This window comes from Grus americana, chromosome 3, assembly GCF_028858705.1.
Source record: "Grus americana isolate bGruAme1 chromosome 3, bGruAme1.mat, whole genome shotgun sequence".
Classification (NCBI taxonomy): domain Eukaryota; kingdom Metazoa; phylum Chordata; class Aves; order Gruiformes; family Gruidae; genus Grus; species Grus americana.
This window is the reverse complement of record NC_072854.1, coordinates 124,841,177-125,120,128: the sequence shown is the minus strand read 5'-3', so window position 1 is coordinate 125,120,128 and position 278,952 is coordinate 124,841,177. Positions and strand designations below refer to the sequence as shown.

At 45.5% G+C, this 278,952-nt stretch overlaps 14 protein-coding genes and 4 long non-coding RNA genes across 40 annotated transcripts in view; 8 read left to right on the top strand and 10 right to left on the bottom strand.

Moving 5' to 3' along the window:
- The window catches only part of MERTK (MER proto-oncogene, tyrosine kinase), an 18,122-nt gene extending 7,645 nt beyond the window's left edge, over positions 1 to 10,477 (bottom strand). For both annotated transcript variants that reach the window (XM_054822366.1, XM_054822367.1), the window contains exons 1-8: positions 10,330 to 10,477; positions 6,288 to 6,645; positions 5,932 to 6,032; positions 5,514 to 5,687; positions 4,273 to 4,359; positions 3,514 to 3,629; positions 1,450 to 1,633; positions 992 to 1,143 (exon numbers count right to left, since the gene is read on the bottom strand). In XM_054822366.1, the coding sequence (XP_054678341.1) occupies positions 992 to 1,143; positions 1,450 to 1,633; positions 3,514 to 3,629; positions 4,273 to 4,359; positions 5,514 to 5,687; positions 5,932 to 6,032; positions 6,288 to 6,645; positions 10,330 to 10,399 (1,242 nt within the window). In that variant the 5' untranslated portion in view covers positions 10,400 to 10,477. The remainder of the gene's footprint in view (positions 1 to 991; positions 1,144 to 1,449; positions 1,634 to 3,513; positions 3,630 to 4,272; positions 4,360 to 5,513; positions 5,688 to 5,931; positions 6,033 to 6,287; positions 6,646 to 10,329) is intronic.
- A 5,004-nt stretch (positions 10,478 to 15,481) lies between these two features.
- On the top strand, positions 15,482 to 50,142 carry ANAPC1 (anaphase promoting complex subunit 1). Of its 3 annotated transcripts, none has more exons than XM_054819209.1 (47): positions 15,482 to 16,128; positions 16,284 to 16,445; positions 16,616 to 16,667; positions 16,877 to 16,986; positions 17,390 to 17,472; positions 18,577 to 18,650; positions 18,935 to 19,080; positions 19,567 to 19,787; positions 20,421 to 20,630; positions 21,263 to 21,358; positions 21,808 to 21,898; positions 22,019 to 22,084; positions 22,998 to 23,135; positions 23,466 to 23,606; positions 23,979 to 24,039; positions 24,576 to 24,763; positions 25,531 to 25,605; positions 26,639 to 26,904; positions 27,451 to 27,542; positions 28,495 to 28,643; positions 30,210 to 30,288; positions 30,396 to 30,432; positions 30,533 to 30,603; positions 30,737 to 30,915; positions 33,630 to 33,856; positions 35,084 to 35,202; positions 35,691 to 35,962; positions 36,786 to 37,020; positions 39,113 to 39,204; positions 39,377 to 39,511; positions 39,682 to 39,764; positions 39,917 to 39,995; positions 40,616 to 40,690; positions 41,390 to 41,466; positions 41,560 to 41,650; positions 41,743 to 41,796; positions 42,101 to 42,294; positions 42,645 to 42,731; positions 43,227 to 43,344; positions 44,202 to 44,279; positions 44,723 to 44,790; positions 46,374 to 46,512; positions 46,913 to 46,999; positions 47,572 to 47,667; positions 48,010 to 48,208; positions 48,687 to 48,821; positions 49,787 to 50,142. In XM_054819209.1, the coding sequence occupies exons 1-47, from the start codon at positions 15,916 to 15,918 to the stop codon at positions 49,900 to 49,902; spliced, it is 5,856 nt and encodes a 1,951-aa protein (XP_054675184.1). In that variant the 5' UTR covers positions 15,482 to 15,915; the 3' UTR covers positions 49,903 to 50,142. The 3 variants fall into 3 exon arrangements, with proteins under 3 accessions (XP_054675184.1, XP_054675186.1, XP_054675183.1); XM_054819211.1 differs by having other exon boundaries at positions 18,932 to 19,080; positions 28,504 to 28,643; XM_054819208.1 differs by having other exon boundaries at positions 15,483 to 16,128; positions 18,932 to 19,080.
- LOC129204017 (uncharacterized) lies at positions 30,150 to 30,897 on the bottom strand. The gene is made up of 2 exons (XR_008576251.1): positions 30,744 to 30,897; positions 30,150 to 30,391 (listed from the first exon to the last, which is right to left on the bottom strand). It is a non-coding gene; the product is annotated as an uncharacterized LOC129204017 (long non-coding RNA).
- A 2,063-nt stretch (positions 50,143 to 52,205) lies between the features above and the next one.
- Positions 52,206 to 80,946, top strand: LOC129204015 (uncharacterized). 4 transcript variants are annotated; one of them, XR_008576246.1, is made up of 4 exons: positions 52,206 to 52,256; positions 58,305 to 58,436; positions 58,676 to 58,716; positions 71,445 to 73,992. It is a non-coding gene; the product is annotated as an uncharacterized LOC129204015 (long non-coding RNA). The 4 variants fall into 4 exon arrangements; XR_008576248.1 differs by lacking the exon at positions 52,206 to 52,256 and adding an exon at positions 55,608 to 55,653; XR_008576247.1 differs by lacking the exon at positions 52,206 to 52,256 and adding an exon at positions 57,522 to 57,639.
- On the bottom strand, positions 55,081 to 61,699 carry LOC129204016 (uncharacterized). 2 transcript variants are annotated; one of them, XR_008576249.1, is made up of 4 exons: positions 61,120 to 61,699; positions 58,850 to 59,492; positions 58,645 to 58,726; positions 55,081 to 58,323 (listed from the first exon to the last, which is right to left on the bottom strand). It is a non-coding gene; the product is annotated as an uncharacterized LOC129204016 (long non-coding RNA). The 2 variants fall into 2 exon arrangements; XR_008576250.1 differs by lacking the exon at positions 58,645 to 58,726.
- Positions 74,082 to 87,334, bottom strand: BCL2L11 (BCL2 like 11). Of its 2 annotated transcripts, none has more exons than XM_054819212.1 (4): positions 87,242 to 87,334; positions 86,632 to 87,001; positions 81,731 to 81,840; positions 74,082 to 78,121 (listed from the first exon to the last, which is right to left on the bottom strand). In XM_054819212.1, exons 2-4 carry the CDS (start codon positions 86,990 to 86,992, stop codon positions 78,032 to 78,034), a joined length of 561 nt encoding a protein of 186 aa, XP_054675187.1. In that variant the 5' UTR covers positions 86,993 to 87,001; positions 87,242 to 87,334; the 3' UTR covers positions 74,082 to 78,031. The 2 variants fall into 2 exon arrangements, with proteins under 2 accessions (XP_054675187.1, XP_054675188.1); XM_054819213.1 differs by having other exon boundaries at positions 86,632 to 86,997; positions 87,242 to 87,333.
- A 9,815-nt stretch (positions 87,335 to 97,149) lies between these two features.
- Positions 97,150 to 111,956, bottom strand: BUB1 (BUB1 mitotic checkpoint serine/threonine kinase). Its single transcript, XM_054822608.1, has 25 exons — positions 111,929 to 111,956; positions 111,708 to 111,767; positions 111,485 to 111,629; positions 110,939 to 111,135; positions 110,253 to 110,293; positions 109,886 to 109,992; positions 108,406 to 108,458; positions 108,110 to 108,300; positions 107,058 to 107,218; positions 106,485 to 106,819; positions 105,953 to 106,005; positions 105,311 to 105,448; positions 104,662 to 104,757; positions 103,936 to 104,026; positions 103,456 to 103,537; positions 102,595 to 102,775; positions 102,025 to 102,103; positions 101,494 to 101,717; positions 100,877 to 101,017; positions 100,124 to 100,239; positions 98,733 to 98,894; positions 98,379 to 98,536; positions 98,108 to 98,285; positions 97,753 to 97,859; positions 97,150 to 97,454 (listed from the first exon to the last, which is right to left on the bottom strand). The coding sequence occupies exons 1-25, from the start codon at positions 111,943 to 111,945 to the stop codon at positions 97,259 to 97,261; spliced, it is 3,309 nt and encodes a 1,102-aa protein (XP_054678583.1). The 5' UTR covers positions 111,946 to 111,956; the 3' UTR covers positions 97,150 to 97,258.
- A 546-nt stretch (positions 111,957 to 112,502) lies between these two features.
- LOC129204430 (uncharacterized) lies at positions 112,503 to 141,580 on the bottom strand. 3 transcript variants are annotated; one of them, XM_054820432.1, is made up of 22 exons: positions 141,521 to 141,580; positions 140,489 to 140,645; positions 136,642 to 136,790; positions 136,408 to 136,542; positions 125,715 to 125,797; positions 124,073 to 124,187; positions 123,273 to 123,401; positions 122,898 to 123,014; positions 121,670 to 121,788; positions 121,388 to 121,489; positions 120,841 to 120,967; positions 119,605 to 119,806; positions 118,801 to 118,945; positions 116,989 to 117,174; positions 116,475 to 116,539; positions 116,095 to 116,182; positions 115,722 to 115,791; positions 114,936 to 115,155; positions 114,616 to 114,706; positions 114,189 to 114,302; positions 113,690 to 113,808; positions 112,503 to 113,016 (listed from the first exon to the last, which is right to left on the bottom strand). In XM_054820432.1, the coding sequence occupies exons 6-22, from the start codon at positions 124,157 to 124,159 to the stop codon at positions 112,871 to 112,873; spliced, it is 2,127 nt and encodes a 708-aa protein (XP_054676407.1). In that variant the 5' UTR covers positions 124,160 to 124,187; positions 125,715 to 125,797; positions 136,408 to 136,542; positions 136,642 to 136,790; positions 140,489 to 140,645; positions 141,521 to 141,580; the 3' UTR covers positions 112,503 to 112,870. The 3 variants fall into 3 exon arrangements, with proteins under 3 accessions (XP_054676407.1, XP_054676406.1, XP_054676405.1); XM_054820431.1 differs by having other exon boundaries at positions 136,408 to 136,790; XM_054820430.1 differs by lacking the exons at positions 136,408 to 136,542; positions 136,642 to 136,790; positions 140,489 to 140,645; positions 141,521 to 141,580 and adding an exon at positions 126,093 to 126,233.
- Positions 126,170 to 126,852, top strand: MTLN (mitoregulin). Of its 2 annotated transcripts, none has more exons than XM_054820451.1 (2): positions 126,170 to 126,405; positions 126,507 to 126,852. In XM_054820451.1, the coding sequence occupies exon 1, from the start codon at positions 126,213 to 126,215 to the stop codon at positions 126,387 to 126,389; it is 177 nt and encodes a 58-aa protein (XP_054676426.1). In that variant the 5' UTR covers positions 126,170 to 126,212; the 3' UTR covers positions 126,390 to 126,405; positions 126,507 to 126,852. The 2 variants fall into 2 exon arrangements, with proteins under 2 accessions (XP_054676426.1, XP_054676425.1); XM_054820450.1 differs by having other exon boundaries at positions 126,504 to 126,852.
- Positions 127,758 to 145,803, top strand: NPHP1 (nephrocystin 1). Of its 6 annotated transcripts, XR_008576382.1 has the most exons (22): positions 127,758 to 127,851; positions 127,954 to 128,018; positions 128,194 to 128,254; positions 128,689 to 128,825; positions 129,279 to 129,489; positions 129,809 to 129,910; positions 130,478 to 130,569; positions 131,012 to 131,054; positions 131,576 to 131,660; positions 132,299 to 132,393; positions 133,045 to 133,173; positions 134,363 to 134,437; positions 135,128 to 135,238; positions 136,933 to 137,015; positions 138,279 to 138,355; positions 138,805 to 138,904; positions 139,314 to 139,426; positions 141,577 to 141,650; positions 142,429 to 142,473; positions 143,838 to 144,156; positions 144,456 to 144,554; positions 145,764 to 145,803. XR_008576382.1 is itself a non-coding variant. In XM_054820434.1 (21 exons), exons 1-20 carry the CDS (start codon positions 127,783 to 127,785, stop codon positions 144,114 to 144,116), a joined length of 2,046 nt encoding a protein of 681 aa, XP_054676409.1. In that variant the 5' UTR covers positions 127,758 to 127,782; the 3' UTR covers positions 144,117 to 144,156; positions 144,441 to 144,489. The 6 variants fall into 6 exon arrangements, 5 of the variants coding, with proteins under 5 accessions (XP_054676409.1, XP_054676413.1, XP_054676410.1 ...); XM_054820434.1 differs by lacking the exon at positions 145,764 to 145,803 and having other exon boundaries at positions 144,441 to 144,489; XM_054820438.1 differs by lacking the exons at positions 144,456 to 144,554; positions 145,764 to 145,803 and having other exon boundaries at positions 138,808 to 138,904; positions 143,907 to 144,162.
- On the bottom strand, positions 144,193 to 176,810 carry ASB3 (ankyrin repeat and SOCS box containing 3). 3 transcript variants are annotated; one of them, XM_054820443.1, is made up of 11 exons: positions 176,756 to 176,810; positions 176,273 to 176,415; positions 161,411 to 161,624; positions 160,862 to 161,020; positions 159,245 to 159,357; positions 158,525 to 158,660; positions 157,583 to 157,760; positions 156,030 to 156,227; positions 153,075 to 153,326; positions 151,066 to 151,199; positions 144,193 to 149,372 (listed from the first exon to the last, which is right to left on the bottom strand). In XM_054820443.1, exons 3-11 carry the CDS (start codon positions 161,604 to 161,606, stop codon positions 149,104 to 149,106), a joined length of 1,635 nt encoding a protein of 544 aa, XP_054676418.1. In that variant the 5' UTR covers positions 161,607 to 161,624; positions 176,273 to 176,415; positions 176,756 to 176,810; the 3' UTR covers positions 144,193 to 149,103. The 3 variants fall into 3 exon arrangements, with proteins under 3 accessions (XP_054676418.1, XP_054676420.1, XP_054676419.1); XM_054820445.1 differs by lacking the exon at positions 176,273 to 176,415 and having other exon boundaries at positions 176,756 to 176,801; XM_054820444.1 differs by lacking the exons at positions 176,273 to 176,415; positions 176,756 to 176,810 and adding an exon at positions 161,885 to 162,020.
- On the top strand, positions 145,998 to 148,410 carry MALL (mal, T cell differentiation protein like). Its single transcript, XM_054820449.1, has 4 exons — positions 145,998 to 146,137; positions 147,271 to 147,438; positions 147,784 to 147,912; positions 148,272 to 148,410. The coding sequence occupies exons 1-4, from the start codon at positions 146,036 to 146,038 to the stop codon at positions 148,332 to 148,334; spliced, it is 462 nt and encodes a 153-aa protein (XP_054676424.1). The 5' UTR covers positions 145,998 to 146,035; the 3' UTR covers positions 148,335 to 148,410.
- Positions 162,161 to 173,997, top strand: CHAC2 (ChaC glutathione specific gamma-glutamylcyclotransferase 2). Its single transcript, XM_054820448.1, has 3 exons — positions 162,161 to 162,298; positions 166,614 to 166,649; positions 169,971 to 173,997. The coding sequence occupies exons 1-3, from the start codon at positions 162,164 to 162,166 to the stop codon at positions 170,352 to 170,354; spliced, it is 555 nt and encodes a 184-aa protein (XP_054676423.1). The 5' UTR covers positions 162,161 to 162,163; the 3' UTR covers positions 170,355 to 173,997.
- A 30-nt stretch (positions 176,811 to 176,840) lies between the features above and the next one.
- Positions 176,841 to 190,114, top strand: ERLEC1 (endoplasmic reticulum lectin 1). Its single transcript, XM_054820447.1, has 14 exons — positions 176,841 to 177,080; positions 177,797 to 177,901; positions 179,129 to 179,209; positions 179,979 to 180,056; positions 180,203 to 180,266; positions 182,249 to 182,289; positions 184,575 to 184,798; positions 186,910 to 187,039; positions 187,428 to 187,589; positions 188,148 to 188,207; positions 188,687 to 188,811; positions 189,220 to 189,297; positions 189,493 to 189,568; positions 189,835 to 190,114. Exons 1-14 carry the CDS (start codon positions 176,919 to 176,921, stop codon positions 189,904 to 189,906), a joined length of 1,458 nt encoding a protein of 485 aa, XP_054676422.1. The 5' UTR covers positions 176,841 to 176,918; the 3' UTR covers positions 189,907 to 190,114.
- An 867-nt stretch (positions 190,115 to 190,981) lies between these two features.
- LOC129204438 (uncharacterized) lies at positions 190,982 to 194,470 on the bottom strand. Its single transcript, XR_008576383.1, has 2 exons — positions 192,990 to 194,470; positions 190,982 to 192,763 (listed from the first exon to the last, which is right to left on the bottom strand). It is a non-coding gene; the product is annotated as an uncharacterized LOC129204438 (long non-coding RNA).
- Positions 194,471 to 194,696: 226 nt separating this feature from the next.
- Positions 194,697 to 198,804, top strand: LOC129204429 (toll-like receptor 2). The gene is made up of 2 exons (XM_054820429.1): positions 194,697 to 194,889; positions 195,902 to 198,804. The coding sequence occupies exon 2, from the start codon at positions 195,903 to 195,905 to the stop codon at positions 198,525 to 198,527; it is 2,625 nt and encodes an 874-aa protein (XP_054676404.1). The 5' UTR covers positions 194,697 to 194,889; position 195,902; the 3' UTR covers positions 198,528 to 198,804.
- A 3,622-nt stretch (positions 198,805 to 202,426) lies between these two features.
- On the bottom strand, positions 202,427 to 213,265 carry GPR75 (G protein-coupled receptor 75). 4 transcript variants are annotated; one of them, XM_054820441.1, is made up of 4 exons: positions 211,643 to 213,265; positions 209,928 to 209,970; positions 207,118 to 207,214; positions 202,427 to 205,598 (listed from the first exon to the last, which is right to left on the bottom strand). In XM_054820441.1, coding segments are annotated over exons 3-4 (1,404 nt in total). In that variant the 5' UTR covers positions 207,120 to 207,214; positions 209,928 to 209,970; positions 211,643 to 213,265; the 3' UTR covers positions 202,427 to 204,196. The 4 variants fall into 4 exon arrangements, with proteins under 4 accessions (XP_054676416.1, XP_054676417.1, XP_054676415.1 ...); XM_054820442.1 differs by lacking the exon at positions 211,643 to 213,265 and having other exon boundaries at positions 209,928 to 210,534; XM_054820440.1 differs by lacking the exons at positions 209,928 to 209,970; positions 211,643 to 213,265 and having other exon boundaries at positions 207,118 to 208,203.
- Positions 213,266 to 213,391: 126 nt separating this feature from the next.
- Positions 213,392 to 278,630, bottom strand: PSME4 (proteasome activator subunit 4). 2 transcript variants are annotated; one of them, XM_054820426.1, is made up of 48 exons: positions 278,278 to 278,611; positions 270,492 to 270,632; positions 269,817 to 269,933; positions 268,296 to 268,355; positions 264,918 to 264,962; positions 263,448 to 263,597; positions 262,923 to 262,986; positions 260,838 to 260,912; positions 260,197 to 260,319; positions 259,636 to 259,728; positions 258,445 to 258,710; positions 256,702 to 256,888; positions 255,920 to 256,009; positions 254,185 to 254,249; positions 253,942 to 254,092; positions 252,225 to 252,323; positions 251,765 to 251,834; positions 251,245 to 251,312; positions 250,703 to 250,918; positions 248,539 to 248,696; positions 246,305 to 246,400; positions 237,339 to 237,394; positions 236,488 to 236,544; positions 236,256 to 236,311; positions 236,076 to 236,174; positions 235,541 to 235,603; positions 235,291 to 235,386; positions 234,326 to 234,457; positions 233,584 to 233,793; positions 232,740 to 232,876; positions 232,365 to 232,418; positions 231,399 to 231,528; positions 230,663 to 230,744; positions 229,980 to 230,133; positions 229,345 to 229,414; positions 228,483 to 228,608; positions 227,984 to 228,136; positions 227,110 to 227,214; positions 226,149 to 226,240; positions 225,623 to 225,754; positions 224,755 to 224,963; positions 224,344 to 224,429; positions 223,229 to 223,357; positions 222,047 to 222,202; positions 217,398 to 217,560; positions 216,264 to 216,397; positions 215,131 to 215,269; positions 213,392 to 215,005 (listed from the first exon to the last, which is right to left on the bottom strand). In XM_054820426.1, exons 1-47 carry the CDS (start codon positions 278,451 to 278,453, stop codon positions 215,135 to 215,137), a joined length of 5,526 nt encoding a protein of 1,841 aa, XP_054676401.1. In that variant the 5' UTR covers positions 278,454 to 278,611; the 3' UTR covers positions 213,392 to 215,005; positions 215,131 to 215,134. The 2 variants fall into 2 exon arrangements, with proteins under 2 accessions (XP_054676401.1, XP_054676403.1); XM_054820428.1 differs by lacking the exon at positions 268,296 to 268,355 and having other exon boundaries at positions 278,278 to 278,630.
- Between the last annotated feature and the right edge of the window lie 322 nt (positions 278,631 to 278,952).

Here is a 278,952-nt window from a genome sequence, read left to right as displayed (position 1 = left end):
GGGTTTAAAGGGCAAGTCCTGGTTTTGGCTTTCTGCTGGAGAGATGACAAATATGTCAGCATTTTTTTTTTTTTTCTTTTTTTGCATGCTAGTCACAAGACCTTAATATTGTTCCCCTGGCTTCATTCAGCCTGGGTCTATATACGCTCTTTTTCAGAGGGGCAAAAGGAGAACAGAAAATGCACCATCCTGCAAAAAATAGGGTGTGAGTCACTTTTTCCACACCGGCTTCAGGCCATCAGTGCCTCTCTGTGCTTTCAGCCCGGGACAGAGGAAGACCAAACCACAGCGCAATTATCCAGAGGTTCCGACCACTGGCAGAGCCTGGACGGGATGCTCTTCTGCTGAGATGAGCCAGGACGGCTCGAGAGGTCAGGCCGACCTCGCCCCAGCTAATTCCTGAGGGCTACTTCCCAAATCCTGGGAAAGGCAAGCAGGGTTGTGCCGGATGACTTCACACGCTCGCGGACAGGTCCCCAGCCCCAAAGTGTTCCTTGAGCGACGAAACTCTTTGCAGATGAGTTAATGCACGGAATAAATCCCATCCGAGCAAGGAACGACTCAAAGCCCAGGGAACAAATTCTCCCCACCGCCTTGGGACTGACTCCATCGCTGAAAGCGCCAAGAGATGCTGCCAAACCTGGGGTGCCGCTCCAAAGGCCACACCAAAGATTGTCAGCGCCGGGAAGAGCATCTCGCTTCCATTTGTGAGAAGAGGAGCCGTGGCAGCAAAGCTCCGGTCTCCTTCAAGCAGAACTGCTCCTTCCCGATATTAATGACTTCGGGCATTGCCATCAGTCACATAAACACACGACAAGGAGACCGCTTGGATTAAAGAAGCCCAGATGGAGGACAAGACAGCAGACAAGAAAGCTCGGAAAGAATACATGAAAGCACCAAGACCAAACTGGACATCCCTGCTTGATGCCTGCTGGGATTTTTTCTAGGCTTTATCCATTTTTCCATTTATCCATTCTTCCCCACGACTTACCAACCCCTTGGAGTTCTGCCACCTGTACCAGATGTGGTAGCCCTGCAGTTCCCCGTGGATCCTCCCCAGGGGCGGCTTCACCCATCGGATCTCCAGGGAGGAGCTGGATTCGTTGAATGACACCGTGACGTTCAGTGGCGGGGTGGTCGGAGCTGCGGGAATCGAAGAGGGAGAAGATGAGGGGAGACGGGCGGGTGGGTGCAGGGACATGGTCGGCTGATGGAAAATGAGCCGTAGCTCAACCAGAAAGCACGCGGTATTTCCTACGGCCTTTAATTTTTCCGGCAGGTGACCACCCGTGCGTAAATTCCCTGTCCCCACTCAACAGAGTCGAGATGTCCCACCCCGTAAGCAACCGTGACTCTGGACCAGCATCTCATCCGGAGAGTCCCGCTCAACGCCCAGCGGCACGAGCGAGGAGGGGAAACCCTTCTCGGTCTTCGCGACTCGTTTCCTACCTCCCTCCGTGGTGCTGGCGGTTATCCAGGGGCTAAACGCCGACCAGCCGACTTCATTCCTGCAGGACACGCGGATGTTATACGCTGCCATGGGCTCCAGCTGCTGGATACGATACACGTGGGGAGGCACCGAGGTCTCAAAGAGCAGAAGCGAGACGTTGCTTCGTGGAACAGCTTCCTCGACCTTCATTGAAAAATCAGTCCACAAACAGGGATTAGTCAGCAGCAACCTGCAGGGTGAGACGCACGGCAGGAATTTTACGTCCGTAAACGGGATCCGGAGCCCTGCCTCTCTCCGAACACCGGCAGGACCTTGTTCCCGCGGGCTGGCTCGTCTCTGCGAGCGGAAAGCTGATGGCAGCCTCTCCCCGGGGCCCGGAGAAAGAGTTGCGCTGGGGGCACGGCAGAGACGCGTGACATCGCCATCGCTGCGGGAAGGAGGAGGGAGGGATGATTTGCTCTTCCCTGTGCCTCGGGGCCACACCATTAGACCGCAGAACTTATCGCCACCAGATGCTGCGGGACTAATCGCAGACCTCGTCAGACTCCGTCCTTACACTCAGCAGCGCGGATGAATTCCACGTACTAAAACCAAGCCACGCTTTTCACGCAAAGAGGAATTGCTCTCTCCCCAAGGGGCTGGCTGCTGAGCACCCGTGCGGCTGCCCGCGCAGCCCCCGCAGCTCTCCGGAAAGCATCTCGTTTCGTGGGAAGCACCACGAGAGCGGCCCGGGCCGGCATGGTGGGAGGAAAGAGGGAAGAGAAAGAATGAGGGACGCCAGTGCAAGACAGTTAGCTCGGAAAACAACCCACGGGACGCGTTTCAGCGTGACCCACGAGCAGAAAGCCATACGGTCCTCTCGAAAGCCTCCCCGCGTGGTTTTGGGGTGGCAGGAGACCTGCCCTTCCGCTTCAGCAGCAGGAGTAGCCCCCTGAGTAGCCCGGGATGCTCAGGGCGGTCTCAACGTCAACACCAGGAGCGTTTTCCAGCCAAAATGAAAGAAAATAGCCCTCGGCCTCGTAAAGCTGAGAAGGGCCCCAGGCCACGGCTAGAGGCTTTGAGGGAGGTGAGCGGCGATCAGATGAGCGTGCAAGCCGCTCCCGAAAGCACCACTGGGACCGGCTGTTCTCCCGAGCATCGAGCCCAGCGCAGCTATCTCGATCCTCAGCTTGTCTTCCGGAGAGAGTCCCTCAAATGGATGTATTTAAAAAAAAAAATTGAAAAAAACCCATCAGGCTTTTTGCAAACTTAAGCAGTTTGAACTCGGCAGGTGTGACAGCGACAGCTTCCCTTCTAAACACCAGGGTGCTCTGAAATGAGTCGCTTGGTCGGTGGGCCGCGCCACCCAAGCGAAGGGGTTATCAAAGGGGACAGGAGCAAAAAGGCTTAGTCACAGCTGTGTTTTTGCCAGAAATCGCGTCTTGTTTTCCAATTTGAAAGGCCATTTCCTAACGACAGACCGTGAATGTTAAGTCATAGGAAATTCCTTGGCTCTCCACCCCGCGTCCCAAGCTCCAGCTGGAAGGCAGCGGAGGACGTGGCGCTAATATTAGCTCTGCTACCTTTCCTCCCTGTAACTCCTTTCACTTTTACCTGGCTTCAAACACCGCCTCTCCCCACGCGTTATCTCAGCCGGAGGATAGATCAGCCAGTATAAAAACCACATCCACAAGAGAGCGAGCAAGGGGCTTCAGCGGTGAAACCCAGCAACGTCCCGGACGGGCTCTTCCAGGCAGGCGACTCCGGCGGCTCCTTCCAAGCCTCCCGTCCACCCCGGCGGTGCTCCGGCTGCCCCCGCTCCCGGGGACTCTGCTCGCTGCTCAGCTTGGACCGCTCAACATCACGCCACCACAAATTCCCCAGCCGCCCGGACCGCGGGCTGCGGCAGGGACAGCATGCCAGCTTCCCCTTTCAAAGCCGCTGGGAAAGTCCCATTTAATTTTCCCAAACCGACAGCCTGCTCAAATCCGTGCGGTTCATCCCAAACAACTCTGATTTCCACCTGCCTCGGAGCACCCGTGTGAGGGCGCGTTGCAGGGATGAGGAAGGTTACGGATGCTTACCTGGATGCTGCAGCTGTTCAAAGCGGAGAACGCATCAAAGCCCGGCACCCAGGATGCCACGATCCCGTGGGCCGTTCTGTTGAGGACGCGCACGCCGGCGGGAGCGGATGGTATTCCTGCAGGGAGAAGCCGAGGGCAGTCAGCTGGAGGTCTAGGGGTGGCACATCTGGCTTCCCCCAGCAGCTCCCGGGGCTCAGTCCGGCTGGGCGCGAACCCCGGGTACTGCCCCGGCTACAGCCGCTATCCGTGTCCCGCGGGTGCTGCGGGCCGCTGGGCAGGGGAGCAGACAAAAGTCATTTGCAGGACTATTTCGATCACGTTCTATATTAGTGAGCGCTCTGGGTTGCCTAGAGGCAATGACATATTTTTGGGGAACACCTTCCTCGAACTGCCCGAGCGGCTCCTATCAGGAACGTGGAGAATTTCCGCCGTTTCCTATGGAAAATTGCGAGCACCGCCCTGGTCGCAAAGGAAGGAAAAGAGTGATACGGCCCTTCCAAAACCCGCTGTGGGGCTGACGGTTCTGCTTTCCAACGTGCTTTTTGGTGCTTCCTCCCAGAGCGGCGACGCTGGGATGACAGAACCGCACATGCTACTACACGTGTCCCGCTCGATTTTTCAATATAGCTTTAAACCAGGGCAAAATAAATCTGGGAGCCCTAGGGACATCTCCTTCAGCTCCTGTGGAATGACTGCTGGCAAGGGGGGAGATCGGGACAGCTCGTGCGCCGGGAAAGCGGGCACGACGTTCCCTCTTACCTTTCACGTTGACCTGCCCCGGGTTGGAGGCCGTCAGCCCTTTGCTGTTGTGAGCTTCGCAGCTGAACAGCGCCGTTTCGTTAAGCCCTGCGGGAGGAAAACCAAGGACCTGGTCACTGGACCCACACAAAAACGCCCAAATCACACCACCTCTCTCCACCTGCCGCTCACAGAAACCCCTTGCGGCTTCCTTTCTTGCACTGTTGCTTTTTTTTTTTTGCCTTTTTTTTTTTTTCCCCCCCCAGCAACAGAAAAGACTTTTTATTTTGCACTCATCGCTTCCCTCCGTGGCGCTTCTGCGCCGACTGCCCGGGGGTGACCCCCCCGCGATCCGGCTCACCCACCTTCCACGCTGCGAGCACGCGCGTGCCGTCAGCGCCGAGACCGGGCGCAGCAGGCGGGACCGTACGTTTCTACGGCACCGTTGCACAACCTCCTGAGTAAGCAGCTGTTTTTGCGTTCAAAAAGGGAAAGGCAGAAAGCAGAAGAGCCCACCGCCACGGCTGGAATCAGATGACTTATTGCTTTTCGAAGATTGCTCAAATCTCCCAGCGGGTAAGCGAGAACGACTGCTTTTGGGGGCCGCTGGAAATACCCGAGTGCGGACGGCTGGTTGTTTCCCCCTGGGGCGCTGGCGCGGCCGACGCGAGACGAACCCGGGCACCAACACCGTTCGTGGATTTTCGCCTCGCGCAGCGCCGTCCCTCCCTGGGCACGCCGCTGCAAGGCAAAGGGCTCGCCACGGCGCGCCAGAGGTGCCAAGCGTTTGCTCCCACCGGCAGCGGCGCCTCTCGCTGCGACGGGGCTCCCGGGCCAGGACAGGGAATGTTCGAATGACCCGACCTGGCGCGCGCCAGCTGGATGCAAGAACATCCAAGAGGAATGAGTCACTTCTTCCGGCTTTCGCTGCCTTTTAAAGCCTGCCTTCGGACGCCGAGACGAGGCAGTTATAGTCTGGCTGCTAATTAGCTAGTGGAATTAAGAAATCCCTCCTCTCTTTTGCCTCTGCGGCAAAACCCCGCTGGGTTTTACGTTACACGGAGGACTTTTCTCCCTGTGCCCCACCAGGCTGGCAGAGAGACACGCGGCGGGGGCCAGCCCAAGGTCTCCCAGAGACACGCAGAGGGGGCCACCAGCACAGCAGCCCCTAAGAGCAGCAGCGCGCTTGTCGGCACGGCCACACGCTGGAGGAAAAATCTGCTTCTTGCTTAGGGAAGAGTGGTTTGAGCTGCGTGGCTCACCTGGCACGGTCAGGACCGACGGGGAGATGTGGGGCTTGTCGTTGACTCGGACGTTGTTACGAAACCAGTAGATCTCCACGGGCTCCGGCGGGCCCACGGCTTGGCACGTGAGGTTGAAGGGACTGTTCCTGGTGACGTTCAGCTTCTCGGGCTGACGGATGAAGTGCGGGAGCCCTGCAGAGACACGAGCAGAGAAGCAGGGGATTCAGAGAGCCTGGCAACGCAGCCCCATCACAAACCCCAGACTGTCCCCCCCCGGGGCTGCGCCCAGCTCCAGCAAGAAGCCCCTTCCCAACCACGACTCCCCGTTTCTGGACGACGGCTTCCAGCTCCCGGAACACCGTCCCCGGGGCTGTCGCTGAGCCAGGGCACAATGCTCCACACCTCCGGCATGTCCACCACCCTCCTCCAGCATCACCTTCCAGCTGCACCGAGATGGGATCCGACACCACTTCCGTGCCAGAGATGTTGAGTTTGCAGACGTAGGAGCCGTTATCCGAGCGCTGGGCGGCAAGGATGCTGCGGAGAGAGCAGAGACCATGGCAGGGCTCTGGTGGGGAGCCTTGCCCCGCGGGAGGACACGGCAATACTGCCAGCCTGGGGCGGGGGTTTCAATCGGTACCGACCACCCCACAGCGCCCAGCGAGCAGAAGCTGGGCTTGCAAAGCCAGGCTTTGGGGGCTAGGGAGGGTCTGTCCGTCCTAGCCCCAGTCCCAAGGTCCTGCTAGCCATCTGGGAGCCAACGCTCCAGGCGTCCCTCCAGGCACCAGTTACCTGAAGGTGGAGGTCATTGCCACCTCCTCCTCGTCGGAGATCTCGAAGTGGCTGGTGGCGATGCGGTCCAGCATGTGCAGCTCCTTCCCGTCCTTCCACAAGGAAATGCTCGGGGTGTCCGGCCTGAGCAGCAGCTGAGGTACTTTGATGGAGCAATTAAACGTGATGTCCTTGTGCTCGTTAATCACAATGTGTCGCACCGTGGGGTTAAACTTAATTTGTCTTAGAGAGCTGGCCGAGGGCTCCTCCCGGGGCTGCTGCGTGCTCGGGTAAGGCCAGCGACCGACCGCGCTTCGCTCGGGGCGGTGGGGCTCTGCCAACAGGTACGGCCTTGGATCTCCATTTCGCTCAGCATCACCTGCAAGAGCAGACCTCGGTTTTGCTACCGCCAGCCAGCAAGTGCCCCCTTCCAAAACCCTGCAAAGCCCTACTGCTTCCGTTAATAATTAAAGGCAATTCGTTTACAGATGCTTCAAAAATTCAAAATCTCCAGGACACCTCTCACAAGAGCCCCGAGGAGGAAACACGGAGCTGGGGGCTGCCCCAAGACTGACTACGTACAAGCAGCCCCTCAAAAAAAAAAACCAAACCCACCCTTTTAAACCAAACCGGAGCAGCCCGGGCTAAAGAAAGTGCTCGGCCGCTTCTGTGTCGGCAGGGGAGAGGCAGGAGCTATTTCGGCTGCATCGCACCCCCAGGACTGGAATACCAAAGGATGCCCGGGCAGGAGGAATTTGGGACTTTACTCCAGTAAAGCCCTCGAGCCTCATCTCAAGCGTTTCCAGCTGGGGCAGAGCGGGAGTCCCTGGCGGGGATTTTTCTGCTTTTAGGCTCTTTGGCGGTGACGCTGGTCCCTTCCCGGGACGGGGTGAGCTGCTCTCCAAGAGGGAGATGCTCGCTGAGTCACCCACAAACACTTCTGCTAAGCTGAGTGCCTCCACCGAGCTGCTTTTTTTCAGGAAAACAGCTGCAGACAGATGTAGAAATGCCTTCGGACAGTGTGTAGGAGCTGCCTGCTGTGGAGTGTCGTTCTCCCAGGGACTTTTCCCAGACATTTTTCCCAAGGGAAGGCTCTGTACCAGCTCTCTCTGAGGGCTTCGTGCCCCCACCTGCAAATCACCCAACATACCCCGTAACGGCGTTCTCCCCCTCCCTCCCAGCGCTCCCCATCCCAGCCGCGAACAAGGCGAAGAGCAGCTCCACATAAAGCAATTCCCCCCCAACAACGAAACTGTGTATTTTTGAAGAGAGAAAATCTAGGCAATATACCACAAGTAGATGCTTTTACTAAGACTGTTTCCGAGCTCCCTGAGGCTTTCACAGGCAGACAGAAATCCCAAGCGGAGCGGTAAATCTCCCTTGCTGCTTTCAGGGAGAAAAAGGCATCGTGCCAGCCAGGAATTTCAGCTAAATTAATTTGCCTCTTCCAAAAAAACCCCAAACCAAACCCTATTCACAATTTAAAATACGATACCGCGGGTAGAAAGCACGGCCTTTTTATTTAGCTGGAGTTCAGCTGAGTTTGTTTTGAGGCAGGTCTTAGTCCTCAAACATCAAACGACGAGTTTTTAAAGCTACGTCATTACTATTGTGAGTAATGGGGCATGAGCCTAGTGCGCCTTCCCGAGAGCCAAGAAACACAACCTAATTTTGAGGCTGGATATATTCCTTTGCTAAATTGCTCACTATTTTTAACCCTCGAGAAATGCTACTTCTAGACAGAAATTTGAGAAGGGTTTTTAAGTTCTGCCCGGGCTGGCGGTGCAGAGGAAAGCGAGCGCAAGGCTCTCCCTGGCTCTCACGCAAAACAATGCGTTTCCCTTTTATAAAAAAAAAAAAAAAAAAAAAGAAAAGACCCTAAGCTTTTCCAACCTGCTTCCTAAGCTTCACCATCCCAACACAAACAAAGGCCGTGTGACCGCTGCAACAGCCGACTGCCATTTACTTGCGGGCCGGGTCAGCAGCTCGAAAAAGATTTGCCAAATGCAAACAAGCCAGCGACCCCAAATCCGCTTCCCTCCCCGGCTCTTCCCGGAGGTTACCCAGGCTGGAGCCACTCGCTGCCTGGCACAATCCAACCTCAAACAGCTGTTTGCACGCTCCATTTCGAAGCTTTCCAGCTCTGGCCGGAGCAGCTCCCCCGGCGAGGACCCCCAGGCGGGGAGGATACGGATGCGTGCCTTCGGTCCTTGCCCTTGGCAAGCGCTCTGCCCCGGGCCGGGGTGATTTCTGCTCACCTGCGGCTCGCCCCGGGCTGCTTCAAGTTAAAAGGCAAAAGGCAAAGGTGATCTTAGCCTCGTTTTCTACACTGGTGAAGTGGGAAGAGGTGTTTGCTGGCTCAGGAATGAAATACTTTCCTCTCTGACTCATGTGACGACAGGAATTTCTCATATCTAGCGCTGCCTTTGGGTACCCCTTCCATCCCCAGCTGGTTGGGAGGTGGATATCTTCACGGCGTCCTCGAAGGGTGGCGGGACACCCCTTACCCGTGTCCGGAGCGATTTGCTTAGCCTGGCTCTAAAAGCCCACGCTAGAGCCGAGGAGCTGAAAGCCGGCGTGCCTGCGTGGGTGCCTGCCGCACCGCAGCGGCTCCCCTCGCTTACCGCAGCTTGGCCTGAGGGAAAAGCTGGCGTGGAAATAAATCCACTTGCAAGTACATGCTGCTCTCCTGGAACACCTGGGATCACGGCAAAACTAAAGCGCTAGCAAAGACAGATCTTTCTGTGCAGCCCGGCCAGGTCCCGCGTGCCTTCTCCGTTACTGGCCTGGAGAACGGAGTTTTAACAAGAAAATCAGCCCGCTGTTAGGGGCAAAGTGCTTTATTACGGAGGGAAAAAAAAAAAAAAGCAGGGAGCTGCACACCCCACGGCTGAAAGAGCAAGTGGTTCTGCTGCAGTCCCAGCAAGGAAGGTATCAGAACACAGCCTGGTCTGCCAAAACGCTCCCTGCACCCCCAGCCCTGGATTTCCCATTACTGGAAGTCATTCACCTGCTGACAACAGCTTTCTGCTCAGGCGCTTGCTGAGCGCATCTTCGCACTCGGACGGGGCAGCAGCGTGGCCTGACGAGGAACGAAGAGCCCCTGGGTCGCTGCCTGCGGGTTCCCTGCCTCCCCCTCCCCTGGGACCTGTCAGAACTGAATTTCCCCAGGGCCACACCTGACTTCCAAAGAGAACTCTCCGGGTTCAACCACCTTTCGTACAAACCAGTCCGGGATTCCTGGTTAAATCCACGCTAAGCTCCCCTCAGCGCAGATTCCCGCTGTTACGGTGTCAAGGCTTTTAATTCCACCCTGCCCAAAGCAAACACGTTTGCTGTGAACCCCATCCGCACGCCGACCCCCCCAGCACCCCTGAGCACGGGCTATAAACCCCCAGCAGCTCCCAGCCTGCGACCAAACGTCGGGCAGCCCTGATGACGGCACGCTTGAAGTCCAAAACCGACTTTTGCCTCTTGGCGTTTTCTTTTTGCAGGTAACGAAGCACGTGGAGCTGAGAAGCCAGCGGGCTGACAGCACCCCAAAGCGCATCCCTGCGCCACACTGCTTCTTGGTGACTTCTCCCTGGCTCGCAGCTAACGGGATAAATCCCAGAGCCGCTGATCAGTCGCAGCTTTTGGTCCCTGCCTGTCGCGGTGCCATCGCATCCACACAGCGCCGGGACAGGACCGCGCCGCAGAGGCAGCGCTGTGTCCCGGGACAGCCACCCCGGCTCTCGGGGGCCGGCAGAGATGTGCCGCCGCCGGGAACGGGCAGCAAACCCGCTGCTGAAGCCTCCCCGCCTCGCCAGGGTTTAAGCTTTGCCGAGGTCTGCGGGCCCAGCGAGCGGGAGAGGAGCGCGGGGGTACCGGCAGGGTGAACGGAAGCCCCTCTGCAGGTAAAAGGCTCCCCCGTGCCCCGGGCCAAAGCCCCTCGCCGGACCCCCGACGCCCCCCCGCGGCACCCGAGCAGCCCCGGCATCCCCGGGCCGTCCCGGGCGCCCCTTGCCCGGGAGCCCCCCGGGCTCCCCCGTCCTCCCCGCCCGGCGGTTCCCCGCGGACTCACCGGCCCCGCCGCGGGGCGGGCGCAGGGCCGCCAGCAGCGCCCAGAGCAGCGCCCATCGCCCGCCGCCCATCGCCCGCCGCCACCGGCACCGCCACCGGCGACGCCACCGCTCCGCTCCGCCGCGCCTCGGCGCCGCCAGCGCGCTGCCGCCCCGCCCCCGGCCCCGGCCCGGCCCCGGCCCCGGCCCCGGCCCGCCTCCCGCCCGCGGGGCCCCGCTGTGGGGCGGGGACGGAGGGGGGCAGCTCCGGGGCACGGTGCGCTGCGCTCCGGGGCTGCGGTCCCTCCCTGCAAGCCGCACCGGGCTCGCCCGGCAGGTTCGCCCGGGCTTGGCCCCGGGTGCGATCGCTGCTGCTTAAGGGAAGAGCTCGTCTTTCCCCTCTCCACGGGTGGACAACTTTTTTGTGCGGGGGGAGTGGATTTATCTCCAGGAGGGTGTTTGGGGCTGTGCTTGCACGTTCTGAAGACGGGCTCCTTTCCCCCCAGCCTCCCCTTCCCGCGGAGCCCCTCACCCAGAAGGTGGGGGACATCGCCGCTGCCTGGGGGACCAGGTACAGGACCCCGTGTTGCGGGGTAGGGAGGGCACAGTGGGCCAAAAGCACGGCTCCTTCTCGTTTGCCTGGACCAGAACAGCAGGACAAGAGGGGACAGAGACAAAACCAAGCCACAATGAGAAAAGGAGGAAGACCCAAGTGAAACCAGTGTGCAAAATAAGCCTTTTAATGTAAGGAGTGAAACAGAACACGTCTCCTGATGGCACGGGAAGGAAACGAGGGAGTTTCTGGCTATTCAGAACCTGAGCCGAACGCTGGCCGTGCTTGAAGAGGTTTCAGACCAATCCGTATTGAGGCCACCAGCGTTTCCCCCACTGCAGATGGGAAGGGACTGGAATTTGGGGGACCGGCAGCCAGTCTGACTTGACATGTATTTCTCTGCTGCGACCGTTCTGCTCCCTGCACATAAAATTCTCTGAAACTACGACACCCAAGCGTACCTTCTTTTTCTGGCAGCCTGCTATAGCCTTCCCAAAGCCTTGAAGTTAGGAAAAGAGATGTAAATTTTGTACGATTAGCGCTAGGTAAGCATCGGCACACAGTGGAAACGGAGATGGGGCGAGAAGACAGCTCTGTGCGGAAGCTGCTCGCTTCTGTTTGTGTATAATTTATAAGGAGAGCTGGGAAGGGCAGTGCACTTCTCGGGCAGTTAGAAAGAAAAGAACCATACAAAATCCAGTTGGAAATCTTTTCCGATTGGGAAGAAAAAAGCACCTTAAGTTCAGTGAAAACAAGAACAAATGGCTCCCAGACTTCTTTGACTTGCAAAGCTGCTTATCCCCTGCATACTCCCAGGCCCTGGTGACAGAGGTTGAATTTCCTCCCTCGCCGCCTCTTTCTCTCCAGACCAGCTTCTCACATCTTGAAGTGATCAGCAGCTAAGGAAGGGCGCGTGTCGCTAGAGGCCCGCATTAAAGGGGAGAAGAAAAATGTACTAAAGCCACTGCAGGAACGCTGAGCATCTTCAGCAGTGCCTAAGAGCCAGCGCCTTCTGTGCAGCTCCAGCCGTGTCGCATTTTGGGTTTTCTCCAGATTTTGAGCGAATTCCCTGTGCATCCGACGTCACTCAGGGAGCAGGAGGAGACCGGGGGGGGACAGGCATTTGTCGGTCTGTCTTTCCAGGCTGGCTCTTGATACGAGCCTGTCATTTGCGGTCAGCCTTTGCCGCACGGGTGCACTTTCATCTGGCTGCGTTCCCCGTCGCTGCTGGCTTTGCGATTTTCAGGAACAAAGCAATGGAAAGGCCTTTGGACTTTGTGGGCTGCAGAGTGGAAACAGCCCCTTGTGTCGGGATAATGTCACGTAATTAGCCTGCTAATGCGGGGCGAGGAAGGAGGAGCAATTTCTATGAAAAAGGAGGAAAAAAAATAAACAATGAGAACACAGGGGCAGGTAAAGAGGATTTAAGCAGCTCTCTAAAATCCGCTAATTTGGGTCATTTCTTTAGAGTAGGTTGGTTTCTGCTCAGCGCTGCTGTAAACCAGTCTCCACCTCAATAGGGTTTGTTGTAGCTCATTTGGGCACAGCTTGACGTGAGGAAGAGGCCGGTGCATGGAGAGGAAGGAAGAAACAGGGGGAGGAGAAGCTCTCCGGCCAGGTTTGTGATAGGAAAGGTCTGGAAGGCAGGAGACAGCCTGACCATGTTGCTCTTGGGTCAGTGATGCGCAGCTTCTGCCTCGCCCGGCATACTGCCGTCCTCGCTCTCCTTCCATCAGCATATTGAACATAGGCTGGGGAGCAGCCTCTGTGGCCCTCCTCCAAGCAGAAGCCCAAACTCAACAGTTGCTGGGGTCTGCACACAAGTGGCTTGTGGGTTTTGGTCCCAAAGGACGTGCGTGGCCAGACTCACGAGCTCTCCCCAAATAGCATCCCCTGTTCTCGCTGCCTGGGGCTGGGCATCAGCCAGCATTTAGCCCTAGAAATACCCTGCAGCCCTCACGGGGCAGCGGGAGAGGGAAAAAAACAACTGATGCCAAAGGAAGGAGGATGGAAAAAAAAGGGAGAATCTTTAATCCGAAACAAAGGCTGCCTGTCTCCTCTGTCTGAGCGCCAGGATCCAACCTTGAACCAGCTAAACCAGTCGAGCTCGCAGCTCTCCAGGCACCGCTTCTGATGCAAAGATCATCGCATCTATTGCCCAGGCCATCCCGCTAAGGAGGGGCTACGGCCCCTGTGCTGGTAGACATATGAATGCAGAGTTTTGCTCATAAGCGCAAAGATACTATCATCATCACGGGCTTCTCCTGCCTGTGTGAGAGGTTACAATCCCCTTCCGATAACATCAGCAGCTCCGCGGGTATTCTCAGCTTTCTCTTAGCAGGGTCCTGGCACGCGCTGGAGGTGCTCAGAGGCACCCCGGAGCATCGCGGTGCCTGAACCCCTTTGGGGTTTTTGCAGTTTCACTTCAGAGCGTCGACATCCTTTCTTCACGAGACTATTTGGAGACTTCGGAGGCAACATAATCCTTGTGTAATTGGACCATTTAGCAGAAATGGCAATCAGGCTTTGGGCTGTCAGCTGCTGAGATTTTTATTTTCCCCTTTGCTATTTCTGTATTTTTATTTTCATTTTGCTAAATATCTTCTTTCCTTTATTTCTGCTTCCTCTTTGTGTCTATTTTTATTTCTTTTTGCAGGGGCTCCTGTTCTTTTAAATACCAAGCTCTTTTGGCAACATGTTTTTAGCTCAAGGCAGATGGCCCGTTTGTGTTAAACGTTATACCCCTGTCACAGAATGCAGCTCGCAAACAATTTGCAGAGAAAACTGAACATTTTGTGATGCTACTAAAATGCCTTTTTTCTTCTGCTGCTTTCTTTGGCCACATGGTGCATGCTACGTCTCTTACCAGGCACATTCTGTCCCTTGGCTCAGCTGTTTCTTCCTAGGACAATTTCTCCTGGTCTGCAAATTATTTCGCAAAAGCCAGAAGCCATCTCCAAAGGTTGGATGCTGGCTTGAACCTTCCTCGTTTTGAGCCCTGGGCACTCTCACTTGCCCACAAAATTGCTGTTTGTATTTCACGGTCTTATTTGTGTAAATACCCCCATTTGTCTTCATATGGAAATCTGGTCCCTGGCTGGATCTGTAGATCCAAGCTACCCTTTCTTCTGGTTGTCTTACTGCCAGAAGCTGTGACACAATTTGAAAGCACTCTGCAGCTCTGTGAATTCCTGCTTCTCCTAAACCTGGCTTTCCTCAGCAGGCTTCTTCTCGTTTCTAAGAAAACGATAGAGCTTATTGTCAACTTGAACCAAAGATTCGCCAAACCACGTGCTGGAGCCATGGTTTCAAATACATTTTCAATTCTCCCTCCTCCTTTGATTTCTCACGTAAGTATCTTGAAAATAAATCATCCCCGTCAGAATGCACTGCCCTTCCAGTTCCTGTTGGGGTACTTCATACAGGTTTTGTTCTGTGATGATTGCCTGTCAGACAAACACCAGCTCCTTTTGCACTTCACACCACAGGTCCTAATTTAAAGAAAGAAAAAAAAAACAAACCCCACAAAAAAAGGGCATTTTCTGGTGTGCTACTTGGACACGAATGGAGAAAGCACGCCGTGGCAGGAAAGGTGCTATGCTGAAAGCTAGTAACTGGCTGTGATCTGTGGCCAGCAACCCCCTCTTGTTTAGGTGAGCAATTGTAGAGGTGAGAGGTAAAGAGAAGAGCTCCTTTCGCAAAGCTCGAATGGTTGAAAAGACCGCATGATAGGCTTGCTTACTGCTGACACGTCCGCGTGGTCCAGATGCCTGTGTGTGATGCAGTGCCTGCAAGATGGGCAGATTAACACCACGGTGCTGATCTCACCAGCGAAACTTGTTCTTAATAGAATAAAAGTAATCTGATTGTCCTATCAGATTTTGGCAGCTGAGAACATGCCAGAGCACTATTTCTGCACGTTTTGCTGTGAGACCACAACCGAGGCAGAACAGCTGATGCTGGAACCCAAACGGATTACACAGGGGTGAGATTTGCTTGTACAGAAATACACAATGGCGCATCATTCCTTTGGCGAAATCTGGCGCTTCTCCCCAGAAAAGCCCAGCTAACTGCCCGACACCTAGCGCTGGTAGCCAGAGGTGCAGCTGGGAAGGTTTTGGCACCCTCAGCCTTGGCCCTTCCCAGGGTGCAGGCTGTCCCTGCACTCGTTCGGGAGTGGGGGTCGGTGACCCAATCTCTCCCCGGGGAGAACTGCCACCTCGGGCACCCATCGCCACCGGAGCTGGGTTTTGGTGGGTGTAAATCAGCGGAGCCCAGACATCCAACGGGTTATGTTCGTCCCTACTGCACGAGCATCAGAAGTTCTGCGAAGAGGGTTGTACAACACGCCTGCCAACGACTGCGGAGCGACGGGGCGCTGCCAGCCCCATGAAAGGGTCTAACGTATATTCTGTTTGATGAGCGCCACGCCTGCCTTTGGCAATGAACCGCTCGCGCGTACCGCTCAGACAGTACAGATCAACACCTTAACGCGAAAAGATGTCGAGGCACCAGTGTAGAAGCTGCTGTAATACTTAACTGAAGAGACACGGACCTGGCTGTAAGGGAAGGGCTGTCGCAGACCTGAGATTTACAGGACAGTTGCCTTGGGAGGCGGGAAAGGGAGGCGCGGGGGGCTGAGGTGACAGCGGAACCCAGGGGACGCCGGGCTGCCGAAGGCCTGGACCACACCCACACCCCAGCGACTCTGTTTTAAAGACCGATGTGACCGTCCCACCCCAAACCGGCGTTTGGAGCAGGATTCCCCTCAGGCGACACGGCCGAACGCCCTCGGGCGCGGCGTTAAGACCCTGCGGGGACCCAGCCGGCCGCTCCGCGCCGCCGCCATTTCCCTCCCGGCGTTCCTCGCGCGGCGCCGCGGGGCAGGGCGGGAGCGACAAGATGGCCGCGCCCGTGTGAGGAGCCGCCGCCGGCGTCCGCGCTCGCCTCAGCCGCGCTGCCGCTTCCCGCGGGGCCCCCGGGCGGCGCGGGAGCCGGGTGCCCGGTCGCGGCGAGTGTGCGTCCGTCCCAGAAATAATGAGGATATCGGGCCCCCATGTCGGACCACTCTGACGAGAGGGCGACGATGATTGCGGCCGGCGACCTGCAGGAGTTCGTCCCCCGGGGCCGCGAACACTGCCGGCGCCACCCCAGCGCCCTCACCCTCCAGCTGCGGCGGCTGCAGCCCGCTTCCGAGCTCTGCTCCTCGGACGGAGCGGCAGGCCTGGTGGGGTCCCTCCGCGAGGTGACGATCCACGAACGGCAGCGGGTAGGAGGCAGCGCGGGAGGGGAGGGAACCTGGCCTGGCTTCCGAAATAAATTGGCCAAACCACGACTGCTGAGCAACGACCGGCCGTTGTGATCGCACCGGCAGGTCTCGTGTAAGTTTTTCCTTAAAAAAAAATAAAAATCTTTTGTTTTCAGGAAAGTTGGCAGTTGAGGAAAGGCATCAGTGATGTCGGGGAGGAGGTGGACTACGATGAAGAGCTGTATGTGGCCAGCAATATGGTCATCTGGAGCAAAGGAAGTAAAAACCAAGCGTCTACCGTTTATAAGGCTTTCACTGTCGACAGCCCCGTTCTGCAGGTACGAAAGCGTGGGACCGTGGTGACTGAATGAGTGCACGTTAGCTAAAAAATACTTACTGGCTGTTTTCAGACTATGCTCTGAGGTTATCTGGGGAGATACGGAAAGATGAGATTCGGTACTAGCACCAGACCGTTCTTTAGAAATAACTGTACTGCATTTGGTTTTAGGCCTTATGGTGCGACTTCACTATACCCCAGGAAAAATCTGAAAAAGATGACGGTGAGTTTCCTGCTTATTGTAATGCCAGACAAATAATTTGAGTTCAGTGCTCTCAGCTTGCGAAGCTTATTCATCAAGACTTGCTGTGTTAAAATTGCCACCACCCCCACACCCCCACCCCCCCCTGAAATTTACTTTTTATGGATAGGGGATGTCTAAAGAAAGAAGAAAACTTCACCATGTAATTTTCTTTTCTTTTTTCCTCCCAGTTTCAGGCAGTGATGAAATAGTAGAGAAATGTATCTGCATATTGCAGAACTCCTGTATAAATGTGCATAGCATAGAGGGAAAGGATTACATTGCTGCTTTACCTTTTCAGGTAAGTGCTGTACTTTTTTTTTTTTTGGTCCACAAATGGGCTTGTTATCTGTGTGCATGCTATGTTGGGGCAAGGAGGTGTGTGTAAAACGCTGCAGCAGTGGCTGCCAGAGTTCTTTGCTTCGTGGGTGAAAGCGACAAAGCTGATGGAAGTGCGGCTTTGTGGTCGGGGCACTGAATACTTCTGGAAGTAGTGGCAGCCGGTTGTATGACGTGGGAAAGTACGGGTATGACCACTTCGTAGTCTGAGAATCTGCTCCGATTTCCGTTACTCTGCTCTCAAGAAAAGGCCTAAATATCTTATTTGCTATAATGAAATACTCAAACATGAAACAGACTCGATATAGAAAGTAGTCAATGATTGGGGTTTTTTTGGTCATAAATATATTTGTAATTTTTTATAGGTTGCAAACGTCTGGCCAACGAAATATGGTTTGTTATTTGAGCGCAGCAGTTCTTCACATGAAGTACCTCCAAGTCCACCCAGGTATGTAGCGAGTGGCTTTGTTTCATTACAGACTATTTGCTAATCTAATAGAGGAGTGCAAGAGTTGGAAAGCAATAACGAAGGGGTCTGTGTGTTTGTGACGGGGACAGGTGAAGTCAGGTGAAACATCAGGAAATAGCAGGAAGGGGCTGGATACCGACAATTCATGATGTTCCTCTGATATTGCCTTGTCTTGAGAACTAGCTGGGAGCGATGATCCTGGGAGTAGGGTGTGGGAGGCACCATATGGGTGTTAATGGTTTCATTAAAGTTTGTCAGGGAATTGGTTCCAGGCTGTGATGGTAGACTGGCAGATTCACTAAGGGACTGTCATTGAGGCATTTTTTCTCTCAGCTGCAGGATGCTTTACATGTGTGGAGCATCCTGTTACCTCTTTTTGAGGGTGGTAGACCCTGTGCTGTGTGGCTGGGCATACAGCTGAGAAGCAGAGTAAGGAGTCGAATGGTGTGTAGCTGAGCAGCTTTTAATACAGCCGCTTGCTCTCTCTTGGGCTTTATGTGTCTGTTCCAGGCACTTGTGATTCTCTAGTCCTCAGAAGAGTTGAGATTAGAAATAGAGGTCCTGAAAATGTTTGAGGGTACATAGCAAAAATCACACTTGACCCTACTCAAGCTAGACTTCTGGGAAAGTTCCTCCAGTGTGGCCTGATTGCTGCTCTGTGATGGATACAGATGACCTGATGGCTGCTTGCTTGTATGGGACCTGTGGAGCCTAAATTCTTAAGATGAGCCTGGGTTAAGGGCTTTCTGCTCTTCCTACTCTTCCTCCAAGCCGGCTGGTGTCAGCTCCGTTTGCTCGGGCCAGCCAATATCTGTTGTGTGGCCACCAGGTGGGGTCATTCTCAAGTGCTCAGAGATGTAAACCAAGACCTAATCATCCTGTTTGATGCACCAGCCTTTGTGTGACTCAACTCGTTTAATCCAACAAGATTCTGTGAACGGAATAGATGTGTCTACTGTTAGATTTCAGGCTCTGGTTTGTTAAGGTCTGAGCTGTTTGGGGATCACAGCACATGTACTAGAGAGAACAATTATCCTTGTTAGTATTTGGGTTTTGGACGTGCTCTGTTTGGTTTCTTTCTAGAGAACCTTTGCCTACGATGTTCAGCATGCTACACCCATTAGATGAGATAACACCTCTGGTCTGTAAGTCTGGAGGTAAGTTTACATCTTCAGATGCGTCCCTAGGAGTCCATCAGCCTAGCATTGAATGCTTAATGTGTCGCTCGAGCGCTTTCTGTATTACAAAATTTGCAGCTAATCACTCTTTCAAGAATTCAGAAGTGTGTCATTTTAGCTGCTTTGTCAACAGGGAAACTGCTCAGGAAAGAAACCCAGATTGCTAAAGAAAGAGGGTATGAGAAATGCTAACCCTGTAACTGATAACACTGTTGCAGAAATGATACTTTCGCCTTAAGTGAAGTTAACTGCTTCTTTAGCAGGTGTGTTCGGCTCTGCTAGAGTGCAGTACGTTGCTGATTACACCTTGAGGATTGTGTTTCTCAGTGCTGAACCTTCCATAGTGATGACCTATGATACTGTGCAGAGTTTACATACTGTTTGGGCTCTTCGGAGAGTAAAGCCAGAGGTACAAATTTGTTAAATATCCTTATAAAAATTTTGTGTGTGTGTTGACATGCCCTTATGCCTGTGTGTGTTACAAACGCCTGGTATTTGTGATTTATTTTATTTATAAGAGAGTAAGATGGTTGTTTTTTAAAATAAATAGTTTCTTTCATGTATTTGCCTGTACCACAGTCAGGGAGATTGTGTGATGGTCGTGAAGGGTACAGTGTTTATCGTGATATTCCTTCCGTTGTTCCAGAAGGTTTGGACTTTGCTTAAACTGTTGTCTTCTGTCAGAAGTAACAGACAACTTACTGCCCTGAAAACCATAGGAGTAGTTTCTGTGGCTGGGAGTGAGAGAGTGTGGTAGGAGTAACGTCTTGGACTGAGCACCTACCTAGGCATAAATTTTTAGCAGCTGACTGAGGAAACAAGCTATTTGAGTGTCCTCCTGGCTGCTACTGCCCGTGTGCTGTTTGTGCATAGCCAGCTCTGTTTTCTCTCCCAGGAGCAGAACACAGTGCTGAAGTTCTCGGAGCAGATGGGCACGCCGCAGCACGTGGCCACTAGCAGCTCTCTGACGGCTCATCTCAGAAGCCTCTCAAAAGGAGACTCGCCTGTGGGCTCCCCTTTCCAGAACTACTCATCTATCCACAGCCAGAGCAGATCAGTGTCATCACCCAGCATGCAGTCCCGCTCGCCATCCATCTCCAACATGGCTGCTTTGAGGTGGGTGCTGAACACGACGCGTAGACAGACAATACCAAAGAATCTGAGCTATATAATAGGATGCACAGCTGGAATTGCTGTCTGTCTTTCTCTACAAGTCTGTCCATCCAAGGTGCAGGTGCCTCCCCTCTTGCAGCATCTGAAAGCCCTCTTGGAATGCTCTCATGACATTTGGTGTGCTATTATCCCTGTAGCACGGACGGGTAATTGGTGTGCAGGAGCCAGAGAGGATGTTCTGTCATCACACGGCCAGTCCGTACTGGAGTCAGGGACTGTCTGGAGGTCTTTTGAGTCCCAGGAGTGTTTTCATTTAGCTTTTCTAAAGAAAGCCCTGTTTAGAGGGAATGGGTTGGGAGAGAGATTTTTTTTTTTTTGATGGAACGGACCATGCAACTTAAAATGTCGCTTTTCTTGCTCTTGAAATCTTATCTATTGGATTCTGACAGAGATGACTGGAGATCAGTTAGATAACTGTTTACCTATGCTGGGGTGTATTGCTAAAAGAAGTTAATACCAAACTGCTGTTTTAGGGTGGGTTTGGTTTTAGTTTCTACAAGTGAATGAGCTTCCTGGGATTCTGTACCTGATTTTGAAATCCACTTTTCAGTAGTGTCTTATGTCTTTTCCTTGCAGCCGCTCTCATTCTCCTGCCCTGGGAGTGCATTCTTTCTCAGGAGTGCAGAGGTTCAACTTTTCCAGTAATGCTCAGTCACCGAAGAGGCACAGTATTACCCATTCACCAAACAGCACTTCCAGTGATTCCTTCCTTATACCAGAAACCGAACCAATTGTTCCCGAGCTGTGTTTAGATCATCTGTGGACAGAAACGCTCACAAACATGAGGTTAGGTGCTTGCGCTGGGATATGAGAAGTTTTGGATTTCCATTGCAGGGCACAATAAAGTAAAATAACAGCTTGTTTTAGCGTGTGCTTTCTGCAAATGGTGCTGCTTAAAATAGATGTGTGGGCCTGCGCATTCTAATTTTTTTTGGAAAAATGATGCTCACGAAGTGTGCAGCTCCCTTGAAAAGGGAATTAGGCACTCGGAATGGTTTTACCTGCTGTGTTATCTATAGCCCTCAGAGCTGGAGAATGGTTTTGTGAGATCTCTAAAGCAAAGTAGGTTCTAACCTGGTCGTTGCTTTGGGGTTTTTTTGATCTTAGTCTAGGGGGAGTATTTATCTCTGTGTTACTGTCAAAAGGGGCAAAATGCAGCATAAAACCTAAGACTGAATAGGAGAACAAGGCCAAATAGCATGTGCTCTGCATGCCAGAAAGTGGGGAACGTGGAAATTGGAGTGTGAGAGAACCAATTTCAGGAGTAATGACTGAAACTGAGACTGGCATGTTCTGGCAACCTGACGCACTGCTAATTGAAGTCCAGTGTGACCCTACAGTTTGTGGATGCTGTGTTTTCCTTCGTCAAGATTTTTATAGCAGACCAAACAGTGTGCTGATCATTGTGTCTTTTACAGAGAGAAGAATTCCCAAGCATCCAAAGTGTTTATTACCACTGACCTTTGTGGGCAGAAGTTCTTGTGCTTTTTAGTGGAATCCCAGCTCCAGCTGCGGTGAGCATCCCTGTCTTGGGGCCAGGAGAACAAAGAGGAGCGCTCTAGAAATTACCAGCTAAATATGGGGTTTAACATACTTATTCTGTTATGACATCGTGTCGTACATCACCAGCTCTCGTGCGACGACATGGTTTTAACAGTGGTGGCATAGATGATTTGGGCTATTTAAATACAACTGAAGTTGCGAGAGAACCTTCATTGTAATTTGAATAGTATTCTTATTTATCCTCATCTTTACCCTGTAGAAGTACATTGGGGATTTTCGTTAGACTAGTAGAGTAAAAATAAGTTGAGTAGCAGGGCAAAACAAAGGAAGGAGGAAGCAACCAGGTATACCACAATAAAAGTAACTGCACCCTGCAACACGGTGTTAATTTCTATCTTTTTTCTGTAAGAACAGATAGGACAGTCCTTTTATGTTTCCTGTTGTTTTCTCAAATCTCTAGGTGTGTAAAACTTCAAGAGAGCAATGATAAGTCGCAGCTAATCTTTGGTTCTATTACTAATATTCAAGCAAAGGACGCAGCTCCAGTGCAGGTACGTACCTCTGCATGCACTGTTAGTTGTGGAGTATCCTGCTTTGTCACTTGCGTTGTCCAGCTGTTGTGTCTCTACTTTAAATACAAGAAGCTGAATATTCTACTTGGATTCTTACAGGGCATCGACACGCTGCTGGTTCTGGAAGGCAGCGGAAATCTAGTGCTTTATTCCGGAGTAGTTCGGGTAAGTAACAGTTGTCCTGTCCCAAAATAAATGTTTGATCTTTGGTTACAAGCTGGGCTGTGCAGAGGGATGCTGTGTGCATCGTACTTTACGAGGTATCATTTTAAGGTACTGCATACCACTGCTCGCTTGGGACTTGCTTGGGAAGGTGGCTGTGCTCACGTACCAAGTGTAGTTTACGGGCAGTGCTGGAAAGATAGTTCTGAAGAACTGGTGGCACCTTGTGGTACAATTAAATAATCTTTTGAGCTTATTTTCAGTGATACTAGAGTAATAAAATGCTTTCAAAGAAAGAAAACTTGAAGAATATGGAAAATATGAATTGTTTCCGAACAAAAAAAACTTTGAAACTTCTCTGTAGCATGTCAGATAGTTTTAGACGTCAAATTATTTTGCTTTACAAAGGGCTGTTATTAAGATGAACGTGTTTCATCCATAATAATTAAAGCTTTTTCCTAAATTCTACAGAGACGCACCACGCTCGCTCTGTGTATACACAAACCTTAGACACTGCAATCTGTACGTGTGTATACACACGTTTGTGTGCGTGCGTGTATGTATATACACACACGTATATATGTATGTATATTTTAAAAAAGTATACTCTCTGAAAGTAGAGCTTTCTCAGTGAAGCCCTGCTAGAACTTTTAGTGGGAGTAGACCTGTAGCAATAATGTACAATACTGACCATATATGGTAGTTTGTTCAGTGTGTCATCATCTGAAGAAAGTAATTACGTGAAGTAATCTTTAATCTTCTCTTCAGAGACTTTTGTTTAAGTACATATCCACTTTTCTTAAAACTTTATCGGATTTTAACATCTCAGAGGAAATGTCTGTATATGTAAGCGAGCTCGTGGAAGCACAGGCATGAAAACCAATTATTTGTTTTCCTATCTATTGTTCACAAAAAGGTGGGGAAGGTTTTTATTCCCGGGCTGCCTGCTCCATCCCTGACGATGTCCAACCAAATGCCTCGGCCAAGCACTCCCTTGGATAGCGTCAGCACTCCATCCAAGCCGTTGAATAAGCATCTGGGGCCCCTGGAAGAGGTAAGAAGGAAGGAAGCCCTGCCTTGGAAAGGGTTTAGTTGAAACAGCTTCAAACATTCAGTTGATTTTTAACTTTCAAGGTATCTTTTGGAGCTAAGTCTTTTTTTTTATTTTTTTTTCTGTAATTCCCCTGAATAAGCAGTGTTTAAACAAGATCCATTCAGTGCTGCCCACATTTATGATTTCTGTAAAAATTCTGAGGTAGAGATTGGAAAGATAGTTATAGTTGTTTTCAAAATACTAGTACATTAAGAATGGCAATTTTAGCTAACCTTTGCTCCGATCCTTTTATTTCAACAATTCTAAGCAATCATTTTAACCACTTTTCAGGGTGTGCTTTTGTCACCGGTTCCAGAGCTAAGGGATTCTACCAAACTTCACGACTCAACTTACGTCGAAGACTGTACTTTCCAGCAGCTTGGGACTTTCATTCATGCTCTGAGAGATCCTGTCCACAACAGAGTAACTTTAGTAGGTATTCATCCTGTATTTGAGTCAACGCTTTGTTAGCAAAGCAGCGTAAGGGTCGAGTTTACTTCTACTGCATTGCTAGCAGCTCCTGATCAACAGCAAAATATCACACCTGCATTGGTGCCTCCACGTTTTGTTTCTCTGTAGAATACTCTAGAAATCACAGAATTTAATTGATTCCCTCAAGTGATCAAGATCTGTTGTGAGTGTTTCATGGAGCTAGTGTCCGCGGTTGCACATGTTCAGTGTAGCGAATAGCCAGGGATTAGAAATATGCTTAATACATAAACGAGTTCTGAGTTGATAGAAAAGGACCCTGGCTTTACTTTATGCATTTCGTAACTTGTCTCTGACCTTTTTAATTTTTTTCAGGAACTCAGCAATAATACAATGGTTCGGATTACTATTCCTGAAATCGCCACTTCGGAACTAGGTATGATTCAGAATCCATCACGTGGAGTATGTCCCATAATTTTTGAGGGTTCCTTTTTGAAGTAGTTTATGCATAGCTCAGACCGTAATGATTCAGCACCGCATATTCCAAGCTCTATTAACTCACCTTCTAGAGCTGCTACCACTTCTTTAGGTGTGCCCTGTTGCTTTCAGTGCTTCACCCGCTGCGGTCTTAAAACTTCCTTTGTTCTTTAGGTTGCTTTGCTCTCTACTATTGTCTGTCTTATTGCTTGAGGAAGGGCTGAGATGGCGGTTCAGACAAAAGTTGGTTTCAGTAACGAGCAAAAAGGAACTCTTTTTTCCCCTTCGTGTGGTGAATTAGAGTGGCTGCGCTCAACCTGGACTAAAGGAACAGCTGCTGGAGGTTGTGTGGTGTGGCTTTTAATAAAAGAGGTTTCTGGAGACTTAAAAGTAGGTCGAATAAGAGGACCTGTAGAGATTTACAGCACTGATTGGAAGAAGTACCAGGAGGTAAGGCAGAAAACACACCTACTTTTTTTTTTTTTTTTTCAACAGTGAAAAGATGTCTGCAAGGGGTCAAGGCTATCCTGCCCAAGGAGATAGCTGTACAGATGCTTGTCAAGTGGTACAATGCTTATAACGCTCCAGGAGGACCGAGCTACCACTCGGAATGGAATTTATTTGTAACATGTCTCATGAATATGATGGGTTACAACACAGAGAGACTGTCCTGGACGCGTAATGTAAGCAAGCTCATATGTTTGTTCTCCTAGTTTACATTGAAGCTACAGGTAATTCAAGGTTCAAAATGGTTAGAAACACAGTGAAGTCAGAAATAGATTGTATCTTGTCTTAAATCATAAGATGCCATCAAATCAATTCTGTGTTTATAAATTTCAGGTATTGATTTTAGTCTGGTTGTCATGAAATATATTTAAAAGGTACTTACCACCGTCTTGATCAAATGAAAATAAATTACGAAGATTTTACTCCAGTTCATGACTAAGTCACAGCTCAGATTCCAGTTTCCTAAAGAGGATTTTCCATGCAGTTTTCATATTACGATGTTTAAAATTCCTGGAGTTTTTCAGCTGTTTTACTGAATGTATTTGGAGTTTTCTGTTAGTGGGTTTCCTGCTAGCAAGTATGTTTGCAGTACTTGATGGGGGGGCGGAGAATCCACAAGGATACGTGTACCACTGCAACGAAGGCAATTGCAGCGTATCTACAGTACTAGCATTAGCTCATCTGCAGTATTTCCTCTGTCCTAATAACTACCAGATGTTAGACAGTCAAACTGTGAAATTCATGCACCATACGCTAGAATAACTAGCTGCATAGACAATAATCTAAGTGCGGTGTATGTTTTATAGGAAAGCAAAGTATAGAAGTACCTCAAGCACGGTCATGTAATACTTGGTTGGAATTCAGCTGTTATGATTTGTGATTCACTTATGCAACCTTGGGAATTTCAATTCTGAGCTACTTTTGATCTTTTTATGTCTTGCAGCTTGATTTTGAAGGATCACTTTCACCAGTTATTGCGCCAAAGAAGGCTAGACCATCAGAAACAGGATCAGATGAAGTAAGAAATGGTTCTCTTTTACAAGTACAAGGCAAGGGGGGTGGTGGGGATGGTGGTGGTTTGTTTTGTGGTGTTTTTTTGGTTTGGTTTGCGTTTTTTGTTTTGTTTGAGTTTTTTGGGTTTTTTTTTAAGGCAAACCTGAGGAAACACCCTTTCAGTATTGCATTTTATCTGAGATAACTTTTCTTCCCCCAAAGGCTTGTAATTTTGCCTTGTGCAGTGGCTGTATCATGTGACCTTGCTTGTCAGGGTTCTCGCTTCCAGAGAAGTAGGTTAAACTGAGGAATGAATTTAATATGGATCACAGAGCAATCCTAGATAGTCTCCTGACAATGTCAGATATCTCCTAGATGCTTCATCCCTTCAAAATGAAGTTGCCTCGCTCCCGTGGCTACTCGGCACCTTTAGCCAAGTTAGGAGCATCAAATTCTAGACTTCACTAAATGCGCTGATTTTTTTTTTTCCACCAAATCTAGTGGAGTGTTTAAGATTTGATTCACTGGGTTTTGCCTAGACAGGAATAGGAAGTTTTCACATGGTGAAACAGTAAAGTGGATGAGGTTTATTATCATCCCATCATAAGAGGCTTACAAGCTGTGGTGGTCCAGTCGTGCTCTTAGCTTTTTGTGGGTTGAGAGCTCAGTGAGCCCATGGGGTCATGGTCTACGTGGAACAAAGGTCCACGTGCTGTGCCAGGGAGGTACGAAGAAGGCTGGGACCGCTAGGTCACTCAGTGAGGTCTCGTGCACAGAATATTGGTGCAAGGAAGGTACTCTCAGCTTTCTTTTGTCTTGTTCTTTTAAATATAAGGCTCTGATTCTTTTATGCACAGCAATGAGGGGGAGAAGGATGAAACTTAACAATTGAATCGCTCTGACCTGTGGGGTTTGTGCAGCACGTTTACCATACAACAGTCACATTCGTGTTGGCTTGTGGGGAAAAGCCTCCTCTGTAACAGTGCTTTGGAGTTCCCTTGCTGGAAGGTCATGGTCACCGTGAAACCTCTGCCTCTTTCCTGTTTGTTTTGGTCTAGGACTGGGAATATCTCTTGAGCTCTGATTACCATAGGAATTTTGAGTCTCATCCTGTGGCCAAAGCTTTGCGACTGGACCCTCTGGAAGTTTTGGCTCCGAAGGATGACTTTTCCCAGAGCCTTAGTTTGGATTCCTCAACCCTCCTTTTCACCCATATTCCCACAATTTTCTTTGTTCTTCATCTCATCTACGAGGAGCTCAAACTGAATAGTCTAATGGGAGAAGGAATTCGTTCACTTGTTGTCCTTCTGGTTCAGCTGGCCAGGTATGCGAAACTGCAGATCTTGTATATCGCTATTTGCTATTTCTACCCAATTTTTTCTGTGGCTCTAGATTCTTCCCTAGTAACACCTACTATAGCTGGCTAAATGGTTCCCAGAAGTGGCATCCAGTGGTGAAAAGGGTGGCCTGTCCTCTATTCTGTCATGCCAACGAGAAGCAAGGCTGAAATGAAAGACTGCATGGTTTTTTGAGGCTGACAGTTGTTATATGCAGCGGGGTTATCTGCTGGAATTTGGAGGAAGCTAGTGACAGTGCTCACGCCTTAGGTGGCAGCAGTGGTGGTGGTGTGGGACAAAGCAGAAGGACAGTTGAAGAAAAATGCACTGGGGGAAAATTAAATGTACAGATTCGCAGCTTAGGGAATGGGCAGTGCCTGTGAGTGGTCTTAATTAAGAAAGTCCTAACTTCCCTCCTTATATCTAGTGCGTACACAAACATTAAAAAAACTCAACAGAAAATGTCACAGAAATACAGGAAGGTGGAGTGGGTTTTTTCTGCTCTAATGTGATTCACCTCTCTCTCATTCTAGGGACTTAAAACTTGACGCTTATATAGATTATTACTACAGAGACTATCCAGCCCTTGTAAAAACCTCCAGACAAACTTGCATAATCGATCAAGGTGAGTTTAAGGCTTTGTGAAGCTGGATATTCAGTGATAACGATGTACAAATTCTCTCTAATACTAAGCATGTTAGTAACTGTTCCTTTTAAAGCCGGTCAGGGCTTAATCCCGATAAACAAAACTGTGCTCATAGTGCTGAGGTTGCTTTGTCCCTTTGTTTTTAATAGCCTCCTGAGAAGACTGGAGTAAAATTAGCATAGCATAGTCATGAGCTGGTGCCTCCAGTCCAGTGCCTCATGGGACACTCCACAGAAGAAGGACTTGGGAAGGAATGATGGTTTTGGCTTGGCAAACTCCCAGCTCAGGCTGGCTGAGAAATCTTAGCAGACAACTGTGGAAATGCTGGGTAGTGAGATGTGCCTCTCTTGTGGAAAATATTGCTAGGCTGGCAGGCTCTCTGTTTATAGTTCATAAAAACTAAATCAGAGCTAATCCCACAAACCTTCAAGTTAAAATAAGGTCATATACTGTCTGTGCACCTGTTTAGCGTCCCACCAGCTGAGATTTGATAGTCATGTAATAAACCCTACTGTTTCCCCTGGCCAAAAAAAAAAAAAATTCCTAGATTGCTCAGGCTTTGCTGCTACTGTTTGTGGACAGGGAAGGCAAAGAGGTTATAGTTAGGTTGTCCTCTCGCTTAAGCAATTTACTGTTGTTGAATTACAAGACCGTTCCAGTGAGACTTTTGAGAATTACTCTATACTTATTCCTTTCCACCATGGGCTGAGATAATTTTTGTTCTTGAGAGAGAGGTAGATGTCTCCAGTTTTCATTACTGTCTAGCCATAAACTTCCATCTTGACAGGAGAGAGATGTGACCTGTAATGTTTTTGGGGAAATACTGTATTTTTGTTGTTAAAAGGAGTACTCTAGGGCTTGCTTTGGGAATAGTGGAGAATTATTGTGCATTTGCCATGAGCTCAATGTCATTGCTGTTCATATGATTAAGTCCAAACAGGTTTCATGCACCATCCCTCATTTTTTTCTGCTGAGCCTCCAAGTATCTTTCAGTGGCTGAGTTCCTGTCTGAAGGGAGAAGGAGTGCAGCCTTATCCTTACTTACCAGGAATCTGTGAAAGGAGCAAACTGGTAGTACTGGTACGTACCTTAGTAAAAAGGATACGTTTTATTCTGGCAGCATAGCAGCGCTGTGGCCAGGGTTTGCCCCAGCTGCTTAATTTCCTGTAAGTGAAGCATCCCTAGTGGGAAGTCAGATAACAGAGGGTTTGATCGTACTATGTGGAGCAACGGGGGCACACTGGAGGGGTGTTGAGCCTCTGATAAATAATTCTGCTGTAGCTGTGCTCTTCGGAGACTTAGGCATCACCAAGTGTTGCTGCTCCATACTAAGGAGACCTCATCTGTCTGTGTGAAATTCTCTTGAGTATCCCTACAATATAGTAAACCGTGCGGTGTAAACATCTCCACAGGGAGAGTAATGTGCATTTAGCAGAGAGGAAATCCCTGTGAGTCTCCTCTTCTCTTTTATTACTTTGATATTTCTGAAGGGTGTGGATGGGTTTTAGCAGGTGGGAGGAGGTATTTGAGGTTGGGAAGGAGAGCTTGTGAGTGCAGAGTGAGTAGCCTATGCTTCACTGCTTATGTGTTTTTTTTGTGGTTTGCAGTAGTGGCATGTGCAAAGTAATAATGTAACTCAAACTTAACTGTATTTTGTGAGTGAGAATTTCCCGGCTTTCTTCTTGAGCATGTATCAACATAAATATTTAGTCGCATGAGTAGTTAGAAGTGCTGATGTTATCTTCTGGTAAGCCTTGCTTGCTTATTCACAAAGTGTTTGTGGAGAAAACCTGCCGGTACAGGGTTCGAAGCAGAGATTTTGAGCATGGGGTGGCTGAAGAGCAAAACAGGGAGGAGAGACTCTGCTCTGACCCCCGAGCATCCAAGATTAGTTGCAGAGTCTCTGATGTGAGCTGCCAGGAGTCAGCCTGTCCTCTGCTTCAGAGTGTGGAGGGTTGAAGCAGCAGCAGAGACTGTTTAAAGTGCTGATGTTTTTGCTTAAAATTTGCCTGGCTTGCCTATGCAGAGGTCGGATCTGGCATGTCCGCAGTGCTGCTTATTGGAAGATCTTCATGAAACACACAGCAGAATTTTACCTGGATGTGATTTTTGCCTTTGGCATGCCAGCTTGTCTGGCAGTATCGAAAAGTAAATAGGGTGACGGATGACTTTGATTTTGCTGGCTAGATAGCTGAAGTGGCCCTCGCTTTAATGGGGAACAACTTTTCACTCAAAGCCTCCAATATTCAAGCTGTGGAGGAAAGCGAATGAAAAGTGGTATCTGTTGATGATGTATGTGTTTTGCAAGAGAAATTAAATAAAATGTGAGAAACATGGGAAAGATGACTAGGAACATGTTTTCCTGTTTAGCAGATCTTTCTCTTTTTACCTTTGAAACAATTATTAGGGAAAATTCAATTAATTGTTTCAGGATTTATTTTTTCCAAACTTCCAGATAGAAGTCTAAAGCATAAAAAGTTTGTAACTTGCTTCAGTTGTTTCAACCTCCTTTTACTAACAATGTTTTCTTAATTAACCTGTCCCACTGTTTAAGCTATTAAAGTTATTTTCTGCCTGTTTTGATAGCCAGTACACAATAGCTGCAGACTGAGTGACTTTGTATTATGGTGTCTCTTTCCTATCCAGAGTGTGGCTCTGTACATACTTGGTGATGAGAGCGCTGTATCTAACGAAGCCTCCCATTATTTGTACAAGATTACATCAGGTAACGATGCTTTGATGTCATCAGAGTGTCTCCCAGTGTCTTGTGTTTGTTATGTGCTGTCCTTTTGCTTGGAGAACGTGGGAGTAATGTGGCCTTGTCTTTCCTAGGACAACGAAAACAGCAAATAGAACAGGATGACAATCGGTACGGGATATTTAGTATTATTTTAAACTTATTTTTGACTTTCCGCTGAGTTTTTTACTAGCTTTTTTTGGTTGCTGCTTTATTCCCCTTTCTTTTACAGATGTAGTTTCAGACACAGCACATCTGTTTCCAGCCTGGCTGAAAAGTTAGTTGTTTGGATGACTAATGTTGGTAAGAACAGCTTTTTTTCACTGTGCAACATGGTAACAATCCTAACTAACTGTCTTGTGCTTGCATAACATGAAATACACTTCATCTAGTTTTGATAAGAGTTTGATTTTTTTTTTCCCTCATCAATTTTAAGGTTTCACCTTAAGAGATCTGGAGTCTCTCCCCTTTGGTGTAGCTCTTCCTATTAGAGACGCGATATATTATTGCCGAGAGCAGCCTGCCTCAGACTGGCCAGAAGCGGTTTGTCTCTTGATTGGGCGCCAGGATCTGTCCAAACAGGCGTGTGAAGGGAACCTGCAAAAGGGTAAATCTGTGAGTATGGGCATAAATGGTTTTCATCATACTGGGGGTTGGGCAGAGCACTCTGTTCAGAAACTTCCATGCCATTTGCTGATGCGCAGGGGATCAGAAGGTGCAGAATTCAAGATTGAAGGCAACATGGGATTTACATGCATACGAGGGTTTCAGTATAAAGACCAGCATCCGGCACAGGAAAAGTAGATGCATAGCTGTGGAAACCGTCAATATGAAACAGATTTCAAACTTAATTTAGGCATGGCGCGCAAAAATTTTGCCAACAGAGCTATTTGCCTCTGTGAGTCCTCCTCCTGTGTCAGAGGTGTTTAGAGAGGTTTTGGTACTCTGTCCAGAGACTCTGCCATCAAAACCGCAATGGCACAGGGAGAAGGAAACGGGCGTTCGTCAGTCTGGCTCCTTCTTGGGTTGGCATAGCCCACGCCTCCCTCTCTTCTGGAAGAACTGGAGTGCTTTCTGAAATACATTTTTTATATATATATACTTTTTTCCTCAAAAATGGTTTAATTATTTGTATCCTGAAGTAAATGGAAAAAAGTGCAGCGTTTTTCTTCTAAACATTTTCTTGTGATTGTAGATGCTAGTGATTCCCACCGAGTTGTAGCTCACTTAGGTGTCTCTTGTTGAGGACACTCTGGAAGCCAAAACTCTTCTTGAGAGCTGGCTAGTGACATGCACAAAAGCACTTAATAGTAGCAGAGAGATTGTCTGTAGCCCTTTCAAAAGTCAGGAAGAGGGACTCGGTCTCAAGTACATCTTGGTCGAGATCTCTTTTACTGTCTTAGCTTTGAAAGGGATATTAAAATTATTCTGACTTTTTATAACGGAGGCTTCATGACTAACCACATATGAAAAAAGTTAATTTTTAAAAAAATTCGTTTCGCAGAAAAGTAAATTAACTACGTGTTCAAATCTGATGTCCCACCATTCATTAAAAATGCACTTTATTTTCTGCTGGTGAACCTTTGTTCAACTATAACAGTGCTGAATCTTAAAATGATGATAAATTTGATTTTATCACTTACTTTATAACAATGCCTCGAATATATGTTACCTTAAAAGGACAAAGTGATCTTCAAACACCAAATTGTTTGTCATTTCTCAGGAGGGCAGGGTGGAGTTTCCTGTTTCAAAACGGACGCTGGCTATATGGGTGGTGCAGTTATGTATTGAGATTTAGCGCGTATTTATCAGAAGAAATTGGTTTTCATTCATCAGCTGTTAATTTGCTCGCACCCCTGGTGTCATTTGTTACCAGTGAGCCTTGGGAAGACCCTGAGTTCAATCTAGTCCGTGTGATTCTGTATCTTTCAGCTTGCTGAGATTCTGGGGTATAGAACAGGAAAAAATGACCAGTTTAGAGAGGTGTGGGGGTTTTTTGCTCCTAGATTTATCATATCGATATTTGTCATCACTTGCCTTGTTATTTTTTAAATTAATCTCTCATCTGCAAAAGATGGAGAAGAAAGAGGAATATGCTGGCCCACTGTAGGGTCAATGTCCAAATTATTTTTTCAGAAGGTAAGGAAACTGTATATTCTGTGGGAAAGCTTATTTCTGCAGAACTCTAAAAATAAAATGAACTGTGCTTCATGCAGAGTGACTGCCTTGTTTGGAGCAAGCGTAGGGCAAGCAGATTGTGGGCTTACTCTGTTGCATCCCAACCGGTGTTTTCCTTGCCATTCTTGTTGGTGGTCCTCCGCATCGCTTGTGTGATGCAAATAAACAGGAGGACAGAGTCTTAAAGGAGGATTTCATAAATCTTGCACAGAAAGAGGGCTTTTCCACAGCGCTTCTGAGTAACAAAATGCTTCAATGTTTTTCTGGTCATGTAGCTCTGGTGTGGAAGTTCAGAAAACGTTCTGGTACCGTGGTGAGACCCAAGTTGGCTGACAGCAACAAGCATTTGGAATTTACTGCCATGCAGGCTGACTGTTTAGTTTAATGGATAGCTTGGTTTTCCCAAGGTGGTTATAGGGGAGCATCCAAATTAAAGCCTTAATTCATGAAAACATCGATGATTAGAACAATAAAGCAGGTTCCCGAACAGAATATGCAGAACAGCAGCTCTGACTGGGTTGAGGGTCAGTAGGTGCTGGCACTTCTAAAAGCAGGTTGTCACCAGAAGATTGTGTTTGTTCCTTCCGGATTTTAACCTCTGTTTTAATATACATCAAAACGCTCATCTAGGTTTCTGTTTTTCACTGCTGAACTTTAAAAAAACCCAACACATCTGTTTTTTCATAGCTGTCATAGATAATTGTGTAGGCAGGGAGGGGAAAGCCCTTTCCTACTACTGCTCTGAAACAAGAAATAGTTTTGAAAGGAAGGTAACTATTTCATATGTCACGTCTTCAAGCTCCCGCTTGTCAGTCCTTGCTCAACAGCCTTTGCTACATCTTTGACATATTTGAGAAGTCATCTCCTCCTCTCTTGATAGTTATTTTGCACACTTAGGTGTGCAAAAAATAGTTGATTACAATGTTAAGAACTTTTCTCGTGGCCCTCTAAATGAGCGTAAGGAGTGGGTGAACGGTGGTGTGCGTGATTGCACAAATCTCAGTCCGTTCTATTTGCAGGCCCAGCTCAGTGCAGGTAGTTGTGCTGAGTGCATCCAGGTTGTGGTGCTGGTATTTACTGGCTTTCTGAGAGTTAGCAATACCCCCGCGCGCTACTGGAAATGACTCCTGTCCTTTCTCTTTCCCTTGCAGTCTGTGGGCCCGGTGCTGTCCTCTGATATCCCCTCTGGAACCGAATCGGAAGAGGATGAGGATGGCATGAATGACATGAACGAGGAAGTGATGTCGCTAATATGGAGTGAGGATTTGAGAGTGCAGGAAGTACGCAGACTTCTTCAGAGTGCCCGTCCTGTACGTGTCAATGTAGTGCAGATGCCAGAAGCTAGTGACCATGAATACATTGAAGAGAAAGAAAACCGGTAAAAACTCTTTCCATTTCTAGCAATATTTCATTAGCATTTCACTCAGGTGAAAAAGCGTTTGAATGTTTTTGGTGGCTTAAAGTTAAGTATGTCTAACCAAACAGTGCGATCTATTTTAGTCTTAACTAAACATTAAAGTGGGCAGGCCCGAGTGAAGGACACAGAAGAGGGTTGGATTTCATAATCCAAGTCTTTGAAGCTCAGCGTAAATCAAAACTCTGCTGTACGTGAGTCGGAAGCCTCTCTGGATTGGAGCAGCATATGGGAAAGATTGCTAGTTTGAACCCCAAGCAGCATGTTGAGATCCGTTAGGGTTTGAAAGCAGATCGTAGTGGGATTTTTCCACCTAAAAAGTATGAAATGTAAGCAGGGACCTACTCCTTGGAGAAAATGCCTCTGTAAAGAACAAAGCGCCGTCCATCCCCCACCTAAAACTGGAGAGCTCTTTGTTCAGGGCTGATCTTGGGTCTAAGCAAGGCTCTGGACCTAATGAATTCCACAGAAAGCAAATTCTCTGTCCCATCCCTCTCTTTTGAAACCTCCTGTTGGAGCCATTTTATGCCTAATGGCCTCACAATTGTCCCCGTCCTGCTGCTTTATTCACTCATTTTGGGGGTGTTAAAAGTATCTTTGAAAAACAAAAGAAGAAAGGAAACTTTGGAACATCATTAACACGCAAAACACTCGACAGAAGGAGGAAGCTAAAGGAATGCATCAAATTTTTGTCTGACCCGACAAGCTGAGTAATCTAAGTCTAGAAAGTGTTTCCAGAGTAAATCATAGAGAATTGTGGTCAGCATTCTTGGAAGCACATCATTAATTCTGTACACAGGTTTATTACTAGATGCGATCACTAGTCATAGCAAGATCCCATATGGCAATCAGCTTTGTTTTGCTTTCTCCTTTCACCCTGTTTCTGGCATGGCTACGAAATTGTCCGTAGCGCAGATTTCTTCAACTAGCACCTAGTTTTAAGGGAAAAATAGAGACAAGTTTCAATGTGATGTCAGCTAAAGTATATTTTTGAGATTAATCTTGTGAGGATCAAAGATTTGGTTCAAAAGTTTAGCCTACTAAAAAAAAAAAAGGCAACATGCTATCTGATAGTCAGGAAAAAATAGCCTGTCCAGTGCCTGTTGTCTGTAGGTTCATTTTATATTATGTATTTGGAAAAATCTTCTGTCTCAAGTAACTGGCTTGTTTTTTCTGTCGTCTCCCCAACAGGCTGTTACAGCTGTGCCAGCGAACCATGGCCCTACCTGTTGGACGAGGAATGTTCACTTTGTTCTCGTATCATCCTGTTCCAACGGAGCAGTTGCCCATCCCTAAGCTGAATCTAACTGGTACGTTGGTCAGAGTTTCTTTCGGTTGTTACCACATTTCTCTCTGAACCTCTCGTAATTTTTCTAGCATCTTCTGTGTGTCTCTGCAAAGAGTTCCAAAGTTTAAGTGTCTTTTTTGTGAAGCAGTAGATCTCTGTTTTGAGTCTGTCACCCACTACTTTCTTGTTATTAGGCCAATGTTGCTGTCTAATACTGAGACCTTGTATCAGGTACGTTCTGAGAAGCAGAGAGAAGTGAAATATGTTGCCTAAGGGCACACAGCTCATCAGCTTTGGTGTCATACAGGATGCAGATACTGCAAAGTCCATACCACTGGCTTATCAGCTATGCTGTGCTTCTGCCGTGCCTGACAATAGCCAAGGCTGTCTTCGGATCAGAAGTGTTCCCTAGTGTCGGAATTTATTTACTTGGCACCCTACTGAGTTGAGAGCTGTTTCTGAAGCAGTTTGCGTTCGCCTAATTGCTGTTAATGATTTTGTCATGGGCAGGCCGTGCTCCTCCTAGGAACACCACTGTCGATCTGAACAGTGGGAACATCGATGTGCCTCCTAACATGGCTTGCTGGGCCAGCTTTCACAACGGGGTAGCTGCCGGCCTGAAGATAGCACCTGCTTCGCAGATAGACTCTGCTTGGATTGTCTATAACAAGCCCAAAATTGCTGAACTAGCAAATGAATACGCGGGCTTCCTCATGGCTCTGGGTCTCAACGGGCATCTGACGAAACTGGCCACGCTCAATATACATGACTACCTGACAAAGGTGAGGCCTTCTTTCGTAGGCAATGGAGAAAAGACATCTGCAGGACTTGAATTCCTTAAACAAAACAAGAAAGAAAAGTCAGCAGATATCTTTGAAACACTGAATTGGAAGTTTCCTGATGTGGGAGAATACCAGAGTTGCATTGTTAATGTTAGTAGTGCAGGACTTCGTTTCTGTTTAAGATTTTTCAGCGGTTTTATCACTAAATCTTTCCGTGTTTGCGCACAGCTCATCGGGATAGCTGAATGCTCTGAATTACTACTGCTCAATTTCTGTGAAAATGTTCTCATTAATCTTTGCGTTACAGAGTTAGACGCTCAAGATTTTATGAACTTTGCGTTAAAAGGCTGAAAATCATATGTGCTCTTGAAATCTCACCTTAAATTGTAAGAAGCTGTGAATACATAACTGCTTTCAAACTTAAACACCAGGAAATTATACGTGTGGCTTGGGGAGAGGGATTAATAAAGAACTACCAAGGAGATAGATTATATTGTTTTAAAGCAAAGACTTCAGTAGCTCTTCTTAGAGCAATCAAAGTGTTTGGGTTTTGGGGTTTTTTTTGAAACTAAACATCTACATTATAACCATGCTTAGTATTTAATTGTGTGAGAATTTCTGCTTGGATTGAAAGCCTACCTCTGCAGCAAGATCATACGTTTGGGAAATACCTTTATACCCATAACGGCTAGTCTTCATTTTCCTGAAGAGGTGGATCAAAAAAGTTTAGCTGCTATGTATATCTGAGAACTTGGACAAGTGTCTTTTCCTTTTCTGAATACGTCTACTTTCTTTGATCGCTGGTATTTGTCTCCTTTCTCAGGGCCATGAGATGACAAGTATCGGACTGCTGCTTGGTGTTTCTGCTGCCAAGCTGGGCACGATGGATATGGCCATTACGCGCCTCCTGAGCATCCACATACCTGCCCTCCTGCCACCAACTTCCACAGAGCTGGATGTCCCCCACAACGTGCAGGTGGCTGCCGTGATAGGAATAGGCCTCGTCTATCAGGGCACCGCTCACAGGCACACAGCCGAGGTTCTGCTGGCTGAAATAGGTAGGTGCTAACACTGGAAAGATGGTGGCAGATGTACAGTTAAAGGGAACGTTAAAATTCTCAGCTCCCTGCTGCGTTGTGCAAATCATTCACATGTCGTGACTGTCCCAGTCCACATCCCATTTTTCCAGTGTTCTGGAAACTTTGATGAGAGCTGGTCTGGGGTTGCCAGCTACTTGGTAAAAGGGCTTGCAGTAACTACACACTCCTCCTGACCTGGATGGCGTATCTGCAGAGATCCTCACCCTCTGTAGCTTTTGAGCAGATCTGTTGCACGCTGTATACCCAACGCACCTGATGCTTCCCAGACACTTGTTTCTCATGTCTGTCCGTGAGGTAGCTGCCACTGTAGAATCCAGAGACAGAGACACTGGGTGGGGGAAGAATGCTTTCCTCTTGCAAGGACAGTCTTTTTGACTGAGATTGGTGGAAGTACAGCCATCGTGTCCTAAATTCTCCTGTTCTGAATTTTGTTTAAGGCTTTCTAAACAGTAGTCTTTAAGAGCTGATTCAGAACAGTAAGTTACTGATCTGAATTGTGTCCTCATTCTGTGTGTAGTTCTTCTGATGTTATTTGTACAGCTAAGTTCTTATTTGTGTTTATGTGTACGTGTTGGGTTTGCGTGGCAGGGTTTTGGTGGCGGGGGGGCTACAGGGGTGGCTTCTGTGAGAAGCTGCTAGAAGCTCCCCCTGTGTCTGACAGAGCCAATGCCAGCCGGCTCTAAGACGGACCCGCCGCTGGCCAAGGCCAAGCCAATCAGCGCTTCTGTGATAACATATTTAAGAAGAAAAAAAACACTTAGAGAGAGAGCTTTTGCAGCCAGAGAGAGGAGTGAGAAGATGTAAGAAACTCTGCAGACACCAAGGTCAGTGCAGATGGAGGGGGAGGAGGCGCTCCAGACACCAGAGCAGAGATCCCCCTGCAGCCCGTGGTGAAGGCCATGGTGAAGCAGGCTGTCCCCTGCAGCCTGTGGAGGAAGGATGAGGGGGTGTAGAGATTCCACCTGCAGCCCGTGGAGGACCCCACGCTGGAGCAGGTGGAGGCACCTGAAGGAGGCTGCGGCCCGTGGGAAGCCCACGCTGGAGCAAATTCCAGGCCGGACCGGTGGACCCGTGAAGAGGGGAGCCCACGCCAGGGCAGGTTTGCTGGCAGGACTTGTGACCCCGTGGGGGACCCCACGCTGGAGCAGTTTGCTCCTGAAGGTCTGCACCCCGTGAGAGGGACTCCATGCTGGAGCAGGGGAACGATGAGAGGAGTCCTCCCCCTGAGGATGAAGAAGCGGCAGAAACACCGTGAGATGAACTGACCGTAACCCCCACTCCCCGTCCCCCTGTGCCGCTGAGGGGGGGAAGGTTGAAGCCGGGAGTGAAGTTGAGCCCGGGAAGATGGGAGGGGTGGGGGGAAGTGTTTTAAGAGTTGATTTTATTTTCTCATTCCTCTACTCTGTTTTGCCTAGTAATAAATTAGATGAATTCCCTCTCTAAGTTTGGTCTGTTTTGCTCGTGACGATAATTAGTGAGTGATCTCTCCCTGTCCTTATCTCGACCTACAAGCATTTCGTTATGCCTTTTCTCCCCTGTTTGGTGAATGAGGGGAGTGAGAGAGCGGCTCTGGTGGGCACCTGGCCCCAGTCAGGGTCAACCCACCACAGTGTAACTTTAGTTAAAGGAGACTGTATGGTTTATTAAACAGAGAATGGGATAAATCTTAAGGGTGAAATTGTATCTGCTACGTTTCTGGTAATTTGATATGCACAGTCTTTTCGAGGAACAGCTTTTGAACTCTGCTGACAGCATTTGGAATAGGTTCAGAGGTCTTAAAGTATACACAATTGTAACATGGCATTTTCACTGTTTCTCTGAACTCTATCCGTATCATTTGGCAACATATATTGCTTCTGGAGGGATTTGCTGTTTGGTGATGAGTGGGTTAAGTGACAGTTATCTTAATTCCACTGAGAGCTTTGCTGACTTTCGCGAGAAGGAAAAAAAATTTTTTTTTCTCACTTCAGTAGGAATGTAGTGCTTAAATGAACAGTGTCTATTTAGCTGGAGTTTTAAAAGACAAATTCCACTGTTTTGTTTTCTCCAGGACGTCCTCCTGGACCAGAAATGGAGTATTGCACAGACAGAGAGTCCTATTCACTTGCATCTGGACTAGCCTTAGGCATGGTTTGCCTGGGGGTAAGTGCCTCTCCGTTTCAACTGCAAGTAGTAGAAGAATCATCATATATTGGGGTTGGGTAATAAGAGCTCTTTCATTCTTGATTCCCAACTGCCTTTGCCCAAAAGCATTTTTTTTTTTCTCGTATAGGAAGGCACTTCCATTTTATTTCTTCTCCTCTTCATTCCTTAGCACGGCAGTAACTTGATAGGCATGTCAGACCTCAATGTCCCTGAGCAGCTTTACCAGTACATGGTTGGGGGTCACAGGCGATTCCAAGCAGGAATGCACAGAGAGAAGCACAAGTCTCCCAGTTATCAAATCAAGGTATATGCTGCTGATTATTTTTTTGCTCACTTAAGCTGAAAATAGCAATAGTTAGAAGTCTTGAGAGGTGTGTGTGTCTGCACCAAGTGACTTTGAAAGTGTATACGCATTGCTACAGGCTGTTACCTTCCTGGTCAATTGGTCTAAAAGTCTGCATTGTGTTTTCACAGGAAGGAGACACCATAAATGTGGACGTTACTTGTCCGGGTGCCACGCTTGCACTTGCCATGATCTACCTAAAGACCAACAACAGGTATTAACCTTGGAATTGCTCAGGTGTTTTGCAGCAACTTGTGATAGCAGTTTAAACTGCCGTAATGTTGGTTCTGCTTTGTGTGGCTTACTCGGTTTTGTGCATTGATGAAATGTGACCTGGAAACCCTGTTCCTTTACTGCGCTCTGCAGATCCATTGCTGACTGGCTTCAAGCTCCAGATACCATGTATTTGCTGGACTTTGTAAAACCAGAGTTCCTTTTATTGAGGGTAAGAATTGCTTTTGTTTCATTTCTCAGTCTATTTGACAATACAAATTTTTCAGTTTTTTAAAATTTTTAATCCAGCCCGCATGCCTATCGTGTAGAATCCCTTAGATAGCTGGTAACCCTGTTGCTTGCCAGCCAAACTCATACCTTCAAACAATTTCTGCTTGTAGTAAAGTAACTTGCTTGTCATGCAGCTCTAGAGACAGAATTTATTGAGAATCATTTGAATGATACATTTTATGTGGAATGTTAAATAAATGTTTCGGTAAATTTTTCTAGCCTTTCCCAAATTAATTTTACAGATAAAAAAATCAAGTTAGGCCTCAGCATCTAAATACATAGAGAATTTTCATCTCAGTTTACCACCTAAAGATAGTGACCTTGCAAGGGTTTATTCTGTGGTTCTTTTTTCTGCAAGCAGAATTTGCATCTCTTAAAAGCTGTTTTGTCACTTCTGCCATGAAGGCCGCGAAGCAGTGGAGAAGCTGCTAGTGGGTGGCTGGATTGTCCATGTTTCTTGACGCAGTTATTACATTAAAAAAATACCATTGATGTTTGTGTAGGTTGTGGGGTTTTGTTGTTGTTGTTCCTTACATTTTGGCTTTCTCACTTTTGTTTTAGACCTTGGCTCGATGCCTCATTTTGTGGGATGACATCTTGCCCAATTCCAAGTGGGTTAATAGCAACGTGCCTCAAGTAGGTGTTTACATTTAATGTGCTTACTTCCCAATTTTACATCTCACCGGATTGTTCTGCATGCAGACATTTCTGTCGTCACGCGAGCTACACAAGGAAATATATGTTAATCGTGTTCACGTGATGGAGATGATTGTTACGTTGGATTCCCAGACCGTTGTGTGAGCACTGGGAATTCCCATCCCATCATGCTAGAGAGGAGAGGATTGTGGAGGAGTGCAACTCTTCATAAAGACATAAAATGGTGCCAGAGAGAGAAAGGGATTAAACTTTCCTCCGCATTGACCAAGCAAGAAGCCAGGTGCAAAATTGCTGTAAGGAGGTTTCAGTTGAGCATTGCAAGTAACTTAAATAAATATCCATCAGGAATACAGGATGCTGATAGACCACGTAGCCTCTTGAGGGCTCATCCTGTTCTATTTTCTCTCCTATTTGAATACATGCAGTAGCATCATGCTTCTGGCACAGTCTTGCCATTGTTTTAGAAATCTTTAAGGGAGCAGATCCAGGAGCATTGAAAGGTGTCCCTTTTGGATCAGAAGTACAAGGAAGCAATAGCATGTGGAGGAAAAAACAGCTTTTATATGCCTGTGCAACAGACCTGTTTTGTATTGCTTATGAACCCTCAGTGCCCAGAGTTTCAGTTAATTAATCGTTTTCCCCCTGGATTAATTTTTCTGTCTCTTCTGCTTTTCATAGATCATAAGAGAGAACAGTATATCTCTTCAAGCAACAGAGCTGCCTTCATCTGAAGACCTGAGTTTAGAAACACTGGCGTAAGTAACATGCAAAAAATAGGAGTTTGTGATGCGTATTCAGATGAGGAGAAGAGAAATATTTAGTCATTTCCTGTTTATGTTACTTATTAGGCAAGCTCATGTCTACATCATTGCTGGAGCGTGTTTGTCACTGGGATTTCGATTTGCTGGTTCAGAAAATCTGGCAGCATTTAAGTGCTTGGTATGAGGTTTTTATTTTTTCCCTTCAATTTCCATAGGGCTGTAACTTATCTTTTTGTATCTATATTTAGTGTGCATTTCTTTTCTTTCCAGTACAAATATGCAACAGATTTCCTGAAGTGTTTGTCAGCACCGACAGCTTCAATAGTAAGTTCTTTCTCGTTTTCTCTCAATGAAAAGGAGGCTTTGTTGTGTAACACACTTTGATAACCCTCACCAAAACCCTAATGGAAACAAAACCATCCCTTTTACTTTTCTGTAATACAGACTACTTACAGAATGTGGCAGGGCTGTGAATCATTTTTGTGAAGGACTTTGCTGATTCTCCGCTCTCCCTCTTTCTGTGGAATGTGGTTTTCAAACCCTGGGGTAGAAAGCGGCGTATTAGACCGACCAGAAGTGTGCGTTTGACCACAGAAGCGTAATAATGCCTTCCCTGTTCTGCTTGAAGACAGGTCACTATAATCTTGAAACATGCTTGAGCGTCTTGCTGCTGTCTCTCGCGATGGTGATGGCTGGCTCTGGAAACCTGAAAGTCCTTCAGCTTTGCCGTTTCATGCACAAGAAGACGGGCGGTGAGATGAACTACGGGTTCCACCTGGCTCACCACATGGCTTTGGGGCTCCTTTTTCTGGGAGGAGGAAGGTAACTTGCCATTTCCGAAGGCAGGTTTTCTTTCTTCTTTTGCCTGTCCTGCAAAAGCTGTAGCTGTGTGCAGTTTACTTGATTTTCTTTTTTTTTTTTTTAATAACATACGGATGCATAAAGGCGTCTTCTATTGCAAGTGAAAGTCCTGTTGTCTTTTAGATACTGTGTTACTTAAATGCCATAGGAATGTTTCTGGCTTGTGTTTATTTTGACTGCTACAGGAAGACATTTGTAAATTCTTTGCCTGTATACGCTTTCCTTCCCTGGGACACCAAAATATTTTGAACACCTGTGCTAGTGGCCAGTGTTTGTTAGCATGGAAACTAACAAATAATATTTTTCTACAGATACTCACTGAGCACTTCCAATTCTTCCATTGCTGCTCTCCTTTGTGCTCTGTACCCTCACTTCCCTGTTCACAGCACGGACAATCGGTAAGGGTTTGCTAGAGTTCCTATTTCCTTAAGCTAAATCATCTTACAAAAGAGGTTCTCTAGAGGTAAATGGTCTAGAATTTTTACCTAGGTGCTCTGTAAATAAGTTCTTGGAGGTTTTTCCCCCCCCACCAAAAAAAAAAAGTGAAAATACAAGGTTGTGGTAGTGATCTTTAATCAGTGAGGACATGCAAGCAGGTGTCCTGAGGATCTGCGCTGTGCTCCTGTGACGACCTTTCTAGTTTGCTCGGCTGAAAAGATTTTCATGCAAGATCTGCCCATTTATGACTCTTAGTCGGTTTTAGTTAAGATTCACTAAGTCCTCTTCTGTTAGCTAATGCATACATTTTAAAAAAAAACAAAAACAAAAACCTACTACACTACTACAAATTTCTCTTTAATCGACAGCTGTATTTGGTTATTGAGCTGTGTGTAGTTTGGGGATTATTCCCTGCCTGTACTTCACAGTGCTGAATTCTTTATTCCCACACACAGGTACCATCTTCAGGCTTTGCGTCACTTGTACGTGCTGGCGGCAGAACCAAGGCTCTTAACGCCCGTTGACGTGGATTCAAACACTCCTTGTTACGCGCTGATAGAGGTTACGTACAAGGTAATGTCTCTGGGAGGCAGTAAGGAGTGAAGGCCCTTGAGAAGGTGTGGGAGACAACTGAAGACTCTGATATACCAAAGGCACGCTATTTTCATTGTTGTGGCCGGCAGCCTTGGGTTTGTTTTCAAGCTGTGGTGGAGACGAGCCAAATTCTACACGAATAATTGAAGGGCTGTCCTCAGCCCACTCACACCTTGCATGTGCTTTGATGTCACCTTGAGAGCAGAATAGAGGGCAAGTAAAAGGCACCACAAAGTCTTCAAACAGTCGAGTGTGTAATGACTGACCCAGGGTCATAGTTCTCCTTCTAAAGAGGAAGGACTTTCAAAGGCGCAGAGGTGGCTGGAACCATCTGTGGTTTTAAAAACCTTCTCTTAATTCTGCTGAAATGGGCAGCTTGGTGTTTCTCCTTGGCGCTTGCCTTATGCGTCTCTTGGCGAAGAGCCCTTTCTGCAGGGTTTATTTCGTACAGGCTTATGAGAGACAGGTGGTGTTCGTGAAAGGACTAAAGAAAGGGTTCTTGGGATTTGAGGTGCAGCATGGATCCCTTGGGGCTCTAGCAGAGAGTTCTGCATGTTCATAATATAGTTTACTTCTCAACTCTTCAGATTTCAGTTGAAGTGTGCCTGACTTGCACGATTTTATGTGTGGATCCATCCATGGGAAATATACCTTTTAATTTAGGCTTGTGTTTCCTGACATTAAAGGCAATGCTAAGTCATGTATTTACTCAGAACTCAGGAAGAGAAACTCACTGATCTCTGCCAATGGAGTTGTTACAAATGAGATGCCCGTTTGCTTGCTTTTCACACGAAAATGAGCTTTACTAATGTGTGAATACTGGTGGTATTTTAAAGGGCACGCAATGGTACGCAGAAGCCACTGAGGAACTGATGGCACCCACGCTCCTTCCAGAGCTTCATTTACTGAAGCAGGTAAAGGAAGTCTCCATTTTAATGAGGAATTTAATCACCTGGGTTTTGTGTCACAAACAGTGCAAGGACAGAGGCTTAATGACTTTTCTTTGATTCCCTGTCCAACCTTAGCCAGACTCTGGACAACACTGTCCTGTAGTAACGGCTACAAAGACAATTCTGTCGCTGTGGAGCACATATGCTAAATTATGGCACGTGCTTCTCTTCGGTCTTGATCATAACGCTCTCAAGATCTGGTATAGCAGGCAGTTCCCTGTGCCAGAAAGATTCACTGTAGGAGGGACAAAGCTAGGTGCTCTTCCTTCTGGGTTTTCAGGGTGGGTAGCGCTATAAAAGGGCCCGTGTCCTTGTAAGGGCCCAGAAGGAACTGTAGACTTATGTAGAAAACTCTTAATTTTAAGATTCTGGTTTATATCTAATAATAAAAATGCTTACATTGACAGATCAGAGTGAAGGGACCACGGTACTGGGAATTATTAATAGATTTAAGCAAAGGGACAAATCATCTGAAGTAAGTATTCTTTATAATGCTTAACTAAATAATGACCTTGTAGTAATATTTTTTCAATTTTTTTTTTTTTTTTAAAACCTCCTGTACTTATTACACCTACGGTTTGGAAAGAAGTCTGGTTTTGATCGGTTCACTGTTGTGCATTTGACAGCACTTTAGGGTGAAGAAAGAAACTGCGTAGTTGGTTTCGCCTATTGATGTGAATAATTCATGCAAAAACAGGGCAGGGGAAAACCTGATATTAAAAACCGCAGATATTGGCAGCGGGATTGAGCAGTACCAGAAACCATCTTAAACTCATGGTTTTAGTTTAGTTTTGAGTTGATGTGATGTCATGTTTCCCAGACTGTTGATACAGTAGTTAGCTAACTGTTACTGCTTTGTGAAATACTATTTTTCTCATGTTACGTGAAGTATACAAAGTACTGCTTACTGCATTGTAACTCTCTGTCGGGCAACTGTGAAAAACAGAAATCTTACCGGAATACAGTATCTGTGGGTAAAATCATTCTCATTTTTGCGCTTAACAGCCTACAGCGTAACTTGCTGCTGTGAGTAGTATAGAAGCAGCCAGCTGCATCTTTCATCAGTGACATGGGGTTTTTTTCTAGTTACTTTAAAGGCCACGATTGAGATTAAATTAGCCACTGCAATGCAGCATCTATCGGTCCGTGCCTTTAAAGATAACAAGCAGGACTGCCGAGTCCTCCAGATCAGGAGCATGTACTGACTCATCTGCTGGCAGAAGCCAGCTTTGTCCTTCTGGGTTGAGCTTTTACCACACTTGAGCACTTGTTTGCCTGAAAGAGCCTTCCTGTGCCACCGCAGCAGAAACCAGCGTGGGTGACTGGGGAACTTGCTCCAGATGCTTTGAATCTGTCAGCTCTCGTGTCACAACGCTCATCATATTGTCTTGTCCCCAGCCCTTTTTAAAATGGTAGGGACCTGGCCAGCAGCGTTTTGGAGATAAATGCACGTGTGAGAAATAATTTTCCCTGTATTACTACACATGAATTGCTGCTGTATTGTTATGCTAAGCACTTAGTTTCAGTATAGATAATTTAGTTATTTTAAGGATGCCCAGTGCCTACAGTTAATGGTGCAACTGATACTCCGAGTCAGGTAAACATGCAGCTGCTTTGCATTAGAGTAACTGCACGCTTCTATTTGTAGGCTCGGTCAGGAATAGTGGGGTTTTGTTGGGTTTTTTCCATGGAGAAAGGACCATCACAGCATGCTTTTAAAGCTGGATACCAACTTGCATGGTCTTCCTTGGTGCTGGGAGCTCATCCTCCAAGAGTCTTAACAAGAACCCGCGATGGCTTCAGGAAGTTATATTTCTGTAGGGCTCATCCCTTTTTCATCACCGTTGCCTGCCATCACGTCACTGTTTGATGGCAGCCTGCCCTGAAGATACCAAGGCTTCTATATCTATGCAAGTGGGGCGGGTTTTAAATAATTGGGACAAAGCCTAAACGGGGATATAGCCGTACATGAGCTGTTGGAGCTGACGTTTCCTTTGCAGGTCTGCCTCATCGTGGATGCGTATCAATTTAAAGTAAGCACCGTTGTTGTCGTTTCAGGTCAATTCTTTCAAAGGGTGGTGTCTTGTACGTGAAGCTGAGAGCTGGGCAGCTCTCCTACAAGGAGGACCCGATGGGCTGGCGCAGTCTCTTGGCACAGACTGTTACTCACAGAAACTCTGAAGCTCGGGCATTCAAGGTATCGCTCCTAAACTGTTTTCCTGCCAGGAATACTGCCTCTAGGAAGGCTGAGGGAAGCACAGCAGGTCACGCCATGTTAGTTATTTCCGGCACCTAGCTCTGCCACATGGCTATGAGTACTGAAGTTACTTGCTTTGCTTGAGGGAAAGGAAGTCTGGTGGCTTTCAGAGGGCATGTGATGAGCTTAAACTAAGAGCAGCTATGTGAATGTACGTTTCTCGTGGGCAGACAGAAGCGTTGGACATGTTTTGCCCGTGACGTGCTTCGTGTAGGTTACAGTCTTCTCACTTGCATGCTGGGAAAGGAAGGGTTGGGGATAAATTGCTACTACATTTGTGCAGTAAAATCAAAAAGTTCATTGTAAGACTGTGTTTTAATTTTTATTTTTTTTTTTTTAGCCAGAAGCAATTTCAGCTTTCACTTCTGATCCTGCTCTGTTTTCATTCGCTGATTATTTTTGCAAGCCAACTGTGAACATGGGCCAGGTATGATGCCTAGGTGTGGACTAGCGTGGTTTCTTGCTTGCACGAATAAAAGGTGGGAAAATCCTATGTGAAACTGAGGAACAGAATTCAACCCTTCAAGCAGAGGGGAACAGGGAATGTTCTAAGGGATGTTTCGGAATATGAAGGTGTAAAACAGTGTTGACTCTATAGTTTTTGGGTTGTTTGGGTTTTTTTCTCTTTGGTTCCATCACAGTTGCTGCTAGTTGTCTACACCAGTTTGTGTGCATCGCAGAATGTGTTTAACAAACACCGAGAGCCCTGTTCAGTGTCCTGAAGCATTTAAGTGAAGTCCCTGCAGAAGGGTTAGGGTGTTTTGCACTGTATTTCTCTGCACGGAATGACTTAGGGGAGGAAGTAAAATACAGCTGCATTATGCTGAGTTTTAATAAGCCCAAGAACGAAAGCAAGCTGTGTAGCACTGCTAGCTATCGCTAATTTATGGAATGTCGGTGAACGGGTTAACTTTAATGGAAGGAAATGTGAGCAAGGCAAGAACCTGAAATAAATTGTATCTAGCATGTGTGCTTTGTTAAACATGTGTCTTTTATCAGAAACAGGAAATCCTGGATCTTTTCTCCTCGATTCTGTATGAGTGTGTTACCCAAGAAAATCCAGAGATGCTGCCCACGTACATAGCAATAGATCAGGTGGAGTAAACGCTTTTTTCTTTGTTAAAGCTATGCTGTGGCATAAGAGCATTGTTCATTGCCTGTGATTTTTTTGTAGAAGACAGAAAGGGAGAAGGGGAGATGTATCGGGGAGCTTACAGGGAGATAACAGAGATTTTAAAAGCAAATTGGAAAATAGTCTAAGTTAATGAGAACTGTAATTACACAGAAGCATTAGCCGGCGTTTTTTCTCAGTAGGTGCTCAGAAGGGCAGCCCTTGGCAAGAGGGGGGTAGGATTATTTACTTAACGTTTGGCAGCAACATTTCTTTCCTCCTCCAGTTCACATTCTCACAGTCACTTTGTATTTCCCCTCTGCCAGGCTGTGAGGAGATTAGAAAGAAGAGAAATGTCCGAGACGTTTGAGCTGTGGCAGATAAAGCTGGTGTTAGAGTTTTTCAGTTCGAGAAGTCACCAGGAGAGGATGAGCAGGAATCCAAACCGAGGACTCTTCATGAACTCGGAATTTCTGCCTGTGATGAAGTGCACTATCGATAACACGTTGGATCAGTGGCTTCAAGGTATAGAGGAGATAACTTTTTCATCCTACAGCTACGATCCCAATTCAGCGTTCTTGTCGTCTTACTGATCCGGGTTGACTTTTGCCTCAAAAGTACTGGAGGGAAGACACTTGTATCTTGGGATAAAACAACTCATTTTCAGTTCAGTGGGAAACAGTCACTGAAGAATTATGTTTGACTGCCTTGGTGGGAAGTTTAGTTAGCGTGGATGGTTATGTTTCTCAGAGAGAATGCTTTCCCAATACCGCACTGGGAGAATTTTCTAGGAGTGAAAGTGAGGGCTGGCCACAGCAGAGAAGAGGGTGTAGGGTGGCCACAGCAGAACGAAGGCAGCTTGCAAACAAACCCCTAGCCCATCTCTGTGGGGAGATGGAGACTCTTTTCAGCAGGCTTTTTCTGTCAAAATACTGCTGTCTTACCTTTTGTTTCCTCCCACAAATGCTCCCTAAATTTCATCAACCTGTCTTGTCTCTTACAGCTGGAGGGGATGTCTCTCTACATTCCTACCTAAGCGGGCAGCCCACGGAGGAATCTCAGCTGAGCATGCTGGCTTGCTTCCTTATTTACCACTCCGTCCCCACGCCAAGTCAGCTGGCGGCTGGAGGCTTGGAAGGTAAGGCCGGAGTGCCAGACAGCGCTCGGAACTTGCACAGCGCACGCCCCGGCGTTTGGCCTTGCGTACTGAAAGCAGTATATCCTGTGAATTACGTGACAGAGTGCGTTTCCTCGATTTCTGTTCTTTTGTTAATTGTCTTGAACTGGACATAAAAGGTAGAGAGTTTATGCAGGACTAAAGAAAATGGAATTAGCCTGTGTTAAAAACAAACAAACAAAGAGTCTTGGCTCTTTCCTGACCTACAGGCAGCAGGACCGGATAAGACAGGCTGTAATGGGGAAAATGTTCTTTTTGTTGGGCTAGCCATATCCTAAACATCCTTTAAATCTCTTTCCTATAAGTACCTAGTCAGAGCGATCACCTGCTCTCCTAGATATCCAGCGGTAATCCTATTTGGGATCCAGGGAAATTCTGGGCACTTGCACTTTTCTCAGCCCAACCTGGGGATATACCAGCCCGCCTCCGCTTGCCTGGGGTTTCTCAGATTTCAAAAGAAACACAGCTGGACTTCAATTTGGGGAACTCTCTGGCTTGCTTAGGGGTGTGACGTGAACGTTACCACCTCAGTGGTGAGAGGAGCCTGTTGCTGAAGGCTTCCCGGGGGCCGCAGCCCCTGCCTGGAGTCCTGCACAAGCTCAGCTCGTCTTGGATGTTTTCCAGTCAGGTGCCTGGGTGTCCGGGTCAAGAGGCCTTTATGGAAATCCTGGTTCTCTGTGTCCTCTCTACCTGTTATACGCCTCTCTTCTGCGAGTTCCTGCCACGTTAGTTGAATTTGGGATTTCTTAACGTTCTAGTATAAAAATTACCTTTGAAAGCAGTGTTGCAGTGAAATGAATAGCGGTGAGCGCGTCTCCAGAGATACACCGTGAGCGCTGGCTGGCTCTCCTCCCTCCACGGGCAGTTCTTTTATTGGGCAAGTGTTCCACCCGTACGTGCTCATTTTCTTTCTTTCATCTATTTAGGAATCACAAACTTCTCCGAGCTGCTCTTGAAGTTCAAGCAGTTGAATATGCCAGTTCGTGCGTTGCTAAGGCTCGCTCCTCTCCTGCTTAGAAATCCACAGTCCATGGTGCTGTAGGTCTGTGGCATTCGTTCCGCGTGCGGTTACCGAATGACAGAGCCAGCTCTGTGGTGTTTCATGCTTTTCAAAGACGTACAGGTAAAATGTACTCGATTTTGTAACTTCTCAGACAACATCAGCTTCAAGCTTGTCCCCGGATATGGTGACTACGACCAGGAGTTATTTATAAATTGTTACAATGGATTAAAAAAAAGAATTGTAAAACTGAACTAATAATAAATTTACTTTTGTAACTAAGGATTGTTTACAAATATGTCTGTGTGGTGAATTCTGAAAAGACCTTGGCTGGAAACCGTGCAATTTCCTTGCTTTTTATAACTTCTGTGATTATGATGTACCTCGCTTCCACGAGGTGCTGTAGGTTGTAGGAGGTAGGCAGCCCCCAAGACACCAAACTTTCCCCTCCAGCCTGAGAGCCGAGAGGAGAAGCAAGAACGCCACCTGGCATGCCGCTCGTACCGCGCCAAGCACGCTTCCCAAGAACTGGTGTGATCTTTCACTCTCATTCATGCAATATTTTTATTTATTTTGTCTAATAAAGCTACTGCATCTCTCTTCCATAAGCATAGATGCTCTGTAAGTATAAATTGCTCTGCTCTGCCTCACCCACGATATACTCACTACTGCACTGTTTACATCTTTTTTTTTTTTCTTTTCTAATCTTTGTTCTGCAATTAGTCAGTGGCTGCTGAGAAAACACCTGCCTTCACTATGTTACGTTATGTCTGGGCAAGAACTGAAACTACTTACAGACAATTTAAATAATTGGGCATTCGTTTGTGTTTCCTTCATCTCTGCTACGCTGCCTTACCTTTTTTCCCCAGAGCACTGAACTTGGACCGTGGCTGGTTCCGTGGTTGTTCTGGGCAGGCCAGGCACATAATTCTTCAGAAAACAGATGGAGCTGCTCCAATAAAAGCAGCCAGAGCTTGAACAATTTCTACTAGAAAAGCAGCCAGCTGTTGGACTCTGCAAAACAGCAAAAAGCTGTTGGCCTCTGCTTTTTCCAAAGTTTCAAATTCAATCTGATTCTGTGGGACTCGTGCTGATCCGAACCCTCAAAGAGGGGAACCAAAGGATTTTAGGGAAGGAACAAATGGACTGAGGAAGAGAAGAGTGATTATGAAGAAAGCAGAAGTAGAAACATTTTACAAACCTTCTCCATGTTATTAAAAAGAACGTTTGACGTGTATTAACTGAGGTTTTCAGTTACTTAAGGTGCACTTAAGCCCAAAGGCAGCTACTTTGGAGCTGTGACTGGAGACGTTGGGATTTAATCTTTTAAAAGAACAAAGATCACCTACTCCAAAGGTACCTTCTTTGTTGTGTGAATTAAATGAACCTGTTAACACGCATGGAACTTCTCGCTTCTGGCAGCGGGAGCCACGAGCTCCGGCCCTTCCTTCCCCTGGGCTCAGGGCTGCGCGTCCCTCCTCCCTCGGCTGCAGCTTGGGGAAGTTGTTTTCTTCCTTCTAAACTGCGTTAAACACTCACTTCCCAAATCGAATGAACCTCTGCTTTCCCCAGCCTTCCACCCCTGACATTTCTGAGGACGAATTTTTCTTATTATTTCTTTTTAACCACAAGCACAGAACAAATTGCACAGGTTTCTCTCCTACTACTTTTTTACCCTGGGCGTGCTGCAGGAGGAAGAGAAGGGCGAACAGCGCAAATGCTGGACGTTGAGTGAAAAGCTGAGAACCCTGAACTGAAGGCGTGCTCGTGCTTGTCCCTCCTGCTGCATGAGTTTCGGACAACAGTCCGGCACCTGCAGTCCGTGGTCCAGGCTCCATCGTGAGCCTGGTGCTGCCCGGTGGCTCCACGAGCTGGAGGATGAAGATGCTTTTAACCACAAACAAAACGAAAAAAGCCAAGCAGGCTTTCTGCAAGCCCCTGCAGGGAGGTGCAAAGTGCAGCTTCCCCGGGGCTGGAGGCAGCATCTCCCCGTGCAGCCGGGCTGAGGATGCTCGCGGGCCCAGCCTGACGCCGGGAGCGTGACGCGCCCAGGGCACGGCGTTACCCCGCCTGCCACGGCTTCAGCCTCGGGGGTAGGAAGGAGAGCGTGTGGGTGCGCGTGTGGGTGTGCGAGCCTCTCGGGCTGCATGAAGTCAAGAGCCGAGAGGCTTCCTGTTTCCTTTTTAAGGTTTAACAGAATTTGAAAGCAGCCGCCACCGTGACCTGGACCAATGATCTGGGCAGAGCGGCGGGGGAGTTTCGGCTCGGGGTGCTTGGCGCCCGTTACGAATGCCAGCTTCGCTCTCCCGGCCCCACGTGAAGCCCCCGCCGGCCCTGGGGGGCTGCCTCTGGCCCTGGGGGGCTGCCTCGGCCCCGGGCTCCCCCGGCCTGCCAGGGTAAGGTGCTATTTACTGCCGCGGGCGAGGCTTTGCGAGCGGTTTGAAATGCTGGTTACTGTAGCTGCCGGCTGTGAATTGCAAAAAATATATGTGTGCGTGTGTATATATGCAATAGATTTTGCAATGCCTTACGCTCCTCGCGCTGCCGCGCGTTGCTTGGCGCCGGGCGCTCCGCCCTCAGCGCAGGGCGAATATCTTAAATTTCGCACATTTACGCCGCGAGCACGGGCTGCTGGTTGGGTTTCGGGCTTTGCCTCGTCCCGCTGCGGGTCCCTGGCCACCCATGGAGCACGTGCTGCCCTGCTGCCCTGGGCAGGAGTGGGGGGGCTCTGCTTGGGGTGCCCTGGCTGCGGTGGGGTGGGGGGAGGACTTTGGGGGGGACGGTTTGAGCACACGGGGACCCCCGCTCTGCCTGGCAGCGTCCCCCCCCCGCCGCGGGCAGACGAGCACCCCCCCCGGCCGGGGGACCCCAGCCCCAGCCTGGGGGTCCTCAGGGTGGCTCTGGGACCCCCTCCAGCCTGTGCGGGTGGCAGCCGGGCTGCTCGGCCCCTCGGGGGGGCTTTGCAGAGGGCGGCAGCTCTGCTCGGGCACAACGCAGAGGTGGGGGGGAGATGGGACACGGGGGGGTCTCCGTTACCCGTCCCCAGCACCTTGGGGCTCTTCGTCTCAGGCCGGGGTCCCGTGGCGGGATAACCGCGGGCGGGGGCTCCTGGCGCAGCCGGGGCCGGAGGCTGGGCTCCTCTGGCGTCATGCCTGGGTACCCAGAGTGCTTAGTCACCTTTCTGGGGTTTTATTTTTATGCTGCGCTCGCAAGCTGTTTGCGCGCTGTCCCCTGGGCTTTGGGCGAGGAAAGGCAGCGGCCAGGCGTCCTCCCCCCCCGCTCCCAGGGTCCCACCAGGCCGGACCTGCTGCTTTTTGCCATGGGAAGCAAATACTTCCATCCAGCTCATCCCAAACCACGCCTGCTTGGGCTCTGCTCGTGGTTTGGCAGCCCGAGGGGTGCCCGCCGGAGCCTGGGGTCCCCCCTCCTGCCCCTGCCCTCGCTCGGCTTTCGGCCTCTCCGCCTCCCGTGGCAGCGCCTTGCCCCTCCAGCCCCACGCAGAGACTGTTTTCTTGCCTCATCGTTATTTTTTCGCTTTTAATCTCAGTTGGTGGGCGCCCTCAGAGGTCCCCGATGTGGCCGTTGGGGGAGATCGTGGCTTCTCCAAGCCTGTCCCACGGACCGCGATGCTGGATCGGCCGTCCCCGTGCATCGCCCCGGGGCTTTGCCGCTGGCACTGGGGACGGAGATCCCCGGCGCGGCGGCCTCGTGGCTGCTGGAGCGCGGCGCCTGTTCAAAACCGGGCCTGCCCCATCGCCGCCTTCCCCGCCAAGTTCCCTTTTTCGGCTGGGGTGCGCAGTTTTTCGGCAACAGTGACCTCTGTCGGCACCGCCGCCGGGGCCCGGTGCCACTGGCTTGGCCCCGGCCGCATCCCGGCGTATCCATCGCCCACCCCCGGCACCCGCCGCCTCTCTCCCTCTTCCCATCATCGGCCCGAATGGGGAAATTCCTTAGTTAGCGGGGGCAAATCCTGCCCCCCGAGCATCGCCTCCGGCCCCGGCTGCCGCGTAATCACCCGGCAAAGCCCTTGCAGCTACTGCCGGTGTTTCGGTAAGCACGCGTGCTGGAAGGCAGCTGCCAGCTCTGCTCAGAACTGGAGAAAAGTTACCGAAAGGTCTCCCGAGGACAGCCCAAAAACTGAAAACCTGGTGGGGATTTAATTTAAGAGCTGCGCGGCCAACCTCCGTGACTCATGTAAATAGAGAAGTTACAACCGGTGACTAATCCCGATAGCACTTTCTGTGAATGTTTCATCTCCATTCACATTTCAAACGAGTATTTTTCACGATTTAAAATAATAATAATAAAAAATACGGGCAATTTTACAGGAAAGAGGGGAAGGAAGTGTTTTGGCTGCCGGCGAGTGGAGGCTGCCGGCTTGGTTTTGGCTCGGCAGAGGATGCTGAGCTGGTGTCACCGGTCATCGCTGCTCTTCTCCGCCCTCTGCTCCTCTGTCCGTGGGACGGCAATTGCCGCCCGCGCCCCTGCCCCGCTTCGCCAGAGGGGCTTTGCCTCCTGGAAGACGCTGCCAGCGCCTACACATCAGCCTGATGCGTGCCGTGCCGCGCCGTGCCGTGCCGCGCCGTGCCATGCCGTGCCGGTGGGCCGAGCGTGGCTCAGCAGCTCGGGGCCGGCTGCAGGTGGCGGCGAGTTTTGGAGGGCTGTGGGGCCGTGGCGGCGGCCGGGGGAGTGACTCAGAGGCGCTTTGGGGCTCTGTGGTTTTGCTTTCATGGTTTTACTGTGACTTAGCGACTTGTTTTTTTGCTCCGCGGGAAGGCAGGTGCCAGCATGCCCGGCAAATCGGCCGTCCCGTGGGATCCCGGCCGGCTCCTGGGATGTTTTGGGGTCGTTGCTTTTGCCCGTACCGATTTCTGCAGCCGGACCCCACGGGCGACGATGTGGGACCCCGACGCGGGTGCTGGCATCTCACGGCGCGGCGCATGGTCCCTTGGGACCCGCGGCAGCAGGGACCGAGCATCCCCCCGGGGTGCTGCCGCCCGCTTCCTCCCACCGGGAAAATCCGGCTCTGCAGGGCTTTGTGCTACAAAAGCACCCACCACCGGTGCAAAAGGAAAAAAAAGGAGATTAAACCCAACCTTTTGCTGCAAAAAGGAAAAAGGAGATAAACCCAACCTTTTGCTGCTGCTTTCCCAAAGGTGCCTTCACCCTGCGCTCCCCGGCACCCTGCTCCTTTGCAGTGGGACAGCAATTTCAGGTTTGTTTTCTTTTTTTTTTCTTTTTTTTGGGGGGGGGGGGGGCAAGTTTTCTTCTCTAGCTATCGGGTTTTCTCCCCGTCCCGCGGCGCTGCAAGGGCTGAAGCTCTGCGAAGGCAGCACTTTCCCTGAGCGGCTGGTGCCAGCTGATGCTACCCCCTGCCCCGGGCCCAGCTGGAACGGTTTCCACCCGTTTGGGGGCTGCTGCTTTTCTTTTTAGAAGGAAAAAAATTGAATTTTTTTGACAATGACAAAAAAAATTACCAAAAAACCCCCGCACCCCCCCTTTTTGCAGAAAACTCTGGCTTTCCACGAAGCTCGCGGCCACATGCCGCAGAGGTCGGGGAGTTTCTGGCGACCTGGGTTTTGAAGCTGGGCCAGCAAACCGGCTTTTTCCAGGGAGCTGCTAATGACTGCCAGAACATTTTCCATTTTTGTTGCAATATTCAGGGGGGAAGGAGGTGGGAGGGGAGCGGGACGAGTGTTTTCTGACCACGTGGGCATGTGCCAGCCCTCTTCCTCCTCCTCCTCTTCCTCCTGTGGGATGCTCGTGCAGTGATTTCTTCCGCCGTCCCTGCAGGTAGGACATTTCCCACCGGCTCGTGCTCTGCTGGGGCGAGCTCCAGGGATGTCCCTGAGGAGCGCTGGATCGAAGACCACCCATCCTCTTGGGGTTTTTTGGGGCGATATCCAAGCGTTAGGGGCCACGGCCCAGCGAGAGGCTTGACGCTGCTGCCGGGTAGCCGGCGTGGGGCTGCGATGCCTCCAGCCCTCCGCAGCTCCTGGCTTCATCGGGGGGGGGGGCTTGCGATCCCTCGAGGTCCAGCCAAGTTGGCCACGAAACGGCGCGTCGCTCCCAGCGCTGGGCTCCTGCGGCCGCATGCTGAAATAATCAGGGAGGAGGGAGCCCTTTCCCCGGCTTCCCCCTCTGCTCGCGCGGCGCCCGCTCCCCGCCCCAGCCCTGCGGGGCAGGAGGGGAAAGCCAAAAGCTCCTGGTGAGGGCGGGAGCCGGCAGCGTCGGTGCTTTATTGCGGATAAATTCACCTGTCGACAGCGCGAGGCTCGGTGGCGGGATGTGAAACAGCCCGGGGGGGGGGGCCGCGGGGATGGAGCAGTTCGACGCGCCGTGCGGCAACGCGTGGAAACACACGATGGACCCGCAGGGTCCCTCTGTACGTTACAATAAGCGTCACCACCGCGGGCGGCCTCCTTCACCCGCCGTCGTGGCGAGGGAGCGGCCGCCACCGTCTCGGTGTCGGTGACTTTTGCTTCTCGTATGCGAAATCGGTGAAAGCCACAGGTGAGGCCACAAAGGGGCTGGTGTTTTGGTGGTTCTCCCCGGCCCGCAGCCGCTCGCGCTCATCAGATAAGCCGGCGCACCGGCCGGCAGCCATCCCCGCGGCAGCTCCCTCGGGCACGGCCGGCGCTGAGCGAGCGGCGGGGGGGCTGCCGCCGAAGCGAGAGCGGCGGAGCTGAGGTTAGGAGCTGGCGGCAGCGGCGCTGGAAGGGTTAAAGCTGCCACCGAGCGGTGGGGATGCTGGGGGACGCACGGCTGGAGGCGTCGAGGGACCGACGGGGGATGCTCCCCGGGACGCTCGGCCAGAGCCCCGGCGAGGCTGCCGTGCCCGGCATTGCCAAACCCCACCGGATCCCGGCCGCCGCTGCAGCCGGTGTCGCAAAGCACCTCTTGATAAATAGCGTGAGTTCGCGACAGGCTGATTCAAGCAGCCCCCACGTTACGCCCCTCTGCCGCGTGACTCATCTCCGCACTCCAGCGGAATCGGGGAGCCAAAACCTGCCAGAAAGCCGTTTTCGGGTCGCTCCGGTTTCTTGAAGCGCATAAGAACTGTACTCCTGGCCACGCCAAAATCAGGCCAAAGAGAACTTGAGCGGGGGGCAAAAAACCGACGGGGGGGGACGGACACGAGTAGGGAAAGAGCCCCCCGCCCTGCAGCGGGAGGGAGGGAAAGGGTCCCTCAGCTGGGGAGGGAAAGGGCTTGGAGCGGGCGAGCACCTCGGCCGGGCGCCTGTGGGAGCCGTTCCCTGGGGAACGGGGACGGTGCCCATCACCCGCGGGGCAGCCGGCAGCCTTCCCCACGGGGTCTGCAGGGAGGTCGCAGCTATTTTTAGCCCACCTGATGGGGATGGGGAGAAAAACCAGAGCGTTTCCCGGCGGACAGGCTGGAAGAGCATCCAGGTGCCCGAGAGCTTGGGGATGCCAAGGGTCGGGGGCCACTCGGCGGTGCCTCCCGCCGCCCCCCCCCGGGACAGTGGATTTTGGTGCCTGCAGCTCAGCCCATCCCCTGCCCAGCTCCCTGCTGCTGCCGCAGTCCCCGTGGGTTTGGCTGCAAGCCCTGGGAAAGGAGACCTTTCCAAGCAAAGGCCCTTTCCGATGGGAAAAATCCCTGAGCCTCCCCCGATGGGTGTAGCCGGCCGCTTCGGGGGAATCGAGAGCGCCCGTCGGCCGTGGGAAAATCTCCCGTCCCTGCGTCTCGGCGGGGGGTGACGGGGCCGTATAAACCCGCCGGCACGTCCCGGGCTGGGAGCTGCGGCAGGGAGAAGCCAGGTAGGACGTCGGATGGATTCGCCAAGGTCCGGGAGGCGCAGGGGATCCACGCGCGGCTTTCCGTGCCGGCGTCGGAAACGGGAGGGGGGGGCGCACGTGGGGTTTGGCACGGGAGGACAGACCTGCACCCGGGAAGCGAGGGGCTCTGCGCCGAGGGGGGGACGCCGGTGCCTCTGCCTGATGGGCTTTTTAATCCGCCCCGAGGACACGTGCCGTCCTTCGCCCAGCACGGACCGCTCTCGCAGGCCGGGGAAGGATGCGAAAGCCCGTCTGTCCTCTGTTTCCCCGACATTCCCCCCGTTATTTCCATTAATGCTTGATATTTAAGCATTACCGGTGTTCAAGCAGCAAGCGTGCACGCTCGGGCTTTCCCCGGAGAAGCTGCTATTAAACCCTTGTCGTTAAACGCCCCGTAAAAGGGGAAGCGCGGGAAGCGAAGGGATGAATCCCTGGGACAAAGCCCCCGTGGTTGAGCATCCTGCCCCGGGCGCGCGCCACCGGCGTCCGAGGCGGCACGAAGCCCCGGCCGATTTCCACCCCGTGGCACAAAACCGCGCCGGTGTAAACCTGGAGGCCAAGGGGCGAAACGTCCACGCGCGGGGTCCCGCTCTGGTCCCGCGTCCGGCATTCCCGTTACCGCTAACGAAGATCTCGTTCCTTCGTAGGCGATTCCCTGGCCCTTTGCTGAAACGTAAGAAGCAGAAGAGGGTTTTCAAGCTGCAAAAATGAAAAAAAAGCCTATTTTTTTTCCCCAGGGCAGCGGACCCTGCGGGGCCGGCCGGAGGAGGCAGCGGCGGGTGAGTCGGCAGGAGCATGGCTGTCCCGCTGGGAGGAGGGACCGGGGGGGGTTAGGTTCTTTTTCCCCTCCGAATTATTTTGGTCATCGCTTAATGGTGGGAAGTAAGTGCCGTTTGTGCCTCTGCAGCCAGCACTTTTGGCTTGGGGTTGGGGTTTTTTTTTTTGGTTGGTGGTTTGTTTTTTTACCCCGTTCCCATGGAAACATACCCGGCTCTGATGTTCTCTCTCCCCATCGCAGGCGCCGGCTCCGGAGGATGCGGGGAAGGAGCCACGGTTTGGGTGAGTGTCTCTGGGAGGCGGGCGGCTTCGGGACGGGTGGCTCGGGGTGCCCAGCGCACCCCTCCAGGCACCGAGCCGGGGACGACCGCCCGGATTGGGCCCCCCCCCCGCCCCCCGCGCAGGAGCTCCTTACCTTCGAAGCCGCGGGTGCTTGGTCCGAGCCCCGATGGCGGGGAGGGGGCTGTGGGTGTCCCTGGGACCCCGCAGCCCCAGCGCCCTCCGAGAGCGTCAGCGGCTCGGCTGGGCTGCTGGAAACTTGTGTTTTTTCGTGGCTGTGCAGTTCCAGTAAATGAAAGCGGGGCTGCCGTGTCGCAGGCCACGTGACAAGGGGTTTTGGTAACTTGGCACCCGTTTGACGAAGAAGAAAGGAAAAAAAACCCCACGGAACGGCGGGGCGGCAGGAGGTGCTGCGCCTCGCGTGGGCTCGCTGGCCAAAAATGAGTCAGCAGCCAGCGCGGCTGCTGCAGGAGAGGGGAGAGCAGAGCCCCGGGATGCTCTTCCCCTTCTGCCATCACCCCTCCTCCTCCTCCTCCTCCTCCTCGTCCTGCTGGTGCTGGTGCTGGTGCTGGTGCTGGTGCTGGTGCTGGTGCTGGTACAGGGCCGTGCAGGGACGCAGCATCTCACTCGGGCACCGGTTTTCGCCTCTGCCCCCCTCCTGCTGCGGGGCCGAGCCCGGGGCTGGAGGCACACATGGGTGCGACTAGGGGTGCCCATCCCCGTGGCCTTTGGGTAGCCCCAGTTTCCTCTCTCCGGGAAGCTCCCGGGTGTCCCCGTGCCTGTGTGGCAGAGGAAGAAAAATGATTTTTTTTGAGATTTTTTTTTTTTTTTGTGAACCCGGGCGCGTGTTAATCACAGCATCCTTAAACCAACCACAAACCCCACTTTGAAGCCTGAGCGCAGGGTTGCGTTGTGCTGACAGAAGGGGTTAATGGTGCCTGCAGGGCTAAAGCCGCACGTCCGGCTTTCTGTCCCTCGCTCCGGGGTGGCGGGGGGGGGGTACGGCTCCGGCCGGGGTCTCCGGCACCCCGAGTCACGCTGCAGGCTGGGGGAGCAGGTTGGTGAATGGCTGGGTATCCAAACCCAACGTTTCCTGGGAATTTTCAGCTCCAGGGAATTAAAAAAAAAAAAAAAAAGCTCGGAATGAGAGCAAAGCGGGGTATTTTTTAAATCCCTGGGTTTCCCACGGGGCCGTAGCAGAGGCGCCCGGGGGAGCTGCGGGCTTGAGGGCTGCGCCTGGCTCCGGGCAGAAAAAAAGCGTGGTCATGGCCGAGGCAGAGAAACAGGAACCGTTCCTTCGTGAGAACTTACAGGGAAATCGGTTTAAAGAACTGGGAGGAGCCGAAGGATTGAACCCCGGCAGGCAGGGTACCCAGCCCCGGCTGCGGCTGCCTCCCTGCCCGCTCCGAGCAGAGCCGGGGGCGCGGGGCCGGGTCCAGCCGCCGTTCGGAGACTTCCGAGGCCGCCCGGTCCGTATTTCGCGTGGCTGGGTCCACGTCGCCCTTCCCAGCGCCGGGCCGCGGCTGGGCCCGCTCCCCTCTGCCCCGTCACCGCCGGCAGTGGAAGAGCGTCGCCGGGAGCCGTGCCGGGATGCAGGGAGCCGACTCCGGCTGGAAACCTCCTGCCTGCGCCACCCCGGCACGTGCCGCCACGCCTCCCCGGCATGGCAGCTGCCCGCTTCTGCCCCGGCACCTTCCCTGCCGCCGCATGCTGTGTGTCCCCCCCCCCGCTCCCCGGCACGGCGACGCCGGAGGAAAGAGCTCGTACCGTGCCGTTTGCGGCGCCTCGAAACCGAAACCGATGCTCTCCGTAGGTGGGGATTTCTCTCCGAGCGTCAAAGCGGTGCTCCAGCCCGGCCCCCGCCAACGCGCTGCCTGCGTCCCTGCCCGCAAGCCAGGCAGCAGGCAGGAGGCGGCCGGGCGGGAAGGAGGGCGGCTGCGGCTCCGACACCCACCCAGCCGCTCTCCCCCCCCCGCCCCGACGCCGTGCCGGGCTTTCCTGGCGGCTCCGGCCGGGAAGGGGTGCGGCTTTCCAGGAGGCTGGGGCCTTCTAGATTTTAGGGATTTATTTAAAAAAAAATAATAAAAAAAAAAATTTGCCACTTGGGAGCAAATCCCGGCGTGAAGGCACCCCTCCCCGTCCTCGCCGGGCTCTTCTGCCGCACGCGCGGCGTTACCATACGGCCGGGCTGTTGCGCTGCTTCGTGCGATTGCTAAATACATTTTTTTTTTTTCCCCCTACCCACGTAGAAAATTTTCCATATTTTCACAATATTATTTCGTGCCATATTTTCAAAACTCACATTTATCAACCACGTACGCAGCAGATTTGATGGTCCGGTATGTAGGGCCATCAATAATTGCATTCCTACTCGGAGTATTTGTTTTCAAACGTAATAAAACTCACAGTCGTAGCAACGACGGTCGCTGCGGCGGGCAGCTGGCGTCTCCTCCTGCGTGCATCAGAATTTTGGTCGCTAGAAAAGTCGGGACATCCAGGTCGCGCCGGCTGGTTTGAAAGGCGTAGGTCCCAGCGAAACTAAACCACTTTTTAAGTACGTCATCTTCAACGACGGGAGGAATTGTTGTTTACAAGCAGGGCTGGGGATTTTCAGAGATTCCTGGTAAAGCAAAGCACTAAACACGCTGGGTTTTGGGGGGGGTTTTTTGGGTTTTTTTTGTTGCGCTTTGGTTTGTTTTTTGCCTGGGGTGCTGCTCGCAGGTTTAGGCAGGGGAAGAGGGACGCTTTCCCACGCCGGCCGTGCCGCGGCACTTCCCCTTCGCTCACCCCGCGCGGGAAGGAATTCCCAAAGCATCGCAGCGAGTCATTCCCAAAGCGACTCAGCGGCAGAGCTTTGCAAAACCCCCCCGGCGCTTTTCTTACTTTCGTTCTCACTCGTACACCAACCCGGGGCGCGCGATGCGCGCGAGTTGGCAAAGCCCGGCCGGCCGCTCGCCCCCCTCCAGCCAGAGACGGGTCCCGCGCCCCCCGTGCTCCATAATCCCCAAGCACATTTGGCTTTTTCTGGAGGAAATTTGTTGCTCTTTTACGACTTTACGCAGGCTGCGAAACTTGTTCCGCTGTGCTGGATTGGTGCCTTCATTTTCTGATCGATATCTGGATTGTTCCCTTCATTTTCTGAGAGATACATGTATGTTCTGATAGAAGTAGTTTCTGATGCACATATTTGCTGATTTTTTTTTTTTTTTTAAATGGTGGGGGAATGCAGTGAATCTTCTTTGGATGCATTTTCCTGGTTCACCTCATTGTACCAGACTACCAGATTTTTAATTTTCTTCTTCTTTCCCCCCCCCAATTAGTTTCGATTACACACAGCTACTCTATTTCCTCCTGACAAAAGGAGTAAAATTCTCTTGAAATAAAAGGGGCTTCGGGCAGCACGTCGGGGTGCTCGGAAAAAATGTGCGGCGGCAGCTTCGGCGTGAGAAAATTTCAATTATTCCTGTTTAAAGTCGTGCTTCGTTAGTCCCGGCTTGTGTTGCAACCTCTGCTCCAAATACTGTCCTTAATTAAAATAATTGGGGCTTTTTCGCCTGCAAAGGTAGCAGATGGCCTTAGAAATGCACGCGTAAATACAGTCGGTTGGGGGGTAATTTAAAAAAAAAAAAAAGGATAATTTTGACAGCGGGGGGGAAAAGGGGGGGGGGGAGGGAAGCCGCTTTGGGTTTATTTGGTGGGGTTCGGGGTCTGCTTTTTGAAAAACCCCGTTTCCCAGCACTTTCTGCGCGGGGCAGTTCCCGCCCAGGGCTGCAGGGGGGGTTGCGAAGAAGGAAATGGCCCGGCCCGCAGCCGCGCCCCGCAGATCCTGCTCCGCGCCCCTCCGCGCCCCTCCGCGCCCCTCCGCGCCCCTCCGCGCCCCCCCGCGCCCCCCCGCGCCCCCCCGCAGCAGCTGAGCCCCACGGCAGCGTCTGCTCCAGCCTCCCCCCCCCCCCCAGCTTCAATATCGTCACCATTTCCAACATCTCAAACGTTTTCAATTATTTTCCGTATTTGCAATATTTTTCAATCTATTGTCAGTATTTTCAATATTTTCACCATTTCCAACATTTCAAACATTTTTAATTATTTTCCATATTTTTCACCATTTCCAATATTTTGAATATGTTGTCAATATTTTCACCATTTCCAACATTTAAAATATTTTCAATTCTTTGCAATACCTTCAATATTTTCAATATATTGTCTATATTGTCAATATTGTCAATATTTTCACCATTTCCAACATTTAAAATATTTTCAATTCTTTTCAATACTTTCAATATTTTCAATATATTGTCAATATTGTCAATATTTTCAATATTTTCATCATTTTCAACACTTAAAACAATTCTTTAATATTTTCCATATTTCCAACGTATCTTTAACATCTTCAGTACGTTCAATATTTTCATTATTTTCCCGTATTCTCCCCTGGCAGCAGCGGGAAGGAGCCTCCTGCTCCCCGGCGCCGCCGCTGCTGCCACGCCGGCTGGGAAGCGCAGGGATGGGGTAGCAAGGCAGAGCCCCCCCCCCCAAAAACCGCCCCCCCCAACCCTTCCCTGGGCCCGTCCCAGCGCCCCAGCTCACGCCGGGCTGGGCTGACCGGCGCCTTCGCCGTCGCGGTTGGTAAAACAAGAGTGAAATCGGGAAAGGCGAGGGCCGGCCGCGTGCGGACGAGCAGGCGGCGGCACCACGCGTCTCTCCCGCCCCGACGCAGTCGCGCGTCGCGGCCGCCAGCCCGGCGCTGCTCTCGTTCGGAGCTTTCCCCTGACGTCACTCTTGGTGATTCGCGAAGACGCCGAGGCTCATGACACCGCTCTTGCTCGGGGGTCATTGGATGCAGGCGGCGAGGTTTGGCGCTCCTCCTCGACGCGGGCACGGTGGTTTCTCCTGTTGGTGTTGCCTTTCCAAAACCCCGCGAGAGAGGGAGGGGGACGGGCCGTGGCGTTGCGCCGCACCCCCGCGAGATGAAGCGGGTGCTTTCGGGGTAGCTGCCGTCTGCACGGAAATATTTTCCTCCTCTTGAGCTTTTTTGTTAGCGGAGTCGAGACGATGGCTCAGGAACTCCTCGGATCCAAATTCCCGGCTGGTTTCCCGAAATATTTGCGCCCCTCTGGCCCCTGCATCCTCGCGGGAGGTCGCTGGCTCTCTGCCGGCGCCCCGAAGCCAAGCCCTTCGGTGAACGCCCAGGGGAGCGCCGGCGCGGCTGCCCGGAGAGGGGTCGGCAGGGACGGCAGCCGCGGCGATGGAAACGCGGGAGGCTCGCTCGGCCGTTAGTTACGCTTGCGCGCCGAGCGACGCGACACGACGCGACGCTCTGTTGGGAAAGGCGGGTGGCGACCCGGCTCGTGGATGAGACCGGGGGGCCGAGGGCTCGGCGCCTGCCCGAGGTGGAGGGTTCGGGCGCCTTGCTGCGGGGGTTTCCGCCGGCGGCGACGTTACCCTGCGATGGTGACGGAGACGGGTGGAGAGCTGCCAGCGAGCCGCCAGAAGCCACGCGTCGCTTCCAGCAGTTAGCCGGCGCAGCAGAAGTGCCGAGCGAGCGCTTTTTCGCGGGGAGCTGCAGCAAGGGAGGGCTCCCCGCCAGCGCTGGCACCGGGGCGGGGGGATTTGGGGAGGGCGACTTTTCCAGCCCCCCCCCCCCCCCCCCCCCCCCCCGTTGGCTGCCAGACGGGGAAGGCGCCGGGTTTGGGGAGCGGGGCCCAGCACGGCGCGCGTCTCCCGGGGCTGCTCTGCGCTGGGCTGTGGTTTGAGCGCGGGTGGGGGGGTTGAGCCCCGCACCGCCGGGGATCTGCACAGCCCCGTCTGCAGCGAGTGGCCCAGGCCCCTCTCCTTGGGCTCTGCGTCCCAAGCGCTCGCCAGAGCCGAATCGCTGCCGGGGCATTTCAGACCGTTATCGCCGCGCGCATCATGGCCTGCCATGGTGGGGCCGGTGGCACCAGGGGTCCCCCACCCTCTGCCCCAAAGTTTCCCCGAAGGGCCGGGTCCCAGCAGCGCCTGGGAGCATCGCTGTCCGCTGTCCGAAAGCTCCTGCCGGGGCAGGCTGCACGGCCTTCGGGATGGGGAGCACGTCCCGCGGCTGGGCTGGGGTGCGGGAGGGATGCTGGGGTACCAGGGGGATGCTGGGGTACCGGGGGGGATGCTGGGGTCCTAGGGGGATGTTGGGGTACCGGGGGATGCCGAGGATGCAGGAGGCATGCTGGGGGTGCGGGAGGGATGCCGGGGGTGCAGGAGGGATGCTGAGGATGCAGGAGGGATGCTGGGGGTGCAAGAGCGATGCTGGGAGTGTGGGAGGGATGCTGGGGGTGCAGGAGGGATACCAGGGATGCAGGAGGGATGCCGGGGATGCAGGAGGGATACCAGGGATGCAGGAGGGATGCCGGGGATGCAGGAGCGATGCTGGGAGCGTGGGAGGGACGCCGCTGAGCGCAAAGCTGTGGCTGCACTGCTCGAGGCTTTTGGCACGCCAGGAGCTGGGAGGTGCTGCTGGGCGGGAGGGTTTCAAGCTGATTCTGTGTTTCCCTGAGCCCGGCGCTGTTTGTGGGGGCTGGTCGGCGCTGCCGCCGTACGGCGGGTGTTTGCCGGGCCACGGGGAGGCCCAAACACCCACTTGGCAGCGAGCCCGGCGCGTGCCGCTGCACGGACCGACTCTGTCAGTTTGTGCTCTGAAAAGCGCATTTTCGCCGCCCGTGTACTGGAGACGTCGAGCGATCGCAGAATGACTCAGAAAAGAGGGAACAGACTCGCTGAAAGAAACCACCGGGCTGTACGGCCAGGGCAGGGCGCTCGCCGGCGGCTCCCCCCGAGCCAAGGGCCGGCCAGCGGCGGGCACGGCACGGCCAGCGGCCCTGGCCGGCGGGAACGGGCGACACCTTCTCACCCTCTTTTGGTTTTGGAAAGCAAAGAATTCCATGCTTACAAACAACCGCAAGCATTGCAAACACACACACGCTTTGCAAACAAATAATAAAAGCGTTGCAAACAAATAATAAAAGCGTTGCAAACACACACGCGCATTGCAAATAAATAAGTGTTGCAAACCGCAAACAAATGCAAGGACTGGAAATAAATAGAAGCGCCGTCGTGACTCGTGCCGTCGCGGCGCCGAGCGAGCGGGCAGAGCGTCGGGGTTGGCAGCGGGGGAGCAGCCTGGAGCCCGCCTTGGGGTTGGCGTTTTGGGGTGGGGGTCGGGGTGGGGTTGGTTTTTCAGCTCTGCCTGGCGTCGTGGGCTGGACCGCAAGGCGAGGGCTGCAGCTCCTTCTCGTCTCACGCGTGCCCGGGAGCGGATGCCTGGCGTCTCCCGCTGGCCCCTGCTCGGCCCGCGTGGGGAGGGACGGGGGGGGGGACGGGACGGGACACCGCCAAAGCCTTTCCCAATTTCGGCCGGGCCCGAGGCGGAGCTTTGGCGGCAGGTCCCGCGTGGGGCTCGGCCTGGGTAACACGTGAGGCCGCCACGCTCGACGAGCCTCGCTTAAATGTCAGGGACCTCGCAAACACCACGAGCGCCTTCTCTCACCATCCCCAAAGGTGGTTTTTGGGTTTTTTTTTTTTTTTTTTTTTAAAAATATATATTTTTATGTAAATACGGTCTTGTCAAACCACAAGCTGTTTCTCAGTTTTGTTTTCAGCAAGCTTTGATGAAAAGATTGGCATCTCCCAGCTCGGGCGGCAGCGAGAGGCTGAGCCGGGCAGCGATGATGTGCCGGGCAATGGTGATGTGCCGGGGATGCCGGGCAGGATGCGTCCCCGAAGGGACCCGGTGCTGCCGCTCGTCCTGCCGCAGCGGCGATGAGATTTCCCTCGGGACCCTCCTCGCCGGGGGGCCGGGGCGCAGGGGGAAAAAAACCTCCCGTTTTCTGCTCGCCGCGCTTCAGTTTCACCCAGCCTGTCGCAGTGACCGGCCCCGAAACGTCCTCCCGGCGCTCGGTTATTAAATTCATTTATCTTTTCAGATTCATTCTCAAAGAGGCAAATTGCCAAAGCCCCCCCTCCCCGCCCCGAAAGTTCCCCGTACGATTTATTCCAGGTGGGTTTCGTTTTCAAGCCAGCTGTCACCATTTTACCGGCGGGGGGGAAAAGCCGTCTCTCGCCAAGGCAGGAGGCGAGTCCTCCCAAGCGGCGTGACAAAAAATTATGACGGAGCAAAATCAGATCAACCACAAATTCTTTTTTTTTTTTTCTTTTTTTTTTCTTTTTTTTTTTTCTCCCCCTCCCGTTTTCTGTCGTCCGGCTGCCCGAAGGATGCTGAAACGGCAGCAAAACCGTCGGCGTTTGCAGCAGGGGAGCCCGCAGCCCACGGCTGCCTAGAAATACTGTTACATCTGGGGCTGAAATTGCCCAAAATTCTGCTTTCTTCACGCGTGGTGAAGGGCGTAGTAAAAGCCTGGTGCGTAGCCCGATTTCAGGGCACTCTCTGTGTTTCACTCTTTCCGCATGAGTCAAACTAAAATGATGATTTTATTTTTTTTTTTTTCCCCCCCTCAATCTTACAACTGGGGTTAATGGTCCCCTTCGCCGAGCGGCAAATATTACTGCGATCGGCGGGGTGTTTAATCACGCCGCAGAGAAATGGATGAGTCAAAATATGAATTTATCGAACCCTACCTATTTTAGCTGCTTTTTGACTCCGGTTTTAAAGCGATGACGTGGAGCAGCGGCGGCGGCGGCGGTGGTGGTGGGGGGGAAGCGTTTGACTTGAACAGCAGCGGGACAAAAATAGTGAAGTGGAAATTCACCTTCAGCTCGAACATCCAGCCCTCCGCGGGCGAGATTTTAAATTAAATATCTTGAGAAGTGATTCTTTGCCTGGCCGATGCTATTTCAGCTCGGCGTGCCCGCGTCCGTCCTCTGCCCCGGCGCTGGGGGGGGGGGGGGAGGCGCGGGAAGGGGGCAGCAGCCGCGGGGGGTGGCTGGGGCGCGGGGTGGGTTTTTCGGGGCGCTTTTGGTCATTATTTCTCGGCGCTAAATAGAGGAAGAATAAGTTTCAAACGAAGCGTGTTTTGTTTTGTCACAGGAAGTGGAGAGAGCATTGGGAGAGCCCTGAGCGATCGACTTTAAAAAATATATATATATCTATTCTGGCCAAAAAAAACCCCAAAAACCCAATGCCGTCTCTTGGTGTCCGTTGTAACTAGAGGGGAGGAATTCGGCTGGAGGGGCAGCGGGGCCCCCCCGTCCCCGAGCGTCCCGGGGGGCAGAGGCTGGGGGCCGCGGTGGTCCGGCGGAGGAAAGCAGCCCTTCCCGGGGGGCGCAGCCGGCGGCTCTGCCCCGCACCGGGCAGCCCGAAATTGTGGCCAGCTCCCGGCGAAGGGCGAGCGACCTTTTGGCGCCTCCGCTTTGGGAAACCGTTTTGAGTTGTTTTTTTTTTTTTTGGGTTTTGGTTGGGTTTTTTTTTTTTTTTTTTTCTTTCGGGCAGGGCTCGGGCTCCGGCGCTGACGGCAGCGGCAGCCTCAGGAAAAGGAGCTGGGTTTCACAATGTCTCATTCCTTCCCCCAGCCGGGCTGCCCCGCCGGGCGTGCTAATTCTTTGAAAAACCCCAAAATTGGTTATTTCAAAGCCGAGGGGTTCGTCAGGGATGCAGCGCATCACTTCCCTCTCCGGCAGCCCGGGAGAGCGTCGCGCTGCCCCGGCCGTAAACCCTGCCGAGCCGGGGTGGGGGACGGCCGCGAGCCCTTCCTTTCAGTTTAACCACCCCCAAAAAATGCCAAATTTAAGCCCCTCTCCCCGGTCCATGAAGGCTGACAGTGACCAAAAATCAGCTCCCGTCATCGGGCTTTGCTCTCTGGTACTTGGATGACTTTAATTTTAATTAATTTTTTTTTTTTTTTAAATGCCTTCACCCTGTGGTATTAATTTGCTTTTTTTGGTTTCGCTATTAATATCGAATAGGTGCTAGATTGGCGGAGTTGGTTTTCGGTGGTAAAATAACAGCTCAACTGATTTAATCCACGCCGCGCTTAGAAAAGAAGGGCTCGGCCGGGATGGCTGGCACGGCTTCGTGCCGACGGCTGGGAAAATGACGGCGGAAAACCCTGTTTGGGATTGGGAAAAAATCCAAGGGGTCACACCGGGATGGCTTCGGCTTCTCCCGGGACGGGGAAAAAAAAAAAAGAAAATGCAAAGATCTGGAATGCCGGTGAGGATGCTCGGGCAGGGCAGGGGCTGGCTCCACGCTGCCCAGCGCCGCCCTGGGGCTCGTCCCCGCCTTGGGGATAAAAATAGGGCCGAAGGATCATTTTGGGGTTAAATCTGCCCGTTTTCTCGTTTGCGCTGTGGCTTTTCTCTGCCTGTATTTGAGGCTGTACCGTTGCTGAAAGGTTGCAAACAGTTTTGGGAACAAGATGTCTGCCTAAAGCATGACAGAATCGGCCACAAATTGCAGATGAGACTGATAACAAAAGCCAACAACATAAAATATGTAGAAAAACAACACGTTAAAGGCTACAAGACCACTGAAGGGCTTTTTTGTGTGTTTTTTTTAACCAGTTCTCTCGCAATGGAAGTGAAAACACATGAAAAGAGAAATGCCTTTTTTTTTCTTCTTCTTCTTTTTTTTTTCTCTCTCTCTCTCTCTCTCTTAAATCAGATGCTCCCTCACCAAACCGTGGCTGAACCCCGCGGCCGGGCTCCTGCCGGGCAGGGCAGCGCTGCCGGCAGCTCCTGGGTACAGGCAGCCCCTGCCTGCACCTGCCTTTGACGGCTGCACCGTCCCCTTCCAGCCCCGAGACTTTTAAATCTTCATTTTTGCAACCAACGGGGACGGTTGAATTGTTTTGCGTTTGGGTTTTGGTTTTTTGTTTTTGTTTTTTTTTTTTTTTTTAAAACCTTAAATATATTTCACATGCAGCACCTTGGTAACTCAGGTTTGGTTGTTTTGGTTTTTTTTTTTTTTTTTTCTCAAAGCAAAGGGGAAAACAGCTTGCAGCTACCTGCTGGCAGGGGAAATTCTTTGTTTGAATAAATCAGGCTTAGCTCAGAAATTAGGATGAGGTTTTTGTTTTTTGTTCTACTTATTTAATCTTTGTTTTTATAAATAAATACAAATAACTCAAACTGAAACTCGATGGCTTTGGTGATAATAAAAGAGCAGCCCTGGGGAAATTTTCTTCATTAACATGTTCTTTCACAGCCCACACTCGGGGTTTCGGTAGGAAAACTGCTTAACCTTTTCAGCAGCAGAAGCAAACGCTTTTTTTGAAGTCCAGGCACGCTAAAACCCGGCGTTCACATCGCGAAGCCGGTTGCGCATCGCCGGGCTTCGCCTCGATTTTAGGGGCCACGAGCAGAGAAGAAATTCTCTCAGCCCCCAGCAGCGCGGGCTCCTCCTGCCCTTCCTCCCCTCGAGTCTCCTCTTGCCCCGTGCCAGGAGGGAAAACATTAAAAAAAAAAAAAACCCCAACCCAAAACCGTGAACAATATATAAAAAAAACCCCCCAAACCCCAAGACTGCTTCTTTTTGTTGTTGTTGGGTTTTTTCAGCTTTGCGGGGCAGCTCTGTACTCTACCACCTCTCTTACAACATAGTAGATTTTAGTATTTGCAGCTCACTTCCTGTATGAGGTTAGTTTGTTTATCATAAAAATCCTATTTTTAAACCCATTTCTGCCAATAAGTAATTCGAATGGTAATGTCAAGCGCTCGTGGCCGTTCCCCCCCGTCCCGTCCCGCTCCCCATCCCGTTGACGGTGCCGGGAGGGATGGGCGCTGGGATGCTGTGCCACTGGCACACCGGGGGGGTCTGGGGGCCCCAGCACCTCCTGTGTCTCCTCCTCCCATGCTTGGGGAGGGGAGGGGGGTTCAGCAAATTAAAGAAAAAAAAGGACTTCAGAAAAAGCCTGTATTTGTTTAACAGGGGGCCGCGCGCCAGCGATGCTGTGCGGGTGAGCTGGGATGCGGCAAGGCGGAGACGCGGCTCTCGTCGCCCTTTGCCTTCGCTCTTGCTCTTTGCGCCCTTCCGCGCGCGCCGTCCTCCAGCCCGCGCCCTCACAGAGACGCCAATTAGAGCCAATTAGCACCGGAGCCGTGTGCCGCAGGGCCGGCGGCGGGGATGCTCGGGGAAGCCGCGGTTTGCCACCACATGCGTGTCCCCCCCCTTAGGGAATGGCTATCGCGCTATCTTCCAGCTTTACTTCCCCTAATTAATATCCAAGATAATTACATCTTTGTCAAAAAATTCTTCGCTCGGCGCGTGACGCCCGTAGTCGCGCCGAGCTGAAGCGTGTTGTAATTAACAGCCCAGGAGGCTGGGCAGCAAAGGCTCCCTGCGCGCCCTCCCGGGAAAATTAACGTACGAGCCTGTCAAAAGGCCGGCGCGGAGAAATTCATCAAACCGGGGAAGAAAAGGCCCCGGATCCCCAGGAGGGTCCATGCCCTCACCCAACGAGCACCGAGCAAGCCATCGCTGCAACAGCCGAGGTCTCCTTGGCTCCAGAGGACCAGCCTTTGTAGGTAGAACCTCGGCAGGGTTGACCCCGTAGTCTCGCTTCTCTAGGGTGGCTTACGCGTTGCAGGCCTTCGTTTGCACAGCTCCCCAGAAAGGACCCAGAACAGGTTTGGGACGCTCGGGAAGGGCAGCGCAGGGTGGGTGCTGGCTTGCGGGCACCTCACGGAGCCCTTTCTAGCGGGCAGCGGGAAGGTCTCCTTGGTCTTACCATCCTTAGGCTGGTCTTACACCGTGTAGATATATACCCAACTTCATGACAGCATCTCTAATGTCCCCTTGTCGCTTCTAGGGATCTCCCCGGCCACGCACCGGGGGCAGCCTGAGCAACCCTACCTGCGGCCAGCCATCTCCCATCCCCATCTAGGCCAAGTTTGACCAGAGGAGAGGTCAAGCATCCTAGAACCTGCCAGAAACACAAGAAAACACGCTGGAAACAGTGAACTTTGTTGCAGTATGAAAATCAAATGCAAAGCTCGGTGGGTATTTTTAGCTGTTTAAGGCTGAACAGGTGTTTGAAAGGTCAGATGCGAGTCATTGGAAAAAAAATATGTATTGCTCTTGAGAGCCTGGCAGCATGGCCTTGGTGCTCCCATGGCACTGGATGGTCGCAGCGTGGCAGCCGTTGGCCGTTTGGCTCTGCCGATCGTTCGGCCCACGTCCGATGGGTGCTTTGGCTCGCGTGCCCCCCCCCCCAAACCCACCCCCCAAGTGCAACACACAACGTTAGCACCCAACCGGGCATCTCAGCGTTGGCTCGGTTGCTCGTCGGTCCTGATGCGGGCAGGGGTCAAGGGACGTGGAAAGGTCCTGGGGTGGTTTGGAGCTGGTCTGGCCTGGTTGAGGTCTTGTGTGTCCTGGCCAGCGCGTGCACAGGGCCGGCAGGGGTGTTTGGGGAGGGGGGTGAGCGTAGAGAGGCTTCCTTCTGCTGGATGTGGGGCTCGGGGGGGGGGTGTGAGGCTTTCAGATGGCTTTTTCCGTGAGAAATTTTTTTTTCTTTTTTCCTTTTCAAGGAATAAAGGAAGTCTGTCATCCTTAAAACAAAATTGCATGTGGTTTTAATTAGCAAAAATGTAAGACCACAGAAAGAAAGGGCCTGTCTCTTGAGGAGGACCCAGATGACATGTCTGTGGTGAGCCTGGGTTGTGACCACCTTGGACTTGGCCATGACCAACCTGAACCTGGCCATGACCAACCTGGGCCATGACCACCTTTGACTTGGCCATGACCAACCTGAACCTGGCCATGACCACCTTTGACTTGGCCACGGCCACCTTTGACTTGGCCACGGCCAACCTAGACCTGGCGATGGCCAAGCACGCGCCCAGAGGCGAGAACCGCTGCATGTTGCCGGCGGGGCAGCATTTCTCTTCCCTGTTGTCTCACCGAGGTCACCGGGTTCAGGCAGGTGACGAGCTCCTTCCAATGTGAGTCACGGCAAAGGTAAATGGAGAGGATGAGGTGGGGCAACTTGCCTGTGCAGGCCGGTGGGCTCCCGAACGCCAACGGGATCCAAGAGCCATGGCGGAGCGGGGCCGGCAGCTGCCAGAGCCTCGGCTGGGCAATAAAGCCTTTTTTTTTTTTTTTTTTTGAGTTAAAGAAGCCCCCAAAATAGCACCTGAAACCAATAAACTTCCCTTTCAGGAACTTCTGTAATTTGAAACATACATAAGAACAAAAAAAAAAAAAAAAAATCCAGAATTTTTTTCAAGTTGTTTGTCAAGTAGGACCTTTGGGTTTGTTTTGAAATACGTTTCAGCCGGTGGGTGCTGGGGTGCGGGAGCGCTCGGCACGGCGGCACCCAGGGCGGGCTGCAGCTTCCCAGGGACTTCTCCATCTGCTTTCCCCCCCCGCCCCCAATTTCTTCCTGCCTTTCAGCTTTTCCAGCTGACGCACAGTCCCACCGCATTGCGTCACGCAACCCAAACCCCGGCCGCCCAGCTGATATTTCGGAAGAAAGTGGCTAAAAATATCCCACACACCCCCCCCGCGCCCGGTGCACGAGGTGGGCCAGCAGCTCGTCTCCTTTGAGCAAGAGAAAAAAAATAAAAACAATCAAGCCTTGAGCCCGCAACCACGCTCAACAGCTTGGTCAGCGCCTGCGGCATCGCCGCAGACCTTCGAAATGGGAATTAAACGGGACGCCGGGCAAGGAGGGGGCAAAAGCAGCTCAGGTGTGATCATCTCCTAAAAAAATATTGGACGTTCCTGCAGGTGCCACCTTCCCCCCGCCGCCCCGGTGCTCTCCCTCCCTCCCATATCAATCCTCTTATTTTACTAATCAGCCTTTAAAACAATTTACCGGGGTCTCGCAAAAGCAGCAGGCAGGGCCCCGGTCCAAGGGGAGCGACCCGAGCCGTCCCACGCTCCTTCCTGCCACCTCCCCGCCTGCTTCAGGGACCTCCGCCATCACCTCTTACCTCCTCCTCCTTTTATGCCAAAAGCCGTATTGGAGCGATGGCAGCAGAATATTGTTCCGATGCCGTCAGTTATCTGCTGTTAGATAAAAAGAAAAAGCAAGAGGAGCGAGGCAGGGACAGGCAGGGCTGGGAGCGTCCCCTCCCTCCTCCCCGGGGCACCCGGCCATCAGAACAGGCATGGGGGGCAAAGGCAGGAGGAAGGCGGGAGGGTAATTTTTACGAGCAGATTTTGATCTGATTTTAAAATAATTAAAAAAAAAAATTAATATAAAGGAAAAATATGTAACTAAAATAATAGAACTACCATAAAATAATAAAGTAAAAAATAATAATACACAAATAATAAAATAATACACAAAATAAAACCCCCACACTTCTCCAAACTTAATACCTCTGAAAACCGCCGAGGGACAGGGAGTGCCACTGACACGGCCCATCTCTGCAGAGCCCCATAAATGTGGGGGGGAAAAAACCCTCAAACAACCCCCCCCCCCCCCCCCCAAAAAAAAACCCCAACCACACCCCAAAGCACTCCCAGCTGGGGGAGCAGAGGTGCTGCTCTTGGGTTTGGGACCACTCAAGGCAACATCTTACAAACCAGCTTCCTTTATCAGACGCATTTTAGCGTCCCTGGGAATTTCTGAGCATCTTTGAGCAGAGGGAAACGCCGGGTACGTGCCTGCATCCTCGCTCTGGGGGAGCACGGGTGACAAACAGGTGATAAAACAGCAAATATCCCCTCCCAGCCCTTCCTCAGGTGATCACCACCCCCCCAAAAGAAAACAGCACTCGTGACAAATAGTTGAAAGTTTTTATTCATATAAAACTCATATTAAGAACATAAAAGATTGCATCTTAAAAAAAAAAAAAAAAAAAAGATCTGCAATTATTTACAGCAGTATTGCACAAGTAAAGTGGCAATTACCCTGTCCAAAATTCATCAGTGCAAAACACAAGTAAGCCAGGGAAATTGCAATAAAAATGCTACATACGCTGGGTCCTGTGGAACGACTTAGTGATTCGTCAGCACATCGGCGCGCGCTGGGGCTGTACCTGATGGTAAAGCTGGGCCAGGGAAAGCGGCCGAGATGGAGGAGAAACGTGGCTTTAAAAAGGGGGGCGGCCAAAATCATGGGGATGGAGAAGCCGAATTCCCACTGAATGTCACTAATGCTGAAGTCTTTGCCGTGCCTAAAATCACTACTGGGAAGTGGGACTTAGGCACTTGGAGAAAAAATAATAATAATAATAATAATAATCTCATTATCCTTAAGGACGCTGGCAGCACCGCCAGGAGAAGCCAGTGCTTTGGATCACTTATTGCAGGGGCCGAGAGAAGGGGGAAACAAAATCTTTACAGGAACTTAAATAAGCAGAAAATAAATATACGACATTTCTACAAGTTACAGCATTATGGAACAGTAGAGTGCATTAATTACACGGGGGGAAAAAAAGGAATCTACAGTATTTACCAAGTTGAACTCTAAAAAGGGGAAAAAAAGTAATTTTTTTTTTTTTTTACTTATTTATAAGCTGTACAAAACTTACATGAGAGAAAGGAAAGGAAATACATTGCACACAGATATTTGGCTCAGATGATGAAAATAATACGGTGCCCTACTCTAATAAATATTCGGGTATTTACAGTTACGGAAAAGAGGAGAAGCATTAACACATTGCATGAGATCACCGGGGAATAAATCTGGTTTCCCCGCAACCAAGGAAAACTCTTCATCACGTCCTTTTGGCAGGACAGAGACCATAGGTTTTGCTTAAAATGACCCAGAGCAGTCAGCCAACACGGCTAAAATGAGTATAATCACTATTTAAAAACGTCATTCTTCTGTTTAAAGACTTTTGGGAGGTTTTTCCCCTAAACCTCACCACTCCACGGGGGTGAAACCTGGTTTTATGGGGGCTAATTTTCCTATGCCTACCTCTTGGCCGGGAACGCCTCCTGGGGAAAAGTCCCAGGCAGACAGTGCCAATACCTCGGGGGGGTTTCCCCTTAAAATTCATGTAATTTTTGTCTCCGTCGTTGGCTGGGGTGGCCTGGCGGGGAGGACAGGGTAAAGTGCTCAGCATTTCTTTGGTGTACTCCAAGGGACACATTCTGGGCGGCGCGGTGCTGGCGGGATGCTGGAAGGCTGCGAGACCCGAAAGCACCGTTTCATCCACTGACGGATGAAACTCGACTGGGGGGGGGGGGGGGAGAAAGCTCAGTTGGTTCCCCACTCTGCTGCCAGTTTAATTTTATTTTATTTTTTTTTTTTAAACACATTTTACCAACAGCCGTGCAACTCTACGTAGGTTCCCATGGGAAACCCACGGCAGCAGCCTCCCTGCTGGGGTTTTCTAGATAAACCCTCCAGAAAATAAGCGACGGCTTGAGCACGGCTGGGGCGGCACAGCTACGGTGAGCCAAAACCAAGGGGACGAGGAGCAGGAACCTGCCCTGGCCAAGCTCACCAGATATTTTAACCGCTCGCTCTCCACCAGTGCAAAGGTTTCCCCCACACCCTCTCCAAAATCCCCTGCTCCTGTAGCTGAGGCCAACTCCTGCAACCGATGCTCATCTTGCAGGTCCAAAAGAAAAAAAAAAAAATTAAAAAAAAATTAAAATAACAGTTAAAAAAGATCGCTCCGTAATCCTCCAGAGGAGTGCAATCAGAGGCACGCAGCCCCGCACCAACACCACAGCTCTTCGCCTACCTGACAGGCGCACGCAGCCAGCGCACAGAGGTCAGATCGTACAGTTTGTCCATCATTAAAAACACCACTAATTGTACATGGCACTCGGAACAGCTTCTCCCTGCGTGCGCATTGCAGGAAAAAGCGCTATGGTGGGGGTGGGGTGTTTTGGGGGTTTTTTTTCTCCTTTTTTTTTTTTCTCTCCTTTTTCTATGGTGCTGGTTAAACCAGAAATAATCCCGCGGCATTTGGAAGTGGGTTTGAGGACCACCTGCGCCAGCCAGAGGCGAGGGGCAGTTCCGGAGGCAGAGAGGGGTACGTTTGTGCATAGATACGGGGGTGGCTGGAGCAGCCAACCCCCCCCGAAAGCGCCCGTTGTGCAGCAGCTGCCTGCGAGATGAACCGGAGACAACGGAGGACCCGAGGAGACAGACCTGCTTCTTCAGATGAGCCTTCGGGGCTCCTCCAGCAAGGCCTCCAGGGGGAAGGGGAGATGCCCTGGAACAGCATCGGGCGCCCGGTGAGGTCTTCCCGGGGGTAGGAGGGCAGTTTGGGGGGGAGACACGGCAGTCGGTGGGGAGCGGACCCCACGCGGCAAGTCCCCGGGTGGATCCGTACCAGGTCGGCATCCTTCGGCGCCTCTTCCAGCTGCGTCCCAGCACGTGAGCATCCAGGGTCTTCACGCTGACCGTCCGTCCCGTCCCGCTCAACCCCCTGGCTCCAGGCTGTCCTGTCCAAACGCAGAGAGGATTCCAGGGAAAAAAAAAAAAAAAAAAAAAAAAGGAAAAAAAATCATCCTCCCGGGTTCCACAGCAAGGTACAGGCTACAACTTAAAATAGTTCCTGAAGTTACGCAGCGGGAGCTGCCGTCTCCGGGTGCAAAGCTGCGGTGTGCTGGGAACTGTTTTTACCTGCCTCCGAGAATGTTTTATTGCTGAATTACTCAGTCACTAGCATTATATATTATATATAATACTATACGATACATAAGCATTTTCAGACATTTTAATAGAAAGAATTTCTAAAAAAAGGCAACCTGGTGGATTGTTTTTTCGTTTGGTCGGTTGTGATATTTTGGACCCTGGGAGTCTGACAGCTAAGTCTGGAAATTCAGAGTGTAAAAAAAAAAAAAAAATTTAAAAAAAATCAGTCAGCAGGAAATAGGCTATTTGCATGATGCAGATGAAGGTGGATTTGGGGAAGCATCAGGTATTTACAGGTAAAAGAAGTGCCGATTTAAATCCCTCTGCCCTTCTTCCATCATCGCCATCCTTTTTCGTGGACAAACGCGCAGGAGGCAAGGGGAGAGGCGAGGGCTCCGTGAGTCTCTGCGATAAGGTCAGCAAGGCAAACTAAGGCGGCTCTGCCCATCAGCTGGCTCAGGTTTTCCTTTTCCCTGCTGCAGCGTTTATCCCAGGCGAGACGACAGGTTTCCAGAAACGATGACAAAAAAAGTTACTCCATTGCCGTTGAAGACTTTCTCTGAGACTCTTTTGGAAAAATTAGTTAAAAAAAAAATAATAAAAGAGTTGAGAGAAACGCAGTAAACATCACTCTCGGACAAAGTCCTGCACCAGAGAGTCCCAGCAGGTCGGCGTGGGATGTCCACCCTCATCTGACGGTCCCCGCCGCGCGTCCTGGGGGTGAGGCAGGGTGGGATCCGGGCGGTGCTGGGAGCCCTGTGTCTGTCCGTCCGTCCATCCGTCCATCCTCCCTGGGCCTTCCCAACAAGTAAACAAGTCCTGGTGCCTGGGGATACGCCCGGCGCTCAGTGCATCCTCCAGATGAGGCGGATGATGTAACGCAGGAGGCGTAAAATGAAGATCTGGGGGTTTCCCGCCTGGTTATCCAAGAAACCCTAAAACGAAAGAGAAGAAAAAAAACCCCAAACAAGACAGTGACTTCAATTTCCAGTGTAAAACCCCTGCACTACGAACATCTTCTGCGGTGCCACGCAGATATTTCAGAGGTGCAAAATCAAGGATTTTACAAAGAACAAAAGTAAACCCCACAACCTTTCATGTTTTTTTTTCCTACAATAAAAAGCTTTATAATACTCGAACGGTCGAAGCTGCCTGCTCCCAGCCACGTTTGCCTTGAAGGCGGCCGCCACGGCGCCGCTCAACGGGGACGTCACGTGCGAGTCCCTGCGCGTGGGCACGGGAGGGCTGCAACGCTGCCGGTGGGTTGGAAACGTGGCAAAGGAGCAGTAAGCCTGGCTAGCAGAGTCAGGGGGGTTTCAAAACCACAGCGTGGGAAAGGCTGGGAGGAAAAAAATAAAAATAAATAAAAATAATCCCTCGGCAGAGCGCGCAGCACTGGTCTCTGCACAGGCAGGTCCCCACCTGCGGCGACAACGTGCGGATTTTAGTTCAGGCCACTCCAGGCGTAACCACCGCCTCATTCACAAAACCCGGCCAGCCGGACACGGCAGCAAAACGCTCTTTCCCGGAGCGAGGGATCTTTGCAGCACGACAGCGTGCAAGGAGAAGAAAAAGGAGCAAGAACCAAAGGAGCGAAAGAGCAGCCCCTCTCCCTGTCCCAAAGCAATCCGATTCAGGTTATATTTAGAGCAGTCAAATCATGCCTGTGCATGCCCCGGAGAGAGAAATTACGCTGTTTACACCGATATGCAAACTGCCCTCCCTGCTACGGGGGCGAAACGCAGGCGGTCCCACAGCGGGGTGCTGTCGCCATGGAGAGATGATGCTCGAGCATCCCCCCGCTGGGTACCCGGGCCAAGCACGCCTCCCACCCCGGGGCGGCCCTGCATCCCAGGGCACGAGTGGGATTTACCCGCCGGGAGCTGCCCCCCACCAGCACGACACTAAGCCCACTGTGCTGCCCGACTGCCAACGCAGCAGAGAGCAAGGCAAAAAACAAACTAAAAACCCCCAACAGGCTCAGAGAAGGATGCAAGAAAAATGCCAAAGATAGGTTTTCTTTAATAAATAGGTATTAAAATTAGGGAGTTGAAACAAAGCATTTCCACCTCCGCAGGCAGCTTGGGTGCAAGCAGCAAAGCTTGGGACACACAACAGCGGCCAAGCGATGCACCCTCTGCCGGCAAAAGCCTTGGTGTGGAGCTGGTCTCCACGGCCAGAGGGTCCCGTGGCCATCTCCGCTCGCTGGACCCATGAGCTTTGCTGGGGCAAACTGGGGCCAGATGGCGAGCTGTCCGATTCCCCATCGCCTTGCCCAAGAGACAGTCCCGGGGTGGGGGGGGTGTGTGACGCATTGGGCGCACTGATGGGGAACGTGATGGGAAACACGCGGCTCCGACCCGTCCGACAGCTCCGACCTGCCCGGCAAGTGCCGTCTTGGCAGGGCTCTTAGTTCCCCATTTCTAACCTCACGCTTAAAGGGCAAACCCCAGCGAGCAACAGAGCCCGGCGCGGCCGCCCCGGTGTCCTACCGACCCCTCCTGCCCCAGGGCTCCAGCTCTGCAGAGCCCACCCTTTTCTCCGGAGCAGCCAGACCGCTCGCAGAAGGAAAAGGCAGCTTTCCAGGGAGCAACAACCAAGCGCATTGGGACAATAACGCTACAGCAATTGCGTGAATGCTCTGAAACTCCCTTGTTTTCTGGTTGCAACGAGCGAGAATTCATCAGATGCTAATTAAGCCAGGTACAAAGTGTTTTTAGGGTCATGCATGACAGCCTCTGCTTGTGTCATCTAGCAAGCAGGACAGTGCTCTGCGTTTCAGTTCTCTCCCCGGGGCAGCAGGTTGGAAGCTCGGTCGCGGTGCTGCGAACCACCTCATGCAAACCTGCGTGATGCTCTGCGACCGAGCACCCTCCCTCATCCTGCTGCCAGCTTCACAACCGCCGTGGGGGGGAAAAAAAACACCCCTTCCCCACCTCTGCTCAGCCCCCTGCCATAAATTCACACCCTCTTACAGACCAGGCAGCACGGATCGTGGCTTTGTACGGGGTGGCACAACACGCCTGGCACAGATTTCCAGCGTGCAAAGTCCCACACGGGGCAGCACGGAGGGAGCCGGTCCCCACGAGGCAAGGCAGGGAGGACATTCCTGCTCATCACAAACCTGTTCCCAGAAGGCGCTCAGAGGGCTTGCCTGCTCTCCAAATTTAAGGCACCGCTCCAGGAGTCAGTGAGGAGAAGGGGCAGCACGGCAGTCCGTGTTTCTGCTGGCCCTTCTGGGTCAGCTCACCGCTACCGGGCACCTTCAGCTTTCTGAATGCCGGTAGGATCGGCTTAGTCCCTACCTTTCATCAAAAAGATGTCCTTTAAACAAAAAAAGTGGGTATTTCACATCACCAGGGATCAGCCTGGATGGGGGAGGCCAGAAGATGCACGTTCCAGATTCGGGATAAGCCACAGCTCGTCTCCAGTTGTTTGCGGGTCAGGAAAGCCAGAGCGTTCGGAAAGAAAATGGAGCTGATGGAGAAGCCTCCAGCAAGGCGATGAAGAGAGGCCGCGCGGAAGGAGCTGGACCACGGCACCCATTTTGGAGGAGAGCCCCTGCCCACGTGCATCCGCCGTACGGACCCTGGGAGCAGCGAGGAAACGCGCTGCGGGAGTGACTCACGAGCCAGGGAGGAGGGATAAAGATCAGGGCAGTCAGCATTTCATCACTGACGCTGCTCCCTAACGTGCTTCTGACTCCTCTTCCCACAGATGGGCGCAAGGGCGAGTTGATGGATCAGAAACCACATGCACGGACGTGCAGCTCTCAGTAACGTTCAGCAGGCAAGTTACTGGCTGATGTCGCTCTTCTGAAAACTACTGTTACTTCATCTCTCGGGGCTGGGTTGGTTTTTGGGGGTTTTTTTTGCATTAGTGCCACCTATTTTTGTTGCAACACTCAAAGGTGAGAGAGTTTACAGTCTTATAAATACACGTGTTTCAAAACAGCCCTGGCAGACTCTTTGTAAGAAAAATAACTTATCAGACAAAGTCTGTCGCTGTTTCTTATTTGCAACTGCACTTCCACCCACGCAATGCTTGGCGGCAGGGACTTGGGAGCCGGGCACAGAAACCCGCTACTTTCGCTCCCTGTGCGTTTTCCTAAAAATGCCAGGCTCCGCTTCCAGCGGGGCTCTTCCCAACAGCACCCCAAAAACCCCCCAACACCCCCAAACTTTCCTCACCTCTTAACTTTCAGAAGTTTCTTTCTCAATATTGTCAGGTCCAGCCCCAATCCTGCAACACGCTTTACGGGCCCTGGGTGCTACGAAAGATACTGCGAACTTCGTACCCGAAAAACCTCAAGTTCCAGTTTGAGGGTTATTTTTAATTGATTTAATGACGCTGCAGCAGTGGCAGACGACTCGCCGGCGGAGGCAGCACACCCCTGCGTCCAGGCGAACACAACCACCCGCGCAACCTTTTCTACATTTGAGTGAACGAAACATTCACCGCAAAACTAGTTTCCAGAGATGATTAAGCTTTTCCCTTTTAGAGAAGGTGTGTAAAGAAATGGAAAGTAAAAAGATAAAAGTTACCCTTCTTGGACAATAGGAGGCATTGAACTCGTCTCCGATGCGCCGCAGCTCCTGTGCAATCCAGATTTCGGGCTGTATGTCTGCTAGCGAGTGAGACTGCCACCGGGAAGCTGCATGGAACAAAACCAGAGCAGTTGAAACACACAAGCAACAACGACGACAAAAAAATACTCTATTAAACTTGGCAAGAGTCGATGGACTGCTACTATTTTTTTTGTTATTATTACTATTTTTTTTTTTTACATTTTTTTTAAATACAATTCCTAGGAGTCGTGAGGGTGCCAGGCTCGCGGGGCCTGAGCGTGGTATGCAGCGCAGATGGCACTTGTTGCCTAAGATGTGCATCGCAGGCGAGGCTTTTTCATCCTTATTAACTTTATATTATTATTAGGCTTTCATTCATTCTTTTTTTTTTTTTTTTATTATAAGCCTCCCTTGGGAGCATCTCCTCTGGCCCATCCAAGCATTGGTCCCCTCTTAAACAGGAAGGGAAGCAGAGGTGCCACTCTCCAATTTCTTTCCCTAGCAAACCCCTCTTTTCTCCCCTCTTTCTAAATAATTTTCTTTTCAGGCAGGCACAGCAGCAACTTCCTCTCTAACCTTAAAAAAAAAAAAAAAAAAACACACAACACAAAAACCCACAACCCTGTCCGGATAGTTTAATTGAATTCTCACATTTCTTCCCCAAACAGTTCTGAAGTTCTCAACGAGAAAAGGAAAACGATTGGTTTTGTCGTACTGAGAAGAAAGCCACAATTGGATTTGTACGCTAGGAAACCGCGCTTCCAGCAAACTGAAGGACTTTCCATCTGCAGGAGGGAACCGGGATGCTCGCCTCAAACATCATCTTCCTGCACTTTAGCAGAAAATAAACCCGCCGCAAGAAAAGACCGCTGGCTTATAAAAGAAAATAAAAGAGCCAATGCATCAATTCCACTGTACATAGCTATTTTAGCCTCCATTTAAGAAGTTATTAGACACGTGATAAAGCCACCACGCAGTCCCCCAAATAGCCAGGGGAGAAAGGAGCAGCCTGGGGGCCAGGCAGGACCCGTACGGTACCCGCGCCGCCTCTTCCCCCTCCTGCAAACCCCAGCGCGGGATCTGAGCGAGAATCACTGCCTTTAGGAAAAAACAAACAAACAAACACCAAAAAAACCAACCCAGGAAAAAGAACACTGTGCAAAACAAAATAGAGCTTTTTGGCACAAGAGCTTAGAAGGAATCACAAGGGAACAGAAATAGCTTCCAATCTCAAAATATTCAAAGGATTAGTGGGGCAGTAAAAAAAAAAAAAAAATTTAAAGGCCTGGCTCCAACCTGACTGGAAAATGTATTTCCGAGCCAAACTAGCACTGCTTGGCTGGAAGATCTGTTTTGTTTTCACTCTGTAGTAGCGCAGGAGTAGTACCCGCCGCCTGCCCGGGGACGGCCCCGACGTATTTATTTTCCTCGCTGGTGAATGAAACGCGGCGCAGCCCTCGCGATACTCCACCCCGGTGCTCCGGGAACGCAAACAGGATTTTGGCTGGGGCGGGGCGACCATCCGAAATCCCACCGCCGTCACCAGAGCCGGCCCCGGCTGCCTTTCCCAGCAAGAGCTAAGCGAGGAAAAGCAAAAAAAAAAAAAAAAAAAAAAAAAAAAGGGAGATGGGACAGAAAGATGCAAAGAAAGAGACCCGGGGATGCAGAGAACAGCGTGCAGGGCAGAGGTACCGCTCCTTCTCCATCCTTTCGCCCTGCCCCAGCATCGCACCCAAGAGCTCATCCGTTCTAGAGATGAAGGCTGGGGTTGGTGGCTGAGAGCGAAATTGGGCTGAGGTTTTCAGAAAGGACTTTCTGTGGTGCTGCTCAACAGCAGCGTCAAAAGGGTCCAGTCATAACTGGTCCCAAAACCAGTCATAGGCGCTTTTGGGGGGCCCCCAAGTCATACTGCGAGCCGGTGCCCGCCACCGACGGTGAGACGGCTGCCGTGGGGACGGGGGCAAGCTGGGAGGCCACCAGCACCCCCGGAATACCTGCAGCTCGCTCAAGCCCATGGGATGCTCCAGCCGGGGACCGGCACGGCAATGCTGCAGTCCTTGCCCCATCGCACCCAGGGGATTTCCTTCAGAGTCAAGAAGAGGTTCATGCCGCTTCTTTCCCCTCTGCCACAGCGCAGGAAAACATCAGGATGAAAACAGCACCGGGAAAACCCCTTTACAGAGCACTTGCATGCACCTGCTCCAAATACATCCCAAAAAGCCACGTGTAAACCCCGAACTCCCACGCTTTTAGACAGAGCTGCTCTTTGAACAAAAAAACCCAACCAGATGATACAATCAGCTCCTGTTAAGAGCCAAAGACTTCAACTACTAGTCTATGATTCACCCCACCCCACCAACGGATGGGTTTCTTGTCTCGGGCGACTCTACAACAAGCGCTCCCACGGCACACCATCCCCACGCACGACGAACTCATCCCTGTTCGTCTCCTACTCATCCCCAAAAGCATCTTCCCAGATACACCGAGTCAGCACTACGCCACTTCCCACCTCCCATCCAGGAACATCCCCTAACTGCTTTCATCTCATTTCCCCAAAAACCGGCTTCGGAGGAGGCCGGCTGCACCCCCTCGCACTGCCAGAGGGGCGAGACGCCCCGAAACATCACCGCCTGCCACCTCCCATCCCAGGAACAACTCTTCCTCCAACAAGGAGCACTCGCTCACACACCCGCACACAACCGAAGGCGTCCCGTAATTCCCCGGGGGCTGCCTCCACCTTTTTTATCTGGCAGAGGCACTTTCAGCGCTTTAATTATTATTTGAGCCATCATCACTGAAAACTTTGGGGAAGGTTTTATGAGATTTAGGAGAAGCAGCTTCAGGGCAGAATGTGAGTTTGCTTTGCTCAAGCAGCCTTGGAAAGAGTCCACCGCTGCCCACGGGAGAGGCTGAGAGCACCTATCGCACACAAACCGCTCTTGCTTACAGGAAACGCCTGTTTAGTATTATTATTGTTGTTGTTATTATCAAAGGCCACTTGCTTACGCTTCCTAGAGGAGCTCTCCATCTCTCAGCCCGCAGTCACTGCCTTACAACAGATAAAAATCAGCGCATAAAAAACAACAAAAAACACAACAACAAAAAAATCATACCCTTTGCTTCCCTGCAGATGGATTGACCCGTTTCTGCGCGGAAAACTTAACGACACGCATCCGGCAGGACGCGGCCAAGGCAAGGGATCGAGGAAGAGGTGCGCAGGGCAAACCCACGGCCCTTTCTCAAGGTGAGCTGCACAGTAAGGCACAGCCTGGGAGCTGCGGTAAAACTGGGGACAAACCAGCTCCATGCTCCCAGCTTTATCGTGCTTGAGAGTAGCCAAGGATCCCGTTAAAACAGCTCCAGGATTTTCCATTTGCTTACAGTTGTTTAGGATGATGCCCCTAGCAACAATAACCGAACAAAGGCTCCAGTAAAACCAGCATTTCAACAGCTTTCCTCTGACAACAAAAAAGCAGGGAAAACTTCAATTTCTTCCTGGAGCACCAAAAAAAAAAAAAGCACCAGTCGCTGCTTAAAACGTTGGCTGCGTCTCTCCCTTCCGAGGAACTCCAGCATCCTTGCCTGGCTGTGCCACGTGTTTTCGCTACGCGAGGTTGTGAAACTTGCATTAGGCTGTAATTACTGCAATAATGTCAGAAAATCTTTCCTACAGGCATATTACAGTAAGCCCTCTGCAGCTGTAACCACAGCCATTAACCAGGGAGAAAAAAAACCCCATACAACAACAACAAAAAAGATGTTTTGAACATGTAAAGCTTGGAGGTGGTGTTTGTTATCCCCCGAGGAGCACTACCTGTCTCGCTCCCACCTCACCCCGGTTTCGCCCGGCGGAAGTTGAAAGGGTTCCTCCAATTAAGGGGAATTAATCAGGAGAGGGGGAAGGCATGGCTGGATGGCTGAAGAAGCTCCGGCAGGCATGTTTTCTCCACCACTAGAGGCTTCAACCCAGCCTTACCTGGTAAGCCACACATAAACACACGCCTGCCTGCTACGACGCTGCTTTCAAGCGGGTTTCTCCAAAACAAGCGGGAGTTGTATTATGACCCTAGCACCTATGACACCATGTGGCTTGTTGAGAGAGAAACAGGAGAAAAAAAAGAAAAACAACAACCAAAGAACCAACACAAAAACTGAGCGAGAAGTCACTTACCTCGCAGCAGCGCGCAAAGCCTTGGCAAAAAGCGACGCGTAAAGCCTTGCGAGAAGCAAGCCCTGACTAGGAAGCTGGATTAAACAACAGGCAGGCAGGGACTGACCCATCCCGGAAAGAGAATAAAAATAGTAATAGTTAAAAAAAAAAATAAAATAAATAAAAGTGCTGGACGAGCGGGTGTTCCCCAGCAGCACATTTGCTTGGCGGGCTCGGCCAGATTGCAAAAATCCCACACCCCCGGCAGCCCGGGCGAGCGTCCAGCCCGCCGGCAGCCCCGTATCAGCTGGGTCGCCTGCCGCCAGCCCCTCGCCAGCCCCACGGCTCGCCCTGGCCCGGGCTCAAGGCCTCGGCGGGGGCCTTTCACAACCGTCCCGCAAGTACGGCGGGCGGCCAGGCAGGGTACGGTGGGGTGCAGCTCCAGCGCGACGGCGGGGTGCTCGACCGCTGCCGGCATCCCGAAAACGAAAGGGTGGGACGCAGGAGGTGTTGCTGCAGGTGCGCGGCAGCGCGTCGCATCGCTATGAAAACCTGCGCGTGGCGACTTTTAAGGGAAAAAAAAGAACCCCAGCCACAGCGAGGAGTGGAAGGCGCTGCTGCCGGGCGGGGGGGACGCAGAGGACCGGGGCCCCGTGGGCCGGTTTTGCGGGCTCTGACGGGCGCAGCCCCCGGTGTGTGCCCCGTCCCCCCTCCCCAAAGGCCTTACCCATGGCGCTGCGGCAGTGGCTGAGGGCCTGGCAGGGCGGGCTGGGGGTCTGCGTGGCCTTGTCGCAGCTGAGGGGCGCGGGGCTGCGCTCGGCGTCGAAGGAGAAGTACCCGCTGGAGGAGCGCGACAGCAGCGGCGACCTCCGCACGAAGATGAAGAGGGGCGAACGGGTGGCGAAGGGCCCGGGGCTGGCGGGCGGGCCCCGCGGCGGAGGCCCCGCCGTGGCGGTGGCGGAGGAGCCGGGCAGGGCGGCGGGAGCGCCGGGACGCAGCTGCGCGGCCGGGCCCGGCCCCTCCGCCGGCGGCAGCCGCCCGCCCTCGCCGTCGCGTTGCGCCTTCACCTCCGGGGGCTGCTTGGCCATCGGGGCTGCCTGCGGGCGGAGCGGGACGGCGTGAGGCGAGGAGAAGCGGAGCCGCCGCCGGCCCCTCCCGCCCCCCCGCCCGGCCCCATTGTTCTGCCGAAAGTGCTGAGGCGGCAGCTCCGCTCCGCTCCGCTCCCCCCCCCCCGCCCCGGCCCCGCCGATCGGCCCGGCCCGGCCCGGCCCCGCCCGCACAGCCCGTCCCTCACCCCCACTCCCCCCCGAGCCTTCTCCCCCCGGCCCCCCGCTCACGGTGACTCCCCGCCGGCTGCCGGCGGAGCGGGGCGCCCGGCCGCGGGCTGGCGGCGGTGTGCGCGGCGACCCTGCGCCTGCCCCGGGCCCTGCCCCGCCTCCACCGCCTACCGCCCCGCCCCGTGTTTACAGCGCCGCCGCGCCCCGCCCCGCCCGGCCCCGGCCCCGGCCCGCCGCTGCCCGCCGCTGCCCTCCCGCCTGCCCCCGGCCCCGGCCCCGGCCCCGCTCGCCCCCTCTGCGCCCCCGCCTCGCACTGTGCACGCGCACCGCCGCCCCCCCGCCGTGCCCCAACCTCCCTCGCGCTGTGCGCGCACCTTTACGCAGCCCGCCCTGCGCTGCGCGGGCTCCCGCCCTTACACCCCCCCCCCCCCGCACTGTGCGCACCCACGCCCGTACGGGCACCACCTGCGCACCCCTCTCGTACGTGCACTTGCTCTGTGCACACGCACTGTAGGCACGCCCTACGCACACCTCCTCGCACCCCCGCTGTGCGCGCACACACGCACCTTGCTCACACCGTGCGCTGTGTGCACGCCCTTTACATCCGTGGGCTTGCTCTGCGCACACAAGCGTTACCCACTCCTGTACACAGCCCCTGCACGCACCCCCCCCCCGTGCACACACACAGAGCCCCTTGCACAAATACGGCTCCATGCACACACACAGCCCCTTGCACACATAGAGCCCCTTGCACACACACAGCTCCATGCACACAAACACATCCCATGCACACAAACACGTCCGATGCACACACACAGCCCCGTGCACACAGAGCCCCTTGCACACGCACAGCTCCATGCACACACACAGCCCCACGCACACCAACACATCCCATGCACACAGAGAGCCCCATGCACACAGCCCCTCGCACACATAGACCCCCTTGCACACACACAGCCCCACGCACACCAACACATCCCATGCACACAGAGAGCCCCATGCACACAGCCCCTCGCACACATAGACCCCCTTGCACACACACAGCCCCACGCACACACATAGCCCCTTGCACGCACACAGCCCCATGCACACAGAGAGCCCCATGCACACAGCCCCTTGCACACATAGAACCCCTTGCACGCACACAGCCCCATGCACACAGAGAGCCCCTTGCACACAAACATGCCCCATGCACACAGAGAGCCCCATGCACACTCAGCCCCTTGCACATGCAGAGCCCCTTGCACACACACAGCCCCTTGCACACACAGAGCCCCTTGCACACACACAGCCCCTTGCACACACACAGCTCCATGCACACACAGAGCCCCTTGCACACACACAGCCCCTTGCACACACACACAGCTCCATGCACACACAGAGCCCCTTGCACAAACACATCCCATGCACACACACAGCTCCATGCACACAGAGCCCCTTGCACACACACATAGCCCCTTGCACGCACACACCCCACGCACACCCCCCCATGCACTGCACCCCCCCGTGCACCCTTTAAAGAGCACCCTCCCTCCTTGCACCCTGCAAACACCCCACTCCGTGCACCGCGTGGCGCACACCTCTGCACCGCACCCCCCCTCCCACTGCACCCCTCATGCTGCGCACACACGCGTGCACGCCCCCGCCGCCATCCCCCTGCACCCCACCTCGGCGCGAGGCTGCGGGTGTGCGGCGTCCAGCCTGGCTCCCCTGCGGTGCTGGTGTCCGGGGGCAGGAGGGAGCCCAGCCGCCCCGGCAATGGGTGCTGCCTGGCGGCACCCAATTTTACTGTGGAAGGTAAAAAAAAAAAAAAAAAAAAGGGCAAAAAAAAAAAAAGCCGGCAGCCTCATTTACGATATGTTTTGCATGAACAATCACAATATTATTTTGTGGTGACTAACTCAAACCTGCGCCCTGGCAGCCGGGAGCTGCCGACCACAGCTTCCTCCAGCCCCGTCGCCCACGCTGGGGAGCGCGGCCGGGTGTCCCGCTGGCAGCCGGGGAGACCCTCGGCCCCGCCGGCCCCTGCGCCGGCCCCGGGGGCTGCAGCCGCCGGCCCCCAACCCACAACCGCGAGGGGAAGCCTGGGCGAAGCCGGGAGCCGCCTCTGGCTCCTCGGCGGGGGCCGGAGCACGGGGGGGGACACGGCCGGGTACGGCCGGGCGGCGCGGGGAGGTGACCAGGGCCGCACGGCTCCATCACCCGCCTCTCCACCCGCGGGTCCGTCAGGCCGGCGGATGGCACGGGGCAGGGGACGAGGCTCCGAAGAAAGGCGCTGACTGGAGAGGGGGACGGTGCGGGGGGAGCGCCCCGGGGCACCCCAGCACGGTGCAGGGCCAGGAACCGGGGCGTCCTTCAAACAGCAGCAGCGGCGGCGGCCGGGGGATCAACACCCACCGCGGAGGGGAAGGACCCGGCACGGCCACCCCGGGGCTGAGCTTTGCTGCTGGAGCAGACGCTGGGGCGGCACAGGGGCCCCCCCATCCTGCCCGGTGTCCCCCCACCCCAGCTGCAGGCCCCCAAACCCCCAAACCCCCTTTGCCAGCCCCAAACCCCCAAAGCAGCCTCTTCTCTCCGGCCAGCACCTCGCCTGTCGACACCTCGCCCCAGCCACTCCGCAGACGTGGATTCGCGCACGAAGCTCGAGGACGGCGCTGGCGTCTGCTTCGACGTCCGGCCCTCGCGCGAGTCGATGAACACCCTTAGAAAAACACAGATGTCCGACGCTTTTGCTAACTCCGGGAGCGGCCGGTTGCCGGTCGCCTTTCTCCACCGCAGGGGAGGGAATTTTATCGGGGAGATGAAAATAAGCCCCGGCGAAACCCTGAGGAGCCCCGGCGAAGCGACCCGGCTTGCGGCGGCTGAGCTGTGCCGGCCGAGATCTCGGCGAGCAGCCCGTGGCGCCTGGGGACATCTTGTCCCCCAGCTGCCATGGCGAGGGTGTGCCTTTATCAGCCGAGGCCGGGGCTCTCCTGCCCTGCCGCCGCTGCCGCTGCCGCCACCGCGGCCACGGGCACCGAGACGGGCTGCCGGGGATGGCCGGGCTGCTGGGGATGGCCCCGCTGCACGCCCCGGGGGAACCGGCTCCGGAGAGCGCTGGCGTTTCTCTAGATAAATGGCAAAACTGCTTTGGAGAGAGACGGGAAGGTGACCCCGGCTCCCAAAAGCGTGCCCTGGGTTCGTAAGGCGTCCCTTGCAGCGGGGAGGCAGGGCTGAAATCCCTTTGTCCGGCCCCAAAAGCAGCTCCGCACGTGGCCGGTGGGCGAAGGCTCGGGATGGTCCGACGCTGCCCTGGCCTCCTGCCGGAGCATCCCTGGCCGCCCTCCCGGCAGCCGCCCCAGCTCCGGCGCCTCTGTTCCTGTCCCCTTCGTGCGGCTCCGATGGGATGGGAAGGAAAAGGGTCGGCAGGTGTTTGTGTGGGAAAAAATAATTTGGGAAATTCGTTAGGAAAACAACTTGGAGGAAAAACTTGGAGGCTGGGACCAGCGGCAGAAGGGAAAGGCTGGAGGGTCCCTCCCGCCAGCTCGGCGGCACCGTCGCCTTTCCGCGCTGGAAAGGGTCTCGCTGGCGAGGCGGACGCGGGGCTGCAGATGAGTCCGGTGCCCCCGTTACCCGGCAGCGGTACCCGCGGCACTGAGCCGGCGTGGCTCTGCGAGGACCACCCGCTTCCCAAGCGCTTCCCCTCGGATCCGCCAGCCGCCCGAGGCTTTGCCCCTCCGTCGGGGACTGCGGAGCATCCCGGGGGGCCCCGGGCCGCTGTGGCAGAGCGGGGGGGGGCGCTTGCAGAGGCGCCAGGGCTGCCGGGGGGCACGGGGCCGGCAGGCAGATGCTGCATCTATTTTCTCCTCCTCGTTCATTTTGGTTTCTGTGTGGGTGGCTCATGAGAACAGAAAGGTGCTGGGGAAAGCGTTACGCGAGAACAGCCTGTCCTTTCAAACACCTAAATTTAAAGCCGGCGATTTTGGTGCGTTTGCGGGGCTCGTGTGTGCCCACGATTTTTCGGAGAGCCGCGACAGCCGCTGGCTTCTCCCCCCCTTTCTCCAAGCGCGTTTTTCCCTCGTGAATCACCGCACCAGCCTCCTGGAACAAATCCGTTTCGACTTTGTCCTCGTTCCTGTTGTTGTGAACCATCTAAGAGGTATTTGCACCAAAGCCACATCCCAAAGGTCATCTAATTTTCAGCAGTCTGGTGCGGCGCTCGTCAGCGGACACGGGTGGCGAGAGGTGGAGTTTGCAAACCCTCCTCTCGCCGCCGCCTCGGTCCCCGCAGCATCCATCCTCCGGCCCCTCGGGGATGCGGGGTCGGGGATGCCACGTCTCAGCCCTCGTCCTGCGGCACCCGGCACGCGCTAACGGCCAATTAACGAAGGTCCCCTCGGACCCGCTGGCGTCCGCGTCGCAGAGATGCCACCAGCCGTGGGGTGCTTTCTCGTCTCCCGCATGGAAATTAGAAAGGGAGAAATTAGAGGGGAGGTGGAGGGGGATGGCTAACGAGGTTGGGGGGATCCTGGTCCCCCAGCGACGGCCAGCGCTGGCCGGCTGCGTCTCCCGCCCTGCCCTCCCTCTGCGCTAGCCCAGCAGGCTGCCGCTGCCCCGGGAAGCGTGCGGGGAGGGGGACGGAGGAAAGGAGATGGAGCCTGCCTGGGGAGGGGGGAAGGACCCAGCCCCAGCAACCTGACCCCCCCCCCAGTATCGCAAAGAAAAACAACCCCCAAAACACACCCCCGAGAAGCAGCTGCTCACCAAACCCATTTTTAATTATACAACACACCAACGGAAAAAAAATGACTACTTCTTCTCCTCCAGCCCATTGTGATAAATGTTATTTCAGTCGGCGCTGGCAGATAAAATCAAGTTTAAGCCACGTGCCTTAAATACGAGGCTTTATCTGAGCCGGGTTTGGAGCCTGACCTTTACCACGGCGCGGTGCCGTGCTCTCTGCCGAGCTCTCAGCGCCGGGAGCGCGGGAGCAGCCGCAGCGCCCGAGGCACCCCCAAGCTGGCAGCGGGGCCGGGGAGGAAGAGAGAGGAGGGAGAGGAAGGAGGTTTTCCCGGCCGGGGACCGGAGGGAGGGCTGGAGGGGCTCGGGGATGGACGGGCTGCCCAGCGGAGCGGGACGAGCCGGTGGCACACGTGGGTTACGGCAGCCTGCGCCGGGGCAGCCAGCTGGGCACAGATGTGGTGAGAGCAGCCGTGGGACGTGCACCGAGCTGCCACCGGGCTCAGGCACCTGCGAGTGATGTCACCAGCACCGGCAAGCCCCAAAACCCTGCGCACCCCGACCCCTCTCCCGCCCGAAGGGTGACTCTGTTGGAGCGATCGGGCGTCGCCTTCCCCGTGCCTGGGGTCCGCATCCCCCGTGCCGGGCAGGGACCGAACCTGGGTCCTCCACGTCGCAGGTGAGCATCGAGCCGCTGAATTTAAAAAAAACCCCAAACCAGAAGAGAGCCATTACTCCTCCACCCGCTTGCTCCGTGTCCCTAGTGGCTACTGTGAACATGCAAAGGTTATTTATATATAAACGGGGTTGGTTTCTTTTAATAATATATACGTATATATATATGTATACTTAAGAGTTTCATTAAATCATCGAATATCTCGAGCCGAAGGGACCCATAAGGATCATCGAGTCCAAACCACCTCTGTGCAGAATGTTGTCATTTTTCCTCACGCCTCTGCAGGGGCGATGGTGGCACGGTGACGGACCAAGGGACGGTCCCTCGGCAGCAGCAGCCTCTTCCGGAGGCAGCGGTGGCTGAGAACGGTCCCGTCGTGACCTGAGTGGTCCCTGGGCTGAGGCCCCCCCCACCAGGGGCTGTCGCTTTGATTCGCTGCTGGCCCGAGTTCATTTGTTACCCGGTTCACGGGGTATTCCCAGCGGGTGAAGTTAATTGTTGTCCCTAACGGGGGTGAGTGACCTTGCCTTGGGTGATGTTAATGCCTCACCTGCGCGGAACCCGGACCACTGCTTCATTAGTGCGCGTCTAACTAATTAGCGAGGTGCCTGCGACTTTTAACAACTTCAAATTTTTTTTTTTTTTTAATGGCTTAAATACTGCAATTAAGAAATTTGGCCCCCGCCGAGCAAGGGTAGGGAGACGTTGCCGGCACCAAGGACTCGGCCAGGGGTGCTCGGTGATGGGTTCCCACCGGCAAGCGATGGAGGGCCCGGGCGAGAGCAAGGGTCGGACACCAGCTGGGGGCCCCAGCTCGCCACCGAGGCACGGCACGATGGCAAAGGGTGAAAAGTGACTAAACTTGGGTTTTCTGCAGAAGAAAAAGCCAGCCACCCACGCGCCAGGAAATCTCTCCTCTCTGTGTGGGTGGTGGAGGCCCCAAGATGAGTTATCTCTAAAGGGCGACTCTGGGGATACCTAGAGATCTTCATCGGCGTGGATTCGGCGCGCGCTGAGGAGGAAACATCAGTGTCGCCAGCTGGGTCTTTGGGTTTTTGCGTTGTTGGTTTTTTCAAAGCTCTTTTTTAGCAGCTCGTTTTAAAATCGGTTAGAAAATAGGAGCCTCCACCCCCTCACCCCCCCCAGGTCGTCTCTCCGCTGTTCCCACAGCCGTCCCGCCGCTTGGTCCCTTCCTGGGATGGTTCCCCCCATTATCCCACCTGCTTCCCCGTGGGATGATTGTGTGAGGGGATAGCGGTTGCCCGGTGCGGGGGCTCCTCGTTTAAGGCCATTTAATGGGAAATGGCATGGGCAACCCCAACCCGACCCCAACCCCGCGCGGGCAGGCAGCATCCCACCCGCTACCCCGTCTCGGAGCTCCGTTCCTCACCGAGGCTCAGCTATAACCATTCGTAGCAAAACTAAGAACCCGGAATGAGAAAATCGAGGCGACCGCAAACAAAAAAATCCCACCCCGCGCGCATCCCTAAAAGGCATTTTCGGAGCTCGCATCCGTAGCCGGCTTCCCGCTCGCAGACGGGTGGGATGCTCGCCGAGGGAGGAGGGATGCGCGCCGAGTTACACCTAACGCCCGTCTACCGTACGTAACGATGTGAAACTCCTACACCCACGCGAGCTCCTTCTCCACTCGCAGAGGGAGGAAGAGGAGGGAGCGGGGGGGGGGGGGCTGACATTTAAGCTCTAGAGGCTCCCGCCCGGCTGGTGGCACAGCTGGCAGGGACGCACCTGTACCACAGCCGCTGCCGCAAAAAAAAAAAAAAAGTGGTACCCCGAGGTAGGGCAGGCAGAAATTAGCATTAATTAGGTAAAAACTCCATCGTGCTCATAACGCGGCGGCATACGCCGCTCCGAAAAGTGCTCCGCACTTTTCGGAGCGGCGTATGCCGCCGCGTTATGATTTTACATTGCGAGGAAATAAATAAATATATTTATAAAAACTTCAGCCCGGCAGAGATTTTATGCCTGGCTCCAGCTTAGCTCATAAGAAAATTAAACGATTCATAGAATGGTTTGGAAAGAAAAAAATAAAAAAGCAATCCCAGCATCGACCGTTTTTATTTCCACCAGCTACGAGAAGGTTGCTTTGGCTGATTTGCCTCACGGTGCAACTTGCTACAGCTGATTTGTTAACCAGCTGCTTCGTATCAAACCCAAAGGCTTTTCCATACGCCGCAAAAAGGCCAACAAGCGGCAAAGCAGGCTGCAGTAAAGGGTAATCCAAGAGTTATTTGCATTAAAGGCAGGCAGGGGAGCCCCAGCTGCAGGGAGATGGTCCCTGCTGCTGGGAGGAAAAAAAAAAAAAAAAAAAAATCTCGTTTTTTTCCAAAGTTTTTCCCAAAGCAAGGAAGGAGCGGTGCTGGTGGCGCCGAATCCTCCGGGGAGGCATCGGTCCGGGGCAGGTTTGCTGCTGGCAGCAGGGAGAAGAGCAAGAGCCCGATGCGAGACCTGAGAGGAGGACATAAACGAGCAACCTAACGGTGAACTACCCCAAAAAATGACACATCTGCTGGGGTCAATGCCCCTCCTGCCGATACAGGCTTTTCTACCGTGCAATTGGATTTACAAAACCCAGCGCACCCAGCCCGGCATCCCTGCCCCTTCGCACACCCAGGGCTGGACCGGCCGGCGCTGCGCTCACCTGGGACAATTTAAGCAGAGGGGGGAAAAGAAAAAAAAAAAAAAATCCCCCTGAGACAGAGCAAAAAGTCAGGGAGATTTATGAAAGTCTGTTGTTTGTCTCCCTCCTGTGGATAGATGCACAAATAAAATTAATGCCCTCGCCTCCCTCCGGGGCCCTGCTGATAAAACATCCTTGTTGCTATTCATTTCACAGGATTACAAACCAGGTCACTGCACGAACGCGACTGTGGGCAGCGCCAGGATAACTGCATCCCGCAGGCTGCGAACTGCCCCGGAGCCCCTCGGAAGCGTGCCACCACAAAAGCGCTCTCCAGCTTCCCCGTAGATTAAGTCCGCGCGTCCCCCGTACGCAATCTGAGCGAGGAGGATGTGCGGGCAGCGAAGCCAGGCTGACAAAGCCCAAACGTCGTATTTTCGCACGCGCATCGAGCACCGATTCCCCTGTCCTCTCCCCCATACGTTACCTCCTTTACAAATCAGCCCAGGTCCCGTAACTCCGGGTCACGGCCCCCCGTTTCATCCCCCACCCGAAAAATCTCGCTCGCTGTGAGGCAACGCGGACGTGGCTCCGAAGAGGCGATGTCCGTTCTCAGCCGAGAGCACGGCCTCGGCTCCCAAGCCAAGGGAGACAGCGCAGATGCTGCCACAGAGCTGGCGTGTGCAAGGGGCCCACGGCTAGATTTCTTTGGGGTTTGTGTAATTCGGGGAATTCAAGTTATTTTGACATCTAACGCTTGACAAAACAGCTATAAAGTCAAGGCAACCTCATGCAAACTCAAGCGAGCGACTGGCATAGGCAGCAGCGATTCAGCGTGTTGGTAATTAAGAAACACGTAAAAATAGATAAAAAGGAACGGGGGGCACTTCTAAAGGAACACTTTCCTGGCCTTTTCCCCCGGAGTATTTTCACAATATCTTGCAACAGTAAAGGAAAAGGAACAGAAACCAACCCTTTCACTTCCAGTGAGGAGAGATATTTGCCTCTTGGTTTTCCCTGTCGCTAGTGAGGGTGTTGTGGCTGGTCCGAAGTGAATTTAACAAAAGCAGCAAGTGTGATTTCGGTCCTATCTAATCTAAATCTAATCTGCAAACCTCGGTTTCTTTCAACCCAGGAGTTCCTGCGAGAAAGGGTAGAGCGGGAGAGCGACCGTACGAGCTGCAAACCTCAAATTGCAATACCAGCGCTCGGAGCGCAGGTGCTCACCTGCACACTCATTTCATCACCGACGCAGAACGGTGCTTCCTCCTATTCATCATCTGCAGCAGCTTTTTTTGAGGGGGGAGAAGAGACCTACAGAAAACCTGTCCTGCTTACGCCTACCGACCGTGGGTTTTTCCCCGATGAGGTGCAGAAAGCTACCTGAGTTCTTGCTCTCGTAGCTATTTCACTTCCAATTGCTGTCTTCGCTTCTCTTAGAAGAGATGCCAGAGTTTTCCACAACAACAGGGTCTCCGTCCGGAATTACATCCCTGTTTCCAACAGCTCGCTCCTCCCCAAAGGCTCCGCTCACCATTCTCCCCGTTGGGAAAATGAATTCTCAACACCTCGCATTCGCTTTACGTTTCAAAGACCAGCCTGCCCTTCACCTGGCTGCACCGTATTTATCGCCCGAACGCTTCCCGGCCTCTACGCGCGAGCTAAGGGCTGCCAGCGTAGCTTGACCTCAGCATTGACCTTGCTTTTTTACCTTCCCAAGGTCCCTTCAACACAAAGGATTCGGTGGTCTTTGTCAAAAATCCCAGGGAGGTTGAAAGCAATTACTCCATCTGCGCAGTACTTTTCACCAGCTTTTTTTCCTTAGAAATACACGGTATTACGACAACTGCCCACGCCTCCCAAACCAGACAAGTTAAATTAACAAGCAATTTTAGTGTAATTTTTTTCCCCACAAAAGCATAGAAAGATGCGAGTTGTCGTTCCTGAAGTTAACCCCAAGAACATTTATTTCTAGAAGAAGTTATTACAAAAAGATTTCACATCAATAAAACGCCGGTCCTCAGTAACTGTGCAAACTAAACGCTTATTTTCGTGACTGTTTGTGTTCTATGAGCAACACAACAAGTCTGTTCCGAAGGAACTTTATTTCCTTTGCGTACGACTTGCAAAATAAGTCCTTCAGCCTTTTGCGCAAAACTCCCAGTGCAGGCAGGCTGTGGCAGTCGGGGATGTTCAGCATGCTCTCAAAAAACTCTTTCCACAGGTCAGCATTAGGAAACCTGCAAAGGAACCACACACACACACACAAAAAAAAAAAAAAAAAAAAAAAAAAAGGGGGGGGGGCATCAAAAAATTTTTCTAAATTCAAGCTGTTAAAATACAATCCGCAGCCAAAACGCTTAAGTCGGTGAATTCTCCGAAGCGGTTCATGCGCGCTGAACCCACAGCTCACGGGGCATCGAGAAGTAAGCGCGAGCAACGCTGAAAGCTGCGACAGAAGCTAACCTCCAAAGAAACCTGGCACTAATGACGCGGCTTTCTAGACAAGGGAAGGTTTTGAAAAGATTTGACACCGACCTTCTGAAGGCTCTCTCGGGCTTCCAGATACCGTTCTCGTTCTTCACTTGCATGTAGCTACCAAAGAGCATGCAGTAGACCGTTGCTGCAATGCCGAAGTAGTCTGTCTGAACAGAGCACACACACGTTTCATGTTAAAAAGATGTATCGAGACCACTAGAAATTAGCTGAAAAACACTCCGTGGAGCCAGCAAGGCGAGAGCTCCGTAAAAAGAGGGTTCAGGATCGCGTTTTTAAAGCGACAAGCCGAATCTACAACTCCAGTGCAAAAGTGTAATATTTCTACGCTCCATTTGTTCAGGCCGGACGCGTGCAGTAAGCTCCAAACGTTTGGGCTGTCTACGCAATCTCATACCTGGTAGTTCCATGGTTTCTGCGTCAGCATTTCAATACACTGAAATCCGGAGGTTTCGCACTTTGCGGTAAACGCCGTTCCTTCAGGAAAGAGTTTCATGTCTATACTCTGCCCCAAGTCAATGAGCGTCAAGCCGTGAGAGAGACCATCTATGTCACACGTATCGTTGTCCAGAAACCTTCAGTCATGACGACATGAAGCGATCACGTAATTATCGAGGCTATGATATCACGATACGCTGGGGTCTCAGGTAGCAAAGGGAAATACTTGCCTTTCTCCAAGTATGAAATTGTCAGGCTTAATATCACCGTGAATGATTTTGCAGTTGTGGAGCTCTTCTACCATATAAAGAATTTTTACAGCAAAGTAGATGACAAGCGCTTGAGGCATCACCTTCTCAGGCAGCTTCCTGTAAATGTTTATGGCATTCTGTAAACAAAACGATAGGGAAGAGCCATCAGCTACGCAGAAACTACTCGATACGGATTACGGGTCCGTGTTGATAAACACGGAATATGTTCACAATGAAGTTCCATAAAGCGGAGAGTAGAGGAGACATCTGAATATCGTAATATAATAGCGCTCCAAAAAGATTATGATGTTCCAGAGCGCTGATTACACTTACTAGCAACGTTCCATAGCTGTAGAGCTCGCCAACCAAAATGCTTCCGTTCTGAAAGAAGTGAGCAGAATAAAAGTGGATGTAGAGATGGCGTACGCTTGGATTGAGCCTTTCCACCAGTTGTGTTGCTATATAGAACTCCCAAGGGTTGGCAGGCTTCTGGACCTGTAACCAAAAAGTTGATTTACTAAGAAAATCTATTAGCGTTAAAAGCAGGAGATCATCTCGGGTTGGGGTGGTTTGTTGTTGTTTTTTAATGGCAGACTAGGCATTTTTCCTCTTGACCAAATAAAATACTTATATCGCTCTCTTGTGTTATTTAAAATGTCAGTCTTTCTGCAACACCGATGTTTCTGCTGGCAACAGACATTTTGTGTAAGAGAGAAGGCTTTTGAAGTCAAACCAGGAAAACCCTTCCGATTCCTTCCCCCGCTACACGGAACGCCTGATGCTCAAAACCCCCTTAAGTCACCTTTACATACTAGAAAGCTAAAACGATTTTTGCTGAAAGATGAAATGTTGCAGAAGAGATCCACAAAAACATCCCGAGTGTTGGGGCGGGGGGGGGAAGCTCTGGCGTGGAGAGGCTGAGGGCGTACGCGCGTGCCAACTCAATCACGTAACGGGGTTGCAGCCAGGCTGCGGTAACCGTTCGCGCGCCCTCTCAGCCAGCAGCAGCTTGCAGGGACGCACGACCTAGCACAACCCTCTCGGGCTGACTTCCCTGTTGCACGGACTTTCCTTTTGGCAGCGGTTCTGATGTAAACACGTGCTATCGGCTGTTGCTCATTCCTGCACTGAAGCAGCCTGGAAGAAGACAGGGCAGAGCAGAGAGGGAGCTGCTCCATCTACAATCGCCGTAAAGACGGGTTGGTCTGTTTATAAAACCGTACCAGAGAGCTATCGCCCAGCAAAGCCTACATGATAGCCAGCTGCTGCCGAAGAGGCTGGCTGCACAAAGTGCAAAAATGCTTCTGGAAAGCTTGTGGGCACGGATCTGGAAGGCAGAGTAGCCACCGAGTAGCAAGAGCAATTTTATCATCAACCCACGCACGTTTTCTTTTGCTGGGGGCTCAGAGCACTCGTGCAATGAGCTGCCTTTGCTCAGCCGAGGAAGATAACCTGGCTGTAGTTCTCACTCCTGGGGATACTTGGGACTAACTTCATAAAGAAAAGATGAAGAGGCAAGTCAAGTCACGAGGATAAGTAACTTCCACGTAGAATGAATCAGACACCACAGCACTCAACCTGAACGAGGCTTTGAGGATAGACCAATATGCTTTACTTCATATTTATAAAGTCTGAAAACTCAGCAGAATCTACCCAGGGTAGGTGTCATTACTGTAAGACCCCAGAATTTTCCAGCAGAGCTACTCCGAATCAACATTACTTACCTTGAATATTACTTTCTGATTGTTTCTAGGGTTACTCGCGTCCAGAATGGAAGCTTGATAGACTTGGGCAAAAGCTCCCTCTCCAACCAAGCAGTCCACATGGAACGAGGTGGAACCTTTAAGAGATTAACAACATTAAGTCCTGCTTGCAAACTTCAGGAAGAAGAGACATCACTGCTCGGGGGGGGAAAAAAAGAAAAAAGCACCAGCCTACATAAATCATTGCTTTACCCCTAGTGCTAGTCTTTCTCGGCAAGTCTCTTCTTGCCAGCCAGCCTTTCCATAGAAGAGAGCCTGTCCTCACTCGTGAGAGCAAGAGCGCTGTGAAGTGCTACGCACAAAAAAAATCACTGTTTCCGTTTTAGTCTGACTCCCTGGAAGTAATCAAATTCCAGAGTGCATTCCTTAAAAAGTAAACACTAAGGTTTAAGTCATGCAAGTATGTTGCAATTACTGTCACACAGATTTTGTTGACACAGGACTGCTGCTGCTCTATACAAAGTTTGAGAGTTGTATCACAGGTTATGAGGAAAGGAGAACTAGGAAAATTGCCTGCTCAGAATGCCTAATCAAAACCACTTATGCTACAAAAGACAAACAAAAAAACCGGGTCTAATTTCAGATCTGAGGTTTAGGTAATCTGGAAGCTATCTGGATACACAGACGAGTAAACTGTATTAGAAAAATACGTCAGAGGTTCCCAGAAAAGCTTCAGGAAGTGCTCTGAAGTGACATGTTTGAAGCAGCTCTTACCCAGCGGGAGTTCAGCCTTCAGTCTGATGGATGGAAGAGTAGCTTTCCATTCAAAGTAGTTGGCACAGGTGTGGAGTGGTTTAGGAAGCTCTGATAAGAATTTGCAAATCAATTCCTTATCCCAAGGGTTCTCAACGAGGACTTCATGGAAAGAAGAAAAAATATTTAAGCTATAAGAAAAGTGTCATTTCAAGGAGGTAACACAAGCTTATACTTGAATGAGTATCACTGATTTAAAAAACAAAAACCAAAGAGGGATAAGTTAAGTGTTCCTCAATTTTGTCAATCCAGCTTTTATACCTATGTCTTCCCTGTTAAAGTTGCCCAGAAAGACCGAAGTTTCTGAAGTATTTGAGCCTCAACTAGCAAAGAGCCCTTCGGTACTCCCGAGCGCTCCTGTACTTCAGAGTATCTCTGGCATCACGTAACACAGGTACGACCCACGCTTGTCCTTCCTTACATCGCTTGTATATACGCAGCGATCTCCTCGCAGGAGCTGCAAGACAGTTTGCTCGCTGCAGCCACCGCCTTCCCGTTGGAACAAAGCACCGCTGCAAGAACAGACACCGCTCTGGTCTCGGACTTGACCAAAGAAAACTGTAGGCAATGCTCCGTACCTGGAGCTCCAACACTCCGAGCTGTCCTGTTCTGCCCAGTTCCAGACAGCTTTTCAGGGGAAGCTTTGTCCACCCCAACAGACGAGGGACGTTCCGTTCCGCTCGTGGCAGTCTGCTCCTGTAATCTTTGAGAAGCAGCTGTAGCAATTCCTTGAGTTCCATTTCCTTGTTTCAAGGCATTTCCTTGAACCTCTCCTTGTTCTGCAATGTGTTCAAGAGCAGGGCTACGTATTTTAAAAAAAAAAAAAAAAAAAAAGTTATCAACAGTACTGCCACGGTATTTTTGCATCTTCAGGAAGCAAAAATGTGTCAAATGTCCACTCTTGTGGCATTGGCCATAACCAACGTTCAAGATGAATAAAACGGACATTTCTTAAGAAAATAAGATTTGGTCATATCGCGCTACCCATTGTCTAATAACTTTCAAGCTCATCAGCCAACGAGTTCAGCCAATATTGAAAAGAGAGCAGTAGTTTTACACACACAGCCATTAAAACTTAGTCTGGAAAGTCTCAGTGATTCATGACGTACCTTAGCTTCTTAGTTCTTGTCTGCTTGTGCAGCTCTTCAGAAAACTCCAAATCCATTTGCGGCAAGTCATCCCCACCGGCTGAACAAAGGGAGCAGCAACAACAGCACGTGTTTATTTTCCCAGAAGGGTAAGCATGCTTGGAGTATTCTTACCAAGACCAGAAGGTTAAGTCACGCCGCAGCTGTGAAAGCCGCTAAGGTACCACAAAAGCTAGAACTGAACAAGCCTATTTTAAAATATATGAGGACAGACAGTAGCTTGATTTCTTTAGGGAGTGTGTTCCAAGACAAGCATAAAGGTGCCCCCAGGAGAAGGTGGTGCGGGGACTTCAGTCAATTTTTTGCCTGTTTACAGCCCCTCGGAACAGTTCAGAACAGCAGTTTGACAGCACAAAGCCTCTCTTGTCCCTCGCCACCTTCTCTTATTCCCCCAATTAAAAATTCTTGGAAAGCTCACGTGCTGGGCCAGCCCGTGCTCCCAGCTGCCGTTCTGCAAGGAACGCCTACTCAGAAGCGGAGTCATGCAGCACTGAATTAGATGCTCTCGACCTGAAGTATTCATTATTTTACCTTTGTCCTCCAAAGCTTGTCGCAAATGTGCCGACAGGTAATTAAATGGTGTTGATACAAGCTGGGCAGCTCGTGCAAAGTCTCTCGTGTTGTTTGGACTGGGAGCTAATGTTTTATTACTGTTTGGTACGTTCCACACCGTATAATCATCCCTCAAGAACTCTGGTGTCCCTGTTTCTTCCTAGACAGGGGAAGAAAAAAAAATAAATATATGGATTTAAAACTAAGCCACTGAAACTATCCTGCGGAGCTGCACCGTAAGGCACTGGCAGCTGCTGCAGTCAGGTTCAATAACGTAACATCTGCACGTGTCAACTTAGAAACGTTAGAAAAATAAAGGAATGGCGATATATCCTAAACCACAGGTTTACAGAGTTTTGTGTCAGACCTGGGTGTTGGCAATAATCAGTGTAACAGCAAAACGCTAGACGACAAAACAATTGCCACTAAAGCGTGAAAAAGCCCATCTCATTACTCAGCGATCGCTTACACCCAAGCAGCCTGAAGTTTTATGCACCTCCTTGGCTACGAAAATCGTTAGGTGGTTACTAGAACATTAACGTGTCTCTGGCTCCCCGTCCTTCCTCCCCCAAAACACATGCCGAATCTACACATCAGCCGCAGTCGGATTTGTTCTAGAGATGGAGGTCTCCACTATTAAGCTGCTAGAAGTTTTGGGAAGATTAACAACTGACAAAGCTCATCCCATGGGCAGGAAGTGGGAAGGGATATCTACGCTTCAGCCAGGCATCATTCGTAAGATTGGGATAGAACGAAAGTAAATACAAGCACCTCTGATATCCCCTATAACTACGTAACCCAGTTTCAAGGCTAATTCTTGCAACAAGACCAAACACTCACTTCTGTGCCCGCTGTACAGTCAGTCAAGGGACGTTCTCCAATAGTTCTGGGCTCTTCTGGCTTGCTTTTATGCTGCGGGATCCTGACAAAACAGGTAGTTTAGAATAGCTTTTCCCCAGAAACTTCCCCAGGCAGACTGATCATAACTAAAGACTTGCAGTTTTTAGGGGTTTTTAAAAATAATTTTAATTTTTTTTTTTTTTTAAAGAATCCCAGTCGCAGTAGCTCAAAGAAACAAGCTATCCACAGTCACACAGAAAATTAAGCATCCTAAGCACAGTGTCCAAACAGGAAAGTTGCGCAATTCCCCAGAGAAGCAACCGCAGCTTTCTCGTGCCACTTCCACACAGCTGCTGGGGACTGTATTCAAGCCAGTCCTGATCTTGCAAATACAGTCACAACCAAATGGTATGGAATAGAAACAATCCTATATGTACTTCTCAATAAACTGAACTCAGCTGTTCCTTTTTTCCTCCTTACCCGCTGTTCTCTTTTTCGTTCTCATCTTCAAAGATAGAGAATGCAGGCATGGCGGGGGCAACAACATTAGTTTTCAGACTTCCACCAGGCTCTTAAAAATGAAAAGATAACCAATATTATCTTCACCCAATGAAGATGATTTAAACAGTCACATTTTCACCCTCACCTGACACGGCTGCAGCCATAGACCAGGAGCATCCTCAGAATTACCACTCAATTCCTCTTTCCCATAAGCTCTTGGAAACGGGGAAGATTTTTCCACCTCAAAACCAAGACTGGCCAGGAGTACAGAAACCTTCTTGCTGCATCTGACCAGTTGGGAAATGTCTCTGTGCTCACTGTTGTAAGCCACTTAGTTTTCCAACAATTTTAAGCGTTACACTAAGATGGCAATTCAGATCCTAGCACCCAGCCTACAAAGTGGTTTAGGAAAAAAGCTTTACTCGTATGAAGTACCGGCTGTGGCCTTTTCAAAATTCGGTTTTAAACACCAGAGAAGTCTCTACAGAGAAGTTACGTGTTCAATACATGCATTAATAGGCTCGCTAACAGTAAAGTGCTTCTGCTGTTCTTGGACTGTGCATCAAAATTTAGAACTTGTCAGTAAATTCAATTATCAGGAAAGAAGCTGCTTCTTCACACCAAATCAAACAACTGCTTATGTCAAAATCAGCAGGACTGGTGGGAGGGGTGAAATCACAGACAGAAAAAGTAAATACTACGTACCACTTTTTCTGCAAAAGACTTCAAATTGATCCTTGCTTTCTTCAAGAGCAGATGGTTCAGGCAAGATGGGTGTTTGAAACATATCCATGAGAAATCCTAAAGAAACAAAAAAAAACCCCAAAAAACACAGTAATATCACCCCCAGTAAAAGAAATTTTCAGAGGGTCTTCAATTGTGTAGTAGTCCAATCGAATGCCAATATTCTTAACACTTATCAAACGCTGATAGCCAATTATTCCTTCATATTGCATTTAAACACTCCAGACAACTGAACAAACACAGGAAGATGCAGCTTGGCAACATGGACTTGCTGGTGTCCTGGCCTTTTTTTTTTCCTCCTTTTCTGTTTTCCTCTCCAAGATGAGATTTCAAGTTCTCCTACAGGAGCGAATTCTCCTTTATCTTCTTAGATATTTGGAAAACTAACGCATACCACAAGCTTTCTGGGTTTTTTTCTTTTTACAGGTATGTATTCAGCTGCAGCAGCTCGCTACGTGTTAGTGGCTTACTATCAAAACAGAAGAACGTGGCAGAAGAGTACAAAGGGGAGAACACAGCATCATGATGTTATTACTTCACCGCTGACATCAGAAACACAACTGCAATTTGCCTTTTAGGGTTTTGAAAAATCACCCTCGTTTCAGCTTACCCAACGCTTCCTTCGTGTGAACCGTAGGTGAAGGTTGCACTTTGAACGGCGTTGCCTGCATCGCTCCTCCCAGCGAGGTGTTTGGGGTAGCTTGAGAAGCGCTTCCAGAAGCAAAGGAAGAATTTCCCACTCTAGATGCTAGAAATGAGAACAGCAAGATCATTTCTCAAGTAGCCTGGGACTATTTATTAACATTTCAGGAGCTAGCAAAATGTTAGTAAGAGAAGCAAACAAGATGAGGAGCAGAGTGACAACCCAGAATTTTGGGAGAGCGGATTTTGGCTTGTTCAGAGCTTGGCAGGTTCCCAAGGGAGGCTGCCCTGAAGGGCAAGAGAGACCTTGGACAGCCGGGTGGCCTCCGAGGACTTTGTCTTCGATTCACAGCAATGATCCACCCTGACACGGAAAGTCAAGCAGGCAGGAACTCCCGACCGAGCTCAAACAACAAGGAATTGCACGGAAGGTGGAAACAGGCACTGGCCCCATGGGCGGGATATAGAGACAGTGCCCAAACACGCAGGGATGGAGTTAGGAAAGTCAAAAAGCTTTGCTGGGGTTGGAACTAGTAGCCACATGCTATCAATCCCAAGCCAGTAACGGTCCACCAACAGCATCAGTCTTAAGCAAAACCGGGCTTATTACCTTCTTTCACGTCCACAGAAGTAGTTAGTCCAGTGGATCTCTTGTTAGGGTGCCTTCAAAGGAAAGATTAAGAACATGAGCTTGAAATAAAAGCTATTATTTGAATTCCAGCTTCACTTTGGGACTTAGCAGTACCGCACTCTAAGCAGCAAGGGTGCAGAAGAGAAATACAAGCACTTTTTTCCTTCTCTGGAGACCTTTGTGGCCAAGATGTAACATATGGGATCTGCATGAACTAAGCATCATCCCGCTGTTTATTTCAGGGACGGCAATGCTCAATAATTACTTTGGTTACACACTGAATTTCCTCTTAGTTATTACAACTAAAACCCAAGGTTAAAGGAATTAAAAACTGAAATGAAAGCTCTAAGTTTTATTAAGTTTGATCTAGATCTAAACATTGGTTTCCACAAGCTACTTCAGATTTTTTCAGAAGAGGACGAGAGGGGCTTTTTTAGTTAATTCTCAGCTGAGGCGTAGATACTGAGGACTGCACAATTTGCAGAGCAAGAACTAGCCTGTTTATACGTACTGTTCTCCAGCGCTCCAATTAAGAGCTGAGTCAGGACGTGCCCGTTCCTGAGCCGAAACGTTATTGAACGGAGGGTGTAACAAACTGTGCTGGAGCTCCCCGAGCTCTAGCTGGGTTGTGGTTGCATCCTTCTTATATGTTACTTCCCACAGGGAGGTTGATGTCGTCCGGTGGCCAACGGGTTTCGCTGATGGCAGCGTAAGAGCAGCGGACGATAAAGTACTTGACTGAGGTGGGTCTGGCCCCAGACCCTGGGCATTTTGCAGATCCGAATTTTGACAAGATCCCATCCAGTTCTGCTGTACAGCTGCACTGGGTGTCACATGTGGGTGCACCTTTAGAGATGAGAAATGTTCTTTTACGCTCAACCTCCACACACAAGTATAACCATTGCCATTTTCCTTTTTATTTCTGCACAACTAGACTGGTTTTTCACGCATAAGAGAACCTTCATATGCAACTAAAACTAAATCATGGAGAAGCAACCCCAAACTTTCGGGTTTAACAATTAAAATATATTTCATTCATGGTTAAAGTTTACAAGAGAAGGTCATGAAGACAGCTCCTACTTACCACTGTTTTATTTGCTTCAGCTGATGTTGGAGATGCTGGTTCCAGTCTAGTTTCCTCCAAGCTTTTGGTGAGCTGGGTGAGCTGTTCCAGCTTCTGCTGCAGGGCTTGCAGTTCAAGAACAGCTGATTCTTTTTTCCTTATGGAGTCTCTCTCTTCTTCTTCTAAGGATTAAATAACGATATTAAGTGAAAGTTCACTTTCGCTGGAGACGGAGCCTGCTGTCCCCAAGGGAAGTGCTGCCCCTGTTGGGAATTATCATACCTAACTACTGGATTGAAAAAAATTAATAATAGTCTAGACTTGAACACTAGTTTTAAAAATGCATTAGCATCTTCCCTCCCACTGACTCTCTCCCTGTTCCACTGACTGCAATTTATCCATTTCTTCCTTTACCAAATGACATAATTACGTCCAGCAACATCCCCTGGCAACTCCCCCCTCAAAAAAATGGTCAGATACACAACTAACTCACTTCCGAGCAGCTGGCCTTTATTTGTCCCCAGCAAACCAAGGTATTACTCCCAAATACAAATTTGCCTTGAGACCAGCCCAGCTACAAAGCATGCCATCGCCAACTACACAAGCGTGCCTTTGACTGACTTGGGCCAAGGACAACGTGTGGCATCGCACGTGACCGTTTGACAGCTTAAAGCACACTCTGGGCTCTCAGATTCCAGCCTAGCGATGGGAACCAGACACTCTCGATCTTGAATTGCAGGTATCACCCAGTAAGCGTAGAGCCGCAGCTAGAGCTCGCGTCAGGGTAACTAGTACTGCTAAGAGCTGCTCGCGTTTTCCTGCTCACCACTCTCTACGAAATCTAGGTTTCAAAAGACAAACCCACGGGATGAGCTTAAACCGTAAATATCGATGTCACTCGTCTGGCACGTTACCAAGCTCACCCAACCCCGTTTCTGTACGTGATGCTAACTTGGGCTCTGAGAAAGTTTTCAGGCTTCAACAGAGAGGTTGAAAAGAAATGAATGCAGCCAAGTACTAGTTTTCCAATAGGAGAATGTTTCTGAAACAGCTAGATGGAAAGAGAAGAATACCCCATTCTTGCTGTCTTCTGAGGCGCTCGTATTTCTTGAAGTATCTCTTGGCTCTTAGCTCCTCGAAGGAAAGTTCAGAGCCTTCACATATGAGCAGGTTTTTATCATACATTGCAACCTGCTCACATTCGACAACAGTAGATGACGACTTAGGAAGAACTTCAGATTTGGAGATGTACGTAACATACTTTCTGTGAGGAAAAATAGGGAAAAGCTCTATTCAAGTTCATTGAATTTATTCTGGGAGCACATTAATTTTCCTACACTCTGACTTTAAAGAAACCCCAAACACTTACACTTCTTCTCTTCCACCGGAAGAGCAGGACTCAGTACCAGCAGAATCAGGACCCTAAAGCAGGGCAGAGGAAATAAAAAGTAAAAATATACATACATATATATATATATATATATAAAGAGTTCCAATATTATGGTTAACCATCCATTCTGACATGACCAGCAACTACAAAGCCCCTAATATTTAATTCCGATTGAAGAGATGACAATTCAGATCATGAGCATGGCAAGAACAGATCAGAAAGAGAGCTCTACAAGTCATCAGAGCCTGAGGAAGTTCATCCCGAAGAATTAGCCATATAACAGTTCGCTGTAATCTCCGAGAACTTTTGGAAAATGAACAAGATCCCAGAGAACTGAGAGAGACAGATGTAGTTCTGGAAACCGCAGTCCAGAAGGACACTGGAACTAGTTGAACAGGTAGTTTCTATTCCAAAAACCAGATCACTTGGGTTTGTTAAGTACAGACTGGATGGCCTCATCCAATTTCTTCCTTTGACCAACGATCCAACCTCAGGGCTGAGGAACAGGCAGCAGACACACTACGTTTTAAGCCCTGTTCCATCGCCCAAGATATCTTTCGGTACTTGCAGGCAATACCAAACTGAGAGTCACGAGCACTTTAGAAAACAGGACCAAGTTGACAAAGGTTACATCAGTTTCCTACGCGCAGTCTTTAACATCACCCCCCATTCACCTTTCTTATCTGACTGCGCCAGAAAGGCTGTGAAGAATTAATTGTAACTAGCTTTGTCAAACCTCCGGAGAACACGAGTGCTGCATTCCGGTACCTAGCTGAGTTACAAGCAGTATGCTTGCTTTTTTTTTTTTTTGGTAGTTGTTTTATTGGGGGGAAGGGGGCAAAGGAAGATGACTACAGGGTGACAGGATTTGGACTGTAAAGTTAACTCAAGATCTGCACAAGGTATGAGCAGAACCTCAGCTGGAACTTGTTAGAGACTGACCTGGCAGGCTAGAGAGGGGCTCACGAACAGCGATAAAGTCATCTCCTACTCATTTCCCAGCTCAACAGACTGACAACTACCATCTACTACTACTACATCCCACCGAGGCTCAGCTGGGAAACTTCTCTTCCTCTGACATTATTTTTCATTTGCTCTTAAAGACAGTATCGAAAGAACTAACTTGAATTTCGAGACAATTCAACATAGGTGATTTCCAAGAAGCGTGACTGGCACCGAATCCACCGATAATATTACTACTCGAAAGAATGCTAACCAGCTGGATGGATCACTCTTTGCCTGGGATTCTGGAAATGTGTCCCACTACTTCCCAACTGAGATATTTCTACAAAGACGCGATGCTTACAGTATAAAAACATCAGTAACATCTCTGAGATACACCAGATATACTTAGTATATTTTATCTTTCTTATTCAGTCAAGTTCATCAATCTAAATTTTATGTGAGGGCTCCACATTTTTACCCACAATGTCCAAGTCACTTATTAATAGTAATTTACCTGATTTTTGCAAGCATTCACTGGGTCATTAAGATTTAAAACACCTTTTCGAGGAGCCATTTGATTTGCAGCATGTGAAGTTTGAAGTGGTTTTATAACGGCAGCACCTGGGACAGATAATACAGGTTTGCATTAATGAGAGGAAATAATTTTCTCATTGATGGATTGCTATTAACTTTAAGCATTGGAAAACTAATACCTCATTTTGAATACACTTCCCTTAAGAATTTTAAATACGGCCAGGAAAACAAACAAAAAAATCAGTTTCTACAGGAAATTTATTTTCTTCAGTGACAAAACTCACTGATAGAGATGAAAGATTCAACTAATTGAGCTACAGGGCACAGGCAGGTATCTTTAGGCTCACCTTGCAAAGGAGGGTTCTGAGGATCATAGTTCTGCAGCCAGCTAAATTGCAAGAAACGTCAGTTATTATCACTAAGTCACCTCTCATTCCTCCCCACCCCCCAGGAACCTTTGATTTCCTTGCACCATCATGCCATGAAACATAATACTAAAAAACTCAGGTTAGTTACAGGACACTTATTACTGTATATGGATGTATCCTGTTAGCTTCACAGTCGCAAAAATAAAATAGTGTAGCATGTACAACGTGAGCTACAGCCAATTAATACACTCCGGGAAGCATACAGGCATCCCTAACTTGAAAAAATGGGTGTCATTAGCGTGGCCAACTTGCTTGAGCTTCCAAGTGACGAAGCTCACACGTAATATGGCTGAGATAGGCTGCCAGAATCGGGGCAGGCTATGCATCCTTATAGCTCGGATCTACTTAACAGCGAATAGACAGGAAACAAATCAATCAATTAAGGGATTTTCTTTCTGGGCTCTACTTCACTGAAGACACTCAGTACGGTTTTTCTCAATACACCCAACAAATATTGAACAGCAAAGATGTATTGGTAAGCTTATAACTACCTGTAACAAAGTTATGTGCCTCTGCTACAGCACAGGGCACAGGCACATAAGAAAAAAAAAAATAACCGTATGCTTTCTGAATAGCTCAGCGAGTAAAAGACGCGTCAGAATTACCCATACAGCTGCTGCAAGTTCTCTCGCGGCTGTGCCTGGTTGTGAAGTCCTTTCTGAAGGACAGCTCCCGCGCACTGCACGTTGCCTTCATTTACAAGATGCTGAGCCCAAGCAACGTAGAAGTTAGATGCCTTTGCACCAATCCCTTGTCCGTAGAGGTAGTCAAAATACTGGCAAGGAGAAGTGATGAACTCCGCCTGCAGAAGAGAAAGATGCATATGAGCAAAAACATCCAAGGAAGTTGCAGGCAAAAACCCCCAATAACAGTTTCTCAGTTACCGTCATAGAAAAGCATTATTTTCCAAAGATAAAACCAGTTGGTAGGTAAGGTACCTCTGACAAGCCAAACAGCTCAATAACACCGCTTTAAAATGATATGCTAGCCTTCAGCAAGCCTGAGAAGTTCTCGGAGCTCCTGCAGAGAGCAATACGTCCCAACTCCACGCCACGTCTCCTCCCGCACCTCCCTGCGGCCACAGACCTACAGAAGGGCGGAACGCCTTTAACCTTTCGGGCCAGCTTACCTCCCCCGGAGCGTGTACCTACCAGCTTAACGCAGGAGTTAACAAACCGGGGATCTTGGTGGTACCTCTTGTCGCTTAGGAACACCTTCACAAGCTGCTCCAGGAGGCTGGGCAGGCGGCTTTGTTTCTCTGGAAGGGGAAGGCACCCATCGACCCACCGCACGTACCTGAAACACACCCAGGCACGTTATGAGCCCGCCCTGCACCGGGAGCCGCGCTAACGGCCGAGCCACGGGCGCGCTGACCTGTCCCACGGCTCCAGCGGGTCGGGCCCTTGGTAGTTCCGGATCTGAGCCTCGTACGTCCTGCAAGGCAAAGGGCGGGTCAGCCCGGGGAGGGCCGAGGGGCCGACCGCTCCTCCGGGGCGCTCACCCCCACAGCTCCGGCGGGCAAACCGCCCCGGGGCCGAGGCCTGCACCCCTCCGCCCCGGCCCGCCCCTCAGAGCCCCGGCCCGGCCGCGCTCACCGCACGGCGCCCTCCATCCTCCGCCCGCTCCAACCGCTGCCGACAATTCAAACCCGCCGCGCAAGCGCGCCGCGGCCCCCGCGCCGCCTTCTCATTGGCCGCCCGGCTCCACCAATCTCACTCGCTGCCGCCGGGAGGCCGCGCCTCCTTTAGCATCCCATTGGGTGAGCGCGGCCCCGCCCCCTGGGCGGTGCGCCGGCGGGAAGCTGTTCCCGCCCTGGCGGGGGCTACACGTTACTCTGCGCTGTTCCCGGCCAGGCGAGCGGGAAATACATACCTAAAATAATAAATTCGGGTTTAACGGAAGGTAAAGGATGCATAGGGCAGGTCGAGGCAGCACGATTCGCTGCACCTTGACCTGGTGAGCCAGCCTTTCCCGGGCTACACCTAAGCACAGCAGGTAGGAGGAGCCCGCAGCCCTCTACCCATCCTCCCTTCCCGGCTGCAGGACTTTGTGCCAGTTACCAGCCCGCAAGTGCGAGGAGATGACACGGCGCGCCCGCTCCCCTCCCGTCATTAACCCTTTGATAATAATTTTTTCTCGGACTGCTGAATTTAGTGCTCAAGAGCTGTTTAATTCAGCGTACATTGGTCCATATTTGCATATAAAAGTGCTGTAATACAAGATTCCAGTTACAAGAAGTTAAGTATTTCATAACATACTGAATACGGCACCGTTACTCGACTGGCACAGTCAGATACACCAACTCTCCCTCTGCTTTCTTGTGAGAGTTGTTCCAGTTTCTACATTTATATGAGACTTTACACGGAATAAAGCTCCTTTAAGTGACAAAGCCGTTTCCGGCCTCAGCTGCCCCTTCCGCTGCGTAATCTGGCCCCCATGTACGTAAGCACGGTGGCTGAAGGCAGCCAGGGAACACGCTGGAGCCCCAGGCAGCTGATAATTAGCTCCTCCTCGTCAACTGCTGCGGATTGCCCCTGTTACGCAGCACTCTCCAAAGTCAGATTACTGGGTACAGCGGCAGTAGGGGACAAGTTTAAGATCTCTTCAAGTGAGGGGCCTTCGTCCTCGAGGGGTATCTCTGCCTCAAACATGCGCTGGAGCAGAGCATCGACTGTCCTGTACCCTGCAGGTGGCCAAAAAAGAAAGAGCAGCTGTAAGCATCCAGTCCTGTTCCTCAACAAAACTTAGGTACTGGCTACCTTAAGGCAGCTCTTACTCAAAGACTGCTCCCCATTTTACACTAAACATACCCCAACACTATGTGTCCTGGTATTTTACTCCATATACTTTTAAGCACTATTCCCAGGTGTCCTCCAATGGATTTGTGACCCATTCACACTGAGAAGCGTGAGCTGGGGGATCTGCTAAGGTACAGCAAGAAAGCCAGAAGAAAAAGTAAGCATTGAGCTAGAGGAAAGGAGTGTATAGTCACCCCATGATCCAAGGCAGGAGTGCAGAGCGCATACAGGAAGGAGGAAAGCAGAAAAACAGACTTCTTGGCAACAGCTGGACCTCAGCCACCAAGGCAGTGTCTTCACAGACTGGCTACTGAGGACAGGTGTGCACAGGAGGGCCTAGGCGGGAAAGAGGGAAAGAAGTTGCTACAGAAGTAAAACCAGCAAACATTAGAGTGTCCACAGTTCTCTGAAAATATCCAGCTGGGTTATAGCTGCTTTTATAGCCCAAAGGAAGCAGAAGTGCTTGGGAGCTTCCCCAGAGACACGGCAATGATTAGGGACAGTTCAGAACCGTGGCCTCCTAAACAAGAGATGGGCACGCTGTGGGGCTGCACTTACGTTTGGAGGCAATTTTAAACACCAGCCCTTTAGACTGTGGCTTTGCTCCACCTTCCCCCTCGAGGTCGTGTTCAGCACTCTCCATGTTAACAAGGAGCTGTTCATCCTGGAGCTCATCCCTACACAAGAAGGACCAGAAGTCACCTGGGGGGGGCACGTCTTACCCCAGGGGCCCATGTGTACCCAGCAGCAATGGATTCTCTCGGGCAGGGCAATCACCAGCCATGGTGTTCATCTCCAGCATCTCCCCTGTCCTCTGGGCAACAGCCCTGGGCTGGAAGAGCTCCCCGAGGCAGAGACAAGGCCAAGGTGAGTAACTTTCTGCTACCGTCTAGACCAAACTTTCGGGGTCATGATAGATTAGCAAAAACTTTGTGACAAGGCAGAGGAGTCTCAGCTCACACCTCGGGACAGAGGGAGGCGTTTTCCTGCAGTCCCACAGCCCCCATCAGATGTGCCAAGCCAGCCACATGCAGCACGACCTTTTTCAGGGGCTTACTCTTGAACTCCCATTCCCAGCTCCTGGATTTTCTGTTCAATGGCTGTTTCTACTTCACTCTTCTCTAGGGAGTACTCCACAAAGAAAGCTTCCAAAATGAACGACACAAAGATACTGAAAGAAACGATGAGCAGAATTACATAGCAGCCTTTCCTCACTGGCATCCCCCCTGCTTCTGGGCACCACCTGCTGCCTCAGTATTCCCAGGCTCATTCCCAGCACTGCTTCCCTCCTCTGCTGCAGATGGGGAGCTCCAAGTCAGAGCAGCACTCAGTGGAGATAAGAACAGATGCAGCAGGTTCCTCTATGACACATGTCCCACCTGTCTCCAGGAGCAACACCATGTGCGACCTTGGGACCACCAGCAGCACCCTGGCAGGGAGGAGAGCCCCTCTTCCCTCTAAAATGGGAGCAAGCCAAAACTTACTTGACAATAATTATCACCATCACAATGTGGAAGGCAATGAAATATAGCTTCGCAGGCTGAACCGTCACGTTGGCAAAGCCATTGGCAAAGAGTATAGCGGGAGTTAAGGGCAAGAGCGCTAAAGGAGGAGAACATCTCGCTGTAGAGTAATGCTAAGGGAGGCACCAGGTAACACTGCCCAGCAATGACCTCCTGAACAAACCCCGTGGGGACCGTTCCTCAGTTGTCTGGTACTATGTGCGTGGGCGCGTGCAACACAAGGGGAAGAGCGGAGCATGGATCACCAAGCCCTTGTTTGGGCTTTCCACCACAAAGGATATCGTGCCACTGATTGACTACAGTGAGCTCCATCAGGACGATGAAGGATGACGCAAAGTTGTTGAAGTTGTTCTTGCAGTATTTCCCACGGGCAAACAGAGAATCCTTGAGAGCTGGGTTCCCGCATTCCAGGGCGTGAGGAGCATTCGAGTTTGCAGGGAAGAAATGGATTTTCCCATGGAATAACTCCATGCCAATGATGGCAAACACACAGTACACAACCTGGGAAAAGAAACCCCATCGCCTGCTTTTCCAGTGAGCAGCAAGCTCCATGGCAAATTTAGAATTCCAGCAGGTTTTCCAGTTTTTACAAACATGGCAAGCTGCTGAGGAACAGCATAGAGTCTAAGAGACCCAAGCTGCTCAAGGACAACTACCAGGCAGGAATAATAAGCCAAGAACTACAGGTCAAATACATGGAAATGAAATATTCTCAAATCATAAGAGACCTTATCTTTAGGAAATTATTTGAGAAACAGGTCTCTCATTCAGCTTCTTGCCCAAATCACAGTTTGATTCCCTAGAGCACAAAGCCCAGACCACACAGAATATCCTCACTGTCCCATGGAGCAAAGAAGAATGTCCTGACCTGGCAGCCAGCAGGAACCCAACCACTTTGCACACATTTACATGTGCAATGACCAAGAATCAAATAGACACTTAACAGTTTCAAAGGCCATCCATCCAGAGATTTGCATTTATCCTCTTGAAAACAGCATGAGCATGAGACTTAAGACACATTCCTGTAAAACTGGAGTGCTTTGAGCTAAGATACCAGGATTTCTTACCAGAGTCAGCCCACCAAATGTCAACATTGTTGGTACGATGTTTATCAGCGTGTTCATGATGACCCGGAACCTACAGCAAATGAATCGTGACAACAGCTGGTATGGGGACGCTCTTTGAAAGCCCATGCTTGCTTATTGTCCCACCCCATCCAGCACGTGCTCCCCACATGCCCTTATTTATAAGCAAGTCTCCAGAGAGGCTGCAGCAACTGGGCTCATGCCAGGCACACTGGGACAAGGCCTTGGCATGCTTTGTTGAGTGGCCACGGTCGGTCCAAAGGAGCATGCAGAGCAACTCAAGGCACTGTCTCAGCCAGCCTCTGACACAGCTTGCCCCAAAAACCCCATATCCCTATCCCACTCTCTTCATTACCTCTGAAAGCTGTCAACAATCCTTATTAGCCTGAGGACCCTTAAGATGAAGACAATATCCAGGATCTGTTGGCTGTTGTACTTCGTGGCTGAGAAAGGAAAAAAGATTATTTTTTTTTCCCCTGAAAAATAAGTAGGGAAGTGGGGAGATAAAGACTGTTCTTATATTTGTTTTGATTATGTCCTTGTTAAACACTGTTTATAACAGGTAGTTATTAAAAAAAAATAAGAAAAAAGAGACTAGGTTAGTTCTTAGAAACCCTACAGGGAATTAATTGTCTTTTCAAAAAAAGCCTCCCAAGCCCAAGATGATGATGGCAAAAGATGACTCAAGACCACTGAGTTTCCCAGATGCATGCAGACTGCTTAAGCTGCACTTACTCGACTTCAGGGTGGTATTGAGTATCGTTGCAGTCAAAGCAGCAAAGATGATGAGGGTATCAAACCTAGCACGAGGGAAGGCAGCACTGTTAGATTTGTGGGCAACAGAGACTGGGCGCTTAAGCTGCCGTACAATACAAACAAGTAGTGACCCCTCTTCCTCACAGCTGCGCCACACAGCCCCGCATCATCTCAAATTATTTGCAGGGCGGGAAGATGGGAAAGCTTTGCTTGGCAAAATGCTTTCCCCTGCCCAGTCACTATCTTCACATGCAGCAGAGTCACTTTTGACTGAGACAGAGTGAGGCAGAGAACAGTAGTCTCTGCCAGAGCCAGGTTAGGCCAGGAAAGAGCACAATGCCCTCTGATGCATACAGTCATTTTAATTACACCCTAGCACATGAGTTATTGTCAGGCAGCCCATCTCTCAAAGAGACTTTCAGTTCTTTGAGGAACTGAACACAAAGATCTCACACTTCACACCACCTTGAACACAACCGTTTCTCCCACTCACCAGTTCCAGAATTGATTTTTGCCAAAGAATGCCCTCGGTTCGTAAGTGTACACTTTCAGGAGTATCTCAATTATATACAAAGCAAGGAAGACCCACTCTGCATAAGAAATATAGGGCGTTTCCTCATCCAGAGCGATGAAAATAGCGTTTATTAGAATGATCACATCGTAAGTCCACACAAACCCCCTGCAAGAAGAAAGAGAAATCAGTTTGCCACTCCCAAGAAGGTAAAAGTTACACAGTTATTTCAGGAGTTCTTTTCCTCCTCTCTCAAACATTGCCATTGAGGTCAATCACCTTTACCCATCACTCCTCCCCAAACCCGGGAGTTTAGGAAAGTTACTGCAGAGTTTAGCTTTGCCCTTGAAGTCCAACACAAAGCAGAACACAAGCCTTCAAGGTACACCACTGCCAACACTCTCAGCGTTAAAGCATTAGAGGCTGACTGCAACTGTGTTTCTAACAAGTCAAGCAGCATTTCTCAAGCTGAAAGATTGGATGAGTAAAATAGGAGACAATACAAAGTTAGGAGGGGTGGCTGGTACACCAGATGGGTGTGCTGCGGTCAGAGGGACCTGGACAGGCTGGGAAAATGGGCAGAGAGGAATCCCGTATGTTCAAAGGGAAATGCAAAGCCCTGCTCCCAGGGAGGAATAACCTCACGCACCAGTGTTGGTCAGCCATCTGAAAAGCAGCTCTGCAGAAGATCTGGGGGGTCGTGGTTGGCAAGTTGAACGTGAGCCAGCAATGCTGGCAAAGGTGGCCAACAGCATCCTGGCCACATCAGGACAAGTATTGTGAACAGGTCCAGGGAAGTGATTTTTTTTCCCCCCCATCTAATCAGTACTGGTGAGGTGGCATTTGGAGTGCTGTGTCCACAACTGGGCTCCCCAGTACAAGAGAGACATGAACATACAAGGGCGAGCACAGCAAAGGGTCACAAAAGTGATTAAGAGATAGGATCGTCTGACATGTTACATGTAGAGAGAGCTGGGATTGTTCAGCCTGAAGGAGAGAAGGGTCGGGGGATCTCAATATGCACGTATAAATACCTGACGGAAAGGTGCAGAGAAGATGGAGCCAGACTCTTCTCAGTGGTATCCAGGGAAAGCACAAGAGGCAAGGGGCACAAATTGAAATACCAGATTTTCCATTTAAACAAAAAAGTGCCTTTTTTTTTTTAACCGAGGGTGGCCAAACACAGGAACGGGTTGCAGAGAGGTTATGGAGTCTCCATCCTTGGAGATACTCAAGACCCAACTAGACAAAGCCCTGAGCAGCCTACTCTAGCTCACCCTGCTTTGAGCAAGGGGGTTACATTAGACCCTCTCTAGATGTTCCTTCCAACCTCAGTGATTTTCCAATTCTGGGAAGACTCAGGTGTGAAACAGCACTAGTAGCTCATAGTACCAACTCGGTAAGAGCTGCTGAAGCAGCACAATGCAGCTTTGCAGCAGAGACTGCTGATATAACATCACCTTTAAGTGAAGCATTTAGTCTGGTCCTTCAAGGCAGACCATAAAGCACTCCTTGCTTTCAGTAAAAACTATTTACACTCAGCACCTATAGAAGATCTGAACAAGTGGGACTGGAAGAGGTACGGACTCACCAAGTCTAGTTTCTCGGCACCACTGAAGGGAGGCTAAGCACAGAGCTGGTCCACAGAACACTTTTAAAACAAAAGCCCCAATGTTTGCCTAAATGCAGGCTGCGCTTTCCAGCGTGACACCCAGACGAGCATCTGTTTGCAACACCATTGCTCTGCAGCCCTGCGAATGCCAAGGGCTGCTCGCTCCACCAGTCCAGGCTTACCTGTGCCTAACCATGCTGCGCAGGAACCGACTCACTGCTGACTTGTACACACGAGGCATCCACTGCCCCAGCGGATGGCTGCGTATTTTCAGGGTAATCACCTGGATGTTGAGGAGATCTGCCAGTTGTACAAAGGACTTCTTGTCTGCAGTAGGGGAGAGCACTACACATCAACCTGCTGTCATTAAGAAAAGACAACGTCTAGCAAATACAAACCTATATGCATACAATCTGGAGTCACTACCTGTTCACTGCAGCAGGCAACGCACACGCCCAAAGCGGTATCCACCAGAAAACAGGCTGAACTCAATACTCAAGCAGCTTCTCTGCCCTGTTCCTGGGGGACTGGCTCAAGCCATAGGTCAACAACCAACACAAACCTTTAATGATCTAGCGTGATGAGACTGACCCATCCCTCCTGACATCCTGTCTCCAGCAAGAGCAGAGCAAACGGCTCCAGAGGAACGTGTGGGAAGCCACACTGCTGGGAGGAATCTGATAACAAGGGAGGCTTTCTTTGTTCTATGCTGAGAACAGGAGGTCCCATTCTCCATGGTGAGCTTAGCCTGATGTCAAACGGCCACAAAGAGCCACCCACAGCGTACATAACACAGGCTACAGCACAGGCAGAAGGAACAACCTTTCAGGACTAAAGCAATCTGGAGGGAAGCAGGAAGAGGGGCCTGGAGTCCCTCTGGGTCCATTATGGACCACAGGTCCTAAAGCCAAAACCCTTGAAGCATCAGGCTCCTGACCCCAGGCTCCTCGCCAACCCCTGGAGCATAGCAGTGCCCCACTGCTCACCTACAAAACCCTTCTGTTCATCATCTGAGATGTGCAGCAGCAGCTCTCGGTGGGAGTTGCTGATATCAGGAGCCACAAGCTTGACAAGCTGCTTCCACCGGGCTTCTCTAACCACAAACTGTCCTCCTTCCTCTTCCTTCAGGAGGTTGAAGGCCTCTATCATCTTGCGATGCTTCATATAAGCAAGCTTACGGATCTCATTCTAGAGAGAATATTGTGATTTAGACAGCTTCAGTCATCCTTCCCCCTCCTTTTTAAATAAAATCTTACTTTCATGGCACAGAGATACAAGAAGGGACTCAGAGGAACACATTTGGAGTGATATTAGACAAAGTGCAGCACAGTCAGCGGGAGTGATAAGCAATGCTATTTAACAGGCAACCACAGGCCCTCTGCACAGGGGGTCTCTGGAAGGATCCCTAGGCTGTTTGCTGCTGGGAGATGCATTGAAAAAACGAAAGACAAAAGGATAGCGTCTAACAGGAAGGATATGGGGGAATATCTTTCAAAGATCACAGGATCTGCATGCTCACAGGTCACAGAAGCAAAGAGGATGTGTCCACACATGCTTCCCATCCGTAAGTGAACACTGCTGAGACCAGGGTGGAGATCCTCTCCTGCACACGATTACAGGCAGGCTAAAGAACCCTATACCCTTGGGAGACTGGAGCCTCTGGGAAGACCTAGCACACTGCTTACTGAGAAAGAGCCAGTCCCCCCATGGGAGCACCCCGTGGTTTCCAGCGCTCACCCTTTCATCACAAGTCCCAAACTGCACCTCCTGTTTGGGCGGAAGCAGCAAGAGTTCCAATTTACGTAGACCTCCCTTTACGTTTCCTTTGCTTTAAGGGCACGTGCAGTGACAGAAAAAGCGTGCTGTGTATTTGCTGACAACTGAAAACAGTCTCCTGCATAGAGACAGTGCTTTTGAGCTGGGACTAAGACTAACAGTGATAACAGACACACATGCCTCCTATCTGCTGAAACTTCTTGGGACCACAGTAGTGGAGAATCTCTCATTGTTAAGCGCTAAAAGCAGAATTCACAACAATCCCCGTGATACAAGAGGTGGGCCTGTGCTTGTTATTTGCAGAGCATTAGGAAAGGCCAGAAGCTGTACCCCTTCTCCGCATTTCCCGCAAGTGGAAGCTTTACAAGGGAAAGCCAGATGCCTCCTTACAAGGTTATACAGAACAGCAGGCAGCCACTGATCACAATTCACCCCTCAAACATTACCTTCAGGTGCTTTTTGTAGTTGTTGTACACAACAGCCAGGAAGAGAGACATGAAGATGTAAGTGTTGACGATGACAAAGGCAATGAAGAACAGGGCATACCACGAGCTGAAGTCAAATGCCGGCATCCTAGAAAAGAGGACAGAGATTGCTACTTGCTAGGCAGACAGACTGGGAAATAAAAGAAACCATAAGAAAACAGTCTTCCAGATGGATTTCTAACTACTGTTTTAGATAGGTTTTAATCAAAGAGTGTGTGTGTCCCTCCAATTTAAGCCCTCATCAGCTATTGGGTCATTTGGAAAGCAGTATTTTTAATGCACCTTTTCTAGAAGTCTTTCTAACCTCAGATTCTGGTTCAGAGCCACTTATAAAACTGATGGCTGACAGTTTGTGAAACCCCTGCAGGCTGGAAAAGTAAGAGCCCCATGGCTGCTCTGAAATACCTTGTTGTGCAAGGTATAGTATTTATTGTTCTAACCAGAGATCCTGCCACTAGGAGCAGGACATCAGCATTCACAACAAAGACTGCAAGCTCAGCATACATACATGACATCCGGGCTGTTTGCTGTTGTCACCAGCACATAGAGGTCAAACACAATTTCTAGGTAGTTTTTGAAATATGGCAAGCCTTCTGCTGTCTGGAGATTCCTAGGAGGAAAAGGACAATCTGTAGTTAAGCACAGAGATCACATGTCCCACCACAGGAACTGCACGTATCAGCAGTGCTTGTATTCACTAATAACCGTTTGGAGTTGCCAGATTCCCTCCTGCCCGAAAGTATCACATCCGTTCATCCCACCCAGCTCTGAGAAAAAGAAGTATTCACACCTCTCACCAAACAGCTTCAAGGCCATGAGGGAGAACATGAGAAGGCTAAACATGAAGAGCAAGAAGACGTAGGTAATCTCTGGCAGTGTGTTGCGGATGCTGCGGAAGGCTCTCCGAATCTGCCAGAAAGAAGGGAAGTGTTTAGAGGCAAGGTGGTACCTGTTTTCCCCTCACCATCCCATCTGGATCAAACACCTAAATGGAAACAGGCAAAGTGGGACACAGGTACTCTTCTGTCGCCCGGCGGGAGAGATTCTGACCCAGGTGTGCCAGCTCTGTTCTGCTAAAACCTCTGCAAGGGTATCAGGCCTTTCCTCCTCACTGCCCAGAGGAGATGTCTTATCTACACACCATCGTGAACTCAGCTAGCCAAGGGACAGAGGGCCCTGTGGCGCTGTGAGACGTTCTTGCTGCAGGGGACTGGTCAGGGACAGAAGCCCTTCACTCCAGGCTACAAAACATGCTCTGAGCCTCAGAGTTCACCTGCTCCCTCCCCCAGGTGTCTACACGACCATAGTTTATTCATTTGCAAGTTAGGATCAGAATGGTCTTGGGCAGCAGGGCAAAGATCTCCCTGTGACAAGAGGAATCAGAGTCCAAATCATCCATCTGGACTACAAGCTCAGTTTCTGAGAATGACGTGAAACTTGTGCTTGTTTGCCTAGGAGACTTCCAGAAATAAGTAACCTGGCCCCTGACCCAGGGACAAAGAGTTTTCTCATTTGCAGTTCTGCTTATGTTGACACCTCCCAAGGACGGGATCTAACTCTGCTTGCAGAGGCAGCTACTCCTCCACACAGGACGGACTAAGCACAGCCCACGGGCTGACCTTACAAGAGACATTCTTCCTTCTCTGTGCAGTCTTACACTTTATTGAGCATGATCTTCCCTAAAATTGACACAGCACCATGTTTGGTGAGAAGCTCTAGTTCCAGCCCCAAGCATGCTCAGGGCTCTGGACAGCAATAACCCAGCCCAGAGGTACAAGGAGAAGCCTTTTGGTACTTCGCACAGCACCCAAGCAGCACCAGTGAGGATGCACCCTTTCCTCCATCTCAAATTATTGCTTCAGGCCACCTCTGAGAGAAACCTTCACGCACAGGAATCGAAGTTCTTCCATTTCTGCAAAAAAATCTTTCTACTAACCCCCCTGGATCTCAGAAAGCAGCAGGCTGTCCAAAAATAGGACCTTGCACCAGGAGTACAGCCCACCAGGTCTCTTCCTTACCTGGCGACTCTCTGCAAAGTTGATCAGGAAGATGGGCCTCACAATTCTTGACCATCGAATGCTCCTCACATTGTATATTCTGAGGACCCCATATATGGCCAAGTCTGTTAGGGATAACTGTAGAAGAAAGAAGGAGAATTCCCAGAAGCAATGTTGGAAATGTGTCTAGATGGTGACGACAGTAGGGTTAGCTGGTACAAGACAGATGTGCACATGAGAGGTTTGTGAGAACAGGCCCAACTGTAGGTAGATTTGGGCATGGCTCTTGCAGAGCCGTTGTACATCAGGCCTATGTTACTGGGAAAGCCACAGGAGGAAAAAGCTGCTTCTGCATTGGCCACTTCAGCCTTGGAGGCTCCCCTCGGCCTAACTCACCAGGATTGCTACCATGATGCAGATGTTCTTGGTATCCTTCCAAAATACATTGCGAAGGGTGACTTTTGCAAAATGAGTCAGTCGGCCAAAGAACACCAGAAGGCACAACACCTCGACTAGAGAAGTGACCTGCAGAGAGAGAGAAGAAGCTTGAGTCAGCGCAACTGAGAGCGGGACTAGCCCTCTTCACAGAGAGGAGGATGCTCAGGCTGGGGTACAGGCAAAGGAAAAAACCAGGCAGATTCAGTATAAAAATTCTTCCAGTGGGTTCTGGCTGGTGGTTGTTTTACAGGCTCACATATCTGGCACTGAGCAATAGTTTTAAGCCTCCTTTTGTGCCATTCCCTGTGATGGGCAGGTTGAAGCCAGTAAATTTGTATTTGCTTAGGCTTGAAGGAGTACATCTCTCACAAACACACTAGTGCAGAACAAATAAAGGCTGCAGAAAAATCAGTCCTAAGGGCAACACTCCACTTCTGCTTTGAGACATGAGGACTGCACTTGCGTCACATAGAAGGCTGGAATTGTTCTCAGAGATGCAGAGAAGCAACATGACTTTGTCCACAGTCACATCAGCCATTGCTGATGCCCACGATGGCCTCCACAGTCTCTCCTTAGCTCCTATGGCCTTTTTTTCCCCCCCCCTCCCATTTCAGTAGATGAAAGGTATCAAAAGCAGTATCAGCAGCAATTATCTCTTGACATCTCGAGAACTTGTTTCAAGTGAGAAAGCCTTGCTTGCTCTACTGAGCAACTCAACAGTAGTTGCATTGCTGTTTCTACACCGCCTGGAACCTTACCAGGAAGGGGAGCGGATACACAGCAGGTTCTTCAAACACCGCAAGGGACAGGTTGAGAAAGATGAAGAAGTAGGTGGCTGTTCGCATGATCCAGTGGTTATAGAGATAATAAAGCCTGCAGAAAGAAGGCAGTGGCACCATAAATAAAGGCTTCAGCGCACATGCCCATGGTCTCAAACGCATCTTTAAGAGCAGCACATGCTGTCCCAAACAGCCATGGAGGAAGAAGGGTAACAGCAGCACAATTTTTGCTGGTCAGAGATTTGGCAATTTGTTTCCTGGCCCTTCCTTATAGTCTCAAAGCTGATGGACACTATACTCCCTTTCGGAGAGCAAAAAAACCTTGGAAGATGGAACACGCTTTCTTCACTTCAATTTTAAGACTCCAACATATAGACTTGGTAAAGCTGCTTTCTTTTTATAATTACCTTGTTCCTTAACTTGAGTGCTAAGCTCAGGTATCCGCGACTCACAAACTCCATGTGATTAGTTAACTAACATCCTTTCTTTACAGGTTAAAAAGCAAAGAGATAAGAAAAGCCACCAGAGACAACTATGGAGTTGCACAGTATACTTTTTTCTTATACATAGCTCAAGCAGTATTCTGTCCCCTACAGCAGCAAAACCTCCGGTGAACACTAGCAATAACCACGAACGCATCCAGCTCTAAGCCTCCCACAGGATGTTCCACACAATGGCATGCAACAGCGGCTCCTTCGGGGAGATGCGGAGTAGATCGATAGAGCATACAGTTTCTCCACCAATAACAAAGCTGCTGACATTGCCAAACAGTAATCTCACCTGCCCAATAACCACCTGCATGAAGGCTACAGGGCAGGTGATTATACAGATGGCACAATATTATGCCCTTAATAACACCATCAAGACACGAACACGTAAAACCTGACCATTTCTACTATTTAAACTAAGCATTCTTGGGCAGGACAAAACTATATGCACACAGGCTGTTTTTCCAAAGCAGAGAGACATTACAGCTACACAACAGCTTACACCTGCTCAAAGCCTTTGTAGCAAACATACTTAACTGTACTTGCGTCTCCAAAATACCCAAGAAACTTCGCCGGCTAAGACATGAGAACTACGTAAAAGGGAAGGGTGTTGCAGGGAGGGCTGCAGGAGTCATTAATGCTCACACGCTGCTTTGCTAGCCGTCTTTTGTATCACATATCCCTTCTACAGTAGCTTATCACCAATTAACATAAGCTTTTAATTACTCCTGCCCCTGGCAGCTACTGCCTTTTCTGAAGCACACCTGAGCAGAAGTGCCACTCACTCCTTTGATTAGCTGAAGTTTTGGTATGCAGTGTCACCTTCAGCCTTGAAAGATTTTAATTTTATTTTGCTCCAGCAAAACCCAAGTTCTTACTTCCTTTCCCATCCTCAACACACAAATGCTGAGCCCCGTTCAACATACACGTTTCAGCTAAAATCCAGTTCTTTGCATCCCACCCACCCAACCTTCTCCACACCCAGCTGGTGAACCCAAAGTCCCCAACCTTTGCTGGCTGTTGTTTTTTGGACACAGTCGTGGTTGGTTCTCCCCATCCCAGCCTGAGCACCCCAGCAGAGCTGTGCTCCAGAGCAACAGCGTGGGTGTTTGCGGGGAAGCAGATCACCTTACCTGACTGCCTCTGGGGAGGTCTTAAAAGGAATATTTCTGTTGTACTGTGCATCGGAGACAAACACTGCTGCCAGCAAGAGATCCTGCGGACAGGGGAAAAACACAGACAGCCGGTGGAGCTTGAAATAAATCAAAGCAGATATTCAAAGGAGGTCCCTTTCACCCCACGGTGAGGCAAGAAGCAGTACAAGGGATGCTGCAACTTTGCACACCCGCATCCCTTGTCTGCTAGAGAAGACCTATCACCGGCCCAGCCCGGGACGTGTCGCGGGACCCCCGTCCATCCTCCCCGGGGGGGGGACCCCCATCCTCCCCGGCGGGGCTCCGCCGGACGGCAGGACCCCCATCCATCCACCCTTCCCGGCGGGACTCCGCTACCTGCGAAGCCGCCTCCGCCATGGCGCGGGCAGACGCTGCACCTCCCCGGCCCCGCCGCCTTTAACGGAGCCCGCCCCCGCCCCGGCGGAAGCGAGAGGCGGGGCCGGAGCCGGGGCCGGGATGGGGCTGGAGGCGCTGGGGCCGCGGGCCGTGCGCTGGGCGCTGCTGGCCGCCTTCGCGGCCGGGGTGGTGGTGGGCTGGCAGGCGGGCCGTGCCCGCCGCCGGTTCCTCCGCTGGCGCCAGCGCCGCCTCCAGCGCCGTCTCGCCGCCGCCCAGGAGCAGCTGGAGGCGTCCTGAGCCGAGGAGACCCCCGGTGCGTCCCCGCAGCCGCGGTGCCGGGAGCCGGGCCCCCTTCCCTGCCCTCGCAGCGGGTGCGGGAGGTCAGCGCGACCATCCGGTTGTCTCCTCTAGCAGCCTCGGCTCGGTGGACGCAGCCTGAGCGGAACCGGATTCGCGCCGCGCCGCTGTCGGAGCTGGTTTGGAAAGGGTTGGTGAAAACCGCGTCGAAATGCTGCTGGGAAAGGACGGCATCTGTGGAACACCAAGACCTGCCTTCTGTCTGTCCTTCAGGAGATCCTGAACTGCCTCAGACTGACCTAACAAAGTACCCGGGACAGAGGAACGACGGCACCGAGCATGTTTCCGTATTTCGAAGGGTTATCTCTGTTTGTCTTGCTTTAAGTCTGCTACGGGGGTATGCTGCTCTGCCCTCGCCAGGTCGCGCTGCCGATACATTAAACCAGCAAAAATCATGACATGACCTTCCTGGATGTGTTTATTTCTCTGAGAAGTGAAAACATACCTGAAGGGTGTGTGTAACGCATCACAAATCTCATTATAAAAGCATGCATGTCAAAAAACCCTGTGGGGACAATGAAGTGGTGAAATTGCTGCATGGGATGGTAGGATGAACGAGTAGATTAAATGAAGGATGCTTGTGCTCTGGGCTGAATTTCTTCTTGTGCCTCGGACAAGGAATCGCAGAGATGGCGTAGTGCGTTCCTTCTTCCCATCACTAGTGACTTCAGTCCTGTGAGTCTGGGAGAACAGGGTGCTCCTGCTTTGCACCTGAGCGTGTACTGCACGCTGTGCAGGCTGCTGCTTTTCAGCTGTATTATTGAACTGTAAAAGGTTTGGGGAAAAACCAATACTGCCCAGCACCTGTTAAGATCAGGAAGCGCTGATTTGTGGCGGATAAGTAGTCCTGTGGCGTTTGGGTAGAAACAGGTTTCAGACAAGCACCGGGCTGTGCGGTGTCTGGTGCCTGTGTTCAGCTGGAGCGGCGGTTCAGGCTGCATCTGCTTGGTCCGGGTGGTACCTGGTTTACCAGTGAAGCGCCGACACCTTGCCACGGTGGGCCCGTGGGGTTTCACCCTCAGGACGGGCAGGCAGGCCCAACCAGGGGCAGCCGTGGCCCTGCTGGTGCCACACCGTGGCCTTGCCCGCACGTGGGTGCTGTGTTGTGGGGATGAGAGAAGCGACTACCAGCAAGTGCGGGCCCGTTTTTCCGGCTGCAGCGGGGCCAGCGCCGATGGCGGCCGGGCCGTTGCCCAGCCCGGGCCCGGCTGGTGCCCAGGGGAGGGGAAGCCGCGCAGCCCGCATCCCCCCCGGCGCCTACAACTCCCGGCGCGCCGCGCGCAGCGGAAGTGACGGCATCTCGCAGCGCCACCGCGACCGTTGCCTAGCGACCATGTCGGGGCGGCGGGCTCGGGGCCCGCTGCAGCGGGTGCAACGGCGGAGCCGGGAGCTGCAGGCGCAGGTACCGAGGCGGACGGCCCGGCCCGAGCCCGGGGCGCGGTGCGGCGCGGTGCGGCGCGGCGGGGCTCTGCCGGCGGCTGACGGTGCCTGTCATGTGTTGCAGGTGGAAGCGCTGCGGGCGGAGAGCGCGGCCCCGGCCCCCGGGCAGCGGAAGGCCCTTTCGCAGAGGTGAGGCGGCGCCCGAGGGGTCCCCGGCCGGCCCCTTCCCTCCCCGGGGAACACGGCAGAGCGCTCTGGAGGAGCGGATCTAAACTGACACGTTTCAGTAAGCATGCGTGATTTGGGGCACCCGTCTCTCAGAATTTAAGGATAATGCTCTGTCTCTGACTTGCTTTCAATGCAGATGTTTGCAGCTGAAGAAATTGGTGGACGAGAATACAAATGCTCTTCGTGATTTGAAAAAAGTAAGTGTGGAGAGAAATTTGTTCATGGTTTTCTCCAAAATGCATCACGAAGAGCATTTAGAGAACACCAGCCTCCTTCAATTTTAGATGCCTCGGTACAAAAGCGATGCCTAGCACTGCACAACCCCTGACTGGGATCTCTGAGATCCATTTCTGTTATTTAAAAGCATATCTTTAATGCTTTGTGGCGTTCTGCGCTTAAAATCTTTATCAATGCATTGTATTGCAAGTGGAGAATGCAGGTTGCAAATTCAACGTGGAATTTCATCTTGGCGGAGTAAAAAGGCAAGAAAGATGTCACTAAATGGAGTGACAGCAGCCCAGGTGCTGCTGTGAAGAAGGTGAAAGCTCCTAAGACATGTCTGGAAAACTAACTTTATAGGAGAACTTTAACTTTGATTCTTTGCGCAATTTGCTGTGTTCTTCTTTCTCAGGCTGATGAGCCTGCGCCTGTGGGGAATTACAATCAGAGGAAAGAAGAAGAAGAAAAGCTGTTGCTAAAACTCTCTCAGCAGCTGCAGAATCTTGTTCCTGTCTTGCATCAGGATAACGTGACTACGAATTATGCAGCGTAAGTAGCTTAAGCGAACAAATACAATCTGCGCTTTTATGGAATTGTACGGGTACGGTTGGAAAGAACCCTGAAAAATTGTTAGCTCATCCCCCTTATTATCTTAACATACAGTTAAAAAAGAAGTACTGAAGAGCCAGCTCTTACAGGACTTGTTTTCTTGATGCAGTCATGAACAACTTGCTGGAATTTTCTGAGGGCGTGGGTTAATAGCTGAAATATAACGTGGCTGTTGAGAGGAGAGGATGCAATGTGGTCGGCATGCTTAAGGAGGAAACACTATTGGGATTTGGGAATTTTTTTCAGATCAGGACAGAGAGTAAAAACCCAGGAATGAAAATTCTGTACCTGTACAACGTCCTTGCAGAGAAGCCCATCTTGCAAGGCTTTACAGCAATTTCAAGAAGTTTTGTTAAAATAGTAATGAAAAAAAGTTTGATTTATTTTGGGTAGGGATGAGGAACATCAGAAGGATCCTCAAACAGAAGATGAAAATGGAGAAGAGGATGAGAGTGAAGATGAAGAAAGTAGTGAGGAGGAAGACAGCGAAGAAGCAGATGACAATGATGATGATGAGGATAAATTGTTGGATGATCCAAATGTTAAAGAATGTATTGCAGTTGGAAACTTTCATGCACAGCAGGAAGGGGATCTCACATTTACGGTAAATATGTCTCTCTGAAAGTTTTTTGACTGCAGATCCTTCTGTATTAAGCAGTAACTATAATTAAATCCTATGGTTCTGGGATTCAGCCAGTTCCTTGTGGGATTCAGGGAGAAATGGCTTTTCCCAGTGTACAATTGGCTTGGTGGAGTCCAGTGTCCTTTTGCCACCTTCTGTAGTGGCAGAGTCTCTCGTGGCAGTCTGTGATCTCTGTCATGGGAAAAATCAGGCTTTTGTGGGGTTTTGGGTTTTTTTTAACTGTGCCTGGAGCCATTTTGAAATATTTGGTTGTCTTTCGTCTCTGCTTCTCACGGCAAAGAAAGGTGAAATCCTACTCATACATGACAAGAAGGCGGATGGCTGGTGGGTAGCCGAAAACTCGAAAGGGGAGAGAGGCCTCGTTCCTAGAACCTATCTTGCGGTTAGTGTGCTGCCACCTTCTTCTGTTCTAGTCTCGCCTCTGTTGTTTGATGTATAAATGATAATATAGGTGCATAAAACTGATCGTACTGCTTACGTGGGGACACACAGCGGTGTTTTGCCAGGTATTTGGAAATACCACCTCGTTTGTATACATGTGTATGAAATAGCTAGCCAAAGCAGTATTTTTGTGCCTTGTGAAGATGTGACATACAAGTGCAGAGAAGTTTCGTGAATATGAAAGTCACAATCTTTGTCACTAAAGGTCAATCTGAAGACTCTGAGCTGCTGTGGACTAATTCGGGCTTTTCATAATTTATACAACATGTGTGTCCATGTAAATGGTGGAGTATTTTGTAATTCGACATGGAGGAACCTTTTAAGAAATGGATTGGAGTATACAGACCTAAGGGCACTGTTCTGCAGTTACAGTGCTCTGGAGTGATACATCACAGACTTAAAATCTCCTCTTCTAAACTATTAACATGTGCTATGGTTGGATAAAACATTTTTAAAAACAGAACTGTGAAGAAATCAAGCACTTTGCCATTTTGAATCTGAATTACAGGTCCATAATGAGGATGGTGAAAGCCAAGAGCAAAGTGAAGAACACATAGAAGTGGTGGATGAAACAGCAGATGGAACTGAAATTAAAAAAAGGTAAATGAAGTGATGTGATAGCAAGTAAGTTTAAAATTATTCTTCCTCCTCCTTAAATCTGGCAGAATGTTTCTTTGCCTTGTGAAGTATTCTCACTGTATTTGGTTCTTTGCATTTTTCTTTTCAGTACAGCAGTCATGGGGTTTTTCCGGTGTGCAGACACACTTTTACTTGAGCGGGTTTGTTGGGGAGTTTTGCTTTGGTTTGCCTTTTTGTTTCCCCCATAAAATCAAAGAATGACTGGGTTAGGTATTGAGTTATGTTCCAGCTCACGAGAGAGTCTAGCAATTAGTCTTCATGGCTGGAAATGTGTTATTATTAGTATCTCAGATAGATATGGTTATTAGGCTGCTGCTATTTGAAAACAAACCAATATTTAGTGTTTAAATTTTTGTCCACGCGAGGATGATATGTTATAAAAAATACATTATTTTTCTTCTAGAACAGATTCTCACTGGAGTGCTGTAAGAAGAGCTATCACAGAGGTAGGTGTACATCTTACACAGCAACTTCATCCACCATAATGTTAATTGTTTTGTAGACAAGGTTTGCCTTTTACCAAACGCTGTTTCTCATAGACCATTGTTTTTAATTAACATCTCTATTTTGCTTTTTGTAGCAAGAAATGCTACAAAAATGTTCTCTAACACTTTAGAAACAGGCTGCAGCCCAGCCCATGTGTCTGAATGAAGATGCAAGTAAGATGTCTTTTGGTTTTGCCACAGTAGTACCATACCGTTTCTTTTTCAAGGGTGTGATTATTTTCTGTAACCAGCCGCTGCTGCTTTGAAATGGAAAGGGGACTGAACAAAACAGGAGCCTGGCTGGGTTCATACGTGAACCAGAGTAAAAGCAGTTCCTGGAGGCGGGCCAGACTAGCTCCAGATTAGAAGAGGTGACCGATGCCCCAGGTCTCCGATATTGGTTGTGTGAGAGTTCTAAATTAGGATAGAATTAGATGTTAAACAGCGGGAGTACTAATATCTGTCTGTTTGGGTTTTAACAGAATGACACAGTCGAGGTACTGGCAACCATAGGAGCAGTTCCTGCAGGATTCCGCCCATCCACACTTTTCCAGCTCTTAGAAGAAGGTAAGGTTTTCTCATCGTAAACGCAGTGCAGGATTCTCAAGTGTCTCTGGTGAGTTTCTTACCCTGGTTACTAGTCTATTGGACCAAAATCAGTATTGCTTAATTATAATTAATTAAGGCTATATCTGACCCATCAAATAATGTATAAAAGGCTTTTTTTTCTTCTTCAATTAAGTCTTAATTTATCTGTGTGAAACCCTGGCCACACAGAGGCAATGACAAATTTCCTAATGATTTCAAAGATTTTCCTCTTTGGAAGATATTTCCTGTTGACGATGCAGAAAATGATGATTTCTTTTTTAATCTTCCCTTTTCTCGGACATCTTTTGGAGTCTCTTCGCTGAGTATATTACACACCTTATATTTTCTTAATCTTTTTGTTTGAAACTCTTTCAAGTCAATAGCTCTTTTTGTTAATTAAATTACTGTGCTTCTGGAATGAAATACTGCAGAACACTTACAAATAGTAGAAGTACCCTTTTTAAAGGGTGCTTGTAGAAGATACCTCCATAGTTTTGTTTGGACCAGTCAAATATTCAAACGGACTTTAGCCACATCTGAATTTTGGATGTTGTTCGGTTTGTGGCAATAAAGATCATCAAAAATTTTAAGAATTCTAAAAATTACTCTCGTTGTAGGCAATCAGTTTCGAGCAAGTTACTTTTTGCAGCCTGAACTTACGCCATCACAGCTGGCTTTCAAAGACTTGGTGTGGAACTCTGAAAAAAATACTGTGAGTATTACTGGTAAGAAAGCTATGGTGCTTTTGGTTTGCGAGAAATGACAGGATCTGTAGATGTGAATTGCTACCAATACGTCATATTGGTGGGTAAATATTGCTGAGAAACAGATGACGGATTTCACTGTCAATCCAGACTCCTTAGGCAGTAGATGTTATCGCATCCTACTAACAGGCAAAAAATTGGTACAAGTTGTCATGTTAGGTAGCTTTTAATCATGTTTCATCCTAAGTTTGTGGGTTCTTTCCCTGTCTGGGGTGAAGCAGATCTGCATGGGCGACCAGTCTGAATTTGTAAACCACAAGCTTCTGCTAGGCACCGTGAAATCACCAGTTTCATTTGTCCTCTTTCATTTTGGCTCATGATTATGTCTGATTTGCACCATTTTTAGAATATTTCTTTCTTCCCAAACTTTGATAAAACCTTCTGTCTGTCACACTAAAATATTTGTAGCAGTCTCCTTAGAAGAGAGCTTAAAGCTTATGAAGAAATTTTGCTGCTGCTGCTAATACTACACCAGCTTTGTTAGAAGAATCCAGTCTAGTGAACGCTACGCTTGATTGTCTCAGTAAATAAACACAAACTGGTACCGTGTGCAGGAGGAGCCTGTAGATTTAATCCTCCTTCTGTTGTCTGTATTTCAGATCTACCCTAGACCAACTCGAGTATCCCTGATTGTAACTTTATGTAGCTGTAAAATGATTCCCCTCCCAGGAGTCAGCATACAGGTTCTCAGTAGACACGTCCGACTCTGTCTGTTCGACGGCAATCGGGTAAGTTGTTTGGCATCAGAAGTCTTGATGAGGTGCGGAACTTTCAGTATCTTTTGTGCTCTGGTTGCTCTAGTAGCCAACTCCTCCAGCTGTCTCGCTTGGAGAGAGACACGCACATGCAATCTGCCTTCCAAGCCGCTTAACTTACTCTCCAATCAGTCTGGCTCGATACTCATCTGTGATTACACACTGACGTACGTACCCTCACTCTCTCACCTGCAGTCACCACAGACACGTAGGCCCTCAGTGACCTGTGGTCTGGCCAGCTGCTGGCACTTAGATGTATACACACACACATGCATTCAGAACAGAGAGCCCATTCACCCAGAAAAATAGTTAGAAATGGAGTTTAATGAGAAAACAGGGCGGACTGCGTTGATCTGGACTGCACTGGGCGTGTCCAGACATGCACACTTATCCCTCTTTTTCCCATCCTTGTTACTCCACCAAGCACCTCAATCCCTCCCTTTTTCTGCTTTTGGTTTCACCGCTGAACACCCCGTAGTAAGTCACGTGCAGCCCCCAGTGCCCTTCCCTGCGTGCCAGTGCCTCATACCCCTAAGCAGTCATCTCTTTCAGCCCGAGGTGACCCAGCTAGCCGCTCCTGTTGACTCATCATGCCGGGAGTCCCACCCGGCCCCTGGGGCTGCTGGCTGTCCTGGGAGGGGCTGGGGCGGGAGCTCCGCTTCTCTGAGTCCATAATTTTGGTTCCCCCACCTGCCATTGTGCCTCTTTGCTTCCTCATGGTGGAGATGAGCCTCTTCTGGGCTGATCTCTCTTCTGTGCTGGGCCTGGGAATAGCTGGGTCAGGGCCATACTCGGATTCCCCCTCTTGCTGTTGATCCTCTGTGCTCCTTTGCGTGTAGGTGTAGAGCGGCTTTTTATAACAGAATCTAACGCTGACGATGTAGCGGTTTTCTTTCAGCTGCACTGAACGCTTTTGGGGACAAAGTGACTATTCCTGGTGTATAGGAAGCAAGGATGGTTGGAAGGTGCTCTGTGGCTTCAGAGAAACTTCCTCTGTAGTCCTTTAAACTGAAACCATCTGATAAAGTTGAAGAGCAAGTGTAATTATCTTTGTGGTGTGCAGAGTGTTGGATTAATCTGGGATAATACTGCATTTTCTTAAAGGTGCACAGCTTTCTGGGAAAACCTGTCTTAGCTTTTTTCACCACTTAAAATATTTTAGGTGCTGAGTAACATTCACACAGTGAGAGCTACGTGGCAACCTAAAAATCCTCAAACGTGGACCTTTTCTCCAAGGGTAGGTATCTTGCTCAAGGAGTGACATAGCCAGTAACTACCTATTTACATCATCTAGTACTTGCGTTGAAATAAAATGTATTGCAACCAAAATGAGCATGCAGAAGAGAAAAGACTTGCTGAAGTGCACGAATTCAAACAAAACCAAGTGTTTTAGCAAAAACACTTTGAAGAAAAGAGTTGGGGGGAAGGAGAAGTAGCAGGAGGGACTGGTGATCCCGCTGGTGGCACTGGGTAACTCTGAACCGCTATCAGGCACTACATGGTGTTCATGGAGAAGGGAGGACACTAGCCACTCTGCACGTGAGCTTTTGCTTTGATTTCGTTAAAAGAAGAAGAGCCCATGCTTTGTCCCTTGTTTCAGGTGCTGTGCAGGGCGACACTGACAGAAGTAGCGTTGTCATGTTTTACCCCAGTTGCTGCTGTGTTCTGGGAGCAAATTAAGTGCTTTTTGACATCTAAAGTTCTCTAATAGCTTGTCATCGCACACACACAGAGTACCTTGGTAACGTAGCTATATTTCTATAGCAAGATAACGAATAAGGGGAGAAGGTTTCAACTGAAATTGGTTCTCTACTTATCAGTTACTTTTATATACAGTGGGATTGGGTCTTCTGAGTGAGATCTTATGTGAATGAGTGATGGGTTTGGCCTTTAAAAGTCACTTTTTTTTTTTCCCTCTCTGTATTAGGTAACAGGCATTTTACCCAGCTTGCTCGATGGTGACTGTTTTGTCAGGTCCAACTCTCTGTCTTCAGACATTGGTATATTATTTGAACTTGGCATCACTTACATTCGCAATGTAAGTATGTAAAGTTGCAGTATAAACCGTTGAAGCACAGGTTTATAAAGTGAACGAGCCGTTCCACATCTGATGTTAAGCTGCAGTATCCCAGCAGCAGACTGCGAGATCCAAATGGAAATTTAGCTGAACTTTTTCTAGCTTATAGCTTGTAAGATTGTCTTCCTTTTGGCTTCTGGGAGGGAGGGGAGAGATGTTGGGTTTTGGCACTGTTAGTTCTAGTCAGTATTTCGAGAATAAAAGACTTTGTGCCTAGTGGACATGAATGTACGTTTACTTATACTGAAATAATTTCTGCTGCTCTGCCAAAGTTCTTACATTACACAGAGGACCAATTCTCTTGTCATTCCTGCATTGTTTTTCTATCTTTGTGATTCGTTTCAGACTACTGTGTTATATACAAACAATTTTCACTGTTTAAATAGTATGGAGACTGGTTTCTAGCTGCGATTGATACAGATATATCCTACCCATCTAGGTTATGTTTCTGAAAAGTACAGCGGGTAGTGACGCAATAGACGGAACAGCCCCTAAGAACTGCCATAGCAGAAGGTGGATACATGCAGGCGCATCAGAAACATTAATATTTGGAGGATACGGTGGCTGTTCGGAACAGGTTCACTGTTCTGAAAGATCAGCCCTTTTGTCTACAAGACTGACTCGAGTCTTGCTGCCTCTCTCAACCCTTACATTTTCATTATGGTCGCAGTCTTCCTCAGGTGAATCTTGGCAATCAAGTAAATCATGGGTGACAGAGAGTGGGGTAACCACAGCAGTTAGCAAGCAGGGTATTAAATGGTGAAAATTAATTCTGAAAAGATGGATGGAGAAGTTGCAAAGGGGAGTATTGCTGAACTTTCTTTTTCACTAACACCTGTATGAAGTTAGGGTGCAGGCGTGCAGTGCCTGTGGCGATGTAGAGCAGAGACAAGCTGATAGTGTGGTGGGGATGCAGAGCTGTTGTGCAGGGAGATAAGTAGAGTGTACATCTGGAGGGAACTGGACTATGTAAGTCCTGGTGATAACAGCATGTTGGTAAGCGATGGCTCACCTAATGAGGCACAATGGCCCTCCTCACGCTAATTGGAGTAGTCAAGTTTATGCAAAGTTGTCTGCTTCTATGTACAGAGTAAGTTTAAATGAAAGTGGAAGTGTTTACAAATTCCTACCTGTTATTAGTGCTTTTGGGGTCTGGAACCGGATGGGCTGGCACACAGGATCAGCTCCCTGTCCCGGGCACTGTCTCTGGTACCATGAATAAAGCCTTCCGACGCACAGGGTCACTGCCTTGGAAGCTGTTGACTCTGGAATCAGATGGGTAAATCCTCTGGGTAAATTTTTTTCCCCTCCTTCTTTCTGACCTGCATTCTTTAGAGCATCAGTGCAGGTTTGGGGGTTTTTACCTTTGTATCTGTGCATCTCTTCTTTTTCAGGAGCTTGATATACTTAGGTTTCCCTTCAATATGTATTTCTTGGCTTCATAAATCCTCGTCCCTTAAATTTATGTTCATGAATGACCAACTTCAGCTATTTGGTAAACATCTTCAAACACCTGTGAATGTGACATAGTGTTTGCTTATCACAAATCTGGGGCTTTTACCATTTTAATGTGATTATTCTAAATAATTGCTTGTGGTTCAGTTACTCATTCTGGTTTGGCTGCTCAAGTTATCTATGTTTCTCTTTTTTTCTAGTCAACAGGTGAAAGAGGAGAGCTAAGCTGTGGCTGGGCATTTCTGAAGCTTTTTACGTCTAACGGAATGCCTGTTCCTTCCAAGTAAGTCGATTGTTTTCCTTCTTTCTCTCCCTGTATTTACATATGTATGCATATACATCTCTTTTAGGCCAGGAATAAAGTTTGTATTTCATACTGACACACTGATGGGGGCAGGTGTGGTCCAGTCTAACAGGCAGGTTGTACTGGGTCTTTCAGTGAGAATGCTGGTCCTGCTTCCACAGCCAGTGTATGTTCTACTATGTTTGTGTGGGAAAAATGCTCCCTGGACCCAACATTCAGGTTTGAAATGTTGCAAGTTAGTATGTCTTTAAAAATATTCTTCAGGGGAATTTTACAGCTATGGAAATGTCTGAGTTAATAGGGAGTTATTTAGAGTTTTGTTTATATAAAATAGAATCATTACCTAAATTGCAGGTGACAATGTCCTTTTTAATTCTGGCCTTTTCTTTATGTGCGCTTTGCTGTATATCCCTTTCCTATTTAAAAATTAGATTGATTTCTGAGACTTGGAAACAGGTTAAGAGTTTATGTGAATGAATCTCTTATCATTCACTTGGAGAGTGTGAATAAGCTTATATTTTGCAGCTGATTTATGATTAGGTCATGGGTCCACCAATCTTAAAGAATAATAAAAAGTACATATTTCTATTTTATTAAATGTAGGAAAGCTTTCTGTTAATGTACAGAAATTATTCATTGTAGAGCAGATTTGCAATACTTCTTTTTTACCAAATATATAGAGAGATATAGGTATATATGTGTATTCTGGATATATTTGGATTATAAGGCAATAAAAAAATACCCATGGGAGATCCCTACTGTTCTATAAATCTCTAAATATCTTCTAAATCTGATCTCTGATATTGTTTAACGTGGTATCTACAGAGTGAAATTGCATGCTCACTCTTGACAGAACTGGGACTACATTATTCTTTAACATTTTAAATCTTCCATATCTAAAATTTGCTACATAAGCGATGACTCCTCAAAAATATTTTAGTGAAACAATTGCTAAATTTCATATAAGAAAAATATTGGAGTCACGTGGAAAAGAATCAATATTGCTAATTTCTTTAAAAATAATTAACTAGTTTCCCAATGTAATACACGTTTCAAATTTATCATTTGAGGTTTGGTTACTTAATTAGGTGTAGTCATTTCATATAAAATACTAGTCATAACATCAAGCACCATGTCAGTTTTTTTGAGATAGCAGGTTTGTTTCTTTCTCAGCAAGGGGTTGTACTGTTCTCACTTATCCTTACATCTTTTTATTTTAACTATGCTGCTCTTCTTTCACAGGATGTACGAGCTGCTGTTAAATGGTGGTACTCCCTATGAGAGAGGCGTTGAGGTTGACCCATCAATATCAAGAAGAGGTGTGATTTCTCCTAAACATTATATAAATGGTAGATATTTTACAAGATGCAGCCCTTAGCTGGGGCCCTCATTAGCGTGCAGTCACTACAGCCTGGTTTTCTTTTGTGTTCTCATTTTGCATGAGAGTTGCTTGTCAGGGCTGGTGGGATTCAGCATTGTCTGCCAGTGCTAATGTTTCTGTCATTTCCAGTGTTTGCAGGTTGAGGATTATTTCTGATAAATGTAAGCCATTATTTCTTTACCTGCACTTAAGGCTTCTTGGCTACGGGGTGATGGTACAAGGCTCAGCGGTTACACTGATCTAAAGAGCTCCGAAGCCAGGCGGCCTAAGTCCCGTGTCATAAATACCACACCACTTAAGTGCATAAATACGCTACAGAACATCTGTACTGGTTCTCAATGGTCTTTCAAAATGACTGATTTTTCTATTGGGCATTTATTTCTTAAGCAGGGAGTGGTGTTTTTCATCAGTTTATAACACTCAAGAAACAGCCTGTGCTTCTAGTGAAACTGAGGTCATTAAGTGTGCAGTCGAAAGACATCCTGAAGTAAGTGTGCATGCGTGCTGCCATAAAGTGAAACAGTACTTCAGATAGCCTAGAATGGTCCCAGAGATCTAAAGTGTTCCCCTTCCGTGGAACACTGGCTGTGCAAAAATCTGAGAGTTGTGTTGCCTGCACGTTGTACTTGATCTCTGTTTGACACTTAGAGCTACTTTCTTGAAAACAAACAAAAAGTGTTTAAGCTTAGATAAGATTGAAAACTGCAACAGCAGGAGTCTGGCTGTTACAGCTTTATCAATGTACACCTTCTAAAACTGTGATATTGGCATCTCCATGAGTCTATGAGCCAATAATCATTTCTATAAAGTGTCATTACTCTCAAGTTTTGGTGAACAATGCTTCATAGGAGCAGTTTCAAATAAAAATCTCAACGGTGTGTTTATTTTCCCAATAGTTTGCTACCAGAAACGTTAATTGGCAGTATGTGCTACATCCATCTCTTGATATTCTATCGACAAATACTTGGTGATGCACTCCTGAAAGAGAGAGTAAGCATGCAAAGCACAGGTAAGAACTGCTGTTGTGGAGAAGAACCACCAACCATCTCACAAGGTTAGGAAGTTTTAACTTTCAGTCTGCTGGTGTTGTGGGGACAAATAGAAAGCTGTTGTCCCTTTTAACAAAAGAGAACAACCTCTTGCTGTGACTACTACCACTCGGTGTGTTTGCATTTCAAACTAGTAATATTTCAACTCACATCTCATGTGTTGCCGTTTGACATCAGTTCGCACTGCAGAATGGAAAACCCACAAGAACAGTTTTGTTTGCTGTGAAGTATGAATGAAGTGTTTTCAGTGAAATTCTCATTAAAAAAAAAAAAGCCTATACGGATAGGCAAAGGGTTATTTATAAATAAATAAATAAATAAAATAAAAAGCAAATAAAGTATTATTTGGAAGATAAATGCTTCCTTTTCACCACCCATGCAATGAGATTAGACATGCACACAGGTTTACTTATTCGTTTCTAGTGTATGTGTGTTCTCTGAGTTACAGACATGAGGCGGATGCTTTTGCCAATGAGGCTCAGTCATCCTCTTTTTGTTTTTTTTCTAATTACTATTTACTTACTGGCTAATGCAGCAGGGAGAGACAGAAGTGGAAGAGTTCTGGTTTCAGAACTCAGAGTATTGCTGTAATTGGGAACCCTGCACCTTATTCCTTCCACATCTTTCCTTCAAGAGAATTGTAATAGTTCAAAGTCTCCATTTTAAAACCAATTTTTAAAAATTACGCTTAACTGTACTACAGGTGAATTTCTGTCGGTACTGCAAAGTAATTTTCTTGTGCTTTCTCCTCTGTCTCTTCTCCAGACTGAATTATGTATCATCTGTTCCTATGGCAAATAAATCTGCTTGTGCACTTATGAACATTTTTAACTTCATTATTTTTAATCCTTAGCCATACTTAAGCACCTGAATTACAAGTTCATCTTTCAGAGGTGCTCAGAAATTAACTCCCCTCCTGATTTTCTGGAACTTTAAATAAATTAATGCTTTATTTAATAAACTTATCACAGAGAAACTGAAAATGCTTAGTTTTTAAAGGCCGGTTGAGCTGCCATACTTACTTGATTTGATCTTTATAATGCAGGATGCTAGATCAGGGTGATGACCTCTCCTGGAGTTAAGATGCATCCATTTGGACTCAGTCAGTATTTGAAATGGTTTAAAGGCTTTACCCCAGCATTTCAGAAGTTGTTCTGGTAGCCATGTTCTGCTTTTTTTCTAGTGTAACAGAAGAAGATTTCTCTTATTTCAAAAAATCAACTATCATCACTTTAGAAATAGGCAACTTAAAATGTCTGTCGTATTTCACAAAAGCAATTGGTTCTGGCTTGCTTCCGTGAAATGTTTTTAGTAAATGGTTAGTGTTTACTAAACTTTCTATCAGCTTCACCATGAAGAAACAGCAGCGTACATTAAATATTTAAAATCGTAAGAGAAAGAAAACGCTTCAACCAAAATCCATTACCTGTAGCACTCCTGTAGTCTTATCCACAATCTCATTAACTTAAATAACACCAGAACCCCTGTGCCACCGGGGCTCGAGATTTGCTGTGCTTTGTAGCAGAGAGCTTTGATTCCTCCCGGTCACGGGGAGGCAGCTCTGCCCTGCCTGGCTTCGATACAGCTGGCCTGTTCAGCTCAAACAGGAGACCCGTGCAGTTTGATGATGTGCCCCATTTGGTAAATTTACTATGCCACTTGTTACCCGGTTATCTTAACGTCGCACACAACACAAGCCAGGTGAAGGCAGAATGAAAGTGTGTTTATTCATAACATCCAAATTGGGCAGCACCATTTCAGATGTTTATAAAAAAGACAGGCGCAGAAATGAGGAAAACCACCTCAATCTACCCGTAGGTTAAATAAGCAAGGTCTCTTGCTGGCTGCCTTCTAATAAACCAGCAGTCACTTTTTGTGCATCTCTCTCTAGATAACTGTCTCTGAGCCACTGAGAGTTTGCTAGTCAGAGAATGCAGTTGTTAGCTCTTCTGCCTTCCCTGCTGCTCTGGAGGGATCTAGTTTATTACAGCTAATTTTTCCTTTGGAATATTCTGAGGGGAGGGGATGTGCTGAATACCTTGATGTGTCAATACCTTGAAAGCCATCCTGTTTCTTCCTCAGCCTTGAGTAAGTTTCTTTTCTGTTTCAGATTTAATCTGCAATCCCATTTTAGCAACTTTCCCTGAACTCATGGATCAACCAGACCTGATGGACGCACTTCGGGTATGTTATCTACGTAGCGTCCAATGACATCTGATGTGTCAGGATTTCCAGACAGTTTGCAAAATTTGAGCTTTTTTAATCCTGTGAAAAGATAAATGGAAAAGCCAAACAGCAGAAAAGCTTTATAATTGTTCCAAGTACCTGCAGATCTCTTGTGTCTTAGTGCCTTCAAAACTGCATGAGAACACTTGAGTACACTCAGAAGGGATGCAAAGACATGAGCTGGCTAGTTTGATCACTGCTAGCCACATAGCTACAGCAAAAGAGCACTCAGGTGGGTTAGCTGTCAGAATGTTTGTCCCTGTGCTCTCTTCATGACAGGGAGGACCTGACTGAGCTTCTGACTGGCAGGACAGTGCTGACCGTATTTGCAGTGCAGTCCCTCACAGGTGTCCCAGCAGCAAACAACTGCCGAGTTATTTCTGCCCGAAAGACGCTACTGTTAGAAGCTGTCAGCCTTTGGGGTTGCGCTGTTTCTCCATGCTTGTAGGGTGGAAAGAAAGCAACCTTGGTTGTGACTGATTTTTCTGAGAAGTGTATCCCCTTGATTTCATTGATATGGCTCTGATATTGATAGTTTCAGATCTCAAAATCCTCACATCTGTAAAATTTTGTGGAATGGCTGCTTGCTTAAATCAACTAAACTGGCCCAAGAGAGGAATGGGGAGTGCGAGGAAAGTGGGACTGCAACGGGAGTTAAACTACAGTGGGATTGCAGCTAAAAATGGAGATGCTTTTGCTCTCCACACTCTCAGTCTGATTTTACATTTCATTTTAGAGCGCTTGGGCAGATAGAGAAAGAACGCTGAAGAGGCTCGAGAAGGTAATAAATTACAGGGTTTTCTTTGACATATATTCAATCTAATTCAAACTAGAAGCTGTCAGTGTTATTGCTAGTTAACTTTTCCTCTCACCATACATTTACTTAGAAAATGTAAATACACTAAATGCAGTTCTTAACATTTCTTACCCATATTTGTAACATTAAAGTAGGAGAAGACGGAATGTGAAATTAACTTGAACTCTTTGTCTCAGCGTTTGGATATGGTTGTTAGTGGGGAAGCTATTATAGACTCACACCCAAAGCGTGGCTCCCTTTCACAATGTGTTTCCAATACATAACTGATAGAAGTTTTCCACTGGTACAAAAGGGGCTGTGTATGTCCGCAAAATAATCCTTCCTCCTCCAACCTCTGAGCTCCAGTCCTCCCACAGTCTGCCTGGAAAAAGGCCCCCAAATTCTGCAAATCTCCCACTTTGGGATGTAAATAGCTGGAGAAGAAGTGAGTTGGCCAGGTCACTAGGCATACCCGCACCTTGTCCTACGTCCTGTCCTCTGGACAAGGAAGAGCTGTAGGGAACTGAATGAGAAAGGCATTGGCTCTTGATCCAAGACGCTTCCCTTGTGAGCAGCAGCAGGGCATTTAATTTGTCGTGGATGCTACTGAATAGATACACAGAGATCTCATTTATGCAAACAAAACAAAACGCTGTTGAGTCAGAATCGCTTTTTCAAGGCCATTCATCCAAAATGAAAGCTGATCTGCTCAAAGAATTAGTAACTCCTCAGTATCCCAGAACCATCCAGTTTTACCTGATTTTTCATGTGCCACTCCCAAGGTAGGATTGCTGCCCAGCGAATTCTTACTCCTCCTTGCACGGTTATATGGTGCTTAGCTGCTAAATCAGTGTTTGATAATTGACCAGACTGATTCTCAGTCTCTGGCTTTTGCAAACTGGTCTTTACAGGGGAGGGCGTAATTCTTGCCAGACGCAGAACGTCCCGTCAAAGTGTGACACACCAGTACTTACGGTGCGGCCTTATCTCCTGCTAAGAGCCAAGTGCTGCGAGGAGCATGGGATTGTTGCAACTCTCCGCCTAGAGCGGCGGCGAAATGAGTGCAGCTTTGGCTTCCAAGGTGGGGAGGATGTGGCATTTCCCCGGCAGCCATGGCCAACGGTCTCAGTCTGCACCCGCAGGGGCTGTGGAGAACACTTGTCACATCCTGGTGTTTTTAAGAAGAAATATAAATACCCTGTGAGCCAAGGGCCCTTGCTGTCCATTGTACAGCTTGCTGGTTTGTGGAAACACTGGCAGGTTTGGCTCTGTATCACTACTCTTTGTCATCCAGAGAAGTAGGTAGGTTGGAGAGCAGATTTGTTGATTCTGTATTTTCTTCTCTGCAGAGAGATCGAGAATTTCTAAAGTCTCTGTTTGTCCTGGTGTACCACGACTCTGTCTTTCCTCTCCTCCAGTCCACTCTCCTCCCCGACTACAAGTGGGCTGAGGAAGAGTCAGAAGCATCTCGCTGGAAGGTGATTGCTGACTTTTTGAAAAAGAGCCAAGAGAACGATGGTGCACTTCAGTATCTGCTCTCATCAGAAAACACTCACAAAGCCTTTGATATCTCTGAGCTGGCTTACGATTTCTTAGGAGAAGTAAGGAAAAATGATGCTGGAGTATGAATGGATTACAGAAGAACAATACAAGCTACCTAAGAATGGGGTAACATAAATAAATTCTTACAAAAAAGAAAGTATGTGTACTATGTCAATTGTAATGAATATTTTAACATATTTAACATTTTGAGAGACTAAAAATTATTTTATCCATTTAACTAATGGAAATTGTATTTTAAATCTTCCCCTTTGCAATGTTAGACAAGGGCTATGGTTGTCTGTTCCTACATGTACCTGTTGTAGCTACGTCAAGTGTCATATTTTGCCTAAGCTGAGCAAATGCTGAGGCAGCACTCTTCTCCTCTCATGCAACTTCCGATTAATTTCCAGTTTTGTTTTAATCAGGCTGAACAAAAGACTCTTTGTCACAGTACCCCAGCAGACTGGTAAGAGGCAAGGAAAAAGCGATGATCTTGAAGAATGCTGCTGAGCAAGGTCAGCCAGGTTAGGAAAAAACCCCACATCTCTTGTCCAATCAGTGGACAGCAGGTTGTATTTAGACTGTTTTACTGTTTTTCCTTCCCACTCAGGAAAAGGTTGGGTTATTCACAGGAATGTGCCTGACCCACCTAATAAAAAAAAAAAAGCTGGTGACAATGCTGGGCACGCTGCGTTTCCCCTGTGCGTGTGTGTGGCTGAGCTGTACAGTAGCTCCCTTTGTGCTGGCTTTCTAGGGCAGGCTGATGAGCTGCAGGGTGTTCCTTGGGTGGACCAGGACGGTGAAGGCTTCTCTTCCCCGAGGCTGTACGTGCTGCCTCCTCCCAGGGGAAAGTTATTAATCCAACTTCTCTTTTCTGCTGGAGTCTACCTACCGGGTAGGTGGGCAGCGAGTCACACATGGATTTAAGTCCACACCAGACAAAACTAGTGCCTGGCTTGAAATGTTTTAAAACAAGATCTTTCAAAGACCACAGCACACTGCATGGAGCCTAAAGCCAGCTGCCACTGACAGCATTTGTAAACTGGAGCCTTCAGAAATGCCACAAAGCACTTCCCCCTGGCCTAGGAGGGGCTCAGACAATAAGAAACATCATGGATTTGATCTTTGCTCTGTATTGCACAAGAGCTTGGCGTAGAAGCCAAATTCCTAAGGAATCACTTGGCGCTCCTAACAGAGATATAGTATCTTACTAGTATATCGTCCTCCTGTTGCAGAGTATTGCCTGAGTTAGTGGAGTCATTCCATCCTCTCTAGGCCATGAGGCAGAGATGCCACCTTCAGCCTCTCAGCTCACCAGTAACTGGTGAGTTATGAGGTGAGGCAGAGTCCTCTGGAAAAAACAGCACGTGCCTGTCGAACCCAAAACGCATCTGCCAGGAGGCAGAAGTCAAAGCTGTCCCGGTAGCTGTCCTTCAGACCTTTCTGGGCACTTAAGAGCACGCTGGCAAACCCTCCTGTCTTTTACCAGTGGGTTGAGGTGTTGGTAAAAAAGTGTTTGGCTGCCAGTTTTCGAAGGCTGAATGTGTCCGGTGGATGTGGGGGAGTCTGACGTAAACACATAGCAGAAACCTGAACAGAAAGGGGAGGAGGCAACAACAGTGTAAGCAAAAATATTTCAGGCTTGAAAGAATGCCAAGGACAAAAATTGATTGCAGGAAACATTTCTGCCCGGGCGTGGTGTAGATTTTTTTGTCTTTCCCCTCTCGTTAAAGACCTTGAATTGATTGTATGCTGGTGGCGGGGCTGGGGTCCCGTTGCTCTCCCATCCCGGTGCTGGCGGCAGGGCGTGTGACGCCAGCCACAATAACCGGAGGGCTGCTGAGGGCTCCTTCAGCCGGAGGAAGCGGCGTGGTGCCAGCCTGGGCTGGTTTCTGTGATTACGTCCCTGCGGGTGTGTCGGTTAAAACCCCGCACGGGAGCGGTGTGGTGCAGACAAACGTGAGCGGAGCTGAACTGGAGCGGTCACAGCATCAGCTGAGAAGAGATGGCCTCTGCATGTCCCCCTGCGGCCTCCACACAGCCCGCCTTGCCCTCCGGACCCACCGTTTTCAAAACCATCCCCTACGCCTTCATCCTACCGGAGATAGTGAGTATGCTGAGCTTTGCTGCGTTACAGCACTCCACTAACGGCTCTAGTGAATCTAAAATTCAGGGACCAGCCCCCAAAACGATCCTGAAGGCAGCGTTAATGGGAAATAACGTCCTTTCTTACAGCTTATACTGAATGGGTGGTTCTTCATGATGTGTTTTTTTGGAACAGCTTGAGGACAAGATACACTCCAGCTCCATTCCAGAGTCCATGCGAGGGTTGCCGGCTGCTGTAGGGCTGGGTGAGGCTGAAGAGCTGCTGGTGCCTCCGGGGCAGAAGCAGCTCTAATTATCGCATAGAAATTGCTTGAAAATCAAGGGAATTTCATTCTCTGTATTAAGTCTTTCCAAGGGCTTGAAGGCAATTGGGCGTCTTGCAATGTGTGACATTCCATCAATCTTTCAATTGCTTATGGGTCCAGAGGGCATTCGGTGGTACTGGCTGAGATAACCAGCAGCTGGTGTACTTTGACACATCACACCACGCTGATGACCCACACCACCCACAGCCGCCTCTGGTGTGGCTGGGCTTTGCCGTCAGCTGCCTGTGCCAGGGGGGTTCAGCTCCCCACTGCAAATCTGGGGAAGTTTCAGCCACCCAAACTGGAATGGCACAGGCCAGCGTGAGCTTATCCAGATAATCCCGCATGCTATTTTTGCACAGTAAATAATTTTAGGTGGATCCAGAGCGAGTGACTCACTCTGGGCTGGTGCATGGAGTGAGGAGGAGACTTCCTTGTGCTGTGATTTCAAGCCCAGGAGATTAATGAGCAGGCAGGGCTGGGCCGATGCAGCCCTTCATCTTTCCCAGATAAAAGCACATTTTCTGGCTTCTCAGCCAAAGCCCTCAGGGTGAGAGGTTTCCTTGCATCAAACACAGGAGCAAACCTTTCCCTTTTGTAAGAAATGTTTTGAAGTATTTCCCAAGAATGTTTGGGGAAACTCATGCCACCTTGCGGGGCTGCTGTCATGCTGGGATGCTCCGGGAGGCTGATCTGTGCTGCCCGAAGATGCAGGGCTTCCCACAGCTGCTGGGGCCGACCTGGGAGGGAGGTGAGGAAGGACTTGGGGAGAAGAAGGGGCTTTTCCCATCCCACACTCATCAGAACCACTTGTGTTTGTCCCTGGCAGCTCTGCGGGACCTGGGTGTGGATCCTCGTTGCTGCTACCTCCGTCTCCTTCCCATTGCTGCAGGGATGGGTGATGTACGTGTCCCTCAGCTCCTGCCTCATCTCCCTGCTGCTCCTCCTCAGCTACCTCTTTGGCTTTCACAAAAACAGCGAGAACTGGAAAGTGCTGGTAAGGAGGCGCTGGAACACCAGCAGATTGTTGGCAGCAGCAGTGTGGGCACAAGGCCACTGTGGCTGGTGACGGGTTAGCTGGCCAGCTGCTGGCACTTCCACAAACAACCAGCCCTTTCCTCTTTTTCCTTGATTGGAAATGCCAAGGGAAGCTGTGCTATGCCACGGGTGCCGCGTGGGCACAGGGGAGGGTTCAGTGTAGTACAAGGGTTTGGTCGCAGCCCCTGGGTGTGTGTCCCATTCGAGCGCTCTCATGTGCAGAGGATAGACCTCGTCTTCAGGGTGAATCAGAGGAGGACAGTCCTGGGCAGGCTTTGATCCTCGCCACTCCCTTGTTTTGCAGGACAGTTTGTACCACGGCGCCACAGCCATTCTGTACATGAGTGCTGCTGTCTTGCAAGCCAATGCGACCATCCGCTCTGAGTTCGGTTCCAACTCGCCGCTTCACTACCAGCTCAACTGCGCCGCATCGGTGAGTTGGTCTAGAAAACCCCAGGCAGGCTGGAGTACCCACGACTCCCCTTGGGGAGATGCAAGAGCAAATATTAAAGCCACAGCAGAGCCATCCCAAGCCGAGCAGCGTCACACTGGCCAGAGCTTCAGTTCCTCATTTCTGTTGCAGCGTGCAGCCAGTGTGGGCTTCTTGGGGTCCAGCAACTCATGGACAGCCTTGCGTGGCTGCCTCCTGGGAAACATGAGGGGCTTTGCCTCTCCTTTGAGGCTGGAGAGAGGTTTGGGCTGGGGGGTTTCCCCAGGTCGAGACCACTGAGAGGAGGTGGAGTTAGACTCTCCCAGCTGACCCCCGCTTTTGCTTTTCTTCCTCTCGTGCAGTTCTTTGCCTTCATCACGACCTTCCTGTACATCCTCCATGCCTTCAGCATTTACTACCAGTGAGCCCGGCAGCACCAGCTTCACCTCTGCAGGATGAGGGCTTTCCCAGCGCGAGGGATGCAGCTTTCTTCCATCAAGGTGTCCCTGCCCTGTGGCCCTGTCACCCGCCCCGTGGGGATGGCGGTTGCTTTTTCACTTCATTGAAGGAGAGGTTTTCGCATGGCAGCGGCGTGTCTCTGTGCTTGTTGGGGACATTTTGTGCCTTGCCCATGGGCTACGCAAGGAGATGGACTGGGTGCAGGCTCCAAGCCAGCCTCCCACTCTGACGTTCCACCAAATATAGACAGCCAAGGAAAAAAAAAAAAAAAAAGAAAATCATTGTTCCTTCAGCAAACAATTTCCTTTCTTATATTATTTTCCTGTCTCTGGTTCAGCTAGATCACTCCCCAACACATAAATTCATAACAATACAATATTGTGTTCCTTGACTTTCAGATAATTTAATTTGGTATATGCAGTACTTGGAATAAAGAGCCTATTACCAGTGTCTGACCAAATAAATTTCAACCGCTATATAAGCTGTGTTCACTGAACAAGCTAATTTTACTCCGCAAGAGTTAAAAATTTCCTTTCAAAAAACAGAAAATGTTCACAGACTTAGAAAGCTACAACAGACTTTTTAAACAAGTAAATCCTAGAACTTCTAACAAACTTCTAGACATAGTATAAAACTACAGCATGAAGAGACTTATTGCTACAGTTATTTACAGTAGTTCTTCTCCGTTGCCATTACAAAATCTGCAGCCACAAAGTTCAGTCACTGGCGACGCCATCACGTAGCACTGGCATTACAGGTGTCCCTCCCATCTGCGTCTTCAGCGCCAGAGTGGCTGGTAGAGGGAGCTCCCTCCTCTCTCTGCCGCAGATAATCTTCCACTTCTGGGATAGCGTTGGCTCGCAGTACATCGAAGTAGAGAAGGTAGTCCTGGAGACAAGCTGGCAATGGCAATTCCCGGATAAACCAGTCTGATCGTAGGCATTTGCTCGTTAAAATGGACCGGATCTCAAGACGACAAAGATGAGACAGGGAAGGAATGAAGGCTGAAAAATTACAAAACAAGTCAAACATCGAACAGGACACCATGGGATTACATCGCTTGCCTACAGTTACCTGGTTTAGCTGGATCCTGTCTGCACCCCACTCCCCCAGTCTCTCTGGCAGATAACGAGGCAGAGTTCTCAATAGTGAAGGGATGTTGTCTGCTAGAATCAGCTCTTTTGGAATTTCCCTATAGAAGCTAGAAAAGTTACCTTAAACTTCTAGAACAAAGAATTAAAGAATCATTTTATCCTGAATCAGAAAGTTTTATCTAACCAGCCTAGAACAGCTACCTGCTTGGGGAGAGAGGCCCATGCCACCTTAAAAGAAATGAAAAATTAAGTCTAGAGCTATATCAAGCACCAAAGTATGACAAGGGAAAACACTTTTAGGGTAAGTATTAAATGATAGTATCACTCAGTTGGCATATGATGTCAAATGTTCTAACATGTTGCTAAATAACTTGACGTAGGACAAGCATGTGCCAAAAGATACACAAACGTCTCTGTAGATGTGCATTCGCTCAAACACAAACTTTCATATTATGGCTCAACTTATCCCAACACAGAACTCCAGCACCTCCAAACTCTCCTAGAATGGCTTCTCCACTGATTTTACTCACAAGGAATCTGTAATATTAACTGCAGTAAGTTCTGCATTTCAGAATGGAAGGGTAAGTACAGCAGAGGTGTAACTTCACGGGACCGTACGTTTTGCAAGCCTTCAGCTGGAGGTGTGAACACCCCTTCCTGAACTTTTTCACATGAAGCCTTCATTTTTACTTTCCTATGCTCACTCACATGACCAGCTTATCTCAGGTCGAGTGCTTGGTACTTTTTCTTTTTTATTTTACTCAGTAAAGATATCCTAATAAGCTTCAAACATTCCAAAGGAAGTAACACTTAATAACATTATCACTTAGACATTTTAACAACTATTGCAGACCCTTTTAAAGAAGAATTTGCTTTTAAATGAGTCACTAACAAAGACACCTGAGTGCAATTTCTCAGTAACGGAATGCATAGGTCACAGAACATGACCTGTATGTTAAAGCTGCTTTTCTGAAAGGTGAACGTAGTGAGCACTAGTGTTTTCCAGGACGATCAGTTACTGAATCTTTTTGGCTGACCACATTTTGATTACAGGAGTGACAATGAACAGCTGGATGTGTAGGTATTTAATATGGTATTTTATATGGTTTGTATTTTAATTACTGTCAAATGCTTACAAAACATGATAGACACTTCACTGGAAATACAAATCAAATTAAAAAAATAAAGTTAGTGGGATAATGTCTAGAAAATGTAACCAAATAATATTGATCATCTTCCCTTAAATCTTCCAAAAGGCTGAACAAATCATTTCAGGAAGGTGCAATACTAATTCACCCATATTTTATAGCATATGCATTAATTTGAAGTGGACAAAATAGCCTAAACTGAGAATACCTACCTGAAACATGCTAACTCTGACTTGAACAATGCAATGATTAAAATTCATTCAAATATTTGTTGCTAGCTTGTTTGTTTGTTTAGGGTAACTGCTATTTCTGCTCCCCACTTTCTGGACAAGCAACTTCTATCGACTGTTGAACCTTCTTTGCCATCGTGCATTAGCACAAAGAGCTGTTTCCCACTTACAGCCTGGGAGCTGGCATACACAGAGACTTTTTTTCCCCCTAAGAGTATTGCTTACCAAAATGGCTCTTGGGAGTCCAAGCGAACTTCTCTTTGTAGTCTGAAAGGTCTTGCTCTACAGCTGGAGGAAGTGTCTTCCAGTTCGTGAACTCCAGGATGAAATTAAGGGCATTCTCGCTCACAGAGAAAATCCTGCATAACAAAAACTCCCATAAAATATCATTTTGCGCAATAGCAGAAAGATAATAATGGAAACAACGCAAAGAAAGCTTCACTATTTTCTAACAAATCCTTACATCCTAAGCCCAGAAACAGAAAGCCATTAAAGAGAAACCCAAGTAATTTTGACAGCATAAGCCTTTACTAATGTAATTTTATCTTCCTCCATTTCTTTTTAAAAGTTATCGACTGTAAGAGAAAAATATCTGCTCTGACATTTAAATGTCTCAGTAATAGGCAGCATTCTCCTCTGCACTAATTTCTTATTCCATTTCCACCTAAATTTTCATAAGGGGTCAAGACACCAGAGCATTTTAAGCATCACTATCACATTTGAGGACAAAAATGCACATATATTCAGATAATTATTTATTAAAACAAAACAAAAGAAAACCCACAAGATTTACAAGTGTTGCAAACTGTCCTTCTACCAGAGATTGCATTTATATGTATTCAGAAATCAGTATGGTTTACATTTCAAATCTTTAGGATGTGTGAAGAACTTTTATCAATAGTTTAATTGAATAAAGTGTACAAGGAGGTTTAAGTAACAGCAGGTGTAACAACTGTTTTAGCATTACGCACGATGAAGAGCCATGCAATTTCACAGAACAGCTTCTTGGCTAGATATGTACAATCCTGAATTTTCATCTGAATGGAAATCTAAATGCTCTAACCACATTAAAAAAACAAATGAAAAAAATTTAATAACTTGCTTTTTACAAGAGATTCATGTCAAAACTATTTTGTGTCCTTTCTAGTTTTTATTATTTCATTTTTCATATTTGACTGAACTTTCATACATTCACTGAAAACCATACAGGAGAGAGATCTGATTGCCTAGCGTTCTTTAAGGGAATGTGATTTTACTTTTCCCACTGGTAATTAAAATTGTCTGTGCTCTAGACTGACCAGTTTGTGATTGATCATACAGTTGTTTTGCATAACAAGCCATCCTTTATATTACTGTTAAGAAATTTAATTACTGTTCAGAAAGCCATGAATGCTAATGATTAGCAGAAATCTCAGTGAGTCATAAATGAATGCATTTAAAACTACCAACAATATCTTAACAGTATCTGAAATACAAATCAATATTTAAGTAAACCTTTAAATCCTACTCCTTTCATACGGTTAAGTAACGCATGTACTGAGTTTATACATCTCACAATGTTGTTAACAGCTGAGACATACGGTAGTAAAGTCTAAGTGTCATCTTCACAGACAAGAAAAAAGCCAGAAGAAAATACAAATACTTCATAGTTTTAAATAGAAGTTTAATTCTGTAGTGCCTACTTAAATATAAAACATCACCAAGCAGTTATTTGTATGTGGAAAAATTTAAAAAAAAAAATCAGACTGGAATTTTTCCACATTATTTGTTTAACACAATCTCTAACTGCATCCGTTTCCTCTCCTCCTGGCCTTGGCCCAGCTTCACTTCAGTTTCCCACCCCTCCTGACCTCTTTCTCGGTATTTGAAATTCTTACCATTACTGTATTATCCATACGCACACAATTTGCAACTAAACTTGCGGGCTAATAAGAGATGTTCAATATAAAAATTGTGAAATTATGCCTTTCTCCAGGACAGTGATAAAGCAATCTCCATTGTGGCTTTCTTCATTAAAAAAAAAAAAAGAAAAAAAAAGAAAAAAAATTGTTTTACTGAATCCAGCCATTACCCATGACTGATTTATTTCAGACTTTCCCTAAGCCCCACCATTCCTACTGCAACAACTGATTATCAAGTGCTATCCTCCAAAAGCACGCGTTAAATAACATTTGCAACAGCTTTTCAGATTAGCATATAATATTTAAGTAAACAAGATAACATTATCTGCTTACCAGAATCTGCGCATTAAATTCACTGGATTAAAACCGGCCAAGAGCAGATAAGGCAGCCATTCCTTGTACTCCTCGTGCGCTTTAATTGTGTAGCTGATGAACTCCGATAACTCGTCCCCAGAAGGCAGCAAACAGCCCAGCTTCAAGAAGCGTTGGAAAAAAGTAAACTTTTCATGGAACAGGCAATATCCCAAATTAATCCCAAGTAAGGTGATGCCGTATTTCAGGAAAACATCAATTAAATAAAACCACCTATGAACAACACACAAGGAAAAGAACTTCTTGTTAGTTTTTCCCCAGAAAGCAGCTACTGTTTCACTTCTTATCTCTGAGAAAGCAAATTTCTTCTACCAAAAATCCCCCCAAAACAAAAGAAAAACCCAGCATGCCATTCTGCCTGCAGCTCTTTCTGAAAAGCATCAGTTTAAAATGTAGTTCAGGAGACTCCAGTCCTTACATTTAACACCTTTGTTCTTTTTGTCCTGAAAAACCTATGGTTCCAGCCAGCTCCCAGCCCTTCAAAGGTCACAAACAGAACCTGCCCAAAGTCGTGGATGACTGGTATCTGTAACCCAGAGGGATCACCACACCCTGATCTGCTACAAGGAGGAAGCACCGTGCCCACTTGATCAGGCTTCACCTTAAAACTACACCACATGCAATGGATGGACAAGTACGTGAAAACATCAAGGGGCAGCACCCCAGAACTCGGGGTTCAAACTTGTTAAGCGTTTAATTTACATCCCGCTGTACTTGCGGGAAGCTCTGCAACCCACTGAACTATTGTAAACATTTTAAAGTGTTTTTACTAAAATCGTTTTATCATTAACAGTTATAAGATGGTAATATGATAATGAATGAGATTATGACTGACAATTAGTGCGTTGCTTTTTAGTTAGTAATTAGATTGCACATTACTTCACATAAGTGGCGAGATATGTTACCTGTCTCATTTACAGCATGTTTTAATAGTTACCTCGTCTGCATCCCTTTCTAAATTGTTATATACTAAGAATAGGGCAGAAGGGGAAAAATTATATCCAAGGATTTTTAAAGACAACTTCCTAGGAGTCTGCAAGGAAAATCCGTAATAGCAACCCCTAGGCACTGCTTCACTGCACACCTGATGTGTCATTTATGGAGGTAAGGGAAAGCACATTCTGCCTCGTACCCTGATGCGTGACTTCACACGTACCACTTTGGATTTGGATGAGTTCCTGCCTCAAGCAATTCAAAATCACCCTCAGCCTGACCAGAGCCACAACAAGCTGTGACAGGCACAGTCACTGGGATGTACTTTCACTATCAAAAAAAAAAAATTCTGTCCTTGAAATAAAGCCCTTTTAGTTCAAGTAGGATAAACTCAATCAGACTATTACTGTAGTAATATGTAGTAGTCCTGTTTATAGGACTCTGGGTACATCCTCTAAATGTTAGTATTTTGGCTAAAAAACTTTGCAGGTGATGAACTTCTGGAATCTAATAACTGTTAATGTATTGTGTATTTTGATTTTTCTTCCTTAAATAAAGGAAATCAGAGTAGGTCACACATGGAAGACAAGAAGCAAGAATGAAAAACTGAAATAACGATTACCAAATGTAAGCCAGCCCCAAAAGCTCTGGTTTTGCATCTACTGGATAAACTGCTTTTTAATGGGGAATGAACAAAATTCATTACTACCAAAACTGCATTAATTTAAATAGCAGCATATAAACACTAAATTTTGATCTACGTACATGAAATAATCTGTTAAAATCTGAGTTTTAAGAAGATTTAAAAGCCTTTATTGAAGATACTTTCTTTAATGCAGCACATTAGCCACATAACATGACTTCACTTTAATATTCCTGAGGAAGAGTGTCTAAAGGGTGAACTAACTGCAATTCTGGCAAAATACTAGATACATAGCAGTCAGCTGAAGGGGAAAAAAAAAGTTTTCAAATCTATTCTCCACCACATGAAATGTCTCTGTTGATCTAAGGTGTAAAGCAGTTATCAGGTAATTGCTCTCAAGTCTCAATTAAAATCTAAACATAACAACATGACAGCTTGATAGGAAGGTCAGAACTGCCAAGAAGTAACTGAGATTTGATTCTCTATCTTGATTTGAACGGTGCCACTATTCAATCCTTTGAATGCTATTTTATACGCTACATTAGTTTGGGAGGAGCACAAGGCGAGCTTGGGGGCACTAACATCTAGATCTTTTACAGTAACAGCCCACTCCTCCCCAAATTAATTTCCCACAGAAAAAGGAAGAGGAGATTTCTGTACTAAAGGGAAAAAAAAAAATCAACAAGGACATGAGGAGCACCTCATTGACACACACATTGATATACACTTAGGAGCAAGGCTTTTATACCTTGTTATTTTCCCTCTAAAACTATAGCCTTTGCATTATGAAGTAAGCATTTGTTTATTTCCTGCTGAGTACCAGGAACGTGCATCACTCACCAGGCATAAAAAGGAATGCGTCATGATCTAAAAGAATCTATCATTCAGTTTCCCAGTCCTCCTTCCAGCTGTAGTGTTGAGCTAATTAATTCTGCTTGTCTTATGCACGAGACTGCCACACAGAAAAGGAAAATACTATTTTCCAATAACTCATCCTTACTGAAAGGAATCTGGCTATTTAAGAGTCCTTTTGATCCAATTACAGTATCAAATCATGTTCCCAGAGGACAGACATGTGTTGATAAGGCCTTCTGAAAGCACAAAAACTGCAATTATGTTCTACAAGAGTCATCTTCAAAGAGCCAAGCTTCCCCTTGGAGATTTCAGTGAGGTTCTTCAGCTCATGCATGCAATCCAAACCCCATGCACTATTCAGATACTAAGAGTTTACCTCAGCTCAAGAACTGAGGAAGGAGGGCAGGAAAACTGCATGTTTTAAAAAAGTTAAACAAAGGCCAACATAATTATGAATAGTTTCAAAATATAAGAGGTGTACTTACTCTTTTTGGAAGACCATACACATGGGTGATCTGCAGTTGAAGTTAAGACACTCTTGAGCATCTGGACTGTAGCCTTCCTTAAGTAACATTTCCAAACATTCTTTGTTACCACCATATACTGCTGAGTACACAGGGCTCACTTTGCCTTTGCCTCTATCACAAATCCGATCAGTAATTGGTATTAGCAACTCCAATATCCTGCAAATATTTAAAAACACTATTTATTTTGTGATCTCATGGAATAATTAATTTTAAATGTATGGTCATTTTTCATATGGTCATTACAACTTAAGAAGAAAAATTTACCTGTTTTTTCTCTACTGAGTTTGCATGAAAGAACAACCTTTAGCATCTCATACATAGACCCATAACACACACTGTGCTTTGGCATGGATTTAGGCTGGCATTAAGTATTTTAATCTGAACCAGAGATAGATATTTCCTATTACCAACAGAGTGCAATAGAGTACCTCTGCACATTAAATCCAGACTTCATAGAAGTCTGGAAGCGAACTGAAAGCGTGAGCTGCAAATAAAATTAATACTTCCTTCTGTTCAACAACACTCACTGAGATAATGAAACAGAAAAATCATTCTGTTTCATAGCCCACACCTCCGGTCCATATCCTTTCCAGCTAACAGGATTAGCGACAAGCACTGATTCCTTGGCTACTGGAACTTACTCCTGCTGCTCAGAGGTGGCCAGTTACATACTGTTGCAAAAGCTACGAAGGCAGCATTTAACATAAGACATTTCTAGTATTGACAATTTTGCTAACCCTCCTTCTGTTTCTGAGAAGATGAACAAAACCCAGTTTCCGCAGTATCTACTACAGTCAGTCTGAGAAGAGGCACCGATTTGACACGCTAAGTTTAATGACAACTCAGCTGATGACCTCCTTTTGCTAGAGGTTAAGATCAAGCACCTACTAATAATTCTGCAGTTAGTATCATCATTAGTATAGTTGATTTTAAGTGCTGTCACACATGTGCAAATCACAGTGTTCCTGAGAGATGCTTCTTTGCAATGGCCTGCTACTCTGGGAACTTCCTTCCACTCTTCGCTTTCTGCCGTGACTTGTATCACTGAGATTGGGCAAAGCTGCAAATGCATTTCTGGAAGGATTAAAAAACTGTTTTGTGGCTTGGATTTTCTGGCTGGTTCAGCTAATTTGATATTTGCATATGATTACTTCTGCTACTTAATGGTTAGGAATATAATTCTAATTAGCAGCTGTTCAAGTCATGTATAAAGCACATGTATGTAAAAGTAATATGGCTATTGAGTGAACTGGTATCTGATTCAGTACTGTGGAAACCTCTCTATACTCATTAGGATATGGATCAGATCCAGATTAGATGCTCAATTAAAAATGCTTGGTCACTTCACTGGCACTACTAACAGACATTCAAAATATGAAAATAATTAGGAATTCTAAACTACAAATCAGCTTGAGAAGTAATTTTTCTCCCTTATAGAGCTGAACTTCCTTTTTGTCGATTAGGTTTTGATTACCAGAATCTTCTGTCTGAATGCCTTTTTAATCACCTACTTTGTATGGCCCATTTCAGCTGCTGCATGAATAGGTAACTGCCAGTTATCCTCGTTGCAGTAGAGATTTGGATCTGCACCTTTGGATAACAGCAGTGCCACGCATTCGGCGTGGCCCTCCTGTGCAGCAATCAGCAGGGGAGTGGCTCTGTCCTTCGCTTGACAGTTTATGGCTGCACCTGACCAAAAAGAAAAAAAAAAGTGCCAATACTTTACATCACCACTACAGGACACAAAATAAACAACAAAGTCCTGTTAATCAGTAATTGGTTTCCACAGAGGGACTTCACAACACAAGAACTTTCCCACAGCAATCAGGAAACATTAAAAAAAAAAAAATCAGCAACAAGTTAGTAAAACAGTCAGTGCTTTAACATTAACTCTGTCAAAGATCAGCACAACACGAGACAGACACGTTGGGGGAAAGGCAATCATTTTTTGAGATTCTTCCCCAGGTATCGGTAGATCAGTTAGTACGATTTCTCTGGTCAAGTCATAGCACCCTCAGGCTTAATAGTTCTGCAATTAATTTTGGTTGTAAGGATACATGCACTTAGACACATAAAACTTGTTGATTATGTGAATGAAACTGTTGCTGTCACTTTATGACCAGAGAGAGTCATCTTCGCTTAGCCTGAACAATATCCTATTACAAGAGCAATGTCATCAAAATCAGACCACTAATGTAGTGCTATTGAGGGTTTCTGGAAGACCTTGATGATCCTTAATCTTTTCATTGATATTTTTAAATTTATTTATTATTTCCTACCATCACTTGCTGAAAACTTCATTAAATTACTGAAACGAGACTTAAGCAATGAAGATGATTTTGCATACCCATCTGCAACTAAAATTACATTAAAAATACTAACATTTGAAATTATGAAGTGCAAAGTTGGTGCAAGTTTAAGAACAATGAAGATCAATGAATGATCACTATTACCATGGGATACAAGCAGCCTTAAACTCTCCAGCTTTCCATACTGAGCAGCAACAAACAAAGGCGTAATTCCAAAGTCATCCTTACATTCCTTGCTTGCCCCTTTCTCCAGGAGTATTTTCATTATCTCAGTGCATCCCTGAAATAAATATTTTTATTCTTAACAAAAAAAAAAAAAAGTGGGGAATTGACATAATCTGTTTTTTCCTACACATTCCAAACAGAAATAAGAAAAAACTGTAACTTTCAATATTCTAAAGATGTACCAAAAAATTAATGGTAGAAAAAATTAGACAAGTTTAATTTAATTTTTCACATTTGCTCATGTACATGATACATACAATGGAAATTAAATTAGTTTATTAGAACCATTAAGCTAACATATTTCTATTCCAGAAATAGGTCATATATCTCACTGATGGTGAGATACTAAACAGAACTCTTTCTCAAAAAATCTTTTAAGAGATTCACTTCCCAAAACCAATATAAGTAAGTACGTGCAGTATTCATAATACTTAAATAATTATTGTTTCCCAACACCAACAGCTCCTGTAGTTTCAGGTACACTCTTCAGTGCATTGCAAGTCCTTCAGCATTTAGACAACCTTATGTCAGCTAGGGTAGGGTAGGAAAAATTACCCGATAAAAAGGCAAAGAAATAGGTAAGTTATCACTCAGAATACACCAGCTGCATGGAAATGATATGATACACTCACAGGTTACCTGAAAAGAAGCTTGGTGCAAAGAATTCCATCCAGACCAAGAATGAGGTCCTTTAACATTTGCTCCGTGTTGGAGCAGAAACTTTACAACGTCTACATGTCCATTTTCAACAGCTTCAAATACAAGAGTAAAAAAAAAAAAGAAGAAAAAAAATTGTATTAAATGGATTTAAAGAACTCATTGAAAAACTCAAATGGTCTCACTGCTAACTTCCTGACACAATAATCATAACTCTTTTCATATAACTCATATATGCTTACTTGCCTTTTACATTTACACCCCCAAAACAGAGTTGGAGAACGGAAATTTATCCACAAGATTTTTAGTTAGACTTGTTAAAAGTCCACCCACACTGTGCTAACACAGATAACAAAAGCAAATTTCTCTCCTCCCTTTTTCCATGGAACAGAGACACAATTCTGCAGCAGGCACCTAACTGCAACAGCCTCCCCAATTTGTGAAGTCCAGTGGCTATCTTACAACAAATTCCTCCAAACTGAAACTTTTTTAAAAAAAGCTTAAAACTGTTTTAAACACCTGTATAAAATAGAAATTTATAATGGTTACATCTAATTTATGCTAATGCATTCACTGACAAAGTCTCCTTTAGCATCCTGATTCATCTTCAACTTTTTGCCAACACCACTTCTACCAAGGCACATATCCTGTGGAACCGTGAGAGCTTGATACGGTGATAAATGACCTGTGAATAGTTGCTACTGATGGAATAATTTTTACAGTATTAGCCCAGGAGCTCACCCAAGGAGTGCCTCTGGCTTGTGGTACTCAATGTCTGTGCCCTAACCCCATCACATTGTCTGGGCTCACATGACCATAAACTTTTTTCTTTTTAAAAATCTCTGGGATACACAAACCCAGTACCGTTTCTTGGTCCTGTCTAATCTATGTAAGCATTTATACATAGTGTTAATTACTATTACCCAATGTGCTTTTAATGATGATTTCCCCATTAAGTGCTGCCTGTTACTGTTTTAAGCAAATAAGCTATTTAGTTGTTTAAAAATAAAATATGAATAGACTTGTAAATAAAGGTAACGTGGCAGCTATGATTTTTTTCTCTGGTACAGAAGTGAGTAAAACAATAAGCATATTTAATCAGATGATTTAGACTTTGAGGATTCACTATAGCAGAAGTTTTAAAGCATTTAATTTTGTCAAACATCAATCATAGAAAAAAACCCTAAAATAATGGACCTTAATTGCTAAACTAGGAATTACAAAAAGAATAAGAGGTCTTTTCACATAAGTCGCAGAGAGGAATTTAAAAAAAAAAAAAAAAAAAGACTTGAAACAGCCTCATGCAAATGCAATCCTATACTTCCCAGACCTTTTCTGTGCTAGAAAACAAAAGGTGATGCAAAAAAACAAACCCATTTTGTTTTACAATTTTCTTTTAAAACACAGTCTGAAGCAAGTTTATCCATAAATAAAAAGTAATCTCTAGACCCACTCCATCTCTGAGTCTAAACCCTAGTATTTAGGCTCAAAAATATGAAACATGGTAGGCAGTGAATGAGCTCTGGTGAGTTTAAACTCAGCAAATAAGCTTTTCCCAACTCATCAGTTGTTCTGAGATTTCAAGAAAGCTGGTGTCACCTAGGAACAGTGGGGTAGTTGCTTCAGTGGTAACTTTGTTGGGGTCAGCTCCAGCTTCCAAAAGAGCACGAACACTTTCCAAAGACCCGTGGCGTGCTGAAAGGTGCAGCGCGCACATTCCTTCAAACGTCTTTGAATTTATGTAGTCTTCAGAGGGAGCTACAAATGAGAATAACCAAGGAAAAAAAGTATACTTAGCAATGAATTACAAAACACAGTTATTTTCTTAAAATAATTGCATTGTTTGAGATGTGTGGCCTACAGCATATCCACAGACACACTGTTATCAACTTTCACACAGCAGTGTCAGTTATTGCTGTCCCTACACAGATACCCGCCTTGGACAGAGAAGGTAAAGTAAAATCAAATGTTGTTCACAGACTACAACATGCCAATTTCTCTTTACCATAGGTAAGCAGTATCTATCAAACCACATTGAAATTTACAAAACATGTAAGAATACCATAAGAGCAATCTATTTAATTTATATTTTGTACGACAGGGTAATTTAGCAGAAAATCACAGTATTTCACATCGAATTTTCCTTACCTGCATGAACTAGCAGCCTCAGACATTCACTTGAATTGTGAGCTGCTGCTTCATGGATCGGCACCCACCCCCTGTTATCTGGAACATCGATGCTGTATCCCTGCTTGAGTAGTTTCTTCAGCATTTTAACATTTCCTTCTCTGGCTGCAAGCCCCACGGCGGAACATCGATCGGAATAGGCTTCCGTGAAATCCATCCCTGCGTATAGCAAAGTCTGCAGGAGGAAGGCGGGAGGAAGAAAGGAAAGGAGAAGAGGGGAGGAAGGAAAAAAAAAAAAAAAGAGAGATTCTGTTAGTACGAAATATGTATATGATGCTTTCTTTTTTTGTTTTGCACAGGTTGGTTTGGTTTGTGTTTTTTGGGGAAGAGTCCGTTTGTTTGTTTGGGGGGTTCTGGGGGCCTTGCTGCTACCCAGCAGCTCCCTGGGAAGCAGTTAGAGGGCTGGGGATACTTTTCCTGCGCCAACGGACACACCTGTAAAGGCAAACCTCTGCGCACAAGACAGGCTCACACAGACACCTTGCAGAACCACGGCCAAGCCGCCGCTCTGCCAAAACCCCGTTGCGGCTCCGGCAAGAGCGTCCCCGCCTCCAGAAAGCCCCGAGGCCGCTGCCAACCGCAGAGGCAGGCCTCGCTACCCGGCCGCAGCTGGCGAGAAGGAAGCCGGCTCGCTTTCCCCTCCCCGGCCGCGGGGCCGCCCCGCCGGCAGTGCGCAGGCCCGCGGCAGCCGGGCCGGCCGGCAATCGGTCAGCCATGTGGGTGTTCGGCTACGGCTCCCTCATCTGGAAGGTGGATTTCCCCTACGAGGAGAAGATGGTGGGGCGCATCCTGGGCTACAGCCGCCGGTTCTGGCAGGGCAGCACCGACCACCGCGGCGTGCCGGGCAAGGTGAGGCGGGGCGCGGGCGGCGCACCCCGGGCGGCCGCGGGCCTGGCGGAGGAGCCGGGCGGGCCCGGCAGCGCGGCCCCTCACCGCGGCGGCGGGGCGGGCGGGCCTCGGCCTCCCGGCGCAGGGACCTCGGTCCCCGCCGCCCTAACGGCTCCGCGGCGGGGAGCGGGCCGAGCCCCTGCCCCGTGGCCGAAGGCAAGCGGCCTTTCTCCGGAGCCCGCTGCGGCCGGGCACCGCCGAGGGCGCTCCGCTGTGCGGGGACTCCGGGAAAGGTCGGCGGGGGCCCTCCACGAAGGCTGTCCGGCGGCTGGCAGCCTGCCCCGGCCCTGCGGCTGGCAGCCGGCCTGCCCCGAGAGCACCGGCTGCGCCCAGCCTCACCCCGGCTGCTTGGGACCTTGGCCGCGCTCCTCAGTCCGTGCGATTGCCACTTCTTTTTTTACTGAGGCTTAGAAGTACACCTTGTGAGCAACTGATGCTTCCTGATGCCACTTACTCCATTCGTCTTTTGCAAAGTGCTGAGGTTACGTACACGCACTTACACTTCTGAGTTATTTCACTGTGGCAAGAAGTATTTCCTAAAGTTCAAGAATTCATTTTCTTCTGTGCTATCAATTAAAAAAAAATCCCAAACAAACAACACAATGAACTTCAAGGAGAAGAATAGTAACAAAAATAACGACCAGTCCATTTTAATAGCTCAAAAATAATAGTTATTATAGACATTAATCTAGATAACTAAGGGAACATACTCAGTTGTGGGTGTCAGGCTTTGAAGAGAAAGGCTGGTTAATAAGTAAAGGCCAGAAGCGTTGATCTGAGTAACTACCTCACTGTTTTTCATTTGAAAGTAAAAAAAGCTGGAAACTCATAGAGGAGGAAATATTTGGAAAAGGAAGAAAGAAGCCACCAAGAAAAAGAAACTAAAATTCCAGAAGCAAGCAGTCCCAATTTCATGCGAACATATGTATTTTTAAGCCACAGGAGTGAGAATAAGAGAGTCTTACTCTGCTTTGGGTGCCTGTCCCACCTTCCCCATGGAAGGGCTATCACCCTTATATAATTCTAAATACCTCAACAAATGTTAAAGAAACAATAGGTTACAGAAGCACCCAGCAAGTTAGATAACTGACTTTGATGTGGCAGGACTGTTATTTACGGCTGCAGATGCTGCTCACAATTTAGTCATCAGAAATGCAAACTGATCCTAAATGTATAGAAACTGATACTTGCACACAGCTCTCTAACAATTTACTTACTTTGAATGCTGGGTTTGTATCATGAAAGTTTGTTTTCCTGATGCTCCCTAAAGCAGTTCTCTAACCTGCACCCTGGTAACTCCACTCCAAAAACGAGCTCCTCCAGAAAAGGCATAAGGATTCTCTTTAAAAATAAATCACAGCGTGCTACACGTGGCATGGAAGAAATTTTCATCTAGTTCTAAATAGCACTAGTTAGAACCTCAAACACCATAAAGTAACTTGCACAGTACTTAAAGATAATACAAACCCCCCTTGCATTCAGTTTCCTGCAATGGAAATCACTGTGCTTCAGGTACTAGCACAAATCAGACATCTAATATTTTAAAAAAAAGTTTACTGCAAAGAAACAAATTATGCGCAAGCGGATGCAGGCTCGGCAGGCATATTTTTCAGGTTGGAGCACTGCTGTGCAAACGCAGCTGTCCTGGTTCTGAACTCGAGCCCCGAAACACTTTGCCATGTTGCTTTTAAGATGGAGTCGAAAACCTTCGCTTTGTCACCCAGCTTACGTGCTGTCATACGCACAATCCCTGTCTCCAAACCTGCCCCGCTCTCGGCCGCCGCCTCACCTGGCTGGAGAGATGCAGCATGCCCTGCGGCTGGCTCAGTTAGGTCTCCTGACTGGACAGCTATCGTTCGCTTTTCTCAGTGGGAATGCTAATTTCTCGTCTACCAGTCATCCTTTTCCAAAGATTATGTTTGTACGAGCACTGGGAAATTTCTCTTGAATTTGGATGAACTGAAAAGCACGTGCAAAAGTTGTTAGGGTGGGGCATAAAAGAGCGTGATCCCATCAGCCTCCCCTACTTAGGAAACCAGGCTTTAAAAAAAAACCCCAAAACAAAAAAAACACACACCAAAACCACCCCCAAATCCCCTTATCAGTCAACAAAGTCTTATTCTTGGGGCTTCAGAAAGGAATAAAACCCTCACCGGCCAGTTTTTCTTCCTTTTTGCAAGTATCCTTGGTGACTTCATTGCATTATGCTCTGCTGGGCCAGCTGAAATTCAGGGCAATACTCAGAGCACAGATACTGGAAATCTTGCAAAATGGCAACACCAGGTTAGTACCCACTAGCACGTACTTGGTTCCAAGAAGCTTACCCGTTTGTATTTCTGCCCCAGCGAAGATCGTGCCCAGAACCATCATCTGCAGGCATGCAGAGCCTTAAAACAACTCTCCTCCTGCCCAAGCCCGTGCCTTGTTCTATCTCTATTTAGATGGACAGACTGAGGATACAGGTCATTATTTATGTAGTCTGGTTAATGCATTTTATCTTATGCTTTATATAAAACACGTAGCATTAACACAGTACACTTTTTTTCAGCATCAACAAGCTCATGCCTTTTTGTATTCACATTTTAAAGATCAGCAATAAAATAGTAGCCAGCAAGTTAAAAAAACCCTCTCCTGAAAACGCTCGTTGCTCCATTCTCCATACTGATTAAGTCTGGTTTTAAGTAGATTAGATGAATAGATGCATTAATATCATCTCTTCCCAAAAGATATCTTGATTAATCATGGTAACAGACCTGTTTCCTCAAAGTACTCACATTACAATCAATTAGTATTCATTATTATTGTTGCCTTATTTTATCAACCAGATCAGGAATAGATGGCTGATGCTGGGAGAGAACTGGCATAAAAATGAAAAAACAGAGCTTATAAATAAACAGCCTTTAAGATTATAAAAGATCTGACATTGAATAAATAATATCTACAGTTGATGGTATCTAGGAAGTGCTCTGCAAAAACTAGATTTTGTGTTTGGCTTGTTACCAAAAGAACATGTGGCTTGCCCACAACTTCGTGTAGGAGAAAAACCTATGCTGTTACTACAGCAGAGGTACAAACTTAGCAAACAGAAAAGCATGGCCATGGCAATGAAACTGTTAGTGATGAGTCATTAAAAGACCCAGATGTAATAGCCTGGGACTGAAGTTAGCTATGACTAAATGAAAGGCATGCATCCAAGCACATCATGTTCAGATTATCTTTGCAACTCGCAGGAAAATGAATTTCTATCCTACACTAGAACTGAATGAATGCTAGTATCTCAGCTTTCCCTTGCCTCTAACCTTTGGCACTTTGATGCCAAAATTAGCGATTTTAAACTACAGATGTAGCTCTCCATAGGGTTTTCTGGTTTAAAATTTTATTCTCCAGGTTATACAACAAATTAACAATTGTCTTCAGTATTTACAAACTGGCTTCTCACTCTTCCCGCAAGAAATAACTCATTGGAAAGATAAGCTATTACCAAGGTATCCTCCCTCTGCCCAGTAAGGGAGAATGAGTTGGGAGGGGAAAAAGAAGGGGGAAATAGTCTTTTGCACAATAAACTTCTTTTTTCAACTTTGAGTAACATGGTACTGACATGGTGCCTACTAAAAATTACTAACAGATTCCTTTGCTGTATGTTTTCAAAAGCATCTAATTAGGTAGGTGCTTTTAAACCTAGGAGTTGCCATGTGTCATAGTGTGCAATTAACATTTTCTAAAATCCATTTAGTGCGAACCAAGCCAGAAGTGGTAATCTCTTGCTTAGTTCTATGCAAGCTAGATTTCTGTGTTACATTATTTTCTATGCCTGCATATAAACTTTTGGAATACAATTGAGAAAGTTTACCTCATTGTCACTCTGAAGATAAAAAAAATTGCATAGTACTGCAGCGAAGCAACATGACTAAAGAAGGTGCACTAAGGATAGTTTTACATTAATGAATTATTGTCACCATTTTGAACAGGAATAGAATTGAGTCTGAACAGCACGTGCAAAGCAAGGACATTCAAAACCTCCCCATTTATGACTGCCCTTAATTTAACTTCTACATTTGCAGAGACCTTCCCCTTAGAATTTAACACTTTGTTTATCATAGTTTATCTAATACAGATCAAAAGCTCTTCTCAGAAAATATTTATACTGGACCTCAAAGAAATGGACCTTCTTGAGATTGTCCTGGATTAGTTCTCTGACCCTTTCATTACTTTTGTTTGTTTGTTTTGTTTATGATTTAGGGTCAAAGCTTCTAACTGATTTTTTTTTTTATTTTAGCCTGGAAGAGTTGTGACTCTGGTTGAAGATCCTGAGGTATAGTATTCCTGTTCTGTCTCTGTAGTGTACAGAATGTGCTGTTGCATTCCCAGCCTGTGTAGTAAGTCTCTATTAATTTTTGCTTCTCTACAAGCAAATAATTGAGTTATCTTCAGTGCAATTAAAAGTGCTCTGAAAATTTCTTGGAGTTACACCAATTACTCTTGATTGTTTCAAATAAATCAATGAATCTAAAACTAAGCAACTGGAAGTTGTTTGGGTCTCTTATTACCAAAGGTGTACGTTAAAGTCTTTTCTGGAATAGTCACTTTGGCTATCCTGTTATAAAATGCAGAATTTTGCTTTCAGTGTATGTACAGTGCTGATGATACCACAATAGTAGACCCCAGTTCTTGTGTCATAACTGTAATCTTGCCCTCCCAAAATAAGAAACAAATCAAGATTACACTGCAGTGATAAAAACGAGATACCCTTGCTTTATTTTTTTGCCACACAGATAAAATGCTTAAGGAATTAAATGCCACAAGGGTGCTTTCTGTTTCTAAGTAATATTGTGAAAGTTTAGAGAAAATGGTCATTGGCCCAAGCCTACCATTCTTGCTTGTCTGTCGACCTTTTCCCTAGCTCTCACTTAGAAAGTGCAAGGGAAGTGTTTGCAAGGGGAGTGCCCTGGCTCAGGAGGGAGGGGAGATGAAAGACGACCTAGGCTTACAGTCATGTACACTGTAGGAAAATCAAGATTTTTCTGCTTATAGAAGTACCTAGACTTAAATTTTACCCATTTCTAACTCTGTTCAATAGTAAAGAAGCTATCTTTACAACTGCCTGCAGGTTTTTTTAGGGATCTAACCCACCAGAGAGCTCTCGTTTGGACTGCTCACCAGCTAGGACAAAAGCATTGAGCTAGGCTGGGGAAGCCTGGGGAGGCTATTGCAGGGTACACCTTGGATGCAATTGCTTTCCCACTCCCTGCTGACCCTCTGGGTCCCCCCTGCATCCAGCAGTGTGTTCTATTCTGGCACCTTGTGTCCATCCAGCTTCCCATCGCTCCAGGAAAGGGAATCCCTGCAGGTACTAGTGCCGCCAGAGGCAGGAGGGAAGGAAGGATGGCATGGAAGCAGAGGGAGAGCAAGGCCACAGAGGATGGGTATTTTGGTAGTACTTAGTTTTTATTTACAGTTGCTTATCTATACAGTTACGATATTGCTATCTTACCGATCTATTTCCCTGAAACAGCAGCCGCAAAGTTTAGCGGTAATTGAAAACTTGAACTGTTTTTTGCAGTTAGCAAAACCAGCAAAATGCAATGCACTGTCTCTCATTGTGATTTTCTGTATCTTTCTAGTAAGGGGGTTGTCCACATTACTGTAATGCTGCATACCATTATGTTACACAGATGCCTATATAGACAAAAAATGCTTATGTTTGTTGTCACTCAGCTTGTATCGTTAAGCAAACTTATTCGTTACCATAGAAACTTTTTCCTCTTAGCAAACCAGTTTTGTTTGGGTTTTTTTTTTTCCCCTTTTCCCCACAATCTGGTGTGGCCAGATAATCACACTTTACACATAAACATCAAACAAAAGGTCATTTGCTTTAATTTTAGCTACCCATTCTGTGGTTTAAAAAGGTAACCTTATTTTGAAGGTATCTTAGCAGACTACAGCAATTATTCCCCCGCACGCAGACACCAAAAGCTGTGATGACAACAGCAGTGGTATTTTTACTGGCAATGCCAGCTCTCAGCTCTGTGCTAGCCTGTGTGTTCTCTTTCACTCGTGAAAATACATAGTGCAGCTTGGAAACATCTAGTTTAGAGAGTTATTTTAACTTGCTCCATCTGAATTTCTTTGCCAGTTAAGAGGAAACCACACAGAAAAAGAACATCATACTCCTTGTCAGATTTCTGGATTATAATTTTCCATCATCTGAAACAGGAATCCTCAGTACTGAAAACTAAATTAATTGACTAGCAGTAACACTTAAAGTGTCTGCTTTAAATCCCCACCTCCATCACATCCATGTATATTTTCCTATCAACACCAAAGTAGGTCTGAAAGGCAGATTTAACTCAACAGAGTAACATGCGCAGAAGAGACTGTTTTTACAACTAACATGTTTCCTGCAGACAGCTGGAATGAACCCGCATCCCAGATGGCCGAGGGAAAGCAAGGAACACATTTTTGTACTCGTTACTGCTGTTCTGGCCACAGCATGTCCACTGCTGTAACCATCTACAAAGCATGTAATAGAAAATGACTCATGAGTTTTTTAATAAAATGCATTTGACCAGCATATGGTCTGACTGCATGAATTAACACCACCCCCGCAGCATCATCTGATATCATGACTAAATACTAAGATCCAGTTTTAGGGGGGAAAGCCAAAACATTAATTGCTTTGTCATCATTACTGTAGCACTGATATGTATTCCTGCTTAGCTACAGGAAGAATCAACATTTGATGTTGCCAGTAGACAAAATAGACTACCATTTATTTTAAAACAGCACTGGTAAGAAACAATTTGTAGCCCTTAGTGGATAACAGACCATCATCATTCTTCTGTGCTAGTTCAAAACAAAACCCCGTGCAAATCAATCCCTACACAGATCTCACTGATTTGTTTATGTAAAACTTGGTGAGGGAGTATAACTAATTCAGACCACAGTTAAATACTTTCTCGGAGATGTTATCTGTGAAGAGGGTGAAGAAATATTCAGATGCTCAAAGACGGTAATGAAATTTATTCTAACAGTGTTTGCTGAGGTGCCAGATATGCCACGCTTAACTGTGCAAAATGAAGGTTCATATCTCAGCTTTTTCTTCTCGTATTTGGTTTCAGCGTGGTAACATTAGCATGCTCATCCCTCCAAGAATGTCTAACAGATGTAGGTGATGCTTGGGTCCTTAGAAATGAAACTGCAACTAAACGGAGAAAGGACCTCATCAAAATTACTTTGCATTTGGCACTATTTACAATTTTAATTTTCACTTACAAATCCTGTGAGGTCAGAAAGATACCTTTTATCCTTTTTGCCAGCTCTTTAATAGCCCATGCCAAGGCTGTTTACTACTTCAGATTTAATTCTAACAACAAAAGTGTTTTGTAAGAAAGGTCTCAGCACTAGCAGGAAAGTGGATAATCAATGTGCATAATTACCATTTTGACTGAAAATTTCCTAAATAAAACAGCCCTTTTAATTTGGGACTCTCTACAAAGAGAAGTAGCTATAAAAAAACTGAAAAAAGAAAACTAATTTTTTAAGAGAGTTTTACCTAAATACAATAGAAATTCGTTAATTTTTTAGTACCCTTTTAAACACTGCTTGGATTTTCTTTTCTTATGTCCTTCGACAGGGGAGCGTATGGGGTGTTGCTTACAGATTGCCAGCTGGACAAGAATGTGAAGTAAAGGCATACCTGGACTTCAGAGAGAAAGGAGGCTACAGGACTACAACTGTCATTTTCTATCCAAAAGACTCATCAGTAAAACCCTTTGATGTATTGTTATACATCGGAACTTGTGACAACCCTAACTACCTTGGTCCGGCACCTCTGGAAGAGATTGCTGAACAGATTTTTAATGCAGTTGGTCCTAGTGGAAGAAACACAGAATACCTGTTTGAACTCGCTAATTCTATCAGAAATCTCGTACCGGAAGACGTAGATGAGCATCTCTTCTCGTTAGAGAAACTGGTAAAGGAACTCTTAGAAAAACATCAAAACCTAAATTGTCTATAAAATAACTTCGTCCTTTCAATGATCTTGCTTCATCTTCAGAGGAACGGTTTCGTTGCACAGTGGGTATATGACTTGCAGGCATGTTTCTCTGTACTATGCTATCTTATTTATTTTAATATTGCATTCAAAATAGTAGTTGGTCATTAAGACATACTGTAAGAAAAATCATTCTTTCAGGAGTCTACAGAAAGGGGAGCAGAGGAAGTGTTTTAGGTTTGAATTTGGTGTACTGGGTTTTTATCCAAAGATTACAGCTTTGTGAAAATATCGAGAGAGCCACTTAAGTTTCTCTTTGTTTGAAGATTTTTTTTAAATTATTATTATTTCAGGTTTAAAATACATCTTTAGAATATTTTTAGAGATCAAAATCTGCAGATACAAGTCCCATTGATTTAAGCAAAGGTTCTTTCTGATTCAAGACCACGGGTGCAGAGCTCAGTGCAGCTAAAGAGAAATGTTCAGTAGTTGTTGTAAATGGCATAGTATAACATTTATATCATCAACATTCAACTTCACTGAAATTAAGTTATTCCACTGACTTAGTCATCTTACCCTTTATATATCAGTTTGCCCTTAAACACAGAGGATAAACCGTTTCATTGTCAAGGAAGTAGTTCCTTCCCTTGGCTCATGGTGTCAAGCCCCTGAAAACCAAGGCACAGGGTACTTTGACAAGCCATAACGTACTAGTGCCTTGTTTTATGTTTTTCAAGACTAATATAAAGAATAAAGCCAAAATGTTAAAATTAACTGAGAGCATGACTTGAAGCTGCAACGCAGCAAGAATGATCAGAAACTCTCATCTTTGTTATTTGCCTTTGGATGCTGTTGTAACGCCATCTCTTAAAAAATTCACCAATCTTTAAGGATAGATTTTAAGCCAGTAATTTTCAACGACTGTTTCAGGGATTCATGGACAAAAGGTAATTAAGAAAGGAACCCTCTTTCCAGTAAATTACACGTGTTGTATGGACATTCAAACAAAGAGCATTAGAAAGCCAGCAGTTTAGGCTAGTAGGCTTACTTTGTGCAAGACATAAGCAAATGGAGTTTCCATCCCAACAAGGACTTGTCTTGCTTTTCAAAAATTTAAGTATATTTTTGTATGTTAATACAGGAAAGGTCCTATTTCAAACACCGCATAACATCACATTTTCTCATATGGAGAATGTATAAGTATTTAGTAGTAGCTTGGAAGCCTGCATTTTGCATCAGTAATTGCAAAAACCTTATGTTTCTACTACCTAGGATGTCCCTTTCTCTTCTTTACATTGTCCTGGTTTATATTTGTAATTGCTTGAAAATATCAAGGTATCAAAATAACAAGCTGCTGTTATTTTACTTGGCTACCTACAAAAGCCAACAAGAGCATAAATGAATGTTAATAGGACACACGTGAGGAAGGCAGCTAGATGAGTAGAAAATAGGATATTAGGCTTAAAACCTAACTTTGAGATAATCAGACCACTTAAAATATTTAACCAAGAAAGCTGTATTTTTTACATACCAGATTATAATTTTAGTCTGCCTCTGGTATCTCTCAATCATTGATTCATCAAGGGAAAAAAAAAAAGTCTATTAGTTTTTAGAAGCTACAGTTTACTATTAATAGTTGAATGCCACTATTTTAAGAGTACGTGATGGGGTATCACCTGATAGACTACTCTAAACTGCAGAAGCAAATCCTCTGATCATATTAGCAAAATAAGCATATGTACCGAGGCCCCATTTTTCCATTAGTACAAACAAATTACTTGCAAACTGATGAAATATCCTTCAAATGTCTTAATTCTCCACTGCACTGTGCTGGTTTATGATTGACATAACTGAGGGGAAAAGTAACCCCAACTAATTCAGTGGTACAGCGGGAGAGGCGTATGATCAGAACTTCCAGGTGTCTGCACGTAATGACAGTCATTAAGATGCCCAAAGCTGGAGCCGAGTAACTTCACACATCACGGATGGACAGTGATAACGATCACCCAAATCAACATTAACAAACATGCTCCATTGCGCATGCATTTATTCATCTTGACTTAAAGAGTAACTCTTCAGTGTTACTGGATACTGAACTGTTACTAAAAATGTTATGTATGATTTATTTCAAGAATATTTAAGTGTTGAAAAGAGTCATACCCTCAAAAAACCCCAACCAACAACAGCACTTCCTTTCTTCTCCTTACTTCCGATTTAAGCAAGCTGTAGTAAAGTGAAAACATGTACAATGGCATGTCCACTCTATGCATATGTTTTAAAATTCTTTCCTCAAAGACTTATTCTTGTTCCTTAAAACAAGGCAAGGGATTGTTACACTCACTAATGATCCAAAAACATCAGTGATGATTCCTTCTTTAATTATTTAAGCACTGTGTCGGGGCATTGTGATTATGTATGGCTCTACATTTTATATCTTTAATTATATTCAGGACATTGTTGGTTCACTCACTTTCCAGATTCATAAAACCTGCAATAATATATGTAACGATACATTCCAGTTTGTGCATAAAACTTCAGTACAATAAAAATGCATCACATTTAGTAATGGTGTTGGAGAAGAACATTTCTGGAAATTTCATGTTTATTTAAATTGTATCCGTATTAGGATGGACATCAACGTCTGTCTTAATTCATCTTGTTATAAAATGCTGTTAGATCTAAGGATGAAAAACAATATACAAGAGCTAGCTACTATTATGCAGTCTTAAACTGCGTCAACATTAGGAATTAAAGTGCTGGAAATACACATTTGTTCTTGCTGTATGGGATTTGAGCCACGACTCTTCCTACAGCTTCAATCACCAACGAAAGCCCAGTATGCTTTCAGATCTGTTACTCACCACAAGAAATTTAACATACACTTTTTGTATGCCATACGTGCTTAATTTTTCCTTTCCTACTGGTTAGAACTAAATCTAAAATTGTGACAAATTATAGAGATTTTAGACATGCTTTCATTATAGAACCACAGACATGAAGCTACCTCTAAACTTGTTTCCAAACAGTGTTTGAAGAAACAATAGTCATATCCATGTGGTCAGATTTTACTCCCTGGGATCCACAGACTCAAATCACTGAGCAGTCAGCGTGGAGCTCTGTCCTGCCAAGCATGAAGCGAGCAGTATGTAGTAGTGTGTAACGACGGTCTTCCCTTGTGTGACTGTACAGTAACGTTTCTAAGGCCATCTGTAGGAAAAGGAACTTGCCCAACAGTTGGTCAAGTGCCTGTGATGCTGAAAGGGATTATCTTTGAGCAGTACATAAGCTGATATATCTGTAAATTATTTTGGAATCTCTCAAATAAAAGTCCTATATTAATTTAAGTTAAAGGAAAAAAAAGTAAGGTTTGTACAAAGACTGCAGTGAGACAGTTTGATTTGATTGTGTTATAATGTGAATTGAAATAAAGCAGATACTAAAAAGTAGCTTATGTACTATCTGCTGTTCCTTAGTACGATCAATTAACCACTTGATAGCAACAGTCATTAAATATGCAATCATCTTCTGTGACTGTATGAATCTATAACCTGAATATGCAACATTTTACTTTTTCTTTTGTCTAGCTTTTGATAGTAAGTACACTTCATAACCATTTTGACTGCCACTGACAAAATGAATGTATTATCTGATTAAATCATGAAACTTCTGTAAACAGATTTGCATTTCTTAACACAAGAAAACTCATGGACAAGGGAAATCAAAACATTCTGTAATTACCAGATTCTTTGTAGCACACCCCACCCCACCCCCCCCGTAAGGATTTCTGTCTTTCCTTCTTCAACCATTTATCTGCTCCATATTTCCCATAGATGAGCAAACAGCAAAGATCAGATGGGACTGCCCTAACCTGGTCTAATTTGGAAACCATGCTGGACCAGTCAGGTATTCACACACACACATATACACACACACAAAAAACCCTTAGAGGTTTTGTTTGGTTTTTTTTAAATACACATAAACCTCGATTTCCTTTTATTCATTGGTTATGTTTAACATCTTTATGCATAAACTAATTACCTATTTGGAGGGTCACAAATCTTTTCAGAACAAAACAAAGCCAAGTGTCATGCCCTCACTAAAGAAAAAGAGGAATTGTTAATTATTTCCTTATTTTTGTATCACTACATCTTTATCCCCACTTTCATGCTCTCAAATTTCTTTTTTTACAAGGGCACATAAAGACCAGACTCTTTCTAGACCTGACTGCTTACTAAAATTTGATGAAAATACTTCACAAAGATAACTAAAGTGCAGTTTAGTCACACAGAAGAACGCAACATTTGGTAATTCTTAAAATCACTTTAACACATTCAGTAAACCAACTTTAAACACAAATGCAAGAATAACATTGTGTTACTTAACACAACGTTCTTTAACAACTGACAAAAAAAGGAAAACATACAGTCTTAACAGAAGCTCTACAAGTCTGAACATTTCAGGCAATTTTGCTAAGAAGCATAAGAAAAAAAATGTACGTGCTTGCTCAAAATACCATGGATAACTTACCCCTTACAAGCAGAAAAAAAACCCACAAACATTTTGACCACCACTTACCCTTAAAAACTAAAGCGACACAGTTACAAAATTGAATGCAGCATCCCCCATCAGTATTATATCACTATTTTATATTGTTATTTCCTGAAGAAGTTTGTCACATCACCAGTTTAACCATGATTTGTATCCCTTCCTATCTCTTCTTTCCGGTACGCATCTGGATACAAGACTTCACTCAGACCAAGGAGCTGAGGATGTTGAAAAAACACAACGCTATAGCTCCCCCATCAGACCTATTTCTTTATATCTGTTCTATGTAACAAAAAGAGTTCCTATGAGGCGATTTTCCACTGTTCAGCCAAGCTACTGACCGGCAGAGGGGATGCAAACAGACATCAGGCTAGCAAGCCTCCAGCAGGGCCCTTTATCTTGACTTTCCACTATATAAATATAGCGTATATAATTGTCCTAAGATTAGAAAAGATTAGAAAGAGACTGTTTTTCAAGTAATTATGGTTCTCTTAACAGTCTTCTGCAAAAGCTGGACATTGACTATACACTCACCTTGATAACAACTACAGCACAACCCCAATCATATATAATCATATACTCCCTAAATATTCTTACATTAATTTCCTCGCTTGTCTGCCTTTTTATTCAAGCACCTTCCCTTTAATTGCTCCCCTCCTTTATCTCAAATGAATGTCTTGCCTGCATCTTTCTGGCCTTTTAGGTCTCATCTTTGCAGGTATTCTAGAACTTTCCCCTCATTGTGCATGTCCTTGAACTGGAAGAATTCTTCTCCCAGTACAGTTGTATCTGCTTCGGCACCAGTTTAACAGGAAAAATGTTACACTCTTAAACAAGAAAATTAGCAAAAATCAAAAGTAATGACTAAACCTGAGGCAGCCATTTAGTGGAGTGTTGAGCTCTCTCACCTATACTGTTACAAACCATTTACTCCAATGGTTCAGTCAGCCAGTTTTGCCCAATGCAAACGGAAAAGTGCACACACACCCTGCTCTGCTGGCAAAACAGCAATGAAGAACGGCCAGAAACAAAACACCCTGAACCAAAACACCTAAATTCATGATGCATCATCCAGAGTTGCCTTTCTCTGCTGCCACTGGGATTTTTCCTGGTATCGTTTGCTTTGCCTTCACATACTTCTCTCATTAAACATTTCAGCCCCCACTCTGCTCGTTAGGGTTTATTAAGAATCGCTATACGCTGCCAAAACATTACCGTTATCCCCATGTGTCACCCCACCACCAATTGCAAGGCAGACAGTAAACTGCCCCGCTTTCCTCCTTCCTCCAGAGCTTCCACTTCATTCCAGCTGGGTCTCAACTTACAGTTCAGTCTTAATCAGAGATAAAAACAAGTGCTTCATTAGATTTACTGCAATATTAAATGGCGTTCCTTACTTTTTTGCGTCTTCCAGGCTGCTGGCTCGGCTGCAACAATGCGGCAGGGCAGGGGCTCTTTTTTGGGGTGAATTCCACCAGCTTAGGTCCAGAGGAGCTGCGGCAGAAGCGCGAACTACCGGGGACCTCACCCTCGTTAGCGCCTGACAGAAAATATTCAGAAAAGACGACTAAAACGAGTGAGGCTCGTAGTTTTCGGAAAAGGCCTACACTACGGCGGTTTTAAATGAGTTACAGAAGCAGCGCGACTGCAGCCGTTGCCCTCTGGGAGCCTTCTCCTCAGCCAGCCGAGCGCGAACGCACAACGCCGGCAGGGCGGCGCGGGACCCCCTCAGGCGCTCCCCACCTCCACCACAGCCCTCAACGAGCCCACCGCCGCCACGGCCCCCTCCGCTTTGCGGGGCAAGGCAGGGGTTTCCACACAGAAACGGCGACTCCCCACACCCCCCAACCCGCCCGCCGCGACCGACTTCCCTCACTCACCGACCAACAGACCGACCACCCGCCAACTGCCCGGACGGCGCGCACGGCTGCCCCGGATGTTGATGCGCGGCGGCCCGCCCCGGCCCGGCCCGGCCCGCCGGAAGCAGACGTGGCGGCGGCGCTGCCTGCCGCTGCCCGTCCTCCCCCGGAGCCGCCGGCCGGCATGAGGGGGTGCCGGTACCGGGCGCCTACCCCGGCCGCGCCGCGGGCGCTGCTCTGTGGCCTCCTGGCGGCGGTAGCGGTGGCGGAGGGCGGTCGCGCTCTCCCTCAGCTCAGCGACGACATCCCCTTCAGGGTGAACTGGCCCGGCACCGAGTTCAGCCTGGTCGGTACCGGGGCGTGTGTGGGGGGGTGGTGTGTGAGGGGTGTCCCTTCTCGCTCCTTGGGTAACCTCCCTCGCTCCCGGAGCCGGGCGGCTGTAGCTGTTAATAGGCGGCGGGAGTTAGGTCCCACGGCCCTCTCGTGCTCGGCGGTTATTTTTGAAGCCCCCCACACCACAGACGAGGTGTTTCGCTGTGGGGTGTCCCCGCCATAACCCTCTGGTGCGACGTGGCCCTGTGTTTCGGCAGTGCTGACCAGCAGTACGCCCGTACCCACGCACCGGGCCCAAGGGCGAGCGTTAGGCCTTGGCCTGAGTCTGGCAGCTGGGAAAACCCCAGGGAAATCTGGCCTAAAAATCAAGGTTGGAATGGCTGGATGCAGGTGTAATGATTTGGGGGCGGGGGGGGGAGGCATTTTCTTTAATAAAGGTCTTTTGTAAGAACCAGAAGGAGGTAAGCGGGAGTAAGATGAGTGTGGAGGAGAGCAGGAATGTGGCCAGAGGTGGAAGGATCAAAGGAAAGGAGAAGATGAGAAAATATGAGCGAGCCACTAAAGGCTGGAACGCCAAAGCCTGCTCTTGTGGTATAATTAAGACCCAGAATATGCTCTGGACCACCTGCCCTATAAACTAACTGTACCGCTCATGAATTGAGGAATATTTCTGACAAGTAGCATGAAAAAACCCCACCTGACTAATCCATAGGTCGGTTGTTTTCTTAGCCTACGACTGGTGTCCTGTACAAAGAGGATAACTACATTATAATGACCACTGTGGATAAAGAAAAATATAAATGTATACTTCCGCTGATAGCAAGTGGCAATGAGGTAAGTTCAGTCAAGTCTTTTTTTTGTAATTATAAACTGTTGACAAGTCTTTACAGCATCTTTCCAATTCCTTTTTTTTTTCCAAAATAAAGACCTTTTTTCCCTGCAGAAGGAAAATCATCTACAGAGTGCTTCACAATTTCACAGTTTATGGTGGATGCCTTCACTTTGCGTTACATACTAGCTCTATGCTAAGCGGGCCCAGTCTGAACAATCTCAAAGGCCTTATTTGGCCTATTTGGCCTATTTCGGTTGCTAAAATGTTCTGCTTATTGCTAGGCCTATCACTGATTGGGAAATTCTTGTGTTTTCAGTAGCATTGTCAAGTTCTAGGCCAGTAAGCAACTATAAAAGTTGTTAACACTGCTATCATAATTGCTATATCTGAAAATACTATCCCAGCAGTGCTTCTACCACCAGTGATTTTTATTCTCTGTCATTGCTTCCTCAATTGGAAATCTGAATGCACAATTTGGGGTTTAAATTAAAAATATATATATATTTGTTTGTACAAAAAAAGGTAGATTGAGGAGGCCTGTGGTGAGGTTTATCTCTGGTCATTTGTTCCTCCAGCAGTTCACTTTTCCACGCTGCAGGAGTTGCCCAGACGAGCTGTACTCCTGTGGCAGGGAACTCCATTTTGACTTAAGTGACTGACAGTACGCAGTGCTTCAGTGTAGGCGAGAAATCTTTAGTACTGAAGAACTTTGTGTGGAAATCTCTTCAAGAGCGTGCACGTTTATAAAGCAAAAAATACACGGAAATAAACTTCCACGGTATTATGTATGGTTTTTTGACCCTTTTTTTTTTAATTATGTAAAAGCTGGGTGACGTTCCAATTGTACTACATCAGTATGGCATCAGCGTTGACTAACAAATGAAAAGATTGTTGATGCTGTTTTCCTGTGCACACCCCAAGCTGCCATTCTGGACATGAGCAAGTTGAGAGCTCCTGCTCTTTTGCCACGTGTGTATTTTTTAAACCACAAAACTTTTCTGACTACTTTATTTGTGACTTTTATTTGCCCCTTCTTGCTAAACTAAATTATCCCCCCCCCCCCCCCCCCCCCCAATCACTGCACAGCTCCTTCAGGGCAGGAGTTAATGAGGTTTTGTATCTTTTAATTTTGCGATAAGATTTTTATTTTGTTTTTTACTGTTGCAAATGAATATTAACTAACCAAGCTACTATTAATTTTAACGTAATGAAATATCCTTCTATTCTAGGAAGAAGAAAAGGACTATAAAGGACCTACTCCAGGAGAATTGCTGGAACCTCTTTTTAAGCAGAGTAGCTGTTCATATAGAGTATGTTACTTCTCTGTTAATTTATATACTAATCAAAATTTCATAATGCAGTTCATTTCAAGATTTAGTGTAGTAGTAGTAGTCTTTAGTGTAGCTCTCAGGATTCAAATAAATTGGGTTGCTATAGTAGCAATTTAAAACACTTATTTCCAGGAGTCAAGCCATAATGTGTGACAGCCTTAACGAAAAGTGTTTATCAGAAAGTGTTAGAAGACCAAACCAAACAGTCTTCTAGGTGTTCTGACAGTTCTCCAATTTCTCATCAACTGTCATCCCAATTCAAAGATTCATGTCTTACGTTACAAGGACAAGCCTAATACCAAATGAGGTGGTACTGGGAACCAGAGAGCGCAAAAGTGGCCAAATATTATGTCTACGTAACATCCCACACGGGTCCTTGAGCACTGAACAGTGTGTCAGGCGCAACTGGTGAACTGCCTGCATCTACAGCACCTGCCAAAACCAGTCTGTGCTGGGTCACTACAGCTGAGCCCCAGTGGTTTGGGGGCAAATTTAGTCTTTATGTCTTTTTTTTTTTTTTTTTTTTTTCCCCATTTACCTGTGTGAAATTTGAGGTAACTGCCTGGTGTGTTTATTTGGAACGTCATCAAAATGCTTGGGGAACATTTGACCATTCACTGTGCTGTGCAGCATTTCATTGCTGCAAAAGCCAAAATTCTGGGGGAATTTTTTTTTGGGGGGGAAATGTATCTAAACAGATTTTTTTTGGTTTTTTAATGTTTATATATATGTGGGGTTTTTTTTTAAGATCGAATCTTACTGGACTTATGAGGTCTGCCATGGAAAACACATCCGCCAATATCATGAGGAGAAGGAAACCGGACAGGTAAGCTTCTTGCAATTTAGTAGTCTCAACCCCCTCTTCCACTGGCACGGTCGTGCTTAACTCCTCTAGAAGACTTGAATTTCTGTACTCTTGAAAAGGTATGGAAACTGGTAACTGAAATTTCCTTTAACTTCTTTTGATTGTAGAAAATAAACATCCAAGAATACTATCTGGGGAATATGATGATAAAGAACCCATTATCAGAACCAGGTTTGTCTTAGATTATTTTATTTTGCTGATGCTAATTAATCGTTTGGGGTTTAATTATTACTGTCTGAGAAATAAGCTGTAGAAAACTGATTCCCAGTGCAATAGAATAGAATTTTGTATATTACTCATTTTTTCCAAAATGTATCATTTTCAACGAATTCCTTCTAGCACCTCGCATAGTTTTGCCATGCTGTCTAATTGATTAGATTCACTAATTTGCAGTAATTGGTGGTCAGGGAAAGAAAATGCACAATACAAGAAATGGGACCAATATGTGACAGATCAGACTTTGATAATGTAGCCTGTTGCCACTCTTTTTTTTTTTTTTTTTTTTTTTTTCTTTTTGGGTGGAGAGAAGTGTCTTTCAAACTGTGAGCAGAGGGCAGAGTGTGTAGCACCTCTTGGGCTCTGCTATTCTGTAATAAAACAGAGTCTGCAAACCCAAAGACTTAAAGCCTTTGCAGGTAGATTTGATCCTCGGAACTGTTGGAGAGTTGGGGTTTTTGTCGAGTGTTTTTATTATTATTTTGTAGGTATTCTGGTGCAGACCTTCAGAAATACGGAAGTGCCTAAAGCAGGACTTCGGTGTAAATTAGGCAGCTGAGCCCCAACCTCAAACTGCAGTTTAGAATAACTAACCTTCTGAGCATTTGCATTTTTTGCCTGTTAATTATAGTAGAGGCTGGAAGTTCTGTGGTCACACTGGCCAATATCCGCTTTCCTGGGTGAGCGCTTTGGTAGTATGTTAGTCCAAAGAACTCTTAGAAATCCACAGACTAAGCATTCATTCAACAGAGTTGATAGAAACAATAGAAAAACCATCAATTTTTCTTTTTTTTTTTTTTTAACTCTAGGCTAGTATGTAAAAAGTGGGCACCACTGTTTTTCTCTTCCTAAAAGCGATTAACTTGAACGCCTCAGTCTTGGAGAGGATTTAGCGCTATTAATTCCATTTCTTTGAATTCCTAACTGCGGTTTTCGGTTAGGTATCTGAAAAGACACACGGCTTCAGAAACTGCATTGTTTGGCATGTCTTTATTAGTGAGTTACAGTGCTTGTTTGTGCTGTCGTTAATCCTGTGCAGAGATGCCTAATTCTCCCTAGATGCTGCAGTACAGAAAACAAAACGTTTAATTTGCGTTACCAATTCTTTTGTGGGGCTTCATGCTGAAGTTACGTGTGATGATACTTCAAGTCACCGTATCTGAGTTGAAAGGATGTTTATCTGAGTTGAATGGATGTTCACCCTCCGTCCTTTCCACTTAGGTGGCAGACTGTATTCTTTCTATGCTTCCTATACAACAATTCACGCTGCTTCTTAAAAAATAACATAGATGGTTGTCAGCTGAATCTACAATTGTGATACAGTAAACTTGGAACAGCTGAGCGGGTGACAGCAGAGCAGAGTGGCCTTTTGCTCACCTAATTCTGAACAGAGTCCAGACTATTTATCTCCTGAAGCAGTTTGGAAGGCTAAGGACAGCTCTCACCTGTGACAACTTGCGACCCCTGCCCCGTAATGACGTTCACTCTTGCAGACTGGCCTCGCCTCTTCCTACGAGTGTCCCCTCCGAGGCTGGCTGGCAGGTGGGGTGATGTACTCGCCTGCTTACTGTCCCAGCCTGTAATTCGCTCCCTTTGAAGAGAGTAGTCAGGTACCCCTCGCAGAACAGCAGCAGTGACATGTTCTGCCCTGACCGGCCGTCCTGTGGGGCTAGGACTGGATTTGGCATGTCATACAAACTCGAAATAATTTCAAGACAATGCTAACTCATATTTTGTTCTGTTTGCTCTGGACCCCAGGTCACTGTTTATTTCTTTTCTTTCCTCTTTTGCACCTGCAAGTTCATGAAATTGACTCTCGGCAGTTTATACGCAAAGTACTAGCAAATACACAAAACGTGCAAACTTCTCGGTATATAATTTCGTTTTATTTCAAGTTCATAGACGTTGTGCTTACCTCATTCTTAATTATTCCCTAGATCAAGAAGAGAAGGAAAATCCAAAAGAGAGTGCAAAAGAGGCAAGTGAAAACAATCTATTTTAACTTTTGCCGTCAATAGTGGAGGCAATTTTTATATGATGAGATTATGTAATTAGTTCCCTCCCAAAATGAGTATCAAAAAATGAAACTCGGTTCCTGAGCTGCACTCTTCTCACTTTTGATTATCAGTCCCGCCTCAAAAAACTGCTTTAGTTTAGTTAGTCAAATTTCTTGCCCTTCCGCTTACTTACATTAAAGTTATGTGAATCTTAAATGGGACGAATTATATATTCTTCCTCTATGAAGACAGTACACATAACCACAAAGTCACATATTATGGTCTAGCGACAGTTATTTTTCCAGCTACCCCAGAGATCCCAGTTCCCTTAATGACACTTCCATGCGTTTTGGGTAAGAAGAAATGCTCAACAAAACCCTGCAGCACAAAATCCCTCGAAGATTTCTCAGCTGACTTGATGGCCTGTCCCATAAAACTCTGTGCTTCCCTTTTCCATTAGGGAACTTTTCCATTTGTTTAGGCCCCAAAACTCAATTCTGAGTTACTAATTTTATAGCAAAACAATGTAAGTACCTGAAGCACGTTGGAATTTGGAATTAGCAATAGCTGGCCTGCCTTATTTCCAGTTATCCTTCATTTTAATTCTGAAAGGAAATTTCTGTCTACATGTTCTTTGTAATGCCAATTTACATAGCACCGAGTGGTTCTTCTTCTGCAGTGGATCTCAGAAAACACATGTGCCCGATTAAGCATTTTGGAGGTGGCTGGGGGAGCAGACCCAAGTCAGAATGTCGCCCATTCTAATGGCAGTTATGCCTCTTGGAAATTAAAGAAAATTAGGTTCTTTGTAGTGTAACTTTTTATTATTATTATTTCAGAGGAAGTTAAAGCTTTTACTGACTTTTTTTTTTTTTTATACAGTATTTGTGGTGTACATACACTGTCTTGGTTTCAGTCCATAAAGAATTTAGATTTGCAATTTTTGTGGAATCTCTTGTCATGAAAAGGAACGGACATGTCACACAGCTGGGTGGTGCTTAAAGTAACCAAAAACTTCTGGACTAGAGATTTATCTCGAGTCCTGCTGGGGTGCTGCTCAGTTGTGTGCCAAGAACAGCTGTCTGCATTTAGATTTCTCGAATAATTACCTTCGATGAAATGTGTAGGCATATTTTTTTCAGTTATTTAAGGAAAAATCGGTTGTTTCATTCAGAAAGATAGAAAGGGAAGGCACTGGTACCCTATATTGAAGTATAGAGTGGGTAAGTGGAAGCCAGGGAGCACCTCAGCAATTAAGCTGCTGGCACGTTCATTCTTTAACCTCATGAATGTCCCATCGCTTCATTCATGATGGAACAGTTTTCAGGAGAGAGTCGGTGGCCTGTGATAGGGTAAATGGTTTGAAAACTGAAGTAGGTGAGACATAAAAGGGTCCTAGGTCCCCGGGTTAGTGTCCTGACCACAGAAGGCACCACCGCCTTTTCGCACAGAGCCCCGTTTGTTGTGCGCTGTAAACCTTTACTCACTCCAGCAACACGGGTGGAAAAAGGTCTAGTTTGTGGGTTTGTAGCACGGCTTTTGCACAGCCAGAACTTTTGGTACCCAGGAACTTTAGCTGCTTCCAAGACAGGAGCCAGGAGAGAGGAGCTTTTACCAGTTTGGGGAATTAATTTCTTAAAGCGGAAGCTGGATGAAACACATGAGGCCTGAGGAGAGCGAGCTTGCAGTGCGTACCAAAGCGGGGTTTACCTTGTTTATAGCATTAAGTGTCTGTTAGCCAGGATAACAGAGGGCATGGGATGCTCTGGATACGGAACAACCCGGGCTGGGCATGCTGAGAGGTGCAGTGCAGGTATTGGGATGACTTTGCAGTGGTGTTTTTAGATCCTTTGTTGCCTGGCACTGAAGTGGAGGTAACGTGGCTGGCCAGACCTGAGCCACGACTGGCAGAGGTACTCGCATCTCCCGGGCTCCTGGCCGACAGGGTGAGCACAGCTGGCGCGGTGCTCTTCCAAAACATTGCACGCAGCTGGCAAGCTTTCTTAGAACTGAAATGTCAGGCAGGCAGTGCAGAGAACCAGCTGCTTTTGCAGTGGGAGCTCACGCGGCTCAGTGCGTTTGTGCAGTGCTCTGCAGGAGGTGACCAACTGGAACGTGGCTGGGTGTTGCAGAAACACCACGTAACTACTCAGGGGCTGGTTTTGATCCAGTAGTGCTGGCTCTGCACAGTGTCGTAGTGTTTTTCGTTTCAGGGGAGCTGAAGGAGCTTTGCTGTGATTCTTAACTTTTTTCTTCTTTCACTTAGATACCTACAAAAAATATAGAAGGGCAGATGACCCCATACTATCCTGTAGAAATGGGAAACGGCACGCCTTGTAGCTTGAGACAAAACCTACCCAGATCAAGTACAGTGATGTACATCTGTCATCCAGAAGCTAAACATGAGATTCTTTCAGTAGCAGAAGTTACAACCTGTGAATATGAAGTGGTTATACTGACACCTCTGTTGTGCAACCATCCTAAATATAGGTACGGTTCTCACATTTTGGCTAACATTATCCCTTCAAATTGTCATCAGTTTCTGTGTGTGTGTGTTTATGTAAGATGTAGATCCAGCTGTGGTGTCTGGCACAGAGCTGTGGCACTTGTATTTACTTGGGCAAGGGAAGTTTTGCCAAGTTTTAAGTTTTTGTGTTAATTTGCATTTTATAAGTCTCTTCTGACTGATCCCCTATGAGAAGCAGATGGGAAGTTTCATTTTATTTTCAACAGGTAAGTCTCTAGCCCTGTCATTCTGGAGGAGCACAGACTAGGGCATCAAGGCTGCTGGCAGATAAAGAACACCCTGTCTCCTCTTAGTTTATGATTTCCGGGTTTTGGGGGATCATCTTCATGGCGCTCAAAGACTGCACATTGTACATGTGCATTATATGTGTGCATAGACTTCAACTTCTCTCATTTCAGAAAACAAAAGTGTGGTCTTCAGCCATCACTTGAATATTTATTTTAGCAGTACTCCCACCTTAAGGAGCTCCCATCTGTCTCAGTCCTGCTTTATTACTTTACCTTCAGCTAAGTCATTTTCATATGAAGGATTCACAATTTCAGTGTTGCTTTCCAAAAGTCAAGTTTAGGATTCTTTCCCCCTGCCCCGAATTGTACCATGCATCTAAGGAATATCCTTAGTCTGAATACTACAGACTTTTGACCTTTCAAGGGGTGTAAACAGAATTGCAAAGTGCACAACATACAAATTAAAGGGCAAATAATGGACAGGAGTTCTTGAATTTCCCCTAAACACAGACGTCAGAACAAGTGTGTATTTAATCACTGTTCTGAAGTAGGCAACAGAGTCTTTTAAGCCTCTGTATCAGCAGAAGAACAGAAAGTGCACTGGCAAATTGTTCTGTCACTTGATAAGAATAAAATCTTGAGCTGCTCCCTCCTTCCAAAGGGGAGGCATGGAAGACTTCCTGGCCACTAGCAGGAAATGCTTAAAATAAACATCTTTATTCTCCCACTTACATCACCTTAGTAAATAAAGATAGGTGGAGGCAGCAGGCTGGAAGTGCTCCTCGCTGTCACAAACCAACCTCATTTTAAGTTAAGTGCGCTTTTCCTGCCACGCGTCCCCTGAAACAGCACTGAGCAGTGCTTCGGGCACCAGCACTTTTCCTCTACACCCATTAGCTCATCCAGTAATGCACTTGCATTAATGGAGCAAAAGGATATCCATTAGTTCTAGTTGGCATGCTTATTTGGGTACAGCTTGACTTTTTTTTTTTTAAATTGGTGGGAATTGGGGACAGGGAGGAAGGCAGTGAAAAGTCATGTTTGCCTACTCTAACTATTAGTCTTAATGTTGTTTAAATAAAACTGCTTTGGCACAGGGCTTATTTAATCTAGAGTACCATTACGATTTAGGAAACATTTTCAGAATCTTTTAACTACAGTGGTGATTATTATATAGACTCTTCTGTATAATGTAGGTATTACAGACTCTACCTAGGAGGACATCACAAAAAAGCCACCTTGCCTCTGAAGCAGTATCTGCGCGTTTGTGTTGTAAATAAGCTTTCTCCACAGGGGAACCTTTTCCATGAGACAAGCAATGAAAACTGAACAAATGCTTCATTTATCAGTGTGACTTTCATTTTGATCTTCACTTTCCTTTACTGTTTTCTGTTAAGACTTGTTTGGTGTTTTAATGAGGCCTTCATTTGTGTAAATAATGGGTATACATGCAGCATGAAGCGCCATACATGTCAGATAATATAAGAAGGTATTATTTCAATTCTGTAGGAACTGTCACGTTTAACCTTTGCCATTTCCTAGCTTCTGAGAGGGTTTTGTGGACTGACACTACATCCGTGGTACACCTACACTGCAATTTGCTTTTTAATATGTAGCTTTTTCCTTTTGACAAAGAGGGGTTAGATTGCAGTTGTCTGGCAGCGTTAGGAGTGAGACTATGCTGGGCAAAAAGCGTATTGACATCAATTGCGAGACCAGTGTAGCTTTGGCCGAGATGGAAAAAAAAATACACCCCTTAGCCCAGCAGAGTCAGGAACCTACAGCAATAAAAAGTATGTCTTGTCTTGGAGGTGTAGTAGTGATGTGTTGCTAACTTGTTCGGACAGGTTCAGGGCTTCCCCGGTGAATGACATCTTTTGCCAGTCTCTGCCAGGATCCCCACTTAAACCCCATAACCTGGAACAGCTGGAGAAACAGCAAGAAATGATGAAGATGCCTTTTAGAAGGGTTAAGGAGGTAGGATTTCTTTAAATAGAAAAACACTTGTTTTCCATGTTGTAACACGCACAACTTTCAGTTCTCTTACCCACCTTTGAAAGACCATGTCATTCTTTCATTCAGTAATTTACCTTACTTGGAAGGAAAACCAAGTAAGTTTGGGCTACTAATTTAAAACTTTTGTAGCCACCTTCACCTACAGTTTACAAACATGGTAAGGTTTGGACTGTCTTTTTTTTTTTTTTCCAGCTATGCTGAAGGCTGAAAACAATGACAAAATGCTTTCATACTTTTCCCCACAGCCTATTTCACTTAGTATCAAGTAACTTCACATAGTTTATAAGACTTTGCAAAGGACATACATACACTCATTTACATTTTATATTTGTGTATATGTTAATTTCAGGAAGAAATGCATTCAACAAAAGAAGCGAAATTTTCTTCCATTCATAAGCCTGTTGCTGTTGGGAGCCATCAACTATTAACGGTGGGAACAACCCACATCTCCAAGTTGACTGATGAGCAGCTTATAAAGGAATTTCTTAGCGGTTCCTACTGCTTCCATGGGGTGAGAAATAAAGCTATGCATAATAAAATAGCCACTCCTTAATTGCACATACTGGGTTTTTTATTTGTTTGGGTTTTCCATGAACTCTGATAGCTGCATTCTTATGGACATAATAATTGCCTTTCCCTGCATTGATAGAGGGAAGAAAAAAAAAAAATCTAATAAAACGTATTGAGAGAACAGCCAGCAGAGAAAAGACAGCTCAAGTTTTACCCAGCTTTGAAAGAGGAAAACATTTCTGTAAAAAAATGAACAGGGTGCATACAAATAGTTTAAGAAACTTAGTCCTGTGTGGCTCTTCCAAGAGTCTACATAAAAAATTAGATCCTCTTTGCTTAAACTCACCTTGGAATAGACTGAATCCCCTTGCCTACGCCTGTTAAGTCTATTAGTCTAATAAGAGATTCTCTCAATGCAAACCTTGTGTCTGAATAACGGGTACAGAGTTTTACCGCTAAAACAGCCGGTGGTTTAGGGTCTAGAGGGAACGATGTGGGCAGTTTGGGGTGTTTGGTTTGGGGGTGGTTTTGTTGTGACGCTGCTGGTACCTCTCCTTAGGGTGTTGGCTGGTGGAAGTACGAGTTCTGCTACGGCAAGTATGTTCATCAGTATCATGAGGTACGTTTAAATACTGCTGTGTTCTGCCACGAGATGGCTGTGGGGGAACAGGGTTAGAGAGTCTGTCTAGGATTTGAAAAAAGCACCATCCTTTGCTTGGCTGATCAACATCTTGGGTTTAAGATGTTGGATTTCAGAAAAGAAATCCTCCATGTGCTGCCTAAGTTTCAGCAGGGGATGTAGGTACTGTGTCAGGTAGATGATAATAATCAAAGCTGAAAACATGGGGGGGTTGTGGGAATGCTCTGCTGTCGTTGAAACACGTTTGTCAGCTCACACAGCCCGGGCAGCTGTTCCGAGGGGCCCATCAACTCAACTCTTGAACCTTAATACAAGATCAGCCATAGCTTGTCCCAAATGCAAGAACGTGTTCTGTTAACAGCAGCAGACTTGCTCTAGAAATGACAATCTACTCATCTTTAGATATCCTCACGGCTAATCTTACAACACAAGGTAATTATCAACTTTTCCTTTTCTAGGATAAGGAAAGCGGCAAGACCTCTGTGGTCGTGGGTACCTGGAGCAAGGAGGAACACATCGAGTGGTCCAGGAAGAACGCTGCTAGAACCTACTACCTGAGAGAGGACGGCACACAGACAGTGAGGTACGGTTACAGTCACCGCTCCGGTTATCTGTTCCTGGAGGGCTCTTGGTACCTGAGATGCAGAATAAATGCCAGGGCCCACTTCTGCGCTGTGTGAATATTCAGTCTACAAATAGATACAAGAAGCTGCCAAGAGCAGGGCGTGTAGATTGATTTTTTCCCTCCCCAGTCAACATACATCATCAGAAAAGGTAATTCAGCATTTCAGATACGATGCAGAGAAAAGTCTTCCAATCGTGAACAACTATTTGCTTCTGCAATAACTGAAATACAGCATATTACTACTTTGGGGTGTATAGTGGAGTTACAGTATTTCATCATTCTTCAGATATTTAACATACAAGTTAGCTCTGCGCTTAAGAATTGGTTAATGTTTCCAAACTTTTTCATTCTGATCTTTTGTGGCAGGATGGTGTCTCACTTCTATGGAAACGGAGATGTTTGCGACTTAACAGACAAGCCAAGGCAGGTGACCGTGAAATTGAAGTAAGTTAACTTTTTTAGTAAACTGATGCTTTGTGTCTCTGCTTCCTGTGTCAGGAGGGAAAGCCTCTGTCATCTTCATAACGCTCAGAAAGCAATCACTTACCTTAGTAAAAATGTATAGACACTAAGGAAAGAAATGTTTTAGTTTTGTGCTTATTGAATGCTAAACACTGCAAAACTTCTCTTCCGTTTCAGATGTAAAGAATCTGATTCCCCTCACGCTGTGACCATATACATGTTAGAGCCTCATTCGTGCCAATACATCCTTGGGGTATGTAGACACGTACTGGCATTCCCTAAGATCAGGTGCATGTTTAAAACGGCCCCTTCCTTCCTTCCAGTGACCCGTTACATTGTTAATAGGCTATAAGAGTTCCTACTCAGAAGTAAAAAGCACTTAGTAAATTCTACAGAGTGATGCTCGAGTACTGTGCCTCACACTCTGTTGTCATTAATCCCCCCATCTCTGTTGCAGTCTCTTGCAGAAGTTTATTGATGATTTCATAGTCTTTGATGTTTTGCTCTCTTGTGTTCAAGGTGGAGTCCCCAGTCATCTGTAAAATTCTGGACACGGCAGACGAATACGGGCTCCTTTCAGTGCCCAGCTGAAGCCTGGAAAAGCCCTGGAAGCGGCCGTCCCTGCCAATGACCCTGCCGGCGTCACCCCCGTTAGCACCCCGGCTGTGAGAAGCTTTTGGCCAACCGACCTCACCAGCAGAATTCTCCAAGATGAGGGACTCATGAACCACGTTGTGTATAACTATGTGTATATAAGAGGTTATCGATAAACTTTTAATGATTAAAATTTTGTCTTGCACTTCCTGGTTGATTTGTGTACGACACATTCTACAATCCTCATCAAGATAAAAATTATCAGCTTTAAAGAGGCAAAATAACCAAGGTCCCGCTTCAGGGGAGAAGTTCAGCCACCACCAGAATGAAGAAGTGAACCAACGCTTCTTGCTTGGGAGCCTTCAGCACCACTCCAACACTGAACTGTTCTACTGCCGTAACTTTCCGTGTCCGAACACAAACGTTACCTCGGTTTGATTGCTCGGGACTGTATTAATGTCACAGTCCTTCCCCCTCCAGCTGTTTATCCTTCCTCCAGCCTGGGCTGCTTTCCAGGCTTCTTTTTTGTTAATATTAACACTGTAGGGTTCATCTTAATGTATTTATTTTGCTGAACATTCTTACTGGCACCAGTTAGATTTGCTGTTTTGCTTCTGAGGATGCTAAGGTAGGACACTAGTGATTTATAATTGGCATTTTTGGTGGCAGTTATCAATATTAGTTAAACATTAGCAGGCATGTAAAGTTTTATATATACATTCCTAGAAGATAATTGAAATATTACCTAACAGCTGTATCTCAAACAGATTTCCATTATACTTCTAAAATAATAGGTTTCAAATAGGTAAGAAAAGGAGTTTGCTCTCTCAGTTAAGTTCCAGCACAGTGAGCTCGAGGGGATTGCGTTAGGTCTGTAACGACACGCGTGGTGGAAGGGGCGAAAGCGGAGCAGTGGTGCACACGCACCGGTCAGCCCACCATGTTTCCTCTTTTGTAAAGCCATTGTGCAAGGAATAGGAGTTTCATAACTGCTGTCAGAGGGAAATCGGCCAACCCTTTGGCATATGACTGGTGAATGCTACCCAAAATACCAGGTGAAACTGCTAGACTGTTGCGATAGAACCCAGTTTATTGTCTCATACAGCAGAAAACCAAAACGGCAACAGCAGGATGATACGGCATTTAAATTCAAAGTCATTGTTCCCGATCATATCCTTATTTCTGACAGCTTAGCAGCGTGACACAGGCAACCAGAAAAGGGGGAGGAGAGTCTCCTGCCCAGATTCCCCCCCAGCAATCTTGTGAAGCATTAAGCAAGCAAAAACTTAAGTTTTACTCCTGTATTTAGCCAGTAGCTTTTAGAAAAGACATTAAAAGCAGCCTTCTCCAGCCTTTAGATCTTTGACTTAGTTTCCCTAAAGTTCTGGTACTGGCCTGAAGGGTCAACTGGCCCAATCTTCTCACTACGCACCTAGCAAGAGGTGGTGTGAACCTGCGCCCAAAAGTTTTTCTTGCTGGACAATCCACAAAGCTTTAGGAAGGGCTTCCCGCCTCCTGGCAGTTTTATTTCGAATCGTGGCTGCCCCACGCCTGTTTGGCTGCTCTTAGGAAGGACAGTACGGACAGGGTCTTATGCTGGGCCGGGATCTCGAACACCGAGAGCTCGAGCCCCGGGTTTGATGTGGACTGCAGAACGCAGACAGGCGGCGTGGGTTGGGATGGCATCAGACACCCTCAGCATCATCCTTCGGGCTAAGTCATAGTGAAAGGAAGAGAAACCACAACACGCTAAGCCTTCCTGCGCACCCCTCAGTTGTAATTAGATCAGAGGAAAAGATTAGTTACTTCGCAGACCGTAAAGAATCCCACTTCCCCGCACAGGAGGGAAGTCCCCAGCACAATGGGGAAGCACAACCTCTGTGACTAAGCAGCCACAGCACCTCGGTGCGCTGCAAATGCCAACTTTTGCCATTTTATGAGCAAACCACGCTGTTGCCAAACCTAGGAAATCCGTACCCGGTGCTTCATATTCCTCAGCATCTGCTTCCCCTTGCACAGGATGCTCCTACGCTGCACCCGAACTACCCGTGAGCATACAAATCCACAAAGACAAGAACAGGCTTTTCTCTTCCGCCCTCTCCCCCCAACCAGCTGTTAATTTGGGAGAGAAGCAACGAGGCAGGGGTGAGGGGAGCAGGGAAGATGCACACAAAAATCCCACAGGGTACGAGAGACCATGAAATGATACTGCTAGGAATAATTTACTCCAACATAATTTTATGTTCCAACTCATTAGAATCTAAAAGAAATGCGCTATTGGGAGTAACTTGCTGCTTCAACCCTCTCCCAGACAAGCCCTGGGGTGCAGGAACCCATCAGTCCCAAAAAACGGGGAAAACCCAAGTCTCTTCTGGTATGCGGAAAGCACAGAGCAGAACCGGAGGGCTGCAGGTTTCTGTGCCGGTCAGCTCAGATTCATGCCCGAGGTATTATGCAGGTTTAATTCTCAGCCTGAGAGGCTGAGTTGTTCCCATGCTCATTTAAGAATCAGCAAAGTGGAAAATAACGTGAATGGCAGACAGAAAATTTGCAGTGATGGTTCTGATATCATCTGCAATTAGTCAAAGGGAATTACACCAAAGGAAAGTAGGTTTGGGAAAGTGAAACACGCCACTTCTAAGATATTTACTTCTACGAGAAGAGCTCAAAGGATGAGCTGGTTTAGGTCCCAAAGCATTTATCCACACAGAAAGAACAAACATCAGTAACATGCACTTAACAAACCCCCCAACTTGCCTGCGCAGCAATGCCTAAAACTCACCTGCGGGCTCCTCCTGCACAACCCACACCAGCGTAAGAGCGGCAGCGCTCGCTTCTTGCCACGACCTGCTGACTGAATATCCGAAAATGAAATCAGAATTTTCTATAGAAAGGTCACATTGTTATTGCTACATCTTTATTTGCATTTCCACTCAAAGACACCGCTCAAACAGTGCGGCCGTTAGACTTCAGACAACAGGGATTCATTCTAGAGCTCGTTTTTAATTGTCAAACTCACAAATTATGAATTAGCTGCAAGGCTGGATCAAAAAAGTAGAGAGAATATTTACGTAAGGCACCTGCACAGCAGATAGACACGGCTGAGAGGAGTGTGTGGCTCAACGTGTGAGGCGAGATGGTCCCCAGGAAGTTTCACTTTAGCTGAGGGGGTGAAATAAGACGATCGGTCTGGGAAAGATTTTCTCAAGTGGTAACAAAACACAGGGTATTATTCCCTCTCCCCGCACGTAAGCAGACAAGTACATTTCCTGGGCAGAAGCATCTTATTTGTATAGCTCTACAGATATGACTTAGGGTTTTCATCCAGCACCCACATGTAAGCCCACCTTACTAAGAGAAGCTCCTTTGAGGTCTGGTCTGAAGGCTGGTGCTCATCCTCTCTGAATTTGGGCAGGTCTTGCACAGGTTCAGCTCTCCTCCCTTAAATTACATTTCCAGCCCATAATAACAGCCCCTGCAGAGAGACAGAGAACAAGTGGAAGACGACCGGTTTCAGGAATTAAATCTCTTTATTGAGTCCTTGTGGGGAACCTCTGCTCTCAGCTGCGTTGCGTGTACTTTCGTTACACATGCAGACCTTTCTCATGTGCTGCTCTTCCTCCACAATCTCCAAAATAAAAGGGTGCCTTCAAAAAAAAGGAGAATAAATGAATACACAGAACACGTACTGGATGAAACAAATGTTAGAATAATGCCAGCACAGCATGTCAGTAGAATAACCGTTCTTGTACTGAAAAATATTCTTTTTCACTTTGTCACTTCCAACCGTGATTTAGTGTCACAGCCAGCCGAAGAGACGTGGTTTGGTGGGCCCTGGGCTAGAATATAGCTGCTCCTTCTTCCCAGAGAGGGGACTACAGACCCAGTGTCAAGAGCAGTGCAGCTGTATTTAGATGACAAAAGGAAGGAAGACTTGTCAGGGAGAAATGGCTGTCTACAGTGGGTCACCCCAAGTTGAAAGCAGGAGCAAGAATCTCTTCTGACATGTCCAAAATGCTCTTAATTTCCTGTCTCTTCTACTAAAGCAAGCTAGGATCTGTCTGAAGAATGGATGACTTCAGGGCAATTCCCAGAACCTGCCAGGGCAGGAAAGCGCCTGGGCAGACCAGGAAGATAACAAACTTGGGGTTTTCCAGCCCTCCAGGACCGGACAGAGAAGCCTCTGGGCTGCCGCAAGAGCTTCCAGTCACTGGCGGTTACAAAAGAATGGAAAAAATCAATAGTGGAAAAAGTGGAGCAGCTGACAGAGCTCTACACCTTCTGCAATCCGTTGACTTCCCTTCTGCAGGCATCCCGAATCAAACCAGCTGCAAACAAAGAGTGCATCTTTCAAGGCAGCACTACAAACACTGAGAAAACCTCCTGTTACTTTTGTCCCCTAGCTACGGCGCACAAAAGGTACGATTGCTCACTTTGCCAGAGCACTGCTGGTGTGCAAGACCTCGTATTCACACATAAGAGAGCCCGACAGGAAAACCTCCCCATCTTTGGAAACACACCCCACAACAAATCACACTACGGGAGTAAAATCAGGTTTAGAACCCTGTGGTCACGCGCGGTGCTTCCAGATCTTCCCTGCGATGCTCAGGTAGGAGTGAAGCCGGCAGGTACCTTGGGACAACACCGTTTACAGCATCTAAGTGTTAAAACAATCGACTTCCACCTCAGATTTTCCCCTCAGCAATGGGCCGAGCAGCTGCTGGTACTGGCACGGCGGGGAAAACGTCACCGATTTCACCAGGAAGCAGCACCTCTGCTTCTCTAGACGGGGACGGGCGCAAGCCCCCTCCGCCAGCCTCGCAAAGGGGAGCGGGGCTGCAGCCGCCGCTGGTCCCCGTGGGGCTGGGGTGGTTCCCGGGAGGTTCCCGGGGCGGCTCGGCACGCCCCGCTCCCGGCACTACAAAAAGGCGGTGGCGGCAGCGGCAGGTACCGGCCGGGGAGCAGCGCCGAGGGGAGCAGGTAAGAGGAGGGAAGGGGAACGGGGAGGGTCGCTGGAAGTCCAGCTTTAAATCCGCAACGTTTTTAATGCCCCGGGGGCTTGCTTACCCCTCTCCGGTGCAGCAGCCTGGGGCCAGAGCTGGGAAGTCCTTGGGGTCCCTTCTCTTCGGTTAACTTGATGGTCCAAGTCTGGTGGGCAGCAAAGGGGACTGTGGTGACACCAGGTTGCTCACCTGAAGGTCTGCACCTGTGTTTTCAGGTAATAAATACAAGATATGGACCGGAGGTGTCAGGAAACTAGTGACAGAGCCAGGAGCGGGAGGGGAGCTGGGCAGTGACACTGCCAGGCAACGGGAGGTCTCCAGAGATGAACGATGCAGGGGCAGTGACCTCTCCTGGTGTGGGCTGCCTCATACAAGGCTCTGAAATTGTACTTCCAAACAAACTTACTCTTTTCCTCACTCTGACGGGTAGGGCTGAATAAATAGTGACCGGTAAACTCCTGCAGATCACAAACCACCAAGTGGACGGGATCACCAGAAGATATGTGGTCACACAGTTACACGGAGCTCCCCACCACCTTACTCTTGAATTACGTGGCCGATCCGGTTTCGGACAGGTCAGACCTACCTGGATGAAAGATGTAAAACTCGAGTCGCAGGCAGCAGTTACGAAAGTGCATTTCAGATTAGGCGACGGAAAGATGCGATTGCAAAGGCTGCACGCTACCTGTCGGGGCTGGGGGGAAGGAATAAAAAACATAAATAGAAAAATCATTCAGACTTTATCTACAATGATCTGAAATGAATAGTGCTCTCCTTCAAATTGTTCTCTGACACCACCTTTTAGCTTTGCTTCTTGAAAATAATAAGGAAGCAAGATGTATCCTTTTATGTACATAAAACGGATTCATTGATACAACTGAGGAAACAATTTCTGTACTTGAAAGTTAACTAGGATTTTTTTTTTTTTTAAGAGTACTCGTTAACATAGAACATGTTCTAATGATGGATTTTATATTTCTTTTCTCCAGGATGAGAATCCTTATTGGAAGCCTTCATTTCTACTTCATTTCTTTCTTATTCAGTAGAGCAAATGGATTCCTAACTCTGAGAACACCTACAGCCTATGCCTTCCCATTTTATAACTACTCCTATTTAAATCTCTCTTCTGTATCAGAAGCACAAGCTCCAAAAACAGCAAGAGCTCTCAATTTCTCCCATAATGTAATTGAAAAAATCACCAAAAGAGACTTGGAAGGTTTTGATGTGCTGGAAGTTTTAGACCTTTCCTACAATCAGATTAAGGACATTGAACCCGGTGCGTTTGAGAGCCTGCTCAGCCTCGTCTCTGTGAATTTATCGTTTAACGATAAGAAACTTCTTGTATCAGGTCTTCCACCCCACCTGAAGCTCTCGCTTGCTAGCGAAGCCTCGGGGTCTTTACAGCTTTACAGGTATTTTGACAGATCACCAGAGGCTGCCCTGGAGCCTTCTGCACCCGCCGAGGAGCCGCCACACGCAGGAGGTCCATCTGTCCTGCGAAACGTTCATCCGAGGCTCAGGCGAAGCACAGAGAATCTTCTTCGAAGAGCAGAGAAAAACGTAACGGTGGCTCCAACCCCCACACTAAGGCCTAATTTCTGCGGAGCGCCAATAAATGGGACACTCGATCTGTCCAACAGCAAACTCTCCGAGGAAGAGCTGAGGTTAAAACTGGATCCGGATGTCTGCCAAGCTCAGCTGGATGGTATTTTGGAGCTTGACATTAGTCACAATGACTTGGAAATGGATCTTCTATTGCTGTTCATCCTGTTTTTGCCAATGAAAAACATGCAGTCTGTTGATGCCAGTTACAACAAATTAACAATTAACATCCAAGACGTTGAGGCGATCTGTAACTTCCCCTTCAGCAACTTTCTCTTTTTAAATATTAGCAATAATCCCATAAACAGCTTGGATACGCTGTGTCTCCCTTCAACCATCAAGGTAATTGATTTGTCCTTCACCAACATAAGTCGAATACCCCCAAATTTTGCTAAAAAAATGATTAACTTAGAAAACATGTACGTTCAAGGAAACCACTTCATATATACTGTACGCCCAGACGTCCCTAATGCAGTTCAGAGGTTTCCCCCCGGAACCGTACGTATTAACGCCATTTCATTCGTCAGAGACGAGGCTGGAACACCCATCAAAAGCCTTCCGAACAAAGTGAAATACCTGAAAATGTCCAACTGCTCCATTGTAGAACTGCCAGAATGGTTTGCCGGCACAATGGGAGAATTATTATTTTTGGATCTCAGCAGCAACCGGATTTCTGTGCTGCCTGACTTACCCACCTCCCTGCAGCATCTCGACCTAAGCAACAGCGATATTAGGGTAATACCCCCTAGTTTTAAATCTGTCTCCAACTTAACAATATTTAATATTCAAAATAATAAAATTACGGATATGCAGCCTGAGCATTTTCCACCGACTTTAACGAAATGCGATATTAGTAAAAATAAGTTGAACGCGTTGTCATTAACTGACGCCCTGGAGAAACTCGAATACCTTAACGTCTCAGGAAACCTCATCACCAGACTGGAACCTGCCAGCCACCTTTCTGCCCTCACTAATCTGGACAGCAGTCACAACCTAATCTCAGAACTCCCCGATCGCTTTGGGAAATCTCTTCCAACGCTGAGGTATTTTAATTTATCAGGGAATAAGATCTCCTTTCTACAGCGTGGCTCTCTCCCAGCTTCTCTGATCGAGTTAGACATTAGCAACAACGCCATTACGACCATCGTGGAGGACACTTTCGGCCAGCTAACGAGTTTGAGCGTTTTGACTGTTCAAGGTAAACATTTTTTTTGTAACTGTGACTTGTACTGGTTCGTGAATGTCTATATCCACCACCCCCGTTTGCAGATAAACGGGAAAGGAAGTCTCAGGTGCAGCTTCCCACCAGACAGAAGGGGCTCGTTGGTGGAGAGCAGCGACCTCACGCTTCTGCGCTGCTCCCTGGGCATCCAGATGGCCATTACAGCCTGCGTCGCCATCCTGGTGGTTTTGGTGTTAACGGGCTTGTGCTGGCGGTTTGATGGGCTGTGGTACGTCAGAATGGGCTGGTACTGGTGCATGGCGAAGAGGAAGCAGTACGAGAAGAGGCCAGAAAACAAGCCCTTTGACGCCTTCATTTCATACAGCGAACAAGATGCAAACTGGACGAAAGAGAATCTACTGAAAAAATTGGAAACCGATGGATTCAAGATCTGTTACCACGAGAGGGATTTCAAACCGGGGCACCCCGTGCTCGGTAACATTTTTTACTGCATAGAGAACAGCCATAAAGTCCTTTTTGTGCTCTCTCAGAGTTTTGTAAACAGCTGCTGGTGTCAGTATGAACTGTATTTTGCTGAACACCGGGTCCTGAATGAAAATCAGGATTCCCTCATCATGATCGTGCTGGAAGACCTCCCGCCCAACAGCGTGCCACAGAAGTTCAGCAAACTCAGGAAACTGCTGAAAAGAAAAACCTACTTAAAGTGGAGCCCTGAGGAACACAAACAGAAAATGTTCTGGCATCAGCTAGCAGCTGTCTTAAAAACAACCAACGAACCACTCGTGAGAGCAGAAAATGGATCTGCTCAGGATACGTATGAGATGGAATGAGATACGAGAATGTGTAAAGATTGTGCCTGGAAAGTCTGCTGTCAAATAAAAGTATTTCTGTGTTTACCTCCTGCAAAGGCTGCTGTGTCGCAACGGGGGTTTGTCTCGGAGCAGTCCCAGGAGAGGTTACTAACGGGTTTGTAGCGTGTGCGTTATTCTGGCTGATAAAAGAATCCGTTATCCAAAGGGCTGAGACCCGAGCACCGATAAACAGCCTTTTCTTCCCGGGTGCTCGATTTTCTTCAGCTATTTCCAGCATTTCTTAAAATGCTGTGGGTGTCACCTGAAAGGAAGAACAGCTCGAGTCACGCTGCAGGCCCTAACTGTCTTTTTGAGATTAGTGCAGTGAAAAGCGATGTCATTCAAAGGTAAGGTTGGAGTTCAGAGTCTCGGTTCCAGACCAGCTTAAGATGGGAACGCGCAATGCGTACACGTAAGAAAACCACAGACTACGATAGCACACAGGTAACACCTTCCTTCTGCGGTTTAGCGAGAAAAGATTAAAGACTTACTTAATGAAGAGACCTGCAATTGCAAATCCATGCTGCTACATCATTTAGCTTAAGTAACTGGTGGAAGAGATCAGACTTTAAAATCTTTCATAATTACAGATTAACAGACACAACCAGACAATAAAAAAAAAGGGAGCCAGCTGAATGTGTCAGTCTCCACTGTTAAATAATTGGTGCGAGCTTTATTTAAATGCTGTTATCATAAACGTCTGAAGAAAAAGCAAGAAAGTTCTGTATAATATTATTTAGACTTCGGAAAGGTTTGACTTGACACAGCCAGCCTCACTCATTTCAAATTAATTCAGTGCTCCCTCTGCATAGCCCTTGTCATCACCTAGTGCTACTTAAAAATAAAATAATAAAAAAAATCAGCTGATCTAACAGCCACTGTCAAGAAAAATCAACAGAGTGCAACACTAAATAAATACCAGGTGAGAACAAATTATTTAGCGTAGCACAATCTGGGCTCACAAGATGAGCAAACCCAAACAACTTCCCAGCAGATCACAGACTCAGGAATACAGAACGTCTCTGTACAACATATGGGGCAGCACATTTGAAACACGCTCTGAAAAGGAATTAGCTCTGCTGTGACAAAGTAAGACTAATACCATCCTAATTGAGGCCAAAAGGGGAAACATGAAACAAACATGAGGCGCTATCAGCAAATACAACTCTGCTGCAATGTATTTTGAAAAGGAAAAGATCCAGCTGGAGCAGTGCATGGTTTTCACCCTCCCTGTGCTGCTTCCTAGCAAAAAAGAAAAAACCCACGCTGCAGCCGGTAGCATGTTTGACTCTTGGAACCGAGGTTCAGGGACAGCTTTTGTAATGAATGAAAGCATTTTTCTAATGCTAAACACAAACCCATTTTAAATAGGAATTGACAATGACCTGCGGTCAGCATTTATTAGCGCATAATAAATGTCATTTTGAAGTCAATTTGTCAGTAGTGATTAAACTTGTGGATACTGTACTCAGTGCAGCCATGGAGCACAGCGCTTGAAGTTGACAATAACCAGAGAGCTATTCAAATCAAAGAAACCCGCATCAATTGCACGGCGGGACAGAACCAGTGCTCCCAAACCCCAGAAACGCCTCCTCTCCCTTTGTCCCACGGTGCTGACTCTCCAGTTTTCCACCAGTGCAAATTATGAGCAGCAGAGTAGGACTTACCCTCCTCTACCATCTCCATTTACGGAGAGATCTCTGTGCAAACCCACCTTTCCTCAGCAAGCACGAGGAGTCGCGTACGCTGACTGTCGTGAAAACAGAATTATTTTCCTGTTAAATTGCTGGCAAATTCTGTTCAGGGGTACTGAAGATTATACAGGGGATAATTTTCACAGCTTTCCTAACAAGTGACAAATTCTAAACCATACGTACCATAAAATACCACAAGATAGCACAAAATTATTAGGCAATTATGCTTTTTGACTATCATCTGTCCAATTTTTGCACCTTGCCCTCCCCAGCTTGTTGAAGCCTTACTGCTCAGGCAGACCAGCTCTGTGACTTACTAAAAAAAAAATATATATACACACCACCTTACAGAAACCTCTCTAACGTCTAGTCTAAAAAGTTCTGAGCTGGTGCCCAACTGCTGAACACTCTTTAGCAACTTTTTGAGGTTGTGTAGATAAGCGTTTAAAAATATTTGGCATTACCAGCTTTTAGGTTTTATGTATAAAGGATAAAAACTACAATACTGCAGGCCAACAGCTGAAAAAGTCTTATCGCCATAAAGCAAGATCTATGACTTAAAAAGACTGTGAATTTTCAAATGCTTTTGTTCATGTAAACAACCACAAGTCACTTGTTAGTGACATCAACCACAAGTAATTAATCAGTTGTTTCTCTACTAAGCTTCTTTATGCTTTTTTGGAGGCCACTCCTTATTTCATGAGGCACTCTGATCAAACTGGTAGTAGTACGCCTAGCACCACAGATGTAGATTTTTCAATAATAAAGCAGAAATAGTCCTCGGGCCAAACGTCGTGACCGCGGCCAACACCATCAACTTCAAAAGCAGCTGAAGAGCACACTGAAAACATACGTTGGATAACCTCTTCCACCACGATGGGTTCATCCTAACCCCAGAAATCAAGGATTGCTTTAATTCCTGGAGTATAAAGTTTTATACAGATTTCAAAATGTGTTGGCATTAACTGTCAGGCTCCCGATATTTGTATTGCTCACATGAAGCACCCGTTAAACGTTCCTAGTTTTTTTCTAAACAGTTCTGCAGCAACGAGGTCCGCAGTGCCTGTACGGGCAGTAAGAAAAGTACAGCACTGTGTGTGTCTTGGATTTGCCACCTCTCATATTCACGAGATGCTTTCTTGTTCCTGTTTTATGGACTGCACTAACTACAGACCTACGTTTTCTAATCTATTCAGTATTCCCATCCTTTTGTTGCTTAGTCTCTTACCCATCTCCTCTCTTCATGTACATTTTCCACCTCCTTCGGCCAGCACTCTGCTGCTTCCCCTCTCGCTTAGGCTCCTGCTTTTTTAACCTCGCCGTCAGGCTTTACTGGTTCTGCGCTCAGCAAAAGAGGCTTCTGGTACAACAAGGGGACTAAAGGAAAAAAGAAAAGTTATACTCCAGAAGAGTCTAAAACAAGCATTTTTTTTGTCATATAGACTGAAGTAATCAGTTATGATTCACTTCAAAGAAACCGTACCTACATATTTTCAAAGTCCAATCTCTATTTACTACATCCATAAGCCTCCCTCAAAACACAGTCATTTAATACAATTGACAACTTAAACCAGATATCGTTCCTACTGCGGACTAAAAGGTGTTGCACTTTCCTATCTGACACTATAAACATATTAACACGTTGGTTGTATTAAGGCGGCAGCTGGCAGCAGGCGTTAACGGAAGAACACTAGTACAAAGTGCTTGGCAGGGACTGCAGTTCTTTCGTCTCAACAACACATCAGGTAAAGGCAATAAAACTTCCTTCTGTCCTAAAGCTGTACCCTGCCTGCTTTACTCCCCGCATGAATACTCAATGCAAACTACTTTTGTGAATAAGGCGCGAGGGATTTTATCTTCTATCGTGTGATAAAGCTCACGCGATCCAAAACAAAAGCACAGCACGAGTTGTACGTACGTGCAGCAAACCCAAAACCTACTTCACGTTAAAACCAGTCTCAATGCGCATCTTCAGCTCCCTGGAAGTACAGACAGGGCCCCAATCTTGCAACCACTTTGGGGTCCTGCCCTGTGCTCCTCAGATCTGAAACTGTAATAGCTGCCAAGAATGTATAGTTTGAGTCAAAACGACAGGATCCCATGTATTTTTTCCCCTCCTGCTTTGTACTAAAGAGAAATGCAAAGACAGGAAACCCAAGACTGATCTTTTAGTTATCTTTTATAATTACTTTAGAACCATGTTATTTGTTTATAGAGAAAAATATCTGGACAGAGAGAAAAGACTTATGGAAATAATTTCAATTTTACAGTTGTATTAGAAAGTTGTTCACATCCATTTTATTGCAAGAAAGCAGTCTTGAATTATTCAAAATTAATTAAAATTCAGAGTGTTAAACAAAGAACAGTATTCATAATGTAATAGTCTTCCAGGAAAATCCTGAAAATAGTTTAGTTAACAAAGAGCCTAAACCAACAACAACTCACACACGGCAATGACGTGAATAGTTTTTGTTTCTAAAATAACAAACCATCTTCCCATCACTGTAATTTTGCTAAAGATGTGGCACTTTCCTATAGCGAGGCACCAAAAGCCTGTGGCACGATTATTTCAGAGATACTAAGGCTCTGCTGAAGTCCATACAAGTTGAAAGGCAATCGCTTGTTTTGAAAAGATCCGGCCACTTGAAGCGATAATTGTCAGGAATTTAAATGCCTCCAAATCATTCCATCTCAGAAGAAATTCCCACAACATATGACATAACACAAAGGGTTGGATTTATAAAAAAATATTTAACTGCTGTTATTTGCTCACTGTGTAGACCAACAGATAAAGTTTATAAGTAGACAGATTATTAATCTTTAAATCAACCCGATGTTAGACTTGTTAAGAAAACCTCAAAAACTTGTAGTCATCTTGTTATGCGGCCATTCTGGTTTTAGAAGCGTTAATAGCTGTCAGTTCTACCTGTCAGGAACATCAGAGCCAAATCTGCCCAATTCCCACTTTTTTACAAAGTCACGTACAGAAAAGCAACCGGCAAGGCTACTCTTTGTGTAACAGTTTACAAATTAGAACATTCCAGAGGCGACTGCATTACCATTAGTGTATCAATACTACAATATTGCAATATTCATCTTTATCCTCAAGTAAAACCTGTAATTAGGTATTGCAGTTATTTCTATCAGATATAAAATACTTCTCCAATTATATTATTTTGGGATACGTAACACCGCTGATCCTTAAAATATATCTACTGGGGTAATTTTTTTTTTTTTATATATATATATATATCCTTCAGAGATTTATTACAGTGCCACAACACTTCTCAAAAGTCCTTCCCCAGTGACAACACACCACTATTTGTAACATGCCTTGTCCTGCTTTAGGAAGGTGAGACTGAAATCCTAAACTTCAGCTGAAGTTCATGGAAATTTTGCCCTTTACCTCAACAGAACTAGAATTTCACCCTGCAAACAGAAAGGACTTTCATTATTACCAACACTTTCTACAACAAAATACCACCAATTCTTTCAACCTTCTGCAGCGGAGAACATTTAAACTTAGGTATCGTATCACCAAATATCTTCCCAATTCTTCCTTCTTGAAAATACGGCAAGTATGCAATTCAACAGGTAATACTTCTGGGGCAGCCTCAGATTGTTCTGAGATATTCTGCCTTGTGATGTATAAAGCTTTTTTTTCCCACTTGTCCAGCAGTAAAATTTAGTAACAAAACCCACCCTCTTGTAACAATTCCAAATACAAATCTGAAATACTGCCCTTTTTGACTTGCCGCAGAAATTCAAGAAAGCATCGCGGAAGTAATATCCTAGTATTCGCTTCAAACGCAAATAGCTGGATATTAACAGCAGTGGCGTTTTTCTTAATTGGCAGCAGTACAGCAATACTGTACCGTTGAGTTCAGAATAATTGTTAAGAAAAGCAAAGAAGGGGACCCACTGGGTCAGCTAGATCAGAACCATTTTTTAGCGTTATACCGAGGGTACGGGTATCTGCTTAGTCGAAGCACTGTCATAGTCTCGCACCAAGTCGTTGGTGGTGTGATAATGCATGGCAATGTAGGATTTGGCAAATCCGAAAGTCGAGTTCACCGGCTGTAAGCTATTTGGGGTGCTCACTTCCTGGGAAGGGCTGCTGTTATAGATACTGTAATAGGGCTCAATTCGGGTGTTCATGGGGGTTGAGCTGCTCTGTGCGTAGGGCTGATGCCCAACAGAAGCCTTGGGACTCAGCACGCTTTCCTTGGAGTAACTGGGACCACAGGCATGGTCCGCAACCTTTTTCTGAGGTTTTGGAGACAACACGTACGCTGAATTGGTCTCGTGATGGGATGACTTGTTCCTGTTGACTTCCAGGCTGCCTTTGCCCATGGCCCGAAGCCTTGTCTTCTGCTTGCAGCAGAAAAAGACAAGGGCTATGTACTGCAGGCACCAGAGAACTCGTCTCCGAAGTCCAGCACTGTTGCGGGAATATATAAAAGGATTTAATCCAGATTTGAAAAAAATGAGGGTAAACCCACACAGCTCGAACTGGTAGAGAACAAAGCCACCGCTGCTGGACAGTGTGTCCTGCACCAAAGAGATGCCCAGGGGCAGGCAGCAAACCAAGACGGAGAGCACAATGACGACGCACGTCACCACCGCCTTGGAGTCTTTGGCTGCGGAGAGGTTGACCGCCGACACGAGCTGGAGCCGGCTGGCAGCAGTGGCCGGCGGCTGGCCGAGGTGCTTGGCGTAGCTGTGCGTCTGGACGTGCTGCGGCTTGCTGTAGCTCTGGTTCCTGTACAAGGCAGGCACGGCGCTCTGCACGCCCTCCCCGGCCGACGAAGGCCCCATGAAGGGCTGCGGTCTGGAGGCATCCACAGCCACCACGGGCGGGCACCTCCTCACCTGAGCGTTCCTCCGCAGGGCCTGCGCGATCATGACATAGGAGACAGACACCACGGCCACGCAACAGATGAAATCGGTGACGTAGAGATAGAGGATGATCTTCCCCTCGCTGCTGGCGAAGCTGGACATGGGCAGGCAGAGGCGGGAGCCGCGGGTTTTCAGGGTGGCCAGGGTGGCCAAGGTGAAGCTGGTGGCCCACAGGAGCAGGGTGAGGAGAAGGGTGCAGGGGAAGGAGGCGGCGCGGTGCGGCTGCTTCCCCAGCACCATGCGCAGCCGGTGCAGGGCGATGACCGCCACCGTCTTGAGCGACATAATGATGAAGCCGGAGCTGGTGAGGTGGAAGGTGAAGCAGAAGGCGCCCGGGATGCCTCGAGCTGAGTCGAAGAAGAGGATGAAGGCGAACATGGGGGCGGCCACCCCGCAGATGAAGAGGTCGCAGAAGGAGAGGTTGAGGATCATGAAGTCAAAGTTGGTCCTGAATTTCCTGAGGGCCGGGTCGAAGAAGGACAGGAGGACGATGAGGTTGCCGTAGGAGCCCAGGCAGAAGACGAGGGCCAGCAGGGAGGCGCAGGCCGCCAGGGTGGCGGCGTGGGTCCCCTCCCGCAGCTCCCCGCCGCCCGCGCTGCCGTTCCCACCCAGCGGCAGCAGCGAGGCACCGGGGGGCTCCTCCTCGCCCCCCGCCGGCAGCCGCCCCGACGCGTTCATCTCCGCCCGCCGCCTCCCCGCGGCTGCGGCCGAGCGGGGCCCGAGGCGGGGGCGGCCCGCCTGCCGCCCCGCTGCACGCACGAGGCCGCGCCGCTGCCGCCGCTCCCTCAGGGCCGCCCCCGCCATGGCACCGCCCGCCCCGCCATGGCGCCCGCCCGCCCGCCGCAGCGGCCGCGGCGCCCGGGCCCGGCCCCTTTGCTGGCGGAGCCCCGCAGGCGCCTCCCGCCCCGCTACCTCAGCCGCGGCGCTGGCGGGCGGCGGGGCCGGGGCGCTGCGCGGCGGCGGCTGAAGTCACGGCCCACGCGTGGCTGCAGGGCCGGGGCCCGCCGCGCACGCAGCCCGGCACCGCCGCTCCTGCAGGGACGGCCCTACACCCCACACCCCCCCGGCACGGCCCGCCGTGCCCATCTCCACCCGCTGCTGCGGCCTCCGGGCAGGAGCTGCCGTGGGAAAAGGTGTGGGATGGGGCACGCGTACCTAAATCGCCTCTGGGGCCGCATCTGCGTTTCCAGCTTGGGAAAAAGCAGTTGCACAAACCCTGACTCCCAGTTGCACGAACTTGCGCTCTGTGCAAGTGTCTGCTTTGATGCAAGGCGCTGTAGCAACACAGACTTTGGTTTTAATCCGCTCCTTCCTACAGTTTTACCACGTCTCTCCACATTAACCTCCAGCAGCTGCTGAAAAGTGCCCCACACCACATCCAGCCTCCTAGTGAAGCACCATCAGGAGCTCTTCCTCCTCCCTGGGGCACCCGCAGCACCAGCCCCAACTGAGGGAGCTGGCTGCACGGCCAGCGCCACGGCAGGGGCTCCGTCCTCAAGCTTTCATAAAGCTGAGAAGTCAGTTGAGAGAACGCCGCTGGAGGTTTTGCTACAAGTCACATCACTGCCAAGCGATACCAAGGCAGGAACTGGGCTCTCAAAGCTTTCAGGTCCCTCCACATTGACTTAACACCAACAAAACACCTGCCCCAAAACAAAACCTGATGACCATCAAAATTTAAGGCAGAATTTTGAACGCTGCATCCTTCCCCTTCTTGCACTTTTGCATTGCTTTCCCATGTAACTCAGCAGGGTAGCGAGGCCCTTTTTGATTGCTTGTCTGCACCCAGAAGCACAGGATCTAAAGCAAAGGAGCTTCTGTATTCCCACAGGGGGAAAAAAAAACCCATAAAATCAGCATTCCTTCTTTATCTGTTACTGCCAGCTACTACTACCACAAATACAGTAGTTGCCATTTAAAATGATGGAGAGTGCTGGATGTCTGAGCACTTAAAGGGATCGTTTTGAAACACTCACATGGGCTTGACGATGAGGAAACGCTTGGCGTGCGTTCTCCGAGTCAGCACAGGCAGACACCACGGAGGGACCTCAACGTCAGGCACTGGAAATGCAGCTGGAAGAGATGAAAGTCCAGCCAGGCAAGGCACAGAAGGGCTACGAAGATACAGCAGACCCAGTACTTCTGATTTACGCATAGACACTTGTCTTGTACTGTACATTTCTATATATACCCATTATATATACACACACATTAATCTGTATAGCGTCTTAATCTAAGCCCTACCCTCAGCAATCATGCAGAAGCACAGCAGTGCTTTGTAGAAGCATCAAGACAGCGACAAGAACCTTGACATCTGAAAGCTTGCCAGCGCTACCTGCTTGTTTATTTTTCAATGCATTTCTTCCTAAACTAAGAGCAATTTTTTAGTAAACCTATGATTCACAACTATAGGCCTGGCCTATATCCTTGCGCACTAAACACACTTCCAGCTGGCAATCCATCCGGATTTGTCGTCAGGGTCTGCGGCAGGGAAATGCCAGCAGCCATCGGAGCAGGCTGCAACAGCGCCTTGCAACCTGGGCACCTACATCAGGTGCGCTTAGCCTTAGTTTTGTTCTTAAGCTAGTTGCACACAGGAGGGAGAAGGTCCAAAAACCAAAACGTGATGTCCGTGGTTTCCTGTGGCTTCCAGCTATGTTCTCCCTCAGCTTGGCTGTCACTTTTATTCCCACTCTTGCTTATATTTTCGTTCTCCAAGTCATGGCTAATTTGAATTCTGTGGGTGAATCCTGGCCCTATTGAGTATGAGTTGTTTTTTCATTGCCAGGCTGGGATCTCCCTCCTTGAATTTTCTTATTTATAAACATCAGAGCACACTGAACTGCATAATTAAACAAGACTGGCAAAATATCAGCCTAATGCAAGAGTGAGTTACTTCAAAGTGATTAACGCCGAGGAAACAGCGATGATTGTTTTCTTCACATGAAATTAATGTGCTCAACAATATCCACATCCTCTCAGAGCACGTAATGCACTGCACTTCAGTTGTAAGCAAGACACTGCATCAAACCTGACCTTAGTTTCACACTATGTCTAATCCCCGAGTCCGCATTAGGCTATGACAATTTCTGAGCAAAAATATAGGAGTAGTAACACATTTTGCAAAACAAGAGACCTTTAAAAAGTTGGGGAGGGTCCACCTAATTCCAGGTGGTGTTTGGCCAAATACTCAGCCCTGGATGACCACAGTTAAGACTTCTTAATTTCCCGTAGTTCCTAGATCAGCAGGTGGAAGCACACACACAGAAATAAGGCTGCACATGCCTAACGGGATCGTTTTCAGCAAGCCCACGCGGTTTTAAAGGACTTAGCAAGACTGAGACTCTGATCTCTTAGGTGCTTTTGAAACTCCTGACATGCTGAAAAATGGATTTAGGCATCAAAGCTGTACGACTTGGGCCTTACAATGTGTTAAATATTTTAGAACTAGTTATGCGCAAAATAGGAAAAGAGCAGCCTGCATTGTCCGATAGGCAATAGGTTTAGATTGACACTCTTTCATTAATGCAGGCAGGCCCATGAGAAGCAAGGATTGTTTTTTGGTTTTAAGATGTTTTACCCCTCTGTAGTTATTAACTGTAGTTTGAAATGAAGGAAGGTATTCCTTGTCATAGCCTCCAAGCCTCAAAACAGCCCAGGAACGTGGCAGGAGGTGGGGAGCCAAGAGAAGGTTGCCGAATACAGGGCTTGTACTCGGGGAGCGAGGGGATGAGCTGAGGCAAAAAGGATCTCCATGGGAACATGAAAACACTGCACAGTCACAGTCACTTTGGCACAGCAACGCGTCTCGCTGGCCTGCCCCTTTTTAAAAGAACTGCTGAAGTTTGGGACAGGGGAGAAGAGTGGTGTAATAAATCAGTCTGAGTTTTTTCAAGGCCAGCATCACAACCACAACAACTTTTGCAGCACCTTGCATGAGGTACTAGGGTATCAACTCTTTCTTTGCAGGACCCTTAAGCCTTTCCTTAAACTAATTAATACAAGACCCCAGGGCTCTCTAGTGCTATCAAGCTTCTCAAATATTGCTCAGTCTTGGAGTTTCCGCTGCATAAGGAGAAACTGTGTTCCCAAGATGTTTTTACAACAGTGTTGAGTTTTGAGTAGGGGAAAGATGCTGGAATAATAAAAGGGAAAATTAACCCAGAAAAAAATAGAAATAAAAGCCAGGAGAGAATAAATAAAAGCTTTTAACTGATACTCTTAAGAGAACCCTTTCTGGGTGAACTCATCTAGGCTTCTACCTAGATGAATTGCTAATCTCACTAGATTTACTGCTGAAAGAGATTTGCTGGGTTTATTGCTGTTTTTCCAAGGCATGCTAATCAGAAGTAATTGTACCTCCTATTTCCCAGTACCCCTCACTACTCCCCAAGGAAAGCGCGTGTCCAGCTCCATCTCTACCAGCAAAATCTGCTCAGGTAATTTACACCAAATACCTGCAGCAGTGAGGGTGCCAAGAGCCCACGCAGGGAAGGCAGGCTGAACTTCCACAAGCCTTTTGTGGAAAAAGGCATTTAATGTAGAATTGGAAAAGGATCGTGGCCAGCAAGGCTCCCCCTCTCCTTTTCACCCTTTGAAAACATCTGCCTTGTTAGTATGCAGCTAATGCCTCTAAGCACTACACTCTAATCCATCAGAAATCAAAGACAATTTTGCTAATAAACTTTGTAGGCAATAGTTGAAGCTTTTATCTGCTGAGAGAGAACTCTTGATTCAAGACTGCTTTACAAAGAGTTGCTCTCCTTCCCAGGGAGAGACTACTAACCTTTTTTTCCTCTCAGCTCATGGAATTTCCCTCCTAAATCTCTCTGAGAAGCACCTGTTGACCAAGAGAGAAAAAACCCTCAGTGCAAACCAATTACAATCTGCTTGTCATGTGTGTGCATTGCCTTAAACAGCTTCGCAGGATCTTCCACAGAGTTTAATTCTGTCATCAAACCTCCAATTCCTTGCAGCAGACTGTGAAACCACCACTGCCCTAGTGCCCCGGGTACCTTGTTGGATTAACTGTCGTAAACCCCCTTCCCTGGAGCACGGTTACCTCTAGCCTACAGACAACCTGGAAGTCTGGATCAGGTTCGGGTGAACTTCCTCCCTTTTCTTGGGAAATCCTGTTCTCCAGAGCCTGTGCAGCAACCTGACTATGTATGGCAAGTATTTTGCGATTAGGAAATCCACAGAAGTTGCCTTCCAGTTACTGCACAGTGAGAGTATAAAACAAATCAGCTGGTAATTCACAGCAGGACTGAAGTTAAAATCTTGCAAGGACAGCGGCCAGCAAAACTTTCTGCTGATAAATTGTTTGGGGTTGTGTGTTGGGTTTTGTGTGGCAAGGTTTTGGTAGCGGGAGGGGCTACAGGGGTGGCTTCTGTGAGAAGTTGCTAGAAGCTTCCCCTGTGTGTGACAGAGCCAATGCCAGCCGGCTCCAAGATGGACCCGCCGCTGGCCAAGGCCAAGCCCATCAGCACCTCTGTGATAACATATTTAAGAAGGAAAACAAAAGAGTTAAAAGAAGCTTTTGCAACCGGAGAGAGGAGCGAGAAGATGTAAGAAACTCTGCAGACACCAAGGTCAGTGCAGATGGAGGGGGAGGAGGCGCTCCAGACACCAGAGCAGAGATCCCCCTGCAGCCCGTGGTGAAGGCCATGGTGAAGCAGGCTGTCCCCTGCAGCCCGTGGAGGAAGGATGAGGGGGTGTAGAGATTCCACCTGCAGCCCGTGGAGGACCCCACGCTGGAGCAGGTGGAGGCACCTGAAGGAGGCTGTGGCCCGTGGGAAGCCCACGCTGGAGCAAGTTCCAGGCTGGACCGGTGGACCCGTGAAGAGGGGAGCCCACGCCAGGGCAGGTTTGCTGGCAGGACTTGTGACCCTGTGGGAGAGACCCCACGCTGGAGCAGTTTGCTCCTGAAGGTCTGCACCCTGTGGGAGAGACCCCACGCTGGAGCAGTCTGCTCCTGAAGGTCTGCACCCTGTGGGAGAGACTACGCTGGAGCGGTTCGTGAAGGACTGTAGCCCGTGGGAGAGACTCCATGTTGGAGCGGGGGAATGTTGAGAGGAGTCCTCCCCCTGAGGACAAAGAAGCAGCAGAGACAATGTGTGCTGAACTGACCGCAACCCCCATTCCCTGCCCCCTTGTGCCGCTGAGGGGGGGAGGAGGTTGAAGCCGGGAGTGAAGTTGAGCCCGAGAAGATGGGAGGGGTGGGGGGAGGTGTTTTAAGACTTGATTGTATTTTCTCATTGCTCTACCCTGTTTTGCCTAGTAATAAATTAGATGAATCTCCTCTCTACATTCAGTCTGTTTTGCTCGTGACGGTAATTAGTGAGTGGTCTCTCCCTGTCCTTATCTCGACCCAAGCCTTTTGTTATACTTCTCCTCTCCCATCCCGCTGGGGGAGGGGTGAGTGAGCGGCCGTGTGGCACCCAGCTACCGGCTGGGCCTAAACCACGACAGGTTGGTTTCCCCACCACCACCACGTTTTACATCTTACCAGATGATTGTGTTTTCCACGGCACGGGGACAAAGGAAGCTGGAGTCTCTGCTGTAGGATTCCAGGAAGCCTGAAGCTGTGGAATAAAGTGCAAGACTGAACGGAGCGTGGGATGCCTGACTGTGAAAAGCTGACAGGAGACATCATCCATGTGTACCAAGCGCAGGACTCCCAGCAGCCTGGCAAAGAAGTAAAAAGGATGAGAGGGCAGATACCTGGACATAAAAGGAATATAGTTGTAATATACCATATCAGAAATAATGACTTTCATACCTTTTTCCTCTTTTATAAAAAAATAATCCATATACAGATTAGCTCCCCTTGTTAATAATACAATCCATCAATGTCAAGTCTGTGGTGCTAGACTCCCAAAACCACGTTTGTCTTATTCGCCTAATTGATAATTTTCTAATACATTTTTATCTAAATAAACATTATGTCTCTGCTGTGATATTATCAGGTTTTCACATGCACAAATATACCCAACTTGGTTATGGAAACACAGGAGACCACTCTCCATTCTTAATCTTTAGTGAGTTACTAAACAGTAAGTCACTGCAACTTGAGCAAAAAACCCCAAAACCACACCAAAAAACCCCAACAAATGAATTCCGCCTTACATCACTGCCATTCTTTGGTGCTTCGAACAGTGATGGTCACCGAGATGATTTGTGCAGACTGACTTGTGGTCACTAAGGCTATCAAGGCTACCGGACCATCTCCAAGATCTTTTTCCATCTCCCTTACTGTTCAAGGGGAAAAATTCTCTCTTCTCACACTAGAACTGTCTCCCTCTCCAGACTGAGGTTTTGCAGTTGTTTCATCTCTACAGCTTTGGGGAAGAGACAATATAAGACAAAGTGATGGAAAGCTCAGAACTCGTTACACATGTGTATATTGCTTGGGAAGAGTTAGGAAACAAAAGTAGCAATCGAGTTGTGGTATTTGATGAAGAACTCAAAATTGTTCCTACATTCTCAAGAGACTAACATTTAATCTGTCGCCCACAAAACGTCAATCAGTACAAGTTTGTTCACGCTACCATAGGCATATTTTATCCTAGAGTATGTATTCAAAGTACGGTTCTATATTTTCTGGGGGATCTGTTTGGATCAAGTAATGTATTGCTGGTTTATAAACAGCTATTGTGAATTACTACCACTTACTTATTTGCCCTCACAGCTCTGACTGCAGAATGATTCTCTACAGAGCACTGGATCCTCAACATTGCAACCAATTCCAGCTACGCTTTGACTATAAATACCTAAGAAAAGAAACTCCCAACTACGGTAAAAAGCAGCAGAGCTGGATCCTATAGTTAGCTGCCCTTAGTGTAGGCAGAACATCACATATGCTCTGCTCCATCAGTTAATCAACCAACACATACATTAAAGATGATCCTCTGCAGCAAATACTTTCCAATACTTTTAAAGTTTTTTTAATTCTATCAGCAAAACCCCCTCCACTTCAAACTAGTTTCTCCAATTTTAAGTGTACTTCTCAGAAGTGAGTTTTTTGTCAAGCTTCACCAGGCACAAGATATTTTTAGATAAATATAAAAGCTAGTTTCCCAACCATTAGAACTAGATCTTTAATTAATCCTTAATGTTGCCTTAATTCACTGCCAAATCCCACAATAAACACATGCCTCATACAAAAAGCTCAAAAGCCCAGTAAAGAAGCCTTAAATTGTAATCTCAAAATAAGAAATTTCCGCTTTAGAAATACCCCCCCAAAAAATGCAGATGTTACAAACAATCCATTTATTGGGTCTTAAACTACGTACACAATTGAAATAATAATTTTGGCACTACGCTATACAGTGGTTACATCCGTGTGCTGACACTCATTAAATACTGCACCAGGAACACCGCTGTGCTTTGAAGTTTGGAATGAGTCACACACTCAGCAGGTAGATCACTCGAAATGTATCAGCGCTCCTGTAGGGTTGCATGAAAGTTAAAACACACACCAGTTTATGAATTATTTCAGTGTACCTCACGTTCTGTGAGCTTATCACACCGGAATATGTGATGTCAGCATTTAGAGATGGCCACGCGTGTTGCATTAAAATCTGAATGAGACACAGGAATAACGAGACACAAGAAAACCAAAACAAAACCTCCGCCTTTCAGACACGAAGAGATATTCCATTAAAGAAAATAATTTAAAAAACTAACAATGGCATTTGATTTGATACAAAAGCCAGAACTACTACAGTATTAACATCTAAGTATGAATCTTTACAAATTAATGTCACAATGGTGTTATGTAAAAGGTTGCAAACTGTACAATGTTTTGTCAATGCAATGCCTCTACAATTTATACAGTCTTTTACAACTATGTAACACATATTAAACATGTTGTTAAATAGCCAATAGATACCAGTCTCTGAACAAAGCTGCAGGCAAAAAAGATACAGAGCTTCCACAATCTTCGAACAAGATATGCTTGCTCAAACAGTGACAATCTTTATGAGAACACGCTGTTAAAAAGCCAGCCATTCAGTGCCTTGTCACACTGTGCACACATTTCCTTCTGTGAATTCAACCACCACTTGATAGTCCATAATTTCATATCTGTGGGCTGTAATTACGTGGAAACACCCATAGTCATTCACCCTTAAAAATATGCATATAATCATAGATTTTTATTCCACACGTGGTCAAGCCATCTCTGAAGACCTGGCCAGGCAGTAAGAGCTTTTACTCCCCACGTTTTGTCCTGCCATCGCCTATACTGCACAGAGAAGATCAGCTATTTACATTTCGACAAGGAAAATACAAAAAGGCAATCCTGCCCTGAGGTGGACTGAATGATACAGAGCCCGTCACCTGATGGGCACTCAAATCCAAGTAGTGAAAAATAAACTCTGAGAAAGACAGGTTCCCGGTATTGTATGCTGACTAGGTAAGAAGTTGCATCAACAGAAGCGGAGAGTTTCGCTGAGAATATTCTGGTTTGCAGCACTCTCTGGCTCTGCATATCTTTGATGTCAGAAACAACTGGGAAGAAGGGTCAGAAAAAGAGGGTAAGAAATGCGCGGTGTAAGTCACTGTGTGCCAGAAAGCAGAAACAAGACTGATGTGTAACGCAGGCCAACGACAAGGGTCTTGCAATAAACTCACGATCAGGCTCTGCAAGCGTGGTTACAAGGAGACCGTGGGGCTCCCACAGCTCCTCCCTGGGGAGGTAAATTTCTTTTTGAATAGAACCAGGTCTTTATGTTTGTATTTAAAAGTGGTTTGGATCAGGCATCAGGATTCCCAACACAAGAGTTTTCTACATGATAAATTTCTCTGAGTTTCCTTTATTTTGCAGAAAGGTTCCTACACCTTCTTTTTTCCAAGAAAAACCTGAAAAGAAGGAACAAAGAATTCAAACCAAGATTATTGCATTGTGCTGTTACCACAGGAAAAAATGCAAATACAAATTAAAACTTCTCTTGGAATACTGTTTATGTCAAAACAAATAATCTTACCTATCTATGCATAATAGCAGGGTGAAACCAAGAGGTCAGTAAGCACTAGTAGCTGGTCATCCGTGAACTGCTGTTTATGCTCCTGCCAGTTGTCATGATGGGTCCTCCGGAAATTTGACAGCGTTTTTTTCACAGTCATCTGCATAGCAGACAATCAGTATTGATCTGTATCAGTTATGGATTTAAGCTCCGTGACAAAACAAACGTTGAATACAACAAAAAATAACTGCTGAGTACAGCAAAGTGTTTGAGCAGCTTAAAGGTTAGCAGGGCTCTAGAGAATTCAGCCCAGTTCCCCAGTATTTTAATTTTTACAGTTCTGGTTCAAGTTTTTTTGACTAGCGTCATGACTCCAACATTCTTACGAAAAGGATTCTTTAACGTACAATTCTGAGTTTGAAAAAATTAATAGATTCTTATAGAGTATAAATGAAAAGCTTTTCCCCTCCTCCTTTTCCTTGGGTATTTCAAACCAATGGTTTGGGTCTCAAAACATGAGGAGCGGACAAAACAATGTGCATAGAAGAAACAAATCAGAGGAAAACTATCTTCTGTTATTAAGTTTATTATTAAATTAACAAAAGAAAAGTCCAATCAGCTCAGTTTCTTAATTCCATAAAGCATACCATAGCAAAGTTTGTTAAATCTAAGGAGTTCTTGAGCCATAAGCTCACTACTGTGGTTAGCACAGCAAAGGTCAACAAAACCAAATAGAGCAAAAAAAACAGTTTGAGAGGTAACTATTTCACTAAAAACTTGTTTCTAGGGCTGCTTATAAAACCTTGCTTTAAAAAATTCAGAGTGATTTTTTGGTTCAGGTTCCTATTTTCTAGAACGCCAATTCTATCTTTTTAGGCATGCACAAAAGTGACATTTTTAATTAAAGACGACTTTTTCCTCATTATAGATATAGTTCTTGCAGCTTTCAGTTTATGCTTTAAATTTGAAAGCAAGAACAGAACTACCACAAAAAATACTGAACAGCACTCCAGGACTTAAAACATATTTGAAACAATTTAATAAAAAGCAGCAGAAACTGTGTTTCTTAATAGCGTCCTATTTTTTTTTGTAGGAAAGTCAAGCATATTTTAGATGTGTTATATTAACTAGAAAAATGACCTAAGTATTTTTACCTCAATCGGCTGAGGATCGTTAAGATGGGCACTGAGATCCATCAAGAGCTGTGGCATCCAGGTGGGTACATCATACGGACTTGACAAAATACACGCGCTCAGTCCCAGCACACCAGCATGGCGTTTAACCAAGTCTGCAATGGCAGGGCATTAATTTACATTTGGTAAGGTGCAACCAACTTGTCTATGACATTCCTCAATGACACAGCCAAACTTAAAACTGGTTATCAGTGAAAACAAGGCTATTTTTAACTGATGAGAATGACTGAAGAGAGCTTGTATATTAAACAGAGGTGATCTAATTAGAGTAACATACTGACACACTAATATCAAGTGAGTTTTGACCCTGAATTAAAAAACAACAACAAAAAAAACCCCACAAACAACCCTGCCACAGCAGAGAGATCTCTAGCTTCTACAGAAAACCAGATATGACCTGGTCCTGGGTCAAATGAACGTGACTCAGCTGCACTAAATGTTTGGTCAGAAGACAAAGTTCTTAACTAACATTAACTAAGGGGTTGTTTTGTTCAGGGTTTTTTTTGTGTGTGTGTTGGGTTTTTTTTTAGGAATAAAAAAACCCCCACACTGCTAACAAATAGAGGCTAAAGAATGAAATTGTATTGTGGCAGCTAAGGGAGTTTATTTACTGAGGAAATAGCTATCTCTCATCATCCACATTCTTAACTATCTGAACTGTGCACACGGGCAATGGAGAAATCTCTTCAGTGTTAATTCTGGAAGAGTAATAAATTAGTTTAACTTAGAAATACATCATTAAACTGGGTTTTTTTGGTAGTAGTATATTCTTATTCATCATTCATGCTGGAAATCAAATTTTTGAAGCACTTAACAAGGATTAGGATCTGCACTACATACACAGAAATAGGTAATAAGGCACATACGGGCAAATGATTTACCGTTATTATTTATGAATGCTTAGGAAGGAAAAAAATTTGCGTGGGCAATAGGCCTTATACTTCTATGGGTATCCATTAATTTTCTAAATACTACTTAACCACAGGACAAATCCTATTCCATCTGGAGTGCTTGCAGAATAAGCATTTAAGTGTTATTTCTTCCTAACCTACTATCAACATGCACGGGGTTTAGTCTCTGAAGCAAGTTTCTTACCACCGGAAGGAATTGTATCCACCACTGAGCCCAGGTCTCGCTTTCGTTTTTTCGGTAACCTCATCTTGCACAGCTGTTCAAAATGGGTCTGCATGGGACCATCCATAGTGAGAAAATTGCACTGGAGCAGGCCACTTAGTGTGGTGGCAGCCATTTCTCTCACCTACGAGCAGAGATAGTACACACCACAGTTACTAAGCACATATGCACAGCAACAAACAGGTATTTATGCCGCTACTATCCTTTCAAGCACATCCAGCTAGGCCAAGTTACCAAACTCTGCCCAGCAAAAGTCTTTAAAATATTATCCTGTTATGTCATAGATCACAAACTACTAGTTTGCTGTATGGGTCTCTAGAAATTAATAAATATAGTTTTAGTGTAATATAGAACTACCTTCACATAATTTGTCATGAAGTAACCTACTACTCGAGCAAATAATGTAATTAAACTCCACTGCCAAGACATATACATCATAGACTAGATTAGCTTTAGAAAGCTTAAAAACAGACTTTGAATGAGAACAAGATGTTCCAACCCCAAATAATCAACCTGCTTAACAAAATGTGTAAGAGTCTCTGTATTAACATTTTACCAAGCAAAAAAAAAAAAAAGAGTCCACTTTATTCAAAACCATTTAGTTTTTCCCCTTAAAATGTACAGAAGACATTAGAAATGACAAAGGCAGAAAAGCCTTTCCAAGAGAAGGCAGAAGATGCGTTCATGAGACAAGGCTGATTCTGTTCTACCCGTAGCACAGGAGTTCTTTGAGAGATACAACAGATGCTGGATTAACACGCAACGACAACTAACTTCAGTGGTTCATGGTCAACAATTCAGTTCTGTAACACTCCAGCATTATTTGCCTTGTTGTCCTGAGTATCAGTTCTTTTCACTACATGAATAAAACCCAGAATTCCAAGTTGGAAAATTATTCTTCTCTTCGGTAACACAGAAACCCTAAAAACCAAGACTAAACTAAATTTTAATCTGTCAAACCACTGAAAATACAGATCTCCTTTTCCACTCCTTTTAAAACCAGCTACAGTGCATTGTTAGTGGACTACAAGTAGAGACAACTCAATCACTTCTAAAAGCAAGTATAACCCAGCAGCATTACTAACTTCTCTACTCAAATCTCCCCAACCCATAAAGTTACAGAACCGTAAGACCATATTTAAATTGGAGTCCCTCCAAGATTCACTTCTGCTTTCAATAACTTCAGGCTGACAAAAACCTCCCAACATCTACCAACTTGAAAACCAAATCAATTTGTTGCAACCCTGACAGCAGTCGCCAGATTTTTTGGTAAGTACATGCTGTTACACGTAACTAAACAGAACATTTGCCTATCTGGAGTACAAGCACCTACCAACGCTCTGAATCCAATGCAGCAGATTATAATAAATTACATCCTTGAACATAATGTTCTGAACCTCCACAAAGCAATAAGTATAGCTGCAAGTGCTGCAATAATTAAACATAGTAAGTTACCAATAAGCTCTTGAGACTTCACTTCATGCCATTTAAATTTCTACAACACATTATTCAAATGTTATCTTCTTTGTTAACAGTATAAAGAAGTACGAAGTGAAAGTCTGCCAGTATTGTTTATCAGCAATTTGTGAGTCTCTTAAGAGCTAAGCTATTAAATGAAACATGTTGTGCTAATGCAAGACCCAGAATAGAAAGAAGCTTGGCTGTAAAGTGAGCAAGCTCCCAAGTGAACTGTACTCATTTACATCACTATTCACTGTATTAAAACCACTTTCATTTCTAAATTAATAATCTAACTAAAAGGAACACTTTGCTGCAAGGAGCACCTAGAAGCAAAGCCTTTAAAAATCATACATTAACAAGCTAATCATTCATCACAACATCTGACACTAAATAATTTCCAGATCACCATACTCACATGACAACTTATAGAACATAAAAACTGCACAGTGGCAGCAGAGGAATAATCTTCCAATCAAGTATGGTTTGCGGTTTTTGTTTGGGGTTTAGTTTTTTTTTTGTTAGAATTGACTGACCAAGATCTACAAAACTGTAACAATATCAGAACAAAACCACTCAACAGCACAAGCAAAATTTAAGTGCAGTACTGGTGAGGGGCTACTTATACAAAGAGAAAATATTCCCAGTACTGTAATATTGCAGTGTAATATGAAAAACAGTTATCAGGACATCAGTGCTATATATTCAGCACACTAATTTATAAAAATATAAACATATGAAGCACCAACCCAGATAGCTTCCTAGATCAAATTATGGCTGAGAAAACAAGAAAGATGCTTTCAGAATAACCAGGCTATCGCTTTAACCGTAACTCCAAGTTGAACACAGTCATTTTCACTTTTCCTCTATTCCTGAGTAAACAGCATCATTTAGTACAAAACATGCTTTTCCAAACTGAAATCATTCCTGCAGCTCTCTCCAACTGCCTAAATGACATGAAAATTAGACGTGATATTCAATGGTGGTGATACTGCTGTACACAGAGACATTGTTTTTTAGGACTGTATAGTTTTTCCCTTTACCAGCTGCAGGGTCACATTAGCTCTTAGATTCATAGTACTCCATCAGCTCCACGACTCCTCTGACTTTCAGAAGGAGAATTTCCCGTAATACCATTTAAGTACAGCTTTCTTCAGTTCTCAAGACCTGTGCTTAACACGTTGGATGCACAAAATTTGTGTTTAACAGAAGCCAGACTGTCCCACAACCCACGTCACTTTGTAGTGCAGTCACATTGCTACTGGACGTTCGGCGTGGTCATTTGACACTCATCAGCCAAGGACTGTTGCAATGATTTCATGAAAAAAGAGATGAAATTGCCAGGAAGTTTGAGAATGGTAATTCTAGCACCACTAGAAGTGCAAACTGTATATTAAACCAAAGAGCAAGATGGGTTGGATCATTAGGTCTGGCACCTTTGTATCAAAATAAGCAAAAAAGTATCTTTAAATCCAAGAACCAAAATCTCAGTTCTATAGGGTAAAAACACCAAATGCTAAAGCTAGGGATTCTCATCTTAAAAACCCAGCGCTAAAAAAGTTACATAGGAATTACTCTGCAAGATACCGCATCTCGCCAGTTCTTATCAAGACAGAACAAGATTACTTTTCTGACAAAAGTGAAAGCTTCCATGGTAACAACATGATCATAAGTGGTTATGAACACAGATAAGCTTTTTTGATTTGCACCTCTGTAGTGCAGAGGAATAATTTTGTACATTTAAAATAACTAGAGAAATTGTATTAAAGTGAATAAAAGGCATTTTTCAAAAATACGTAAGATTACGAGGTATGTTTCTGACTGGTGTGGGAAAAGTTACACAGGATTGCAAGCTGTGGCTTTCCAGCTCACTGTAACAAACAGGGACATGAAAGACATGAGCGCTCATCTGAGGGCTGAAATGGCACAGCTGGGCAAGCAGCCTAAGTACTGTAGAGATTGTCCTGTCAAACCTTTTAAGTCAGAAATTTTAATTTATAAATTCAAATTATTTCCAATTCACCATTCACAAAAGCAAGCTTCACATCTCAGGTGTAATGACTGTTCTAGATGCAGCTTCAGGAAGACCTAAACCAGGATCTTTGTTTTGGCAGAAGGGTATCACACTTCAGAATCTTCTCTCAGGAAAAAAGCACCCAAGCACCCAAGAGGAGGATTTCACTGATACTTGCTAACAGCCAAAAACCAGTGAAAATGACAGCGCAGGGGAAATGGCACAGACTGGAGGTTAACACTAAGGATTCTTCACTGTGCTTGAACGTGATCAAACATACTTCAATTCGCACCATTTGATACAAGCCTTCAGTTCTGTGAATTAGTGATAGAGAACAAAATAAGCCTGTGATTTTCCTCTAGGTTTTGGAAGTCCGACAAACAAAACAGCACACATGTACCACAATCAAGATTTTGGATTTTATCTCTGCATTTGTACATACTGAAGTATCACTAGCTCAGGAGACACACAAAAACTTGTCAGACTGACGAGCAGGCTTATAAACTATTATTTTTTTGAATCATGTAACACCATCAGTAGCAGCATCTGCTAGACAAATTCTGTCCTTTTATGCATGCATCTTTCACAAAACTAAAGAAAAATCTACTCGTAACTAAAGAAATACTTCCTTAGTAAGCTGGATGTATAAAAAAAAGGAGTATTTTTGTCATTAAGCTGATACAATTAAATGGGAAAGAGACCTACACAGTAACAAATAGAGGTTTTATATAGTTTTCAAATAGGAAGGCATTTTACGTTGTTGGAGGTTGAATTTTCTCCCAACGTGCATGCTAATCTTTATAGTAAAATGATAATAATCCTACTTCAGCTGTACTTAAACCAAGAATGAAACAAAGCAGTGTTCCATTCTGTTGAAGAAGTAGGAACAATGGAACTTGTAAAAATTACTAATGAAGTATTTTCTAAACAGCTGCTTCCTGGAATGGAATATTAAAAGAAAAAATGGAATATCAAAGAAATAAATCCTATAAAGCTAGTTGTATTTTCAAAATAAGAAGAATACTAAGCTAGAAATACTTGCTGTATTAATTTAAAACCAGTAGCTTTTTCATAAAACTTGACAAGGGCAAGAAACCAGTCACGTGAAACAAAGCATTTCAGAAAAGGTTTTACTTGCCTCAAGCTGTTCATCTTCCAGGAGTTTTATAACCAACCATCTAATGTCATTGACTGCTTCTTCATTGTTGAGAAAGATGAAGAGATTGTAGAACACCATGGTCTGGAGGTAGGTTAATATGGTATACCTAGCATGCCAAGAATTGCTTCTTGCTGTCTATGAGCAAAAATCAATAATAATTATGAGAAAGGAGGAATGTGAAGGAAAGCAGCTACTCAATGTAAAGCTAACAGTATTTACGAAAAAGGTTTTGGGGACAGTTCCAAATAACTTCCCTTATTCAGATATTTTTGTTTCATGCACTCTTCAATTTCCAAAGCACAGTTGTTATTTTAATAATAATTTATTACAGGCTTAGCTTCCAAAGCCTACTGTTATTTAACAGGCACCTAATACTGTAAAAGACAAAGTAGGCAAGTTTCTCCCTTTGATTAATTTCCAACATCAGTCAGAAGGCAGATAAAAACAAAACAGAAATTCTGTTCTGTTTGACTATATATATATTCTATACAGTGGATCTGGAAAGCAAAGTTTTTCCAAGTTCCTTTACTTTCACCTCCACATGCTTATAGAAGTCCAAATTATTCAAAGCACCATGCATGGGTGCAGCCTGGCTTGCAGCACTGCAGTTATTATTTTGGCTGTGTGTACAGCTTACACCAACATTTTGCAATTTGCAACCTCCCTACTGTAGATCCGTTGTAAATGACTAGAGAGAAAAAAAATGCACTTCTTGCATGACAAACTGGATACCGAATGAACCAGTCAATCCAAGAGTGCATTTTCATTTGTGGTGTTTTTCAGAAAGCAGCAGCAGTTGATAAATATACTGTAAAACTAAAAAGGCAGAGATCCAAGAGCAGTTCTTTATATGACGACTCATTTTGGAACTGGATTTTGAATTGTTGTGCTCATGAGGAGACATGTTTGGCCTAAAGCGATCTACTACCGAACTAAATTTTATTTCATTAAAATGCTGTTCAATTTCTTGTTGCTTAAATGTTTGGAAGTAGGAAACAAATCAAAATACGTTTACTGTTTCTAAGAATGTTTTAAAACACTTCTATTGAACTCTTTCCTTTCACCTCTAAGAAAATCAGTATTTGATTCTCCTAAAAAAAAAAAAAAGGCACAGAGCGTACTAGATAACAAGAAGCTTTAAGCTATTTAGACCATACTCACTTGTTTTAGCACCTGAAGTACCAAAGGCACTTGCTGAGGATACAGCAAACCCTGAGACATTAACGACAAACACATCTTAGCATCTCTTTTGAGCTCATCATAGCTATTGTCATTTTCTACCGGTGCAATCTATAGAAGATCAGAGGGGAAAACAAAAGAAAGGCTAGTGTTAATAAATAAGAATTGCTAAAAGCAAAATCCCAAAAGCAAGTTTAATCTCATGAAAGGACAGCTGTCTAGGAAAAATACAGTCAATATAATGCTGAAAGATTAAGTTAAGTAGGAAAAACCATCAATATAATGTTAAAATCATCTCAGCAATAAGCTGGGGGGGGGGGGGGGGGGGAATTAATAGAATCAAGAGATCCTTGTTCCTTGCACCATACATTACTTATCTAAACACTATGGCTAGTCTGAAGGTCTTAAGGAGGATGAAATGGGTACCATTAAGACTTTGGTTCCCCATTGCAATTCTTCTGGTATCAAATCCAATTAATTGAGTATTTTAAATGAGAGAAAGCTGACAGAGAAAGCTTTATCAGTATTTCAAGTTTACTTTCACATAAGTAAACCTTTATTTTGTGGTCACATACATTGTGCTGGATAATTGACTGAGGTTTTATATAAAGACAGACATATGGAGCATACAAATCTGTTCTGTCAGGTATGTAGCACTGAACAACCCAGCTTCATTAAAAAATACAAGGATTAGAGGTGCCAGGAAAACAAGAGAAGCACCGCCATTTAGAAAGAACTGTATAGCCACAGAACAAAAGGAAACAACTAACAGTAAGTATCGGAACAGAAACAACAGAGTCATTCATGAATAAGCACTTTTCCCCCATGAACTGAACAATTTTATCCCCCCAAATCACACATGTACAGGGCATTCACCTACAAGCCATTTTTGTCAGGAAATCATTTAAGAGGCTAGATCACCAGCTGTAAACATACATAAGCATAAAAAAATCATTTCGGCTTCCGTGGTATACATGATTTTTATTACTATTATTGGAGGGTTTTTTTACTTTAAAAAGTCCCTTATAACTTTGCTTTATATATAGAAGCCCTTTTTAATCAAACATGACTAATAAAGCAGCAATTAAAGCACATACCTTGAAAAATAAGGGTAAAAGCTGGAGTTGCTCTGTGACAGCTGTAGAGAAGGACCGTCCTGCACTTGCCATCAACCATTTCAGGACTGTTTTGATAAAGAGAAATGATCACTGATTAAGAAGATAAAAAGTAGTAATAATCCCAAAACAAGTTATAGACCACATTTATTGCAAGACTCGCCTGTGAGATTTTCACACATCAGAGTGGACCTACACTGGTAGTTAAGTTTGACCCTGTAAAGGTGACTTTATAAACCTCAACCCTGAAACAACAGACACCTTGCTGCAGCACAGATCTGAGAGCAGAAATTGTGTACTGCAAGTCTATGGTTTGCAGACCTCAATCATCACATCCTTAAACGCCCCCCCCCCCCCCCCCCCCCCATTTATTAAGTCCATTAAGTAACTCACTAGTTTTCAAGAGTTTAATGCCCTGAGTTCGCTCATCTTGTTCACCAACTCCATTCTCTTCCATAACATGATTCTGAATTTCTTCATCCGCTTCCATGAGGGGTTTAAGATTTTCAAGTATCCGGGTTGTAAATTCATGGACACGAGGAGATTTAGTTGCAGCAGTATTTGGCAAGGAAACATCTATCATGAATATGTAAGTCAAAACACTAAAAAAAGCAAAGAAAGCAAGAAAATACAGTTAGCATGACTGCCTAGAGAACATAGCTAAAAGTGATCCGAGATCAATTTGTTGAACTTTGAAGTTTAATACTTATAGGGAATTTCCTCTTATCTTCACTTCAAAGTTATTTAAAACCAAACTTTTCTCAAATACAGTCTTTGTAGATATTTGATTCAAGCAGGGTTAGACAATCACTAAGCTACGACCCCTCTTCTCCTCCCAAGAGATCTGCAACTAGTTTTTAAGGCACTAAAATGCTCTCTAAAGAATTCCCTGTATATTTATGGCTTACTAGGACTTAGAAAGTTTGGGTCAATTTGGGTTGCAGTGTTGTGTTTTTGTTTGTTTGGGGTTTTTTGTGTGTAGTTTTTTTGGGGGGTTTTGTTTGGTTGGGTTTTTTTAAGAGCTTTAGAGATATCATACATAACCATAACAGGCCATATACAATAAATGACAAAATAAGAGAAGTCGTCTGAAGTTTCTGAACCAAGTCTGTTAACAATAATTCATCTAATTTCTATTACCAGTATTAACACACAGAGATAAACGATTACCACATCAGTGCAATTATTTAGATACTCTATTACCCAAATCAAATGAAGAGGGAAAAAAAAAAAAACAAGAACTGCAGAAGAGAACACCGACCTTCCTATTCTCTCTTGGACATTTTTGTAAACCTGCGTGAGTTTGGGTTCCAAGTACTTCAGCAGTCTGTGCAACAGCTCCGGTACTCTCCATTCTTGCTGTGCAAGGCCACCTTGCAGTACGTAAAGTCGGCTAGGAATCAGAACAGCTTACCTTTAGTCATACAGAATTGTTTCTCCCTTCCCCAGTCCCCTCCAAGCCTTTTTTTGGAAGGTTTTGTGTGTGTTAATGCATAAAAGCATCTTTGTCAGAATTGCACACAAAGATGGGTAAAAAATGACAGAATGAAACAACAGTACTGCTGCTATGCCAGTTCCAAACCTTCACATTCTGTTAACTAGATGTAGTAACATTAAAAAAACAATAATGAAGAAACTGTCATTGTGTGGGGAAAGCTAACTGGAAAGGTGGACTTTTGTTCTCTGCTTCCACAAGCCAGCTGGCACCATATGCTCTCAATATATTTTATCCATGTTTTATTTCCTTCTTTATCCAGCCACAATAAAACAGTTAAAATTAATTTTACCATGCATCTACAAATGATCCTCCTTCACCACTCAATGGAGATTCCAACAGCAATTCAAATAACCAGTGCAGTTTCCTAGGATCTCTGCTCTCCTGAAAATAAAACAGGTATCAGAGATAAGCAAATTGTTGTGTTTGGTTTTGTTTGTTTTTTTTTTTTTTAAACATAAATAATGTATAAACAAGAAAAGTTTTGACAGAGATTTTCTTCACATCCCTTTATGGGTTTATTCTATTAAGTAAGTGCAAAGTTAAATATCTTTTCACAATGAACCTCAATAGGAGGAAAATCCAATGCAACTACACACAATTTTAACTATTTGGTAAATAAAACAGTAAGAATAGAAGGAACTTTAGCTTCATTTTTGACGTATATGAATAATCATGTCTGAATTTTGCTAATTAATTGCAGGGTTCTGGCTGACAAACTATTCTGAATTTTGCTGAGTGATTTCAAAGAATTACTGATCCAAGATATCTGTGGCCTATCATTTACCCTGCTTCTCAGACAGGGCAACTCCTGGTCCACCGCAGTGTATAGAAATCTCACTGTATGTTAGAAGATAACTTGAGACTTAATTTTCACAGCACAATGCTAAGCTGCACACTTTTAAAGCAAGAATAAATGTGTAACTTGAGCTCAAAAACTCCTGCAAAAATTGAACACATAGCAAGCATACACATAGCATCACCCACTAACCTTCTACAGCTCTTCTAAAATATTTAGAAAGAAAACTAAGGCTTTATTTCCTTTTTAAAATGTTATATTTGTCAGGAAAGGGCAGAGAGAACAAGATTTCCCCAAAGCTACTGATGTTGGTTTTATACTGTATTTACAGTTCTCAGTTTTAGCTGATAAAACGTACCTAAAAGCCTGCGTTCATAAAGCTCTTATTTACATGTTATCTGTAAAACTTGACCATCTGGATATAGCTTTACGAGACTAAAAATGGGGTACTTACACAGGAGGTTGCAATGCACGTGCCCCAATCATTATACGTTTCCACCGTAATGTTGGATAAAGCTGTTCGAAGCAATGGACAGAGAAGCTTCCAAAGTTTTTCCACCTGCTCAGCAAAAAGGCAAAAGACATGATTTGTCTATTTAAGGACGAAATGGCCATCTAACCTCTGTGAACTCAAATCCTTCCATCTTTTCAAATAATGGAATAACAATACTGATTCTGGAAGCAGCTCTAGTATGATTGTTATAAAAGGAAATAAGTATTATCAGAGGGAAGATTTCAGGAATCATTTTAATTTTGTTAACAAAGTTGTTTAGAAATACTGTGGACTACGTATCCACCATTTAAGTACAATTGTATGAGAGACTGCATAAACTTTGCTTTTGGTAGGACAGCAGTCTCGCACACTCCCCAAGGACTTCCATGCCCCACCTCGGTTTTAAAATTTCTTTTTTATTTTTTTATTAAGGAACTGATTCTCCCAGGATTATTTTTCAGCAATGAATTTAAAGATAATCTAGACAGCTAGGTCTAGACTAAATAAAGATGTAATAGTCCAATGTGGACATAAGCCTTTATTCCAATCAGAAATGACAAACCACGCCAGCTTTGTTATCTCCTTACCAACAAACCGTTCTTCATTTTAATTTTGCAGCATTTGACTAACACCCAGTATTATATAGATATCAAAGCAAGCTATGAATTGTGCTTAAAGTTTGGCAATGAAGCACTAAGTGTTGCAACATCTTCCAGACCTTTCTTGGACATAGGTGACACATTAAAAGCTCTCAACTTCCTATGTTTCATTTGTTTAAATAATTCAAACTTATTCCTCAACTTCCAAGAATCACTCAAAAATACTACTGCAGCACCTTCTCAAACGTCCAGTGTTTAGAACCTCTGATTAAGCCAGCTATAATTTCAGCTACACATCTCTGGGTGCTTTCATGGGAATCTGCCACAAGTTGTTCTAAATGGGGCTGAAGAACTGGCAAGAAGGCATCATCAAAGTTTCTGAAAAGGCCCTGTAAAACAAGATGTGAAAGTGTCTTCAGTAATCATCCGTCTAAACCATTGTCTTTGTAAAAAGAACGTAAGATTGTGAAGCGCTTGAGATTTGAACATGCAGAAAGTGAAATTGCTTTGCTTTTTTAACAGAAACATATACAAATGTTCTACATACTTTTATGTTACTCTAAATATGTTTCCCTAAGTAGTTAATCAGAAGAGAGGATTAATCATAGCAGCATACTTTAAAAAAAAAATCAAGCTTTTGCAACAGCAGAGTATAAGCCAAGAAGTGTGTGGCTTTTCCACGCTTTGATAATTATCCACAAAATGGAAGCAATTTAGTTATTCAACTGTAGTTACCTTGAAGAGGCAAAATCTGCGAGGATTAAATTTGTCTTTTCCTTTTCTGTCTTCTAGAGACAAGAATTTTATTAACTGCTCAACAAACTTGGGATCAGAAAAGTGATCATATATAATTTGTTCTGCCTGTAATAGGAAAAAAAATATTAGTTTTGAGGTGCTTGATTGTCACAGCGATATCCCAATCTTTCCAAGTCCCATTTTTCATTTTAATTCTGTTTTTGGCAAAAATCATGCATCACTTATCCACTTCCTCCCTCATTTTACAGGGAATATTGGGTATTGTTTTGCAACACTCCTGATTTTTATTTTCATTAATGACTTTGGATTGTCTTTCTTTTCACTAGCACACCCCTACACAAAGCAGTCATTCCCACCATCATGAACTTGTTCTAAACTCTGATAAAGATTTGAAAGGGAACAAGAAAGTGCTCATTAATACAATTATTCCATGATCGCTGACAGAGAAGCTGCAATACATTAATATAATAATTTCTTCTTGTATGCTAAGACACTAAGTATGAAAATGAAGAAAAATACAATTAAACATGTCTTGTGGGGATCTAGGTTTCAGCACAGTTATCACTTATTGCTTGTTAAAAACATGATTATATCCAAACAGCCATGAAACTGCATAGCTGAGTTCAATCTCCACCTTGACTTGCAATCAAGCAAAACAAATCTGTTTCCACACATTCTGTGTGAGCACTCTCTAAATGGCAAGCAATACTTAGGTTAAAAGAGAGAAGGGAATTTGATCTCCACATTATCTCCACAGTAATCTGCAGACAATATTAAAAAAGAAAGGAGGATAAATAGTACTGAAGAACCCCACAAAACTGAAACCCACCGAACCCCTTACCTCTGTCAGCTCATCTCTCCTTCGCCCAAGCTTTGGTTGTTGCTCAACTGGAGCATAAACTGTCATAGTTCTGAATATTAAAAAATAAATATATATAAAATACAGTAACATTTCAAAGTAAAATAAAGCTTATGATTATTTTCTATATTGTCTATATTAAATAGAATTTATCATCAGCTCCAAAAGAACAAAAATTAGAAGAAAATTTACAACAAAAAAAATTAAGTCTATTACAAAGGTTTTGCTGCAGCAAGCAATCCAGAATTATTCGTGATAGAATACTTAGCATATTTTTCCACTATGTAATTTTTCAACATGCACATGTCATTTTAACCCAGTAGTTAAATAGCCACATGAAATATGTGCCTTTGTTACCCAGAAATCCCAAGGAGAAACAGATAGAAAATAAATAATAAAAACCACTACAAAAAAGACCCAAACCAAACCAACCCAACAAAACAACCCACAAAACCCACCCAGAACTGATAAAACAAGCAAGGAGCACAAAGGAAGAAGTAAATTGTATTTTTTTGTTTCAATTAAAAAAAAGTTAAACCTAACAAACATTATTTAATTTCAACAGAATTTTTGCTGCTGAATCTCACAATTCTCTCTTAACACTTAACGATACTCACTGAGGCCAGGTATAATACCCCCAGTGTGTTTTCTCCACAAAACAACACGACTCCCAAGCTTCCTTAGTCTTTGGTAAACTCTGACTGTCATAGTGCAGCCACTGGTTGTCCGGTCTGTCACCAGCCTGAATGCTGGAAGGCTTAGGGCTTCCACCTGGTTAAAGAGGAATTTATACTCTATCAAACTTGTTCGTTAACACTCCAAGCAAATGTTACACTTAGTTTTATTAAAAGATTCTAAAGGGCTTTTATGCCTCCCTCACCCCAATCAAATCTGTACAGAGATGTGTCCTAGGAGATTAAAAGTAACACTAACAGTAATAGAAGAGATTCCTTTAGTAAATTATAAAAATGTGCCATTTGAAATGATAAAAAAAGGATATACACAAATTATTTTCACAAATTATAAGGCTTTCTGAAAGGAGAACGACCATATCTTTGAAGTTTTAACTCACGTCAAGTGAGTGAATAGCTTAATACATGCTTGCATGTATAACACTGCTTAAAACCAAACCAAAACACTGAAAAATGACTGATTATATTACCTATTTTGTTTGCGTAGGACATTAACAACCAAGAGAGAAAAGAAAAACTTGTGATGCTATGTTTAATTTAACCAGAAAAATACACTTTTTAAAAGTTAGGATAAATCTAAGACACTTGTTATATTAAATAAAACCTACTTATTTCATAAGGGCAGATGGGCACTTTCTTGTGTGTTCTCTTAAGCTGCTTAAGAATACCAGCCACAGCTGAGATGGCCACCTAAAAGAAAGAAAAAGGGCATTAATGTATCCATTCCATACACTTACCTCCAGAAGGATGTGTCTAATCATCTCATCACAGGCACATTTTAAGCCCTAAAAAGCCAGTGAACATTACAGTGAACTTTGTCACTGTAATGACAGCAATACTTCCCATAAAGAGGTAATCTCACTCATTTCAGGGGATACAGGACATGACTTAAGTGTGACCTTTACAGCCCAGAAAAAAACTCCTCGCTAATCATTAAAAAAAAAGAAAAAGGAGGTGGCCATTAGTTTCAAGCCTCACTGAGACAATGAGCATAACGAAAGGTACAAAAATAACACGTAGCTGGCTCCCTTCAAGTAATAAGCCACAGATGGAAAAAACAGACATCTTCAAAAAAAATTCTGCAGAAGAATTCTGAAGTAATTAAGAATAAATAGGTATGTTTCACATTTTCACAGTTTACAGCCTTTACACCATATGGCATGGCTACAGCACTATCAAGGCTCATCTGCCTGGATCAGGAACTTTTGTACACAGGCATGGTTGGAAGGGTGAGGAGGGACGTACACCTCAGGTTTTGTGCTTTATCACAGAAAAACACCACAAATATCTGATCTGAACCCCCATGAGCTGCAAAACAGAGAGATATAACTACATTGGTTTTACCTTGCGAACAACAATTGCATCGTGGTTGAGACACTGCACAAAAAATTTTATGGCACGGACAGGCAGTATCCTATCATCCCTCAGGAGCAGGGACAGAAAACCAATGCTTATGTGCTCAAACTTCCAGGGACTAAAAAAAAAAAGTAATATTCAAAACAGACAATAAAGAGCATAGTTACATGTACTGCTTTTGCAAAGAAGAGATTATACATATTAAGAATACATAAATACATTTGGACTAACATAAGTAATGTTCTATGCCACTGCTATAGACAACGAACTTAACTGTCATTTTGGAAACCTCCAGCGTTCTGGGAAGACACAACCGCAATCAAACATTCAGGTAATGGTACCTATTTGATTTTGGCATTTCAATGTCAAATACAGACCTATAGGGATATTCTTTTAAAGTTTTAAAACACAAATATTATGCTACCAATTAAAATCTACTTGGATGTCAGTATTATACAGACAGAGCTTTTTTTCCCCCCAGAACAACAATTAAAAAAAATTTCAAAACCAACAGGTCAAACTAATTAATGACAAAGCTTAACTCCAAGATGTGACAATGCCTTACATTAACAAATCAAGCTCCCAATGAAAATGAATCCAAGACTCATTCACTACTTTACCTAGGAGACAGTAACACAAGATTCCCCTTCACTGGCCTTTATCTTCTTGTTTGAGCAAGCAGAATCCATATGCAAACACACGAGGACCTCCAGAAATTCAATTTCTGCAGATACCTTTGCAAAAGCTCTCCAAGAAGCTAGCCACGATCCAATTTGTGCAAGACTGCCACTGACAAACTGCTTTTGGACAATTACTTCAAGGGTGAAAAAAACCATTGTTCTATTCTTGTCATGCTAACTGCACTTCTTGAAGCAACAGATATTTATTCATGTAGCCACCTCCAACCCACCACAAAAAAAAAAAGAGTTCTCATGCACAGAAAGAGAGACTTACAGATTTCTTTGTTCCACACAGTCGAGCAGCATGTTGACCAAATTTTCATAGTTTCTGAGGGAAAAAGAGGGAATAATCAACCAGATGATACTGAGAGAACCATTTAAAAATAGAACAAAAGTTTCTCAACACAAGGTAGGTGAAGGCAGCGCAGTAAACGCAGCACCAACTGGGAGGACAGGGAAGAGGAGGAGGAAGGAAATATACATGAGTGCAGAGGAGAAAGGCTGCCGAGTCAAGACAGAAGATACACCACAATCCTTGGCATTCTGAATCTGTCAAGCTTAAGATTTAGTTTAGCAATTCTGGATTATTACATTTAACATACAGTAAACATTAGTAGTATAAGATGGTGTTAAGGGAAGTTGAACTCACCGCAGAGCCTCAGCATTCTTTTCTTTCTGTCGCTGAATTCCTAACTGAATTTCTTCTGAACGAAGACCTGTGAAGTTTGAACTTGAATGGTCTGATTTTTGCAGTATAACAGCTATCTCAATGCATTTCTCTGGAACCTATTGACACAGAATACAAAGATTTAGGTCTAAGCAGCAACTTACAAGTTTTTAGTGTTTGTTTCTGTTTGGCAATAAGCAGAGTGCAGAATTTCCTGTCCACATAGACAAGTCTGTGAAGAAGTAGAGAAGATAGCTTTTATGCTCACACAGCAGAATTATTTCTCCAAACACATTTTTTATTCTATTTTAAAATAAAGGTAAAGACAAACTTTACTATTTCGTTAAGCATAAAAATTGTTTATAAACAAGATTTTTATTAATTGGCACTCACATGTTAAAATAAGTACCCTGCCGTTTATCCCACTGATTGGGCAAGAGGCAGATGTGTAATGAGTGCCGTGTATTAGCACAGTAGGATGACACTACAAATACTAACAACGTTAATTTGATGACACTGTCCCTACTAACACGTCTTCACACCTGATCAGCACAACCCATACTAATTAACACTGAAAGGGAACTTAAACTTCCTTTCTGTAACAGCCTTCCCTAAAGGCTAACAAAAAGTTACAGATGCCAATAGTATTACAGGAAGGTTCGTTACTTCAGTCTCAAAAATACAGGTTTATGTTCCTCTGTAACAGAGATTAGAACATGATCAACATCAGAACGCTAACTCAAATAATATACACAAGTCTCAGGCATTTATGTAATCGAATGCTCTCAGACTCCAAGACACGAACACTGAGCAACTTGTCACTTACTGCAAAATCCAATCCAATTGTTTCATACTGCCTATGGATTTTTTCTGCAAGGTCATCAAAGAGTCTAACTATGGATGGTTTTTCCAAGGACATCGCTTTGCTAAGCCCAGAAGAAACAATTGCTGGCCATGTCTGTGCAATACAATCCCAATCGTGAAGATTTGCCAAACATACTCCACTGTGATTTCCAAGAAGACAATATAAGGCACCCTGTAAAATGAAAGATGTCATCTTAGAAAGTTAAAGCATTGTTCATATAAAAGTGATATCTATTCACATATGCGTGCACCCACACAGAATAAAAATTAATCTTCACGGTACCAAATCATTAAAATGTACCATAAACATTCAGCTATGCAGCCTCATTGTCAAAATACTGAAGATTTTTCACAGAATCCTCTTCATTTAATGAGACTAAAAGCCCTGCCAATTGATCCACAGAATGGCTGACTGATTTCTGAGTTACACTATAAAGGAGACTATTCAATGATCAAGACCACACCTGGCCCTTCTGTGAACTTATTCATGTTTGGGCTGCAGGTAAATCATAAGGCTGTTAACTAAGACCAGACCTGAACGGTGTCGACTGAACAGGCTGCAGATAACTGCATAGCTACTTATTTGCCATGAAAATATCAGAGTCAGGCTGATAAACAAGCAAATCCCACTTTCACCATTAAAAAAATCTCCTATAAAAACACCTTCAAAAGACAGAAATGAAACAAAGTTAATGAAACATTACTTTAAATTGCTTTTGAGTGACATCTTGCCGGTCTGGACGCAAGAACTCCAAAACCAAGGGAATGATATCTCTGCAACAAAAATTGTACGTTCCCAGAGCTGTGAAGAATGCTTGCTGAGCTTTGCTTCTGACCTGTGGGAAGAGAGACATTACTAGAAAGTCTTCTGAACCAAAAAGATACTAAACAAAAAACCATCTTTGTCCATTTCAGTTACTTATGCACAGAGTTTACATGATGTACTTGCGCACAGAAACAAAATTATTTGTAGAAGGTTGTAAATAGCATGCTTCCCCTCACCCCAGCTCACAGTTATTTTGAAAAACCTACTAGTTTCTAGCATTTACTTGAGAACAACTACAAAGTTAAAGAAAATTCTCTATGTTGCTAAAAAACAGTCAATGTGGTTTTGAGATCATTTGAAAAGCAAGCAGCTAGAGTGACAGATGCAGTCAGCAGAACTCTAAAGAGCCTGTAGACATCGTGGATGGATCTGAATTTATACACACACACAGAGCTCCCACTGGACAAAAGAGTTCAGAACTCAACTATTGGCACACTTCTTTTGTGTATTTTTAAGACCTAGGATGCTATCATAGCTACTTCCTAAAAGTAGACTTAGCATTCCATATAGTGTCATGAATCATATCATCACATCTAAAAACCTCAAGCTGGTATATTTTTATTAAAATCTTTTACTGAATTATTGTTTTTAGAAGCTTAGAGTTAAGTCCCTCAAAAAATTTAAAATTTGTAACCTAAGTTGGCAGCCTCTCCACTAAGTTCTTTGACAAAGAAGGGGCTTAAAGCAAAAACTACGCCAAAATTGGCACATAACACAAATTAAATAAGCAAATATTTCATGTTGCCATGAAAATAAATTGAAAAGCAAAGATCCTGAAAATATAACTTGAAGAGATCAACAAAAAACTCCATATATTTCAGTTTAAAAGGGGTTGTTCCTTACCTGACCATATGAACTTGTGGACAAACACAAAAGATCTCTGATCATCTCCTGGTGGGAAGTTTTATATTCACAGCCTTCCATCGTTAGTGTTCTCAGCTAAATTGCATAGGAAGCAAATAAAGGATAGATTGTTTTTACATTTCAGACGCGTAAGAGAAACGCGTACAGGATTATTACATCTTTAGCTGAATGACAACATAACAAAGCAGTTTGTCAAAGTGGTTAGTGAAGGTTTAAGTGAAAGTATTACCTCATGCTGCAACATAACTCTGTCTATCAGCAAAGCTCTGATGTGCTGTTTCTTTCCTTGAAGCTGTAAACAAACACATAATTGGGTTTAGATTTCAGTATTTGTATTAGCAATTTGTACTGACTGAATTTCCCATGCACTCTTTTTCTTCTAGGCAGACAACCTTGATTTTCCCCCCCTCCCCGGCCCCGGTCAAGTTTTTTATTTGCCTATTACTGTGTAAGCAAAAGGAAGCTCTGGTCACAGAAATTTCTCACTTAACAAGGAGAACGGAGCATCACACCAAGTCTCAAATATCAGTCCAAAGATAGATGCAAACTGAGGGTTACTACAATTCAGAAACGCTAAGCTATTTACTCGTAAGATTTCCAAATAAAGGTACAAAACCACCACAAAACAATACTCTTATGAAGGAATTAGATGTCAAAATTATGAAAATGGACTAGGACAGTAAGGAAAATACGAAAAAAGTCTTTCCGAACATTAGGAACTATTTCGAACCCTCACCTAAGCCTTACAAAGAAAAATCACTGACCCTGTTCTCCATTGATTTTTTCACCAGGTTAAAGCTTTTCCATCGTGAATCAAACTCATGCTTGTGAGACCCTTGGAACTGTAAAACATCGCTAATAATCTGTAGAAAGAAAAAGATGACAGAGTGATTATTTTGCAAAACAAGTAATCTCATCTTAAGTATTACAAATTATAAATATACCTTTATTATTAGAAATAAAGACTTGGTATCATCTTCTGAATTATCAAGTATATACCCTGCAATTGGAAGAAAAATAATTATCAGGAAAAGAACTTCAGAAATGGATGATAAAGTTATTTCTACAAAGCTTAAATTCAAGAATTTTAAGCAAAGGAAACAAGTTTCTCATCTATAAAATTATACTTAAAAGCACAACATAATACTTTTTAAACAGAGGAGTGGTTAAACTTACGCAACAATTTCCTTGTAACCCTTGCAATTGTTTCTCGGTAATTCTCTCTTGATAAATCTACAAAAAAATAAACATCATCTCTTTACTATACCATAGCATAAAAAGTAATTTATAGATAAGTAAACCAGTGGAAAGCCAGAGCAGACTATTCAGAAACAGCAGTATGGACTACTGTAAAAACAACCATCTTGTAATATTGAAGGATACCACTCTCATTGGGTCGCCTTTTGTTTATCAAGTCAAGAGTATCTTTTTGTAGGTACATATCCTTCTTTATCTGCCTTGGCAGTTGGCTTCATTTCTAACTACAGGCTGGGGTAGATTATTTAGCATATGAAAATTGAGTAACACATTAAGAAGGGTAAAAAAAGAAGTAACAGTCCGATGAGCAGCTACTGTGTGCCCCAGTTCCTTATTTAAATAGCTCATCTTCACTTGGAAGATGAAGAAGAATACACACAATAAAGCCTGAAAAATGCCGTTTTCTTCTAACAGAGCTGTCACAGCCTTTAGCACACTATGCCTCAATTCCTTCTGTCTTTCAAGTGCAACCCTTGGGTGATGAGTGTTGCTTCCTGCACCTCAGAAGTACAAGGGCCCAACCATTCTGATCTGGGGGTTGGACCCGAGCTCCCATTCCCAGCCACAGCATCGCAACAGATTTTTATCTTGTATACCATCACTGAAGATGAAACAGTGTGTACACAACTTCTGTGTTGGCCAAAAAAGCCCATTCAATATAAAGAGAACTCCTCTAAGAGGTTCTTCCCTAAAAGAACCTGCTGGTTTTACAGCAGAAACAAAAGAATGAAAGCAACACTTCTGTCTGAACAGAATTAGGATCTACTTACCATATTCAACACCAGTGTAGAGTTTTGTCTCTTCCAAAGACACCAGACTTGGGACCCTGCATGAAAACAAACCAAGTATTACTATACATTACGGAAATCCTTGACTCTGAGTTTCACTGATATTTAATTCATTTTAACAAGTTAAAATTTATGCCAGTAGCGCCGAGGACATTTAGATTTATTAACAGTAAAATCTAACCTTTATAAACCAACCATACTTCTGGGTCAGACTGTTTGTCAGAGGCAAGTACACCATAAGGACACCTTGAACCCAAAATCTTGATTTCTCATTTCACAGAACCTTACTAGTTCCGTTAAATAGCCAGAGATTTGGCCTCATTGTCAAACCTACAAACACACTCGTCAAAACAAGCATGGCTCCTAGTCATCTTAGCGTAGAAAGGACAGATGAATTTCACTGCTGAGGCAGAATCCTTTCCTGATAAGTACAGCTGATGAAGCTTTTCTGACTTTGGTCCTTTCTTTATAATGTACCCATTATCTACAGAAGTCATGCTTGCTGCTACATGAAGTCACTATTAATAACCATACCAAAAAATAAAGCCATGCCATGATTTAGGTCAAACTTATCAATCCAAAGTATTTTAAGTGAATTCTTAGTGTTTGTGGATTTGCTTTATGCATAACCATGCAAAAGATACAGACTCAGGTATCACATGCCAATGAATTTTAACAACATAAGAACATATCCTACATACACTTGGGGGTTTTCGTGTGTGCGTGTTTTGGTTTTGCTGTGGGTTTTTTAAACCTACAATCTTGCCCCCTAAACATTAAGGTAGACAAATTCAAGTTTTCAAGGACAAAATACACCAGTGTATTATATTAAACAAATAGTATCAGCAAGTAGTCCCTATAAAAATAAATCTTCACATAAAATTGCACTGACAGTATAATCGGAACCAAGCTAAGCGAAGCAATGTGAATCTTACTCCTATCACAAAAGCTAAATAACACATCAGAAAACACTATAGATTCTATATCTGAGCATGTGCTACCAGATACTAAAATAAACTTTCAGATTTCAGGCAACGGCAAACTTCTATCTGTCAGAACCAGAAATAAGGGTCATTTTTCTCCTGTAAAAGTGAACACAGTACGCATAAGCGCTTCAATTATTGTGCTGATTAGATGAAGGAATGCCAATCCCAAGAAAAAGCCTGCAACCAAAAATTAAGTAAACAAACTGACTTCGCAACCCTTGTAACAGTCACATCTGCACTAACAAAAATCAAACTGAAGCATCTTTTTCTTAATTGATTTGGACATCAAGAAGTGGAGTCTTCATTTCATTTTCCTTGTTGTATTTCTGGCAGTGCTAAGTTAACTTGAAAACAAACCACTCCAAAAGTTTTCCCCACTATTTTTCCCCCAAAACTCAGCACTGGCCTAAGTGCCTAAGTAACAACTTGGCCACCAAGACAATTTCCAAAATATCCATCATCGATCCAGTACTTTGGTCCTGAAGAAATAAATATATATAAAGCTTCTGTGGTCTCACACACTTGCTCTTTTAGCATCATCTACATAAGAAAGATAACAGATAAATCCAACAATCTCAATCAGATATTAAGCAATTACTTCTTTTTTTGTACAGTATGCTGGATGTGTTGATATCTAAATGAGCTCATAGCAGCAAATTTTTTCTACAGTACTTTAACATATTTTTACCCTTAAACAGTTTTCCCTGATATAAATACACAAATTAAGTTCATGTAAAGCTTTCCTATCTATAAGGCAAGGAAAATTCAAGTGCAATTTCCCACTTTTCCCTTGGGCAGCCTACAGAAATAGTACAAATCTTTGTGCTTCTTTCCCATTCCCAGAAAAACACATTCAACTGTTCTTTGCCAGCTAGCCAAGTCTCTATTATTTAAAATAATGGAAAAACAATGCTCCAAGCTCTCTCTATGCTTCAGGTTCCTGAGCAAACCAGGAGTAACAATTCAACACATAGCATCCAGTAATCAAGAACTAGCCTGGTATAATCCTTACACTCCCATTACTCCACAGGCAGAACCATTTATTTCAACAAGGCTACTAACAGGATGAAAATATTATGTTCAAAACGCAACAAAGTTTTCCAGCTGGCCCACAAACTAAGATCCACGCTAATAATATTCAGCAATATAAGTGTCAGCCACTGAGCCAGAGAAAACGAAGTGTTTTACTTTGGACACACAAAAGGAAGAGGCATGAAATATTTTTCTTAATTTCAGTCAATACCAACAGCAAGATTCTCACAACAATGCTTCATGTAATGTATAAACAATGCCATGCTTCATTCTGTATCAGTTTTCAACACGGAAATTGCCAGGAAAATCCAACAGAAATCCCAATTAAACGGAACTTTGAAGAATTCATTCCCTTATTTGCCACAGTACAAAACCTAAAGCATCTTTGAGAAAAAATTATGCACTATGCTTTTCAACTTCCAGACATTTCACAGAGCACTTTATTCAAGTCTCTGTGTACATATTCCTCAGACACAAGTACAATTCAGCAGACACAGCTTTTCAGAAACAAGTAACTTTTAGCATCACTCCACTGAACCAACTGCAGAAGAAGTTTTTTCTAATTGCAAAAACACCCCCAAACCTGTGCCATGTTAAGGACCAGATCAAGGGCTGCTTCAACCTATTTTGACAGAAGAGACCAAGAGACAACAATCGGAAGGTGAACAAGGAGAAGACAGGGCTACTCACCGTGGAGGAGAAACTGTTTCCTTTTCTGTGTGCAGCTCCCCCAGCAGAGCTGGGAAGTTTCCTGGAGATGCCAAGAGAGGTTAGCTAGCCCTGCCCCTCAGCACACGGTATCACATCCTTACACATTTAAAAGAAGTGGTCTTATCCTTCACCTGTAGTCTGAACACCTTCAGTGAAAGGACATTAAGAAAGCTCCTACCAATGTCTGTAGCAAGTGTAGAGCAATACTGCATCCTAACTAACCAAGCTGTATTTAAGAGGGAGACAAAAAATGGATGCTCTCTGAATAATCCTGTTTTTGCTTCCCTACATCAGCTGCTTAGTGTTACCTTGTTAATAAGTAGGCTGCAAGGAAGGGAAGTCAAGAGGAACTCAACATCAGTAAAAGATTTCTCAACCTTAGAGAGCTTTATACTGTCTGCATTTGAAATAATCTTTATTTGCACACCATTAGAACCAGTATAACAAAAGGAGATTGATATTACTTACAATTACAGCGGCCCCTTAAGAAAAAGGGTAAAGTGTGTGTGCAGAAGCACTACGTATACCTGCGTACACCTCATGTGGCAGAGCGACCGTTACATCATGTTTCTGCAGGCACAGAGAAAACCCATGCGCTCACTGTCCCCCAGCTATGTCAGGATAATGCACCACAGCTCTGACTCTATGGCTTCGAACGCCTTAACTCACCCCAAAACACTACTGCTGTCAGAAAGGACTGCGCCTCAACCCCCTTTTTCCCCTTCCCCTTGTAACTATCTGTTTTGCATTGGAAAAGTAATTCACAGAACACACCTGAAATCAATGGCATCTCTACTACAGATGAAGAACACTATGTGGAATAATAATATAAATACACACTATTGAGTCCTGAAATAGCTTTCTATTAATTTGTTACGCATGGCACTTCAGCAGAGAACTCATTCATCCCCCAAAGGAGATGAAGTTTAAATTCCTTGCTAGTTACAGGCTAAAAAAAAGTCAACACCAAGTGATATTTATTAAAGTTGTATTTCCTGCTGAAATTTAACTATGCTTTTCAATTCGGACAAGTTTCAATTATGCAGTTTATTTATGCATGGATTCTGCACAAATTTCTTTGCGACTGAACTGCCTATCTTCTCCCTAAACACCTGCTCATGTCAAACATTCACAGTAACACCAAGCATTTAAAATAACATCAGCTATGATGCAATCTTCAGAAGGATATAAATTATGTCATTCATGTAAAACACATGGGAATTTTGCTCCCAAAACTGGGAAAATAAAAATTACAAACTACACAAAAGAACTGCTTGGTCTCCAAAAAAGCTGGATCATTATGAAACTTAAGTCATTTATGCTCAAGTTCACTAACCAAGGAAATCACTACTCAAGCACTTCACAACAGCTACACTGAAGTGTCTATACCAAGCATGTCTATCTACACACGCAATGTATACTTTTGAGCATACTGAGCATACCCAAGTCAAGTGTTGGTCAATTTAACAACATATCTTCTGTACTAAATACACCATTTTTCAGTTCCCAGATTACCAGTCATCAAAAGACAAAAAAAGGAATAAGAGAAACTAATGAATCAACATGAAAACATTAACCTAGATTGACAGGAAACTCAAGAAGGCTCGTGTCAACGTACACACGTGTAGATAAACAGAAGTTCTGAAACTTTTACTCTAATCAGTATTTATTAAGCTATGAAATAAGGAGAACATACCAGACCAATGCTGGGGAATTTTAATCAGTTTCAGCTTTATCAAACAATAATTAAAAAAGAAGACATCAACAGAAAAACTTTGTATATTAACTATTCAAGAAGCAAATCTGTTTTCAATAACTAATAAAATAAACACAGATTGCCAAGACACAAACCAGACTATTCTTAACAAGGAGAAATTAAGAAAGACATTTTGGAATTATTGGGGACTCTCAGGTTGTTTGACACTGAGGAACAAAAAACTTCTAACAGTCCATAGAAATGGACCAAGTGACTTCCCAGGAAACTTTTCAAGTTGAAAAGTTTCTCTAAGTGAACAGTGCAACAGACTTTTAAACATTATTTCCATAAAATGTTGTCGATGAATCGTAATACACTATCTACAATGAAACAAAACAGAATCCTGGGTTAAAAGTACTACTACAGTAAAATGTAGTAGTCTCACACTAGTAGAGTGGCCTTATATCTGCAACAGCTCTATTTTCCTACTGTAGGAGTAACTCCAAAAGAACTATAGCAACAACAAAACACCAAGCAGCAAATAGTTACCATGTTAGCGGAAAGCAATCTCATGCATTCATCTCTGCAATTTATTTTAAAGCGGAAAGGTTTAGAACGTCAATCCAGATTCACTCATTTTCTTCTCCCAAAACACTGCTCAACTTTTGTTATATTCTGATCCCTCTAAAAGATTACCATGTTTACGTAATACTGTGATTTAAAATTCATCCATCAAAAAAAGCCCGAATCTTGCATCTAGTGCACGGGAATTTCACGCAACAGCACAGGTGAATTATAACAACCAATAATGAAATAAGCATTTGGCCAACTTGTGACATCTGTAAACATATAGTTTTTATAATTAGTTTTCCCTATTACTTAAGAAAAAAAACCCAAAAAAACCCGAAACAAAACCAACCTACTTCTTCCCTCAGTCAAATCATCTTGCTTCATACTAGTCATTCTTATGACCAAGTCACTTAAATTAACGATCAAATCAGGCACAGATCAAATCAAGCACAGTGGTCTCATGCAGTTGCAGCCTGCTCCTAATGAAGAAAGCAGCTTCTCTCCTTTATTCACAGTACTGCCTTCTCCCGCCTGTCACTAAAGCAAGATTGCAAACAGACCCCAAAAACAAAGTCCGCAAATATTTGGGTAGCTTTCAGTTGTCACACAGAAAAATAAACCCCATACGTTCAGGGAAAAAGCATCTTGGCAGTAGGAGCAGCCTGCAGGCACGCAGAGTTCACAATACTAACTGAACCATCATATCTAATTCATCATCCTGCTACACACAAAGCTTTAAAGTTCATTCTACCCACATACTTCTCTTGCTGAGACTCAAATTACACAGCTCCAAGCTCTTCCCCATCTATGTGACTTTCTTTTTATTCAGCGAGCAGGCTAGAAGATTATAAAGGAACAAATACTCATCATCTGTCTGTCTTGGCAAGAATCTCCTGGTATCCTTAACCATCAAGATGAAGGAAAAAAAATCGAGCAGTTACACCTACTCAGCCCAACTTTACAGCCAGCACAAATAACAAAGCTGTACTACATGGTGCGTGATCAGCTATGGTTCATTGGAGTTAAGAGGCATAGGATATATCTGACAAGAAATGTCCTGTGCCAGTTTGTTTTAGACATATACACGTAGAATTTTTTTTAACTTATATCAAGCCATTTACCAATACCTGCATTTAAAACTATTCCCATACTGCCACTTTAGGACAGTGAGTATCATCACCACTCGTGCTAAGTACTACCTGTGAATACACAGTACTTAAAATAAGGGTGGTCTGTGTAACTAACTTAGTCCCTTTCAGTAAAAGCCCTTCAGTTTCAAATCTGAGTGCTTTATGTGCGTTCCCACCACTTGCAATGGGAATAGGATCTGGGATCTGACAAAAAATAACCCAGGAACTCACAATATAATAACAATTAAAAAGCCCTTTTTTTTTCCTGTTTTAATATTAAGTTTATCAAAAGACACCTCCTACATTCAAACTGGATATTTAGTTTTATGGACATACAGGTAGAATACAGTATTCACGGGAAGCTGTTTCATGCTGCTTTTTAAACCAAAACCTATCTCCTTCATTACAAATATTCCAGTTATTTCTTGGGGAAAGAAGAGGAAGGGAAAAAGGCAGTGGAGAGGACATCTTCCTTCTTGGTACAACTCCCTTCTGTGACCCTTGCTTGCATACAGTAACCCATTAAAACAGAATATACATTTTATAAGCAGCATCACTAGAATGAAAACCATCTGTCCTGGATGGATCAACTCAGCCTCATCTCTCAAGATGCTAAATTGATACTGAACTTTATAACTGTTCTGGCTAAACTGAATAAACTGACAGGGATCCTTCAGTATTCAGTCCACCTTACTAGGCCAAAGTACAATCTACTGTGCACAAACTCACTCTGCTTCCCTCAGATTGTCCCCCTCATTAAAAGTCCACGTTCCATTTGTGTAATTCAAATCATATGAAGAATGAGAACTAAAGCTTAAACAAAATTCATTCAACTTTGGCGCGCAAATTCCAGAGTCCTGTGTAAAGCCACTGAAAAGATAAATTGCCTTAACTGTGGTTTTAAAAAGCCTTAATGTAAACATAAAGAGTTTGGATGTAAGACCTGGTCAGAGTGGGCAGAAGATGTTTCAACGATATGCGTAAAGTCTGTCCAAAACCAGATAATGGTGGATTCTGAAGCTCTGCAGACATTTAGTAGAATGAACTATTTAGTTCCAAAATTCAGATTATGTGAGAAAAGTCTGATATTGATTTCTTTAGTAACACACTGATCTCAACATGTTCTCATGTAAATTGTCTATATTTAATAAGGCAGCACAGATAACTAACAGGATGAAGCAAATCTTCCACAAAATATACAAGTACTTGAGAAGCTGATTACAGACTAATGTCCTAATCTGTACATGAAGAATTTACGCTCCACCCCACAACAAAACTAATCTACATGAACACATCCTGTTGACAGCTGTAATTCATGCTTCTCCACAGGTGGTGAGGTTGGTTCTTCTACCAAACAAAGCTTCAGTTACTGACAATCAGATAGTCTAGACAAAGGTGCAAAACTGCTTATTCTTACACAGGTGTTTCATTCCTTGGTTAACAGGTTAGTATAGCTACAATAGATTTATTGTTCTTTTTTGGTTGGTGTTAAAGACTTCGCGGGCCAAGATAGCCTTGTATTTTGAAGTTCAAGGATCCAAGAACAAAAAAATCCTTCTCCTTTGATGGACCAACACTAGAAACACTGTCCTTGAACCCGTGAGCCGTATGAACGGCAAGCGTCTAGTGCTTGCTGCCTTACAGATGCCAGGGCAGGATTCAGACTGAATCAAGAAGTGATGCTAACGCGGTCCCACATTTTCCCAATATGGACCCACAGCACATGGCTGGTACAGGAACAGCCCATGCCTCCTGAAAGGTGTTGGAGTCCTTATTCCAGAAGATAGTCGTAACCAGCCCGAATGCCCTGCACTGCCTCTTTTACCAAAAGATTACTACCCTGAACTTCCTATGGTAAAAGATGACCTCCCCAAAGCTCTCCAGCTGCAATGTTCTAACACAGGCTCAAGAGAAGCCTCTCCCACCGTACAAGCAGCTCACAGAAGTAATGCCTTTGAGACTGTACCAACGCTCCTTGGACTTTTAATGGATGGCACTTTGGCAAAGAAAAATCTCAGCAACAACTTTATAATCACCAAATACAGATCACAGCCACAAGCTTAATTGAAACCCTCCATATTATTTCAAATATGATACTTAACAACAGGAATACAGAAATCAAACTCGTAATTGCCACTAATGTTAGTATTTCAACATATTTTCTCAAAGAAGCCAAAGCTAAAGTAGCAATCCCATCTATTAAAAACAGTCTGTTTTAAAGCTTGAACTACTGCAACGCAACAGAAAGTTCCTATTACTTCCAAAATGAAAGCTTACTCAAGTGTTTATGGTAGAGTTCTACTGAATGCTGGCACCAGTAGCCAGGTTCTGCTGTGACATCATTCACAGGGGTTTGAGCATTCAAATGGGACTTATTTCCTATTTTAATGTGAGAAGACAACCAGCAAGAAGTTAAGTTCAGAATGTTTATGACTTTACTTGTTCAGGGTGACAGGAATATCAGTAAGATGGCACCACGCTATGGTTTGAAGGCTTCTTTTAGAGGAGGGGAAACACATGAGTGAACGCCTAGCTTCTATTTTCTTTACATAAAGTAGCATCAGAAACACAATGCTGTCACCTACCTTTTTTAAACATTTTTGGAGTCTTGGATGAAAAAAGCACTTAACGTTATTTCACATTTTAAGTACTCAAGTGTTCCTGTAAGTCACTATTTCAAATTTCTGTGTCTTTATACTAGTATGAGAGTTCCTTAAAAAACAGCCACTAGAAGCAGTTGTGTGATAATAGCAATAAGCACTAAAACCCAGTATGAAGTAGTGTAATTGCTAAGAATGTTATATAAAAATAAATTTTACTTACAGATGAGCCACTCTTTCTCCTTTCAGAGGAGGCAGAATGTTCCCAGAACCAATCAAGCAGTTATGCACTATAGCAAGACACTGCTGCACATCATCTCTTAAACAAAGAAAAAAACAATCCAATTACTTATCTGTTAAATGCTTGAAGATATACAAATGATAAACCATGTTTTGTGGAGTTTTACAAAAGCTCTTTTCTTTAGCTATGTCACTTCCAAACACAAGAGGGAGCACTACAGAAATCAAGTTGTGCTTTTTTGATCCAATCTAATTCTATTACAGAACTTCAACATTCAACTTTGTTTTCTGAAAAACTTGTTTTGGGGATTTTACATTCTGAAACATGAAGGAAACATCAGCATAATGATATAAACTCATCTCAAAACAGACAGCTTTACCCCAAAAATTGTTCTGAAGAATTTTATGTAGATCTCAGATAAAACCCATGAAATAACTCCCCACCCCAAGGCCAAGGAAAGTCCTTCCCACCATGAGTAGGATGAGGGAACACCACCTTTATGAGTGAATATTTTACAGTCTGAAAATATATCCTAGTGCAAGGATGTTATTTTAGAGAATTAAGTTGTTCACACAGAAAAAAGGAATTTTTAAAGCTGTCTCATCTAAAGTAGTAGCATTTAGAATATAGTTACAAATTTTGCCCTTTGTTCTCATTTTTGTGGTAAGCAGCTGATTTGTGAAATACCTCCTTTCAGCCCTCCTAAGAGGTTCCCTCACTGAATAGCTCTTAGTACTCATGCATTACTTATAAATAATACGGGTGGGTGTTCAACAAAGGCTGTTAGAATTTTTCATTTTATCTTTTGCATTAGAAAATCTTACTCTGAAGCTCTTCAAAGTGTAAAAAATGTTCAATATCCAATTACTACTTAGTGGAATACTGGAAAAAAGTTTGACAAAAATTCAAGCTCCAGAAATATTGCAATTCAAAGCAATAGCAGGCTCACCTACTATTCTATTTATTCACACCTATTATTCCCTCAGCAACTAATAGTATTCTCTACTCTTGCAGCTTTGCTATCTTGCCTTCCAATTTAATTTGCAATTCATGCACTAGGCTATATTCTCACAAATCACCACCATTTATTTCCATTAGGTAACACAGTGAAGCTTTTACCAAATCAAAGTCTGATTCTATTACAAATCAACAGCTTTACATACAAGGTGTGAAAGAGAAAAGAAAAAACAAAGGAAATAAGCATGGAAAAACCCATACAAATAAACCAAAAATAGGAAACACATCCTTTCTTCTTTTAGTCGAAGTATACTTTCTGATTGCAGTTTGGTGGCATTGATTTGTCAAGCATATATTGTCTTTTCCAAATTAAAAAAGCCAGAACTTGGTCAGACAGAAAAAAATTTAGGAGTCTGATACACCAGGCCCTGCTTCACCTAGGGCTGCACTTTACAGCACGAGGTATAACGTCACAGGCTATGAACATTACTTGAAGTATATATAGCTTCAAGGGCATGAAGGTTTAACATGAGAAATAAAGAATGTTCGAGATTTAATGCTTGTAAACAGCTTGAGCTATTTGATACTTGTAGATGCTTTAGCACATCCTAAACTCATGATTACCTTGTGCTTAGGAAACTATCCTTACAAAGCACAGTTTCACACCAACAGAGTTTAACAAGATTGGGCAGCTGTATTCTTGCCTCCATTCCTATTTGTTACGCCACTGACTCTGCCTGACCTCCTCAGTTTCACTACTGCCACTTTTGCAGGGACACGCTATGTACCGAGTTCATTCACTCGTAGGAAGGAAGTGGAGAGAGGCAAATTTCCAAGCCAAATCAGTTCTCTGTTCCGCTTCACAGCTTAGGAACACAAATGGTTGTACCAAAGTAACAAGATAAGAGTCCAGAGGAAGAGCTCTTTTATTGCTGACTACAGTTAAATGGAAACATAATTTGTGGTATGTTTTTAAAAAAAATCTGGACAGAAAAGTCTTTATACCAACATGAAGTGTCTTACGATTTTTATTTTGTTTTTAAAGACCATTTCTGTTCAAAATAATATTACCCATTTTATGAAATGCACTTCCAAGCTACCTGTACTCTTAAGAGTTAAAAATCTTGGAAATCTTGGAATAATATCGAAGACAGTGTAACATTATAGTATTTTACTACTTAATTTTTGTACTGCCAGTAAGACTGGCACTAACTACGGTGGATAAATGCACCTTCTCCATATTACGTATCACCACTAACCTGGACATTTCTAGTTTTCCAATTGCATAGTGCTCTAATCTGGTGAGCTCAGGCTGAAGAAAAGTATCCAGCAAATAAAAAGCAAAGTTTATCTCCTCAGATGAAGGAACATGCCACTGGATGTCCAAGTTCCACAGGTCACCTGGTTTACCCCAGTCCTATAGTAAAGACAGACATTTCATATTAATCAAACTATGAAGCAAATTTTAAAAACAAAATTACAAAAAAAATCGAAACACATGAACTACCTACTGCTGTAAAGCACTTAACCTGACAATTCCAGGAAAAAAAACCCAAGAACACAATAAAACCAAACAGAAATCCCAAACCTACTATAAAGTCTGCATGTATCTGGAAAACAACACATACCTGAAAGGACTAAAAGGAAAAGGATTGTATTGGTCTAATTAAAATATAACTTTGTTACTCCTTTGGCTGGATACAAATTCAGAAATATTTCTAAGTACAACTCAGACTTTTGATATTCCTATAGATAGATAGCATAAAGAAGCTAGCCCATTTAATAATACTCCTTTTCAGTTTTGAATCATAATCAGGAAACTTAGGACTTTAATTTTAAAAAATAAAAAAGCTAAATTTTAAGTTGGACTTTCCCTACAATGCTAGGTCATCCCACAACAAAGACAACATTTTATATTTTGGCTTACAAAGAGCTCAGACTTGCTGTAGAATTAACACCACTTGAGTACTTGGAAGAAAAAAGTGAATATTTATTACTAGTTCACATTCAAACATGAAGTGCATACTTCGGACTACATTAATTAATAGATAGGCCTTCGCAGTCTTCACTTTCCATCTCCTGTCTTTGTCCAATTTTACATGGTAATTGAATATTACGAAACTTCACCATCTGTTCTTAAAATGCCTGATCGATGTGACTGGCCAAAAAGCACAAGAACTACAGTAATACAATTACTCAATGTAGCCTGCTATTACGTCTCTTCCTTGGAAGAGCAGGCTAGTCCTCTTTCAATATTACTTGAGAAAGTGAAGAACTGCAGTTTTACACTGGGACAGGGTAGGAAGCACGTAAGTGACAAACTCAAGCCGTTAATGGCAATTCAGAGCTGATATAATACACGCTTTCTAAAGTAGCTGCTCAAGTATGGAACAGCAAAGTAATTGTGATTTATATTTTTTTTCAGAGGAGGAATTAAAAACATAAAGCTATTTATGTGTTGGGGCATTTACGATTTTTTTGTTTGTTTGTTAAATGAGCACCTGGTCCAACTTGATCTTCCCATCCGTTTATAAAACCATACTGGCTTTCAGTAACAGGCATAAGATTGTCTGCAGTTGTAAAATTATGTAAAAGAACACTTTTCAGCAAAATACAGCTTTATATTCAACAGACCAGCTAAAAACTGCTGCACTGTTCATCTGTAATAGTGGCAAATTGACCTCAAAGTCTTAACTGCAGAGTAACATACTACTTTTGACAGTTTCAGTATTTTTTAATATTGTCACTTCTACCTTCTTTTTTATCTCAAGCTCAGTGCAGAATCATTGTTTGTTTGTTCTTCTGCCTACCTGTAAAATACGATATCTCCTTTCTTGCAATCGTTTAGCACTGATGTACTCATTTTCCCATGCACTCACCATTACTTGTTATATCTGATAACCACATTTACAGGAAGAGGAATAAGGAAAGGCTGCAGCTCTCATCCACAAAAGCAGATGAAAATCTAAGTTTGTCCCAGTGCAAAAATGCTTCCTATGACTGGATATTTAAAGTGAACAGCAAAATTATCCCACTAAATGCTGAACTTAACTGCTTATACCACTGTACTTCATGATAGCTGGGGCTCAATTAAATGCATCATATATTACAAGATTAAGAAACATAAGCAGGCACTCTTGCTTTGTATTACCTTACTGTAGTCATGCAATCATTGTAAAACACCCGTCATAAAACACTAATACATCATACTATAAAACTATTCAAAACAGTCAGTATTCATTTTTGCTATTAATATAATTGTAACTTGCTATGTTTCAAAGCCCAAAGCATCTTTCGATTACACTTTCCATTGCTGCTACCTATATTCAGAAATCTCCAAATCAAAACAAATAATATAGTGTATGATTGGTTTTTTAAAAAAAAAGTCAAATCCTCTAATCCTAAATAAATGAAAATCCTTGCCTTGATAGGAAAGTATTCAGAAAGAGGCTTGTCAAAGCCACCTGGCACACTGCAGTACTCTGTGGGGTAGATAAGTGTAGCAGAACGAAGAAGATGGTGCAGTAGGTTACAAGACAGAATGTAACCCTGCTTACAGGTTAAATGTAGGGTTCGCTGCAGAATCTTCCCAAGCTGCTCCCTGTATGGTAGCAACTTCTTTCCATCCACTCGAGTGATCTGATAGGAAAAGACAAACATTTCAAAGGTAAACAGAACTGATTCTGTTCTAGCGGACTAAAGAGGATTACACTGCTCAACCGATCCTCAATAACCATTTATATGAAATGCTTTCATTTTTTTCCCACGTACACACCATATGTTTATTTTCTTCAAACGGCACCCACTTATGTCGCATTTAAAGTTAGATAAGAAAAAAGTTATGTAGTGTCATTCATACAACATTTACTTTGTTTTAATAGCAGAAGTTTATTTTCTTCTTCTTTCAGGGGCATTAAACAGCATTCAGCAATGTACACGCATGGGAAAAACATTCTTTGCAATACCTCTGACAAAAGCTGAAGATTCCAAAGTAGCTCCTTATCTAGTTCTTCATCATGTAATACATCATCATCTAGAGGAACAAGCGATAAGCACTGCTGTAACAACACTGCAGTCGAGTTTTCTAAACAAGCTAACTCATAAACCAGATGCTTGCATCCCAAAAATTTAGTCCCAATCCTTCTATTGCAGCCTTCCAATTCATACTGCACCCACCTCCAACTGGAAGTTACTTGAGCCAATTTAACATCTTGAATGTTTTTTGAGAAACTGAGGAATGTCTGGAGACATTTTAAACTGCCACATTTTTAAAGCAGCACACTCCTGTAGCTTGATAGATTTCTGCCTTGAAATTACACAAATGGTTGTTGGTTTGGTTTTTTATACAAAATAATGGACAGGATTAATTTTCCATCATTGAAATGAAGTTGTGGAAGACACACGGAAGTTTTAAATATTATTTTCACATTTAACAAAAGTCAACCCAAAACAAAGTAAATAACACTAGAAATCTTATAAACTTACTGACTGTGAGGTGAGTTATAACATTGCAGCAATGTGGTACAAACAACTTCAAGGATTCCTCAGGGCGACACTGGAAACGGCATCATAAATAGCCCGTTTTAAAAAAAGATGCCTTATGCAACTCAGCACACACACTGATAAAAGACTTCTAACAACATTATTGAAAAAGAGAGAAGAATAGATTGTATCTCAACTCCAATTCAATCTAGAGTCAGCCTGACTTCACAATTTTTAGACACTCTGTAAAACCTAAATTTAACAAAAATACAAGAAAAATACTTTGTGAATTAACGTCTTGAAATATTTCTATATGTAACTATCCAATTTTAGAAGATATAATATTAAGGACCACCTGTATCTACATGAAAAATTAAAGATCTTACATAAGGAAAAGTAGCAGTATTGGCTTTTTTCTTTTTTAAACTAAAGACCAAGTGAAGTCAGAGCATTTTTTCCTCACTTTTACTGCAGCTCGGCACATATCAGCAACCATTCGACCAGCAACTCTCGTCTCAAATATATTTGAAACAGCAAAGTTAAAAACCTTCTCCAAGGCAACCTAAAAATGAGTACGGAAAGATGGAGGTTACTTTTTTAAAAGAGAAAACTAGGTATCATAAAATGTTTGATGTTACACAGAAGGGAGCATCTGTACATAATATTGTATTCTTTTCAAACAGAAGACTGCAGTCACGATTCACATTAAAAAATCAGAATAGAGAGACAAAGTGGTTCTGTAGAATGCCTAAAGTCGAGTAAAACAGAACTACCATCACAATTAAAGCTGACAATACTAGAGAATGGAAAGACTTAAAAATTACATGAATAGTAACTGCTCAGAAAAAAAAATCCTAAATGTTATCAGTACACATGACTTGCACTCTATGCAACACCTATGTCTAATTGTAGAACTAGTGCCTTGAGCAGAAGAAAAAAGGCTGCTATGGAAGTAGCAATGACAAAAGTTTTGTCAAAATCGTTTCAGTTTGCAGATTTTCACTTTTTTTCCCTTCTTATTTATTGCAATACTGAGTTACGGCAACACACTAACAGGAAAATACATAACAGCATCCACCACCATTAAAATAATTCAATTACAGGAAGGTCTATATACCCCTCCTTCCCCCAAGAGCTTATAAACAAAACACACAGTGCTTTAACTGGTGACATAATGGGACACTGCCTTCAGCTGGAGACTGCAGACACTTCTCAAACGTTCACTTTGGGAAGAAAGGATGTCAGATAAATCTTGTTGACTAACATAAGCTTGGGATGCTTCTGAGCACAGAAAAAGTCTTCCCTGAGTAAGTCACAGTCCACATGCTATTTCACATGTGACAGTGAAGCCATGACATCTCTTAGTTAACAAATAGGGAATTAACTATCAACTATTTAAGTGGGCAGCATGTTTTAAAGCAGCTTATTACCATCCAATACCTCACAAGGCAAGCTGAACTATATACAGCATAGATCGCATATGATTAATAATGAACAACCAGGGAAAATACAAACTAAACACTTAATGACAATAAAGAATTCGCTTAAGACTTACATTAATCAAAAGATTCCAGACAAAAATCATACCAAAGTGTCCAATGCAATGGCTCAAAATGTACAAAACCTAGCATCCCCAAATATATGCATAATGTAACGTGAACAGATTAAAATGTGTTATCCCAACCTGCAAGGGAAGAACCTGTCGTATAACAAGATGGATTCTCCACCGCCCTCCCTCAAGAGTTATTTTAATCCAGATAATTTTTCTGATCCCATTAGCCACACGGCCCCTTGAACAGTTTCTTTTGCCCAGCTGAAGAAGTGGTAGGGAGAGGGAGAGAAGGAAAGCAGGGGATTGGGTAGGTTAGCATTACCATCAAATGACATGAAAAGTCACAGCCTAAAATGATTAAGTGATAAAATACGCTGTTACAATGATTTCTCCTAATGTTTATCCTCCGTTGGCAAGAGAGCATCAAGAACCTCAGAACACTGTACTGATACATATAAAATCATAAAGAAATTTGACATGAAGTCCTAAACTTCCCCTCCCAGCCCTTTCCCTGGTTAAACGTGAAAGTTCACAACAGGATAACGAAGGAAGGATCTGAATGCACCAGTCATTCACAACAGAAGATTAAGTGTCTTAAAGTTAGATGGAAAGCCCACGTTCTACGTACCTTAAAGATGTCCTTTGAACACTGGGTAAGGATTGTACTGAAAGTAGAAGAGAGACCTAATTCCACTAGACTCTCTAGATGAGTCATTTTCTCAGTTTCAGTCTCCTCTCTTGTTTGTTCTAGTGTGCTGCTCTCTATAAGTCCAAAACACCTACACAAATAAAGTACAATGTTAGTAAGTGGAACCTGAAAGTTTTATTAAGTTCTTCACGCCAAGCTTTCACCTATCCTTAGCTTACTCACCTATCCATAAACTGCAGCACAAAATCCTCGAATTCAGCAGTTGCAGAGCACAATTCTCTTTCCACCTATAGTTTTCCGACACAAAAGAAGCACAAAAGGTTGGCTTTTCTTAAGGAAACATAACATAAAGTTTATTTCCTATATTTACTACTTCAAAAACACTTCCACTTTTTAAGTGATAGAGACTACAGTGCATTGCCCATTAAAGGTTGTATAGTCAAGTACACTGCATGAAACAATTATTACATTTTCTTTACGCTTTCCTGTCCAATTTCCTGGCCTTGATGTCTAGCCAAATAACCTCTCGCAGCAAAATCGGGTCTGCCTCCATGGATACAACCTTTGGCCTTACTACTGATCCTCCTTTGCAGCAGGAGGTCAGCGAGTGCCAACTGTGGTGGCAGACTTGGCTCTGCTGACGTATTTACATTACACATTCAGCGTATAAACTCCTCTTAATTTTTGAGTGCTGCAGCTCTGGGGCAATCAAATTAACCTTCTTCCAGTAGCTGAGCATTCAGAATCTGTGCAGCCTGTAGCTACTAGCTGTTCTCTGAGCTACAAGAAGTCTTTCTCTCCTGTATTTTTTCCTATGTAGAAAAGAACAAAGTATTAGAACAATGTTGGAGAAATAGAGTGCAAGGACCTCTCAAACTACAGAGGCATATGAACAGCACCGCAAAGCAGCAAACGGAGTGACCGTGTCTAATAACAAAGGGGCAGCAAAGGATAAAATACAGAAAAGGAAGATAAGGCTCACTCTCTAATGATGTTACTATCTCTTGATTGGAAGAGATTAACAAACATCGGAAGCAATAGAATCTTAATCAGAAAAAGAGAAGTATGACTGCAGGAACACTTTAAAGAGGTGTGTTTTGAAATTATTTCCCATAGGAGGAAATCAGCCTGGAAAAGTTAGAGAGTCCATTAGTTTTTTGACAGATAAATACAAATAGTTGGAGTTCAGGGGGCTGGGTTTTTTTTTGAGGGTGGTGGTGGGGTTGTTTTTTGTGGGGTTTTGGTTTTTGTTGGGGGTTTTTTTTTGGTTGTTTGGGTTTGGTTTTTGTTTTGTTTTGTTTTGTTTTAAAGACAGTTTTCAACAACAGGAGAGCAGATTCCTTCCAGAGTCTCCCAGACAATCAGTTACCTGTTACCTTGCTCTAAGCTGGACTAGTTTTGAACAACAAATGATGTATATACATCTTACCACAACACTGTAGTCATATGGGGTTTTTTTTGTTTTTCTTTATTGTTACCTTAATGTTTTATGGTGACAAGAAGCTTCAAATATTTAATGGTAACAAAGCTGCTATTTTCTTAGACTCAGAAATGTTTAGATTGCAAGGGACGTCGGGAGACCACATAGTCCAACCTCCTACTCAAAGCAGGGTAAGCTCAGAGTTGTATTACACTGCACAGGGCCTTGTGCAGCTAAGTTTTGACATAAAAATATTAAACTGCTTGATTTTAACATTATCTCTACAACAATGTATCACTAAGAAGCAATGCTAAGAACACACGGCCAATTTGCACGCTGATGTCAGCTCTACCACACTGAGTGGAAGCAAACATGACCCACGTCTTCATTTTTTTTGTTGCATTTCTGTTTAACTTAGTTTTATGTATATAAAAAGAGAGTAGCAAACATTATAATTCGAAAGAGATTATTACATTGCTAGAAACTAAATTGAAAACTAGGTTCAGTGTTGGTTTTATAACTACACAGCACTCTTACCTCTGAAAGATCATCTCTTTCTTGCAATACAGATGAACAATCTACTAAAGGCACCAAAGTTGAAAACGTTGCAATGAACTGGAACGTAATCTGTTGAGAGTGGCAAACAGCTCTTTAATAAGTGTTACTGTATTCTACACATTAAAAAGCTTTTGTAATTAAGGTATGGGAGCTAAAGCAAACCATTATATTAAAAAAATTTCCAGAGCCTAATTCTTCCACCCCAAAACTTTACTAGTTACTTCTGATTTCATATGTAAAACTTATGAGTCAACACTATGCAAAACCCCCTCAATTTTTCTGGGTAAAGTAACACTTATTTTGTGCTGAACTTCAAAGTTACAAAAACTCTGTAATGTTTACATTGTTTGAATAGTTGAGTAATATGAATTCCTGAAGATGTGGGCTTTTAGGACCTAATTTAACAAAAAACTAGCGATAAAGGTCTTCCTATCAATCTTCAAAGACTAGGAATATTTGCCAGGAGCTTTGAAACCTCTATTTTATCTTGTTTTTTAGAGCTGCCCCAAAAGCCAGTACAATGCTTATCACAATTTGCTGTTAAAGATTCACTTGGCATTGTCCGACAAGCCAAAAGCATTATCTTAAGTTAGAGGCTTGTAATATTAACTTTTTACAAATAAAATTGCGCAGGAACAAAACCAGGCTAAGAACTTCTGGAACCATGAGTTACTTGCCTTCATACGAAGATAAAAAAAAGCTTTAATAGTGTACTAGTTGGCTAGCTATCTTCTAAATAAAGGTACGATTTATACACTCACCATACACTTGCTGAAGTCATTTGGATCCACCCCAGGCAATGCTCTCATCAGTAGAGGTAGCATGTGTGTTGGACCTTCCGGAAACCACTTCCCCCCAGACACCAGGCTACGAGCTACTCCAATTACACAGCTTAACGTAGCTGTGAGCTGATGAGGTTCTGTCAATGTCTCCAGCGCAGGATATGTTCTACAGAGTTGAAGAGCAGTCATATTAGAAGCAGTAACATTTCTAAAGTCTTCAAAGTGGATTGCACATGTTATTTCCTACAGAAAGGGTACAAAATTTCTGCAAGAAAAATTCAAGCTAATCAATGGTTCCAGAACTTTTTCTAATCTTTTTCCAATGCACTTAACATTGCTCTATTAGAAAGTGTTCCCCTTTCATTTGATCAGTCCTATTCACAACAAATTCAGGATCAAATAATTTGTTAGCAGTTGCAGAATAGGAATTACTAACAGCATGGCCTCCCAGATTCAAAGCTACGACGATTCTAGTGTTTGAACTTTAAGCTAACACAAGCTGTGTACTTAAAAGTGCAAGTGTGAAAACTTGCCTTGACTGCCCCTGAATAGATAAGGGCTATATTATTTAGTGTTACATTGAAGTCCATACTTTTTACATAAAGCCCTGTTAAGTTACTGTGATTTTTAAACCTTTTTTACACTAAGTACTTTTTAGCAAACTGCCTAACAGTTCCTACTGTTATCAACAACGTACAGTGCAAACAAGAGTCAGTTCTGCCCTTGCCCTACGTCATTCAAAGCACAAAGGACCTACATCTACTCAACAAAATGAATTTGGAACTGCAGCCAGGGCAAACATACCAGTGATAGTTTGAACTCCTGAGCAGACGTTCAGTCTGCTCTCAAAACAGAAAAAGTAGTCATACCCAACAGAGGCATCCACTGCTGTCGTCCTTAGGACTGTTATGCTTGAAAGGTTTTCATGTAAGAGCAGATTTATCAAGTTTTTACACACAGTTGAGTCAGGAAGGTATGGAACTCAGGAAGGGCTCTTCAAGACAAACTCATTTCTCCACTGTTTTTACAATATGAGTTGTAAAAGTACAAAAGACCACATAGGAGGGGGAACGTGACTAGAGAGAAAGCTTTTCATTGGGGCAGGAAGGAACTACAGTTTTCTTTTGGAATTTCAGGCACCAAGGTATTAGTAACAGCACAAAGTATTTTACATGGGCACGTACTTCAGTGATTTGCTTACAAAGTCAGAAGCAACGACAGTAATTTTGAACAATCTGTAACTGTAACATACTCTGACACAAAACAAATTACTACACAAACACACGATACCATCATTTATATTTGGCCCAATCGAAAGCCAGAGAGAAGGCATAAGGTGGCTCATGAATAAAGGCTACGAAGTCACTTATTCAACTGATACGCCCACTGTCTGACACAAAATGCTAACAGAAATACAAACCACATGAGGACTACTCTATATTGCACAAGTTATGAACAGTTCCCAGAACTGTTCCCAGCTGGTCCCAAAACACCATTTGCCAGGTGTTTAAAAAACCCACAAAACAAATAAACAAAAAACAAACTCCTCCCTCACTGCCTGTCCTGATTCAGGCAGATTGCTTGGGGGTGTGCATTAGCAGCTCCTCTCACTGCAAGCATTCATTTGCAGCAAGGAAATTGCTTATCACTTAACATGACTGCTTAGCATATTTATTTGTTGGGAAGGGAACAGGGAAGTCGTAATGTTTCTGCAGAACTTACTTCTCAAGTACAGGTGGAATTACTAATTCAGGACGCATCAGTGCAAGGTTCTGCAGGGCTTGGGCAGCCTCCAGGCTTCCAGTTTTACTGAACATAGCCAGAAGCACAGGTTGAATAATGCATTCTACAAAGTCTGTAACATCCTGATCAGTAAGTTTATGACTATCAGGCACAGGAGTTAACCAAGTCATTTTCTTGTAGCGCTCACGATGCAGCCTTCTGACAACACCACTGGGTAACCTCTGAAGTAGTTTCATCAGTTTGTTCTGTTGGAAATACAAGAAATATTATTCAATTACTTGGTAGTAGCAGAACCTGAGTTGCTAAGCATACAACAGACATTTAATAAGCCAGTATCTTGAAATTACACAATTGCAATAAAAGGAAACTCAGAAGAGCTCTAAAATACAGCATTCATAATTTGTCATTAAACTTCAGTTCCCAAAATATTAACAATTATGCTGCCAGCACTGCGCCTTATGATTTAAAAAAAATCATGAAAAATACATACAAAGGATATAGTTAAGAATCAAGATTACGTACCAGTAATTGGGACATCTTTGAGAGCATTCTCTGCGCATTCATGTGTAAGCAAATATCCTATTCTAGAACAAGTCAGCTCCTTTGGCACTGCTTTGACCAGCCTTGCTATTTTAATCTGTAGCTTTGACCAGCTATCACAGGGAGATTCTTACATTCTCCAGTAGAAGACTCCACTAGCTACACCATCAAAAAGTTACACTTCACCAAACTACATGTCCGTTAAAAATCTTTTTTGCTTTGGTTAATCAAAACTAGATTTTGCTAATTTGGGAGACAGCAGTAGGCCAGGAATACAAAAGCTATGTCACACGAGTAAAACTGATGCTGTACATCACCCTCCTTTAAAGTCCTGATTTCTTCTTCTGAACCATATATGAATTAGATGTCTAGTTTTGGACTACTAAACTGCACTTGGGTTAGATCTTTGAAGAATACTCCCATTAGCTGTGGTCCTGACATCAGAATAAAAGTATGATTTGAATGACAGTACAGTCACCTGTCTTGAAAATTAAAGCCTCAAAATATTGTACAACCAACAGACAATCTGGCTATTGGAGCACATAGTGCATCTATCAACATGTTTGATTTGACAGGTTTGACCATCGAAATTACAGCCAAAGTTATTGTCTTGACATATAAAACACTCACCAGCCAGCGCCCATTATTTGAAGGATGGTAAAAAGAGGCAATACTATTGAACAATCCGGACAAGTGCTTCTGCACTAGTTTACTTGGTCCACCCTGTAAAAAATAAACCACAGAATTTTATTACCCGGAATAAGTTAAAATGAACAGGTGAGCACTCTCACCACAGCAGTACCTCAAAGCATCAAATCACATCTGCAAATTCCCTCCCTTCCTCACCCTCAGCTCAGCACTAAGTAGCAAGTTCTCTCCATCTGATCTGGCGAGGTTCACCCTAAAAGAGTCACTCAATTGTTCAGCAGGTCCCAAGCGCGTATCCACAGTGGCACTTGTGCCTAGCTGTTCATTTCCAGAATGCCACAGACAGCAGCTGGGAAATAAACCCTGCCATCCACATCCCAAACTGACAGTGAAACAATGCACTTTAAAACAAACCTTGAGCAAAAGATAGCCTAAAAACCACACTTCTGCAGTGAGCTAAACAGAACAAACATTACTTTTAAATACATACTTGCTTAAAGCCTTGCATTAGGTTTTGTTCCACTTTATGAAAAAGTTACTAACCATCATGGCTGTGATCCACGTTACCGCATGTCCTACATCGTAAGCATTTGTTAAGAATCTTGGAACAACAACTTGATTGCTTCCCACCGGAAGATTTAAACTCCTCAAAACTCTGGTAAAAATCTGAAAAAAAGAACAAAATTGGTATAAATTAATTTATGCCATAAAACTGGCATAACTTAATTTTCTAATCAAAAGGCGTTTGGTGGGTTTGGTTTTTTTAAGCAATATAACTGCCACGAACATCTTTTAAAAAAATCCGTAAGCTGAAAGATTCAAAGGTCATATATGCTATTTCTCAAACGAATACCACTAAGATTTACCATTAAGAATACCATTTCGACAAGAACATGGGATTAGTTATACAATCAGACAGTACTTGTATAGTAAGGTACACTGTTGGTTTGGTTTGGGTTTGAGTCAGGTGATAACAGTAACAACTTGCAATGCTGTCCGTACGAAAGAATGGCTCAAATTTTCAAAGTTAAACTTAGGTCTTCAAATGAAAGCACCTACTTTGAAAAACTTGGGCCACTGCGATATAAGACCCATACAGGGAACATGAATTATTCTTAGCATAGTAACACTGAAAACTTATCTCAAAGTAAACAAAGATCATTTCATAAAATGAGAACTATTACCTTTGGTACATATGGATCCCAGTCTATGTACCCAATGTTGTCAGTAGCCAAGCGAGCAAAAAGATTTACAAGATGCTGAAAATAACCATAAAAGGAGGAAGCATTCATTAGAATATATTTATTATAAAAAGACACACAATCCCCTCAATCTACTTCAGAGATGCAAGGTAAAAGCTAACCCATGGCTAAAGCACTTGTAAAGGGAGACTTCACTCTATCAGAAGCCACCAGTACTATATTTCATAACACAACTGAATTCCTACCTTCAGGAGGCCAAAGTATTACTCATCTGAGCACTTACAAAGCAGGTAATTGTACTCTAAGTTCTGGAAGAGGCAGCCTGTCAGAATACACACCCCTATCTCTTCAATTGTTTTTTTTCCCCCCAATGTAAAGACATATTAATAGTACTTTTAGAAGCTATACGCACACTCTCCCTTTCCCCATGCTCTGTGAATTAACATGAAAGGCAGAATGCATTCACTGCATTTTAATTCTCAACCATTTATTGTTAGAACAACTCTGAAGAGCAGCAGATGAACAACAAACTTCTACTCTGAAGAAGACAACCTGAAGACAAGCGTTACATTTTCTTAAATGATCTACCTGTTTTGTCTGATACTAGGAAATGCCCGCTGAAAAAAAACCCTTACCACGCACAAAGGCAATTGATTCTATAGCTCCCCTTCAAACAGCAAGTCTAACTCCTGCCAAAGCAAGCTGAGAAAAAACTTGCAGCGTACAGAGGCTCAAATTGGATTGCATACTCAGAACCCACATGTCTAATTACCTGCATCCAAGCTCAATGAAATGAACAAGCTTGCCCTTAAGAAGCGGACAAGACAGCAAAGGAAACAAGAAGTGAAAGCTTTGGGGAAAAAATAAAATTGTTTGGGCCTTCTGAGCAAACTGTCAGAATACAGTGGAAGAGGGGAAAAAATATCAGAGAGAACTTATGGAAGAGTGTTGATGATTATTTGTTAGACTGTTTGACAGCAACAAACCAATCATGATATTAAAGTGCAGGCTGTCATCTTTCTGTCAGAAAGACTAGACAGAACTGTGATTTTCTGGATAGCCATCAGAAAGATGCAAAAGTATCTACAGACAATCTCAGATAAAACTTTGGCAATCACCCCTGTTCAAATCTGGACAACTGCCAGCTGTTGGAACAAAGACTGCCCTCCTTTATTTGTGATGAAACGTAACTCAAACCAGAAAGAGCTACACACGAGCCTTTTCACTAAGAAACTGCCAGAAACGGAATGTGCTACAAAGGTAGCATTCAACAGTGTTTTGGAAATCAGCTTTCTCCAAAGACACTGAGAAGTCCTCTTTGTGTCTATACGCAGGAGATTAGTAAAAGGAGCCAGATGGTCAATGAGCTTATGTTCATACTGAGCATGGAAAAAATCTGGGAATATGCCAAGTTTCACTGCAGTAAAGCCACGATACGGGTCAGCTGACAACAGCAGCACCTAAGCTGCTGGTTGTGTGGTCTCAAGAATGAGATTTTATTTTATCTCCCAAGTTTGTATCTACTCATAGGAGACACACAAAAAAAGGCAGACAGGTACACAGAGACTATTTTCCTTGAAAGATCTTGCCCAATGGCATTTTTGGCCAAGGTGAGTACAGGTTCTTTACTGTATCTAAAATAAAGATGACAACAACTCATTGCAGTCAAGGCAAAACATTACTACTCAAAATTAGGGATCATGAAAGACGTGTTAAGATATAAAAGATGGGACTTTACAGAATTATAATTTATAGAAATCACAATAGCACTTTACGTCATTGTAAACATTAGCAGGCAGTCTGGAAAATGCCAGCATTCCCAAGGCTGGAAAGAAAAGCTGCCTGAGTTAGCCATTAAACAATGTTCACCAAGCACAAGTGCAGTCTCATTTATTCATCCAGTAATTGCTTACTAACAATCATGAGATTATTGTCTCTGCTTTCTTGTGCTAGTTAAAGCAGAAGGGAAAAAAAATCCATTCTATCACTGTTTGACTTCAATGCCTTGCAAGCACATTGTAGGAATATTTAAATGGATTTCTTCTAGTGTAGGTGAAAAATACTTACCCCTTCCCATTGGGGAAGATTTTGAACTGACACCCAAAGGCCTATAAATTCATCAAACCAAAGCCTGCAAGAGAACAGAAGCAAGATAATTTTAATTTTGCAAAAGCACGTCCCACCTGCCCCTCAACTCGTTCAAGAAGAGCAGGGATCAACACAGACATGCTTGTGTCACTGTCTCCCACAGCAGCCTCCCTACCCCTAAACTGATCCAGGGTTTCAGTCTTTGCTTCTTTTACATCTCCTCCCCTTGTCTTTTCTGATCAATTCAATTTAGTTTGCTTTATTGTATATTGTGTGCTTTACTCTGTAGAGTAGGGAAAACTCATTAGAGAATAAGCACTAAGATTTCCCCAGGTTACTTTCGCTAAAGAAGAACGCTGACAGAATTTCTGTCTTGAGTTCCTTCCAAAAAATGTTGTAAAAAGCCACCATTCATTTTCCTAGTTGACCTGTAGTTATCCTGTAAAAGACAATCGCTTGCATTTGCGCCAAATACTATACTAATAAACGTTCGATTACACTTACTTGAAGCCTTTCTGGTGAAGTTCAGGGGGAAGGGTAGTAGGTAGAAATAGTTCAAAGTAGGTAATAGCCTTTTGCATGGTAACATCAAACGGACACATTAAAGGCCTCCATTCATTTAGCATCTCCGCAGTGGCATCTTCCGGAAAATATCTGAAAACAAGGAAGCCATTGAACATGTATAGGCTTGGGACTTGCTTAAATATATTTAAAACTATCTATTAATTTGTCTTAAATCTTAGTTTCACAGTAAGACCAGGTACCCAGGGGCAACAGACAGGCAGTCCTCAACTCCACTTAACCTTCGCAAAACACAAAGTCAAGATCTAGGACAACATGGTGCATCACTTTAAGACCACAAATGTAAAAAGATTCTTGTCTTGTTGAATCAGAAAATAATCTGTAAAATGCAAAACCATTTCACTGTGAAGACTGGTCAAAACCAAACAACAACTATTCACATTTGATGCAATATAACAAAAAGTGACTTAGGGCACAAGGAACATTTATCTGAATATTACAAGAATCCTTTTAAAAGAAGAAATTAAATATCCATGCAGTGCAGTATTTAAAATGCATACCAGATACAACTGTTTATACAAAAGAATTACTGCAGTTGATATGGGGCCAAACTAGAAGTAACATTATCAGTGTCTCAAATTAAATCAGAATTTAAGAAATAAATATCATATTTTCATTTTTAAAACACTCTGCTTCAGTGACTTTTGTATTCATAACAGATACCAGAAAAATCAACATTTAAAACTAGGGGGGTTTATTTAGCTACAAACCCACACATATTTGGGAAAAGTGTAAGGTTGCTTTATCCTTATGTTCCTCATATTAACAGTATATGTTTAGAACAGCATCTCCTGTAAGAGCACTCAATGGAGTAACATCAGTATGTGAAACAACTGCTCCCATGAAAGCAGACGATAACAACAAACGGGCATATGAATGATAAATAAGAGAGAATAAGTCTCTTCTCTGCATCTTTGCAGTATTGTAAGCTGCTAACAAAGCCAATTAGTGCAGAAAGCAAGACCGGTTCAGGCACACACATTCCTGGTGAATGTAAGAGTACAAAAGATCAAAAGCAACAGTGGTCTTAGCTAGCAATATGCTAGCTTAACTAACTATTAACAGAGTTTCAAACGCAGCTGTTAGAAAGCAAAAAAACAACCTTACACTTTGTTTAAATATTACACCATGGGACATACCTGTCATTTTGTTTTCATTTTACCCAACCTATGAGCCTGAGGTATTGATCATTCGTAATGCAGTAAAACAGAAAAGTCTCTACTGTACACCGCAAATTTCTCATACGAGTTGGGATGACATCAGCCAAGGAATGACTAGTAGGGTGGTGGGGGGGGGGTTGTTTAGTTGTTTTTTTTAAAAACCACTTTTCTTCCCCCTCTTAAAGTAATGTTAAAGATACAGGCTTAAAAAATAAAACTAACGAACACTTACGGTCTGCAGCTCTTCACAAGTGTTTTCAAAACACTTTCTACAGAACTGAAACAAGAAAGGAAACATTAGGGATAGTGTATTACCAAATTTCAATGACAACATAAAATAAACAACCATTTGCTGATTTTCCCCTCAAGATCTTAAGATAATGTTGATGCAATTAGATTTTTCCTGTGAACATGCAGCAGCTAATCACCTTCTACAGAGACCTTCTACATAACGATTAAAATAGCTCTGCTAAACTCCCGGTTCTACTTTTCATATACCACTCTAGTATTTACTGCATTTAAGCGAAGAATTATTATCATTTCTTATAAGTAACATCCTGCATTTTATCCATGAACAACCAAAGCAAGGTAACTTCTTGGAGGAACACAAACCGAAAAAAATGGGTTTATGGACTTCACAAATACTTGTAAGATAAATAAAGGCAACAGACTTCAGAAAGTTGTTATTATTAGACTCCAAATACCATATCTGTTCTTTTCAAACTGTTTTTTGGTTTTGTCCAGTGGTTCTAAGAAAGATTATTTCATTAGCTTCCCTCACAGTTAACAGCTGATTTTAAGAGTGTTTTCATCCATAGCAAGAAAACTTATTTGAGATATTTTAACATGAATTGTCACAGGATGGCATCAAACCACTTTGAAAAGACTAAACCTGAGAATGAACTCAAAGAATAAAAGGGAGCGGGAGGAGAGAGATCGATCAGTGGAACCATAAAGGTAGTATAAACTGTCACATTCTTCAAATCTTCTGTTTATTACAAGATGAGCTCAAGACTAAATTGCACTTTTACCAGAAAACATTCCTTGAATGAAAAAAGTTTTGGCAGAAGAACTTCCTACATCTTTTAGATGCACTTTCTGCACTCTTAATAGAAAAATTACATCAAAAACTAACATACAGAAATGCTATTTTGATCTGAGAAAGATGATGCAAATGTATCATCTTTGGAGTTTTACCAAAGATCAGTTTAGGTCAATTAATTTTGACACACACAAATACTGAGCATGCACACACTCTCTCTCTAGTCCTACACAAAATAAACTGATCCCATACAAGCCAGAAGAAATATAAAATGGATAAACCACTATTTCACTTCAACACCTCAACATTCAATGCAAGCCAGCAAAAGCCCACCCAGCCCTCATACCACTACTTCAGTTCAAGCAGCGCTGTAGAAGATGCAAAATTCTGTACATTTTATGCAACAGTGAGAGTGTAAATCCATGATCTCTCCCAGAATGAGAATTTTGAGCTGAGTGACAGCTTCTAAAATTTGAAGAGGAATGGCCAACCATTCATTAGACAAAAGTAAGATCAAACTCTGCAAGAAGCTCATAAAGATTCTGGGTTAAAGAGAATACTGTTCTTGAAAGAGTTAGGAAATAGATAACAGTTGTTCCAAGAGTAGATAAATAAAGCACAAACCAGCAACATTACTTAAAAGCATTAAAGATTAACATGAAAAATATTTGTGTGACAAAACAAACAAAAAAAGCTATCCCCATACTATCACACTCCACTGAAGTAAACTATTACTAAGGAGAACCTGAAGGACAGGGGAATTTTAAGAAACACTGATGCCAGAGAACAACTCCCCTTGCAAATTCACAAGTTTTCAGTCAGATCTCAGTATTTGTTATTGGAAGAGAGCAAAGGAGAAAGACTGGAAGGGATGCCCCCTCCTACCTTCTGATCACAAATTTAGAACGGAAGCTAGAAAGAAAAGAACGCCAGCAGACAATTTTGTATGTAAGGAAGCTTCCACCGAAGACACAGTTAAACTACATGCCAGCTACAGAAGACATCTTGTAAGATTCCAGTTTGATGACTACAATATAGCTGGAGAGAACAAGGGACTGCTGGTTAATGTTTCCATCATCACTTTGAACCAACCCTCTCAAACGTTTTAGCAGCAGCTTCTGTTCCACTTTTGGTTAGACTTTCTGCATACCCATTACAGCAGAATTGCTCAGAAACATTTACAGTTATCGCACTCACAAATTTGTGTATGCTCCTCTAGCACCAAACCTAGCCATGGATTAACACTGCACAACAGCAAACGACTACATACATAAACCACACCGGACTGGATCAGCCTGCTGTAGTTTGTACTCCTGTCCTTGCTCGTGTATTTCATGCTGACCATTTGGATAAAGTACTAAAACCTTTGTAATTAAGAGATAATGAAGCCACTTGCACTGGAAGGTATCTCCTATTAATTACTGAAACAGCGTATTTAATGAGATAAAGGAACATTTCTCACCCCATTCAGCTTTCTCTGCTTTTAGCTCCTCCTTATTACCTGAAGTACTATTAGCTTATTATTATTAAGTCTTGCCACATGGATATATTAAAAAACACCCAGCGATACTATTAGCCCCTATCACTAGTCATCATTTTGGCACTACACGATTATTTTCTTCTTTTGGAAAGGACATGACCATATTAATTTGTAAATCTGGGGTTTTCCCCCTGCATTTTCGAAGACAATCACGCTTCAGTTAAAACAATCAGCATATAAACTGACTCTGTTGACTCTTACATTATCAAAAAGCAGTAAAAGCACAGATTTCTGTTTTTCAGGACAGATTCAGGCCTTAAGTGAAATTCTAGCCCTGCAGTGGACACTCCATTATAAGAGCTTAAATTAAGACAACGAAAAGAACAACCAGCTATAGTTTCACAAATTATTTTAGTAAATTTCTAATTATGGTGAGCCAAATATCAATATCTCTCATTGGATTAGTACAACTCAAAATTTCTTCCTAGAAAACCCCAAACAAAGCAAAAAAACACTGCAATGCCACTTCCACTTCCACCAGCTTTCTGAATCTACACATACACCAAAACTCCTGATAGGGTTTTCACTGCAAAAATTTACAGTAAACTCTTGCAATACAAAAACTTTGTTTCAGGCTTCACAGCTACAAGGTTGTTGCTGGGTGTATTTTCCAGAACCTATTACCTCACTGCTAAAGCACTTTCCATGATTTCATTGTTTTTAATAGTAAGGTACACTTACTTGGTAACATGCACTCTTACACCAATACTGATTTTGTCCATATTCAGACACAGCGATTATTCAAATGTAAAATTTATATTTCATTTGACCCTTGAAATATATATGCTGGTTAAATTAGTTAGCATATAGCCACTTTATCAGCCACTTCACACACGCTATCTTGTTCCCCAATTAGGTTTACATACAGTGCGACATTCTCATAAACAGTGGTGTAATGTTAACATTGGTTTTCCAATACAATTATTTATGCAGAAAATTACACCTGTGTGACAAGTGTTACAATCTAACAGGACATGCAGAAGATTACACATCGGCCAGAGCTGAACAAAACAAAAAGTCATTCTTACCACCTATGTAATACATTAAGCACAAATGTTTTAGGTGAAGACAAGCCTGGTCGATATGAACTGAATGTAAAAAAAAAAAAATTAAAACAGTAGTTAGATTAACAGCTATAAATCAAATCAACTCAGCTTTTAAAAATAGCTCTTGACTTCCACCAAAAAGATACCCCTCAAAATTGATGTTAAAAAACAAAAAAACACCGTATGAGAACAAATCGCACTGCATATTACGATGGAGTGTCTGACACCTGATACGGTTAATAAAAGCTAAATGTTTCAGACAGACCATCACAACTGATGTGCTCCTCCCAGCTTAGCCTTCTTTTCCCTCTTGGACAAGTCTCCTCCCCACTATAGTAGTTTCTCACCCAGTAAATGAAAAGTGACTACTCAACGTTCCCACAGAGTAAAGTATGCAGTTTCAGTAGGTGCTTACATATGCGTAAAACAAACCAACTAAAAAAGGCTCTGCTCTTTTGGATTTTCACTTACAATTGTAATATCTACAATTAGCAAAATAGTGCAATTTAGCAAAATAGTACAATTACCAACGTTATTTTTCCAGCTACGTAGCCACAAGAGAAATTCAGCATGAAATGCTCCGGGACAAGCTACAAGGCTACACATATTTTCTGTTCGTATCACTTATCAGCCATCAGATCTTTCACTCAGTAGAAGGAAGCAGTGGTACTACTTCCATATCCCTGGACAGAAAACTTTTTTCTTTTTAAGCCAATTAAGTATTTTCATATGCATTTCTTTACATGAAGTTTCTGGTTCAAAAAAAACCATAATGAGTTATCTACAGAATATATTTCTTAATCTGTAATTTATACAGCAGGACCTTCTCTAACTGGAATTATTAGAAAAACTGTGATTTTTGGAAATTTGACAGATGGGGAGGGATTGGCAGTATAAAGAAAGCAAAGAAAACAAGTTTTCATTTTTAAAACCAGTAGAACATTTCTAAAATTCTTCATCTGAAAAAAATTTGTCCATATCGTATCATCACTTTGCAAAAATATATATAAACACATATATGTATCTCCCATAGAAGGCACGTCGCTTTTCTTTGTACACATACTGATCTACACCTAGATTACAGATACTGGCAATGCTTACAGTACATATATTTAAGAACAGTACCATTTTTATTTCCCCAAACCCTTATAGTGTTGTATAACTGAACAGCAGATACTTAACCTGAATATTGTTAAAAATTTAAATCTGTAAAATCGGTTATCATCCTAAAATAAGTTGATGAAGACCCCTGTTCCAGCATATTTAGAAATGAACTCAATCACGTTCATAAGGAGAGGAACAGCGTAACACACACAATTCATTGGCAGAAGGATACACATGATTTAGTACAGTCTTGCATGCAATTACTGAAATATACTTCATGAAAATATATGCAAAATATTTACTGTGTATCAAAGTCCAGGTATTAAAAGCAAATTTCAAAGTACTTTCAAGCATTACAGGTACTTCTAGCCTATCAAATGGTCGAAAACACGAACTTACTTGGGAAACCAATTTAATCCAAGATGTTCTGTTTTGGAGTATAATATCCTTTCCAACATTTCATAAAGTGGTCTCCATGGTAACTCTAAATCATCCCTGGAAAGCAGTTCTTTTTTCCTAGTAAAAAAAAAAAACCACAATAATGAGCACTTTAGGATTAAACATTTACATCGACACACTGCACATGAGAATACCCCAGATCACTGCTCTGACTTACACTTTTCTCCAGCATTTGGCACAAACTGCAGGAAGGTCAGGCAAGAAAAAAGCTAGCCACTTGCAGCATTTCTGCATGAACAGAAGCTGTCAAGATCTTCAGGAAAAGTCTGACTAAGTGAAATAAACATTATCAAGGTGCGAGGCAAGTCTTCATCATCTCCCTATTTGAGATTCAACCTTAACACTTGGCACTCTCAGATGTTTTCTTTTCCTAACAGGAGAAATAACCCCTGACATTCTTTCACTTTCAATACCAACCCTAAAGCTCTGAAAGGGGCAAAGTGTTTGCATAATGAGAACTCTTTTTAACCAACATCATCTGTACAGGGGAGATTAAGTGAAGTAATCTGGAACAGAACATACTGTTACACTGAAGTATGTAACAACCTTAAGCAAGTGAAGTGATCAACTACTTAGAGACAAAAGTTTCAGTGATCAGCAGACATCTGTACTTACTTTAACAGGTTTATCAACAGGCGTGCAAATCCTTGCATCATGCTGATCTCCAGTTTTGGAATTGTTACCAACTCATACAACAATTTGATAAAAAGCACGTGATCTTCTCTGCTAAATTTTCTCCCATATAATCGGATGTATCTACAAACAAAACACAAGACTTGCTGTTTAATGAAACAAAAACAAAACCTGGTTCACAAGTTCAACCAACAAGAACCCGAAGATATATAGCAAGGGAAGGCTGACAACTGTAACTACAGAAAGAAAAAGAAAGACTGAATAGTTCACAGACTTCTAATATTCTATAAATACCATAACTTCATGCTCGCACCAGATGCCAGAAATACAAGGCTCATATTCTTTCACCTCAGCTCAAAATGTACTAGCCATTAAATTTAGTATTTCCTTATGTATTTAACTCTCTTTAAAAAAAAAAAAAAAACCAACCCAAAAAGCACAACAGCTGCCACAAGCAGCCTTATCATGCTCCATCCTTTTCAGCTGAGGCACTTTAAGGAGACAGGACACAATCCAGAAGCTAATAAAAAAACCCTCCAAGTTTTAAGACCAAATCTGATAGTTTCCAGTAAGGCTGAACAACTGATCTGGCCACTGAGCTTTGCTGGTGGTGCGTCCCACTGCTATCCTTTATATTTACTATTTTAAGAAAGTATAGCTCTATTGGGACTAACTCTGGAAGAAGTGCTTGCTATTTTCAAGTTTAGACTGAATAAAGGAATACGTTTAAAGTTTTAAAGGATAGTCTGCACCAGCAAAGCCTATATAAGGTTCTAGTGCAGCATTTTACATGTCACACAACTAGAAATTACTAGTCACCTGGGAAGCACACTTTCCTTTTTATTACTGCTCCACCTATTCTTAAAGGTTCATTAGAAACCTTACTAATACGGTGTTATCCAAGTAGCTGTTAAGACAAAGCATACAAGACATGAACCCCCATACAACAATTTTTTGAGAAGCCTGTTCATTGTTTTTGTTTAAGATTTAGTAGAGGTTGGATTGATTTGTTGCTAAATATACACCAGCGGAGCATCAAGGCTTGTTCTGGTAATGTGAAGAATGCCACACACTCACACTGCTTATTTGGTATGCAGGGCAGCGCACATCGCAGAATCCTGCCCTGGAACCACCACGTGAAAAGATTAGGAAGGAAACCTCTCTGTAGGACTCCTACTTGAAAGTAATAGAGGCTAGGCAATTTTAAAGGGGCAAACATTAGCAGCTACTGATCTAACAACGACAACAAACTATCTTGAATCCTGAATTTGGTTTCTGACTTCTGTGACATTGAGGAGTTTAGTTTAATGTTATATGTGGTTTAGGTTCAAATGCCTCATGCTCCTCTGTAAACTCTTACTCCTCGCAGAGTGAGAGAACTGACTACTTCAGAACTAAAATTCAGATCCCTTAATAAAACACACACCAAGCACACTTCACACAGGGACACAAAAGCGCACAGGGTTTGGACTCAACTGCTTGAGTACTTTTTTTTTTCCTCTACTTCCTCACATCCCTGTTCCTCAATTTAAAACAAAGTTATCTCTGAACTTTCAGGATCACTCACAGCTAGTAATGTTACAAAAAGGAGCTAGTTTCCTTAAATATACATATACCAAGTCCCCTTGCTCTTTCCTTGGAAGACTTTTTTTTTCCCCCCAATCTCCTTCCTCCAGTTTCCCTTGAAGACACAGTGGAACAGCTACAGGGCTCTGGCCAACCAACAATCATGAGTTTTCAGTAAAAAACCAAACCAACCAACCCCACAAACAACAACCAACTCTACAGCACTTCTTTACACTTCCCTTTTCCCACTGATTTCAAGGGGGGATTTTTACATTTGATGGGCGATATTTTCACTAATGCTTATTTCAATGTGTTTTATTATTTCAAATACAGAAGGAAACAAAGAAAATACAGGATAACCCACTCTTCTACCACAGGAACCTAAATTATCTGGATTGGCCAGAAACACTACCTACCTATAGAATTACACCATGAACAGTTGAACATCTACACTTTTCATATGCATAAAATAGGCACGCAAGAAGAATCCTCAGGGAAAAGAAATGAGTGACACTTGACATTGTGAAGGCTAACAGAAGTATATAACTTGATCATACTTATTTTAATTGCAATATTTTACCTTCTAAAAGCATACATTGCTCATACACCATACAAGAAGAACCCAATGTGAAAGTCTGGAAGCTATGTCAAGGTAAGTGGGGTAATAATTGAGACAACACAAAAATTTCCTAAGTAGACATAAAAGCTATTCCCAGACTCTCAAAGGAAAAGCACATGCCTTGAAAAGTCTGCTAGACTTAACAGGCAAATCAGAGGCATTTTATATGACCGTGAGAGAGATGACTAGCCACGCAGTCCTATCACCCCCACGTAGTCATTTCCCTTAGTCTTTGCACACTGTTTAATAAAAGGGTAAGACAGTGTTTGATGCAATGACCAAACTTTCCAGGAGTTTGCCTACAAGAGTGTTTGTACTTTTCATGACAGTACACATCTGGGAAGGAAAACAGCAACACCAAAGGCTCATTTCACTGTGGAACAGAGGGTTCTGAAGTAAAGTTTAACCTTTAATAACTGCCAATTCATTATCCTTCAGTCATGTGCGCTTGCATGTACTTCTCCACTCTCATGATACCAGACATAAAGTAGCAAAGAATACTGGTTTCATTTCTTTGCGTACGATTAAAAAAAACTGCAGAAGCCTGAAAAGTAAGTTCTGACTACAAAGAAACACGAGATAAGAAATCCAACTGATCTGTCAGCATTGCCACATATAACAAAAAATGTTTGGCTGGTTACCTTTCTTGCATTTGCCAATAGCAGTTCTATTATACAAAATGCTGTTTAATTAAGAATCAGGAGTAAAGCACACAGAAATGTACTGCACACAAAGATGTCACTATGCCCAAGAAGCAGAACTAGATGTCAAATTGCTTCCATATTTACCACTTCTTTATGTTAGGGGGGGGTGGGGGGGGTGGGGTGGGTGGGGAGAAAAGCAGATTTTAAAACCATCAATTATTTGTCTTAATCCAGCTGTGCGTTAACACAATGACAGAAAATAATTACTTTTAGAAAGGGGCTAATCACCTTTTCCTCAAGATTAAATGAGCAAAATGTAACAGTATGGAACTGCAATATTTTCAGAATATCCCCTCACAAAGGATGAAGTATCTAGATTACCAGATAAAAGAATTCAGGCAGAACTTCACAAATCCTGAAGGATGCCTGGGGCTAGTCACACAGATGCATGTTCACCGTATAACTGGTGGCTTTTCAGGATCAAAAAAAATTATTAATTGGGTTATTAGGGAAAAAGTAATTCTAGAAATAAATTGCTGTAAAACAAAAAAATAAGGTTTCTTATATGAAGGCAGGTAATGCTACACTGAGGTGATTTTGAAATCTTAATTCCACTTCCCTTTTGTTTCCACCTTTAAGAAAACCATCAAAGGTTTTATGAGTTGTCAACTTCCACCAGTCAACTGCAAAAAGGATAAATAAATTGTCCCTCATTGTGCAGGTCCACTGGGTTCTGATTTGGAGTTCAGCTACATGGAGAGGAAAAAAAAAAAACCAACAAACCCCACCTAAAAAAACGTGATTAGGAAGTGAAAATTCTGTTTGCAGCTCCATCATTTCTGCATAGAATACAGGGTCTCTGGAGATGGAAAAAAAAAATAGAACCAAAAAGCCAATTCCCTATTCTAAAAGTATTAGGTAACCAATCTCTCACTCCACAATCACAATAGACCTATTTTTAGGAAATGTACTATCATATCAAGTGGACATCCTAAATTGCCCTATAAAGTTGGCTGCTCTGCTACAGTTAAAAATTGCCTTTCACTTACGAAGCTGAATAAAGCACTCTCCTAAATTCCTACCTATCTATTTTCATTTCCTAACACACAGGCCAGGATCATGATTGGTCTAAAACTCAGTTTTTGACAAGTGATATGAAAAACAATGAATTGTGCTCAACAAGATTATTTAAATCACATGTATGTATACACAGTATACACACACACCCCTTATGATTCCAAACGGAAAGCTTATATTTTTCTGATAAAGATGGGAGGGAAACATATGTAAAAAAAGATTTATATGCAATAGTGTTTAAAATACTTCAAAGTCCCACTGAGATGTTTTCATCCTCACTGTAACTTTGTGTCCTGTCATTCTCATTCTAAACAGTTGAGCTGCATTTTTTTTCCACCTCTTACAGCAAGACAGTCAAACATCATTTTGTAATAAGCCTATACCTAACAAGCACATAACATTCCATTGTCAGGAACAGAAACCGCATCCTTCAGCTCCAAAATCTCTACCCTTGCCTACTGGAGTAGAGAGCACATAAAGACATTTGTGTGTTTTCCAGAATGCAGAGTCAACTACATGTACAGTAACTATTAAATGTTCATGTTATACTAATATGCTCATTTACAGGCTATGTTATAAAAAAAAGTTTAAAAAAAATCTATGGACAAAGCTTCTGTGTAAAATACAAGAGAGGGAAAAATTGAAACAGCAGCCTATTTTTGACCTAGAGGCCATAAAAGAGTATGACGCAAGTCCATTTGAGCAAATGATTTTGATGCAACCTGCTTTTTCACCACACACTGTAGCAAGTTATACAACCGAGATTCAGTCTTTTTCTTTCACAACCAGATTACTGTTTTATAAGATACAGATTTTACTAGCCAAAGTTGGAGGAATCTTGGGGTAATGATTACAGCTTTAAATGCCAGTCTTTCAGGCAAGCAGCTACTTGCATAAGAAGTCCCACTAAGTCAGAAGTTACTTAAGTAACTGCACTATTCCTGTCTTCACAGGAGAGAAAGTTCTCTCACCACGCTCCCCACATGCATCCCAACCAAAGAACCAGTTCACATTGCTGAAAGTTATGCATAAAGAAACTATGCAAATCGGCTTACAGACATTACATCTGATAAACTCAAATTTTGGTCTTTTTTTCCTCCTGCTCGGTTGGTGACATCAGACAGCTGAAACAGCTGCTCTTAAGATAACTATATGCAAGTCATGTTTTCAGCTGTTGGGAGTAAAAGCAATAGAAGATCTCAGGTTCAGCTGTCATCATGAAATAGTAACTGATACTCAAATTTTTAATTCAAAAAAAGATTTGAGTTTCACTTTCATTCTTCAAACACTACAGGGTTTACGCAGGTTGTATAAAGTTGTGTGTACCTGAGGAGGTGTCACTATGCAAGTATTTAATCAGCATGCAATTTTTTCCTTTACTCATTCATATGTATGTGTATATTACAATGTTTGTATTAATATTTCTATCTGTACAAGAAATAGATAGCACACCAGCTTATTTTTAAACCAAGCCTGCTGTTTCCTTCCCTGCCTACATCCAAACATATTTAGAGACTTACTGCATATAATATGCCACAAAGATATCTTGGGACTAACAGGCATCAGACAAGTTGCAAACACACAGAATAAATTCAAACTTCAATGACGTCCTGATTTCGGCTAGGATAGAGTTAATTTTCTTCCCAGCAGCTGGTATAGTATTTTGGTTTAGATTTGGGATGAGAAAAGTGTTAATAACCACTGCTGCTTCTGTTGTTGCTAAGCAATGTTTACCAAGTGAAGGACTTTTCAGCTTCTCATACTGCCCCACCAGTGAGGAGGCTGGGAGTGCACAAGAAGCTGGGAGGGGACGCAGCCAGGACAGCTGATCCCAACTGACCAAAGGGATATTCCATACCATACGACATCATGCTCGGCATATAAACTTGAGGGAAGCTGACCAGGAGTTTGATCACTGCTCGGGGATGGGCTGGGCATCGCTCAACAGGTGGTGAGCAATTGCACTGTGCATCACTCATTTTGTATATCCTTTTATCATTATTATTTTCTCTTCCTTTGCTGTCCTATTAAACTGTCTCTATCTCAACCCACAAGTTTTACTTTTTTTTTTTTTTCAATTCTCCTCCCCATCCCACTGGGGGGGGTGGGGGGGTGGTGTTTGGAGTGAACAAGCAGCTGCATGGTGCTTAGCTGCCAGCTGGGGTTAAACCACGACAAAAGAGTAGGTGGAAAACCACAAATTAGAGCCTCCTGACCTTTCTGTGATTCATAAGGTAGCATAGCAGCAGTTCTCAATAGGCTAAATTCACTGCCCTGAAGCCTAAACTAGTAACAGTAATTGCAATTTACAGAGTGATTAACGGGGTGAGATTCTAACACAACCCTGCACATTTTCAAAGGGCTTATATGCCACATTTAGCCTATTTAGCTAATACCTATCTTTCTCATAGTAAGAACTGCTACAGTTTTTTTTCAACTTGATTAGTATATGAAGTTCTACCACAAGTACAAAGGCAACAGGTATCACTGAAATGAGTATAAGCCAGCAGATGACCAGGGTGGGGGAAAGGGAAACAGTACTGAACTGGTTCCAAGCAGGTTCAAACACTCGCGTAATGCAAACATGTGAGTCATTTTGCAACCATCAATGTAATTCTATCTAAGAATGCCTCTTGGCAAATACAAAGACACTTACATTTCAATACATACATATCAAACGGATGACTACCAAATATATTAAATTCTCAATTAATATAAACCCCAATTATTTATGTAAGGAGGAAAATTGTAAGTGAAGATCTTGAAATTGTGCAAAACACATATTTCATCATTTCTAGCACACAGGAAACACCATTTATGAAGGCACACAGAGCATTCAGCAAAAACCCATGATAAACATCCACAGAAATATGGTTTACCGATTGAAGCTACAGGAGTCATTGTCATATGATGCCATTTTCAGTACCAAATGTCCAAAATAATGGCTATTAAGAAAAAGGGATTAAGTACGCTTTGTAAAATTCACTAAGAGAAACTTGTGTTCTGCTCGGCGCTATCTAAGAAACCACTGTGGTTTTATCTGTATTAAAAACATCTTGCCAGCAGAGCCAACATCAGCATAAACTACACCATGCCACAGTACAGGCAAGGTATCAAAGGCACCAACGGTGTTCACACAGCATTACGCCAGAATTTAATCCTGCTAGAACTGAACAAATAGCGTGTCTCGAGAAAGATTTCAAGTTCCTACAGCAGAAGTTACAAGGAGACAGTACCTCACACAACTTGCTTAAAAAGGCAAGAGGCGAAACAGGTACGCATTAAAAATCAAAACAACAAATCCGCAAGAGCTTGATTTGTCAAGTTCGCAAAGTTTCAGAGACAACAGGCGAGCTCTTGGAAACGAAGCCACCTTTGTCCCCATTTCCTATGTCGAAGTACTCGCGGGCCTTGTGTAAGCCACGGGCTGACGCCTAGTTACGGCCGGGGAGGCGCGGGCCGGGGAGGCGCAGCCAGGCCGCCCAGCGCTGGGGCTCCGCTGGCGGAGGTCGGTCCCCGGCGCTGGCCCACAGTCCTGCCCTGGCAGCGCCGCCCGAGCCCCAGCCGAGCGGGGGGGGGGGGACACACAGGGTGGGACGGGCACGGGGCAGCCGGTGCGCGCTCGGCTCTGACTAAGCGGCGCAGGGAAGAACCGTTATGAGGCGAGCCTGCCTCCCGCCACGCTCCCAAACAGCCCCACCGGCCCTGCGGCGGCCCCGCGGGAGAGGGACGAAGCCCGACGCCCTGGCTTCGCGCCCTCTTAGCCCGCAGGCCCCGCTCCCAGGCGCCTTAACTCTGGGCGCGACACCGCCGCCCCGTCCCGCCCCGGGGGAAGGAGGAAAGGACCGTTTCGGGCACTCACGTCGAGAGCTTCCTGGTCCAGAAGAGCCCCCCGGGCCAGAGCTCCTGGAGCTGCACGGCCCGGGCCAGGTTGTCTTTGATCTGAGCGAGGAAGCGGGCGGCCTCGGCCTCCAGGCGCTCCCCGTAGGGCAGCAGCTTGTTGTAGACGATCTCCTTCTGCGGCGGCGGCGGCGCCATGGTCGGCACCGCACTGCTTCGCGCCCCGCCGCTGTCCCAGCTGCGCGCCTGGCCCGGCCCCGGCGGTCACCCAGCGGCGAGCCGTGACAACACACCGGGGAACGGCCGGGGAGCGAACGCCCGCCCGCCCCGCCGCGCTCACTTCCGGCGGAAGGCGGGGGCTGAGGGCAGCGCGCAGTGGCGGCACCCGCCCCGCCGAAGCTGTGCCACGGTGTAGCGGGTACTCCCCCCCCCCGCCGTAACACCGCCGTTCCCACGCAACCGTGGCGTGTTCCACGAGGAGCAGCCCCGCGGGGAAGCGGGAGCGTGACTCGTTCGCACGGGGGGGCTGGGGGGAAAGGGCGGGCGGGCAGGAGGTTGGCTGTGCGTTGAGGCACCTGGGTGAGCAAAACGACGCGGCGGAAAGGCTGTAACTCCTACTCGAGGTCAGAGCTCGCTTATCTGTGGCTCTGCGGTTTATTAAAGAGCCCTGTTTATAAAGCTACCGCCATCCAAACAG

Coding starts and splice junctions, on each gene's coding strand:
- BUB1 (XM_054822608.1), bottom strand. Junction 105,449..105,952: donor TTCTGTGGACGTGAAAGAAG/GTAATAAGCCCG, acceptor TCTCATTTCTAG/CATCTAGAGTGGGAAATTCT. Junction 98,286..98,378: donor AATTTCATACTTGGAGAAAG/GCAAGTATTTCC, acceptor TCATGACTGAAG/GTTTCTGGACAACGATACGT.
- LOC129204429 (XM_054820429.1), top strand. CDS start 195,903: ATGAGAATCCTTATTGGAAGCCTTCATTTCTACTTCATTTCTTTCTTA.
- BCL2L11 (XM_054819212.1), bottom strand. CDS start 86,992: ATGGCCAAGCAGCCCCCGGAGGTGAAGGCGCAACGCGACGGCGAGGGC. Junction 81,841..86,631: donor CCACTGCCGCAGCGCCATGG/GTAAGGCCTTTG, acceptor TGTTCCATGCAG/CTTCCCGGTGGCAGTCTCAC. Junction 78,122..81,730: donor CCTCCTATTGTCCAAGAAGG/GTAACTTTTATC, acceptor CTTTCGTTTTAG/GGTTTCTTGGATAACCAGGC.
- MALL (XM_054820449.1), top strand. CDS start 146,036: ATGGCCTCTGCATGTCCCCCTGCGGCCTCCACACAGCCCGCCTTGCCC. Junction 146,138..147,270: donor CCTTCATCCTACCGGAGATA/GTGAGTATGCTG, acceptor TGTCCCTGGCAG/CTCTGCGGGACCTGGGTGTG. Junction 147,913..148,271: donor AGCTCAACTGCGCCGCATCG/GTGAGTTGGTCT, acceptor CCTCTCGTGCAG/TTCTTTGCCTTCATCACGAC.
- ERLEC1 (XM_054820447.1), top strand. CDS start 176,919: ATGAGGGGGTGCCGGTACCGGGCGCCTACCCCGGCCGCGCCGCGGGCG. Junction 180,057..180,202: donor AGGAGAAGGAAACCGGACAG/GTAAGCTTCTTG, acceptor TTTTGATTGTAG/AAAATAAACATCCAAGAATA. Junction 182,290..184,574: donor CAAAAGAGAGTGCAAAAGAG/GCAAGTGAAAAC, acceptor TCTTTCACTTAG/ATACCTACAAAAAATATAGA.
- NPHP1 (XM_054820434.1), top strand. CDS start 127,783: ATGTCGGGGCGGCGGGCTCGGGGCCCGCTGCAGCGGGTGCAACGGCGG. Junction 128,019..128,193: donor CGGAAGGCCCTTTCGCAGAG/GTGAGGCGGCGC, acceptor CTTTCAATGCAG/ATGTTTGCAGCTGAAGAAAT. Junction 138,905..139,313: donor CAGTCGAAAGACATCCTGAA/GTAAGTGTGCAT, acceptor TTTTCCCAATAG/TTTGCTACCAGAAACGTTAA.
- CHAC2 (XM_054820448.1), top strand. CDS start 162,164: ATGTGGGTGTTCGGCTACGGCTCCCTCATCTGGAAGGTGGATTTCCCC. Junction 162,299..166,613: donor ACCGCGGCGTGCCGGGCAAG/GTGAGGCGGGGC, acceptor TTTTTATTTTAG/CCTGGAAGAGTTGTGACTCT. Junction 166,650..169,970: donor CTCTGGTTGAAGATCCTGAG/GTATAGTATTCC, acceptor GTCCTTCGACAG/GGGAGCGTATGGGGTGTTGC.
- ASB3 (XM_054820443.1), bottom strand. CDS start 161,606: ATGGATTTCACGGAAGCCTATTCCGATCGATGTTCCGCCGTGGGGCTT. Junction 159,358..160,861: donor AACTACCCCACTGTTCCTAG/GTGACACCAGCT, acceptor TTGTATTTGAAG/CTGTTGAAAATGGACATGTA. Junction 153,327..156,029: donor TGTATGGTCTTCCAAAAAGA/GTAAGTACACCT, acceptor TGTTGTTCATAG/GTGGTTTTATTTAATTGATG.
- ANAPC1 (XM_054819208.1), top strand. CDS start 15,916: ATGTCGGACCACTCTGACGAGAGGGCGACGATGATTGCGGCCGGCGAC. Junction 25,606..26,638: donor CAGAAACAGGATCAGATGAA/GTAAGAAATGGT, acceptor GTTTTGGTCTAG/GACTGGGAATATCTCTTGAG. Junction 48,209..48,686: donor GTTGGATCAGTGGCTTCAAG/GTATAGAGGAGA, acceptor TGTCTCTTACAG/CTGGAGGGGATGTCTCTCTA.
- PSME4 (XM_054820426.1), bottom strand. CDS start 278,453: ATGGCGCCGCCGCCGCCGCAGAAGGAGATCGTCTACAACAAGCTGCTG. Junction 264,963..268,295: donor CTTAATGTATTACATAGGTG/GTAAGAATGACT, acceptor TTCTTGTTTCAG/TTCTGTAGAAAGTGTTTTGA. Junction 250,919..251,244: donor ATCTTCAGCTTTTGTCAGAG/GTATTGCAAAGA, acceptor TTTTCCTATCAG/ATCACTCGAGTGGATGGAAA.
- LOC129204430 (XM_054820430.1), bottom strand. CDS start 126,113: ATGGCGGAGGCGGCTTCGCAG. Junction 118,946..119,604: donor TGAACAGAAGGGTTTTGTAG/GTGAGCAGTGGG, acceptor CCCCTACTGCAG/ACAAGAAGTCCTTTGTACAA. Junction 116,540..116,988: donor AAAAATCAATTCTGGAACTG/GTGAGTGGGAGA, acceptor CCCTCGTGCTAG/GTTTGATACCCTCATCATCT.
- GPR75 (XM_054820439.1), bottom strand. CDS start 205,945: ATGGCGGGGGCGGCCCTGAGGGAGCGGCGGCAGCGGCGCGGCCTCGTG.
- MTLN (XM_054820451.1), top strand. CDS start 126,213: ATGGGGCTGGAGGCGCTGGGGCCGCGGGCCGTGCGCTGGGCGCTGCTG.